This window comes from Schistocerca americana, chromosome 6, assembly GCF_021461395.2.
Source record: "Schistocerca americana isolate TAMUIC-IGC-003095 chromosome 6, iqSchAmer2.1, whole genome shotgun sequence".
Classification (NCBI taxonomy): domain Eukaryota; kingdom Metazoa; phylum Arthropoda; class Insecta; order Orthoptera; family Acrididae; genus Schistocerca; species Schistocerca americana.
This window is the reverse complement of record NC_060124.1, coordinates 145,798,006-146,086,363: the sequence shown is the minus strand read 5'-3', so window position 1 is coordinate 146,086,363 and position 288,358 is coordinate 145,798,006. Positions and strand designations below refer to the sequence as shown.

General features: G+C 43.5%; 1 protein-coding gene across 1 annotated transcript; it reads left to right on the top strand.

Annotated features, from left to right (window-relative positions):
* The first annotated feature begins 143,078 nt into the window (after nt 1-143,078).
* LOC124620014 (orexin receptor type 2-like) lies at nt 143,079-287,946 on the top strand. The gene is made up of 6 exons (XM_047146680.1): nt 143,079-143,085; nt 143,153-143,335; nt 162,074-162,359; nt 207,212-207,349; nt 233,456-233,568; nt 287,636-287,946. Exons 1-6 carry the CDS (start codon nt 143,079-143,081, stop codon nt 287,944-287,946), a joined length of 1,038 nt encoding a protein of 345 aa, XP_047002636.1.
* The last annotated feature ends 412 nt before the right edge of the window (nt 287,947-288,358 follow it).

The window sequence follows — 288,358 nt, the reverse complement described above, 5'->3', positions numbered from 1 at the left end:
ACGTTCTGTGTAGTTCTGAGTGCATTATATCTGAGCGAAATGAATTCTAAATCGGGTGATGTTGCGAGAATTAGATTAGGAAATGAGAGGCCTAAAGTAGTAATGGAGTTTTGCTATTTGGGGAGTAAAATAACTCACGATGGTCGAAGAAGAGAGGATATGAAATGTAGACTGGCAATGGCAAGGAAAGCGTTTCTGAAGAAGAGAAATTTGTTAACATCGAGTATAAAGTGTCAGGAAGTCGTTTCTGGAAGCATTTGTAAGGAGTGTAGCCATGTATGGAAGTGAAACGTGGACGATAAATAGTTTGAACAAGAAGAGAATAGAAGCTTTCGAAATGTGGTGCTACAGAAGAATGCTGAAGATTAGATGGGCAGATCATATAACTAATGAGGAGGTATTGAATAGAATTGGGGAGAAGAGAAGTTTGTGGCACAAATTGACTAGAAGGGATCGGTTGGCAGGACATGTTCTGAGGCATCAAGGGATCACCAATTTAGTATTGGAGGGCAGCGTGGAGGGTAAAAATCGTAGAGGGAGACCAAGAGATGAATACACTAAACAGATTCAGAAGAATAAAGGTTGCAATAGGTACTGGGAGATGAAGAAGCTTGCACAGGATAGAGTAGCATGGAGAACTGCATCGAACCAGTCTCTGGACTGAAGACCACAACAACAACAACATGGTAAGTGCTTCTGTAAGCAAGGTAGCTAAAGTGTTTTCTGTTTCAAGAGGCTCCGTATCGAAGAATTATCCCTCACACAGGGAAAGAGGAAAAATGTCTTCTGCTAAGTAACGAGTGAAAGTGTGTGTTGAATGACGGATGGCCGTTGACCATAGCAGGAAGACTGTATGAAGAAAAACAATCGAACAATGTACACACAGAATAAGACAAGTAAGTTATTCATCAAGGTAAACAGATGGAAGTACATTAGATGGATATGTATTTCAACTAGCCATTGGATAAACTGAAAACCATCAGTCATAAAATGTTTACCGAATCGGGTGCAACACGCTATGATTTCGTTACCGTCACAAAATTGTCTTTATTATGACTAAACAGAGCGGTCATTATGGTGGTAACACGAGGACTGAATTCTGTTGGCACAAGGGTAAGAAAGAGCTTATGCGTTCATGAGAAATCTGGATAACTTACAATGAAAATATCGTCTTTTAGTAATCGATTTGTATCATATGCAAATATATATATACTGTTCCAATGGCCTTCCCGCAGTAGTAAGACCGGTTACCGTCAGATTACGGAAGTTAAGCGCTGCCGACCGGTCTGTCGAGCGCTGTTGGCAAGCGCGGTGGACTCAGCCCTTGTGAGGCAAACTGAGGAGCTACTTGGTTGAGAAGTAGCGGCTCCGCTCTCGGAAACTGACATACGGCCGGGACAGCGGTGTGCTGACCACATGCCCCTCCTTATCCGCATCCAGTGACGCTACGTCAGAGGATGACACGGCGGCCGGTCGGTACCAATAGACCTTCGTGGCCTGTTCGGGAGGAGTTTAGTTTACTTTCATATGTACATTGTCAACCATTACAAAATGTAGACTATGAAGGACTATCTCCGAAAGAACGTAGTTTTTACATTGCGTTTGTGTTGTTAACAGTACAAACACGTATTGTAAGCACAGGAAACCATCAAAAAAATAATAAATTTGTAAATCTGATAGCAAACATTAAATTTTTAACACTTCTACAGAGTTTGAAGTCCTTATCAGGCAAGCACGACTGAAGGCATCTAACAAATTCAAAAGTGCGCTATTAGGGTCTTAACAGGTCGGTATAGCCCACATGAAGGACTAACAGAAGTGATCCCTGTAGTTAAATGTGCATCCTTGAAAGAAAACTGACGAAATTCTATAAATACCCCGTTGGGTAAATTTAGAAGACCTATGGTCGAGAAAACATTTCTGTTGTCAGTATCCTGTGTTCTGTGTAGGGATCGTGAAAATAAGAGAAGAAATTTATTATGGTGCGTACAGAACGATATAGACATTCATTTTTCCCTCGCTCGATATACTAATGAAGTAGGACACCAAATCCCTAATACTGGTACGAAGTACCCTCCACGAAGCACTCTATAGTGGGTTTGAGGAGTATGTTAGGCGAGCGGACAAGGAATCAGAGACTGGACGTCCAAACATGGAACTAGCAGTCACTATCAGAAATTGAATCCTCTATGTAAGAGACATTCTGCACCTGCATTTGCTCTCAAAAGCTACCTTACGGTGTGTGACGGACAGTATTTCCTGTTCAGTTCCCGTATACTCTTTTTCCTTGTTCCGGTCGCGAATGGTTCGCGGGAAGAACGATTGCTGGTAAGTGCCTGAGTGAGTTCGAAAGACTCTAATTTTCCGGTGCTGATTGTTGTGGCACAGTATTCTGAATAATGGTTACAAAATATACAGCAAAATAAGAACTTCAGACCTAGAAATAGCTCGGATATAATTTTAATGGACGAACATGCATGTCTCCGAAAGGGAAGAAAATGCACGTACTTCGAATGGAGCCACAAAGACTTCCCAAATTAGCAGTGCATTATAAACCATAGGGTAAGACAAGTGTGAGACGATCGAGAACATCTACATCTACATGATTACGCTGCAATTAACGATCAAGTGTCTGACTGAAGGCTCAACGAACAACCTTAAAGCTACTTCTCTGCTGTTCCACTCTCGAACAGAGAGTGGGAAAAACGAACAATTGTACTATGTGATCCTAAGTATCCGGACACCTGCCTGAAAATGACTTACAAGTTCGTGGGGCCATCCATCGGTAATTCTGGAGTTCAATACGGTGTTGGCCCACCGTTAGCCTTGATGACCACTTCCACTCTCACAGGCATACGTGCAATCAGGTGCTGGAAGGTTTCTTGGGGAATGGTAGCCCATTCGTCACGGAATGCTGCACTGAGGAGAGATATCGATGTCGGTCAGTGGGCACTGGCACGAAGTCGGCGTTCCAAAACAGCCCAAAGGTGTTCTGTAGGATTCAGGTCAAGACTGTGCAAAATGGTTCAAATGGCTCTGAGCACTATGGGACATAACATCTGAGGTCATCAGTCCCCAAGAACTTAGTACTTAAACCTAAGTAACCTAAGGACATCACACACATCCACGCCCGAGGCAGGATTCGAACCTGCGACCGTCGCGGTCGCGCGGTTCCAGATTGTAGCGCCTAGAACCGCCCGGCCACTCCGGCCGGCCAAGACTGTGCAGGCCAGTCCATTATAGGGATGTTAATTTCGTATAAACACACCGCCACAGGCCGTGCATTATGAACAGATGCTCGATTGCGTTTAAAGGTTCAGTCGCCATCCGAGCTTTTCAACAGTCGGTAGCAAGAACGTGCTTAAAACACCAATGTAGGCGTGTGCTGTGATAGTGGCACGCAAAACAACAAAGGGTGCAAACCTCTCCATGAAAAACACCACCACAACATAACACCACCGCCTCCAAATATTACTGTTGGCACTAACACGCTGGCACATGGCGTTCACCGGGCTTTCGTCATACCCGCACCCTGCCATCGGATGGCCACATTTTGTTCCGTCATTCGTCACTTTACACAACGTTTTTCCACTGTTCAATCGTCCATTGTTTGCGCTCCTTATACCAAGCGAGGCGTCGTTTGGCTTTTACCGGCATGGTGTGTGGCTTATGAGCAGCCGCTCGAATAAGTAATCCAAGTTTTCCCACCTCCTGCCTAACCTCATAGTACTTGCAGTGGATCCTGATGCAGTTTGGAATTCCTGTATAATGGTCTGGATAGATGTCTGCCTGCTACGCATTACGATCAACTGACGGCCGTCTCTGTCAGTCAACAGACGAGGTCGGCCTGTACGCTTTTGTGCTGTACGTGTTCCTTCACGTTTCCACTTCACTATGACGTCGGAAACAGTAGACCCAGGGATAATTTGGAGTGTGGAAATCTCGCGTACACACGTATGACACAAGTGACACCCAATCACCTGTCCACGTTCGAAGCCCGTGAGTTCTGCGGAGCGCCCAGTTCTGCGCTCTCACGATATGTAATGACTACTGAGGTCGCTGATATGAAGTACCTGGCTGTAGGTGGCAGCACAACGCACCTAATATAAAAATCGTATGTTTTTGGTAGTGTCCGGATACTTTTGATCACATCGTGTAATTATTCCGTGTGGGCACAGATTTCTCTTATTTTATTATGATGATCCATATGTATGTAGGCGCTCACGAAATATTTTCACAATCTCAAGAGCAAACATGAGTATGTCCTGCCGCAGAGAAAAACGGCTTTGTTTTAATGACCGCAATTCGTGTATCGTTTTAGAGGCACTCTCTCCCCTGTTTTACGATAAAACAAAACGGTCTGCCCTTCTTCGATTTTTTCCGATGTCCTATCTGAAGCAGATCCCACACCACACAGGAATACTCCAGAAGAGGACGGAAAAGCGTATTGTAGCCCGCCTCAGTACAGTTGCTACTTTTTCTAAGCTTTCTGCCAATAAATCGTATTCTTAGGTTTCATTTCACCACAGTATTATCTATCTGATCATTCCAATTTAAATTATTCGTAATTGTAATCCCTAAGCATTTAGTTGAGTTTACAGACTTTAGATTGTGTGATTTATCGTGTATCCGAAATTTAGAGTATTCCTTTTAGTACTCAAGTGGATGACTTCACTTTTTGATTATTTAGAGTTAATTGCCACTTTTTACACCATACAGATATCTTGCCTAATTCATTTTACAATTCGTTTTCATTATCTGATGACTTAACATGACGATAAATGGCAGCATCGTCTGCAAACAATGTAAAACGACTGCTCAGATTATCACCTAAATCTTTTATGTAGATCAGTAAAAACGGAGAGCCTATAACACTTCTTTTAGAAACGCCAGATACTACTTCTGGTTTACTCGATGACTTCCTGCAGTTATTACGAACTGACCATTCTGACAGGAGTTCACGAATCCAGTCAAACAATTGAGACGATACTCCATGGTATGCAATTTAATTAGAAGTCACTTATGAGGAACTGTGTCAAAAGCCTTCCGGAAACCTAAAAATATGTAAGCAATTTGACGTCCCTTGTCGATAGTACACATACTTCGTGAGAAAAAGAGCCAGTCGTGTTTCACAAGAACTATATTTTCTGATTCCGTAATGGCTATTTGTCACTAAATCGTTTTCATCCAGGTGATTCATGATGTTGGAGCACAGTATATTGAGGCGCCCTGCTAATCCCGCAGGATAGGACAGATAGTATAAATTGTGGAAAGGGGCCAAAATAAGGGCTGTCAGTTACACTCGAACATACAACTTTATTATTTCATCAAACATTACAAGAGCCCAAAAAAAGTTTTTAAACACGCAGCTTTAATCTTTGCTGCTTAATTACGGGCTGAAAGCCACTCTAATTTAAAAACGGCTGAAGGCAAGCATAATCAGAAATTTAAAAGGCACGCCTTATCTTAAAATAGTTCTTTAGTTTGGCTGAAGTAAACAAGTTAAACTGAAATCGGCTGAAGGCCGAACACTTAGAACTCGAAAAGATTAATTTAAAAAAAAAAAAACCAAAGTCCTTACGTGAAACAGTTCTTTAATTTAGGCTGAAGGCCTTAAGAAAAAACAACTGAAACTCAAACTGTCTGAAGGCCGAAGACTTAAAATTTCTATAGGTTGAAGTAAACAAGTTAAATTCAAGTAGACTGAAGGCCGAAGACTTAAAAATTCAAAAATTTTTAAAATACCAAAGGTCTTACGTGAAATAGTACTTTAAATTAGTCTGAAGGCCTTCAGAGTAAAACAACGCTAATTTAAAACACAAAACCGAGTAGAAGCCATACAAGTACCAACAACAAGAACAAATTTAAAAAAATAAGGCAGTACACACAATGGTGCCCAGAAGTTCGAGGGTTGGCCTGTAATTCAATCACTAACGCTCTCTTAGGTGAGACAGGCAGTCGGGCCAGCCATTCAAGATCCGACGACAACCCAACCGATAGACAGTCAGCGGACCCACCGACAAGACAACTTCCACTTCACCCGACCAGGGCACAACAGGGAGTTCAAGAGAACAACGTAGAAGATATTGACACCCACAACCAATCATACACGGAACTGTCAAACTACACTCCGTACTGGACAGAAACAGCACAATGAGTAAACTACACAGCCTGAAATTTACGTCAACGCCCAGGGCAAGAACCGGAACTTTAACAGCCACATGGCAGAAGGTGCACTTGAATTCAAATAACCAAATACAGTGAAACTCCACTGGAGGGTGGCTAGAATTTTCCAGCTTGAAAAACACGTTGTTGTTCGTGGGATTATCCTAACAGCCGACAACAAACTCCAAACGACACAATGTGAACAGTCTTGACTTGGTTATAGGTTAAATCAAAACTCAACTTTCGTGTCCAGGGTCGGTGAGCCACGGACCTCGTAGCAATGGGAACAGCGCCGCATTCTCCGACACCGCGTAGAGACCGCCAGCGGGCCCCGGACAAATTATTCCCCGCCGAGAATTCCTTACTGTTCCACGCCAACCGACCGACTGGTCGCACGCCGCCCAGCCGGAAACTATAAGAGCCATGTCAAAGATAGTCCAAGGTCCGAATATCGGTACACACCGCTGCTACCACCCGCGGAAGGAGAGGATAACAGCATAATCGCGGTAACCGCAGGAGACTAAACACAGAATCGCAAAGAAGGTTTAATCCAGCGCATAGCATGAGCCAACCACGGCTAATATATGTTCCAAAGTCCTACTGCAAATCGACTTTAGAGATATGGGTAATTCAGCTCATTACTCCTATTTACTTTCTTGAATACTGGTGTGACTTGTGCAACTTTGCAGTCTTTGGCTACGGATCTTTCTACGAGCCGGCATTGGTATATGATAGCTAAGTATAGAGCTACTGTATCAGCATACTCTGAAAGGAATCTGACGGGTATATAATCTGGACCGGAAGCCTTGCCTTTCTTAAGTGATTTAAGCTGCACCGAGGATGGTTCAAAATGGTTCAAATGGCTCTGAGCACTATAGGACTTAACATCTTAGGTCATCAGTCTCCTAGAACTTAGAACTACTTAAACCTAACTAACTTAAGGACATCACACACATCCATGCCCGAGGCAGGATTCGAACCTGCGACCGTAGCAGTCTTGCGGTTCCGGATTGCAGTGCCTAGAACCGCACGGCCACCGCGCCCGGCTAGGATGTCTACTTGTAAGTTAGTCATGTTGGCAGTTGTTCTTGCTTCGTCTTCCTTTGTGAAGGAATTTCGGAAAACCGGAGGAGATTATGACGCCGAAGCAGGCATTAGGCCTAACCCTAGAGAGACGGAAGAAGCAGAAGAATGTCATTGTGGTAACCATGCTTAGTATTGTGTGCATAATAATACACTCCTGGAAATGGAAAAAAGAACACATTGACACCGGTGTGTCAGACCCACCATACTTGCTCCGGACACTGCGAGAGGGCTGTACAAGCAATGATCACATGCACGGCACAGCGGACACACCAGGAACCGCGGTGTTGGCCGTCGAATGGCGCTAGCTGCGCAGCATTTGTGCACCGCCGCCGTCAGTGTCAGCCAGTTTGCCGTGGCATACGGAGCTCCATCGCAGTCTTTAACACTGGTAGCATGCCGCGACAGCGTGGACGTGAACCGTATGTGCAGTTGACGGACTTTGAGCGAGGGCGTATAGTGGGCATGCGGGAGGGCGGGTGGACGTACCGCCGAATTGCTCAACACGTGGGGCGTGAGGTCTCCACAGTACATCGATGTTGTCGCCAGTGGTCGGCGGAAGGTGCACGTGCCCGTCGACCTGGGACCGGACCGCAGCGACGCACGGATGCACGCCAAGACCGTCGGATCCTACGCAGTGCCGTAGGGGACCGCACCGCCATTTCCCAGCAAATTAGGGACACTGTTGCTCCTGGGGTATCGGCGAGGACCATTCGCAACCGTCTCCATGAAGCTGGGCTACGGTCCCGCACACCGTTAGGCCGTCTTCCGTTCACGCCCCAACATCGTGCAGCCCGCCTCCAGTGGTGTCGCGACAGGCGTGAATGGAGGGACGAATGGAGACGTGTCGTCTTTAGCGATGAGAGTCGCTTCTGCCTTGGTGCCAATGATGGTCGTATGCGTGTTTGGCGCCGTGCAGGTGAGCGCCACAATCAGGACTGCATACGACCGAGGCACACAGGGCCAACACCCGGCATCATGGTGTGGGGAGCGATCTCCTACACTGGCCGTACACCACTGGTGATCGTCGAGGGGACACTGAATAGTGCACGGTACATCCAAACCGTCATCGAACCCATCGTTCTACCATTCCTAGACCGGTAAGGGAACTTGCTGTTCCAACAGGACAATGCACGTCCGCATGTATCCCGTGCCACCCAACGTGCTCTAGAAGGTGTAAGTCAACTACCCTGGCCAGCAAGATCTCCGGATCTGTCCCCCATTGAGCATGTTTGGGACTGGATGAAGCGGCGTCTCACGCGGTCTGCACGTCCAGCACGATCGCTGGTCCAACTGAGGCGCCAGGTGGAAATGGCATGGCAAGCCGTTCCACAGGACTACATCCAGCATCTCTACGATCGTCTCCATGGGAGAATAGCAGCCTGCATTGCTGCGAAAGGTGGATATACACTGTACTAGTGCCGACATTGTGCATGCTCTGTTGCCTGTGTCTATGTGCCTGTGGTTCTGTCAGTGTGATCATGTGATGTATCTGACCCCAGGAATGTGTCAATAAAGTTTCCCCTTCCTGGGACAATGAATTCACGGTTTTCTTATTTCAATTTCCAGGAGTGTATGTTTCCTGAATCTTTTACTAGACCCCACAACCGAGTGGTATGGCGCGTTGCTTAGCACACTGGACACGCAATCAAGTCCGCCTCCGGACATACAGATTTAGGTTTTTTTGATTTCCCTAAATCACTCCATGCAAATGCCGTGGTGGTTCCTTTGAAATGCCACGGCCAATTTCCATCCCCATACACAAGAAACATAAAATCCGGGCTTGTGCTCCATCTATAATGCCCTCGCTGTCGACAGGGCGTCAAATTCTGAATCTTCCTTTCCTCCTTTTTTTTCCGACCTGACACCGTACGCTAGGGTGTTGCACGGGGCAGCCTTCATGGCGTTCGATGCGCACCCCGGGGCCCGTTTGATCAAGTCACTGGTTAGGGCCCGGTGTGCCCTGCATATGAATTCTGCAGCAGCCCCCGCTCCGCCTGGCCCCGCCGTGTTTATAAACTAATAACGGCAGGCCTTTTTACACGCAGCGCGCGTGTTTCGCATCAACACGGAGCCAAAAGGCCACCGTCCCGCTTCGGGAAAAGGAAATTGCGATTAGCTCGGCTGTGCTTCACAAAAGCAGCTGCCTGCTGTCTAAAAAGAGTCTGTGGACTCAATAATACGAGGTACTTACGTATTAAGACACTAATAATCCGCTGCATTACAGACGCATATCACTAATGTTGATTTCCAGGAGGATTTTGGAACATATAGTATGCTCGAACTTTATGAATCACCTCAGAAAGAACGATTTAATGACAAATAGTCAACACGGGTTCATGAAATATCGTTCTGGCGAAATACAACTGGCTCTCTTCTCTCGCTTGGTAATATGTGCAATCGACAGACGACGTCAAATTCATTCTTATTTAGATTTCCAGAAGACTTTTGATACCTTTGCTCACAAGAAATTTCTGAACAGATTGCTTGCCTATGGAGTATCATCTCAATTGTGTGATTGAATTCATGATTCCCTGTCAGAAAGGTCACAGTTGGTAAGAACTGACGGAAAGTCATCGAGTAAAACGCCATGTGCTGTTCCTGATCTACATAAGCGACTGCGGAGACGATCTGAGCAGAACTCCTAGATTGTTTACGGATGATACTTAATGGTTCAAATGGCTCTAAGCACTATTGGACTTAACATCTGAGGTCATCAGCCCCCAAGGCTTGGAACTACTTAAACCTAACTAAGGACATCACACACGTCCATGCCCGAGTCAGGATTCGAACCTGCGACCGTAGCAGCAGCGCGGTTCCGGACTGAAGCGCCTAGAACCGCTCGGCCACAAGGCTGGCACAGATGTTACTGTCATTTACCGTCATGTAAAGTCATCAGATGATGAAAAAATTGCAAAATGATTTAGACAACATATCTGTGCTATGTAATAAGTGGCACTTATCTATAAATAATGAAAAAGTAAAGTTATTCATGTAAATACTAAAAGGAATACGCTAAATTTTGTTTACACGGTAAATCACACAAATCTAAAGGCTGTAAACTCAATTAAACACTTAGAGATTACAATTACGAATAATTTAAATTGGAACGACCACATGGATAATATTGTTTGGAAAGGAAACCAAAGACTGCGATTTATTGGCAGAACTCTTAGAAAAAGTACCAGATCTGCTAAAGAGACTGCTTACGCTACGCCTGTCCGCCCTCTTCTGGTGCATTGCTGTGCGGTGTACGATCCGCATCAGATGGATCTGACAGAGGATATCGAAAGAATTCAGAGAAGGGCAGTTCGTTTTGTGTTATCGTGAAATAGCCGAGACAGAGCCACGAATATGAAACACGAATTGTGGTGGTAGTCAGTAAGACAAAGGCTTTTTTCGCTGCGGCAGGACCTTCTCATAAAATTTGAATCACCAATATTCTCTCCAGAGTGTGAAAATATTTTGTTGGTGCCCACATACATATGGAGAAATGACCATCACAATAAAATAAGAGAAATCAGAGCTCATATGGAGAGATTGAAGTGTTCGTCCCTCCCACCCGCTTTTCGAGAGTGGAACGGTACAGTAGTACTAAGCTACTTCGCAGTCTTTCGACGAAACCTTCGCCAGGCACTTAATTGTAAATTCAAAGTAATCACGTAGGATTAGGTGTAGATGTAGTAGATGAATGCATTTTATATGCACTAATATCGACAACAGCAAGTGGTCATCAAAGCGATGTACGACATGAAAATGAAAAGTACTTTGATACGAGGTTCTGATACAGATATGACAGGTTCCTGACGCAATTTTATCGATATCAAGATAATCCAGAGAAATTGAACGTGTTATACATTTTAAAAATGTGCAAATGGGACTGAGATATAGGCAAATTAACTTAAAAATGAATACAGTTTGTAAGGTGTACGCTGTCTCTTTCTCTAGGTAACCGTACTTGTCCTGCACAGGTCGAGGGCAGATAAAAGGTCGATTGTCAAGTGCCCAGTGCGACAAACGAATGATACTGTTATCAGATGCAGCTGAGCAGTGAATGTGTAGAGTGGTTGTTGTAAAGACGTTGCAGGAGAAAGTATATTGTACCAGCTGTGTGTGACTGCAGCCCCGAGGGTTGAGCCTCAGCACACAGTTAAGCATTATACTGAATGGTGAAAACGTGTTTTTACCAGTAAATGCGGAATGCCGATATTACGGATTAACGTCTACCGTAGTGAGGATAACATGTGCAGATTATTACAACAGCGTGTCACGATATTTCGCTGTATTTGACCTGCGTTGAACTTAGATGTGAATAGATCTGTACGGAAAAGATTTTGATTGTCTGACACTGTATTCAGCGAGGATATATCGCTTGATTCAAGATAGATTGTCGTGAACTTGGTTACTAGCTTTACTGCTTGAGCAGCGAAAATCCGATTGAAACAACCCCCGTAGTAGTTAAAACCTACTAGCTCTTATCTATTAGATAATTGCCATTCTCGTTCGACTTATACTTGAGTATTGCTCATCAGTGTGGGATCCGTACCAGGTCGGGTTGACAGAGGAGATACAGAAGATCCAAAGAAGAGCGGCGCGTTTCGTCACAGGGTTATCTGGTAAGCGTGATAGCGTTACGAGGATGTTTAGCAAACTCAAGTGGCAGACTGCAAGAGAGGCGCTCTGCGTCGCGGTGTATCTTGCTGCCCAGGTTTCGAGAGGGTGCGTTTCTGGATGAGGTATCGAATATATTGCTTCCCCCTACTTATACCTCCCGAGGAGATCACGAATGTAAAATTAGAGAGATTCGAGCCGGCCGGAGTGGCCGTGCGGTTCTAGGCGCTACAGTCTGGAGCCGAGTGACCGCTACGGTCGCAGGTTCGAATCCTGCCTCGGGCATGGATGTGTGTGATGTCCTTAGGTGGGTTCCCGGGTTCGATTCCCGGCGGGGTCAGGGATCTTCTCCGCCTCGTGATGACTGGGTGTTGTGTGATGTCCTTAGGTTAGTTAGGTTTAAGTAGTTCTAAGTTCTAGGGGACTGATGCCCATAGATGTTAAGTCCCATAGTGCTCAGAGCCATTTGAACCATTTTGATGTCCTTAAGTTAGTTAGGTTTAATTAGTTCTAAGTTCTAGGCGACTGATGACCTGTGAAGTTAAGTCGCATAGCGCTCAGAGCCATTTGATCCATTGTTTAGACAGATTCGAGCGCGCACGGAGGCTTTCCGGCAGTCCTTCTTCCCGCGAACCATCCGCGACTGGGACAGGAAAGGGAGGCAATGACAGTGGCACGTAAAGTGTCCTCCGCCACACATTGTTGAGTGGCTTGCGGAGTATAAATGTAGATGTAAATGTAAAATAAAATTAAGACAAAAAGAAATTAAAGACAATGGTTACGAGTAGTCATTGATTCAAATCAAGGGGGAAATCTGAAAATCTGTGCTGGTCCAGGATTCGAACCCAGGTCTCTTTCTTACTTTTTTAATTTCATTTTGTTCGTTATTGGCCGTTATATTCGTTCAGGTTGGACATTCCGTGACGCTTGTTCAAATTCATCGTGGATCCATGGTTTAAATGGCTCTGAGCACTACGGGACTTAACTTCTGTGGTCATCAGTCCCCTAGAACGTAGAACTACTTAAACCTAGCTAACCTAAGGACATCACACACATCCATGCCCGAGGCAGGATTGGACCCTGCGACCGTAGCGGTCGCGCGGCTCCAGATTGTAGCGCCTAGAATCGCTCGGCCACTCCGGCCGGTGTGGATCCATGCATTCAGTTTTTATTACAGAGGGCATCTAACCCTCTGACCGAACACTCTGAGGTACCGTGCTTACCAGGTCCGCAACTGCGCGGGCTACCGTAGCACGCCTCCCATCAGACGCAGGACTGTCTGTGCACCTGTGATGACCACTGTCTTCAGATTGCGCAGTGGTCAGCACATCTGCCTAATAAGAAGTAGGCCCTGTTTCGACTCGCGATCCGGGACAAGTTTTCAACTTTTCTCATTGATTTCAATCAATGTCCGATAAAACACACACCACATATACATTAAAATAAAAGATTAGGCTGCTGCATTTTTCGATCACTAACAATCGCAAAATTAAAGTATTAAGATTGACTAAAACAAACAAAAACTAAAAATTTCGAGTTGTGTGCACTGCTGGACATTAAAATTGCAACACCAAGGTGGAACAATACTTTCACTTATTATGGGTATAGAGAACACGAGATAAAATATGTAGGTGAGTTGGGGTAATAAAGTGCGCCAAAATTTATTAGACAGAGATACAAATTTGGTGCCATATCTACGTTATTAAGGCGGTATCTAAGAACCCAGTATCAGTTGCAGGTTGCACGTCCAACAGTTCCCAGGGACAGCAAAAACGTGATTTTCAATATTTCGCGAAACTGTTCGCCGAGAAAGCCGGGCTGGAAAAGTACTCCATTGTTCAGGTGAATTATTTTTGTCCAGAGAAATCAGACGGAATGATTTTTTTAAATGGAGGCCGTTCCATAAAGTATGTACTTAATTCCCAACACTTATTTCATTATTTAACCACTATTTAACAGTTGGTTTTTGTTGATTAATATCTCCCGGAATGCAAGCAAGAAAATTGTAAAACACGAGCAGAAAAGAGATAAGTTTTAGATTCCGCGCCTTTTTTTTCATTTCGTACTTAGTACTATTCGTTTCGCAAACCATGTTCAATATCGAGTTACTACACTGAAGAGCCGAAGAAACTGCTATACCTGTCCCCACGAGCCTGGAGAAGTCCCGCAACACGACGTAACATGGACTGGACTAATGTCTGAAGTAGTGCTGGAGGGAAATGACTCCATGAATCCAACAGGGCTGTCCATACATCCGCAACAATACGAGGGGATGGAGATCTCTTCTGAACAGTACGTTGCAAGGCAGCGCAGATATGCTCAATAATGTTCATGTCTGGGGAGCTTGGTGGGCAGCGGAAGTGTTTAACATCGGGAGAGTGTTCCTGGAGCCACTCTGTAAAAGTTGTCCTGCTGGAATTGCCCAGGTCCATCGGAATACACAGTGGAGGTGAATGGATGCAGGTGATCAGACAGGAAGCTTACGTATGTGTCACCTATCATTGTCGTATCTAGACGTATTAGGAGTCCCATATCACTCCATCTGCACACGCCCCGCACCATTACAGAGCTCCCACCAGCTTGAAGAGTCCCTGCTGGCCTCCAGGGTCCGTGAATCCTTGAGGTTGCCTCCATATCAGTACAAGTACATCCGATATAATTTGAAGCGAGACTCGTCCGACCAGGCAACATGTTTCCAGTCATTAACAGTCCAATTCGGTGTTAACGGGCCCAGGCAAGGCTTAAAGCTTAGTGTTGTGTAGTCATCAAGGGTACACGAGTGGGCTTTCGGCTCCGAAAACCCATATCGATGATGTTTCCTTGAATGGTTCGCACTCTGACACTTATTGATCGTTCTGCAATGAAATCTGCAGCAATTTTCGGAAGGGTTGCTCTTCTGTTCCGTTGGTCCCGTTCTTGCGGGATCTTTTTTGCGGCCGCACTGATGTCAGGAATTTTAATGTTTTATCGGATACGTGATATTCACGGTACACTCGTAAAATGATCGTACAGGAAAATCCCCACTTCATCTCTACCTCGTAGAGGCTGTGTCCCATCGCTCGGGCGGCGACTATAACACCACTTTAAGACTCCTGTAAATCTTGATAACCTGCCATTGTGCGCCAGACACTTGTTGTCGTATATAGGCGTTGCCGACCGCAGCGCGGTGATCTTTCTGTTTACATATCTCTGTATTTGATTACGCATGCCTATACCAGTTTCTTTGGAGCCCCGGCTTTGAGCCATATTTAAGCGACAGTTGCAAAATGCCGTTATTTACACTGACAAAATAGAAATTGACCTCGGAAAGTTTCGAAGCTACGCCACTGAAACAGTCACTGTGCTTATGACACAATATGCCAGTAGGATTCCATGAATTGTTGATCCACGGACCGGACGTAATTGCTTCTACACTTTTAGCAAGAGGTCAGCTGTCGGAAGACGCGCACGAATAACATAAAAGTTAAGAAGGCAATATCGCCAAAGCTTTGCTCGAAAGTCTTCTCGCTTGAAAAATATAGAGGATGTGTTTCGGAGACTTCCGGCAACAACCGATTCTTGGCGGAAACCATCCACGAGGAAAGTGAAAACTTAAAAGACGCTGGAAAATATTGTACGATTGAAGGTCGAGGCGGTCGGAAGCGGCTGCAGACTGTAAACACGCCTCGCGCGACCCGCAGGCCGAGTTGCCGTGCTGTATGCAGCATGCACGGCCTACGCTACGTAGGTAAATCCTCATCCACCCTCCTTTAAGCAGTTGAATCACAATAGCAACATGCGTTACATCACTATACTCGTCTTTTCCAGAGCGTTCGAATGATGGTAAAAAAGTATAGCGTCCAATTTAAAAAACATGTACTTGCCTCATTATCTCGGTCAATATAAACGTTGTGATTATTGTGCATGTACCAACGTATGTGCCCAACAGTCCGCTATGATTCGCCGAAAACCGCATGTCGATACGTGCAATTGCCTCCGGAATAAAGTGGGTGGTACATCTTACGCGACTCACCCTGTATAATGCCAGTCGCGCGCAAATTCAAGCGGCCCGCCATATATAATGTTAGTGTCAGCAGTTCACAGCGCAACGTTGGTTCGGGATCGATGCCTGTAAACTGTGATAAACTTTTGAATCGTTCACTTTCCTAAAACCAAACGAAGAACACGTTTAGCGACACCGTCTCTGGCGGGCCGGTTGAATTTGCGCACGCAGCGGTCTGAATGGCTAACTTCAATGTTAATTAAATCGGAAACAGCGGAACGATTCGAATTTCTTTCTTAACAGTAACTTCTCAGCAAAAACTATCTTGCAACGCCCTTATACTCTTTCCGGACAGATTCTGACCACCCTGGAATTGCTACACTTGAAGACAGCATGCAGAAAACATCAATTTGATATGTACTGTACGCTTTGATCTAGAAGAGATTAGCATTTCAGTACAACTGTACAAATTAGATACGTGTAATGGCGTCGACGTTCTACACTCCTGGAAATTGAAATAAGAACACCGTGAATTCATTGTCCCAGGAAGGGGAAACTTTATTGACACATTCCTGGGGTCAGATACATCACATGATCACACTGACAGAACCACAGGCACATAGACACAGGCAACAGAGCATGCACAATGTCGGCACTAGTACAGTGTATATCCACCTTTCGCAGCAATGCAGGCTGCTATTCTCCCATGCAGACGATCGTAGAGATGCTGGATGTAGTCCTGTGGAACGGCTTGCCATGCCATTTCCACCTGGCGCCTCAGTTGGACCAGCGTTCGTGCTGGACGTGCAGACCGCGTGAGACGACGCTTCATCCAGTCCCAAACATGCTCAATGGGGGACAGATCCGGAGATCTTGCTGGCCAGGGTAGTTGACTTATACCTTCTAGAGCACGTTGGGTGGCACGGGATACATGCGGACGTGCATTGTCCTGTTGGAACAGCAAGTTCCCTTGCCGGTCTAGGAATGGTAGAACGATGGGTTCGATGACGGTTTGGATGTACCGTGCACTATTCAGTGTCCCCTCGACGATCACCAGTGGTGTACGGCCAGTGTAGGAGATCGCTCCCCACACCATGATGCCAGGTGTTGGCCCTGTGTCCCTCGGTCGTATGCAGTCCTGATTGTGGCGCTCACCTGCACAGCGCCAAACACGCATACGACCATCATTGGCACCAAGGCAGAAGCGACTCTCATCGCTGAAGACGACACGTCTCCATTCGTCCCTCCATTCACGCCTGTCGCGACACCACTGGAGGCGGGCTGCACGATGTTGGGGCGTGAGCGGAAGACGGCCTAACGGTGTGCGGGACCGTAGCCCAGCTTCATGGAGACGGTTGCGAATGGTCCTCGCCGATACCCCAGGAGCAACAGTGTCCCTAATTTGCTGGGAAGTGGCGGTGCGGTCCCCTACGGCACTGCGTAGGATCCTACGGTCTTGGCGTGCATCCGTGCTTCGCTGCGGTCCGGTCCCAGGTCGACGGGCACGTGCACCTTCCGCCGACCACTGGCGACAACATCGATGTACTGTGGAGACCTCACGCCCCACGTGTTGAGCAATTCGGCGGTACGTCCACCCGGCCTCCCGCATGCCCACTATACGCCCTCGCTCAAAGTCCGTCAACTGCACATACGGTTCACGTCCACGCTGTCGCGGCATGCTACCAGTGTTAAAGACTGCGATGGAGCTCCGTATGCCACGGCAAACTGGCTGACACTGACGGCGGCGGTGCACAAATGCTGCGCAGCTAGCGCCATTCGACGGCCAACACCGCGGTTCCTGGTGTGTCCGCTGTGCCGTGCGTGTGATCATTGCTTGTACAGCCCTCTCGCAGTGTCCGGAGCAAGTATGGTGGGGCTGACACACCGGTGTCAATGTGTTCTTTTTTCCATTTCCAGGAGTGTATATATAAGGAAATATACTCATCAGGTTTCACTTTCAGAAATTACATCTGAATGTTGCCCGTTTGTGAGAAAATCGTTGTTATACATCGTATAAGAGGGAGGAATGTCTACCAGCAGGTTTTGGAATTAGACAGCAGCACTATCGTGGTCTATCGAGAGTGCGTTTTCTTTTTCCGAGATATTGCTGTTCGCTTTGATCGGCATCCCATTACTATCATGCGAATATGGAGTCGATGAGTTCAGGACGGTCATACTCAACTCCATGCAGGGTCTAAAAGTAAGCATAGGCTTCCGCGGCTGTCGTCACTGTCAATAAAATTTTTATGGGCTGTTGACCGCGTTGTCAATATACAAAATGTTGCAGCCCAGTGATCATATTTTCACCAGGATTAATTCTCAGCTTTTTCAGTACCCAACACTTTCCAGTATTACCACAATTGAATGTAATAACAGCATTATGAACTACTAGTTTCATTGTGTGCATGCCTACAAATACAGTTTTAGGAAGGCGGTTCCTAATTATGCTGTTGAAACATTCATTTGGGTTCTGTGTCTGCCCATGCAGACATTTTCTTTGAAGATCAGGATGAGCCAAGTCTCTGAAAATAGGTATAATTGCTGTAATAACAGCAGCAGGAAGTGAATGCTGGTGAGAATAAGATTCTCCAGTTGCGTGAGCCCTATTGTATTTGCACCATGAATTTTCTCCTGATGGGCACAATCCATGACATGGCTTATCATCAGTAGTGGACTTTTGGAAGAATATGGCCCAAACATCTCTCTTCAATGCCTCCAGCTTTTCTTTACTTCTCCTAATTGCCTGCCCATAGTACACCTGCAAGTTTTCTATTTCAGTTTTAGTTAACCGACCCTGTCCGGTCAACAATTTTCCATCTTCTAATTTTTCAACAGTTAGTTTTCTCAGCCATGTTTCCAGACGTTTCTGAACATGGCCTACACATTCTATTTTGCTGATGACGGCATCTCCATATGGCTTAGAGTTGACAGTGGGTGGGTTGACAATGGGTGACACAAGTGGGCGTGGCACATAAACACACGTGGTAGGAAAATGCTCTTTAAATGGTCGAAAAAAGAAGTTTTTCAGCAAAATTCTTTTCAGAGTACTTAAATAAAACCTTAATCTATCGATGTATGATGAAAACCGAAAATCGATTTTTTTCGACCTGAACCACGGTGTGGTCCCCTTAAAGCCGGTGGTAATGTTACCTTTCAACAAGACAACGCAAGACCATACTATTGCGACCTACCTCGATACATAGGGTGTTCGGCTGTTTCCGTGGAGAGTATTCAGATCATCGTACGAAATCCAGTGGAATATAATAACACACTGATTATGCTGTGCACTTCCAGTTACTGCGGTAGCATTACTAGGGAAGTTGTTGGTATTAAACCAGCAAATGACCTTATAAACAGAGACTGAAGTTTTTCTTAAACGGTGCCTGGACAAGCAAGAAACGTATAGAGTGAGCTCTACTGGCTCAGCCTTGTTTATTAAACACTAGTTGACAAACCCGGCATTGCCCGGTTGCTCATTCTGCTAGTTTTCTATTAGACAAAAAAAAACACAGAATGGTGTTTGTAGTGAAATATAGAAAAAATTTGATGTCCATGTACTGGTGAAAACACCTTTGAAATTATGAAACAGTCACACAAAAAGTATGCATAATGTACGCATGTATAAGTACAGTATCCAAATTAAGAAACACGATCCCGGAATGTTTCTGTACTGAGCGCAGCTGCTTCGCCTGTCTCCAACAGGATTGTGTAAAAGTCTCTGTGGCAACGTCTCACCATAGCTCTGCAGACGACGATCGTTTTCATCTATGGCCATTTGCACTTCGCAGTTGGAAACTGCCAAAGGCTCTGCCAGGTGTCAAGTATTTCCCTAAGTTGACTCTAATGTAGGACTGTTGGTAGTAAAGAATAAATGAGTTAATATTCATGTAACATACGGAAGTTCTTCACGTATGTCAGTGTTAACGACGTCGTATCTATTCAACTCTGTGTCGTACAATGATATATTTGTGTTGGTTGTGGTGGTTTTTTATACATAGATTTATATTTTGATTAAATTATTATTCTCTGGTGAAGATTCAAATATATATATATATTGACAGGAATGGGGGAAAGAAATACGGTAGAAGAAGAATGGGTAGCTTTGAGGGATGAAGTGGCGAAGGCAGCAGAGAATCAAGTAGGTAAAAAGACGAGGGCTAGTAGAAATCCTTGGGTAACAGAAGAAATATTGAATTTAATTGATGAAAGGAGAAAATATAAAAATGCAGTGAATGAAGCAGGCAAAAAGGAATACAAACGTCCCAAAAATGAGATCGACAGAAGTGCAAAATGGCTAAGCAGGGATGGCTAGAGGACAAATGTAAGGATGTAGAGGCCTATCTCACTAGGGGTAAGATAGATACTGCCTACAGGAAAATTAAAGAGACCTTTGGAGATAAGAGAACGACTTGTATGAATATCAAGAGCTCAGATGGAAACCCAGTTCTAAGCAAAGAAGGGAAAGCAGAAAGGTGGAAGGAGTATATAGAGGGTCTATACAAGGGCGATGTACTTGAGGACAATATTATGGAAATGAAAGAGAATGTAGATGAAGATGAAATGGGAGATATGATACTGCGTGAAGAGTTTGACAGAGCACTGAAAGACCTGAGTCGCGGCAGTGGGGAATCTGGTGCGTCGCAAGGTACACCCCAGGTGCTACATGCTTCACCCACTGTCCCTGCTGTCGAGACATCTTCACGTGTACTGGGCGCGGATGGGCCACCCTCTCCCCAAGGGGAGTGGCGGGTTCAGCGGCGTTCGCGGCGCACGAGGCGGAGGGTCTATGTGGAGGCTGGCCGTGTGGCATCGCCCGCTCTGCCTGTGAGTGGACATGTGGCTGCTCCTTCAGCAAGGTCCGAGCAGGCACACGGGGGGAGGGGTTTATTAGTTATTGGGAGCTCCAACGTTAGGCGGTTGATGGAGCTCCTTAGGGAAATAGCGGGAAGGTCGGGGAAGAAGGCCAGTGTTCACTCTGTCTGCTTGCCGGGGGGTCTCATCCGAGATGTGGAGGAGGCCCTACCGGCGGCGATAGAGAGCACTGGGTGCACCCGACTGCAAATTGTTGCTCATGTCGGCACCAATGACTCCTGCCGTCTGGGTTCAGAGGTCATCCTCAGTTCGTACAGGCGGTTGGCGGAATTGGTGAAGGCGGAAAGCCTCGCTCGCGGGGTGAAATCAGAGCTAACTATTTGTAGTATCGTTCCCAGAACCGATCGCGGTCCTCTGGTTTGGAGCCGAGTGGAAGGCTTAAACCAGAGGCTCAGACGATTCTGCGGAGATCTGAGGTGCAAATTTCTCGACCTCCGCTATCGGGTGGAGAAATGTAGGGTCCCCCTGAATAGGTCAGGCGTGCACTACACGCCGGAAGCGGCTACAAGGGTAGCGGAGTACGTGTGGAGTGCACATGGGGTTTTTTTAGGTTAGAGAATCCCCTCCCTAGGCCCGACAAGACGCCTCCTGAGACGCAGCAAGGTAGGAGTAGGCAAAATGCAACAGGGAATAACAATATTAATGTGGTAATAGTAAACTGCAGGAGCGTCTACAGAGAGGTCCCTGAACTGCTCTCATTAATAAACAGTCACAACGCTCACATATAGGGACGGAAAGTTGGCTAAAACCAGACGTAAATACTAATGAAATCCTAAACTCAGATTGGAATGTATACCGCAGAGACAGGCTGGACAGTGAAGGGGGAGGCGTGTTTATAGCAATAAGAAGTGCAATAGTATCGAAGGAAATTGACGGAGATCCGAAATGTGAAATGATTTGGGTGAAGGTCACGGTTAAAGCAGGCTCAGACTTGGTAACTGGATGTCTCTATAGGCCCCCTGGCTCAGCAGCTGTTGTGGCTGAGCACCTGAAGGATAATTTGCAAAATATCTCGAGTAGATTTCCCCACCATGTTATAGTTCTGGGTGGAGATTTTAATTTGCTGGATATAGACTGGGAGACTCAGACGTTCATAACGGGTGGCAGGGACAAAGAATCCATAGAAATTTTTTTAAGTGCTTTATCTGAAAACTACCTTGAGCAGTTAAACAGAGAACCGACTCGTGGCGATAACATATTAGACCTTCTGGTGACAAACAGACCCGAACTACTTGAAAAAGTTAACGCAGAACAGGGAATCAGCTATCATAAAGCGGTTACGGCATCGATGATTTCAGCCGTAAATAGGAATATTAAAAAGGATAGAAAGATTTTTCTGTTTAGAAAAAGTGACAAAAAGCAGATTTCAGAGTACCTGTTGGCTCAACACAAAAGTTTTGTCTCAAGTACAGATAGTGTTGAGGATCAGTGGACAAAGATCAAAACCGTCGGACATAATGCGTTAGATGAGTACGTGCCAAGCAAGATCGTAAGAGATGGAAAAGAGCCACCGTGGTACAACAAACGAGTTAGAAAACTGCTGCGGAAGCAAAGGGAACTTCACAGCAAACATAAACATAGCCAAAGCCTTGCAGACAAACAAAAATTACGCGAAGCGAAATGTAGTGTGAGGAGGGCTATGCGAGAGGCGTCCAATGAATTCGAAAGTAAAGTTCTATGTACTGACTTGGCAGAAAATCCTAAGAAATTTTGGTCTTATGTCAAAGCGGTAGGTGGATCAAAAGAAAATGTCCAGACACTCTGTGACGAAAATGGTACTGAAACAGAGGATGACAGACTAAAGGCCGAAATACTAAATGTCTTTTTCCAAAGTTGTTTCACAGAGGAAGATTGCACTGTAGTTCCTTCTCTAGATTGTCGCACAGATACAAAATGGTAGACATCGAAATAGACGACAGAGGGATAGAGAAACAATTAAAATCGCTCAAAAGAGAAAAGGCCTCTGGACCTGATGGGATACCAGTTCAATTTTACACAGAGTACGCGAAGAAACTTGCCCCCCTTCTTGCAGCGGTGTACCGTAGGTCTCTAGAAGTGCGTAGCGTTCCAAAGGATTGGAAAAGGTCTCAGGTCATCCCCGTTTTCAAGAAGGGACGTCGAGCAGATGTGCAGAACTATAGACCTATATCTCTAACGTCGATCAGTTGTAGAATTTTGGAACACGTATTGTGTTCGAGTATAATGACTTTTCTAGAGACTAGAAATCTACTCTGTAGGAATCAGCATGGGTTTCGAAAAAGACGGTCATGTGAAACCCAGCTCGCGCTATTCGTCCACGAGACTCAGAGGGCCATAGACACGGGTTCACAGGTAGATGCCGTGTTTCTTGACTTCCGCAAGGCGTTCGATACAGTTCCCCACAGTCGTTTAATGAACAAAGTAAGAGCATATGGACTATCAGACCAATTGTGTGATTGGATTGAGGAATTCCTAGATAACAGAACGCAGCATGCCATTCTCAATGGAGAGTAGTCTTCCGAAGTAAGAGTGATTTCAGGTGTGCCGCAGGGGAGTGTCATAGGACCGTTGCTATTCACAATATACATAAATGACATTGTGGATGACATCGGAAGTTCACTGAGGCTTTTTGCAGATGTTGCTGTGGTGTATCGAGAGGTTGTAACAATGTAAAATTGTACTGAAATGAAGGAGGATCTGCAGCGAATTGACGCATGGTGCAAGGAATGGCAATTGAATCTCAATGTAGACAAGTGTAATGTGCTGCGAATACACAGAAAGATAGATCCTTTATCATTTAGCTACAAAATAGCAGGTCAGCAACTGGAAGCAGTTAATACCATAAATTATCTGGGAGTACGCATTAGGAGTGATTTAAAATGGAATGATCATATAACGTTGATCGTCGGTAAAGCAGATGCCAGACTGAGATTCATTGGAAGAATCCTAAGGAAATGCAATCCGAAAACAAAGGAAGTAGGTTACAGTACGCTTGTTCGCCCACTGCTTGAATACTGCTCAGCAGTGTGGGATCCGTACCAGATAGGGTTGATAGAAGATACAGAGAAGATCCAACGGAGAGCAGCGCGCTTCGTTACAGGATCATTTAGAAATCGCGAAATTGTTATGGAGATGATAGATAAACTCCAGTGGAAGACTTTGCAAGAGAGGCGCTCAGTAGCTCGGTACGGGCTTTTGTCAAACTTTCGAGAACATACCTTCACCGAAGAGTCAAAAATGGTTCAAATGGCTCTGAGCACTATGGGACTCAACTGCTGAGGTCATTAGTCCCCTAGAACTTAGAACTAGTTAGACCTAACTAACCTAAGGACATCACAAACATCCAGGCCCGAGGCAGGATTCGAACCTGCGACCGTAGCGGTCTTGCGGTTCCAGACTGCAGCGCCTTTAACCGCACGGCCACTTCGGCCGGCACCGAAGAGTCAAGCAGTATATTGCTCCCTCCTACGTATATCTCGCGAAGAGACCATGAGGATAAAATCAGAGAGATTAGAGCCCACAAAGAGGCATACCGACAATCCTTCTTTCCACGAACAATACGAGACTGGAATAGAAGGGAGAACCGATAGAGGTACTCAAGGTACCCTCCGCCACACACCGTCGGGTGGCTTGCGGAGTATGGATGTAGATGTAGATGTAGATGTAGAAACAAGGCCCCCGGAGTAGACAACATTCCATTGGAACTACTGACGGCCTTGGGAGAGCCAGTCCTGACAAAACTCTACCATTTGGTGAGCAAGATGTATGAAACAGGCGAAATACCCTCAGACTTCAAGAAGAATATAATAATTCGAATCCCAAAGAAAGCAGGTGTTCACAGACGTGAAAATTACCGAACTATCAGTTTAATAAGTCACAGCTGCAAAATACTATCACGAATTCTTTACAGACGAATGGAAAAACTAGTAGAAGCCAACCTCGGGGAAGATCAGTTTGGATTCCGTAGAAACACTGGAACACGTGAGGCAATACTGACCTTACGACTTATCTTAGAAGAAAGATTAAGGAAAGGCAAACCTACGTTTCTAGCATTTGTAGACTTAGAGAAAGCTTTTGACAATGTTGACTGGAATACTCTCTTTCAAATTCTAAAGGTGGCAGGGGTAAAATACAGGGAGCGAAAGGCTATTTACAATTTGTACAGAAACCAGATGGCAGTTATAAGAGTCGAGGGACATGAAAGGGAAGCAGTGGTTAGGAAGGGAGTAAGACAGGGCTGTAGCCTCTCCCCGATGTTGTTCAATCTGTATATTGAGCAAGCAGTAAAGGAAACAAAAGAAAAATTCGGAGTAGGTATTAAAATTCATGGAGAATAAATAAAAACTTTGAGGTTCGCCGATGACATTGTGATTCTGTCAGAGACAGCAAGGGACTTGTAAGAGCATTTGAATGGAGTGGACAGTGTCTTGAAAGGAGGATGTAAGATGAACATCAACAAAAGGAAAACAAGGATAATGGAATGTAGTCTAATTAAGTCGGGTGATGCTGAGGGAATTAGATTAGGAAATGAGACACTTAAAGTAGTAAAGGAGTTTTGCTATTTGGGGAGCAAAATAACTGATGATGGTCGAAGTAGAGAGGATATAAAATGTAGACTGGCAATGGCAAGGAAAGCGTTTCTGAAGAAGAGAAATTTGTTAACATCGAGTACAGATTTAAGTGTCAGGAAGTCATTTCTGGAAGTATTTGTATGGAGTGTAGCCATGTATGGAAGTGAAACATGGACGATAAATAGTTTGGACAAGAAGAGAATAGAAGCTTTCGAAATGTGGTGCTACAGAAGAATGCTGAAGATTAGATGGGTAGATCACATAACTAATGAGGAAGTATTGAATAGGATTGGGGAGAAGAGAAGTTTGTGGCACAACTTGACCAGAAGAAGGGATCGGTTGGTAGGACATGTTCTAAGGCATCAAGGGATCACCAATTTAGTATTGGAGGGCAGCGTGGAGGGTAAAAATCGTAGAGGGAGACCAAGAGATGAATACACTAAGCAGATTCAGAAGGATGTAGGTTGCAGTAGGTACTGGGAGATGAAAAAGCTTGCACAGGATGGAGTAGCATGGAGAGCTGCATCAAACCAGTCTCAGGACTGAAGACCACAACAACAGCAACAATAGATAGATAGATAGTTAAGGCTCACCGGCCACTTGACCATCTTCTTCTTCTGTGCGGATGCACAAAAAGTGCCTGAACTCTTACGGGAATCGGCAACGCGCCGCAAGTAATGAGTATAATGGGCGGGGGCACTATGAATGCAGTGCGGGACAATACGCTGAGAATGTGGGAGTCGCGGGAGGCGTGCCAGAGATAAGACCCTGCAGTCACACTCTCTTCTGCGTCCTCGGTGGCTCAGATGGATAGAGCGTCTGCCACGTAAGCAGGAGATCCCGTGTTCGAGTCCCGGTCGGGGCACACATTTTCATCTCTCCCCGTTGACGTATGTCAACGCCTGTAAGCAGCTAAGGGTTGTCATTTCATTGTAAATTCAGAAAGCTCTTATGAGTTCTGCACCACTTCTTAGCGGGAAGAGCAAAGACTTTTCAAAAACTTAAGTACTGTATGTGATAGTTTACATGTCACCTGAAATCGTTTCCAGAAGGCGTAGCGCTCTCAAGATCAAGAACAGAGTTCGCATTGCCACTTAATCTATTTGCGTAGTGATCATGTTCGAGCATGACCGGATATGAGATGTAGCAACTACAAACAGAGAAACCTAAGGGACCAGACAGAGCTGGAAATTTTCTTTGCTATACTACACCACACATGAAGAGAAATTGGATTTAAATCACAAACAAGGTAAATGGCAATGCGCCTTCTGCCTTAACTACGACGTTTGCCGACATGCAGTCGGTCGCTGGTAGCTGTATGAAAACTATAAAAACACCGTTATTTCTGTTGCCATTAATAGGAGATGGATAGCGTAGAAATACTTTAAGTAATAAGCAGGCACTACAGCATTTGAGAGCACAATAACCAATTTAATTACCTTAGTCAGTTTTGCTAACAATACGCTCCATCACCATCATCATCAGTGTTCCGCCTAAAGGCAGGTTTTCACATTGTAGTTCTCCAGGCTGTCCGGTCTTCTGCCATCCTCTTCAGGTCTGCATAATTTCCTCTTCCCTTTATGTCGTTTATCACCTTGCATCTCCTTCTTCCTCTCAGTCTTCTCCCACAAACCAATCCTTCCTAAGCATCTACTAGCAAGCACTCCCTTCTCAATGAATGTCCCAACCAGTTCTTTTTCCTTTCTCTTACAACCTTCAGCAGACATCTTCTCTCACCAACCCTTTCCAATACTGTTTCATTATTCACTCTTTCCATCCAGCTTACTCTTTCCATTCTCCTCCACATCCACATCTCAAATGCTTCTAACATTTTTTCATCCTCTCGTCTCAGTGTCCATGTTTCTGCCCCATATAGTGCCACACTCCAGACACAACATTTGCCAAGCCTTTTCCTTAGTCCTTTATATAATTTGCCACATAAGAGTCTCCTCTTTCTGTTGAATGCCTCCTTAGCTATGGCAATTCGAGTTTTCACCTCCTGGTGACATCTCAAGTCTTCAGTTATTGTGCTTCCGAGATATTTAAATTCACTTACTTGGCTAATGGTAGATTGTCCTATACGCTCCGTACAGTTTTAATGTTCTATCTTCGATATTTCATCATAGATGCACACATAAATTCTTACATAGCTCTGAACAATAGTAATATTTTATAATAACTAATTAGTGATTGCGGACCGCGACACATACACGTCCGTCGTCTTTAAAAAATATATCAGGACTGTGGTAACAATAGAGGATTACAAATCTTCAGCTGTGAAAAAATAAGAAACACAAAATATCGCTATCGATACAGTTTATGAACAATTCGTATTCTGCGCCTTGGCGCGAAAGATATTCTTTGAAATAAATCAGGTGCTCGCTGCTCAGCGACGAGCTAAGAATTTTTACACAAATTACATGGCTTTTATGACCCTGAATGGTTAGATTATCGAATGTCAGTTTATTTAAGTTATCGAAACAGATACTAATATTACAAGGTACATACAGCGGCGTATGACGATACTGTCAGCGAAATACACTCCTGGAAATGGAAAAAAGAACACATTGACACCGGTGTGTCAGCTCCACCATACTTGCTCCGGACACTGCGAGAGGGCTGTACAAGCAATGATCACACGCACGGCACAGCGGACACACCAGGAACCGCGGTGTTGGCCGTCGAATGGCGCTAGCTGCGCAGCATTTGTGCACCGCCGCCGTCAGTGTCAGCCAGTTTGCCGTGGCATACGGAGCTCCATCGCAGTCTTTAACACTGGTAGCATGCCGCGACAGCGTGGACGTGAACCGTATGTGCAGTTGACGGACTTTGAGCGAGGGCGTATAGTGGGCATGCGGGAGGCCGGGTGGACGTACCGCCGAATTGCTCAACACGTGGGGCGTGAGGTCTCCACAGTACATCGATGTTGTCGCCAGTGGTCGGCGGAAGGTGCACGTGCCCGTCGACCTGGGACCGGACCGCAGCGACGCACGGATGCACGCCAAGACCGTAGGGTCCTACGCAGTGCCGTAGGGGACCGCACCGCCACTTCCCAGCAAATTAGGGACACTGTTGCTCCTGGGGTATCGGCAGGACCATTCGCAACCGTCTCCATGAAGCTGGGCTACGGTCCCGCACACCGTTAGGCCGTCTTCCGCTCACGCCCCAACATCGTGCAGCCCGCCTCCAGTGGTGTCGCGACAGGCGTGAATGGAGGGACGAATGGAGACGTGTCGTCTTCAGCGATGAGAGTCGCTTCTGCCTTGGTGCCAAGGATGCGTGTTTGGCGCCGTGCAGGTGAGCGCCACAATCAGGACTGCATACGACCGAGGCACACAGGGCCAACACCCGGCATCAAGGTGTGGGGAGCGATCTCCTACACTGGCCGTACACCACTGGTGATCGTCGAGGGGACACTGAATAGTGCACGGTACATCCAAACCGTCATCGAACCCATCGTTCTACCATTCCTAGACCGGCAGGGGAACTTGCTGTTCCAACAGGACAATGCACTTCCGCATGTATCCCGTGCCACCCAACGTGCTCTAGAAGGTGTAAGTCAACTACCCTGGCCAGCAAGATCTCCGGATCTGTCCCCCATTGAGCATGTTTGGGACTGGATGAAGCGTCGTCCCCCCGCCGTCTGCACGTCCAGCACGAACGCTGGTCCAACTGAGGCGCCAGGTGGAAATGGCATGCAAGCCGTTCCACAGGACTACATCCAGCATCTCTACGATCGTCTCCATGGGAAAATAGCAGCCTGCATTGCTGCGAAAGGTGGATATACACTGTACTAGTGCCGACATTGTGCATGCTCTGTTGCCTGTGTCTATGTGCCTGTGGTTCTGTCAGTGTGATCATGTGATGTATCTGACCCCAGGAATGTGTCAATAAAGTTTCCCCTTCCTGGGACAATGAATTCACGGTGTTCTTATTTCAATTTCCAGGAGTGTATGTTGTTATAGAGGTAGTAGCAAAGAATTAAGATATCTAAAACTCATGCACAATGCGGCAGTTTTTCGCGAATCTCAGCGTTTATGACATCATATTTCCTGAACTATGTCCGCCTGCTTAGCTGGGTAGTAACGTGCTTGCCTCACATGCAAGCGGGCCCGGGTTCGATTCTCGACCGGGTTTGAGATTTTCTCCGCTCGTGGACTGGCTGTTGCGTTGTCCTCAGCATCATTTCATCCTCATCACCATCGCTCAAGTCGCCAATGTGGTGTCGAATGAAATAAGACTTGCACTTGGCGGGCGAACTTCCCCGAATGGAGCCTCCCCCCCAACGATGCCACACGCTCACTCCACTTCCTAAACTATGATAGATGGGTGGTTCTTAACCAGAGAGCGATTATTGCTTGACAGTAATTAATATGTGTACGACGTTTGGTTAATATCGTCCCAGTGGTTTAGGAGGAGATGTGGAACATACGCCCCCACACACGCACAGACACACATACGTATATCCACTTAAAAATTTTTTGGAATTTGATTCTTTTTCCAATGAGTAAAGTCTGGCGCTGGTTATCGTTGGCTGTGTGGTGGTGCTAGTTGTTTAGGGTGTGTGCTGTCTTTCTTCAGACGCTCTATTTTCTTTCTTGTTGATAGGGGCCGAACTCCAGGTTGCCACGCACAACAATCTCTCGTTTCATTTATGCTTTGAAATGGAAGAGTGTTCACCAACCGAAATGTCGGCGGTTGTCGAGGAAGTTCTCCTTTTGGATTCCGAAAAGTTATCTGAACATTGGATACGCAAGGAGAAGCTCAAGTTTCACATTCCAGAGTTCGCGTGGCGGGTTTACGGAAACGTGATGCTGTAAGAAAAATGTACAATAGGAGTAGAGATGAATGTGGAATCATTCTGGCGACATACGGATCACGAATTGGGAAATCCAGTGACACAATCGACTTTGCTCCGGGCCGTAACGATGTGCCCTCTGTCAAAGAAATGACCATCTTGTAAAAGTCTAAGCTCGTCGGTTGTCCGTGTGTTACCGTCGTGAACGTTTATGGAAAGTGGTTCTTCTTCTTCTTCTTCTTCTTCTTCTTCTTCTTCTTCCTCTTCTTTATCGTCGCCTTGTCCCACGTCACGTAGGGTCGGTGTTGCTCTTGTGAATCCTTCTCCTCCATAGTACTCTATCCATTGCATCTTCCTTCTTCCATCCTTTCTCCCTTAGGTCCCCGGATATCTTATCCTTCCACCTCATCTTCGATCTTCCTCTCTTTCTCGTTCCTTCAATCTTTATATCTTCAACTCTGTTTCCGATATACTCTTCCCCTTTTCTCTGTAAGTGTCGGTACCACCTTAGTCTGCTCTCTTGTATCTTTCTCCCAATGGGTCCCACTTTCACAGCTCCTCTAACAAAATCATTTCTAATCCTGTCCTTCCTTGTTACCCCACACATCCACCTCAGCATCCTCATTTCCGCCACGTCGATCTTCCTTTCCTGGGCTACTGTGATTGGCCATGTCTCTGCCCCGTATATCATAGCAGGCCTTACCACTGACTTGTACACTTTCCCTTTCAACCCAATGTTCACCTTCTTGTCACACAACACTCCACTCATTTTCCTCCAGTTGTTCCAACCGCAATTTATTCGGTGTTGTATCTCGCTTCTCAGTCCTCCGTCGCTCTGTATGTACGACCCCAGGTATTTAAATTTGCAGACAGATTTCAGTTCATCATCCTGGATCTTGCAAGACCTCATCTGCGCATCCTTCAGTGCTAAATATTCTGACTTTGGAACGTGGCTGAAGATAGTGAAATCACGTGTAGGAGATAAGTGTGTTCGACGTCCACCCCTCATCTCTGAACATGAGAGTCGGAGTTTGGCTGCTCTGTAAAGTAAAACAGGCGACGATCCGTGGCAGATACGGTGACAGAGTGCAATGCTGGAGCAGCACAAGTGTTTCGGAGCTCACCGTTCGGCGCACATTGGTGAAGCACCGGACGACCTCTGTGTGCTACCATGTTGAATCCACAATGACGTTAATTACAAATGGAGTATTATCACAGAGACTGGACCATGGCTAAATGGCAACTTGTCACCTGATCGGATGAACCATGATTCTTGTTTTCATTTTTCTCTCTTTATTATGCCTTTGGCAACTTATGACCATTTAGCGAGGTAAAATGTAAAAAACTGATGTAGAGTACAAAACATAAATTGATAACGAGGCTTTAGAAACCTGCTGTTAATTGACATGCAGCTAACAAGGGGTGGCCACGACGTTTGGAACTTAGATTTACTGCAAACTTCGTACACTCGTAGTACTCCGTGAGGACGACAAGATGTGTAAGCAGTAGCATGTACTTCTCAAGCGTTATTGAGAAAATCGCAAGATAATTTTGGTCCTCAAATATATATCTGTGCTCGGCCATTTGCACGAGGAAGCGGCGGCAGCCAAGTGGTTTTCGGTCAGAGAGCCGGTTGACCTCTGTAATAAAAAAACTGAGTGGAAGGATCAACCACCGAACTTGAACAGAATGTCTTGCGACGTCCGCAACGACAGAACACAACGATCAATAACGAACAAAATGCAAAAAAAAAAAAAAAAAAAAAAGTGGTTAGCGTTCAAGTCCATTAATCGCTAGATAGCTGGATCGAATCCCGTGCGTCAGTTTTTTCTTATTTTCAACACAGTCATTTTCTTTACTCTTTACATTACAGTTGATATAATGGGAAAAATACGTGTAATGGGATGAACTTTTATTAAATTTACAATGTTCTTTGGCAATCTACAAATTTTTACTATCACAAATAATATAATATTCTTCTAATAATTTCCGGGTATGCAGCCGGATCCTGTCGACATTCTGCAACGATATTTCGGCCCAGAGAATTGTGGCCATCATCAGGTGAGTACACAACTAGTGAAGAGGCCAGGTGCAGTCACGGTATTTATGCCGGATCTCGCGCATGCGAAATGTACTGGCATCCTACAGCGCATGCGTCAGGTGTTGACATGCGCGGCATAGCCGAGTTGTACGTGCTGCCCTCAGTGGTGAAAGTAAAAGATCATCTAGTCATTGAGTTTCGAATGACGCTGTCGATTTCGCTGTGATTGTATAATTTTAATAATTTTATTAGAGGAAGAAATACGCCGGGAATATTTGAGAAGTCACAATATAATATTCATTAATATCGACTAGTAAACGACCAAACGCATAAAGTGATACTGAAAATGTATGCTCTTCCGTGATTTGAGAAGTCCCATGTGCCTGGAAAGAGCCCGAAACGACTTGTTACCTGCAAGTTTTGACCGGCACAGACGGCTTTCGAAAGATCTAAAATTAATCGCCGCTTTCGACGTTACGAGTACAAGTTGAAGAATGGTATTTTTCGTAAAAAAATGGAAAACATAAAGCTAAACGGCACCAGCTGCATTGAATAAATGCTATATTTCCGCATACCCAAAGTCTTTTGAGGTTTTCCGTGGAAAAACAAACCTCGTTAACATTTTCAAAAACCTCTCTTTCAGCCGACAATTTGGAAGCAAACCATGCATAACGCAGCATTTCCTTATATATCCGCGCTGATAATTGATCATGCAGTATCGAGTGTATTTTAATAGCGTCTTCACGAGAAGCAATTTCTCGTTCTCTTTCAATTACATACGAACAATTTTGAACACACGGACAAGCATACATTTTCAGTATCACTTTTTGCGTTTGATCGTTTACTAGTCGATAGTTATGAATATTATATTATTTGTGACAGTAAACATTTGTAGATTGCCAATAACATTGTAAATTTAATAAAAGTTCATCCGATTACACGTATTTTTTTCATTATATCAATTGTAATATAAATAGTAAATAAAATGACTGTGTTGAAAATAAAAATAAAACTGTCGAACGGGATTACATCCAGCGATCCATCGATTACTGGGCTTGAACGCCAACCACTCGGCTGATGCCGCTTCATCGTAAAAATGGCCACGCACAGGTACGTACATATTTGACGACCAAAATTATCTTGCGATTTTCTCAATAATGCTTGCGAAGTACGCGCTACTGCTTACACATTTTGTTGTCCTCACGGAGTACTACGAGTGTAGGAAGTTAACAGTAAACCCGCGTTCCAAACGTCGTGGCCTCTCCTTAGTTGTTTTTCAGTAGGTTTTGGTAATTTAAAGCGAAAGATGGAGGACCTATACAACAGTACTAACGATTGACAACGGTATTGTGGCCCGTTTCTTGGTACAAAAGGTCGATGGTCGTATGCGGTTATGCAGTCACGCAGGAGAATGGCTGCTCGAAATATGCAATATGCCACGGACCCAAGCCGGTGCAGACAGTATAAAGCTAGAGAGAACATCGACCTCTGGTTCCATGGCACCTGTAATACTAATCATCTGGTTCCATGGCAGCTCATTTACATCTACATCTACGTGATTACTCTGCTATTCACAATAAAGTGCCTGGCAAGCGTTCAATGAACCACCTTCAAGCTGTCTCTCTACCGTTCCACTGTCAAACAGCGCGCGGTAAAAACGAGCACTTAAAATTTTTCTGTGCGAGCCCTGATTTCTCTATTTTATAGTGATGTTCATTTCTCCCTATGTTGGTGAGTGCCAACAGAATGTTTTCGCAATCGGAGGAGAAAACGTGATTGGGATTCCAGGAGAAGTTCCAGTCGCAACGAAAAACGCCTTTGTTTTAATGATTGCCACTCCAGTTCACGTATCATGTCTGTGGCACTATCTCCCCTATTTCGCGACAATACAAAACGAGCTGCCCTTCTTTGTACTTCTTCGAAACCATCCGTCAGTCCATCTGATGCGGACCCGACCCCAGCGTAGGGCGGACAAGCGTGGTGTAAGCAGTTTATTTAGTAGATCTGTAGCACCTTCTATGTTTTCTGCCAATGAATCGTAGTCTTTCGTTTGCTCTACCTACAACATTATCTATGTGATCGTTCCAATTTAGGTTATTTGTAATTGTAATTCCTAAGTATTTAGTTGAATTTACAACCTTCAGATTTGTGTACCTTATCGCGTAATCTAAATTTAGCGCATTTCTTATAATACTCACATGAATAACTTCACACTTTTCTTTATTCAGGTTCAATTGCCACTTTTCGCACCTTACAGATATCTTATCTAAATCATTTTTCAATTCGTTTTGGTCGTCTGATGACTCTACAAGACGGTAAATGACAACATCATCTGCAAACAATATAAGACGGCTACTGAGATTGTCTCCTATGTCGTTCATATAGATCAGGAAGAATATAGGGCCTATAACACTTCCTTGGGGAACTCCGCTTATTATTTCTGTTTCACTTGATGAGTTTCCGTCTGTTACTACGAACTGTGACCTTTCTGACAGGAAATCACGAATCCAGTCGCACAACTGAGGCGATATTCCATAGACACGGAGTTTGGTTAGAAGACGCTTGTGAGAAACGGTGTCGAAAGCTTTCTGGAAATCTAAAAATGTGGAATCAATTTGACATCCCCGGTCGATAGCACTCATTACTTCCTGAGTATAAAGAGCTAGTTGTGTTTCACAAGAACGATACTTTCTGAATCTGTGCTGACTATGGGCCAATAAATCGTTTTCTTTGAGGTATTTCATAATGCTCGAATACAGTATATGTTGCAAAATCCTACTACAAATCGACATTAGTTATGTGGGCCTGAAATTCAGCGGATTACTGCTACTTCCCTTTTTGGATGTTGGTGTGACTTGAGCCATTTTCCAGTTTTTAGGTACGGATCCTTCTGTGAGCGAGCGGTTGTGTATAATTGCTAAATATGGAGCTATTGTATTAGTATACTCTTAGAAGAACCAGACTGGTATACAATCTCGACCGGAGTAATTTAATCTGCGTTGCTACACCAAGGATATCTACTTCTATGTTTCTCATCTGGTCAGTTGTTCTTGATTGGAATTCAGGAATACTTACTTCGTCTTCTTTGGTGAAGAAGTTTCGGAAAACCGTGTTTAATAACTCTGCTTTAGTGGCACTGTCATCATTGACTTCGTTGTTGTTATCGCGCAGTGAAGGTATTGATTGCCGGCCGCGGTGGTCTAGCGGTTCTAGGCGCTCACTCCGGAGCCGCGCGACTGCTACGGTCGCAGGTTGGAATCCTGCCTCGGGCATGGATGTGTGTGATGTCCTTAGGTTAGTTAGGTTTAAGTAGTTCTAAGTTCTAGGGGACTAATGACCTCAGAAGTTAAGTCCCATAGGGCTCAGAGCCATTTGAACCAGTTTTTCGCTCCTTCTGCAACAGCGATCTGACCCGTTTTGTGTATCATGGGGCATCACTACCATCACTTATTAATTTGTGGTATATATCTCGCAATTGCCGTCGATACTATCGCTTTGAAATTATTCCACAAATTTATTAAGTGATTTAAGCTGCTTTGCTACACAGAGGATATGTACTTTTATGTTTCTCATCTTGTCATATAAGAATCAGATTTTCTAAGTATAAATACTTTGTGTTTCTTCTTGATGTAGGTTTCACGGAATACATCCTAGTAGCAACTGCCTTGTGGTCGCTAATCCCTGTATTTGTACCGATACTCAATGTTTGGCAGGTTTATTTGTTGCTAAGAGGTCAAGTATGCTTTCGCAACCATTTACGGTGGGCTCATGAATTAATTGTCCAAAATAATTTTCTGAGAAATCATTCAGTACAATTTCAGATGACGTTTTATGCTTGCCGCCAGCTTTAAACGTATAATTTTTGCAGCCTATCGAGGGCAGATTTAAGTCACTACCGACTATAATTGTATGGGTGGGGTACCTATTTGAAATGAGACTCATGTTTTCTTTGAACTGTTCAGCAACTATACCTTTTGAGTCGGGAGGTCGGTAAAACGATCCTGTGGTACTAATCAAAGACACCTTGGCAGCTGTGAACTGCATCAATGTTATTGTGGACCACCTGCATCCTTTCATGCTTGTGTCTTCCGTGACAGCGTTGGCATCTTCATGCACGATAACTGTCTACACCACAAGGCCAAAAACGTCAGAAGCAGCCTGACAACGAAGTCACCTAGTGTCTTCGCTATCAAACACGCCTGATCTGATACTAATGGGACACGTGTGTGACACTATCGAGCGCCAGCCATATGTCCACAAACCATCGAGCTGTAACTTACTGGCAGTGCTTGATCTATGCTTGGGAATCCAATGAGGGCCTGTGAATCCAATCCACGCATAATCGCGGTTGTATTGCGTTTCAAATGCGAGCCAACATGCTGTTAGGCCGATGGATGTAACTTTTTAGCTCATCAGTATCGGAGAAGATGTGCGACTGGATTCATAACTTCTTGAAGATGGTGTTGTGCTCCGTTCACCTCAGTCTGCATCACAGGGCAATGCTGAGGAAGCTCCCCTGCGACCTGTGCACTGCAATGCTGTGTCGCGCCGGCCTTGGCCAGCCCGCTGAGTTCCGATGATGTCAGGATGGTTGCACCACCAGCGACTCAGCAGCTACCATCCCCAATAACACCACACTGCTCCGCCAGAGGCTGTAGGCCGGCCCCGCTGCTGCTCCTTCCTCGCTGGCGTAGCTGAGAACGCATTGGCAATGACAGCCCACGGTCTGGCGTCCAAATCTGCGGCCCTCGCCTCGGAAGTCACCGGAGGGTGTCAGGAGCCAAGACGACTGCCCATTGTAGCGAGCTGAAGAGTGGTCTGTTCTGGCTGGCTGCAGACCCCGTGTCAGCCTCAGAGGGTCGAACCAACGACCTCCGTGAACTGGGATGCTGTCACCCCATCTGTTGCTGTGCGTAGCCCGGCGGTGTGACGCGCCCAGCCATCCAGGAGAGCTGCCACATTTGAATGAATCTCGTTAGAAACCCGCACCTGTTTATACTCATCTGTGCGCCTCAGTTTCGCTAACGCACCGCTTCGCATCACACCACGTATGCACCACGGTTGGGCCAGTGGTCCCCTTCTGCCTGTAGCTTGAAGTAGGCTGTTTAGGTTTTTATGTTGGTAACGCCATGTAGCGCTCTATATGAAAATCACTGACTGTGATGTGTGCAGTCTGTGACTGTTTTGCATTGTTGGAATTTGCTATTGTAATGTTGGGCAGTTGGCTGTTAACAGCGTGTAGCATTGCACAGATGGAGGTCAGCCGCCAGCAGTGGTGGATGTGGGGTGGGAGATGGCAAAATTTTGAGAGCGGACGATCTGGACGTGTATCCACCAGAAAGAGTAAATTTGTAATACTGGATATCATGAACTGATATATATATATATATATATATTATGACTTTTGAACACTATAAAGGTAACGCCGGCCGAAGTGGCCGTGCGGTTAAAGGCGCTGCAGTCTGGAACCGCAAGACCGCTACGGTCGCAGGTTCGAATCCTGCCTCGGGCATGGATGTTTGTGATGTCCTTAGGTTAGTTAGGTTTAACTAGTTCTAAGTTCTAGGGGACTAATGACCTAAGCAGTTGAGTCCCATAGTGCTCAGAGCCATTTGAACTATAAAGGTAAATACATTGTTTGTTCTCTATCAAAATCTTTCATTTGCTTAGTATGCCTAGCAGTAGTTAGCGACTTCAGTAGTTAGAATCTTTTATTTAGCTGGCAGTAGTGGCGCTCGCTGTATTGCAGTAGTTCGAGTAATGAAGATTTTTGTAAGGTGATTCATGAAAGGTATAGGTTATTGTTAGTCAGGGCCATTCTTTTGTAGGGACTTTGAAAGTCAGATTGCGTTACGCTAAAAATATTGTGTGTCAGTTTAAGCACAGTCATTTATAATTTTTCTAAGGGGACGTTTCACGCGCCGCTTCGCATCACGTCACGTACGCACCACAGCACGGTTGCGCCAGTGGGCCCCTTCTGCCTACAGCTTGCGCCGTTCGAACTGCTGCGTTTACTCTTTTCAGCGGTTCGACGGCCCTGTGGCTTCCATCGTACTTCGCAACCATTGGTATGCGTAACTCACTGCAATCCAGCCTGCATCTGGCTGTAACTTGTGCTCAGAGTATCGCACAAAACTAACTTTCCCATCTTAAACGGTGGTGCTGCTACAATAGAACTCAACAAGTCGCCCTTAGCGGAACATAAACGACACATGTAGAGGAGTACCCTAAGGAAGAGTAATAGGGACATTACTGTTTACAATAAATACACTACTGGCCATTAAAGTTGCTACACCAAGAAGAAATGCAGATGATAAACGGGTATTCATTGGACAAATATATAATACTAGAACTAACATGTGATTACATTTTCACGCAATTTGGGTGCATAGATCCTGAGAAATCAGTACCCAGAACAACCACCTCTGGCCGTAAAAACGGTGTTGATACGCCTTAGCATTGAGTCAAACAGCACTTGCATGGCATGTACAGGTGCAGCTGCCCATGCAGCTTCAACACGATACCACAGTTCATCAAGAGTAGTGACTGGCGTATTGTGACGAGCCAATTGCTAGGCCACCATTGACCAGACGTTTTCAGTTGGTGAGAGATCTGGAGAATGTGCTGGCCAGGGCAGCAGTCGAACATTTTCTGTATCCAGAAAGGCCCGTACAGGACCTGCAACATGCGGTCGTGCATTATCCTGCTGAAATGTAGGGTTTCGCAGGGATCGAATGAAGGGTAGAGCCACGGGTCGTAACACATCTGAAATGTAACGTCCAAAGTGCCGTCAATGCGAACAAGAGGTGACCGAGACGTGTGAGCAATGGCACCGCATACCATCACGCCGGGTGATACGCCAGTATGTCGATGACGAATACACGCTTCCAATGTGCGTTCACCGTGATGTCGCCAAACACGGATGCGACCATCATGATGCTGTAAACAGAACCTGGATTCATCCGAAAAAATGACATTGTGCCATTCGTGCACCCAGGTTCGTCGTTGAGTACACCATCGCAGGCGCTCCTGTCTGTGATGCAGCGTCAAGGGTAACCGCAACCATGGTCTCCGAGCTGATAGTCCATGCTGCTGTAAACGTCGTCGAACTGTTCGTGCAGATAGTTGTTGTCTTGCAAACGTCCCCATCTGTTGACTCAGGGATCGAGACGTGGCTGCACGATCCGTTACAGCCATGCGAATAAGATGCCTGTCATCTCGACTGCTAGTGATACGAGGCCGTTGGGATGCAGTACGGCGTTCCGTATTACCCTCCTGAACCAAGCAATTCCGTATTCTGCTAAGAGTCATTGGATCTCGACCAACGCGAGCAGTAATGTCGCGATACGATAAACCGCAATCGCGATAGGCTACAATCCGACCATTACCAAAGTCGTAAACGTGATGGTACGCATTTCTCCTCCACACGAGGCATCAGAACAACGTTTCACCAGGCAACGCCGATCAACTACTGTTTGTGCATGAGAAATCGGTTGGAAGCTTTCCTCATGTCAGCACGTTGTAGGTGTCGCCACCGGCGCCAACGTTGTTTGAATGCTCTGAAAAGCTAATCATTTGCATATCACAGCATCTTCTTCCTGTCGGTTAAATTTCGCGTCTGTAGCACGTCATCTTCGTGGTTTAGCAATTTTAATGGCCAGTAGTGTATAAATGATCCAGTAGTAAATGTCGGATGCTCCATACGGCTGGTCGCAGATGATGTGTTAACACGCCAAAGGGCAGTGTCGATTTGCAAAAGGCCTGAGGAGAATTGATGAATAGTGCAAGGACTGCCTGTTGGCCCTGAACGTAAGTGTATGTAACTTACGTTACGATAGGTGTTCTTCAGAGTAGCATATTTGGAACAGTATTGTTCCTGATATACGTCAATGACTTTCCCAATAGTGTTAGTCACGGGGAAAAGTACTCTTCGCTGATGACAGCAATATTACATTCACTGAGAGCACAAGAGGACGCTTTTGCACAGAAAGCAAATGAAACCGTGATGGAAGTTTACAATACGCAGTAAAGTTACATATAAAGAAAAAAAATTCAACTGCTGTGTAAGTATACCATTGATGACGAATCTACCGTAAAATGAACGCATAAAACAAACAATAGGAAAAGCAGATGCTAGACCGAGATTGGTCTAGGAAACACGAATCGTCCACGGAAGAAGTGGCTTACAAAACACATGCTTGACCTATTCTTGAGTACTGTTCACCACTCTGGGTTTTACCAGGTAGGACTAATAGACGAGACAGACAAGATCCAACGAAGAGTGGCTTATTTCATCACAGGATCGTTTAGTCAGCACGAGAGCTTTACAGATATGTTCAACGAACTCCATGGGCAGACGCTAGAAGAGAAGCGTTGTGCATCACAGAGTGGTTATTGAAGAGTCGGACAAAAAAATTGCTTCCTTCCATATAAGGCCCGCGAAAAAACCAAAACGAAGAAATTGGAGAAATAGAGCTAACACAGAGGTTTACCGACAGGCATTCTTCCCGTACGGTATTCGCGAATGAAACATGTAGGGGCGGTGTGGGAGGCACCGGTGGGAGAGGGGGGGGGGGGGAGGAAATCAACTAGTTGTACCAGAAGTACCGTCAGCTGTATAATGGAACAATGACAATGAAAATTTATCGCGAACTGGAACTCGAACCCGTATTTCCCGCGAGCCTAATGTTAAGGCGACTGCTCGCCTTACAGTTAGGCTTGCCATAAGCGGGAAATACGGGTTCGAGTTCCATTTCGGCACAAATTTTCATTGTCATTGTTCCATTATACAGCTGATGGGAGTACATTTAGTGTAATCCTAATATACATACATCTGGAAAATAATGGTTTCGCCCTATAACGTACGGATCTCACCGACATAATGGTCGTGTGTACTTTGATTTCCTGCAACACGATCTAATCGACTATATGGATGATGTTCCTTGTGGCGAAAGCATGTGTATGTGTTACACGCATGATGGTGAGCCGCCGACCTTTCATATGACCGTTCGAGAATACGTAGCAGAAACATCCACAGCTAGTGTATCGGTTTTGGATCGCCAGCACCATGTCCTCCAATGCTCCCCGAATTCAACCCCGGTTTTGTGTGTGTGAGAGGGGGGGGGGGCAGTGGGGTCAATGAACTTTGATAAAGCGTTAGGGATGGCTGTCAATGGATTCGCAACATCCCTGCGATTTTGGAGCCTGTCCGGACGTCAATGGGGAAAATTGCAAATGCCTTCTCGTTAACGATGATCATGTGGACCACTTGTAATGTGTTTATACTCATGTGGATATCTGCAGTCTGGATCTTCGGAGACTCTATTTTAATGTGTTCATCCACTTAGTCGTAATGAGTCGTATCGGAAAAACCAATGGTTTTGGACCTGTATTTGTTAGCCTTATTTGCTTGTTTCGAGTCCTGTATCCTCTCCTTTTTGTACTTATAATAGTCACCTTCTATATATATCCGGTTTTGTTAAGAGCAAATTTCTGCAGTGCGCTATGACCACAGCACCACACAGTCTGTTTCACCAGGTAACACACAAACACAATCATGACATCCTCTTTGATCGAAGACGCACTTGTTACTCGCATAGCCCTCACGAATAGACCTTTTGTCTGCAGGCCGTTGTGGACGAACGGTTCTAAGCGCTTCAGTCCGGAACCACGCGACTCCTACGGTCGCAGGTTCGAATCCTACCTCTGGCATTGATTTGTGTGATGTCCTTAGGTTAGTTAGGTTTAACTAGTTCTAAGTTCTAGGGGACTGATGACCTCAGATGTTAAGTCCCATAGTGCTCAGAGCTTTTGTCTCGGACTCCGTCGTCTGCGCCGCGCCCTCTCCGGCTGTTCACAGACGGCAAGTCGATACGACGCAGTCAACGACAATTTGCGCTCCCCCCCCCCCCCCCCCAGAAGCTCTCAGCAGACTCTCCGCTGGCTGCGGTTTCCGCTCCTCATTCTGTGCGGTGAAGTCAAAAAGGTATGCGCAAGCACTCCGTGTTCTCTCTGGATCCTCAAAGGAGCACTTTAACCCGTTAATGCTGTTTATAAATACACTTATCGTTCTTTACGACTCCTCTTACCTTTGTACTGTCATGACCTACGCGCTTCGTCCCGTATTTCTTAATACTTAATGTGTGATGATTTCTGCCTGCAGTTCCATTAATTTACAGAATATAAAAGACGTAGGGTCCAAGAAACCTTTAAGCACAAGATTATATAGCTAGCAGGGCTTCCCGAACTGATTATTTTGAAATGAGGAGCCAATGGTCGGAAATGAATATTTCAAGTGGTACATGCTGCTGAATGAGGGATGTACGTTGATATACAGGATGAGGCATTTAAAACTTTCTTTGGAAATATCTGGAAAACCACAACTCAGATTTAAAAGGGGTCGTATTACCAGTTGTTTTTCTCGAAGGGGAAAATCCAGTGACACGAAACTCAAACATTCTGCCCCCCCCCCTTCCCCAGGGGCAGGAGGGGGGGGGGGGGGTCAACTTTGAAATCTTAAACAGGAATCCCCATTTTTTATTGCGGATTCGGATACTCCGGTAAAGGTTGCGTAACTTCTGTGTTTCAATTTTTTTCCTCTGTCACAATACAACTGTAATTGACAAAAACCAAAATGGATTAATATGATTATATCTCCAGAAATACACTTCAGATTATGATTCCAGGAAGCTACAAAGGCAGTTACTTCAAAATTTTCAGCGAGAAACCGGCTTTTGAAGTAAAAAAGCTTGATTCTCCAAAACATAATATATCACTTTGTCCACATTATTGATGTAATTTCTTTCATAGTTGTCGCTGAAATGTAAAGCAGTTGGAGCAGTTCATCAGTTTGCTTATTATTCATTTAAAAATTACTTTTAGAGTGACCCAGATACTGTGAAAGAAAGTGCACCAATAATGTGGACAAAGCAATGTATTATTTCTAGATAATCTAGTTTCTTGCTATAAAACCAGTTAGTAGTTAAAGGTTTTACAGTAACTGCCTTTCTAACCTCCTGCGGTCCTAACCTGATATGTATTTCTTGAGATATTACAATTTTTCAACGATGTTAAATACATGTTGATTTTTGTCGATAACATTGCCATCTATTACACAACGAAAAAAAAGGTAAACACAAATAATGTTAAGTATTCTTTCCCGAAGAACCAGAAACCGCAGTAAGAACTGTGGGTTTCTATTTAAGATTTCAGTGTTGACCCAATTCCTCCCCCCCCCCCCCCCACACAGTCCTCGGGGGTGGAACAGGGAGTCTACTTTGGTGTCATTAAATGTACCCCTTCGAGACGATAAACTTTTACTACACCTTTTTTAATCCGATTTGTAGTTTCCAAATATTTCTAAATGCCTCACCTTGTATATGTTAATTTGTTCTTTTTAAGAATTGGCACGCTGTCTCTTGTTAGTGGAGGGAGGATTTTTTTTTTTTTACCGTAGCTTGGAGGTAGAGTGAAGACAAGTAACGGGACGTTGCACACCTTATGTACATAGAGCGCTCATTCAAGAGCACTTTTTTTTTTTTTTTTTTTTTTTTTTTTTTTTTTTTTTTAGTCATCAGTCTTCTGACTGGTTTGATGATGCGGCCCGCCACACGAATACCTCTCGTGTGCCAACCTCTCCATCTCAGAGTAGCCCCTGCAACCTACGACCTCAATTATTTGCTGGATGTATTCCAGTCACTGTCTTCCTCTACAGTTTTTGTTGTCTACAGCTCGCTCTAGTACAGTGCAAGTCATTCCCTGATGTCTTAACGTATGTACTATCATCCTGTCCCTTCTGCTTGTCATTGTCTTCCACATATTATTTTCCTCTACGATTCTGCGCATAACCTCTTTCTTCCTCACCTTATCACTCCACCTAATTTTCAACATTCGTCTGTAGCACCACATCTCAAATGGTTCGATTCTCTTCTGTCCCGGTTTTCCCACAGTCCATATTTCACTACCATACAATACTGTGCTCCAAACGTACATACTCAGAAACTCCTTCCTCAAATTAGGGCCTATGTTTGTTACTACTAGACTTCTCTTGGCCAGAATTGCCATTTTTGGCACTGCTAGTCTGCTTTTTATGTTCTCCTTGCTCCGCCTATCATTGGTTACTTTGCTGCCTAGGTAGTAGAATGCCTTAGCTTCATCCACGTCGTGGCCATCAACCCTGATGTTAAATTTCTCGCTGTTCTTATTTCTGCTACTTCTCACCATTTTCATCTTTCTTCGATTTACTCTCAGTCCATATTCAGTACTCATTACGGTGTTTATTCCATTCAGCAGATCATGTAATTCTTCTTTACTTTCACTCAGGATAGCACTGTCATCAGCTAGTCGTATCACTGATATCCTTTCACCTTGAATATTAATTTCACTCCTGAAACTTTCTTTTATTTCCATCATTGCTTCTTCGTTGTACCGATTGAAGAGTAAGGACGAAAGACTACATCCCTGTTGCTCTGGTTGTGCCCTCTTGTAATGTTTTATGGAAAAATTTAAAAATTTGTGGTAAGCACTATGGGACCAGACTGCTTAGGTCATCGGTCCCTAGTCTTACGCACTACTTAATCTAGCTTAAACTAACTTATCCTAATCACAACATACACAGAGATGCCAGAGGGAGGACTCGAATCTCCGACGGGGGTGGGAGCCGCGCGAACCGTAACAAGATGCCCGAGACCGCACGTCTACCCCGCGAGGCTAATGTGTTCCTGGCTGGATGAGGAGAGGGTGTTTTGCTAGGTGGGTGGCCGGTTTCATCTCACTACAACACAAAATGCTCACGTAGTTAAAATACACTTTATTATAGGAACCAATTGAGTACTTAATTTCAATAACGTCTTATCTGAAGTTCTGTGGATAACAGCAATCAAATAACGTACGAATTCTTGAATCTTGTCCGTGTCCACGTCACAACCACATACAATGACTAACGTTCCGTGACAGCTAGCTAAGGTGCGATGCGACGACTATCACTGTGGAAGACTAAAGCACAGTGCGACGTATTGAGGTGCAATACTAACTGAGTCCCGATGTGACGCACTGAGGTTGAGAGACTGAGACAGCACGGTCGGCGACCTTCATGCACGCTGCCCAGGGGCGTTTCCGGCGCGTAGCCTGGGGATTTGTCTTGGTCTTCTCTTGCCGTAGTAACACCAAGTCCAGCGCCTGCTAAGCAATGTTTTCTAATGCCGTCCGGTATGCTGGCGAAGACGTACGCTAGCACGCCTGTCTTACACCCTTTTCAATCCGAACACTTCGTTCCTGGTCGTCCAGTCTTCTTCTTTCCTCTTGGCTCTTGTACATATTGTATATTGCCCTCCTCTCCCTATAGCTTACCCCTATTATTCTCAGAATTTCGAAAATCTTGCACCATTTTACATTGTCGAATGCTTTTTCCAGGTCGACAAATCCTATGAACGTGTTTTGATTTTTCTTTAGTCTTGCTTCACCCACAACGTCACAATTGCTTCTCTGCTGCCTTTACCTTTCCTAACGCAAAACTGATCGTCATTTAACATATCCTCAATTTTCTTATCCATTCTTCTGTATATTATTCTTATAAGCAACTTGGATGCGTGAGCTGTTAAGGCGACTGTGCGACAATTATCTGACTTGTTGGCTCTTGCAGTCTTCGGAATTGTGTGGATGATATTTTTCTGAAAGTCAGATGGTATGTCGCCAGACTCATACATTGTACACACCAAAGTGAATAGTCATTTTGTTCCAACTTTCACCAATTATTTTAGAATTTCTGATGGTATGTTAGCTTTCTCTACTGTCTTATTTGATCTTAAATCCTCCAAATCTCTCATAAATTCTGATACTTGATCCCCTATCTCTTCTAAATCGACTCCTGTTTCTTCTTCTACCACATTAGACAAATCTTCCCCCTCATAGAGGCCTTCAATGTCCTCTTTCCACATATCTCCTCTCTCCTCTCCAGTTAACAGTGGAATTCCCGTTGCACTCTTAATGCTACTACCCTTGCTTTTAATTTCAAGAAAGCTATTTTGTCTTTTCTGTATTCTGAGTCAGTACTTCCGGCAATCATTTCTTTTTCGATTTCTTCACATTTTCCGTGCAGCCATTTCTTCGTAGCACCCCTGCACTTCCTATTTATTTCATGCCTCAGTGACCTGTATTTCTATATTCCTGAGTTTCCCTGAACATTTTTCTACTTCCCTCTTTTATCGATCAGCTGCAGTACTTCTTTTGTTACCTGTGGTTCCTTTCCAATTACCTTCTTTGTACCTACGTTTTTCTTTCCAACTTCTGTGATTTCTCTTTTTAGAGATGTACATTTCTCATCAACAGTACTGCCTACTGAGCTATTCCTTATTGCGGTATCTATGGCCTTTTTGAAGTTCATCGTCGATCCCTTCCGTCTGTCATTTTTATTACAAGGAACAGACAGCTTTATGACCGAACACGCTGAGTTACCGTCGCAGCATCGCTAAACCAGAGGTGTGTGTGTGTTCAAATGGCTCTGAGCACTATGGGACTTAACATCTGAGGTCATCAGTCCCCTAGAACTTAGAGCTACTTAAACCTAAGGACATCACACACATTCATGCCCGAGGCAGGATTCGAACCTGCGACCATAGCGGTCGCGCGGTTCCAGACTGAAGCGCCTAGAACCGCTTGGCCACACCGGCCGGCGGTGTGTGTGTGTGTTTGTATGTGTTTGTGTGTGTGTGTGTGTGTGTGTGTGTGTGTGTTTGTCTATTGAACTGGGGACCTAGAAACGACGGAGAGGCTTCGTTCCGCGGTAGACCTCAGTAGTGGTTCACAACCCCACAACAGGTCACAGCAGTTCACCCACCCCACCTCCGTCCCACACCGAACCCACGATTATTGTGCGGTTCGGCCCCCAGTGGACCCCATCCCCCCCCCCCCCCCCCCCCCTGCCCGCGGAAACGTTTCATACAAGATTAATTATGGTGTACTCGTACATGGAGACAGTCTTTGCGCAGCAATCGCAGACATATTGTAACTGAGGCGGAATAAGGGTAACCAGCCCACATTCGCCGAGGCAGATAGAAAACCACCTAGAAACCATCCACTCGCTTGCCGGCGCACCGAACATTGACACTAATCCGCCGGGCGGATTCGTGTCGGGGACCGGTACGCCTTCTCGCTCGGCAAGCAGCACGTTAGACAGCGCGGCTAGCCGGGCGGGCAACCAGAGGTACTTACAAAAGCAGTCGCGCGCTGAAATATTCACTTCCGGCCACATGTTCCTCATTTCAGAATACTCAGTTTAGGAATCTCTACAATCTACGAGTATATAATCCGGACTGGTATACTGTTTCTGCTACGTGCTGACGACTAAACCGCTGAACCGATTTCGATGGCATTTGGGGTGGAGATAGCTTCAACCCTGAGGAAAACGTAGGTTGCTTTAGAAAGTTAAGGACAAAAATCTGTCCATAAAAGGGTGAAGTATGTGATGGACGTCTTGTTTCCGTCAGGTTCACCATTCGGAATGTTTATAAGTTATTCCGTGACAGTGCGAATAAAATGTTTACTAGTGCGCTCAGTTTCAAAAAAAAATTTAAACAGAATTCGTACGCTACATGACGGAGTTTTTAAAGCAAAATATTGTGAAGATACGATGCAACATCCGACTGTAAGCTCCAAAATCTTCGAGAATGCAGTAAGAAACATATTATTTATATTATTTTACGATACGCCTCGCAAACATAAGTCAGATTTAACGCATAGTTCTGGAGAGCTGGATCTCCGAAAATTAATCGAAACCGACAAACCTCTGATCAATCTCAGACCTGCGGAAACTTAGATGCAGAATTTCATGCGGTCTTAAGAGACATTAAACAGGCACAAGCCCTTCCCGTTTTATACTCCAAGAGTCACGTGTCTGTTGTAGCGCCTGAGACGCTCGAAGACTCACAAATAAGGCGTCATATAAATGTTCTACAGCAAAGAGAGAGACGTCGTGCCTTTTCAATTCAAAATATTGCGATTCCCACTAAAAAATGTTAACGAAATGACGACAAATGAAGCGCAAGTGTAAACACTCAAAGTTGCTCATGTGACGTGTAACAAATCCACAAAATCTTTGAGTCCTCGCAAAAGAAGCCAAGGCCAAAAACTTTGTTTTTAGAACAATGTTAATATCGTGCAATAAATAATTTACAAAAAAGAAAAAAATGTAGTATTTGCCATTATGTAACTAAGACCTAATGGCAAAATAATAAAAACACTCTCATTATATACTTATATTAATGGCGATGCGTACATTTTACATACACACAAACATATCTATATCACTATATAGCCCTATGCAAAGTGATTCAGCTGCCCCTACTTAAAGATTTTTGCAACCCACAACGCCTTGAAATACTACGCGCAATAGGTTCACGTTCTCTCGCTCGCTATGTGCAAATTGTTAGTCCTACAGAATAAATGAACAGGACCTTTTTCAGGAAACTTAACGTACTTAAATTTCTTACTGAGATACGTTTTCGCTAGAAGCCGATGTTTTCGAATTATTCGAGAAAAACGTACAAAAATGACCTTCAATCGAGTTTTCCTTGAATTACTCGGAAACCGTGGCGTCCAGCGAAATCGTATCCCAGTACAAAATGTAACTACAATAAATTTCCTAGAAAAAGATCTACATCTACATGGATATGCTTAAAATCACATTTAAATGCCTGCCAGAGGGTTTATCGAACCACCTTCACAATTCTTTATTGTTCCATTCTTGTACAGCGCGTGGAAAGAACGAACACCTCTATCTTCCCGTAAGAGTTATGATTTCCCTTATTTTATAACACTGATCGTTTCTCCCTATGTAGATCGGTGTCGACTCAATTTTTTTGCATTCGGAGGAGAAAGTTGGTGAGGGGAACTTCACAAGAAGATTCCGCCGCAACGAAAAACCCCTTCATTTTAAAGATGTCCACCCCAAATCCTGTATCGTTTCAGGGACACTCTTTCCCCTATTTCGCGATAATACAAAACGTGCTGCTCTTCTTTGAACTTTTTCGATCTACTCAGTCAATCCTATCTGGTAGGGATCCCACACCGACGGACAAACGTAGTGTAGGCAGCCTCCTTAGTAGATCTGTTATATTTTTGAAGTACCCTGACAATAAAACGTAGTGTTTGGTTAGCCTTCCCCACAAAATTTTCTGTGTGTTCCATCTAATTTAAGTTGTTCGTAGCTGCATTTCCTAGGTATTTAGTTGAATTTACGGACTTTAGTTTTGACTGACTTATCGTGTAATCGAAGTTTAAAGGATTCATTTTAACACTCATGTGGATGACTTCACTCCCTTCGTTATTTAGGGCCAACTGCCAATTTTTGCACCATACAGATAACTTTTCTAAATCGTTTTGCAATTTTTGATCGTCTCATGACTTTATTAGTCGATAAACGACAGCGTCATCTGCAAACCGCGCTGGGTAGCCTCGCGGTCTGAGGCGCCTTGCCACGGTTCGTGCGGCTCCCGATAGATAAGGAACAGCAAAGGGCCTATAACACTACCTTGCGGAACGCCAGAAATCACTTCTGTTTTACTCGATGACTTTCCGTCAGTTACTACGAACTGTGACCTCTCTGACAGGAAATCATGAATCCAGTCACATAACTGAGACGATATTCCATAAGCACGCAATTTCACTACAAGCCGCTTGTGTGGTGCAGTGTCAGAAGCCTTCCGGAATTCCAGAAATACGAAATTAATCTGGAATCCCTTGTCAATAACACTCAATACTTAAAGCGAGTAAAGAGCTAGTTGTGTCTCACAAGAACGATGTTCTCTAAATGCGTTTTGACTGTGTGTCAATAGACCATTTTCGTCGAGGTAACTCATAATGTTCGAACACAATATATGTTCCAAAATCCGGCTGCATATCGACGTTGTTGATATGGGCCTGTAATTAAGTGGATTTCTCCTACTACCTTTCTTGAATATTGGTGTGATTGTGCAACTTTCCAGTCTTTGGGTACAGATCTTTCGTCGAGCGAACGGTTGTATATAATTGTTAAGTATCGAGCTTTTGCATCAGCATACTCTGAAAGGAACCTCAATGGTATACAGCCTGAACCAGAATACTTGCTTTTATTAAGTGATTTAAGTTGCTTCACTACTCCGAGAGTATTTACTTCTACATTATTCATGTTGGCAGCTGTTCTTGATTCGAATTCTGGAATATTTACTTCGTCATCTTTTGTGAAATATTTCGGAAGGCTGTGTTTTTTTTCTGTAGGATTGATAGTTTTCGAGTAGCGAGCGAGACACTTTGGAAATTTTGTGCTTGGTTTTCGTAGGCGTTGCTGCTTGCATAAAACCCTTAAGTAGGGGCAACTGAATCACGCCGTATTTACAAATTACTAGCTTACTTTCTTATCATCACTCATTATAACGAAAGTACTGATGTTCCAGGGCTGCCGAGGACAACATCTACTCTTGTCAATCAAAATTTCACAAATACTGTCTTGTTATCTTCTGTAAATTATGTATACCTACACTTCTAACAGTTCTACAATCGTTATTAACACATAATTCTGTTTTCACTCTGATGAATAATGAGAAAATCCTTACTAAACGACATATAGTCTCTTTTCGTAGACGTATTAATTGCAGAGATATCAGTATCGCTTTTTGAAATGTAACTATGGTAATTTCTGCCGGCAGTATCGTAGCTCTAAAAGAGACAGTGGCGTTTCACGCTTCAGAATCCGATTGCGACTTTCGGAGTAATTACGGTGCTCAGAACTTAGGATTCATCTGTTATGTAAATGAAACAGATTGCCTCCTTACGTAGAGGTTCATGATTTCACACTCAAATAAGTAAATACATCATGTCAGACATGGAGAAAACGGTCTGATGCAGCGCCGCAATACCAGCACAAAACAGGCACAGAGGAGAGAGACCGCTACAAGCGACCGGGGGCCCTACTAAGCAGATAGTAGGATCAGACCTAAAGTAAATTACCACATTAGAGTTTAATAGACAGTAGTTACCGCTAACGAGTTGCAAGCCAAATAAACCACCTACCCTAAACGTATACCCAACCGATCACAGCAATAAACGCCATAAGGGTAAAGGCTGCATCTTACTCCTTTTAAAATAAGAAGAAAGTGACCATGTATTGTTCAATTGTGTCAACTTCTAATTAATTTGAAAAATAAATGTTTTTCACAAACAAAAAGAAACTTGATGCAGAATGCAGAATGAAGGCAAAAAGATATCCCGACAGACGGTGTCCAACAAGAATGACAATTCAGCGAATGTACAAATAATTTATACTTTAAGGGGAGTGTGGTACTACACAGAGAATAAGTAGCATGCCTGCAATGAGCAGGGCAAATGAAATAGATATTTGAAGCTGTTGCTCATAATATACAAGATAACTCCAGAGAAACTGAGAGTGCCTAGCCTATTGTCGTTACCATTTTGTACGCAAACTATTTCCATCTTTATCAAATCACTTCACCGGCAGATTAACTAACAGTATTTCAGAAGACACATCTAAGTACGTCGCTCGGTTCTAATGCGACAGAATGATAGGTTCTTCTTCAAAGAATTTTCTTTACCAATGCAGCTACCATTACGATTCGTTGAAAGTTGAAAGTAAAAAAATGCGTTATTGGACCAATGAGAATCCGTGCTGGTGGAGGTAGATTGGTCGCAGAGGCAGTGGAGTGTGAGCTGTTGGTGCGGAATTATTGAAGACTACGTGATCAGTTCTTGCTTCATTTAAGAATCCTTAATGTATAAAAGACGCGCACAATTTCTTGCCGAAATTTTACTCGCTCTGGTAGAGGAAGTACAACTTGAAATACGTGTATGTAGGTGGTACCAGCAGTATGGATGCCCGGCTCTCTACTCGCTTGTAGCTAGGAAAGCGCCCACCCGTCTTTTCCCTGGTTGCTGGGTAGAACGTGAAGGCGTTATCAGCTGACCTGTGCGTTCGTCTGATTCGACGCCACTGAAATTTTTTGTTTGCCGTCAACTTAAAGATGAAGCTGATGTTAAGCTTCCGACGACCAAAGATGATTTAAGGTATTCCGTTGTTACAGCTGTGCAATGACATCGAAGGAATCTTTTCAAGCTGGCCAGAATTCATTGAACCCGCGGCTTCAAACGTGTATTGCAATAGACGGAGGGAATTTGAAACATTTGATGCCACAAATGAAATTTTAAGTAAGTGTTTATGACCACGTTTTTTTGTGCTTTGCTTTTTATCTCTTCTGATGCAATTTTGCAATGTAAGTGTTTATCTTGACATTGAATTCATAACACGAAGTTATTATTTAACAGTCCTTATACCTCAGTTTTCTGTTTTACAAATTCATTCGATTTTTACTTTCACCTTTTTATCAAGGATCTCGTAGAAACAAGAGCAGAACTATTACCGTAGATAATTGGCGAATCATCCTTAGGTGATATGTCCTTGGTCTTCCAGTTGGTGTACCGATCGAGCGACAATGGTACTTAAGTATCTTTACTATGTTTTAAATTGAACTTTTCTCCACTGCTCCGCTATAGTAGGTAGACTCTCTTTGCTGTTTCAAGATAGAACGCACCATGAGTCTGATGCGACAGTTTCCTAAAACAAAATAAAATTCCCAGTTAGGCTGTACTCGATTTCTTGTTACTTTTTAAAGGAAAACACACCGCTATTTGATTGTTTTACTGTTTATTTATATACAACCTAGGTTTCAGAATCTTATGTCATTTTGAAGCATTTGATTTTATGTCCTTAACGAATACTGCAGCACACTTAACATATTGTCAAGCTCAAAGTTGGCCATAAATTAAGAAAAAAATTGCACATTAATTCTTAGTTTATGGCCAACTTTGAGCCTGACAACATGTTAAGTGTACTGCAATATATGTAAAAGACATGAAATAAAATGCTTGAAAATGACATAAAAGGCCGAAACCTAGGTTGTACTTAAATAAACAACAAAGCAGTCAAATGGCGGTGTGTTCCTTTAAAAAACACTGTATGACTGTTGCTCAACAACATCAAAAACTGATTTCATGTCAAAAACAGATAAATCCTTAGTTATAAACATAACTAGCTGACCAACCGGCATTTCTCGGGTATTCATTTCGCCAATTTTCTGTTACAAACGAAACCTTATATGTACTCCTGCAGTAGACTCGGTGTGAGATGATCCTGGAAGGTTTCTGTGTGCTGGGTGCAGCTGCTTCGCGTGTCTACAACGCGATTTTGTAAACATCTGTATGGGACCGCCTTTCCATAGCTCTGTACACGGCCTTTGTTTACGCCTACAAACGTTTGCACTTCGCAGTTGAAAGCTATCAAAAGCGCTGCCACGTGTCAAGGATTCCCCTAACCTGACTAGACTGTAGGAATAAGAGTAAACAATAAATGCATTAATACGTCATACAGGATCGGCATTTTTTTCACGCGTCTCAGTGTTTATGATGTCGTATCTCTTGAACTATGTGTCGTATAATGATATGTTTGTGTAGTTACATTCAGCTCCATATTTGGATACTATCTGAGAAATATTTTGCGATTCGAGTTAGTAGCAAAGAAGTAATAAATTTAAACGTCATGCATGATGCGGTAGTTTTTCACTCATCTCATGGTTTATGACGTTATATCTCTTGGACTATGATAAATGGTGGTTGCTACCCCCGTAGCGACTGTTGCCCGACAGTAAGGGATATCTGTACCACTTTTGCTTGAAATCGGTCCAGCGGTTTAGGGAGAGATGTGGAAAACACACACACACGCATAAGTACATAAATTTTTGTAATATATATGGATTTCTCTGAAATTACTAATCGGATTTTGAAGAGTGAAACACCGTTGATTTCGTCTCTTTTTAAATTACAATACAAAGAAAAGAAATTATCATAGTTCCATTTGAAAGAGCTAAATTGATAAAGATGTCTCTGTAATTAATATAGCTATGACAAGAAACTATGTTGCCCTCCTGTCTCATTGTTTTTATCAAAAACGAAGCAGAAAACAATGAAATCCATTATTACGCAAACAAGTCGATTCTTCTTCTTCTGCTGCTGCTGCTTATTCATTAATGGATGTTGACGGCCACATGTTGCATCTTTCTTTTGTGAACCGCAGTGTGTAATAGTTGGTCTACGCTTTGCAGTCCTGTCCACTGCTTTATATTGTCCAACCAGGATGTTCTTCTTCGCCCTTGTCTTCTTTTTCCTTCAATCTTCCCTTCTATTATTAACTGCAGAAGCATATATTTGGTGTTCCGCACTATATGTCCTAGGTATGCAGTTTTGCTTCTTTTAAGCACTGTCAACATTTCTCGCTGCTTGTTCATTCGTTCTAATTCTTCGGTGTTGGTTATTTTTGCAGTCCACAGTATTTTAAGCATTCTGCGATAAATCCACATTTCAAAGGCCTCTAACGTCTTCGTTGTTGTTATATTTAGTGTCCATCTTTCGGAGCCATATAGAAGCACGGACCAGATGAAGCGTTTTACAAATCGGGCTCTAAGGTTTACGACCAGGTCCGTGCTTGTAAGAATATTTTTAAGTTTTACGAAGGTGTTTCGGGCGTCCTCTATGCGACATTTTATCTCCATGGCTGTTCGCCAGTCTTCACGAAGCCAGGTTCCGAGGTATTTTAACTTGTTGACTCTTTGTATTACAGACTCTTGATATCGTAGATTTGCGTCTTTACATGAATCAGACTCTCGTGTGACAATCATAAAATTAGTCTTTTTCATGTTAATATTCACACTTAGAGTACTGCTGTAATCTCCTACTGTGTTGACGAGTTGTTGAAGGTAATCTAAATTATCAACTACCAATAACGTCTAATCAGCATAGCGAATGTTGTTGCTGTACACTCCGTTAACCTTTATGTCTTTTTTTACATCAAGTGCCTCTTGAAAAATACTCTCAGAGTATAAGTTAAATAACAGGGGTGCAGTATGCATCCTTGTCGGACTCCTCTACATATACTGACAAAATCTCGGACCTTATTATCAAATTTAACCTGCACTGTTTGATTCCAAAATGAATTCTGTATACAGCGGATATCTTTCTCATCTATATCAATTCTTTTGAGAATTTTCATGAGTTTATGATGTTTTACTCTATCGAATGCTTTTTCGAAGTCAATAAAACAGAGGCCTACAGTTTTACCCTGATCATAGCAGTTTTGTACTAGAACTTGTAGTGCGACTATTGCTTCTCTTGTACCTAAACCTTTCCTAAATCCAAACTGTGACTCACTAATGAATTCCTCACATTTTTCGTATAGCCTTTGATGTATGACTCTCAGAAATATTTTCAGAGAATGGCTCATAAGACTAATGAGTTTGTGATCTTCACGTCTTCTCACATTCCTCTTCTTTGGTAAGGGAATGAAAGTTGATAATAGCCATTCGGCAGGGTAATGTACAGTGTCGTAAATTTTGTTAAACAGTTTTTGTATGACTTTGATACCTTCTTCATCAAGGAGTTTAATAAGTTCGATTGAAATTTCATTAGACCCTATAGCTTTATTGGTTTTTGAGTTTCTGATGGCTTTTCCGATTTCTTCGTTCATGATTGGAGGTCCGGTTAAATTGTTGTTCCTAGAAAGCTCAACATTTGGCCCATCATCTTAAAAGAGGTTCTTAGTGTACTCTTTCCATATCTCTTTCTTCTCAATGGTAGCTAGAACTTTTTTTTTTATTTTTGTAGGCTAATAAGCGGATGTTTCTTGTTCTATATATGCCAGCAGTTTCTTTTAACTTTTTATGTCAATTAAAATCATCATGTGAAGCTTACAAGCTTTCAATTTCTTCACATTCATGTTGTACCCATTCATTTTTTGCTGCTCTAATCTTTGATCTTTTGAGTTTCTGGATATTATTTTACTTAATTTGGTCTAACTGGCCTTTGTACCTTCGCCGTTCATCCATCAGTGAAAGAATATCATCAGTCATCCATTTCTGTTTTCGATCTCTTGTTTTATATCCTATTTTTTCTCGATCAGTGGTTAGCATGATGTTTTTCATCTCTTCCCGTACTCTGATACAGTTTTCTTGGTCAATCAGAGGTTTCATTGACACTATTTTGATGTCCTTGCTATCTTCACTTGTTAGTTCAGTCTGTTTGAGTTTTTCATAAGCTATCTTCCTTTGTTGAGTTGCTTTTATATGTTTTACAAGTTTTGTTTTTAAAGAAGCTACCAGTAGTACACGGGTAGACGGAACATCTGATCCAGGATAATTGTATTCCTTGTAACTGAAGTTCTAAAACGCTTATTAATTAAAACTCACAATATGTCAGTTACATGTATGTGTAGCTGAGTACATCAGAACAGTATAGCGTTTGTGTCAAAATTATATTTGAGATGCAACTGCACAAAAAAGGAGAACTTTCTAAAAGCATCTGAAAACGGTTTGGGACGAGAAAACAAAGTGAAAGTACTGAAACACCACTAGAGTTCAATATAACTCCGCTTTGAGTCTCCCACTACGGCGGCAGAATCTTCGTTATCTTCAGCATGTACACTACGCCGACATCTTACTGGATGTGCAGACACCATCTTCAGCACTTTTGGATTCGATGTAAGCTTTTAGAAACGTTCTTCATCGGAGACAGTGACTCGTATAGTAAAAGGAGGAAAAGGTCACAAACTGTCCTGCCTTTGCATCAGATATAAGAAATTACTGACGTACACAAATGTTTTGTAACTACAACGAACTTTTTTTTTAATTTCGAAAGTCCGTGGCTTGTGCGTGTTCGTTTCACGAATAAATATTTTTAAGTAACACCATTACTGATAATTGCCGGTTGATACTGTTAATAGAGTTCAATTCAAAACCGTTGACTTCTAAATATTTTAGTATTAAATAAAATAATTGAAAACATTTTTGTACACGTCTGAAACGCATAGTTCGTGATTCTGACACAGCCAGGTGGACTGTTAACCCCCAAGCACTATCCACTATAAGTATCTTCAGTATAAATTTCCTTTAATTTACGTCTATGGTCACAAACTTTTTATTGACAGATTACCGGTTTTGGTCTGTAATGACCATCTTCAGATCTGTGTTTTGTAAAAACATTGTCCTAATGTACTGCAACCATAGTGGCATCGTCAAATGTTAAATGCAAAATCAGAGCCAGCATCGTCAAATATATATAAATAACAGCATATGCACGACTCATGCTGTCAATAGTATCTTAAGTAATTTAAATTATACATATATGATGACTTACGGGTTTATAACCTCCAATGATTTCTGTCACAACCTTCAATCAGATCACTAAAATGTTCCAGCATCAAGTGAACTGATGAGCAAAACTTATGGACGAAAGTATGATGCATCACTGCCAAGTACGAGAATTATTGCGCGGTCACCTTAACAGCTCATGCATCCAAGTTGCTTAGACAGTGAAAAACAGATATACAGCAGAATGAAAAAGAAAATTGAGAACGTGTTCGATGACGATCAGTTTGACTTTTAGAAAAGTAATGGCACCAGAAAGGCAATAGTGGATGATAATGGGAGAGAGGCTAAAGAAAAATCAAGACACGTTGATAGAATTTGTCGACCTGGAAATGTTCTACAATGTAAAATGGTGCACGAAATTTGAAATTCTGAGGAAAAGAGGGGTAATACATAGAAAGAGATGGGTAATATACAATATGTCAAGCGCCAAAAGGGAGTTGTAAGAGTGGGCGGTCAAGAGCGAAGTGCTCGGATTAAAAAGGGTGTAAGACAGGAATGTAGTCTTTCGCAACTATTATTTAATCTGTACATCCAAGAAGCAATGATGCAAATAAAAGGAAGGTTCAGAAGTGGAATTAAAATTCAAGGCGAAAGGATATCAATGATACTATTCGCTGATGACATTGCTATCCTAAGTGAAAGTGAAGAAGAATACACGATCTGCTGAATGGAATGAACAGACTAATTAGTATAGAATGTGGATTGAGAATAAATCGAAGAAAGACAAAAGTAATGAGATGTATCAAAGTGAGAACAGCGAGAACCTTAATATCAGGAATGCCAGTCACGAAGTAGATGTAGTTAAGGAATTCTGCTACCTAGGCAGCAAAATAACCAATGACGGACGTAGCAAGGAGGACATCAAAAGTATACTAGCATTTGAAAAAAGAGCATTCCTGGCCAAGAGAAATCTACTTCTATCAAACATGGGCCTTAATGAGGAAGAACTATCTGAGAATGTACGTTTGGAGCACAGCATTGTATAGTAGTTAAACATGGACTGTGATAAAACCGGAATAGCAGAGAGTCGAAGCATTTGAAATGTGGTGTTACAGACGAGTGTTGAAAATTAGCTGGACTGATAAGATAAGGAATGAGGAGATTCTGCGCAGAGTCGAAGAGGAAAGGAATGTCTGGAAAATGCTGATAACGAGAAGAGACAGGATGATGGAACATCTGTTAAGATATCTGGAAACGATTTCCTTGGTACTAGAGGGAGCTGTAGAGGGCAAAAACTGCAGAGGAAGACAGAGATTGGAATACATCCAGCAAATAATTGAGGACGCAGGTTGCAAGTGCTACTCTGAGATGAAGAAGTTGGCACAGGAGAGGAATTCGTGGCAGGCAGCATGAAAGCAGTCAGAAGACGACTGATGACAAAAAAAAAAAAAAAAAAAAAAAAAAAAACACTGCCAAGTAACATAGCTGGACGAATCTTGGAGCATACGTAGAAGGGAATGGTAGAGTACAGTACAGGAGGCAAAGCGATGATATGAACAGAACTAAAGAAATGACACTCTTATTCAAACACAATACTTACTCTGAAGTCATCACGATTCCCGATAGTGCCCTGAACATTAAAAAAGGCGCGATACATGGCACGTGATCACAATGGACTGCAGAGCATGCTCAGCAAGGTTGGTAACGAGTTTTTGCCGTAGTATATTCCATTCCTCCAACAGCGCGGTTGGCAACTATTCGATGCTCCTTGGTGCATGCGGGCGTGCTTGCAAGACGTGTCTCGTACGAAACACGCGGGTGGTCCTTGGTACTTAACTCGGACGACGGGTAGTCATTGCACCGAATATTCTCTCGTTCCAAGAACTGTTCCACCTGCGCCGTTCGATATAGTCGTCCACTGCGATCCATAAAATTAAAATCAAAGCCTAGTGCACCCCTGAAAACAAGCTGTGAGGAAGGAGTAGAATGTCACAGTAGCGTTGCCCGTTGAGTGCACCGTGTTCAAAGATCTGGACGTCTGTATGCCCAAGCAACACTGTAACTCCCCACACCGTAAGAACTGGACCACCAAAACCATCATGTTCGGGAAAGTTCCTGGGTTCATTTAATGTAGCAGGACAGAGCGGATTAGGTTGTGGAAAGGGGCCAAAATGAGTTGCTGTCAGTTGCACTCAACATACAAGCTTTATTTATCAACACACAATGTTACAAGAATGATGTAAAACACTCAAAACTTTAATCGACCTCCTTTTATTAACTTTAGATCGGCTGAAGGCCACATTCAAAATCCCAAGACACAAGGCTCAAACAAAACTGAAATACTAGGTTCTTCTGGAGGTTTCGCCCAAGAATATTTTCTAAATCTTCAATCTAATCGGCCGGCCGGAGTGGCCGTGCGGTTCTAGAAGCTACAGTCTGGACCCGAGCGACCACTACGGTCGCAGGTTCGAATCCTGCCTCGGGCATGGATGTGTGTGACGTCCTTAGGTTAGTTAGGTTTAATTAATTCTAAGTTCTAGGCGACTGATGACCTCAGAAGTTAAGTCGCATAGTGCTCAGAGCCATTTGAACCATTTCAATCTCATCGGCTGAAGGCCTTAGCAATTTAATGTTAATGGAACTAGGCTGGAGGTCGCATATTAAGCAATAAGAGGAGTTTCAATCAAAAGGCAGGAAGTCTTATCTTAAAACATTTCATGCAAATTGGGCTGAAGGCCCCATTGATAATCATAACAATCTTATGCCTTAAGGGCAAGAGAAGAAGATTAATTTAAGAGATGTTAAAACTCGGCTGAAGGCCATTCACCGACAAATAATTTAACGGCTTAAGCCCTAGAAGAAAAGTATCAGTTTTAAAGGGCAGAAGGCTTTATCTTAAAACATTTCATATAAAATAAAGAATAACAATTGCACACCTTAAGGGCAAGACAAGGACATTAATTTAAGAGATATCGATACTTGGCTGAAAGCCACACATCAACCAAATAACTAAAATCAAAACAGGGAAATTACTACATAACACACAAGGAACGGCGCTCAGAAGTTTCCAAGGGTCGGAATGGGATTGTAACACTAACGCCCGTTTAGGTGAGACAGGCAGCCTGTCCAACGACTTCTTAATCTGGAGGCAACCCAACTGACAGATAGCCGACGTCAACGGCCACAAGTCAGAAGATACAGCTGGTGAACTTCCGCAACAGGGAATTATTAAGATAAGTTAAATTTCACAGGAAGATGGCTGGAATCTTAGCCAACTTAAATACACACATGTTGTTGCTTGTGGGAATGTCCCAAAAGCGACAACCAGGATCAAACGACGAAATATAAACAGTTGAGGCTCGATAGTAAGTGAGGACTCAACTTTCATGTCCGAGATCGGGGGCGACAAACTTTGTAGCACTTGCAAGCAGCACCTCACACTCCAACCTCGCGTGCACGCCTCCAGCAGCTGCAGCCTGACTTCGCACGACGGTGGCTAGCTTGCTGCTCCACGCCAACCGACCGAGTGGACTGCTGGTCCGTCCGCAGCTGCTGCTCCGTCGCGACTGCACTGCTGGTGCGTCTCCCACTCACTGACTACCCGACACACGACGACCCGGAAATACTATTGGTCGCTCTAGAGACGGTACGACAGTGCGCTTATCGATACGCGCTTCTCTGCCACTCTCGGGCAAGTAAGCAGGAAGTTAGTGACGCCAGTAAATGGAATAAGAAAACGAGGCGTCACTACCGTAATGGAAGATGACAAACAATTAATGGGATGAACACGAGCCGTGCATGGCTCAGAGGGTACATCCAGAATCACTAGTCCCATGTGTGCAGATTCCCTCAATCCTTGTTGGTCCAGTCACTGTGCTCTTGGCACCACAACAAACGGTATCACGGGCCTGGAGGTGTCCACGGAACACAATTTACTGGTCACTGGGAAATGAGACCACCCCCACGCAGTCGTCGTGGCATTGTGTATAGTGAGAGACCATTCCTGTTAAATGCGGCTGCACTTGCACCCGGTGTTTGACGTGAGTCCCTTCTTGCCTGCTGCACAACGTAGCAGCCATCTGCTGCTGTAGTAGGCCGTGGTCGATCACCTCCTCTCGTCCAGCAGTGCCCGTGACAATGTGGTAAGCAATGCTAAACACCTCCTCTAGAGTTCACACTTGGTAATTCCTCCAGTTTTCCAATGATTCTGACTCGTGTGAAGTCTAAATGTTGTCTCCGGGCCTTGTGCTGCGGGGCCAGAACCATTTGGCGCTATAGCCACGCTAACCTCACGCGATGTGACGCCCAGCTTTATCTGCACGAGTGAGAGATCTCTGGAAACATCCTCCCGACTTTCATTCATTTCCACTGGATAGTTAATACGTTACGTTACTTTATATACCTCGTCCTCAACTTTTGTGGAGCAGTGTGTGTTACATTACCGGCCATTAAAATTGCTACACCAAGAAGAAATGCAGATGATAAACGGGTATTCATTGGACAAATATATTATACTAGAAGTGACATGTGATTACATTTTCACGCAATTTGGGTTCATAGATCCTGAGAATTTAGTACCCAGAACAACCACCTCGGGCCGTAATAACGGCCTTGATATGCCTGCGCATTGAGTCAAACAAAGCTTGGATGGCGTGTACAGGTACAGCTGCCCATGCAGCTTCCACACGATACCACAGTTCATCAAGAGTAGATTGGCGTATTGTGACGAGCCAGTTGCTCGGCCACCATCGACCAGACGTTTTCAGTTGGTGAGAGATCTGGAGAATGTGCTGCTCAGGGTAGCATTCGGACATTTTCTGTATCCAGAAAGGCCCGTACAGGACCTTCAACATGCGGTCGCGCGTTATCCTGCTGAATGCAGGGTTTCGCAGGGATCGAATGAAGGGTAGAGCCACGGGTCGTCAGTGCGAACAAGAGGTGACCAAGACGTGTAACCAATGGCGCCCCATACCATCACGCCAGGTGATACGCCAGTACGGCGTTCACCGTGATGTCGCCAAACACGGATGCGACCATCATGATGCTGTAAACAGAACCTGGATTCATCGGAAAAAATTACGTTTTGCCATTCGTGCACCCACGTTCGTTGTTGAGTACACCATCGCAGGCGCTCCTGCCTGTGATGCAGCGTCAGGGGTAACCGCAGCCATGGTCTCCGAGCTGATAGTCCATGCTGCTGCAAACGTCGTCAAACTGTTCGTGCAGATGGTTGTTGTCTTGCAAACGTCCCCATCTGTTTACTCAGGGATCGAGACGTGGCTGCACGATCCGCTACAGCCATGCGGATAAGATGCCTGTCATTGATGCGAGGCCGTTGGGATCCAGCACGGCGTTCCGTATTATCCTCCGAACCCACAGATTCCATATTCTGTTAACAGTCACTGGATCTCGACCAGCCGGCCGGTGTGGTCGTGCGGTTCTAGGCGCTACAGTCTGGAACCGCGCGACCGCTACGGTCGCAGGTTCGAACCCTGCCTAGGACATCGATGTGTGTGATGTCCTTAGGTCAGTTAGGTCCAAGTAGTTGTAAGTTCTAGGGGACTGATGACCTCAGAAGTTAAGTCCCATAGTGCTCAGAGCCATTTGAACCATTTGCTCTCGACCAACGCGAGCAGCAGTGTCGCGGTACGATAAACCGCTATCCCGATAGGCTACAATCCGACCTTTATCAAAGTCGGAAACGTGATGGTACGCATTTCTCCTTCTTACACGAAGCATCACAACAACGTTTCACCAGACTGGTCAACTGCTGTTTGTGTATGAGAAATCGGTTGGAAACTTCCCTCATGTCAGCACGTTGTAGGTGTCGCCACCGGCGCCAAACTTGTGTGAATGCTCTGAAAAGCTAATCATTTGCATAACACAGCATCTTCTTCCTGTCGGTTAAATTTCGCTTCTGTAGCACTTCATCTTCGTCGTGTAGCAATTTTAACGGCCAGTAGTGTACGTATTACAACCACGCACCGTCTCTACAATTCCACCAACAGAATTTAAATTTAATCCTGAAAATTAATATACAGGAAACAGAATTAGGAAATAAATGTTCTGAAATAATAAGTACAAATTATTAGTATATAAACTCTGACAAAGTTCGATAACAAGTCTGTAAATATCGATCATTAGGCTCAAGTACCAACATACATGATTTTTAATTTTCTGTGCTCGCTCAGTCGTAAAAATTTACACTAGCTGTCGTTACCATACTCTACTTAAACCAGCGATACCAATCTCAATGGAACTTACGTTTCATAGCAAGCGAATGCCCCCGAACAGATATCTCTGGTGGTACGTTGAAGGAGATTTACGAATCATATGCAATGAAAAAAGTACAAGGCTCCATTCTACTGCAAGGATTTCCTACGCACAATAAAATGTATGTACTACGAGGGAGCCTTTCGGCCGAGTGGAGGTCAGGCGGTCCTGCGGCCGCGCAGGCTGTAGATTCCTCTACTTTGACCACAGGGTGGTAGGGTTTTTGGTTCCACTAAACAGGTCAGGAGTCCATTACACGCAGGAGGCGGCTAACCTGGTAGCGGGAACTGTGTGGCGTGCACTGGGCGGTTTCTCAGTTTAGGGAGTACCGGTAAAAGACAAGAAGGGCTTCATTTTCAGAGGGTGCAGGTCGAACACAGAACGTAGATCTAGGAACCATCGATATAACAGCTGTGTTAAGTACCAGAGCTCCATGCGCTAATAGAAAGCACTGATGCACAAATAGTTGTAGACACTGAAAGCTGGCTAAAGCCGGAGGTAAGTTCAGCCAAAATTTTTGCGAAGAACCTAACAGTGTTCAGAAAGGACAGGTTAAATACAGCTGGCGGTGGAGAGTTTGTTGCCGTTAGAAGTAGATTATCTTGTAGCGAAACTGAAACAGACAGTCCCTGTGATTTGGTATGAATAGAGGTCATTCTTGGCAACCAGAATAAAATAATAATTTGATCCTTTTACCGACCTCCCAACTCAGATGATACAATTGCTGAAAGGTTAAAAGAAAACTTGAGTCTAATTTCAAACACGTACCCGGCTCATACAACTATAGTTGGTGGCGACTTCAATTTACCCTCGATATGTTGGCGAAAATACCTTTCAAAACCGGAAGTAGGCATAAAGCATCATCCAAAATCGTGCTAAACACATTCTCTGAAAATTATTTCGAGCAGTTAATTCATGTGCCCAATCGAATAGTAAACGGTTGCAAAAACACACCTGATCTCCTAGCAACAAATAATTCTGACCTACGAGCGTCAAAACGTGTACAGGGATTAGTGAACACAGAGTTGTCGTAGGGAGATTGAATACCGTAACTCCCCAATCCATCTAAAATGAACGAAAACTATATATATTCAAAAAAAGAGATAAAAATTCGCTTCCTAAGAGACAATCTCAATTCCTTTAATTTTAACAATGTAAGTGCAGACCAGATGTCGCGTAAATTCAAAGAAATAGCAAGTTTGTTTGTGTGGTCATCCTCCGCAGCAGGCATATTATTCTAAGGCATCATCAGTAGTATTATTTGCTGATCTACGTTTCCTCCAGACCAGATGAGAGGAAACGCAGATCAGCAAACCATCCCACTGATGATGCCTTAGAACATGAAAAAGGCGAAACGCGTCTGGGATAAATAAATTGTCAGCAGGAAAAGGCAGTTTTATTTACAAAACAGGTATCAAAGAAAGAGCATTGACAGGAACTGAAAGATTTCTACTAAATAAATTGACAAATGACGGAGCTGATGCGGCCGGCCGAAGTGGCCGTGCGCTTAAAGGCGCTGCAGTCTGGAACCGCAAGACCGCTACGGCCGCAGGTTCGAATCCTGCCTCGGGCATGGATGTGTGTGATGTCCTTAGGTTAGTTAGGTTTAACTAGTTCTAAGTTCTAGGGGACTAATGACCTCAGCAGTTGAGTCCCATAGTGCTCAGAGCCATTTTTGGAGCTGATGCCCCATGGTACAGAGAACAGGTCAGAAAACTGTTGCAGAAACAACGCAAAAAGCATGCCAAATTTAAATGAACGCAAAATCCCCAAGGTGGCGATCTTTTACAGAAGCTCGAAATTTAGGTCGGACTTCAATAAGAGGTGCTTATAACCGTTTCCACAACGAAATTTCGTCTCGAAACCTGGCAGAAAATCCAAAGAAATACTGGTCGCAAGTCAAGTATGCTAGCGGCAAGACACGATCAATGCCTTCTCACCGCGATATCATTACGCGAAGCGAAATGTAGTGTGAGGAGGGCTATGCGAGAGGCGTTCAATGAATTCGAAAGTAAAGTTCTATGTACTGACTTGGCAGAAAATCCTAAGAAATTTTGGTCTTATGTCAAAGCGGTAGGTGGGTCAAAACAAAATGTCCATACACTCTGTGACCAAAATGGTACTGAAACAGAGGATGACAGACCAAAGGCCGAAATACTAAATGTCTTTTTCCAAAGTTGTTTCACAGAGGAAGATTGCACTGTAGTTCCTTCTCTAGATTGTCGCACAGATGACAAAATGGTAGATATAGAAATAGACGACAGAGGGATAGAGAAACAATTAAAATCGCTCAAAAGAGGAAAGGCCTCTGGACCTGATGGGATACCAGTTCAATTTTGCACAGAGTAAGCGAAGGAACTTGCCCCCCTTCTTGCAGCGGTGTACCGTAGGTCTCTAGAAGAGCGTAGCGTTCCAAAGGATTGGAAAAGGGCACAGATCATCCCCGTTTTCAAGAAGGGACGCCGAGCAGATGTGCAGAACTGTAGACCTATATCTCTAACGTCGATCAGTTGTAGAATTTTGGAACACGTATTGTGTTCGAGTATAATGACTTTTCTGGAGACAAGAAATCTACTCTGTAGGAATCAGCAGGGGGTTTCGAAAAAGACGGTCATGTGAAACCCAGTTCGCGCTATTCGTCCACGAGACTCAGAGGGCCATAGACACGGGTTCACAGGTAGATGCCGTGTTTCATGACTTCCGCAAGGCGTTCGATACAGTTCCCCACAGTCGTTTAATGAACAAAGTAAGAGCATATGGACTATCAGACCAATTGTGTGATTGGATTGAGGAGTTCCTAGATAACAGGACGCAGCATGTCATTCTCAATGGAGAGAAGTCTTCCGAAGTAAGAGTGATTTCAGGTGTGCCGCAGGGGAGTGTCATAGGACCGTTGCTATTCATAATATACATAAATGACCTTGTGGATGACATCGGAAGTTCACTGAGGCTTTTTGCGGATGATGCTGTGGTGTATCGAGAGGTTGTAACGATGGAAAATTGTACTGAAATGCAGGAGGATCTGCAGCGAATTGACGCATGGTGCAGGGAATGGCAATTGAATCTCAATGTAGACAAGTGTAATGTGCTGCGAATACACAGAAAGATAGATCCTTTATCATTTATCTACAAAATAGCAGGTCAGCAACTGGAAGCAGTTAATACCATAAATTATCTGGGAGTACGCATTAGGAGTGATTTAAAATGGAATGATCACATAATGTCGGTAAAGCAGATGCCAGACTGAGATTCATTGGAAGAATCCTAAGGAAATGCAATCCGAAAACAAAGGAAGTAGGTTACAGTACGCTTGTTCGCCCACTGCTTGAATACTGCTCAACAGTGTGGAATCCGTACCAGATAGGGTTGATAGAAGATATAGAGAAGATCCAACGGAGAGCAGCGCGCTTCGTTACAGGATCATTTAGTAATCACGAAAGCGTTACTGAGATGATAGATAAACTCCAGTGGAAGACTCTGCAGGAGAGACGCTCAGTAGCTCGGTACGGGCTTTTGTCAAAGTTTCGAGAACATACCTTCACCGAAGAGTCAAGCAGTATATTGCTCCCTCCTACGTATATCTCGCGAAGAGACCATGAGGATAAAATCAGAGAGATTCGAGCCCACACAGAGGCATACCGACAATCCTTCTTTCCACGAACAATACGAGACTGGAGTAGAAGGGAGAACCGATAGAGGTACTCAAGGTACCCTCCACCACACACCGTCAGGTGGCTTGCGGAGTATGGATGTAGATGTAGATGTAGAATAAAAGTGCTTTTAAAGCAGAGTTACTAAAGACAGCTTTTCGAAATTCCTTCGCAAAAGAAGGCGAAGTAAATATTCCAAAGTTGGGATCAAGAACAGCTGCCAATATGAGTAACTTAGAAGTAGATATCGTGAGAGTAGTGAAGCAACTTAATCACTTAATAAAAGAAAGTATTTTGGTCCAAATTGTATACCAGTTAGGTTCGTTTCAGAGTATGCTGATGCAACAGCTCCATACTTAACAATCATATATAACCGCTCGCTCGGTGAAAGATCGGTACCCAAAGACTGGAAATTTGCACAGGTCACAGGCCCATATCATTAACGTTGATATGCAACAGGATTCTGGAACATACACTGTGTTCGAACATTGTGAATTACCTCGTAAAGGTCAACATGGGTTTAGAAAACAACTCTCGTGAGAAAGATAACTAGCTCTTTACTCACACGAAGTGCTGATTGGCTATCTACAAGGGATTTCAAACAGATTAGGCATCTCTAGATTTACAGAAGTATCTTGAAACCGTACCTCAGAAGCGGCTTGTAATCAAATTGCGTGATTATGTTATATCGTCTCAGTTATGCGATTGGATTGGTGCTTTCCTGTCAGAAAGGTCACAGTTCGTAGTTAGTAACAGAAAGTCATCGGGTAAAACGGAATTGATTTCTGGCGTTGCCCAGGTAGTGTTATAGGCCCTCTCCTGCTCCTTATCTACCTAAACAATTTAGGAGACAATCTGAACAGCCGTCTTGGGATGTCTGCAGATGATGATGTCTTTTATCGTCTAGTAAAGTCATCAGAACGAATTAAAAACCAGATTTAGATATCTGTAAGGTGCAAAAATTGGCAGTTGACCCTAAATAGTGGAAAATGTGAGGTCATCCACATGAGTGCTAAAAGTAATCCGGCAAACTTCGGCTACACGATAAATCAATCAAATTGAAATTATTTCTGCTCGATAACTTCTTCTGGTCACAGATGATTTACTGAATAGATAAATTGGTGTGTGACTGAGCTATATTTATTAAATTTTATTATTGATGAAAGCATATATCCAGTTATACATATGATCATTTTCTAGCCATACTTTCAGTGAGAAAATGCGTAATATTGGCAAACTAACTGATACTTTCCACACTACAGCGAATGGTCCAAAGTATGATCTACGAAACGTTTAAAGGAATAACTAACCAGTGGATTATACCAGCATCGGTGGCTATCACTTCATTCTGATCTCTTTTTCTTTGTGCAAGTCACGAGTCACACTTACCTGTTACTGTCGAATATAAGCCATTATTATATTCACGAGTTACGCTGTGAACACTACTTATATTTGCTTTTAAATAAAATGAATATGTTTGTGTGTGTGTGTGTGTGTGTGTGTGTGTGTGTGTGTGTGTGCGTGCGTTTGTGTGTTTCTCGTCTTCATTAAACTGGGCAATGTAACGTTACAGTGTTGAAAAGGTTAATAGGACACGGTTGATTTCTTTCTTATTGTTCCCCGATCCGAGCATGTGTCCAGCCTTTAACGATTTCTTTGTTTACGGGACATCAAAATTCAGTCCACATATTTTCCGATGTGTTGTGAGATTTGCCATTGAAATCGTAGTCACTAGCACGTTTGCTTTCGTGTTATGCCATAATTGTTTTTCAAGGGATTTACGCTATTTTTAAGGGGAATTTATAGGAAATTAATTGTATTCAAGTGAGTATTGTTCCCTCAAACTGTCGCTCAACTAATTTTATCCACATTTAGCCCCGACTGCCAATAACTGAATTACAGGCCTACTGACAGATATTATTAATACTACCGTGAGTTTCCTGCAATGCAAAATTTTTCGATACTGATGCGGTAGCATTGATGCTAGCTCACGTCAAGCCATTTTTCTGTGAGTGCGTTTAACGAATCCTGCCAGTTCGATATTCTGTAAGTGGGGGTGTGATTATAGCAAATTTGTGCATGGATATCACGTAGTTGGTGATAATAATAAAAGGCCGTGATAACCGGCACCAGATACAGTTCTTTTAGACTACTGAGAAAAAATGATAAAATACTGTCGAATATATTATCCATAGACTTCTTTACTCTATTTAGTAGTACTTAATTTCATAATTCATTCGTCTCCAGTTTTTAATGTTTGTCGATAGCTTCCAGCCGCTATTTCTTCAGATTTCCAATGGTCCAAGTTTCACTTCCATACAGTTCTGTGCTCCCAAAGAACAGTTTTAGTAAACTCTTTATCTTGACACTAGTTGTTGTAATCACCAGACACACTTGGTGTCTGGATGTTACAGGGACAAGTAGGGTTAGGCGACACAAATTGTGAAACGCCATAATGATTTACTACCAGAAACTTTATAATACTTGACTTTATAACACTTGACTTTTAAATTTTTACTAACAGAAACTTTATAGCATTTGGCTTTATAGTTCTTAACTGTAGCACGCGTGGTAATAGTTCAGTGTTCACTTGCGCTGATTTGTAACTCTGGTCTAGTCCTGATTCCAGTGAACAGCGATCACTTGTTGAGCGTCCAGTTTGGCTCTTCCTGGTGGCGACTGTAGACACGATCCTGACATTGTCTTCGTCTGCATCCGCATCTACATTACTCTGCAATTTTCACTAAAGCGCCGTGCTGAGGTCTCATCAAACCACCTTCAGGCTCCATCGTTCCACTCTCGAACATCGTGCGGAAGAAATTTACACTTAAATCTTACCGTGCGAGCTCTGATTCCCTTATTTTTTTACGATGGTCATTTCTCCCTATGTAGGTAAGCCTGAAAAGATGTTATTGCATTCTAACGAGAAAGTTGGTGATTGAAATTCCATAAAAAGACCTCGCCTCAACGAAAAAGTCTTTCTTTTAATATTGTTGTCCCCAACATGCTCATCATATCCGTGACACTCTCTTCCGTGTTTCGCGATAGTAAAAAATTAGCTGTCCTTCTCTGAACCTTATACATGTTGTGTGTCAATCTTACCTGCTAAGGATCTATACGCGCAGCAGTTCTCTAGAAAAGGACGGCAAATAAAGTTAAATAAGACACTAGAATACTTATAACTAACCTTTCAGTACAGACTGATAGGGGAAACAGCACATAATACCCATAAGAAAAAAGGAACTCGCACGACATTTAGACTGCAAGAATTATTAACTGGCCAAACATACGCATTTGATCACTTCACCATACTATACACCTACAAGGCCTTGACTTGAACAGGGAGATAAAAACAACAGTGGTCCTAAGCCATTACGTAGACCGTCTCCCCACCTTGCGCAACACTCCCTCCATCCTCTATCTCTAAGAAACTTAAAATGATAACAACCCGTCCAAAGATCTGCCCTTCATTTCAGCTTACCCTTACTGTCAGGGCTCCAAACCCCTCCCCACTGCCCAATCCTAATTTCCCTCAATTTAATTTACAAATGCTTGGCTATTGCTCATCCTCTCTAAACCTTCCACATCCTTTTCAAAACACAGCCCTTGCAACAACAGTTCTCTTTTATCGTTCACTTTCGGTTTAATAATTTGAAAAATATGTATATATTTCACATTTTTAATTTATTTATAATCCATGCTTGTTTGTTTCATTTGCGAATTCGGCTGAAAAGCGAAACGCTATCTGTCACGCTCCCCTCCCCCTCATTACAGACGAAGGAACAAAATAACAAGAAAGAAAACAAATTGCTGAAAGTACATTTTACCCGAACAAGTTTCGAAGCGATGTTTCCAAGAAAACGTGCCTGTATGTCAGGTCTCAAGCATCCTGTACACTGGTCTATGCAGTTTTTCTCTTCCTTGTATAGTTACTCGATCTCAATTTAGAGTAAAATGTTATCAAGTTGTTGGACACCTAATTTGATTTTCGAAGAGGCACTATCTCCATTCAGGTTGTTAACAAGTCTTCTTCGTAGGTCTTAAGTAGCATCCCTGCCTACCTCCCTGTTTTATGACTTCCGCTGACCATAACTACTTTCCAGTGTCTATGATGATTCTGACAGATATATTAATATAAAGACTCTGAATCACGCGATTCAGAAGTCTTGGGTAGCCACTCCTTATGATCTCCCAAAGGTTTTTCCTGCCAGATTGATGAAACGCCTATCCGAAAGTCATGAAAGACAAGTGTTTCTCCATTTATTATAAAAAAAACTATATTCAGATACTATGCGGAGCCTTTCAGTTAGAGCCTTTGATTTATCATTATTTTCATACACTTTGTACACTTATAAATCTGTGGAGGAATGGCGGCCCAATTTTCCCCGACAGCCGAAACCAGAGAAGATATGTTGGACGCTGACTCTAACTCATGCCAAAGGTCTTCCAGTGAATTTAGGTGTGGACGCTTGAGGAGCTGGTCCATTCCAGGAAAGCTGTTGTCCGTAAATCATTGCCTCACAGACGCTGATTTATGACAGGAGCATTGTCATCTGATACAAACATCGTCTCCGAAATGTTCCTTTACTGCAGGCAGTATACTGTGCAGTAAAATACCTTCATATCCTTCCGCATTTAACGTTTTCTCAAGTGGAATAAGGGAACCAACCGTAATCACGAATAAAACCGCCATACCACAACCACACCTCTTCCGTATTTCACTGTTGGCGCAACACATGACGGCAAGTAACATTCTACAGAGCTGCCCGGTGTGGCAGAGCGGTTCTAGGCACTTCAGTCTGGAACCGTGCGACCGCTACGATCGCAGGTTCGAATCCTGCCTCGGGCATGGATGTGTGTGATGTCCTTAGGTTAGTTAGGTTTAAGTAGTTTTAAGTTCTAGGGGACTGATGACCTCAGATGTTAAGTCCCATAGTGCTCAGAGCCATTTGAACAATTTTTGAACATTCTACAGACTTTCGCCAAACCCAAATCTTCCATTAGATTTCCACAGGGTATAACGTGTGCCCTCTTTCGTAACCACTCGTTTCCGGTCATTCACTATCCAGAATCGGCACCCTGTAAATCAGCTCAACCGTCGCTTAGCACTGACTGCATAAATTTGTGACTCACGACGAGCTGCTCGAGTACTGAACCCCGTCCTTTTTAAGTCCTTACGCACAGTCGTTGCGCTGCTCGGACTCTCTGCACAACTCAAAGCTTAACGCCTCACCTGGGCCCGTCAGCACCGACAATGGAATGTTGATGACTGGAAACTTGTTGCCTGGTCGGACGAGTCTCGTTTCAAATTGTATCGACAGGATGGACGTGTACGACCTCATTAATCCATGGATCCTGCATGTCAGCATGGGACTGTTCAAGCTGGTGGAGGCTCTGTGATGGTGTATGGGGCGCGTGCAGTTGGTGATATGGGACCCCTGATACGTCTAGATACGACTGTGACAGGCGACACGTACGTAAGCATCCTGTCTGATCACCTGCATCCATTCATGTCCATTGTACATTCCGACAGACTTGGGCAATTCCAGTAGGACAATGCGGCACCCCACACCTCCAGAATTGCTACTGAGTGGCTCCCGGAACAGTCTTCTCAGTTTAAATACTTCCACTGGCCACCAAACTTCCCAGACATGAACGTTTTTGAGCATATCTGGGATGCCTTGCAACGTGCTGTTTAGAAGAGATATCCATCCCCTCGTACTCTTACGGATTTGTGGATAGCCCTGCTGGATTCATAGTACAGTTCCCTCCAGCACTACTTCAAACATTAGTCAAGTCCGTGAGACGTCGTGTTGCGGCACTTCTGCGTGCTCGAAGGGCCCTACGCGTTGTTACGCAGGTGTACCAGTTTCTTTCGTTCTTCAGAGTATGGCCGCGAACTCGCCTTTGTGACATCTAGTAGTTAATTTCGCATCTCATATTGGTGTTCGGGTATTTTTGATCAGATAGTCTATCTTTAATTATTGCGATCGTATCGTTTTCCTTTCTTAAAAAGAGACGTAACTTACGCTAAAGCCTACTCGTAAGTTATTTCGCAGCTTTCCCAGCACGTGCTGAAAAAAATAAACATCCTAAATTTTAGGACTATACAGACATAATTAGTTCTAATTTTGCACAATCTGTTATGGTGGCCTGTCGTTTATTTCGGCAACGCTCTTTTAATTTTCGCCATTTACAAAGCATCACTGCTAGGTGTCCAAACTGTCAAGTTTCCTTCCTTGTAAGATATTACAGTGGTGTGAAAGTACGGAGGCGGCTGCGTGATACTTACTGCACAGATAGCGAATACTTTATGGCGTCGTCAGTGCGCCCTCTCTATCTCATATGACACACGCCAGCCGTTGCCTCTTCTGGTTATTGGCAACTCTGAGATAAGCGCCACGTTACGCCACTATTCCTGGTTTTGATCCTCTATAGGAAAAATGACATGCTTGCGAACTATAGTAGTCGTTTCTTAATTTAATACTTGTGTTTGCTTTATCTTCCTGTTCTTTCCTTTCTTAAAGTGTTAGCATTTGTTACGTTATGTTGCTCGGTGCGTCTGTTGTCTGTTGTTGGTTTGTGTTTTATCTCTCCATCTCTTGTTTGGCCTATCTATTCATATTTTCTCTATCCGTCGGCCATTCTTTTTTATCTTCATATTACCAAGTAGGATCACGCAAAAACTTAATTCCTCTTCTTTCTTCGTTGGACTTTAGTTTGCAAGCACTGTTTCATGTTTTTCCCATGTTTTCTTTTCCTTTTTTTTTGTGCACGTTCTTAATTTCCTATTTCTTCTACATTGAAAGTTTTATACACTCCTGGAAATGGAAAAAAGAACACATTGACACCGGTGTGTCAGACCCACCATACTTGCTCCGGACACTGCGAGATGGCTGTACAAGCAATGATCACACGCACGGCACAGCGGACACACCAGGAACCGCGGTGTTGGCCGTCGAATGGCGCTAGCTGCGCAGCATTTGTGCACCGCCGCCGTCAGTGTCAGCCAGTTTGCCGTGGCATACGGAGCTCCATCGCAGTCTTTAACACTGGTAGCATGCCGCGACAGCGTGGACGTGAACCGTATGTGCAGTTGACGGACTTTGAGCGAGGGCGTATAGTGGGCATGCGGGAGGCCGGGTGGACGTACCGCCGAATTGTTCAACACGTGGGGCGTGAGGTCTCCACAGTACATCGATGTTGTCGCCAGTGGTCGGCGGAAGGTGCACGTGCCCGTCGACCTGGGACCGGACCGCAGCGACGCACGGATGCACGCCAAGACCGTAGGATCCTACGCAGTGCCGTAGGGGACCGCACCGCCACTTCCCAGCAAATTAGGGACACTGTTGCTCCTGGGGTATCGGCGAGGACCATTCGCAACCGTCTCCATGAAGCTGGGCTACGGTCCCGCACACCGTTAGGCCGTCTTCCGCTCACGCCCCAACATCGTGCAGCCCGCCTCCAGTGGTGTCGCGACAGGCGTGAATGGAGGGACGAATGGAGACGTGTCGTCTTCAGCGATGAGAGTCGCTTCTGCCTTGGTGCCAATGATGGTCGTATGCGTGTTTGGCGCCGTGCAGGTGAGCGCCACAATCAGGACTGCATACGACCGAGGCACACAGGGCCAACACCCGGCATCATGGTGTGGGGAGCGATCTCCTACACTGGCCGCACACCACTGGTGATCGTCGAGGGGACACTGAATAGTGCACGGTACATCCAAACCATCATCGAACCCATCGTTCTACCATTCCTAGACCGGCAAGGGAACTTGCAGTTCCAACAGGACAATGCACGTCCGCATGTATCCCGTGCCACCCAACGTGCTCTAGAAGGTGTAAGTCAACTACCCTGGCCAGCAAGATCTCCGGATCTGTCCCCCATTGAGCATGTTTGGGATTGGATGAAGCGTCGTCTCACGCGGTCTGCACGTCCAGCACGAACGCTGGTCCAACTGAGGCGCCAGGTGGAAATGGCATGGCAAGCCGTTCCACAGGACTACATCCAGCATCTCTACGATCGTCTCCATGGGAGTATAGCAGCCTGCATTGCTGCGAAAGGTGGATATACACTGTACTAGTGCCGACATTGTGCATGCTCTGTTGCCTGTGTCTATGTGCCTGTGGTTCTGTCAGTGTGATCATGTGATGTATCTGACCCCAGGAATGTGTCAATAAAGTTTCCCCATCCTGGGACAATGAATTCACGGTGTTCTTATTTCAATTTCCAGGAGTGTAGATTTAGCATTTTATTCTTAGAAAGGTTTCTCTCTTTCTTTGTCGTTATTTCTTTCTAATTCTTTTCTTATACCTGCAATTCATGCTGTCACCGATTTTTTTTTTTTTTTCAGAAATACCAGTATGTTTCATTAGCCTCTTCTTACTCATTCATTACAAGTGTCCAAAGAGAGTTAATCTTCGCTTTGCCACTACTTCTGATATTTTCTCTGTTTTCATAGCTCTTCTCGTTACTTCACATTTCCAACCATATGTACTATGTACAATACCCAATATTTTTCTTATAATCCATCTTTCAAGGGTCTCTAGTCTCTCCAGGTTATAAATCATCGTTAAAGATTCGCATGCATACTTACGTATAGTATGCGTCAAGTACTAAAGATCTTATCTCTTGTGCCCCTAAGTCCTGTTTCTGCTTTTGATACTTCCTAGCAGAAAGTTATATGTTTGAGAAACCATTGCAATCGCTTCTCCCTCATTCATTTAAACATTCTATGTTCAATCATTCTTGTGACATGATCTCTCCATTTTTTCCATGCTCTTTCATCTGCTCATGTATACTTTTTAGTCCTAGTTCTTTTATGATTGTTGTATTACTTATCATATCTGATAGTTTACTGTCAGCTGTTCAACTCAATTTATGCAGTTTCTCTTCTTACTTGATTTCAACCTTTGTCTAAATTTCTCTGCTATAAAATGTAGATAATATTTCCACTGATTTTTAGAACATTATTGTGGTTTCTTTCCTCACCTTTTTATTCAGTTTTCGGTAATCGGTTCCATAATGAACAGTACCATGGCTGAATAAATTCACCAATCACAAAATAACGTGAAAATCAACGGTAAACGTTCTACGTGCACCATGAAGCGAATGCTACCAACAGGAGCAGGAGGTAACAAGCCTTGTGCACTACAGTCCAGTACGACCGAAGTGCTGTGACAGGCGATTAACAGCTGAACATTTTGCTTTGTGCACACGACAAGAGGGTTCTGTGTCGTCTCTGAAAATGGAGCCACGTTCCGTCCTCCGTAAGCTGCAGCAACGGGGCCGCAGCACTAATTACGGGCAAGCTCAGCAGTTCAGCAGATCAGCTCCGCTGGGAAACACTCGACTACAGGGACTGCTGGTGAACGCCGGAACACTGTGCTTCAGAAACCACCTTAAGGTGTGTGGCGGAGGATACTTCGTATACCGTTGGTATTTCTCCCCATTCCTGTTCAGACACATCTGATATGAGGCAAGTACGACTATTGGTAATCTTAATCGTGAACTCGAATCCATAGCTACCTTTACATTAATTTTTTTAATGAGATGTATCTAATCTTATAAAAAGTATCCGAGCTTCTGTTAGTGAACATTAACATAGGATGCGTCCGCACTTCACCTTTATGACGGTTTGAAATCCATGGGGAACTTTCAACGATGTGTCTGAAAGGTGGAATGGCAGCACAATCTTCCTCGGGAGATGAAACCAGAGTGTGATGTCGAATGCTGGGGCCTGAAACGAAGTGTAGGCGGATAATACACAATATGTGCAAAATCCAAAAGGGAACAATAGCACTGGAAGGCCAAGAACGAAGTAGTCAGATTAAAAAATGTGTAAGGGACACAATCTTTCTCCCCTACTGTTCAATCTATGCACGGAAGTAGCAATGAGGACAAAATAAGAAAGGTGCAAGAGAGCTATTACTGAAAGGATATCACTGATTAAATTCAATAATGACATTGCTGTTCTAAGTGAAAGTGATGAAGAATTACAGGACATGTTGAATGAAATGAACAGTCTAATGAGTGCAAAATACTGACTGATGATTAACCGAAGAAAGACGAAAGTAATGAAGAATGGGAGAAATGAGATTAGTGATAATTTAACATCAAAATTGATCGCGAAGTGAATGAAGTGAAGGAATTCTGCTGTCTTGGAAGCAAAATAACAGAGGATGGGCGATGGGAGGGGGACATAGAAAGCAGCGTAGAACAGGTAAAGAAAGCGTTCCTCCTGGTCAAAAGAACTGCACTGGTACCAAAAGTAGGACTTAATTTGAAGAAGAACTTTTAGAGACTGTATTTTTAGAGCACATATTGTGTGGAAATGAATCACATATTGTGGCAAAACACGAAAAGAAGAGAATTCAAGCGTATGAAATGAGGTGCTATGGAAGGGTATTCATACAGGGTGTTTCAAAAATGACCGGTATATTTGAAACGGCAATAAAAACTAAACGAGCAGCGATAGAAATACACCGTTTGTTGCAATATGCTTGGGACAACAGTACATTTTCAGGCGGACAAACTTTCGAAATTACAGTAGTTACAATTTTCAACAACAGATGGCGCTGCAAGTGATGTGAAAGATATAGAAGACAACGCAGTCTGTGGGTGCGCCATTCTGTACATCGTCTTTCTGCTGTAAGCGTGTGCTGTTCACAACGTGCAAGTGTGCTGTAGACAACATGGTTTATTCCTTAGAACAGAGGATTTTTCTGGTGTTGGAATTCCACCGCCTAGAACACAGTGTTGTTGCAACAAGACGAAGTTTTCAACGGAGGTTTAATGTAACCAAAGGACCGAAAAGCCATACAATAAAGGATCTGTTTGAAAAATTTCAACGGACTGGGAACGTGACGGATGAACGTGCCGGAAAGGTAGGGCGACCGCGTACGGCAACCACAGAGGGCAAGGCGCAGCTAGTGCAGCAGGTGATCCAACAGCGGCCTCGGGTTTCCGTTCGCCGTGTTGCAGCTGCGGTCCAAATGACGCCAACGTCCACGTATCGTCTCATGCGCCAGAGTTTACACCTCTATCCATACAAAATTCAAACGCGGCAACCCCTCAGCGCCGCTACCATTGCTGCACGAGAGACATTCGCTAACGATATAGTGCACAGGATTGATGACGGCGATATGCATGTGGGCAGCATTTGGTTTACTGACGAAGCTTATTTTTACCTGGACGGCTTCGTCAATAAACAGAACTGGCGCATATGGGGAACCGAAAAGCCCCATATTGCAGTCCCATCGTCCCTGCAGCCTCAAAAAGTACTGGTCTGGGCCGCCATTTCTTCCAAAGGAATCATTGGCCCATTTTTCAGATCCGAAACGATTACTGCATCACGCTATCTGGACATTCTTGGTGAATTTGTGGCGGTACAAACTGCCTTAGACGACACTGCGAACACCTCGTGGTTTATGCAAGATGGTGCCCGGCCACATCATACGGCTGACGTCTTTAATTTCCTGAATGAATATTTCGATGATCGTGTGATTGCTTTGGGCTATCCGAAACATACAGGAGGCGGCGTGTATTGGCCTCCCTATTCGCCAGACATGAACCCCTGTGACTTCTTTCTGTGGGGACACTTGAAAGACCAGGTGTACCGCCAGAATCCAGAAACAATTGAACAGCTGAAGCGGTACATCTCATCTGCATGTGAAGCCATTGCGCCAGACACGTTGTCAAAGGTTTCGGGTAATTTCATTCAGAGACTACGCCATATTATTGCTACGCATGGTGGATATGTGGAAAATATTGTACTATAGAGTTTCCCAGACCGCAGCGCCATCTGTTGTTGAAAATTGTAACTACTGTAACTTCGAAAGTTTGTCCGCCTGAAAATGTACTGTTGTCCCAAGCATATTGCAACAAACGGTGTATTTCTATCGCTGCTCGTTTAGTTTTTTTTGCCGTTTCAAATATACCGGTCATTTTTGAACCACCCTGTAATTAGGTGGACAGATAAGGTAAGAAATAAAGGGGCTGTCCTCATAATCGGTGAGGAAAGGAACAAGTGGAGGGTGACAAGATGAAAGGGCAGTATGATAGGACATGTGTTAAGACATCAAAGAATGTACAGGCTAATTCTTACAATAACGTTAAGAAAAATATATTGAAAAATCCGCCTCAGTTGCGAAAATTTTCTGGTCTTTACCCAGGTTTCGGCTAGATTAATCTAGCCTTCTTCAGAAGCATAAAAATTTCAATGACATGCCAGAGTAAGGCACAGCCAACATTAAAAATTAAGACCTATAGTACCGTAGTGCCATGTCGAATTAAAACTACTTAACTGAAGTCTACGTTGCCGCTGCCAACCGACGGCGTGGTGAAGTGATGCCGGGGCTGGACTCCAGTTAAGGTGTTTTAATTCGACATGGTACCACGGTACTATAGGTTTTAATTTTTAATGTTGACTGTGCCTTACTCTGGCATGTTATAGTCATTATTATGCTTCTGAAGAAGGCTAGATTAATCTAGCCGAAACCTTGGTAAAGACCAGAAAATTTTCGCAACTGAGGCGGATTTATCAATATATTAGTCCATCACAGTTGCTGACGGGGCTGCAATATGCTAAAAATTCGTAACGTTAACAACGGCAACCAGCCACTGTTGTAATATAGTTTGTTAGGAACAAATAGCGTCGTTATCGGTTTCGAACCGGAAAGCTTAACCTCAGATGGCTGTGCTCATTTAAAAATACATTATTGTGTTTACGTGATGTTCGTTCATTGTAGCCAACTTTCCTTGGGGTGGCTATGAGCTAAAGCAAAAAAAGAAGTAAGGAAAAGAACTATTTTATTGTGCATTGACCTATCAACGAAATACAATAACAAACAGCTACCTAAAACAATAAGTAATTTTCTTTTGTGTTATTTACATGATCACTACTGCGTCTTCTTATTTCATTTTCGAAGAATTGCATATTATGGCAGATGTAACAATTTCCTGGACTTCGAACACACAAATAGTGTAGAGCACCACACACACACACACACACACACACACACACACACACACACACACACACACACACACTCTTAACATTTCTACCACGCTGTATCTGTCAGAGAACTTTCAGTTTTCCACCCCTCAACGGCTGTATGTGTCACAAGTCAGTTATGACTCTGTGCTAATTGACCACGTACTCAGTTATGCGCTTTGTTGATTAAAAGGAATTTTGGGACTGAAAGATAATTAACTTAGAAATTTGTTCATAATGAACAAATATTCTGCCTCACAGCTCCCCAACTCACTGGAATGATTTAATGGACTGGAGTGAGAATACTTGAGGCCTCACGCATTCAGTCCATATGCAGCTGAACTACAAACACCTTCCGGAATTTGGGACCGCCTGAGTGCAGTGCCACCAGTTACGTGGTGCAGTCACATTAATGTGACCGCCGCCTATGTTCGACGTCAAAGTACAATAACCACTGACTGACGAAAGGCGGCAGCCCTAGCAGCGGAGGGTATATAAAGTCTGTCGGGGGGATGCGGATAACAGTGCGGAAACGAATCGAGTTATCTGACGTCCGAAAGGGCTTTTGGACCAAGGGTGGAAGCATTCTGAAACGGCTACGTTCGTACACTTTTCGCGTGCCGCCATGGTTAAAGTATGCTCTGCAGGACAAAATGACGTTGTCCACAAGTGTCACAGAGACAGTTGTGGTGCACCACAGGCCATAGATGACAGGGGTGAACAACGGCTGCGGGAATGTGTACGGGCGATTAGCCGTGCAACTATTGAACAACTGGCCACTCAGATGAACCAAGCGCCTACCAACAAAGACTCCTCAATCGACCGTTCAGACAACGTTACTGTATATCTCTTTGAGGGGCAGGTAAACACCACTAAAATTTACCCTAGTGGGGCAAGAAAATTTATTTGCAAATTTCAAATTTGTTTTACTTGTAACACATTTGTTTTATTGTCTTGATATGTTTTATACATTGAGTTTGTAAAAATTCACTCAAACAACAACAAAATATTAACATTAAATGTGGTCACAACAGGTAACCACCACCCCATTACAGTATACAAATTCGATATCTGGTGGTTGAACTTTCAAATAACTAGTTTTTAATTTTCGTGGTATCTCTTGAAACAGTTCTTACCTGCTCTCAGACACAAAGGTACTTTGAACACATCCACACTGTTCGCACTGGATTTTTCTTTGAACTGCAAACTGCACATCTTCTAGATGATGAGTGAATCGGTTGATGTTTACTGCTTTCGTGGCGAATACTTTCGTCTAAGTATGGTTTGTGTGATTTGATCTGAGTTTCTGTAGTACTTTGGGATACAGAAGCAAAATTAGCTGCCACTGAAACTATTTTTGGAGCCAACAAGATTTTGTACACCTCTCGACGTAAGTCTTTATTGGAGAACTGCTCCATTTCGATTTCTTTGTGCATAATCAACGCGTTTGTCCCACTGCAGTCTAAAAAGTGAAACAAAAAACAATCTCATCCACCATTTCTTGCTTTTTCTGTCAATAGCATAGTCTGACTTTAGTCGATCAAAATTATCCACATAGTTCATAGTGGAATTGTTGTCTTTCAACACAATTGGACAAGTGATATTGGTTATTGTTCCATCTTTCATTTTTCGAGTTACTGTGGACACATCTGACGGTGAATGACATGTTGAAATCAAGTTGACTGCCCTGTTATCTTTCCATCTATAGATTACTATGCCACCATTTCTTATTTTGTAATCGAATCCCCCTCTTTCCAGTTCCTTTTCCTCCTTGAGTTTTGGTATGTTTCTCCTTCTGGGATTTATTGTTCCACAAGCGTACACACCATTGGATTTTAGGTCCTTGAGTAGATCATATGATGTAAAATAATTGCCCATGAGAATAATATGATTCTTTCCATGAAAACGACTGGTTAAATTTAGAACCACACGACTGCACAGAAGACTAGAACAGCTAGTCGTTAATGTGGGGTCATTTCCATCAGTGCCATCACTGAAACTTCCTGGCAGATTTAATCTGCCAGGAAGTTTCATATCAGCGCACACTCCGCTGCAGAGTGAAAATCTCATTCTAGTGCCATCACTGTCAACACTGCTGTCACTAGAAGGTATTTCTTCAAATAAAATTCGGTAACATTCGTCCTCAGTTAATCCTTTTCGGCTAGACATATTCGATGGAGACGAAGAAAATATACTGGGTGGAGCAGAAGGGCGGTGGTTAGCAGCACTAACCACACAGAAATTTGTCAGTAAAACATGGAAAATTCTATTTCAATTTAAAGTTACATTACACGAAGACTTATTTGTGTTCAACACATAAATATAAGCAATTACTTGCCAAAAATAGTCATATAAAGAAGAGCTACAGAGAATACTGCACGCCGCTTCCAAGAACAGTGCTAACAATGAAGAAGTATCAACTGTTGTTCCGAATACGCGACAAAAATTCGCGCAGAGGACCTTCACTGCCATCTGGCGGCATTTTAGGCAACTATTAGCTGGTTGGCAGAGAGACTACTGGCCCCTGAGTGGTAAAGGGAGAAAATATTATGTGGTTAGCCACAGTGACCACCGCCCATTGAAACCGTCTACGTATGTGGTTAGTTACAGTTTTGCCTGCCCTTCAAAGGGATATGAGCCCTGCTGCAGGCGCCCAGTTCACGCATCCCTGCTGACTGCTGTTCATCGGCGACGAAGGCTGAGACTTTCACAAAAGTACCGAACTGACGTTCACTGAATGGCGACAGGTGGCCTTTTCAAATGAACGTTTTATGCTCCACCGGATAGATGGCCTTATGCTTGTACGGCCCTGCAACAATCGTCGTAAGGGTTCAGGTCGGAGGAGGAAGCCTCGTGATCTGGGGAATGTCTTTGTGTGATCTCGTCATTCTGGAAGGCACAGTAGTCTATCTTTGGGGGATCATGTACACGCCTACTTGCAGTTTTATTTCTTCAGCACGATACCATCTACCAGCATGACAATGCATCGTGTCATACAGCTGGCAGTGTACGTGCATGGTTCGAAGAAGAGTACCAAGAGGAGTTAATCGTACTCCCCTGGCCATCAACGCGCTACGCCCCCCCCCCTCACCCTCCCCCACTAGTTCAACCCAATCGAGAATCTGTGTGTACCACTCGATCGGACTGTTTGCGCCATGTATCATCAACTGTGGAAGGTAGCGCAGCTGGCCATGGCACTGGAGTCGGTATAACTCCAAATTCGTGTCCCTACCTTCCAGAACCTCACTGACTCTCTACCTGCACCTTGTAATGGTACTTGAATTACGTAACCATTACGGCAGCTCACCTGAACCTCTCGACACCAGCAATATTCTACTGTGTTTCTGTAAAGTAGTTAACATATTTCTGAGACAACATTCAGATTTGATTACATTAATATAGAGGCACTTTGATACATCGATATGTTTATGTTGCAATGATATTATTCTTATGTGTATTCTTTCTTGTGTCACTATGATCCTTTACGCACTTGTAACTCTTGATTTTTGGGCGCGTAAGCGATTTTTAGTTTGTTAGAGAGTTAGAGACTGTAAAGTCAAGTCTTGGACGTCATGTTGGAAAGACGCAGTTTATAAAATGTGAACTTTAACAGTGAGGAAGATGTTTTCAAGTATGTTTTGTATTGTGAAGTGATGTTTTGTGTGTTACGCGATATTGCAAGAAAAGCAATGAAAAGGAAGTGTAACTTAAATTCGGGGTGCTGATTATTTTTTTACATCACCATTGTGCTAACTTTCAAAGGTTTAATCTTCAAGAATGGTTTGTGAAACACGTCTATAAAACTTTTGAATATAGCAGAATAAAACCTAGGTCTCTTTGCATCCGAGCTTGGAATCATCACCACCTAGATTTTCGACGATTGAGCCATGATTTTACGACGTCCATGTTAGAAAAGGTACTTATTCAGACTTTTGACAGGAGGTAAAATTAATATGACTGCAACTTGTAATACAACTCTCACGCTTTCGCTTCTTCGTTCATGTAATCAGTCGTTGTCCTCTTTTTAACTTTATTTTCGTAAAAGCCGGGGTGGAATTCACAGAGATGGAAGCTGCTGGTGGTTCGTCCTGTAATTATATCCCGAGTCTCGGAGGAATTGATTCTGAGTTTCCACAGAATGTTCCAGGAGTTGAAATGGTTCAAAATGGTTCAAATGGCTCTGAGCACTATGGGACTTAACATCTGTGGTCATCAGTCCCCTAGAACTTAGAACTACTAAAACCTAACTAACCTAAGGACATCACACACATCCATGCCCGAGGCAGGATTCGAACCTGCGACCGTAGCAGTCGCGCGGTTCCGGACTGAGCGCCTTAACCGCGAGACCACCGCGGCCGGCAGTTGAAATGGCTGAGAAGGAGTTGGAGGAATAGTTGGAATTATTTACGACTAATAAGGATGAACAGAATGGTGAAGCTACAATTGCCTAGATTGTGTTTGGAAAAGGAGAAAATGAATTCAGCTACAAACAACGTGTTAAAATGTATTCAGCTACAAACAACGTGTTAAAATGTAGCTGTGGCCTAGCGGTTCTAGGCGCTTCAGTCTGGAACCATGTTGTTGCTACGGTCGCAGGTTCGAGTCCTGCCTCGGGCATTTTTGTGTGTGATGTCCTTACGTTAGTTAGGTTTAAGTAGTTCTAACTCTAGGGGACTGATGACCTCAGATGTTAAGTCCCATAGTGCTCAGAGCCATTTGAACCATTTGATTTAAAATGTTAGTACCGTCGAAAAGTGCTCTCTCAGCTGAAATTTTTTTTCGAAAACTTTTTTTGTATTTTGCACAGTTTCGGTGAAGTCATCAAAAATCTTCCTGCCAACGTGTCACGCGTGGTACGTCACGCCATAGCTCGCCACTTACCCGTATCTAGTGTTAACTGTTGACGTTAGATATCTTGACTTGCATACACTCGCTGACAGTGTCATTACTCGTGTCCAACAAGCCGCGTTTTACAAGTATATTGTGTAAGCTTTCACAAGTTGCGTACGGTTATTCAGTTAGGTATTCCGATCGTTCATGTGTCTTTTTTATATCTGAGGTACGGATACACAATGATGGTTAAAAATTACCTATAATGGTAGCAAAAATGTCGCAAGAAGTTTTAATGGCGACAGAATTGCAGGTACGTCTCGACTCATCTTCCTTCACGAAAAATGGCACTGAGACTCTAGAGTGAGCAGATGTACTATCTGCGTACCTCTAGGTGATATGTACGTCCGTATCACAACTATCATTAAGAAAATATTATTTACAGACAAAATCGCTTTCTGCACTTTGTTTTTAAATACAAAACACCACGACTTTCATACAGTGGACTGATGAAAAGTCCTCTAAATGTAACGTAAGGGGAAATATCCACAATCCTCATTATTGATGAGAAGAAAATCCTTATTGTTTACGTCACCAAGACAACTTGCACGTCTTAAACGTGGATAGTTGGTTTGGGCTCATCCCTGATGCGCCTTTTCGTTTTTAAACAATTACACACTGAGCGCTACTCAAAAATGGTTCAAATGGCTCTGAGCACTATGGGACTTAACATCTGAGGTCATCAGTCCCCTAGAACTCAGAACTACTTAAACCTAACTAACCTAAGGACATCACACACACCCATGCCCGAGGCAGGATTCGAACCTGCGACCGTAGCGGTCACGCAGTTCCAGACTGAAGCGCCTAGAACCGCTCGGCCACACAGGCCGACTGAGCGCTACTCTGAAGCTTCTCCAGCGTGCAATGACAGATATTCCGCTGCCAACAGCGACATTTCAGTTGAGCAGAAGATGCACAGTGCTTGTTTTGAAAATGATTTATTTACTGCCACCATCAATTTATTCAAACAAAGTGACTCGTTTCGGACGGCATCTACCATACTCAGATCATAAGCACATTGAGAGTCTGGTTTCAAGAGTGCTGCGACTGAACCACGGCACGTTTTTTATGGCCAGACAATGGCCGATGACGGACGAGACCAGTAATTTCTTTTGAAATTAGTGTAACTGTGACGGATGTTAGTCACATTGCAAAAAGTTATGTGTCCAGAACATGTGAAGAGTGGAAGTGTCATCTGTTCTATGTTGCAAATCTCATATTTGTCAGGAGAATGAAAAAGCTGTGTTACTATTTCTAAATGACTTATTTGTGTCCATAGAACTGAGAAGGTAATCTGCCACAGAATTTTGCTAATCACCTTATCATCGCAAAAAATAATAAGGCAAAATTTTGAAAAACACAGCCCTCAGTCACGAACACACTTAATTTGTGACCTAGATTTCGGTGTCACAAGGGACACCTTCTTCGGACAAAATTAAAAATAAATGTTACAGCATAACGTACCAAAACATACGAAAGCTGCGGTCATACCTGAAAGCGTCAGATAGTCAGAATTAAAATAAAATGCAACAGAGGTGCAAGCCACTGGGGGCTGCCATGGTGTCCTCTGCTACAGTCAACTGTTGACTAGAAAATAACTTCTCAAACCTTTTAAATTTTATTCAAGAACAGAACAAAATGAAATTCAGGAAAGAAGTCTCTCAGAATTGACTTCTATTTGTTACACAACTCCACACAAATTTATGTTAGAATCTCTAATAAGACTTATTAACCTCGTTGTTTAGTGTCTGTGTAACAGGACTCTCTCTCTTCTTTTCTCTTTCCTTAACATTTTCCTGCCACACGTAGTTTTGTCTATTCCCTTCTCCACAGTTTTTTTACAATTTTTAAAATCCAAATTATCTACTTCCCTCACAAAGACGTTTTATTGATAGAAACAAAAGCTTGCACGCGCTCTACTTACCACGCGCATCGACCAAATGGAGGACAGTTTGGAGCATAGCACTTCGAACTCCAGAGGGAACGACTACTGGACACAAAGCCAATATATACATATCACCATTTTCCATGAACTTCCAGGCAGACTTAACTCCTACGAATGTACTCACCGGTAACCGTTTGCCCAAGAGTATTTTACTGGAAATAAACCGGACGCACCGTTGCGATGAATCAGGTCTGAAGCATGAGGTTTGACGTCTCGTCGAAATAAGGTCTGATTCAGTCCGTATAAGCTAAATGTCTCAAACGCTTCACATCATTAAAAGATTTCTAACTAGAACTTCGATAATGGCTTTGTTAGGAAAGGGTAGCATGAGAAAAAAATCTGCATCGGAAGTATAACTTTGTAGCAAATGCCTCATCTCCACTACTTTGACTGCAAGAAAGATCTATGAAGATGGCTAGGGAAAAAATTAGAACATATGTACCTGTAAGAGAATAAGTAGGGAAATCAAAGGAAAAGCTTGCAATACAGGCACAAATTAAATTTTGTAAGGTAATGACAGTCCCCAACTGTATAGAGTAGAACGTGAGATTCTGAAACGAAACTCTTAGGCAAATGAAATCGCCAAAAATGAGAGTCTGCAGATCTGTAAAAGTTCTACCTCAGAGACTGAAATCGGAAACGTCTGCATAATGTTAAAATTAGGTGTGAAATCTGTAATAGAGAAATCTGCACTAGGAAAAAAGCTGCATATATTTTAGACCACAATCCCAGTTCATAAACATTTGTGGAGAAGTTCAGTGGACAGACCGTGGACTCGATATCTAAAGCGAAGCCAGCAGTCAAACCTAGAAAGTAATGAGAATACAGTGAAGAATGTACAATATAGCAAATGAAAACGAGAGAGAAATGATTGTACTCGAATTGCCTTTTCTGTAAGATTCAGGTGAAACAAGAAGGTCTGTGACAAAGCCTTAGTAACAATTTCTAAGTTCAAGAGGTCGAGTCGCATCCCTGTACGACTTCCTGCTCGACACACGGTTTTAATTTGTAAGAAGGGTCGCAACCGTAACCTTTAGCATTACTTTGGCTGAGTCAGCTGCCTTAAGTGAACGAGGCAGGAGGCAGTGAATAGCGCAAGCCTTCAGGGAGATAGCAGCAATCCCATTAACAGACACGGTAGCAGACGACGTGGGTGGAAAGGTTACGGCCCATAGGAATGAGAGAAGGAGGTGCGTGCGCATCCTTAATATTTATTCACTCGATGCAGTAAGCATGAGGTCATATTCGTTAGCTGTCTCATACTGTCTTCCTCTCTACAGGTCTTCCGATCTTCAGGAAGGAAGGGAAGTAATTTGGAGTGTGTCTCGCCACCACCGTGGTAATTAAGTGCGGAGCACTATCTCAGTCAGACAAAGATGTGAAAGAGAGCAGCCCTTATGAAAGGAAGCGTCCCAAACTTCTCCTTAACTGATATAAATAAGCAGACTCCCACGGCCCGTGCAAATCATTTTGTGTGTGCAGCCACGTCTTTGAAAAACTAAAACACTAAAGCTAGCGAGTTTTAGATCGTTCCAGCGACCGTCCTCAGGGCGTTGACTAAATTAGAGTTTTATTGATTTTTTTTTTGTTTGGCCTACAGAAGAACACATGAACTAACTTATGTCTTCTTTCTGTTTTCATTGTTATTCATTTCCCCACGAGGAACGCAGCGGATAATGCAGTACTTTAAAACACCGGTTTTATATGTCAGACAAATGCTGTTCAATATGTAAAACATGAAATAAATTCTGTTTTCAAAAAGATACACATTGTTGAAACACCTCATGATTAAAAAAAAACAAGTTAAAATGTAATCAGAGATGATGTTGATGTTACTATGGTGATGCTATCGGAGCATGAATATCGTGTTCGTGATGAAAGTGGAATAGTGAGTACTACAACGGAACCCTGTGGAATCACTGTTATTGACGGGAAGGATGGACAAGAGAGCAAATGAAAGGATGGAGAGAGGTGGTGCGTTGTCCACTAGGTCTGGAAGGATGGATATCGTCGTCGGGTAGTGGGATTTATCGTCGTAGATAAAGTGTTCTACAGTCTAAATTCTCAGAAAAATAGGTGTAAACTGCAGGATAGGAGAATAATATACAATATGTACAAAATCCATAAAGGGAACAATAAGAATGGGATGCCATAAACGACATTCTCAGACTAAAAATGGTGTAAGACAAGGATGCAATCTTTCGCCCTTACTGTTTAATCTGTATACTGAAGAAGCAGTGAGAGAAATATAAGAAAGGCTTAAGGCCGGTTTTAAAATTCAGGGTGAAAGGATGTCAGCGATAAGATTCGTTGATGACACTGATATTCTCAATGAAAGTGATGAATAATTAGAGGACATGTTGAGTGAAATCAACAGTCTAATGAGTAAGCAAAAAGACAAAAGTAATGAGGAATAGGAGAAATAATATTAGTGACAACACTTGTTTCAGGAATGTTACTGTCAAAAAACCATTGCGTAACAATGCTGCTTTATTTTATTTTATTTTATTTTATTTATTTATACGTCAAGTTCCGTAGGACCAAATTCAGGAGCAAATCGCCAAGGTCATGGAACGTGTCAGTACATGAAATTATAACATAAAAGTAATAACAGATGAAAATAAAATGTTATGAACCACGAGGTCATTAGCTTAAGTAAACGCAATCAATAATACAACATAACAATCAGCTTAATTTTTTTTTTCAAGGTATTCCTCAACAGAATAGAAGAAGTGACCCATAAGCAAACTCTTCAGTTTCGATTTGAAAGCGGGTGGATTACTGCTGACATTTTTGAATTCTTGTGGTAGTTTATTGAAAATGGATGCACACCTTTCCGCACAAGAGTTCAGTAAATGTTTTTGGAGTCCTCAAAAAGACATTTGTAGCTGTCTATTTCCTTCGGACGAAGATATACACGCTTGGATGCAATCACGGTTCCGTAGGCTACCGGAAACATTTTCCACGAAAGGATTGACAGTTACGTCTCAAAGTGCGACAAATGTGTTAACAGTTACGGGGATTACTTTTGAAATAATGAACAGTTTAATAACTTCTTTTCCACCTGTCTCGTTTTCATAAGGAATATGTCGCCATTCCGACGGCTGAGACTGCGGCGGGGTAGCGAGCCTTTAGGGCAAAAAGTAAGTGGACAGTTTCTGTGTCCCACAAGACAGACAGTGCCAGACAGCTAGGGTGTGGTGGTGCACTCTTCGTGGACGTAGATGTGCAAAAGGCAATGAAAACGCACCAGACGTCTCTGAACAAAGCCAAACCGCTGTATCTCCTGCAGTGTGTGTCCTGGACACTCGGCAACTCTCCACTTTTAATTCCTCACGTCTCGCGCACAGGATCCGTCTTTACAAGGCCCGGATGCCCTGCTGAACCACCGAACGGCGTCGTAGAAGTTTTACGAGGTGCTTGGGCCTAGTCGCGAGGGGAAACCAGACGTTTACTGTCCCTGACTGCCAGTGACGTGCCAGCACTTCTCGCGTCACATCAAGCCAGCGTACTCTACGATTTATCGGTTCTGTCTTTGTTACTTGACGGAAGTTTTCACTGTTCGGTAGGTCAGTGCAGGTTTATTGAGTGCCTACCTGACTCTGTGCCCAAAGCCACGTATCCCCTAAACGTCAAAAAAATCCAGTCTTTACAAATAACAAAATGGCTTGAAATAAATGGTGTTTATTAAAACTTTTGCCTAAGTTATATATTCCCTATTAGACATTCACCTGTTGTAGCATGCCTAACTTTTATTTCTGAACTAGCTTTACCATTCATGTTAATGTAGCGAAAGGGGCAGGATTTCGACCGTGTGTGTAATTAGCAAGTAAGCTACCAAGCAAATTGTCAAACTGGAAAGTATTCGTGGCTTTATTCATCAAACAGTGAGAGTAGGCACGTAAATTTGAGGGAGGTCTGGATGCTTTTCCAAAATTTTAGCAAGGCCTACAGGGAACATAATAACTCACATCCGGAAAATTTTCGTTTTTCAAGTTTATTTAGTGTGGGCCAAAAGTCCCGAAAGGGTTATATCTGTGAGTAAAAGATTTATTCTTTTCTACTTTCTTTTCTTACAGATACTGACTACTGACAAAAGAAGGGCGGGAGACTGTCAATCCTTGCTCTTTAAATCTGTAAAATATCAGTGGAAACTAATTATAAACAAAAAAGTTATTCACAGTTATAGCCCCTTTGTGACTTTTTGTCCACCCTGTATGAACTCGTAATATAAGCATAAATTTGGTTTTAATGCTTATTTTTGCTCTTATAAATAATATAAGAGATACAGAATTACAAGTCAATTCGAGAAATCACATTTGTGGTCTTGAACCAACTTTACATACTTCGGTTCTCGTGAAGAACATCTTTCGCGAAGAATGCCTTGAAGGTGGGAATACGTTAACCATAAACGGTATATGCTCTCAAAAAAATTATTTTTTAAGAAATATAGTTTCACATATGTATGCGGGGCCATGTAAACAGCCTGTTTTTTACAATTTTCATTATTTTCCGTAACAAGTTCGCTCCAAAATTCTTTAGCGGATGCAGCTGCTTCACGAGGACAAGGAAACATCTTCTTACAAGTCGACTACATCTATTTGAGGCGAATGCTGTAGAAAACTAAACAGATTTGCAACCACATCAGTCCATTCTGCCACTGGGGGCACTTCGTACGGCGATTTTAAGAATTGCGACAGCTTCCACATTTCGGTAAAGTGTTGTAATCTTTCCGTAAATTCCTTGCCAAGCTCTGTTCTAAAAGCTAGAAACACTGCCGTGTCTATTTCGAAATACTTCTTTTAATATTCAAGTATTGTTGGAAAATGAATAAATTCTTGATATCCAGTAACGTTTTCAAACAAGAAATCCACTCTGCGACGGAAACCAGACTGACTTTGTTTCAAATCTCATATTAAATTCTCGTTTCCTTGTACGTCGGTGTTGAACACATTTAAATATTTCAGAATGTCTTTCACGAAAATCACAGCTAGCAATTTCACTCGCATACTAGGAATTCCAGGTATTCCCTTGCTCCCTTGTATCCAAATTTCCCAATAATTAGGCTAGTTATCATTTTATTTGCCAGAAATTACCATTAACTAAGCCAAAGAACATTCTAGTGTTGTAGTAAATCAGAGTACGCCATATCACATTCAGAAAGAAACTCCTTGAACTGCCTTTGTCGAAGAGCTTTTCAGGTTACTACTGAGTGTGTCAAAAAGGGCTGTCTGATAAAATAGTAACACACCCTTGTTATCTCTGGTCCTCTTTAAATATCTTTGCCTGTCGTAAATGGAGCACCATCAGTTCATTTTTTTTTTTTTTTTTTTTTTTTTTTCATCAGTCTACTACTGACTGGTTTGATGCGGTCCGCCACGAATTCCTTTCCTGTGCTAATCTCTTCATCTCCGAGTAGCACTTGCAACCTACGTCCTCAATTATTTGCTTGACGTATTCCAATCTCTGTCTTCCTCTACAGTTTTTGCCCTCTACAGCTCCCTCTAGTACTATGGAAGTCATTCCCTCATGTCTTAGCAGATGTCCTATCATCCTGTCCCTTCTCCTTATCAGTGTTTTCCACATATTCCTTTCCTCTCCGATTATGCGTAGAACCTCCTCATTCCTTACCTTATCAGTCCACGTAATTTTCAACATTCGTCTATAGCACCACATCTCAAATGCTTCGATTCTCTTCTGTTCCGGTTTTCCCACAGTCCATGTTTCACTACCATACAATGCTGTACTCCAGACGTACATCCTCAGAAATTTCTTCCTCAAATTAACGCCGGTATTTGATATTAGTAGACTTCTCTTGGCCAGAAATGCCTTTTTTGCCATAGCGAGTCTGCTTTTGATGTCCTCCTTGCTCCGTCCGTCATTGGTTATTTTACTGCCTAGGTAGCAGAATTCCTTAACTTCATTGACTTCGTGACCATCAATCCTGATGTTAAGTTTCTCGCTGTTCCCATTTTTACTACTTCTCATTGCCTTCGTCTTTCTCCGATTTACTCTCAAACCATACTGTGTACTCATTAGACTGTTCATTCCGTTCAGCATATCATTTAATTCTTCTTCACTTTCACTCAGGATAGCAATGTCATCAGCGAATTGTATCATTGATATCCTTTCACCTTGTATTTTAATTCCACTCCTGAACCTTTCTTTTATTTCCATCATTGCTTCCTCGATGTACAGATTGAAGAGTAGGGGCGAAAGGCTACAGCCTTGTCTTACACCCTTCTTAATACGAGCACTTCGTTCTTTATCGTCCACTCTTATTATTCCCTCTTGGTTGTTGTACATATTGTATATGACCCGTCTCTCCCTATAGCTTACCCATACTTTTTTCAGAATCTCGAACAGCTTGCACCATTTTATATTGTCGAAAGCTTTTTCCAGGTCGACAAATCCTATGAAAGTGTCTTGATTTTTCTTTAGCCTTGCTTCCATTATTAACCGTAACGTCAGAATTGCCTCTCTCGTCCCTTTACTTTTGCTAAAGCCAAACTGATCGCCACCTAGTGCCTTCTCAATTTTCTTTTCCATTCTTCTGCATATTATTTTTGTAAGCAGCTTCGATGCATTAGCTGTTAAGCTGATTGTGCGATAATTCTCGCACTTGTCAGCTCTTGCCGTCTTCGGAATTGTGTGGATGATGCTTTTCCGAAAGTCAGATGGTATGTCGCCAGACTCACATATTCTACACACCAACGTGAATAGTCGTTTTGTTTCCACTTCCCCCAATGATTTTAGAAATTCTGATGGACTGTTATCTATCCCTTCTGCCTTATTTGACCGTAAGTCCTCCAAAGCTCTTTTAAATTCCGATTCTAATACTGGATCCCCTATCTCTTCTAAATCGACTCCTGTTTCTTCTTCTATCACATCAGACAAATCTTCACCCTCATAGAGGCTTTCAATGTATTCTTTCCACCTATCTGCTCTCTCCTCTGCATTTATCAGTGGAATTCCCGTTGCACTCTTAATGTTACCACCGTTGCTTTTAATGTCACCAAAGGTTGTTTTGACTTTCCTGTATGCTGAGTCTGTCCTTCCGACAATCATATCTTTTTCGATGTCTTCACATTTTTCCTGCAGCCATTTCGTATTAGTTTCCCTGCACTTCCGATTTATTTCATTCCTCAGCGACTTGTATTTCTCTATTCCTGATTTTCCCGGAACGTGTTTGTACTTCCTCCTTTCATCAATCAACTGAAGTATTTCTTCTGTTACCCATGGTTTCTTCGCAGCTACCTTCTTTGTACCTATGTTTTCCTTCCCAACTTCTGTGATGGCCCCTTTTAGAGATGTCGATTCCTCTTCTACTGTACTGCCTACTGCGCTATTCATTATTGCTGTATCTATAGCGTTAGAGAACTTCAAACGTATCTCGTCATTCCTTAGTACATCCGTATCCCACTTCTTTGCGTATTGATTCTTCCTGACTAATGTCTTGAACTTCAGCCTACTCTTCATCACTACTATATTGTGATCTGAGTCTATATCTGCTCCTGGGTACGCCTTAGAATCCAGTATCTGATTTCGGAATGTCTGACCATGATGTAATCTAATTGAAATCTTCCCGTATCTCCCAGCCTTTTCCAAGTATACCTCCTCCTCTTGTGATTCTTGAACAGGGTATTCGCTATTACTAGCTGAAACTTGTTACAGAACTCAATTTCTCCTCTTTCATTCCTCGTCCCAAGCCCATATTCTCCTGTAATCTTTTCTTCTACTCCTTCCCCTACAACTGCATTCCAGTCGCCCATGACTATTAGATTTTCGTCCTCCTTTACATACTGCATTACCCTTTCAATATCCTCATACACTTTCTCTATCTGTTCATCTTCAGCTTGCGACGTGGGCATGTATACCTGAACTATCGTTGTCGGTGTTGGTCTGGTGACGATTCTGATTAGAACAACCCGGTCACTGAACTGTTCACAGTAACACACCCTCTGCCCTACCTTCCTATTCATAACGAATCCTACACCTGTTATACCATTTTCTGCTGCTGTTGATATTACCCGATACTCATCTGACCAGAAATCCTTGTCTTCCTTCCACTTCACTTCAGTTCATATGGAAACTATTTTATCGTAATTAATGTTTTATTTTGTCAAGAAATCATCAAAAGTCTTGAACAAACCTTCTCCGCGAATCTTGCCTTTAAACGGCAGTAATACTATTAGCAATTTTTCCCTATGTACGATACAATCGCGCAAATGCTGACGTCATCAACAGTGTCACATGGTTCGTCAAGGACAATAGCATAAGAATGACAATGGCACAGCAATGTGGCCTCTGTTAAAGTTCACCCTAGCTACTTTTCTTGTCAGTTTGCGTGCTTCGTTTATTACTTCTTGCCAACAGTGGAATACCTTGAATAACGGCGACGATATCCGTCTTCTCTTCAAAATGTGCAGTGCGCACTTCCAACATACATTCTTTTACTACCTCAGAGTCCCTGAATGGCTTCTGGTTTTTATTAAGCTTCCAGCGCACGTGCGACGCCGTTTCTCTGCAGATTTGTCTCAGTCGCTCTTGCACCACCCAAGCACATGCTTTTTTATAGGACGTTAAACATGCTTGTAGTTTAACTACGGTAACAAACTTCATGGGTACCACCTCGCATAGTGTCAGACCTATTTATGTCCGGCGTAGATCAGTAGCTAGACGTGGCCTGGACTCAACAACTCATTGGAAGTCTCCTGCAGTCGTATGAAGGGCTTATTTCAACAGTGCTACAAGTCCATTACCTCCATTTTTCTGCCTATAATGCTTCTGAAATCAATTATCCAAACAAACAGAAAGAAAGGTTCATCTCTAGCAAGAAGCCATATGCCTGAATATTGCTGATATCTCAACTGCAGATTTTTCAGCGCTCATTTAACTATAGGACATCTCACAATGAACAAAAATGGACTTGCACCGCTGTTGAAATAAGCCCTTCATATTGAGCCGTGCTTCCTCTATAGCCGTCCATAATTGCGAAAGTGTTGTCGGTGCAGGATACTGTGCATGAAGTGACATATCTCATAAATGTTCGGTGGAGTTAATGTAGGGTGATCTGGGTGGCCAAATCAATCGCTCTAATTGTCCAGAATTTTCTTCAAACCAATCGCGAACAATTGTGGCCCAGTGAGATGGTGTATTCACATCCATTCTCATCCATAGTTGTTTGGAACATGAAGTCCATGAATGGCTGTAAATGGTCTCCAAGATCATAATCAGGGCCCAGTTCATTCCATGTAAACACAGCTCATATCATTATAGAACCACCAACAGCTTGCACAGTGCCTTGTTGACAACCTGTGTCCATGGCTTCGTGGTGTCTGCCGCACGGGAACCCTGCCATCAGCTGTTACCAACTGAAGTCGGGACTCATCTGACCAGGCCACGGTTTTCCGGTTGTCTAGTGTTCAATCGATATGGTCACGAACCCACGACAGGCAAGCCAAATTTCGTCTCAGTGTCCTAACGGATGCGTTTGTCCTATGTCCCACATCAACTGCTGCAGTTGCTTCACACTGTGTTACTTGTCTGGCAGCACTGACAACTCTACACAAACACCGCTGTTCTCGGTCGTTAAGCGAAGGCCGTCGGCCACTTCGTTGTCCATGGTGAGAGGTAATGCCTGAATTTTGGCATTTTCGGCACGCTCTTGATACTGTGGACCTCGGAATACTGAATTCCTTAACAATTTCCGAAATGGGACGTCCCACGCGTCCAGCTCTAACTACCAAGCTGCGTTGAAAGTGTCTTAGTTCCAGTCGCGCTGCCACGATCCCATGGGAAACCTTTTCACATGAACCACCTGTGAACAAACGCCAGTTCTGCCATGCGCTGCCCTTTGTACCTTGTGTGTGCGATACTATCGCCATCTGTACGTGTCCATATCGCTATACGATCTTGAGGCGTTTCACTGAGAGGAGGGAAGCTTTTCTGGAACTATGATGTTATGTTTAGTAGCGTCACTACAAACTAGCGCTTTTAAGAATAGCGACCGTTTTGTTGCAGGTGAGGCAAACTGGAACGGCTGTAGGTCTAACAGTCAGAAAGTTTCTAATTTCACTGTCAACATTACGCTTTTTAGACGTCATATTGATTGATGCACGAAACTTTATTAGTATACCTCTATAAAGGAACGAACGCTCACGTTGCAACAGCCGCGCGGGGTACCCGCGAGGTTTGAGGCGTCTTGTCCCAGGCCTGGCCGCTCCACCCGTCGGAGGTTCGAGTCCTCCCTCGGGCATGGGTGTGTGTGTTGTTCTTAGAGTAAGTAAGTTTAAATTAGATTAAGTAGTGCGTAAGCTTCGGGACCGATGACCTCAGCAGTTTGGTCCCAAAAGACCTTATCACAAGTTTCCAAAATATTCACCTTGCAACAGATCACAGCAACGGATGCCGGCCCTCTGCCATCCACATCGCAGCACACATTTCGGTCGACCAATGGTCGAAACGCACTTGGCAAAGAGCAGATCAGCGCCACCAGATCAACTTCAGCATTGCTGACGTTGAAATAAAATCTAGACCAGTCTTCGAGAGCATGACAGTTGATGCTCGACCTTACTAGCATTAATTTTGTTTACTAATTTACTATGTTTCATCGTCATTAACGTTGAAATCCATTTGCGTTGTGAAATCGAATTCACTAACATGAAGGTAGTAACTGTTCTCGAAAGAGCAGATACCATAATCTGTAGAATAAATGATAATTAATTGAAACCCTCAGCTGTCGACAGGTGTTGTTGATACACCTCGATGGGGACAGCTGAAAATATGTGTCCCGACCGCGACTCGAACCCTGGATCTCCTGCTTACATGCCAGACACTCTGTCCACTGAGCCACCGATGACACAGATCAATAGCGTGATTGCGGGGACTTATCCCTTGCACGCTTCCCGTGAGACCCACACTGCCAACTGCCCACAACCTACATATGTAATGTTCCTAATGAGTACATGGGCAAAGTATCTTTTAGGAACATTACATATGTAGATTGTGGGCAGTTGTATGGGTCTCACGGGAAGCGTGCAAGAGATAAGTCCCTGCAGTCGAGGTATTCATCTGTGTCCCCGGTGGCTCAGATGGATAGAGCGTCTGTCATGTAAGCAGGAGATTCTGGGTTCGAGTCCCGGTCGGGGCACACATTTTCAGCTGTCCCCATCGAGGTATATTAACAACACCTGTCGGCAGCTGAGGGTTTCAATTCATTATCACGAATTCACTGATGCTCGAGCAACCGCACACCTCGTAGAAATCTGCTCAACCGTGCTTTGCTATGCTTTCCGTCAGATGCACACTATGTGATCAAGAGAATTCGGATACCACTATGTGATACGGAATTGAACACTAGATGTACCGGGAAGCAGACGTGGCACTATAAAATGTGAGAAACAATAATATCAGAATGGGACGACCAGCAGAGTTCAGCTACTATGGACATTTAAACCCTTCTAAACCCGCTCAAGTCGACTGTTGGCCATGTGACTGTGAAGTGGAAAAGCCAATGGACAACCACGGCTAATCCAAGATAAGGCAGAGCGCAGGTACCGACGTGCAGGAACCATCGAGTAATGTGGAGGGTGGTTGCAAAAAATTTCACGATACCAAAGGCAGGAATCCTTCGTGAACTCCAGACCACTACCAGCAGTTCTGCAAACACAGTGATTGTGCGAAGGGAGTTAAAAAGAGTGGGATGCAGTGGTCAGCATCTCCTCATAAAACATTTTTTATGAAATCAGAAGTGGCGCTTGAGGCGGTGTGACGCCATTGGACAGTGGATGACTGGGAACGAGTGCCTGTGACTGATGTATCGCACTGTACCATGTGGAAATCCGGTTGAATGGTTTAGATTTGGCGAACGTCTGGAGAACGTTACCTGCCGTCATGTGTATTCTCACTGGTGAAGCACGCACGAGATCGTATTACAGTATAGGGGTATTTTTCGTGATCAGCTTGTAGTCCTCTTATTTTGCTTAAGAAAGAGCGAGAAGTGGAAGGATATCACCACATTTCAAACCTTCTTAATAAACGAAATGAATTTCCTGTATGAGTCAGCTGTCACCAGGAACATTTTGTGAATAAAACCATCTAGATCGCAATTATTTTATAATATAATATAGAAGGAAAAGGAAAGGAAAACAATAGTTGTCATGTATACAGTTTTATTCACAAAACATTTTCCAGTATTGTGTTTGCGTTAGCATGACAATGCACCCTGTCATCAATCAGCATCTGTGAGGGGTGGTTTCTTGAGAATAACATTCCTGAAATGGACTCACCTACCCAGTGGAACAGCTTTGGAAAGAGTTAGATGTGAGCTTTGCCGAAGACCCCATCGTTCGACACCACTACCTTCTCATGTTTCGGCTCTTGAGGAAGAATGGGTTGCCATTTCTCCATAGACCCCCAGACACGTCACTGAAAGTGTTCTGATCCTAGCGGAGTTCGAGACACACATCGCATCGAAGTCCACAGGATTATTTTTGATCAGAAACAGTATGACTGACCAGTGGTCATAAAACAACATGACAGTGTTGCTGCGTTTAGGCTTATTGTCGGGATGGCAGCATAGGACAGGGTTACGAGTAAACTCTAAAATTTTGATGCACATCGAATTCAGTCGCAGTATTAGCTTGCCGGAAGGACTTCATGACATGCAAAAAAACTGGCAACTGTCTACTGAATTTAAATTTAATGAGAAATTAAATTTGTAAACTATTTTTTGACAGTCAAGTTTTGAACGCTGCTTACTGTTAGTGACTTAACGCTTTCGGTAAGCTGAGCAGTTTGCTACAGAATATTTCTGCCGTGATCGGCGCAACACACGAGAAAGAGAGGTTAATTTCTGCGTCCGACTAGGAATTCCTCGCGCCCAGATACAGGTTACTCATCTCTACACAACTCTTAATTGTTATGAAGTTGATTTTCAGCATATCGAAAAGCGCTAACATTTTCTGGAATTAACCAGAAAACCTTAGATGAGACCACTATCGTAAAAGCGCCTCTCCAACAGAAAGTAAAAGGGAACGACATCGAAACTATTGCGTGTCTGACACAACCCATTACCATTTTGTGTAAAATTTAATTTGGGGTTGGTTATTCTCGGTAAGTTAACACAAATATACAGGCTGATAAAAAAAAAAACTTAAGCACACGAAAGGCACGAGGAAACGAAATGAAACTTCACAGATTGGGAGGGTGTGTGTGTGTGTGTGTGTGTGTGTGTGTGCGTGTGTTTTTCAGTAATTTTTGGGTTTGCAGCCGGATCCAATCAACATTCAGCCACGATATTTCGGCCCAGAGACGTCCGGCCATCCTCAGGTGAGCAGACAAAGTACTGAAGAGACCTGATGCAGTCATGGTATTTATAGCGAATTCCGCGCATGCGAATCGTGTTGGCGGCTTACGACTAATGGTGCGGGAAGACACAGAATGTTCAAGGGAGTCTATTACTTTTTCTCGGATGTCAGCCACTTATGTAAAGGGGATGCTATGTACTTGATTTACGATCCAGCAATCCTCCCTTGGGGTGAACAGCCGTTCTCGACTGGAACACTGATGGGAATACGACTGCCCGCATGTTCCCATACAGTCCAACATCAGATCACTGTCACTTCTGACTGCCCGACATATCTGGATGTACACGAATCGACCAGTCGTCCAACTGGAGAGCCATATTGAGGCCATTTTCAAACTGTCAGATGCTGATAACACTGTCTCACACCAGTATGCAGCATTTCCATGTCCTTCTCAGTGAAAACTCAGCATCCGACGATATTACCGCCCCTTTAATACCCTACTAGGAATGATAACAACACTAAACACGAACAACATTAAAGCTCTCTGGTGGTCGTTGTACCTGTCCCAGACAATTGCAGCTACACTCTAAGGCCTAAGAAAGAATACGGCGCGCCCCATGGACCTGTTCGAGCGGGACGAAAACCGGAAGATGTGATGTACATGTACAGACAACAACGATTAAATTTCAGAAAAGATTGATGATTTATTCAAGAGAAAGAGCTTCACAGATTGAGCAAGTCAATAACACATTGGTCCTCCTCTGGTCATTACGCAACCAGCTATTCGGCTCGACACTGATTGACAGAGTTGCTAGATGTCCTGGTGGGTATCGTGCCAGATTCTGTCCAGCAGGCACCTTAGATCGTCAAAGTCCAGAGCTGGTTGGAGGTCCCTGCCCATAATGCTTCAAACTTTATCAAATGGTGAGAGATCCAGTGACCTTGCTGGCGAATTGAGGGTTTGGCAAGATCGAAGAAAACCATTAGAAACTTTCGCCTTGTGCTGGCTGGCATTATCTTGCTGAAATGTAAGCCCAAGACGGCTTTCGATGAAGTGCAATAAAACGGGGCATAGATATCGTCGACATGTACTGGTGACCCAAATGGCAATCAAACGGTCCTGCTATGAAAAGAAATGGTATCCAGCCCATCACTCGTGACTGTCGGGCCATACGGCGGCTGACAGTCAGGTCCGCGACGTCTCTAGACAGGTCTTCGCTCGTCATTTGGGCCTGTAATCTGACTGACTAGAGCAGACTTGTCTTCGGTGATGAGTCCCACTTCGAACTGACACCTGATGAACAGCGAAGACATGTCTGGACAGCTGTGGAGTTCGAACCTGAATCTTCCCCGCTGTGCCAGTCGACAGCCAGAAGTGATGGTCTGTCGTGCCATTTCATTTCATAGCAGGTTGTCATTCCCGGCACTCTTACAGCACAGCGGTAGGTTGACGATATTTTCCTGGGCTTACATTTCACGAAGATAATGACCACCGCGGACGGCAAGAGGGTTTACTGCTTGTCTTCGTGTTTTCCAGACCGTAGCTCGTCCAGTAAGGTCGCCGAATCTCTACCCAGTTGAGAACGACTGGGGCATTATGGGCAGGGACCTCCACCCACATCCGGATTTTGACGCCAAAGGACCAGAATCTGGCACGATATCCCTTAGGTACACATCCGACAACTGTCTATCAATGGCAAGCGGAATAATTGCTTCCACAAGGGCCAGAGGTCGACCAAAGCGTTATTGAGTTGCTCAATTTGTGAAGCTCTTCCTCTTCAATAAATCATCCAGTTTTTCTGAAATTGTAATCATTTATTTGTCTGCACATATACATCACATCTACTGATTTCCCTACCATTCAGATAAATTTTTTTGCTACATCGTTTTCTCGGACTTAGAGTGTACACACCCGTATATGGTGTATGCCTATAGGAAGTTACATTGACATCCGGTCAGGTCTTCTGCGTACTCCACTTTCTTCTCAGGCAGTGTATATCCCGACATGACATGAATTAAATGGATATTGTTAGAACGATAATTAAGTATTATGCGCTTCCGTGCAGTATACAGGGTGGTCCATGGATCGTGACCGGACTAAATATCTCACGAAATAAACGTCAAACGAAAAAACTACAGAGAACGAAACTTGTCTAGCTTGAAGGGGGAAACCAGATGGCGCTATGGTTATCCCGCTAGATGGGGTTACCATAGGTCAAACGGATATCAACGAAACATGAAATGTTTTAGTTGGACCACTTCTTCGCTTTGTGATAGATGACGCTGTAATAAACATACGGCTCACAATTTTAGACGAACAGTTGGTAACAGATAGGTTATCTAAATTAAAATACAGAACGTAGGTACGGCTGAACATTTTATTTCGGTTGTTCCAATGTGATACATGTACCTTTGTGAACTTATCATTTCTTAGAACGCATGCTGTTACAGCGTGATTACCTGTAAATACCACATTAATGCAATAAATGCTCAAAATGATGACCATCAACCTCACTGCATTTGGCAATACGTGTAACGACATTCCTCTCAACAGCGAGTAGCTCGCCTTCCGTAATGTTCACACATGCATTGACAATGCGCTGACGCATGTTGTCAGGCGCTGTCGGTGGATCACGATAGCAAATATCCTTCAACTTTCCCCACAGAAAGAAATCCGGAGACGTCAGATCCGGTGAACGTGCGGGCCATGGTATGGTGCTTCGACGACCGATCCACCTGTCATGAAATATGTTATTCATTAGCGCTTCAACCGCACACGAACTATGTGCCGGACATCCATCATGTAGGAAGTACATCGCCATTCTGTCATGCATTGAAACACTGCGTAGGAAATGAGCATACGTTGCACCATTTAGATTGCCATCGATAAAATGTGGGCCAATTATCCTTCCTCCCATAATGCCGCACCATACATTAACCCGCCAAGATCGCTGATGTTCCACTTGTCGCAGCCATCGTGGATTTTACGTTGCCCAATAGTGTATATTATGCCGGTTTACGTTTCCGCTGTTGGTGAATGTCGCTTCGTCGCTAAATAGAACGCGTACAAAAAATCTGTCATCGTCCCGTAAATTCTCTTGTGCTAAATGGCAGAACTCTACACGACGTTCAAAGTCGTCGCCATGCAATTCCTCGTGCATAGAAATATGGTACGGGTGCAATCGATGTTGATGTAGCATTCTCAACACTAACGCTTTTGAGATTCCCGATTCTTGCGCAATTTATCGCTACTGATGTGCGTATTAGCCGCGACAGCAGCTAAAACACCTACTTGGGCACCAACATTTGTTGCAGGTCGTGGTTGACGTTTCACATGTGGCTGAACACTTCCTGTTTCCTTAAATAACGGAACTATCCGGCGAACGGTCCGGACACTTGGATGATGTCGTCCAGGATACCGAGCAGCATACATAGCACACGCCCGTTGGGAATTTTGATCGCAGTAGCCATACATCAACACGATATCGACCTTTTCCGCAATTGGTAACTGGTCCATTTTAACACGGGTAATGTATCACGAAGCAAATATTGTCCACACTGGCGGAATGTTACGTGATACCTCGTACTTATACGTTTGTGACTATTACACCACCATCTATCACAAAGCGAAGAAAGCGGTCCAACTGAAACATTCATATTTCTTTACGTACTACACGAATATGTAATAAAAATGGGGGCTCCTATTTTAAAAAAACGCAGTTGATATCCGTCTGACCTATGGCAGCGCCATCTAGCGGACCAACCATAGCGCCATCTGGTTTCCCCCTTCAAGCTAAACGAGTTTCATTCTTTACAGTTTTTTCGTTTGATGCTTATTTCGTGAGATATTTGGCCCGGTCACTATCAATGGACCACCCTGTATACTGGTTCGAGGTTGCAGTTGTCAATCAATAACCTGCCGTTCTTTTTCTGTTAACTGCTGTTTTCTCAATAGCAAAACATCGTCACAAACATGTTCATAGCTAGCTTCTTTCACTTTCACATAAACTTACAGAATAAGCAGGCCACACTTTTTACACAGTCCAAACCAATCACATGCGGTCTTCGAATGCTGCTCAACCAAATAATTAATAATAGTTACAAAAGCATGAGCTATTTATAAAAGTTTTAGTAACACGTAGTCATATTCCATTCTTAGTAACCTTAATCACAATTAAAGCTGTTAATTTACAATAACTGAGAACGTATGTTGCAACTGCTACACTGAGATGAAGAGGTTGGCAAAGGAGAGGAATTCGTGGTGGGCCTCATCAAAACAGTCAGAAAACTGATGACCCAAAAAAAAAAAAAAAAAAAAAAAAAAAAAAATTACAATGAGCTATTGGCTTTTAGTGGAATTTTTTTGTGCTTAATTCTCAGTATCAATGTAGTACATCCGTTGAAGAATTTCTAAAAATAATTAATGGACAGCATAATTGCTGACAAATTACAACATCGTACTTTAAATTGGTAATTTTACATGAGAAATCTTTTAAAATTACTATTACCATTTCCACAACTATTTTGCGTTCTGATTTACAGTTCTTATAACAGAAACTTTAGACAGCATTGCTAATTTTCCTAAAGTTAATATTAATAATATCGAAACAATGACTGCTTTTTATTTACAACCAACTATTAACAAAACGTAAACTATCGAAACAATGACTGCCTTTAATTTACAACCAACTATTAACAAAACGTAAATTGTTATAAGAATTGATAGTACCACAAAATAAATGTAAATTACACACATAACATTCTATTATAAGTCAACATGGTGTAATGCAGCATCTTTTGTTAGTAAATTAGTGTAAGTATGAAACAATACACATGGTGTCGTGCTGTCTGCTAGTCGGAAGTCATGTTCTCCAATAGTACCCAACACTTGCAGAAACGTTTCATAGCATGTTCGTAGAAAAATGTCAACATGTAAACTAATGAGGCAGTGCAACTCGTTATCTAAAGCTGATACTAGTTCTGACGTAGCATTTCAAATTGTAAATGTGCCAGCACATGAGTGTTAGTCTGTCGCTACCTCATTTGATTATATTTTTCAACATAACGCCAGTGCAAGCAAGACCCTGTAAATGGTGCATGGTTAAGGGGCAGATATGCGGGAGGAATGGAGTGCAATTTCTCGGCAAACCACCCTCATTTAGGTTCTCGGAAAATAGACTCCCTGAATCACGGTAGGGGTTGATAGTCGGTGACTTTTCTTCACAATCATTTCACAATATTAGACATGCCAATGTAATATCACAGTAAAACATAGCTAAAAGTTAACAAACATGCAGGTGTATAATTACGTATTGGTCTAGTTAATTCAAAACTAATGTTGCACTACATATCCACATCTGACGGAATACGTTGCACTCAGCGCATAAAACAGACACACATGTTTCTGACTGTGCAGAATGGATTAACGGTGGAGTTAATATCTTTAAAGAGATTTTTTAATGAGCACGATCACTGTATTTAATTACACTCTTATGGCTGTTTTCTGTAGTTTGGATAATGCAGACATATCTTATGTATTTCGTTCCCAAATGTTGTTTGCATAACTAAGGCCTGAATTCATGTAGGAACAGTGTGTAACTATGAGACACGTAGTCCGCCTTCGTGGCCTCGCGGTAGCGTTCTCGCTTCCCGAGCACGGGGTCCCGGGTTCGATTCCCGGCGGGGTCAGGGATTTTTCCTGCCTCGAGTTGACTGGGTGTTGTGTCGTCTTCATCATCATCATTTATCCCCATTACGGTCGGAGGAAGGCAACGGCAAACCACTTCCATTAGGACCTTGCCTAGTAAGGCGGTGCGGGGTCTCCCGCATCGTTCCCCTACGCTCTGTAAAGAAGCATGGGACTTCATTTCATTTCCATGAGACACGTGCCGTCATACACTGATGACAGGATTCTAATGGCATAACGTTGCTTAGCATTTGCATTTATGTTCAAATATCGCGGTGCTCCTTTCTCTCTCTCTCTCTCTCTCTCTCTCTCTCTTTCCAGCCCTTGTATATGATACGTGCCTACGGATATTCCGGTCATTATCTGCGTGATACTGATGTTAAGATACTTTCGTTCTTACCTACGTAGATCTTTGATATTTTTATAATTCTACCGTGACTTTTATAACGTTATTTTGCGTATGGACCCTTAGGGCTTATAAGAAGAGGTCTGCCGATAGTCATTACACCGAAACAGCTAACCATTAATAAAGACAAAGTAAGACATGGACTTTCGTTTTCTTTAACTTGTAACTGATGCGACATTCATATTACAAAGTGCAGATACGAAAACCAATACATCTGGGTTGAAATTGATACGAATGGCATCCAAGCCATTCAGAGAAAGGAAATCCGATTAGAAGCTTATGAGAGGTAATTTAATGTCAGTCGCTGGGGAAAAGTAAGTAGGAATAAAGACAAATTTCCGCAGTTTGTGAAACTGGCGAGAGCTTCTGCTAAAATTACTTCGAAGAGTGGTGCACAATAAAAATGTGGATGACGTTGTCAGGACTGAAGTTCTGCAATAATTGATTCGTTAGACTCTTTAACTGCGTACGGACAAACAGATACATTTTACTTTGTCATCTTACGTATTCCTTAGAACAAAGATTTTTCATAAAATATTACCGGAAAATATGTAACAATTTAAATAAAATTTAGTGGTAAAATTGCCTATGACTGCTTGTTCTCGATGAAATTAGCAACTGTATGAATTATTTTTGAAGCTCTTCGACTAATCTACTGAGAAATCACGTTTTATATTTCATTAATGAACTTTACCACCTTTGGATAGTATAAGTATATGATACTTTAAAAAACGTTTAATGTGATATGCTCGAAGTGTATTCTCTGATTATTATTATTCTCAAGCAGCAGGATGCTGTGCTAGCGTTGTGCTTTTACTCCCGACTCCAGCAGGATCATCGACGGAGCTGTCCAGTCACGACTTGCCGCTGTTTCCCAAGGGTTCCCTTTTTCATTTTCTTTGCAGCTGTGGCTGTTCATTTCATTTCATTTTATTTTCAGTGCTTTAATCATTCACACAGATACATACATGAACACACACCGCAGCCTCACAACAACAGCGATTACTTCTAGGTAGAACCAATTGGCAGAAGATTAGAGACATGAGAGAAGATTTTCCCGCGCAAGATATCTCAGGCAGCATGGGCTACAAAAGATGTCTTTTAACAGGCTTATTCGAAAGAACGCAACAACAGCCATCCCACTAGCGAAAGCTGGACGGCAACAAACCAGGGTTGTCTACAGGGTGCGGCGCTTAAATCCGGACAAATGAAACTCCTTTAAAAGCAAATTTATTAAAACGAAATACAAAAGAAAATCCTATTACATATTAGTAGTGGTATCATTTCAAGGGTAACTGAACCGTGGTACTACTCAATTCCTTAGAAAATCAAAAATTGCAACCTCACCACAGTTATTTAAAGGAAATAGGAAGCCCGGGATCACTTGTGATGGACAAGCTTATGATTGTTTTACAATTTTAATTTGACTCAAAACAGACTTTATTATAAACTTCAATTCGGACATTTTCCCTCTTACTGATGCAATATACAAATCTTCGCCGTCCGGGGTGGCCGAGCGGTTCTAGGCGCTTCAGTCTGGAACTGCGCGACCCCTGCCTCGGGCATGGGTGTGTGTGATGTCCTAAGGTTACTTAGGCTTAAGTAGTTCTAAGTTCTATGGGACTGATGACCTCAGAAGTTAAGTCCGATAGCGCTCAGAGCCATTTGAACCATTTTGTTTTATACTGATACGGGTTGCAAAAAAACGTATGCTAAGTTTCGGTGCAATATTTGACCTGGGCTTTTGGAAAGAACCTCATTTTAGTATTGTTGAACCCATCTATGACTGACAAATCTTTTTAAGGTATTGAATTTCGTAATAAAATTACAAGGTCCTGCCTGTGCTTGTCGTCGCCTGGTGTTAAGAGATAGCTGTGATACTTTATGCGACTGCGTAGGATGAAAAATCGTATGTCACCTACTCCTACAGTAGATAGTATATGTCAAAAGTAAAAGAAACTTTCTATAATGTTGGGACGCCGCAATGCAGTAATGGTGCGGGGATTTACAGGCACACGTGATTACATTCCAATGGACAAAGATTCATGCTTTCATTACACACAAATATTTTAACAGAAAACTCAATAGCTTTACTAGAGAATCGAGAGATTAATTTAATTACACGCTGTTCTTTTAAATACAACTTTTAAGATCAATGAGCAGGGAAGATTTGAATTTAAAATTTCATTCACCTTTTACCTTTAAGAAACAACTAATAGTAAGACAGCAGCTAATGAGCCAGCACGACATAAACTTACTTAGGATCAACCAAAACAACTTTGAAATTGTGTGCTAGTTTCAGCTTCCTGCATTTGGAACAAGCTATTTTAAAAGAGCCCGCGGATAATCTTTACATAAAAAACAAATCCAGTCAACTAACGTGGCAGACAGAAATCTCACTAATCTTACTAGCAGCTAACAAGAAATCAGCATGACATAAGCGTACTTGAAATCACCCAAAATAACTTTCAAATTATGTACTGGGTTCACTTTCCTGCATTTAGAGTAAACAGTTTTAAAGCGCCCACAGATACTCTTTACATAAGGAACAACTAACGTGGTAGGTGGAAATTGCACAGGTCTCACCAGCAATTAACAAGAAAATTTTGAATTGACGGCTTGAGTTTACCGTCCTCCATTTCAGAATAAATAATATTAAAACGATCACAGGTAATTCTTACACAATAGACAAGTCCATTACTACTTTGAATAGATAGCTCACACGTTAATATCACCCATATACAGCCCTCCTTCCAAAATGTGAAAGACACCTTTTTTCAACAATATTCAAACGAATAACTGTAAATAATGTAATAAATGTGGTTCATGTCAAGACAAGCAAGTGCATCCAAAATCACGTGAACTCATTACAATTACCACGATGCGCACCAGTAACGTACTTCACTATAAATGCGCTTTTACAAACTGTAAGGCCACACGAATCCACATAGGCTAACAGTCGCAAACGGCCATCTCGACCAGCATCACATTTTTATGTGGCTGTTTAAGGTCGCTCATAGTCCACAATTCGGCGAATGGCGGTATGCAGCAGTTCCCGCGGGGATCCTTCATAAATTCCTCTTGCCCTCTTGATTCAACAACTGCCTGGAACCTCCTGTTGACCGCCCATGCGCCCCAACCAGTCCAACGGATGACCATGGGAAAGAGTGCAGCCACTGTCCATCAGCCGTCTCTGTCGCAGCGATAGCTTCTGTTGTCCCACTCCGGAAGGTCCTGCTCGCACACTGCCAGCAGCACGGACACGACCGATCCCGGAGAGCCCTCTCTGTCATTGCGGCTGCCTAAGGCGCCACTCGGCGGGAATTCAAAGTGGCGAATCCAACCGTCACAAATGAGATGACTAAAACCAATATCTTTTGAGATACGGGCCAATCTGTCATCTTATACTCATCTATCCATCTGTTTCCTGCATGTGGTTATCACTTATCCTGACACATCTATCATGCCTTCTTCGCAGTGAATCACGCGTCATGCATCCTTCAAAATACGAGTACACATGGCTCCATGCACGTTGCGTCACCTTCTTTGGTCACATGATCCTGTAACGTCCGGGGATACACCTATACCATTAAAAGTAGCCATAGGATTCGTGCCAGGTGAACGGGGAAGCCATGCTACCGGATTTACTCAACCAACGTTTCATGGGCTATGGCCCATGAAACGTTGCAATGTTGCCCCATCGCGCACAAACCACAGTCTTCTCTTATTGCAAAGATAACGTTCTCGGTAAGCACTGATAATTCATCACGCAGAAATCGGCGACACACATCACCCGTTGATATGTCTGGTAAAGTGTACGACTCTACGAGTGTCGCCGACAGTTTATGCCCATGCATTGTTACTGAAACTATCTTGATGCGTCATCTCCATGATTGCTCGAGGATATGCATATGACCACTTTTGCGTATTGTGGCAATTTATGACGCCATCTCTTGTGAATCCCGCCTCATCTGTAGGCTGTAGGCTGTGAACTGCGCACCTTTAAAGGCCCATATCATAGCAGGTATTATTTTCCGGGTTTCTAATTACAGGAAATTCTCTTCTACGAGGGACGTTCAATGAGTCGATTTCGTTTGAAGAAAAGCAAAATTTGTTGCGGATATCATGGAATATTCCCGCTTCAGCTCCTACAGTTTCATAAAATTCCGCTAGGTGGCGAGCTATACGTAGCCTTGAAAATAGCGTCTGTAACGGAGGTGCGGTCCTTTTGGCAGAGATCAGAACTTTGCAGATATTCACAGGCGCTTGCAGAATGTCTACGCAGACCTGGCAGGGAACAAAAGCACGGTGAGTCGTTGGACGAGGCGTACGTCATCATCTCAACAGGGTTGCACAATCATGTCCGATCTCCCACGTGCAGTGCTAGAACGTGCGGCTACTCTCATTCGGGATAATCGACACATCACAATCAATCATCAGAGTCATCGTGGCGGTTTTCTGGGACTGTGAAGGCGTTATTCTGTTTGATGTCCTCCCTCATGGTGCAACGATCAACTCTGAAGTGTGTTGTGCTACCCTCAGGAAATTGAAGCTACGACTTCAGTCTTTGCGTCACCATAAAAATGTAAACGAATCTTCCCTTCTGAATGGCAACGCAAGAGAGGAGGTCACAAAACTTCGTTGGAACTGTCTTCCTCATCCACCCTACAACCCGGACCTTGCACCTAATTTCCATATGTTGAGCCCAATGAAAGATGCACTCTGCGGAAAACAGTACGTGGGTGATATGGAGGTTGCTGATGAAGCAAGTTGTTGGCTCCGACGTCGACCAGCAGCGTGATACCATGCGTGCATACAGGCCCTCCCAATAAGGTGGCGTAAAGCCTCCTCACGCAACGGAGATAATGTTGAGAAATATGATTTTGTAGCCTAAAGAGTTGGGAATAATATCGTGTCTTGGAATCCTGAATAAAACTGACCTGCTTTCAGAAAAAGTGTTTCATTTGTACATTTTGGCAAACACCTTTTGAGTATACTCAATTTTATTACGACAATACGCCACTGTGGTCTGACAACGTAGATAACTTCCCGAAAGCAGGGATTGCATAACTATCCATCTACGTTATGGAAATACAATCATTATAAACCTGAAGATTCCTCTATACTGACGTACAGCTGATAGCTGCGAGTAAAGCACCTTCATACAGCTATGCAGTTTTTGGAAACACCTCATCACCTTGACTTTCTACTTGTCATAATTTTTATGATAATTTGAATGATTATTGAATCTTGACTTCGTTATTGATATTCATTTTCGTCGTAGTAGTAATTGTAGCACACATTTTTCGTGTGTGTATTCCGTTTTTGGTTCATAGTTAAAATTGCAAATATTCAGACAAAGTCCGTTTGCTGCGCTTTCTAAACGTGGCGTAGGTTCATGTTACCCATTCTCCCTCGTGGACCGTTACGAAATTTACCGTCTAGTAAAATCATCAGACGATCAATTCCAATTACAAAATGATCTAGAGAGAATTTCTGTATGGTGCGAAAAGTGGCAATTGTCACTAAATAAATAAAAGTGCGAGGTCATCCACATGGGTACTAAAAGAAATCCGATAAATTTTGGGTATACGATAAGTCGCAAAAATCTAAGGGCTGTCAATTCGACTAAATACCTAAGAACTACAATTACGCGCAACTTTAATTGAAAAGACCACATAGATAATATTGTGGGGAAGGCGAAACAAAGACTGCGCTTTGCTGGCAGAACACTTAGAAAATGCGACAAACCCACTAAAGAGACAGCCTACATTAAACTTGTCCGTCCTCTACGGGAATATTGCTGCTTGCTGTGGGATCCTTGGAATGTAAGATTGACGGAGGGCATCGAAAAAGTGCAAAGAAGGGCAGCCCGTTTCGTGTTATCGCGCAATAGGGGTGGGAGTGTCACTGATATGATACCCGAATTGGGGTGGCGGTCACTGAAACAAAGGCGGTTTTCTTTGCGACGAGATCTGTTTACGAAATTTCGATCACCAACTTTCTCTTCCGAATGCGAAAATATTTTGTTGGCACCCACCTACGTAGGGACAAATGTTCATCATAAAAAAATAAGCGGTCTAAGGCGCTGCAATCATGGGCTGTGCGGCTGGTCGCGGCGGAAGTTCGAGACCTCCCTCGGGCATGGGTGTTTGTGTTGGTCCTTAGGATAATTTAGGTTAAGTAGTGTGTAAGCTTAGGTACTGATGACCTTAGCATTTAAGTCTCATAAGATTTCACACAAGAGAAATCAGAGCTCGAACGGAAAGATTTAGGTGTTGCTTTTTCCCACGTGCCATTCGAGAGTGGAATGGTAGGGAGGTGGTATGAAAATGGTTCGATAAAGCCTCTGCCAGGCACTTAAGTGTGAATTGCAGAGTAACCATGTAGATGTAGATGTAGAGTTCTCAGGCCCTGAAAACTACCATTTGGCATTTGTCGACAGCATCAATTGTTCGCAAGTGTGTGTTAAAAATGTGCTGCGAAATGGAAGAAGCAAGCGTTTCTGTAGAAGAGCAGCCAAAAAAAGATCCAACGGCAGTGTCAAAAGCAATCGAAGGGTGAACTCAGTAATGCCATCAGATACACCGAAAGACTGCTTCACGATTTGAGTCCGTGTTATCATAGATCGATACCACTCTCACCGGGGTCTCACAGCAACGGAGACGCACGTTTTGAACAGACGCAATAGCGGTCACGCAGGGAGTCAGCGGACCCAATGATGAGCACCCACAGAGCGCTACCTGCAGCGGCTCCGCCTAAGAGAGCCATCTGCCGTCGCGATATGGATTTCCAGTGGCAGCTAACCGTCTCTGTCTCAGTCACAGCAATCAACAGACTTCGGTCTGAGTAAGCCTTCGACAGTTCGTTTGTGCATTAATAGTAGGAGTCTCAGACTGCCCGACGCCCGTAGTTAGCTTCCTTGCTGTTTTTTTTTCGTTTTGTATTCTTCGCAATGCTTGGAGAAAGCTACAAGTTAAGTAAATCTTCTGTTTACTGTACTTATGCCTTCATTAATCATTTTCTGCCCCTGTCCCTACGATGACAGCTGCTGCACCAATCTGTAGACAGCTGCTGCACCAATCTGTGTACGAAGCAGAAATTTCCCACAAATACACCTCTGAGCACGATTTCCGCTAATTCCTTTCCAACTGGATATACGACATCCAGCGCAACACAAGTTCTGTTGGCTGAAAGACGAGTATGTGTTTGGGTTGCTTCTACGACAGATACGATCCCGAAATTTGTTCTAGCTCAGCAAGCGGTGCAAATCAAAGAGAGTAAGACGGTTCTGTCATCTATCCTGAAACAAACGGAATACACGTTTGAAAAAAGTTTGATTTATTAATGAAATTACTGTTGCAAAAATGACTCTATTTAAAATACTTTATATGATATATACACTACTGGCCATTAAAATTGCTACACCAAGAAGATGACGTGCTACAAACGCGAAATTTAGCCGACAGGAAGAAGATGCTGTGATATACAAATGATTAGCTTTTCAGAGCATTCACACAAGGTTGGCACCAGTGGCGACACCTACAACGTGCTGACACGAGGAAAGTTTGCAACCGATTTCTTATGCACAAACAGCGGTTGACCGGCGTTGCCTGGTGAAACGTTGTTGTGATCCCTCGTGTAAGGGGGAGAAATTCGTACCATCACGTTTCCGACTTTGATAAAGGTCGGATTGTAGCCTATCGCGATTGCGGTTTATCGTATTGCGACATTGCTGCTCGCGTTGGTCGACATCCAATGACTGTTAGCAGAATATGGAATCGGTGGGTTCAGGAGGGTAATACGGAACGCCGTGCTGGATCCCAACGGCCTCGTATCACTAGCAGTCGAAATGACAGGCATCTTATCCGCATGGCTGTAGCGGATCGTGCAGCCACGTCTCGATCCCTGAGTCAACAGTTGGGGACGTTTGCAAGACAAAAACCATCTGCACAAACAGTTCGACGATGTTTGCAGCAGCATGGACTATCAGCTCGGAGACCATGGCTGCGGTTACCCTTGACGCTGCATCACAGACAGGAGCGCCTGCGATGGTGTACTCAACGACGAACCTGGGTGCACTAATGGAAAAACGTCATTTTTTCGGATGAATCCAGGTTCTGTTTACAGCATCGTCATGGTCGCATCCGTGTTTGGCGACATCGCGGTGAACGCACATTGGAAGCGTGTATTCGTCATCGCCGTACTGGCGTACCACCCGGCGTGATGGTATGGGGTGCCGTTGGTTACACGTCTCGGTCACCTCTTTTTCGCCTTGACGGCACCTTGAACGGTTACATTTCAGATGTGTTACGACCCGTGGCTCTAACCTTCATTCGATCCCTGCGAAACAGTATAATTTAGCAGGATAATGCACGACCACATGTTGCAGGTCCTGTACGGCCTTTCTGGATAAAGAAAATGTTCGACTGCTGCCCTGGCCAGCACATTCTCCAGATGTCTCACCAATTGAAAACGTCTGGTCAATGGTGGCCGAGTATCTGGCTTGTCACTATACGCCAGTCACTACTCTTGATGAACTGTGGTATCGTGTTGAAGCTGCATAGGCAGCTGTACCTGTACACGCCATCCAAGCTTTGTTTGACTCAATGCCGATGCGTATCAAGGCCGTTATTACGGCCAGAGGTGGATCTATGCACCCAAATTGCATGAAAATGCCGGCCGAAGTGGCCGTGCGGTTAAAGGCGCTGCAGTCTGGAACCGGAAGACCGCTACGGTCGCAGGTTCGAATCCTGCCTCGGGCATGGATGTGTGTGATGACCTTAGGTTAGTTAGGTTTAACTAGTTCTAAGTTCTAGGGGACTAATGACCTCAGCAGTTGAGTCCCATAGTGCTCAGACCCATTTGAACCATTTTTTTTTTGCATGAAAATGTAATCACATGTCAGTTGTAGTATAATATATTTGTCCATGAATACCCGTTTATCATCTGCAATTCTTCTTGGTGTAGCAATTTTAATGGTCAGTAGTACCGTCAGCGTGGTAGCGGTGAACCTTAGTCACTGCGCTAATCTCGCTTGGATGAAACGTGAATAACGTTACGAGTATAGGAGGGCGCACAAAACTTCAACATCGATTTTCTCGGAAACTAGGGGCCATTGTATGAAAATCCGTTAGCCAATACTCAGGTCAGCACAAGTCCCTGTACAACATACCTATGACTCAAAATCCAATGATTAACAAGTCTTCCCTTGTCAGAGCGCCCATCTGCCACCGTACAGGTTTGGAAAGATGAGCCGTCATTGACCGTTGTCCGTCGTCGACCGATTGGTCCAATGCCCGCACCACTGTCCCCACAACCTAAAATGAAATGTCCGAATCGTGTGAATGAAACAGCTGAAATGGCAATCATGATATGACGTCAGTGGTGAGAAAACAGGTCGCCATCCCCTGTTTAGCAAGAAGAGGCTAGCTGTCGTGACGCCATAATTCCACGAGTTAACCAAGCACGCCGTTCGGGACTTCCTGACAGGGTCGCCAGGACTGCCGAAGGGATCACCTGGCGCTGGCCGACACGGCGAGTTACACGGAGCGGCGCAGCCGATGCGCCCTGATTGTGGCTGCATTATTCAGGTCTCCCGGGAGCGGGCGCGCCTCTGGACATCTCCTGGATGACCCGCCGTGACTTCCATCACGAATCTCATTACGGACCGCAGGCGGCGCAGCCGGCAGGCTGGGCCACGCCAAGGGCGATGAGCGGAGCCCTCCACTTCCGCTACCTGACAGCTCGCCGTGGAGACCTCACACTCCCAAGAGCAATTCTGGCGCCACGGCTTTGAAATCGGTTACGTTGCTTCCAACTATCCAGAATCCAGAATTAACCTGAATTCACAAGACTTTATCTTCTACACCATTTTGAGGAGGCGATGGTTTATAGGTTCCAAAATTTGTTGAAAAATCGTGGTAGAGCACGTCTGTATTAATCAGTTTATGACAAAAGTAGTTCAGTTATAAACAGACCGCCGTCATGCAGCAGACGTGTCACAATCCATAACTACTAACAAGCATCATGTTGCAAACCAACATCTCAACTCAGCTATATATCAGAAGCACTTACTGAATGTCATAGGAGGAATGATCAGTATTCAGGGATATGACGGAAAAGGTAATTTGGAGTGAAAGACTTCATTTGGGGATATACGCTATCCCGAATGGTTCCGAGGTAGAGTACATTTAATATACACTGTTATTTATCCCTGTCTTCTTCAATACATTGTTAGGTTAACACATTACACATGTACAACAGTTAGTAAACATCTTTTTATGAGATTTATTAACAACTATAAATCTTTCCAACATTATCTGCATTATGTATGAAGATATTAGCTATTGGTGACATATGAAAATTTGTGCCTGACTGGGACTCGCACCCTGGATTTCCTGCTTGTCGCCTCAACCACTTTGGCTATCCGAGGATGCTTCCAGATCCACTCAAACTTCCACATCCGGGTTCGGGTTCAGGTCCCAGTCCGGCGCTAGTTTTCATGTGTCACCAACAAGTAATATCAAATTGTCATGTGTCACCAACAAGTAACATCTTCATACCTAAGATGTCAGTAAGATTCCGCAGTTGCTAGTGAACTTCATAAATTTAGTGCGACTGCAATTTCGTTACCAATGTCTGTTTCTTCAGACATTGATAAAAATAAGTGTCGCAACATGCGTTCTACAGAGCATCAATTGAAAAATACAAGTTCCATAACACATTCACCTCTAACCTTTACTATACACGTCACACTACAGCTGTTGTACAGTTCACAATAAATGATCGAGTATCCCGCCATCAACTTCAATGCATTTGAGCTCTCTTGGGAGAACATGTTTTCGTTGTCTGTCTCTGCACGCTATCTAATGAGGGCAGCAGCGTCCAGAGCGTGACCAAGCAGTTCATCTTCACATGCCGTTTGTTAACCTCAGATTCATTCAGTCTCATTAACAAAAAATTAGTTACTTAAGGTCTGGTGACCAGTTAATTCTACTACCATGACCAAGCCGGCGATTAGGGTAAATGCAGGAGAAAATTTTCCTCATACCCATTGTAAAATGAACATTACATTTGTTCTACTTTCGAAATCCTTCGAAATAGGGCATGAAATGTTTTTGAATAGGACATGAAATGTTTCTGCTTCAAATGAGCGTACCTGCCATATTCCTGAAAACTGACCAGTCCTCCTGGACACCCAGCGTTCATTTCATACTGTGCAGGCAATAGGAACAAGGCGTTATTGCGTATATGAAAACGTTATTTACTTGTTAAAATATATCTGACCTGTCTGTGACATGTCGAAAATGATTGTTGTAACATTATTTTGGTATTTGCTAATTTTTAATGATTGTTGTAAACATTATTTTGGTATTTCCTACCTGGCCACTTTTTCCCCTCAACAACTCACTTCCTATCCCATACCAGTTCTTTTAGAGTTTCTAGTGACAGGAAAGTGCTACTCTTAAACATCAGTGTCTCGGCAACATGTTTTAAATGTTTTAATGAGCGTTTGTTACGTATCATTTTACCTTTTATTATTTCTGTTTTTATCTACCAGTGCAATAAGTCATATATCATGTATCTAAGATACTCCATTTTATTTTCAATTTTAAAAAATTTTTAATTCCATGTAAATATCTCCAGTATCTGTTCCTTCCTTTCGTCTCATTTGATTTTTACTGTCAATTATCTGAAGAACGGGTTGCCTGCGCCGCTGACAGCCCAGCCCCACTGCCCATGTAGGGCCTGGAGGGGTGAAAAACAATAAATAAAACAAAAACAAAAAAGTGCAGCACTTTATTTGGTCTGATTGTGTCAATTGTTTAAAAAAAAGGGAGTGATCCACAGACAGTGCTCCAAGGATCGACCTGAGAGAAGTCCCTACAGCTGCGTTAGCGGTGAGACTGACAACCAAGAGTTATGCTCACCTAACAAGATCGCAACTCAAACTAGGGACAGTTTAAACGCCGAACAATCCTCTTACCAAATCCACCCAATGTTTGATAGCCAGTACAACGATGGAATAATTCAGGAGAGGACAAAGTGACAGACAGCACTGCGTCTTCAGAATCCGGTGTTTAAAACACTGAAAGGCAGCAGGAAACACTACAACCAAGGTAGACAAAAGAAACCACAATCCACACCGCAATCAAATGGTTCAAATGGCTCTGAGCACTATGGAACTCAACTGCTGAAGTCATTAGTCCCCTAGAACGTAGAACTAGTTAAACCTAACTAACCGAAAGACATCACAAACATCCATGCCCGAGGCAGGATTCGAACCTGCGACCGTAGCGGTCTTGCGGTTCCAGACTGCAGCGCCTTTAACCGCACGGCCACTTCGGCCGGCTACACCGCAATCAAAAAGGCTGTCGAACTACACGTCATGCCGGACAGCATCGGCAAGACGAGGAAAAGTAAACTGCCGCAAAAATACGCTAACCTCCAGGGCAGGTAACTGGGGTGTTAGCGGCCACTAGGCAGTAAAATACCACTAGCTGCACTTCACCAAATAATAACACAAAATTAAAAAACTAGTAACAGGCAGTAGAAGATGGCTAATAGATTCCGCCAACTCGACACACTCCACTTGCTGCTGTTCATCTCATGGCGACCCTCGAGCAGCAACGCACGAAGAAACGGCGTGATCACAAAAATGGAGGTTTTACTACTGGATTAATGTTCACTCAACTCAACGTGTTGTGTCTGGTGGACAACGAGGTTGTCGCCCTCGCAACTACAGCCCCTCGATGCCAACGTGCCGCCAGCAGTCCCGGCATGTCCTTGCACTGCCGGACCTCTCTGCGGTTCCGTCCCAACCGAACTACCGGCACACCCGACCTCGAAAACACTTCACGTTCTTCCAAAGACAGTACGGGTACTAGATATCGATAAAAGCTGCTGCTGCCACTCGCAGACAGCAAACGTAGTGGCGCCAGTAAACAGAAGAAGGAAACGGGACGCCTCTATCCTTTATCACACGCTGCCAACCTACCAACGGCACCAACGCGAGCAGCACACGGCTCAATTACAGCCATGTGATCGTTTTGGTATCTAAATTTTATTGTGCATCTATAACGGTTATATTTACATTCAGAGTATGTGTCACTGTAAGGGGGTGTTACGAACGTGTATTACAAGGACACATAAGCTCATGGATGTACCATGTGGCTCAACTGTCCTCTCCACTGCGCTCCACACAAATCCTCATAGTCTGTCATCTGCCCCTCCCATTGCGACCCCGCCTTTCATTATCCCTCTAATGAATAGTCCTATTGTGGGGACTGTCTTCTTATAGGAATGTGCAGAGAAAGTCATTGATCTGTTCTGGCTCAGGGTCTTTCACTTTCTTGCTAATACTTTTTTTTTTTTTTTTTTTTTGTCAGTCTACTGACTGGTTTGATGCGGCCCGCCACGAATTCCTTTCCTGTGCTAACCTCTTCATCTCAGAGTAGCACTTGCAACCTACGTCCTCAATTATTTGCTTGACGTATTCCAATCTCTGTCTTCCTCTACAGTTTTTGCCCTCTACAGCGCCCTCTAGTACCATGGAAGTCATTCCCTCATGTCTCAGCAGATGTCCTATCATCCTGTCCCTTCTCCTTATCAGTGTTTTCCACATATTCCTTTCCTCTCCGATTCTGCGTAGAACCACCTCATTCCTTACCTTATCAGTCCACCAAATTTTCAACATTCGTCTATAGCACCACATCTCAAATGCTTCGATTCTCTTCTGTTCCGGTTTTCCCACAGTCCATGTTTCATTACCATACAATGCTGTACTCCAGACGTACATCCTCAGAAATTTCTTCCTCAAATTAAGGCCGGTATTTGATATTAGTAGACTTCTCTTGGCCAGAAATGCCTTTTTTGCCGTAGCGAGTCTGCTTTTGGTGTCCTCCTTGCTCCGTCCGTCATTGGTTATTTTACTGCCTAGGTAGCAGAATTCCTTAACTTCATTGACTTCGTGACCATCAATCCTGATGTTAAGTTTCTCGCTGTTCTCATTTCTACTACTTCTCATTACCTTCGTCTTTCTCCGATTTACTCTCAACCATACTGTGTACTCATTAGACTGTTCATTCCATTCAGCAGATCATTTAATTCTTCTTCACTTTCACTCAGGATAGCAATGTCATCAGCGAATCGTATCATTGATATCCTTTCACCTTGTATTTTAATTCCACTCCTGAACCTTTCTTTTATTTCCATCATTGCTTCCTCGATGTACAGATTGAAGAGTAGGGGCGAAAGGCTTCAGCCTTGTCCTACACCCTTCTTAATACGAGCACTTCGTTCTTGACCGTCCACTCTTATTCTTCCCTCTTGGTTGTTGTACATATTGTATATGACCCGTCTCTCCCTATAGCTTACCCCTACTTTTTTCAGAATCTCGAACAGCGTGCACCATTTTATATTGTCGAACGCTTTTTCCAGGTCGACAAATCCTATGAAAGTGTCTTGATTTTTCTTTAGCCTTGCTTCCATTATTAGTCGTAACGTCAGAATTGCCTCTCTCGTCCCTTTACTTTTCCTAAAGCCAAACTGATCGTCACCTAGCGCATTCTCAATTTTCTTTTCCATTCTGGTGTATATTATTGTTGTAAGCTGTTAAGCTGATTGTGCGATAATTCTCGCACTTGTCAGCTCTTGCCGTCTTCGGAATTGTGTGGACGATGCTTTTCCGAAAGTCAGATGGTATATCGCCAGACTCATATATTCTACACACCAACGTGAATAGTCGTTCTGTTGCCACTTCCCCCAATGATTTTAGAAATTCTGATGGAATGTTATCTATCCCTTCTGCCTTATTTGACCGTAAGTCCTCCAAAGCTCTTTTAAATTCCTATGGTAATGCAAACATCATGTGGCTCACATTGGTGCTGCTTTGTTACGACCTCTGCCATTGTTTTGACGTATGTTAACGTCAGTTGATGAACAGAAGTGACGAATGCAGGTCATAGGAATATATTGGCTGTTAAATACACCATACTGTGTGTTAATGGTTTTCCACTGTACACAATATCAGTCATAGTATGTGTCTTCAACATATAATCATATCCTGTAATACAATTGGCCTATAAGAACAGAAATATGTTTTTTTTATTTGGTCTGATTGTGTCAATTGTTTAAAAATAATGTTTTGTTTAAGTTATTCCTATTGCTTGTGGCCTTCAGCCGACAAATAATTTGAATTCTTCTTAATGAGGCTTTCATCCGTCAGTGTAGCTTTTGTTACAGTCGATTTGCTTGTTTTCACGGTTTTCGTCCAGCAGACAAAGTTTGTAGTTTTTGCTGCATTCCCATCATTGCACACATAACCTTGCATAATTCAGCGTTCCAGATTTGTCACTGAATCCATTTCCACCACAGTCCTATCGTTCCAGACGTAGATTTGTATCACTGAGAACTTCAGCTTTGTTAGAAGTCTGTTTTTTGACAAAGCTGAAGTGCTCAGTGATACAAATTTACGTGTTCTACGATAGGAATGTGGTGGAAACGTATTCAGTGGCAAATCTGAAGCGCTGAATTATGTAAGTTTACCTGTGCAATGATGGGAATGCAGCGAAAACTACAAACTTTGTCTGCTGGACGAAAACCGTGAAAACAAGCACTCCAAACCGACATTTCACGTGGCTCACATCCCAGTGCAAATCTGTAACTCAACCATCTGTGTGGCGTGCTTATAATTACGCATTACTTATATTTTAGGGCAACTAATCAGTAAAAAAACGCAACACATGTTCTAATGAAAGCGTGAAAGCCATCTGACGATGAACTGTAATGATTCGAAACCGGTAACGGTACCTTTTGAATAAAGGAACTTAAAATAAATGTATGGCTCGTTGCTGTCTCAGCACCATCAATACAGATGTTTCTAAATCACATATACAAAGGAAATGTAGTATATGCCTGTCCGAATCTTTATTAGAGTATTATGCAAAAATCAGATTTTTGCTAATATATAAGGTATGTAGCCCATTTCTGTCGAAACGTTTTTTAGAGTACAGTGTGAAAAATTTGAAGTAATCGAGTCAATTCGAAAGGATATAGCCTAAATGCATCCAAATGTTTGTAAAGGTGTCGTATAAATATCATCAAGAACTATTCGAGATTTTTGGTAACAACTGTAAACTACGGTCTGTCTTCATTTCGAAGTATATATATATAAGTTGTCAGCAGATTTATTTCAAGTTTTTACACCATACTCTAATGAATGTTCGGACAGATATGGAAGGATGTGTAGCCTATGTCCACCCGAACGTTTATTAGAATAACGTGCAAAAATCTGAAGTAAATCGATCAAGGACGTTCTGAAATTTTTGGCAACTACGCTAAACTATGAGTTGCTTTTATATATTAGTATAGATATCTAAGAACATCCTTACGGAGATTCCGAAATTATTCAGTAGGTGATTTACACGAGTATTATGGACACTAACTTTAACACAACACTTTTTTAAAGTACGTTTAAAGCTATTTTTCATTTGAAAATTCCCTATTTCTCGGTGTAATTTTCAGAATGCTGTAACACACATCATGAGCTCTTCTAATCACTTCTGTACCAGTTTTCCCCTGCTCCGTGATTTATTTTCATACATTGCTGTGCTCCATCGTACATTTTTTTAAAAATACCCTTCTCAGACGAAGACTCAGGTTTCATATAACACACTTATTTTACTGATAAAAACTCTCTTTGTCTGTGTAAGCCTACTCCATTATTTTCTCCTTGCTTCATTCGTCTTGCGTTATTTTGCTCCCACGGCATCACAATAACTGCACTTCATATACTCCTTTGTCTCTAATTTTTATGCAAAGAATGGTAATTCCTCTTTTTTAATACCACCATCCCGATGAGGTAGACACTTGAGATAACACAGCTCAGAAGTTAATGAAAATGCAGTATTAGCTCGCTTTCTTCTCTGTTGTGGCACAGGATACTTTGTGTAACATTGCTGTTTCCCCCATTCCATATACCTTCATCTCTACACTTTCCATATTTCATTGCTTCACAGGTGTTCCTTTATGACAGAGAGCTGAAAAAAATCACCATCTCCGAACGGTTCTTCCATGCACCACACAATGGTTAAAATGTGTTCATATCCTTCCACACTTTCTCTTATCTCTCTCTGACCACGAAAAATACCCCCATGCCGTGACACGACATTCTCCGTCACTGTAGGTACTACATTTGGCGGCAGGTAACGTTATCCGAGCATTTCCGAAACCGAAATTCTTCCACAGGATTGTCACCCGATAAAGCGCGTTTCATCATGGCGTCGCTCTTTACATCACCTGAAGTGTCGCGTAGCATTTACTAACAAATTCGTGTCTTATGAAGGGCTGCACGGCCATTGTATCCCACTCAACTTCCTGCGCACTGTCATTGTCCTAGCTAGGCGGCTGATAGCACGCTGAAACTGGCGAGTTACATCTTCCGCTTATTTCATGCGGTTTTTTACAGCCACCCTCCGCAATACTAAACGGCCCCTGTCCATCCGCTCATGAGATCTACTTCCCCTTTGCTTAGCTGTGGTTTTTTTCTTCGCATTTTCGTACTCACATCAGCAGCAGTCCACAGGGACAGCTTTAGAAGCGTCATGCCTTGTTATTTATCATTGGTTGCAGTCCAGTGGTGTCTTATTTCTTCTTCGGTTACAGCCATAACGTTGCTGTCTTCTCTCCGTGAGTGGCGGCAACAGCAGCGTGTATCGATGCTAGTACTGCTGAACTATCTTTGGTGTGGCGGATATATATTCCGGCTGTGCAGTGTGTGGCAGTCGGTCGGTTGGGGCAGAGCAGCGAGGAAGTCTCCATGGTGCGTTGTCAGGCCGGAGTCGCTGGCGGCGTGCGCTCCTGGTTGGTGTTGTAAGGCACTTCTTGCGAGGGTTATGAAGTTCGTCGCCCATCGATCCTGGACACTAAAGTTGAATGCTCACTTAATCTACTATCAAGCCTCAACTGCTATCACACCTCTTCGTTGGATCTTGGTTGTCGCTTTCTGAGAGATTCCCGCCAGCAACAATATGTGTACATTGAAGTCGGCTAGAATTGCAGCCGTCTTCCTGTGTGGTGTTTAACTTAATTTCTGTGTCTGGGCTTTAAGCCGTGAGATTGTTTGGGTTTCGTATGTGGCCTTCAGCCGAGTTTTATGTGAAGCATTTTAGGATAAAGCCTTTAGCCTATTTTAGTTGAAATTTAGAAGCTCTTCCGTTTAGGACTTAAGCTGTAAAATTGTTTTCTGCATGGTGTGTGGCCTTCAGCCGAGTTTTAATCTCTTTTAAATTAAAAATTAAAAATCCTTGTCTTGCCCTTAAATCATAAGATTCTTTAGTATGAGGCCTTCAGTCGAATTTTTCACGAAATATTTTAAGATAAGGCCAAGAGCCTTTTCAAATTGAAAGCTCTTTTTCCTAGGCCTTAAGCCGTTAAATTGTTTTGTTGACATTCGAGCTTCAGATTAAACAATGAAAATCTTTGTCTCGTCCTTAAAGCCGTAACACTGTTCTTGATTAATGTGAGGCCTTCAGCCGAGTTCTATGTGAAAATTTAAGCTAAGGCTTTCAGAATATTTGTATTGAAGAAAAAATTTTTTTTCATAAACGAGTGAAACCTCCAGAAGAATTCCTGTACATTAGTTCTTTGCTTACGTCTTGTGTCATGGATTTTCGATGTGGCCTACAGCCGATCTAAATTAAATCAAAGCAGGTCTTTCGATAAAACCTTAAGAGTTTTGACTCTCGCTTGTGTGATTTTCTGTTTTAAGAAATAAATTTTATATGTTGAATGCAACTGACAGTAACTTATTTTGGCCCCTTTCCACAAATATAACCTCATCCGCTCTGTCCTGCGAGCCCAGGGATTTCAGGCCTGACGGCTGGTGTGGCCGAGCGGTTCTAGGCGCTTCAGTCTGGAACCAAGCGACCGCTACAGTCGCAGGTTCGAATCCTGCCTCGGGCATGGATGCGTGTGATGTCCTTAGTTAGTTATGTTTAAGTAGTTCTAAGTTCTAGGGCACTGATGACCTCAGATGTCAAGTCCCATAGTGCTCAGAGCCATTTGAACCATTTTTGACATCACACGCATCCATGCCCGAGGCAAGATTCGAACCTGCGACCGTAGCAACAGCGCGGTTCCAGACTGCTCTACCACAATGGCCGACATAAAAACAATGTACGTTGATCGGCCTCCACTTCTTCAATATATTCAGTAGGTGAGATTCCTCTCCAAATATGTACACCTAGTATCACTTCAGTCTTAAACATTCTATGCAAGTTAAATTAATTCTCCTGGTCTAAAGTGAAAGTTTCGTTCGTATTCCTCTGTCATTTATTTCTCGTACATTTTCACTTAGAAATACATGAAGCAGGCCAAAAGAAATACAAACGTCTCAAAAATGAGATCGACACGAAGTGCAAAATGGCTAAGCAGGGATGGCTAGGGGACAAATATATGATTGTAGAAGCATATATCACTAGGGGTAAGATAGATACTGCCTACAGGAAAATTAAAGAGACCTTTGGAGAAACGAAAATCATCTGTGTGAATATCAAGAGCTCGCATGGAAAACCAGTAGTAAGCAAAGAAGGAAAAGCAGAAAGGTGGAAGGAGTATAGAGGGTCTGTACAAGGACTATGTACTGGAGGGAAATATTATGAAAATGCAAGAGCATTAGCTGAAGATGACTTAGGAGATATGATACTTCGTCAAGAATTTGAAAGAACACTGAAAGACCTAAGCAGAAACAAGGCACCGGGAGTAGGCAACGTTCCATCAAAACTGCTGATAGCCTTTGGAGCGCCAGCCATGACAAAACTCTACCATCTGGTGAGCAAGATGTATGAGACTTGCGAAATACCCTCAGACTTCAAGAAGAATATAATAACTCCAATCCCAAAGAAAGCAGGTGTTGACAGATGTGAAAATTACCGAACTACCAGTTTAGAAAGTCATGGTTGCAAAATATTAACACGAATTCTTTACAAACGAATGGAGAAACTGGTAGAAGCTGACCTCGGGGAAGATCAGCTTGGATTCCTTAGAAATGTTGGAACACGCGAGGCAATACTGACCCTACGACGTATCTTCGAACATAGGTTAAGGAAAGGTAAACCTACATTTCTAACGTTTGTAGACATACAAAAAGATTTTAACAACATTGATTGGAATACTCTCTTTCCAATTCTGAATGAGGAAAGTATAAAATACAAGGAGCGAAAGGCTATTTACAGTTTGTACAGAAACCAGACAGCAGTTATAAGAGTCGAGGGGCATGAAAGGGAAGCAGTGGTTGAGAAGGGAATGAGACAGGGTTTTAGTCTATCCCAGATGTCATTCAATCCGTATATTGAGCAATCAGTAAAGGAAACAAAAGAAAAATTTGGAGTGGGAATTGAAATACATGGAGAATAAGTAAAAAGTTTGAGGTTTGCTGACGACACTGTAATTCTGACAGAGACGGCAAAGGATCTGTAAGAGCAGCTGAATGGACTGGACAGTGTCTCGAAAGGAGAAAATAAGATGAACATCAACAAAAGCAAAACGAGGATAATAGAATGCAGTCGATTTAAATCAGGGGATGCTGAGGGAATTAGATTAGGAAATGAGAAACTTAAAGTAGTAAATGGTTTTTGCTATATGGGGAGCAAAATAACTGATGATGGTCGAAGTAGAAATGATATGAAAGGTAGACTGCCAATGCCACGGAAACTGTTTCTGAAGAAGAGAAATTTGTTAACATCGAGTATAGATTTAAGTGCCAGGATGTCTTTTCTGAAAGTACTTGTATGGAGTGTAGCCATGTATGGAAGCAAAACATGGACGGTGAACAGTGTATACAAGAAGAGATTAGAAGCTTTCGAAACGTGATGCTACGGAAGATTAGACGGATGGATCACGTAACTGATGAGAAGGTACTGAATACAATTGGGGAGAAGAGGAATTTGTGGCATAACTTGACTATAAGAAGAGATCGGTTGATAGGACACCTTCGGAGGCATCAAGGGGTCACCAATTTAGTGTTGGAGGGAAGCGTGGAGGGAGACACTAAGCAGATTCAGAAGGATGTAGATTGCAGTAGTTATTCGGAGATGAAGAGGCTTGCACAGGAAAGAGTAGCATAGAGAGCTTCATCAAACCAGTCTCAGGTCTGGAGACCACAACAACAACAACAACAACAACAACAACAACATGCATTTCCAATACGAACAATTTCTTACTGTTACCACTCCATGATCTCTTCCATATAACAAGTTGCCTTGATGTCTCTCATAGAATTCTACTTCACGAGCTTGCGACTGGCAGTATTGGCTTCAAAAATAGAATAATTAATACAAATCTGCAAATTATCAATTTTTTTAATGTACAAGCTTTTTTTAATTTTTCTACCTTCGTATTTCCAATCACATTTTCATTTACTTACAATTTGGAATGCAATTTAAGAAATAATTTAGATAAAATTAAAATGAAACATAATAGGTGATTCAGCTGCCCCTACCGATGTCGTTTGATGCAACCCGAAATGTCACATGTAGCCTTCAAAAACCACGAGTAATATTTAAGTTTTCTCTTACTCGCTACGTGCTAATTATTGGTCCTACGGAAAAAATGTACCGGAGCTTTTATGCAGGACATTTAATGTAGTTAAATTTAGTGCTGGGATACGTTTTCACTAGAGGCCGTTGTTTTCAGTTATTCAAGAAAAACTTACGAAAGTGACCTTCAAATGACCCTCTCACTCCCACACTCAGGCCCCACCAGTCAGAATTTCTAGTACCTTGTTCATGTCACTCCCTCCTACCACCGTACAAAAAATTTTGACTGCACGAACTATTTACCACATTCAGCCTTCTTTGGTCTTCATTGACTGTCCATATTACGTCACTGGCTTAATCGGGCATTTATAGAGCGTAAAATTGACGTTTCTGTTAATTTTACCTAATAATTTTTTTACTTTTTGCTGAGTAAAATAAACAATTATGTCAAAAGTATTCTCCATGCGTTCTGACTACGAAACTACTGAGCTAGTAAGGGTTAAGTTTGAATGGATTGCCAACGCAATTACTTTTAGGGTAACGTATACATTTACAAAAGTCGTTTCTCTTTCATTACTGTCACAGGCACGTTTAAATTAATAATGTTAATGAAATCACTGACTGCTGTGGTAGTTTAACAGACCAATCAACAGAGAGAAAAAAAGTCGAATATCGAGAATAGTTTGTGCAGCAGGAAATTTTTTTAGTGGTAGGAGCGAGCGCCACGAACAACGTGCTAGATATCCTGACTTGTGAGAGACGAGTGAGGGTGGAGGTGCGTCTGAAGGTCACTTTCGTACGTTTGTCCTGCATAACTCGAAACCTAAGGCTCCTAGCGAAAACGAATCCCCGTACAAAACTGAACTGCATTAAACCTCCTACAAAAAGGTCTACATCTACATCCGTACCTCGCAAGCCACCTGACGGTGTGCGGCGGAGGGTACCCTGAGTACCTCTATCGGTTCTCCCTTCTATTCCAGTCTCATATTGTTCGTGGAAAGAAGGATTGTCGGTATGCCTCTGTGTGGGCTCTAATCTCTCTGATTTTATCCTCATGGTCTCTTCGCGAGATATACGTAGGAGGGAGCAATATACTGCTTGACTCTTCGGTGAAGGAATGTTCTCGAAACTTTAACAAAAGCCCGTACCGAGCTACTGAGCGTCTCTCCTGCAGAGTCTTCCACTGGAGTTTATATCATCTCTGTAACGCTTTCGCGATTACTAAATGATCCTGTAACAAAGCGCGCTGCTCTCCATTGGATCTTCTCTATCTCTTCTATCAACCCTATCTGGTACGGATCCCACACTGCTGAGCAGTATTCAAGCAGTGGGCGAACAAGCGTACTGTAACCTACTTCCTTTGTTTTCGGATTGCATTTCCTTAGGATTCTTCCAATGAATCTCAGTCTGGCATCTGCTTTACCGACGATCAACTTTATATGATCATTCCATTTTAAATCACTCCTAATGCGTACTCCCAGATAATTTATGGAATTAACTGCTTTCAGTTGCTGACCTGCTATTTTGTAGCTAAATGATAAGGGATCTATCTTTCTATGTATTCGCAGCACATTACACTTTTCTACATTGAGATTGAATTGCCATTCCCTGCACCATGCGTCAATTCGCTGCAGATCCTCCTGCATTTCTGTACAGTTTTCCATTGTTACAACCTGTTCATTTTTTCTGTGGGCGCGTGGCGAGCAAGAGAATATTAAAATCTCGCAGGTGGTTTCCGAAAACCGGATATAGCATTGCTGGTCGCATAACAGGACTTCGATAGGGGTAGCTCTGTATGGTAATTTGACTGAAACCTTATCCAAATCATCTTCAAAAGACGCACGCATCTTAGAAACTTAAAAGATAGATGTGGTTCTTTACGAATATTCACAGTCTGTACTCTGTCAAAACTTGTTTACATTAAAAGAACAAAATTCGTACAGCCTCTTGTAAGATACCTAAAACTAAACTAAAACTCCGTCCGAACAAGCCTTGGAAGGCCCAACGGCACCGACCGGTCGCCGTGTCATCCTCAGCCAACAGGCGCCACTGGATGCGGATATGAAGGGGCATGTGGGCAACACATCGCTCCCGCGGTCATTCGTCAATTTACGAGACGGTAGCCGCTACTTCTCAATCAAGTAGCTCCTCAGTTTGCCTCACAAGAGCTGAATGCACTCCGTTTGTCAAGAGCGCTCGGCAGACCGGATGGTCACCGATCCAAGTACTAGCCCAGCCCGACAGCGCTTAACTTTGATGATCTGATGGGAACCGCTGTTACCACTGCGACAAGGCCGGTGGCGTAAGATACCTAGCGCGCCGATAACCTTTACTGAACTATCCGGTATTAATGATTATATGACAAACAGAAAGAAAGCGCAGTCTTATTCATAAGGTCAGTGGAAGTAATCCATACAGAAAAGTTCCATCAATAAAGACCACTGAAGTGGAATATACCCTTGTGAAAAGAAGAACTTCGTTAATAGTTCTGTTTCCAAATATAATAAACTTTAGATGTGCTATCCTAACGATACACATGTGTCGTTAGCACCGTTTAATTCAGTGGGATTGCTTGAAGTCGAATTAAATTTAACGCATTTAGAATGATATTCGGATAGTAATGGAACGAAAACAACCAGCTCCGACTCTAGCACAAAATGGAAGAGCAGACAACTGCAGATACTATACACAGCAGCGGTGTCACTGCCATGAAATGAAACGGAAACCAACGAACAGTACCCTCTGGAACGATAGAGAACGAATTAATTTCTCAACACACATTTTTATTTTCCAAGAATCTCTACCTGTTCACAGCTATCACACTTATAATTAACGCTACTCACAATCCCAATTATCTTCAGAAAATTTAGAGAAGGTAATTTTGTTCCATATAGATAATAAATATTGAATATTTTAGTACTTATAACGTAATAAAAAACGTAAAACCATTAAGATTGTAGACAAAGACTTAAATTCGGCTTAACGATATTCAATTAAGTAATGAAAAAACTCAGTGCACTATACTCTCACCTCTTAAGCATCATGAATTGTTTTATCTGTTATGGCTACAACACACCGCAGCTGTTTTCGTAAACTACACAGCAGGAAATACTGAAACCATCCCCAGATTTTTGGAAACGATTTTTTTGTACCGTTACTAGTTTCAGGCATGAGCCCATCGTCAGATGGTAGCGTTGATTGCTTGGCAAATTGTAAATCTGTGTCTTAGTGAAAAGCCATCCTTTACATGTTATAAGAATGAGGTTTGATACTATGTTTCGATCCATGCTGTTCCATGATTTCAATTAAGTACAAGATCCTGTATCTTACAGGCTACTCATTGTCTTTCCTGTTGACTGGCGGCAGCAGAAGCTTTGGTTGCGAAAACAGATAATACTATACTTCCGCTACAAAACAGATTGCAGGCTTACTGAAAAGTTGATAGCAACTTGTGCATATGTAAAAACGGCCATGCGTGAGCCCCCACAATAATTGTCACAGTCAGACCCTGGCAAAGATTGATCAGAAATTCCTACAAAGTTCCGGACACATGTAAAGATAATGAACGGACCCAAACCCACCACTCAGTCACTCACGGATCTGACTGGTGTCGAAACTGAAGACAACGGACAGTAAACAGAAATTTTAAATTTTATGTTTCAATATGTATACACACAAGAGGCTACTACCGTAGCAACTTTTGACCCCAAAAAAGACTCTCAAATGGCTGATATCGATAATAGGATTACTGGTATTAAAGATAATTGAAAATCGTGAAAGCGAGCAAGGCATCAAGGCGTGAAGGAATTCCGATTGGGTTTTATATTTATTGCTCCCTCGAGAATCGGTTCCGCAGTGATTAGTCCAGTGTGGGGAAAAGAGCGCAAATAGATCGTAAGCAGAAAATTGTAGGACAATATCACTGAAGTCTGTATGTAGGAGTACCCTAGAGCTAACACTAAGCTAAGAAACTATAACGTTCTGGAGGCAAACAAGTTTCTCTCTCTCTCTCTCTCTCTCTCTCTCTCTCTCTCTCTCTCTCTCCCTCCCTCCCCCTCCCCCAACCCCCCACTCTCTCTCTCCCTCGCTACAAGAAAAAAAAAAGCCTCATGCGAAACACATCAGCGATGTCTTGAAAAAAAAAGAAACCCTCATGCCAAACACGAGGGACGTCTTGTAAACGGATAAACGATACATGCAGGTGATTGGGTAGATTCTCTCTTCTAGGCTGCCATAAGGCGTTCGACACAATACCACACCGTCAATTACTAACAAACATACGACCCTACCAAATACCCCTCTCCCCAAATACATGATTGGCTCGACGAATATTTGACAAATATAAGGGGCAGTAAATGAAAACGAGGCGTTATGTCACGAGCTTGGCGCGGACGTTAGTAACATACACTATGTGATCAAAAGTATCCGGACACCTGGCTGAAAATGACAAGTTCGTGCTGCCCTCCATCAGTAATACTGGAATTCAATATGTTGTTGGCCCACCCTTAGCCTTGACGACTGCTTCCACTCTCGTAGGCACAAGTTCAATCAGGTGCTGGAAGGTTTCTTGGGGGATGGCAGCCCATTCTTCACGGAGTGCTGCACTGAAGAGAGGTATCGATGTCGGTCGATGAGGCCTGGCACGTAGTCGGCGTTCCAAAACATCCCAAAGGTGTTCTATAGGATTCAGTTCTGGATTCTGTACAGGCCAATCCACTACAGGGATGTTATTGACGTGCAACCACTCCGCCACAAGCCGTGCACAATGCACAGATGCCCGATCATGTTAAAAGATGCAGTCGCCGTCCCCGAATTGCTCTTCAACAGTGGGAAGCAAGAAGGTGCTTAAAACATCAGTGTAGGCCTGTGCTGTGAAAGTGCCACGCAAAACAGCAAGGCGTGTAAGCCCCCTCCATGAAAAACACGCCTACGCCATAACACCACCATCTCCGAACTTTACTGTTGGCACTACACACGCTGTCAGACGACGTTCACCGGGCATTCGCCATACCCACAAAAAATGGTTCAAATGGCTCTGAGCACTATGGGACTTAACTTCTGAGGTCATCAGTCCCCTAGAACTTAGAACTACTTAAACCTAACAAACCTAAGGACATCACACACATCCATGCCCGGGGCAGGATTCGAACTTGCGACCGTAGCGGTCGCGCGGTTCCAGACTGTAGCGCCTAGAACCGGTCGGCCATCCCGGCCGGCCCATACCCACACCCTGCAATCGGATTGCCATATTGTGTACCGTGATTCGTCACTACAAACAACGTTTTTCCACTGTTTAATCGTCCAATGTTTACTCTACTTACACCAAGCGAGGTATCGTTTGGCATTTGCCAGCGCGATGTGTGGCTTAGGCTTATGAGCAGTCTCTCGACCATGAAATCCAAGTTTTCCCACCTCCCACCTAACTGTCGTACTACTTGTAGTGGAACCTGATGCAGCTTGGAATTCCTGTGTGATGGTTGGATAGATGTATGCCTATTACACATTAAGACCCTCTTCAACTGTCGGCGATCTCCGCCAGTCAATAGGCGAGGTCGGCCTGTACGTTTTTGAGCTGTACGTGTCCCGTCGCGTTACCGCTTCACTGTCACATAGGAAACAGTGGACCCAGGGATGGTTAGGAGTGTGGAAATCTCGCGTACAGGCGTATGACACAAGTGAGACCCAAACAGCTGACCACATTAGAAGTCTGAGAGCGCCCCATTCTGCTCGCTCACGATGCCTAATAACTACTGAGGTCGCTGATATGGAGTGCCTGACAGTAGGTGGCAGCACAATCCACCTAATACGAAAAACGTGTGTTTTTGGGGGTGTTCGTATACTTTTGATCACATAGTGTAGGTAGGTGTGTGTTTAGGAGCTGTTACTGGGAATCGAGGAGGAACAGCGCGAACGTTCACCGCTGTGCTATTTGTCTGTTTCACGTGCTCGACGTGAGGTTAGCGAGTAGTGTGAGCGTGGCACTTCACTATGGAGGCCTTGGAAGACGAACAGCGACGTGTAGTGCTGTTTCTGAAAGCGGGAGATGTCAGGAAGTGAAATTCGTTCCGGAACATCTGCTGTGTGTGTGTGAGGAACACGATATGTCACATGCGCTTGTTTTTGCGTGCAATAAAAGATTTCTGGTATCCAGAATGCTGTGAGGACGGGGCGTGAGTCGTGCTTGGGTAGCTCAGTTGGTAGAGCACTTGCCCGCGCAAGGCAAAGGTCTCGAGTTCGAGTCTCGGTCCGGCACACAGTTTTAATCTGCCAGGAAGTTTGATTTCTGGTATGTTTGAAAGACAGCAGTCGGCCAGGACAGGCTCGCAGTGGCATTACCAAATCATTGCTGCAGTGGATGCTGTCGGCATGAATGACCGACAGCGGTCGGTCGGAAACATTCGGCTCATGTTAGGTATCAGTCACGATACCACTCACCCCATCATCTGAACATCTGATGTTCCATAAAATGTGTTCCCCAAACCCTGACGGAGGAGTAGTAATTGAAGAGAATGTCAACATCTTTGTAACACATGGAGTGGCATCATAGTGAAGAATATCGTTTCCTGCCCCGAGCTGTGCCACGAGACGAAGCATGGTGTCATTATTTTGAGCCGGAGAGCAAGCATGAGAGCCAACAATGGAAGCATATGGATTCACTCCCACCGGTAAACATCCAAAGCCGTGCACGACAGCTGCGGGAGAGTCATGATGAGCCTTTTCTTTGATTGCAGGGGACTCTCTGCTCATTACTTTCTGGAAAGCGACGCCAAAATTAACGCACGGCGGTACGTAGACACTTTGCAGTAATTGTAGCGCTCCATCAAGTCCAAACGCCCGTGAATGTCGACGAACGATACCATTCTGTTGCACGGCAATAAATTCGATACGTTGACAAAGTTGTTTCGACTGTGCCGCAGCACTTGAGCTTGGAAGCCCATACATATCATTCGATCAGTCCCGATCTTTCCCCGTGCGAGTTCTATATTTTTGGATCACTGAAGGAGAACAGTCGTGGCTGTCGGTTTGATTCGGACGAAGAGATACACGCCTGTGTACAATCATATTTCCGTAGGAAACCACAACCATTTTTCGATGACGGTATTGACCGCCTTGCCTCACAGTGAAGTAACTGTATTAACAGTTGCGCTATTACTTTTGAAATAATAAACGATTTACCTATTTCTTTCCATGTGTTTCGTTTTCACTTGACAGCCCCTTACAGAACGGTGAATGTTCTACAGAAGCGAAAGTGGTGCCGGATGTGCGCCAAAGCGATCATAAGAGCCATTCTAAAGTTTTTTCAATACATAGAGGGTATTACAAAGTCTTCGCATCAAGTGTCCAGCGCGTGGGGAGCAACGTTTGGTAAAATGTTTGCTGATGTTTCCAGGCGACACTGGGACGACCGATTTCAACTAACTGGCAGTGTCTGCAGACTATCTACAACCGCAAATTCGTAGAGTGATTTCAAATGGAAAACCGTAAGAGCGAGTGTCTCTAAGCGAAGAAAGATATTTGAGAAGCAAATCAGGAACTTTATTTGCTGCGTTTATCCCTTCCACACTGGAGATGATTATAGGCAACAGAAACTTCATAGCGCGCCACAGAGTGCGTGCGCCTTGCTGCCTCTCAGGCGCAAAAGCAATACAAAAGGACGCCCACCATCGACAGAAAATGTCAGCGAACATTTCATGTCTAACAAAAGTTGTTCCCCACGATGTGATCTGTCACTCCAAGAAGTCTTGAGGCAAAGATTTTGTAATACCTTGTCTTAATGATTTATCTGACAGATTCAGCAGCACTATTTGATTGTTCGGTGACGTAATTGTGTACAGCAAATTATCGTCGGCCGGTTGGTTTGGGGGAGGGGGGGGGGACCAAACAGCGAGGTCCCATCGGCTTAGGGAAGGATGGGGAAAGAAGTCGGCATTGCCCGTTCAAAGGAACAATCCCGACATTTGCCTGAACCGATTTAGGGAAATCACGGAAAACCTAAATCAGGATAGCCGGATGCTGGTTTGAACCGTCGTCCTTCCGAATGCGAGTCAAGTATGTAAGGAATTGCAGAAAGACTTCGATAAAATTATCACTTGGCTTAATGAGTGGTGGGTCTCTTCAAATATGGGTAAATATAATACAATGCCGAAACTTCCTGGCAGATTAAAACTGTGTGCCCGACCGAGACTCGAACTCGGGACCTTTGCCTTTCGCGGGCAAGTGCTCTACCAACTGAGCTACCGAAGCACGACTCACGGCCGGTACTCACAGCTTTACTTCTGCCAGTATCTCGTCTCCTACCTTCCTTCCTTCTATAATACAATGCCGATAAAAAAAAATCAACCGTATATCATCTGATTACACGGCTACTGGTGAACATCACATCAAATATTTAAGAGGGATATTTTATTTTTGAAGATTCTATCACTAGAGAAATGGAAACCACATTGAATATAAGAAATTTTCTAATGGCAAAACTTGGATACAGCTTCCAGCTACTTCTCTACATAGTCGATGCTCCAACTTAGACACCTGTCGTAGCGTGGTACCAACTTCCCAATACCCTCCTCATAGAAGGCAGTAACCTGTGCTTTCTGCTAATTCTCTACGCTGATCTGCAGTTTGTTGTCTGTGCAAAAATGCTGTCCTCATAGCTGGCGGTTCGTGTGACCGAAGAGATGAAAATCAGAGGAAGCCAAGTATGGTGGCTATGTGGTGGGAGATCAAAGCCTTCCAATCGAGAATGTTGCAGCTGCAATGCACAGCTGAGCATTTTCATCAGTGCCTGATGAAAAAATTGCTCTTCGTTTGTTCTGAATTGCCCTTAGTAGCAGAGTTTTTTGTATCGCATATTCCACTCGCTGAACAAGACCATCGCCTAATACTGGCTTTTTTCCCTAACCACCTGCATCATGAACATCTGTACGGCTGGCTTCAGTTTCTGCACTGTTTCCGCACTTTTCTGTAACGCATAACAATTACGTTATGTGGGCACCATGAACTCATGCTGCAACCCTCAGCTAGAAGAAATCGAACGACAGCACGCACTTCACACTTGGCGGGAAGCTCTGTTCTTTTGGGCTTCTTCACGCGCTCTCTGTGCGCACAGAATTGAAAAGTGCGACGTGACGCGACCGACGGCCTCACTAGTGACTCTGCACAACACATCTACACAGATCTTCATCGGATTTTCACTATAGTTTTAATGGCGCGACCAATCGTATCTCGAAAAAAAATAGACCTCGTATTTATGGGTAACCCTAAGAAGCCATATGAAATGGGCGAAGGTCAATGGAAGACTTGTTGAAAGGGCTGTGCGACAGTGCCGTGCGTCTGTAAAGGAAAACTCATACAAAGAGCAGATGCACCCAGTTCTGTTCCAATGTTTGGGCATGGAACACCCTTCGAATTAATTCAGAGGCGCTCTGGTAGGATCGGCCGGCCGCGGTGGTCTCGCGGTTCTAGGCGCGCAGTCCGGAACCGTGTGACTGCTACGGTCGCAGGTTCGAATCCTGCCTCGGGCATGGATGTGTGTGATGTCCTTAGGTTAGTTAGGTTTAAGTAGTTCTAAGTTCTAGGGGACTAATGACCACAGCAGTTGAGTCCCATAGTGCTCAGAGCCATTTTTTTGGTAGGATCGTAATAGACCCGTATAGCATAGACGTAGGTGTGACAGAAATTTTCGGGTAAGGTAAATGGCACTCCTTGAGAGAAAGACGAGTTTTACTGAAGCTCGAAATGTAGCACGAACTTCGGTGAGAGAATTTTAATAGTTTTCACAACGAACCTCTGTCTCAAAATCTGGTAGAAAACCCAAAGAGATTCTGGTCGTATATAAAGCACACATCTACATTTACTACATCTACATGGATAATCTGAAATCACATTTCAGTGCCTGGTAGAGGGTTCATCGAACCACCTCCACAATTGTCTATTATTTCAATCTCGTATAGCGCGCGTAAAGAACGAACACCTACACTCCTGGAAATGGAAAAAAGAACACATTGACACCGGTGTGTCAGACCCACCATACTTGCTCCGGACACTGCGAGAGGGCTGTACAAGCTATGATCACACGCACGGCACAGCCGACACACCAGGAACCGCGGTGTTGGCCGTCGAATGGTGCTAGCTCCGCAGCATTTGTGCACCGCCGCCGTCAGTGTCAGCCAGTTTGCCGTGGCGTACGGAGCTCCATCGCAGTCTTTAACACTGGTAGCATGCCGCGACAGCGTGGACGTGAACCGTATGTGCAGTTGACGGACTTTGAGCGAGGGCGTATAGTGGGCATGCGGGAGGCCGGGTGGACGTACCGCCGAATTGCTCAACACGTGGGGCGTGAGGTCTCCACAGTACATCGATGTTGTCGCCAGTGGTCGGCGGAAGGTGCACGTGCCCGTCGACCTGGGACCGGACCGCAGCGACGCACGGATGCACGCCAAGACCGTAGGATCCTACGCAGTGCCGTAGGGGACCGCACCGCCACTTCCCAGCAAATTAGGGACACTGTTGCTCCTGGGGTATCGGCGAGGACCATTCGCAACCGTCTCCATGAAGCTGGGCTACGGTCCCGCACACCGTTAGGCCGTCTTCCGCTCACGCCCCAACATCGTGCAGCCCGCCTCCAGTGGTGTCGCGACAGGCGTGAATGGAGGGACGAATGGAGACGTGTCGTCTTCAGCGATGAGAGTCGCTTCTGCCTTGGTGCCAATGACGGTCGTATGCGTGTTTGGCGCCGTGCAGGTGAGCGCCACAATCAGGACTGCATACGACCGAGGCACACAGGGCCAACACCCGGCATCATGGTGTGGGGAGCGATCTCCTACACTGGCCGTACACCACTGGTGATCGTCGAGGGGACACTGAATAGTGCACGGTACATCCAAACCGTCATCGAACCCATCGTTCTACCATTCCTAGACCGGCAAGGGAACTTGCTGTTCCAACAGGACAATGCACGTCCGCATGTATCCCGTGCCACCCAACGTGCTCCAGAAGGTGTAAGTCAACTACCCAGGCCAGCAAGATCTCCGGATCTGTCCCCCATTGAGCATGTTTGGGACTGGATGAAGCGTCGTCTCACACGGTCTGCACGTCCAGCACGAACGCTGGTCCAACTGAGGCGCCAGGTGGAAATGGCATGGCAAGCCGTTCCACAGGACTACATCCAGCATCTCTACGATCGTCTCCATGGGAGAATAGCAGCCTGCATTGCTGCGAAAGGTGGATATACACTGTACTAGTGCCGACATTGTCCATGCTCTGTTGCCTGTGTCGATGTGCCTGTGGTTCTGTCAGTGTGATCATGTGATGTATCTGACCCCAGGAATGTGTCAATGAAGTTTCCCCTTCCTGGGACAATGAATTCACGGTGTTCTTATTTCAATTTCCAGGAGTGTATATGTTTTTGTACGAGCTCTCATTTCCCTTATTTTATCGTGGTGATCGTTTCTCCCTATGTAAGTCGGTCTCCACAAAATATTTTCGCATTCAGAGGAGAAAGTTGGTAATTGGAATTCCGTGAGAATATTCCCTCGCAACGAAAAACGCCTTTCTTTCAATGATGTCCATCCCAAATCCTGTATCATTTCAGTGACTCTCTCCCCCATATTTCGCGATAATATAAAACGTACTGCCCTTCTTTGAAATTTTTCGATGTACTCCTTCAATCCTATCTGGTAAGGCACACACACCGCGCAGTAGTATTCTAAAGGAGGGCGCACAAGCGTAGTGTAGACAGTCTCCTCAGTAGATCTGTTACATTTTCTAAGTGTCCTGCCAATATAACGCAGTCATTGGTTACCCTTCCCCACACCATTTTCTGTGTGTTCCTTCCAATTTAAGTTGTTCTTAATTGTAATTGCTAGGTATTTAGTTGAATTTGTGGCCTTTATATTTGACTGATTTATCGTGTAACCGAAGTTTAACGGATTCCTTTTAGCACTCATGTGGATGACCTTACACATTTCGTTATTTTCGTACCATTCAGATATATTTTCTAAATCGTTATGCAATTTGTTTTGATTTTCTGATGACTTTATTAGTCGATAAACGACACCGTCATCTGCAAACAACCTGAGGCGGCTGCTCATATTGTCTCCCAAATCGTTTATATAGATAAGGAACATCAAAGGTCCTATAACACTACCTTGGGGAAAGCCAGAAATCACTTCTGTTTTACTCTATGACTTTCTGTCAATTACTGCGACTGTGACCTCTCTGACAGGAAGTCACACATCCAGTCACATAACTGAGACGATATTCCATAAGCACGCAATTTTATTATAAGCCACTTGTGTGGTACAGTGTCAAAAGCCTTCTGGAAATCCATGAATCGATCTGAAATCCCTTTTCAATAGCACTCAACACTTCATGCGAATAAAGAGCTCATTGCGTTTCAAAAGAACGATTTTTTCTAAACCTATGTTGACTGTGTGTCAATAGAATGTTTTCTTCGACGTATGTTCCAGAATCCTGCTGCATATCGACGTTAATGATATGGGCCTGTAATTAAGTGGATTATTCCTACTACCTTTCTTGAATATTGGTGTGACCTGTACACTTTCCATTCTTTGGGTACGTATCTTTCAAAAATGGCTCTAAGCTCTATGGGACTAAACATCTGAGGTCATGAGTCCCCTATACTTAGAACTACTTAAACCTAACTAACCTAAGGACATCGCACACAGCCCTGCCCGAGGCAGGATTCGAACCTACGACCGTAGCAGGACCGCGGTTCGGGACTGAAGCGCCTAGAACCGCACGGTCACAGCGGCCGGCTACGGATCTTTCGTCGAGCGAACGATTGTATATGATTGTCAAGTGTGGAGCTAGCGCATCAGCATACTCGGAAAGGAACCTAATTGGTATACAGTCTGGACCAGAAGATTTTCATTTATTAAGTGATATAAGTTGCTTCACTACTCCGAGGATATTTTCTTCTACGTTACTCATGTTGGCAACTGTTCTTGATTCGAATTCTGGAATATTTACTTCGTCTTCTTTTGTGAAGGCATTGCGGAAGGCTGTGTTTAGTAACTCTGCTTTAGCAGCACTGTCTTCGATAGTATCTCCATTGCTATCGCTCAGAGAAGGCATTGATTGTTTCTTGCCGCTAACATTCTTCACATACGACCAGAATCTCTTTGGATTTTCTGCCAGGTTTCGAGACAAAGTTTCGTTGTGGAATCTGTTATAAGCATCTCGCATTGAAGCCCGCGCTAAATTTCGAGCCTCTGTAAAAGATCGCCAATCGTGGGGAGACGCAATCTTGGCAAGACGCAATGATACCTTCATTGTGCGATAACGTTGGTGATATTATTGATGACAGTGCCACTAAAGCAGAATTACTAAAGAGGACTTTCCGAAATTCCTTCGCAAAGTGAGACGAAATAAATATTCCAGAATCCTCACCAAGAGCAATTGCGAACATGAGTAACCTAGAAGTAGATATCCTTGGTTTAGTGAAGCAGCTTAAAACAAGAAAGGCAGGTTCCTGTCAGGGCATGCTGATACAATAGCTCCATACTTCGCGATCGTATACGATCGCTCGCTCGTAAAAAGATCGGTACCCAAAGACTGGAATGTTATGCAAGTCACACCAGTACCCATGAAAGGAAATAATAGTAATCCACTGAATTACCGGCCAATATCACTAACGTCAGTTTGCAGCAGGATTTTGGAAAATATATTTTGTTCTAACATTATAAATAACCGCAAAGAAAACGATTTATTGACAAACAGTCAACACAGACTCAGAAAACATCATTCTTGCCAAACGCAACTACCTCACTATTCTCACGGAGTAATGAGTGCTATCGAAAAGGATCCTCAAATTATTTCCGCATTTTTAGATTTCCAGAAGGCTTTTGACAATGTCTGTGACACGTGAATTCTAATCAAATTACGTGCGCATGCCGTATACCGTATAGTCTCAGCTGCGCAAATGGATTCGTGGTTTGCTGTTAGAAAAGTCACAGTTCGTAATAACAGACAGAAAGTCATCGGGTAAAACAAAAGTATTATCTGGCGTTCACAACGAAGCGTTATAGGTCCTCTGCTGTCGCTGGCCTACATAAACGATTTAGGAAACAATCTGACCTGCCCTCTTAGAGTGTCTGCAAATTATGTTGTCATTTACCGTCCTGTAAAGCCATCAGACGAACTGAAAAACTGAAAAACGAGATCTAGAACATATCTGTATCGTACAAAAAGTGGCAAAAGTGGCAATTGACTGTAAATAACGAAAAATGTAATGCCATTCACATCAGTACTAAAAAGAATCCTCTAAATTTTGGGTTACACAATAAAGCCCACAAATCTAAAGGCTGTAAACTCAACTAAATACTTAGGGATTACAATTACGAATAACTTAAATTGGAACGATTGCGGGGAAAGCAAACCAAAGACTGCGATTTATTGGCAGAAATGTAACAGGTCTACTAAAGACACTGCTTGCACTACTCTTGTCCGTCCTCTTCTGGAATATTGCTGTGCAGTGTGGCATTCACATCAGGCAGGATTGACGGAGGACTCGGAAAAGTTCAAAGAATGGCAGCGCGTTTCGTATTATGGCGAAATAAGGGAGGGACTGCTATGGATATGATATACGATTTGGGGTAGCAGTCATTAAAAGAAATACGTTTTCCGCTGCGGCAGGATCTTCTTATGAAATTTCAGTCACCAAATTCCTCCTCAGAGTGTGAAAATGTTTCGTTGGTGCCCATCTACATAGGGAGGAATGATCAGCATAATTAGAGAAATCAGAGCTCACATGGAAAGATTTAAGTGTTCGTTTCTGTAGCGAGTTGTTCCAGAGTGGAACGGTAGAGAAGTAACTTGAAAGTGGTTCGACGAACCTTCTGTAGGGCACTTAGTTGTGAATTTCAGAGTAATCATGTAGATGAAGTAGTACTGGAAAAATTCAGTAATTTAAAATAACCGGTATTCAAACTGTGCTATGGCTGCCATCAACATTTTCCTTACGCAGGGCTCATGAGTAAAAGATAAGAAGTTAGGGAATGTACATAGGCATACAGTCATTTTAGCTCGCTCAATATGCAAATGTGACAGGAAGAAAGTTGCTAATATTGGTACGATGTACGATCCGCCATGCAATGTGCAGCGATATTCAGGTAGATGTTTACGAAGACAGCGCCCACGGGCTGTGCCGCTTTGCATCACAGATCAGAGCGACGGCGGGTCCCTCTCTCTGTTGCAGACGGTGTCGGTGGCGGTATCGGTGCTGACGCTGACGTTCATCAGCATCGACCGCTGGTACGCCATCTGCTTCCCGCTGCGCTTCAACTCCACCACCAGCCGCGCCAAGACGGCCATCGGCATCATCTGGTTTGTGTCGCTCGCCTTCGGTAAGTGCTTCTGTGCCCGTCCATTGTATTGCATCTGCTCGTATTGAGATCGGCCTACACTGTTGGCATAAACTCGAGGATATCCTTTCTTTCAGGAGTGCTAGTTCTGCAAGGTTCGCAGGAGAGCTTCTGTAAAGTTTGGAAGGTAGGAGACGAGGTTCTGGCAGAAGTAAAGCTGTGAGTACCGGCCGTGAGTCGTGCTTCGGTAGCTCAGTTGGTAGAGCACTTGCTCGCGAAAGGCAAAGGTCCCGAGTTCGAGTCTCGGTCGGGCACACAGTTTTAATCTGCCAGGAAGTTTCATATCAGCGCACACTCCGCTGCAGAGTGAAAATCTCATTCTGGAAACTTGGTGTACTTTTTGTTTATAATTACCCAGAAAAAAATAAAAACACTACAGTATGCCCACCATCAGAGTTGCAACCATACTAATTCACAGAATATGAAACTGTTTAAACCAAACATTAATCGGTGGATTAATTTAGCAGTGTTTGGAAGATCTAATACAGATTGGCAACGTCATTAAAGCTTTCCGGTTCAACACTCACATCCTTGAGCATGTAGTCTAGCCTAATAAGTTTCTTAATGTGGCCATTTCCACATAAACTTTATAAATATTTCTTCCATAAACTTGAAAATAATCAGAATAAACAGATCTATCACGGAAATTATCATACACACGAAAGTAAAGCTGCAAAGAAAACGCTTTAAAGACCAAGCCTTTATATGGCAAGCCTTTAAAGAGCAATTGTGTATGGCAAACTCATTGCTTCAATTAATAGAGAAAATCAAGTCAATAGATGATAATCAGAACAAATCCAAAAAAAAACTCGCACCAAACTATCTCTAAAGCTAAAATCCAGCTGTCGACTGAGAAAACACATTGCCTTTTCTGATATTTGAATGACGCTCTATTAAAAATATTTTGAGACTGAAAAACTGTTGGAACTTTTTTAGCCTTCGGGCATAGATGACAGAAATACGTCAAGGCCGCACAACAGCGGACAGGACGATCTACATAACCTAACTTTTCGTTACTTACTGTTACACAAATCATTTCACAAAAAATTTGACCATTTTCTTATTCAATTTTTTTATTTATTTTCAAGTTTCGTTCAGAAAGCGTGATCTTTCTGACACTTCATTTGCTTTCCTGCTTTCAAAATTACTCGACTTTTGTACTTGATTTTAAGGAAGACGTTTTCGCAGTTAAATATCACACCAGTGCAACTTTTAATGCAAAAATTGCTATGACTTGAAAAGATGAATTTTTTGACACTTTATTTACATAGCTAGCAGCAGCTCCTCTTAAAATATTTAAATTTTCCCTCAAACCACTAATTACGTTTTCCATAACTAGCATGATTACTTTCAAGCAAAGAAACGTTTCTTTTTTTTTCTGGCTAGACCTCAGGCTGCTCAGTTTTATAGCATTTGTTCATTTCCCACTCTTAGTCTGAGTATGAAAATTAGCAAAAATCCGTTGCGTAATTTTCTCTTAAACCACTAGTTAATGTTTTCTCAATCACAGTGGTTGCCTTCAAGCAATTAATTATTTTTCAAAACTACACCTAATGCTGGTCAGTTTGATACCCCATTTGTCCATTTCCCCCTCGTCGCTTGGCTATGAAAATTGTGATAGAAGCCCATTATATAATTTATGGGGTATTGTGTACGACTTCCTGCACTATGGTAAGGGGAGATGTGTTACAGAGTGGTGCTGCAACTGTCGTTGTAGGAAAGCAACACAAGAGCAGAAATAATTAGCAAACAAGTTAACACCGGCCGCTGTGACCGAGCGGTTCAGTCCGAAACCACGCAGGTTCGAATCCTGCCTCAGGCATGGATGTTTGTGATGTCCTTAGGTTAGTTAGGTTTAGGGGGCTGATGACCTCAGATGTTATGGCCCATAGTGCTTAGAGCCATTTGAACCATTTCTGAACAAGTTAACACAACAAACAGAAGATTTACTTAACTTATATTTCTCCAAGCGAATGAAGACTAATTACAAATAACCCCAAGATCTAGAGTCCAGCTCATAGAATAGCAACTAGGATGAGGCTCGCTGTCCTAAGCATGAAGGAAGGTGTCATAGCGTAACGGCTTCAAGAACAAGAGGCGTGAGTGGCTGCCGACGGCCGTCCTATATTGTGGCGGCAGAGGGCGCTCATAGTAGGAAGCTGGAGGTGTGGCTCAGTGGGCGCACACCATTGGGTCCGCCAGATCCTGTGCAACAGCTGTCAGTGTCCGAGAGAAACTTGTCGTTCCATTACCAGATGAGAATGCTGATAGGAGGGGCGTGTGGTCAGCACACTGCTTTCCCAGTCGTTATGATGGTTTTCTTTGACCGGAGCCGCTACTATTCGGTCGAGCAGCTCCTCAATTGGCATCACGAGGCTGAGTGCACCCCGAAAAATGGCAACAGCGCATGACGGCCCAGATGGTCATCCATCCAAGTGCCGGCCACGCTCGACAGCGTTTAACTTCGGTGATCTGACGGCAAGGCCGGTGCCGTCGATACACATAGGGAACCTTGTTTTCTCTCCACTCAAACATTTGACCAAAAATCCAATCATCTCTCGCCCCCATTGCCTCTCCTGCTCATCCTTTATCTATTCCCTGATAGTTATTTGATCCACTTTCAACAATCAGCAGTCTCTATGCCCCCCAAGAGTGACACACCACTCCCCCAATGCATTAACATAATTTTACCAACTCTGAAGTATATGTGCCATCACACTACAATTCATACTGAAAAGCACACATTCAAGCAATACATGAACACAACCACATACACGTACATGTGCACACACACACACACACACACACACACACACACACACACACACACACACACACACACAAAGAACAGAAATGAATGTACTATAAGGTTCGCAACAATTGTACGAGGTGTTTGAGATAAGGAGCTTTTCTCTGTAGCTAACAAAATAATAAATAAATGGTATAATTATTTAAATTGTTAAACAGAAGAGTTGTTACTCTTTCTCCGGAGTTAATTTATATGTTTTTCAGAGCTACTACAACGAGTTATAATTTTTTAAGTAGAACGTAATTTTTTCTGTCAGTTAGCTAATGTACACTACTGGCCATTAAAATTGCTACACCAAGAAGAAATGCAGATGATAAGCGGGTATTCATTGGACAAATATACTATACTAGAACTGACATGTGATTACATTTTCACCTAATTTGGGTGCATAGATCCTGAGAAACCAGTATCCAGAACAACCACCTCTGGCCGTAATAACGGCCTTGATACGCCTGGGCATTGAGTCAAACAGAGCTTGGATGGCGTGTACAAGTACAGCTGCCCATGCAGCCTCAACACGATACCACAGTTCATCAAGAGTAGTGACTGGCGTATTGTGACGAGCCAGTTGCTCGGCCACCATTGACCAGACGTTTTCAATTGGTGAGACATCTGGAGAATGTGCTGGCCAGGGCAGCAGTCGAACGTTTTCTGTATCCAGAAAGGCCTGTACAGGACCTGCAACATGCGGTTGTCCATTATCCTGCTGAAATGGAAGGGTTTCGCAGGGATCGCATGAGGGGTAGAGCCACGGGTCGTAACACATCTGAAATATAACGTCCACTGTTCAAAGTGCCGTCACTGCGAACAAGAAGTGACCGAGACGTGTAACCAATGGCACCCCATACCATCACGCCGGGTGATACGCCAGTATGGCGATGCCGAATACACTCTTCCAATGTGCGTTCACCATGATGTCGAAAAACACGGATGCGACCATCACGATGTTGTAAACAGAACCTGGATTCATCCGAAAAAATGACGTTTTGCCGTTCAAGAACCCAGCTCGTCGCTGAGGACAGCATCGCAGGCGCTCCTGTCTGTGATGCAGCGCCAAGGGTAACCGCAGCCATGGTCTCCGAGCTGATAGTCCATGCTGCTGCAAACGTCGTCGAACTGTTCGTGCAGATGGTTGTCGTCTTGCAAACGTTACAGCCATCCGGATAAGATGCCTGTTATCTCGACTGCTAGTGATACGAGGCCGTTGGGATCCAGCACGGAGTTCCGTATTACCCTCCTGAACCCACCGAATCCCTATTCTGCTAATAGTCATTGGATCTCGACCAACGCGAGCAGCAATGTCGCGATACGATAAACCGCTTTACGATATGCTACAATCCGACCTTCATGAAAGTCGGAAACGTGTTGGTACACATTTCTCCTCCTTACACGAGGCATCACAACAACGTTTCACCAGGCAACGACGGTCAACTGCTGTTTGTGTATGACAAATTGGTTGGAAACTTTCCTCATGTCAGCACGTTGTAGGTGTCACCACCGGCGCCAGCCTTGTGTGAATGCTCTGAAAAGCTAATCATTTGCATATCACAGCATCTTCTTCCTGTTGGTTAAATTTTGCGTCTGTAGCAAGTGATCTTCGTGGTGTAGCAATTTTAATGGCCGGTAGTGCATTTAAACTAAATGAGATCAAAGCAAAATAAAATTTCTATCAATTTTAGTCAAGGACCTAGAAACGTTCAAAGGTTTATAGATGGATGCAACATGTTGGACGTAAAGTTGCTGGCGTCGTGGAGCGACAAGCACCCTTGACGCACTGTTTGAAGACATCTGGGGTTGTGGATTCGACGACATAAACACGATTCTTTAAGTACCAAATAAATCTTAGGCCACTGGTGTTAAATCGAATGGGAAGACTATGAGGATCATTCCTGAGGACACTGGCGTCGTAACTATATTCCAGCAAATTCATTGCTAGTTCTCAAAGCACGCCAAACTTGGAATGAGCCGGACAAACGTCGTGCTGTATCCACATACGGCCTCTAATATCTCCCAGAATGAGATTTTCACCTCACAGTTGAGTGTGTGCTGTTATTAAACTTCCTTGTTGATTAAAACTCGGGACCTTTGCTTTTCGCGGGCAAGTGACCAGCATTTCTTCCAGGACTGCTAGTCCTGCAAGTTTAGCATGAGAACTTCTATGTCGTTTGGAAGATAGGAGATGAAGTACTGACGGAAATTAAGCTGTGAGGACAGGTCCTGGTCGTGCTTGGGTTGCTCAGTCGGCAGCTGACTTGCCTGCGAAAGGCAAAGGTCCCCAGATCGAATCTCGGCCAGTCATACAGTTTTAATCTGTCAGCAAATTTCTTCTCTAGTATCTAGCAAGAAATTTTCATGCAGAGCACTTACACTGTCTATAATACACTTAGGTGACAAAAGTCATGGGATACGTCCTGATTTCGTGTCGAACGTCTTTTTTGCCCGGCGTACTGCAGCAACTCGACGTGGCATAGACTCAAAACGTCGTTGGAAGTCCCCTGCAGAAATTCTGAGCCTAGCTTCATCTATAGCCACCCATAATTGCGAAAGTATTACCGGTTCAGGATTTTGAGCACGAAATGCCCTCTCGACTATGTCCCGTAAATGTTCGATGGGATTCATGTTGGGCGATCTCGATGGCGAAATCATTCGCTCCAATCGTCCAGAATGTTTTTCAAATCAATCGCGAATAATTCTGGCCTTGTTACAAGATGTGTTGTTATCCAAAAATATTCCATCATTGTTTGGGTGCATTAAATCTATGAGTGGCTGCAAATAGTCTCCAAGTAGTCGAATATAACCATTTACAGTCAATGATCGGTCCAGTTGGACCAGAGGATCCAGGCCATTCCGTGTAAACACAGCCCACAGCATTACGGAGCGACTACCAGCTTGCTCAGTGCCTTGTTGACCACTTGGAAGCTTTGCTTCGTGGGGTCTGCGCCATATTCGAGCCCTACCATCAGCTCTTAGCAATGGAAACTGGGACTCATCTGACCAGGCCACGGTTTTATATTCGTCTAGGATCCGAACGCTACGGTCACAAGCGATGTCGTGCTGTTAGGAAAGGCACTCGCATCGGTCGTCTTCTGCCATAGCCCATTCACGCCAAATTTCGACGCACTGTCCTGAAGGATACGTTCGTCGTACGACCCACATTCAATTCTGTTGTTACTCCGTATTATGTTGCTTCTCTGATAGTCCTGACAACTCTATTCAATCGACCTTTCTCTCGGTCGTTAAGTGAAGGCCGTCGACCACTGTGCTATTCGAGGTGAGAGGTTATGCCTGAAATCTGGTATTCTCGGTGCTCTCTTGCCACTGTGGATCTCGGAATATTGAATTCCTTAACGGTTTCGAAGTGAAATGTCCTACGCGTCTAGCTCCAATCTCCATTCAACGTTCAAAGTCTGTTAATTCCCGTCGCAAACCTTTCCAGGTGAATTTTGTGATTACAAATGACAGCTCCGTCAATGCGCTACCCTACTAAACCTTGTCTACACGCTACTGCGGACATCTACAAACGTGCATATTGCTATCCCACGACTTTTGTCACCTCGTGGTAAGGGTTCGATGCATCTTACCTGTCAGAGTACATACAAAGCAGTGTGGATCGATGATTTCGTCTCCAAGGATTCCCCACCACACATGGACCAACTCGTTGGACGAGAGACGTGACGGACCCATGTAAGATTTTCTGTGGTCTAGTAATTTATTTTACGATGGTTCACTGCACCATGACTTACGGGCGTGGATTCATCAGATAACATGACACTTTGTAAGCCGTGCAGAGCGAAATTATTCACGGACCACTCGCAGAAAGCAACTCCGTGTTTGTTCCACGTCAGTGTCCCCCGGACCAGACTTACTTTGTTTGTGCATTCTGATCTGCAGTGTAGGTATAGTGTCTTCAGTCCAACAGTCGAACAGTGCATTGATGAAGATCGTCACTCATTGACACAATCAGTTTTATGTACAGCATGTGAGATCCACCCTTAAAAATTTTAACATTTCTAGCTCTTTAACTAAAATTGATAGAAATTGGATTTAAATACCATTTATTTAAAAACAGCGTTATCTACATGATAAAAAATAGAACTCATTGCAATAAAACTCTGCATAACATCTGAACAAACTATATTCGTATCTCTGGATAACGAGTAACGCTTCTTACGTTACTTGTCTAAAGAAATATTTGTTTGGCTTATTATTTTGTAAGTTACACAGAGACACTCATTATCTGAAGCACCCTGTGTTCACATAACAGACAAGAGGCACAAAGTGAACAAACAGTGTAAGGACAATTCTCTTAAGATAAACATGCTGTTCTTGCCAGATCAGTAGTGAAGTGTTTTGCAGAATTTAGCTAAAATCAAAAGATCTCGACGCGAATATATGGTGATTTTTCTGAACTGAAGTGGAAGTGCACCCTCAAACTTATGACCAGATGAGAGGAAACACAGATTTCAAAAGGACAAACGAGTAATTGCAACCTTTTATTCATGTAAAAATTATGATTTTAACACTTTCGAATCAATATCGAATGTATAAAAAAGACTGTATCGTTCCAGAAAAAAATACACTGAGGATGTTTTTAACATAATACTATATTGCAGAAAGAAAAGAGTGTTTGATGAACAATTTGCTAAACACCTCTGGCCTCGAAACAATGTTTTCTAAGCATAGCACTTTAATTGTGACATCAGTCAGCGGCTAATGATTTCCGGCGTATAAAGTCAAACATCACAACAGCCTCCTAACAGGAGGGCGGAAGATCAGCCGTAAAAGATTGGATCTTCCTCTGACGTAAGACATGGGAAACTCTCCTTAAGGTTGGGAGGATTACATTAATCAACGGCATGGCGATCGAGAAAGCAACTGAGATGATGATGCTCTCTAACATATCAAAGCAATCATTGTTAGTTGCCATTGGGTTCTCGAAGATGTGAACACTAAGTGGTGGGTGACCATCAGAAAAAGACTGAAAAACCAACAAAAGGGTAACATTTTACGCGTATTGGAGTAAAATGTCAAAACTCTGAATGTTGTAGAGGAGCTAGACAGTCTGAAAACGGAACTTAAAGTAGATGTAGTGACCATCAGTGAAGTGAAACGGGAAGAAGACAGATGTTTGATCTGATCAGTATGAGCAGTAGAATTCATTGTGAAGAGGAACTTAGCGCAGGAACTGAGTCACCGTTAATGGTTCTGTGACTGGGCTATTCTCATCAGAAATAAAGTTATACTTGGAAAAGGTAAAAAAACTCAGGAAAATACTAATTGTATTACCTCATCGTGAGGAAAAAGTTCCGAAATCAGATATTCGACCAAAAGGTGTATCTAGGAGCAAATATAGATCGCAGTTTAGTAATGATGAAGAGCTAGATGAAGTTTAAGCTAATTGTCAGGAAGAATCAACGTGGAAAAAAGAGGGCTACTAAAACAGTGAAGAGTGATGATGTACGTTTGACGTTCTCTGAGGCTCTAGATACTGCGATACTGAATACCACTCCAAGGAGCTCCGCTGATGAGGAATGGATATCTCTAAAAAGAGGAGTCACAGAATTTGGGCAGGTAAAGATAGTTACAAGGAATGTAACGGCGAAGAAACCTTGGGTAACAGAAGAAATACTTCAACCGGTCAAAGAAACGAGGAAGTACAAACATGGTCAGGGAAATTCAGATGTACGTCACGTAGAAATGAAATAAGTAGCAAGTGAAGGGAAGCAAATTCGAAATGACTGCAGGTACAATGTGAAGAAATCGATAAAGAAACGGTCGCCAGGACTGATTCAGTATATAGAAAAGTCAAAACAACGTTGGGGGAAATTAAAAGCAAGAGTGGCAACATTAAGAGTGCAAGGACAATTACACTGTTAAATGCAGAGGAGAAAGAGGATACGTGGAAAGCGTGCAGAAGAAATGGGAATCGATATGGAGGATATGGGGGACCCAGTATTAGAATCAGAGCTTAACAGACCTTTGGAAGACAGTGAAAAATAAGGCAGAAGGGAAAGGTAATATTCCTTCAGAATTTCTAAGATCATTAGGGGAAATGGAAACCAAATGACTATTCAGGTTCGTGTGTACAACCTACGAGGCTTGGGACATATCAGCAGACTATCGGGAAAACATCATCCACAGAATCTCGAAGATAGCAAAGGCACCGGCCAGAGTGGCTGAGCGGTTCTAGGCGCTTCAGTCCGGAACCGCGCGACCGCTACGGTCGCAGGTTCGAATCCTGCTTCGGGCATGGATGTGTATGATGTCCTTAGGTGAGCTAGGTTTAAGTAGTTCTAAGTTCTAGGGGACTGATGACCTCAGATGTTAAGTCCCATAGTGCTCAGAGCCATTTGAGCCATAGCAAAGGCAGATAGGTGCAAGAGCTATCGCACACTCAGCTTAATGGCTCATGCATTCAAGTTGCTTACAAGAATCTACATTGATCATTCGCAAATCACATTTAAGTGCGTGGAAGAGGGCTCATCGAATACAGAATAATGCAATTGAAAACTGAGGATGTGACAGATGACGGTCAGTTTGGTTTTGGAATTCGTGATAGCCACATCAAAACAATCAGTAGACTAACCATTAAAACAAGAAAAAGAAATAAAAATGTTGCGGAACACCCAGCATGCAAGATTTAATGATGACAATTGTATATGTAAAGTCTTTATCAGTAGTTATTGGTTTTTCTTACAAAGCTTACTGCAAATTATTAAAGAGCATTTTTACTGGACATATTTCACTTTTATTTATAAAGCATTTTCTGTGATCATTCTGTAAATATGGACGCAAAATATATGATTTGGTATTTGGTTAATTTTATCATTTGTGTGTTTTTTCTTTTCTGTTATGACTTTATGAATGTGGTAATTTTCTTGTAGGATAGGAAGGTGTTTTACGTTTTTTTATAATTAAATTTTCCATTTCTGCGTCTCCAATGGTAATTTTATATTGGTGTTGGTGTAAGTGTTCAGTGAAAGCTAAATGATTTGTCCTGTACTTTCAGGCTCTTACAAGCTCTTTATATCTTTGGTGACTTATTTTTATGTTTTGTTTTCTGAAAGTATTAGATATTATGGTATTATATGTGTGTACTTGTGGCTGTATGTCACTGTTTATTTTTTTCCTTTGTCACACTGTGTGTTCGTGTTCTTGTGCCTTGTATGTTTGTTTACGTGGAAGCCTGTCCTTCTGTCACTGAAAGTTGGGTGTTTGCTCTTTTCTCTTTGAATTTCTGTCCTTTGTTTAGCCTCGTTACCAAGTTTTCTTTGTATCTATTGTTTGTGGCTATTTGTCTGTGGTATTCATTTGTTTTGTTTATTAACTTTATGTAGTAAACTGATGCACAATAAGCACACTGTCCGGCACTGGATTAGATGGAGTGGATCCTGAATGTGATAGATGAACCAAGCAGTAAAACTGACCGGTTAAATGCAGCCATAAAATGTGTTCATGAAAAAGAAAATTTTACAAAAGAAAAGGAGCAAAACAGTTAAATTTCTTGGACAGAAGCATGACGATTCAAAACAACAAACACATATTCGACATGTATCGAAAACTCACAACAACAGACACAATAATAAACCAGACATCAAACCATACACACTTACACAAACAAGCAGGACTTAGATATATGCTGCACAAACTAAACACAGATCCATTACACACAGATGTCTACCAAAAATAAATGCATACGTAGTACAAATAGTCACAAACAATGAATACAAAGGAAACTTAATAACAAAGCTGAACAATGAAATCAGCAAATGCTCAGCTATCACCAACACAAGGACAGATTTCCACACAAACAAAGTAACAAGACACAAGAGCAAATACTGAGAGTGGTGAACACATGAAACTACACTACTACTCCTATTTGTATTTTGATGTTTTACAAAAGTGATATGAAGTGGAATAAACATCAAAGAAGCATGAAAACGAGGATATAAAAAGCCAAGAATGAATGTGCAACCAATTTGCTTTCAACCTTAACCTAAACCCACAATGAAGGAACAAGCAATGGTTTGCAAGATATGTAAACAAGAGGCAAAAATACCTTGAGTAAACTGTATGTCAATTTTGTCAGGTAATACTGTCTTAAACCTACAGATACCAACATCTATAGGCATACTATGTTCCCATATTTCCAGAATGACCACAAAAGATGATTTATAAATAAAAGCAAATTGTGTCTGGTGAAAAGTACTCTTATTATTTTCAGTAAGCTTAAGAGATACGATTAGAAGACCAATAACGAAGTGATCGAATTATAGTGCTAATGAAGAGCTTAGTGAAAGTGAAAGAAATTTACAAATTCTATTGAATGGAATGAACAGCTTAATGAGTACACAATATAGATTGAGAGTAAACAGAAGAAAGACGAACATAATCAGAAGTAGCAGAAACGAGAATATTGAGAAACTTAACATCAAAATAGGTGATCATGGAATGTACGAAGTCAAGGAATTCTGCTACCTTGGAAGCAAAATAACACATTACTTATGAAGGAAAGAGGACATAAAAAGCAGACAAGCACGGGCAAGGAGGTCTCTTGTAGGAAAAATAAATCTATTAACATTAAACATAGGCCTTATTTGAGGAAGAAATTCCTGAAAATATACATTTGGAGCACAGCGTTGTATGGTAGTGAATCATGGATTGTGAGTAAACTGGAACACGAGAGGATCGAAGCATTTGAGATGTGGTACAAACAGAAGAATTCAGAATGAGATTTTCACTCTGCAGCGGAGTGTGCGCTGATATGAAACTTTCCTGGCAGACTAAAACTCTGTTCCGGACCGAGACTCGAACTCGGGACCTTTGCCTTTCGCGGACAAGTGCTCTACTAACTGAGCTACCCAAGCACGACTCACGTCCCGTCCTCACAGTTTTACTTCTGCCAGTACCCCGTCTCCTACCTTCCAAACTTTACAGAAGCTCTACTGCGAACCTTGCAGAACTAGCACTCGTGAAAGAAAGGATATTGCGGAGACATGGCTTAGCCAGAGCCTGGGGGATGTTTCCAGAATGAGATTTTCACTCTGCAGTGGAGTATACGCTGATATGGAACTTCCTGGTAGATTAAAACTGTGTGCCGGACCGAGATTCGAAATCGGGACCTTTGCCTTTCGCGGGCAAGTGCTCTACTAACTGAGCTACCCAAGCACGACTCACGCCCCGTCCTCACAGTTTTACTTCTGCCAGTACGTCTCCTACCTCCCAAACTTTACAGAAGCTCTCCTGCGAACCATGCAGGACTAGCACTCCTGAAAGAAAGGTTGGTAAAGGTCCCGAGATCGCGACTCGGTCTGACACACATTTTTAATCTGCCAGGAAAGTTTCAAAACAGAATAATGTTGAAAATTAAGTGGACGTACAAGATAAGGAAAGAAGAGATTCCCTGCAGAATCGACGAAAAAAGGAACATATGGAAAACACTGAGAAGAAGGAGAGGATGATATGGCAAGTGCTACGATATGGAGGAATACCTTCCACAGCACTGGAGGGAGTTGTAGAGAGTAAAAACTGTAGGAGGGAAAAGAAGAAAGCAATGGTGCATTCGCATACACGACTGTGTTTGTATACGTAATGCCTTTACTTTTAAAAATAGCTAAACTATTGGGGAAAAAATCGCAGCACCAAGAGGTAGTCGTGCAACGTAAGCGAAAGATGGTAGGCGTCAATTCAAATTTTGCGCCAGTGAGTGGCGTAGCAGCGCGACAATGACGATGCAAACCAGGTCCACTTTAAATACACGGTGTCGTGAGCGTTAGTTACATTTGACATTTGACGTGGCGACTTGATATTAGTCAAGAATGCTTCTAAGTAGACAAAGACGCCAATATCAACACCTCCTCGAGTTTGAACGAGGACGTGTAATAGGGCTAAGATGAGCTGGGTGTTCCTTCTGCGATATTGTAGAAAGACTTGGCACGAATGCAGCCACTGTACATGACTGCTGACAGCGGTGTGACGAGAATGTGCGATAGCAAGATGATCGGGCTCCGGACGGCCACATGGCAATACGAGAGGGAAGACCATTGTGTTCGGCGTATGGCTCTGGCGCATCGGACTGCATCTGCAGCAGCACTCTGAACAGCTGTTGGCACCACAGTGACACAACGAACTGTTACAAATCAATTACTTCAAGGAGAGCCCGACGCCCTGTAGCGTGCTTTCTACTGACCCCAAACCACAGCCGTTTGCGACTTCAGTGGTGCCAAGCGAGAGCTCAATGGAGGTCGGGGTGGAGGTCTATTGTACACTCCTGGAAACTGAAATAAGAACACCGTGAATTCATTGTCCCAGGAAGGGGAAACTCTATTGACACATTCCTGGGGTCAGATACATCACATGATCACACTGACAGAACCACAGGCACATAGACACAGGCAACAGAGCATGCACAATGTCGGCACTAGTACAGTGTATATCCACCTTTCGCAGCAATGCACGCTGCTATTCTCCCATGGAGGCGATCGTAGAGATGCTGGATGTAGTCCTGTGGAACGGCTTGCCATGCCATTTCCACCTGGCGCCTCAGTTGGACCAGTGTTCGTGCTGGACGTGCAGACCGCGTGAGACGACGCTTCATCCACTCCCAAACATGCTCAATGGGGGATCTTGCTGGCCAGGGTAGTTGACTTACACCTTCTAGAGCACGTTGGGTGGCACGGGATATATGCGGACGTGCATTGTCCTGTTGGAACAGCAAGTTCCCTTGCCGGTCTAGGAATGGTAGAACGATGGGTTCGATGACGGTTTGGATGTACCGTGCACTATTCAGTGTCCCCTCGACGATCACCAGTGGTGTACGGCCAGTGTAGGAGATCGCTCCCCACACCATGATGCCGGGTGTTGGCCCTGTGTGCCTCGGTCGTATGCAGTCCTGATTGTGGCGCTCACCTGCACGGCGCCAAACACGCATACGACCATCATTGGCACCAAGGCAGAAGCGACTCTCATCGCTGAAGACGACACGTCTCCATTCGTCCCTCCATTCACGCCTGTCGCGACACCACTGGAGGCGGGCTGCACGATGTTGGGGCGTGAGCGGAAGACGGCCTAACGGTGTGCGGGACCGTAGCCCAGCTTCATGGAGACGGTTGCGAATGGTCCTCGCCGATACCCCAGGAGCAACAGTGTCCCTAATTTGCTGGGAAGTGGCGGTGCGGTCCCCTACGGCACTGCGTAGGATCCTACGGTCTTGGCGTGCATCCGTGCGTCGCTGCGGTCCGGTCCCAGGTCGACGGGCACGTGCACCGTCCGCCGACCACTGGCGACAACATCGATGTACTGTGGAGACCTCACGCCCCACGTGTTGAGCAATTCGGCGGTACATCCACCCGGCCTCCCGCATGCCCACTATACGCCCTCGCTCAAAGCCCGTCAACTGCACATACGGTTCACGTCCACGCTGTCGCGGCATGCTACCAGTGTTAAAGACTGCGATGGAGCTCCGTATGCCACGGCAAACTGGCTGACACTGACGGCGGCGGTGCACAAATGCCGCGCAGCTAGCGCCATTCGACGGCCAACACCGCGGTTCCTGGTGTGTCGGCTGTGCCGTGCGTGTGATCATTGCTTGTACAGCCCTCTCGCAGTGTCCGGAGCAAGTATGGTGGGTCTGACACACCGGTGTCAATGTGTTCTTTTTTCCATTTCCAGGAGTGTATTTCTGATGAAAGCTGGTTCTGCCCCGGTGCCAGTGTCGTGTGTTGGTTAGATGGAGGCCAGTTGAGGGCATGTAAGCAACCTGTCTAGGTGCTAGACACTCTGGACCTACACCTGGAGTTACGGCCTGTATAACAGCAGGAGCACTCTCATGTTTATCCTACGTACTCTGATTGCAAATTATACCTCAGTCTGGTGATTCGACCTATTCTGCTGTCATTCCTGAACTGCAGTCCCGGGGGTGTTCTGCAACACGATACCCCTGGCCCACACACCGCTGTTGTATCCCGACATGCTCTACAGAGTGTCTTGTTGCCTCGGCCTGCTCGATCACCAGATCTGATTCCAGTCGGGCACATAAGGGACACCATCGGACGACAACTGCAGTGACATCTACAAACAGCATTAACAGCCCCTGTACTGACAACCAAATGCAACAGGAATAGAACCCCATCCCACAAACTGACTTTCGACACCTACGCAACACAATGCAAGAACGACTGCACGTTTGCATTCAACTCCCTGGTAGTTACATTGCTTAACAATGTACCAGCGTTTCACGATTGCCCTGACTTATTTCGGACTTCCATTAACCTGTGATCTTGTAATTTTAGTCACGTATGTATGTTACCTAGACAGTGTACGGCAAGAAAGGAAGAATGAATTGATTGTTGGTGTTAATAACGATCATCCTCCTTTACCTCCTCTGCATTACTGCAGATGACGTGTCACTGAGGACATTTGTTCTGTGCATCCAGTACACGTAAGGCGCCTAGTTGTTTCAAAAAATGGTTCAAATGGCTCTGAGCACTATGGAACTTAACATCTGAGGTCATCAGTCCCCTAGAACGTAGAACTACTCAAACCTGACTAACCTAAGCACATCACACAAATCCATGCCCAAGGCAGGATTCGAACCTGCGACGGTAGCGGTAGCGCAGATCCAGACTGAAGCGCCTAGAACCGCTCGGCCACACTGGCCGGCCCTAGTTGTTTCCACTGCACTGTGTGGAATACGAAGGTTCTGTTATAGTTCACTGACCTGCTATCTTCAAGTTGATGTCCCCAGCGCAGAAAACAGTACGCAGGTCATAGGTCTTGAGGCTGAAACTGAGTTTTAGCGAGGTTCTGTTCTGGAATATAGCCACACGAGAAGACTACATGATCTTAACACAACACCTTCTGATACAGCAAAGTACATGATCAAACACAATGTTTACGAAAATGTATCTTTACACTATTTGTGGCACGTGTCTGTGCCTCGTGACTACCGGAGTGAATCTTTTAATACTGAATACTAGCAAACACATCCTGCGACAGACAACATGTCTATTCTTCTCGACTGTCTAATCCAGAGTGACGAACAGGAACTTAAATAAAAATTGGAAACACATCCTACGACAGACAACATGTCTGTTCTTCTAGACTGACTAATCCAGAGTGACGAACAGCCCGAAACACTTCGCGCGCCATACCAGAAAAAGCGTGACCCGAACGCTTCGTCTGCAATTTCGTCAGTCTTTCATTTTTGATTTAAATTGTTTTTCATAATTGTAAAATGACTGACTGATAGTCAGCTGTTGAGAGATATTTATGTTAAAAAGTGAAGTCATTCCAATGAATAGTTTAACTAGTAATAATAACTATACTTTAACGTATTGGAGCCCTTGCTCCGAACACAGCACCCAGTCACAGAACAGTAGCATTATGCAGGCGGTCTTTCTCACGGGAATGGTACCGAACCTAACATCTGCCACAGGTACCTCACACCATAATTCGCCATCTGCATACTTCTTGCATCTCCACTGCTCTGGGAACAGCTTTTTGGAGCCTAATAGGATGGCTGACTAAGACAGAAATATTACACTAGACAGATATATTTCCGTAATTTCATTACTTTACATTAATTACTTTTTTGGTGTTTTTTCTGCCTGTGTATACTGACTATTCGTACCGCTGACTGAGAATGGTCACTGATGACCCTACTACTGAATCTCTCTCTCTTTCCAAGCATTAACCCCGACTTGCGGGGTCTGCTGTTTTGCTACATCTCCTCCATTTCTCCATGTCTTTGACATTTTCTGGTCTGAAGCCAACAACGCGCAAGTCTGCCCTGATGTTGTCAGTGCATCTCTTTTCCTGTCTTCCTGGTGGTCTTGTTGCTCCTGGGTTGATGTGGGGCGCTCTGTTTGCAACTGAGTTATCTTGCTTTCTGATGACGTGGCCGCTCCAGCGGAGACGGGCTTCCCTCACTTTGTCGGTGATCAGTGCGACATTAAACCTTCGCCTCAGTCCCATACATTGCTGGGCGTATCATGCTCTTATATACTTTTGCCTTTAGATACTGAGGCATCTTTTTATCGCAGAGGACTCCAGTGACCTGTCTCCACTATTCGATGTCCCAATATTAAATCCATCCATCCATTCATTCATTCACCCATCCATCCATCCATCCATTCTTAAAGGCATTTTGTGGAGTATGGATGTACAGTAATGGCCATTAAAATGGCTACGCCACGAAGATGACGTGCTACAGACGCGAAATTTAACCGACAGAAAGAACATTGTGGTATGCAAATGATTAGCTCTTCAGAGCATTCACACAAGGTTGGCGCCGGTGGCGACACCTACAACGTGCTCACATGAGGAAAGTTTCCAACCGATTTCTCATACACAAACAGCAGCTGACCGGCGTTGCCTGGTGAAACGTTGTTGTGATACCTCGTGTAAGGAGGAGAAATGCGTACCATCACGGTTGAAATAGCTCTGAGCACTATGGGACTCAACTGCTGAGGTCATTAGTCCCCTAGAACTTAGAAATAGTTAAACCTAACTAACCTAAGGACATCACAAACATCCATGCCCGAGGCAGGATTCGAACCTGCGACCGTAGCGGTCTTGCGGTTCCAGACTGCAGCGCCTTTAACCGCACGGCCACTTCGGCCGGCCGTACCATCACGTTTCCGACTTTGATAAAGGTCGGATTGTAGCCTATCGCGATTGCCGTTTATCGTATCGCGACATTGCTGTTCCCGTTGGTCGAGATCCAATTACTGTTAGCAGAATACGGAATCGGTGGGTTCAGGAGGGTAATACGGAACTCCGTGCTGGATCCCAACGGCCTTGTATCACTAGCATTCGAGATGACAGGCATCTTATCCGCATGGCTGTAACGGATCGTGCAGCCACGTCTCGATCCCTGAGTCAGCAGATGGGGATGTTTGCAAGACAACAACCATCTGCACGAACAGTTCGACGACGTTTGCAGCAGAATGGACCATCAGGTCGGAGACCATGGCTGCGGTTACCCTTGACGCTGCATCAGAGACAGGAGCGCCTGCGATGGTGCACTCAACGACGAACCTGCGAGCACGAATGGCAAAACGTCATTTTTTGGATGAATCCACGCTCTGTTTACAGCATCATGATGGTCGCATCCGTGTTTGGTACATCGCGGTGAACGCACATTGGAAGCGTGTATTCGTCATCGCCATACTGGTGTATCACCCGGCGTGATGGTATGGGGTGCCACTGGTTACACGTCTCGGTCACCTCTTGTTTGCATTGACGGCACTTTGAACAGTGGGCGTTACATGTCAGATGTGTTACGACCCGTGGCTCTACCCTTCATTCGATCCCAGCGAAACCCTACATTTCAGCAGGATAATGCACGACCGCATGTTGCAGGTCCTGTACAAGCCTTTCTGGATACAGAAAATGTTCTACTGCTGCCCTGGCCAGCGCATTGTCCAGATCTCTCAGGAACTGAAAACGTCTGTTCAATGATGGCCGTGCAACTGGCTCGTCACAATAAGCCAGTCACTACTCTTGATGAACTGTAATGTCGTGTTCAAGCTGTATGAGCAGCTGTACGTGTACACGCCATCCAAGCTCTGTTTGACTCAATGCCCAGGCGTATCAAGGCCGTTATTAGCGCCAGAGGTGGTTGTTCTGGGTACTGATTTCTCAGGGTCGATGCACCCAAATTGCGTGAAAATGTAGTCACATGTCAGTTCTAGTATAGTATATTTGTCCAATGAATACCCGTTTATCATCTGCATTTCTTCTTGGTGTAGCAATTTTAATGGCCAGTAGTGTAGATGTAGATCAAGGTGGGTCCCATCCATCGTCTCTCTACACAGATATTTTTGGATCGACTTGTTTGGGCTGAATGTCTGTTTCATTTTCGAGCGTACAGTCTGAACACGTGCTGAGAGTGAGTGGTCTGCGTGCAGACATCCCGGAGCTGGTGGTGCTGAGGGCCCGCGGCCGCGACTGGGACTCTGTGCTGCTGACGCAGTGCGAGAGCACCTGGAGCTACGACTCCGAGATGGTGTTCCACGGCGCCAAGAGCCTGCTGCTGTACACGCTGCCGCTGCTCTTCATGTCGGTCGCCTACTACCAGATCGTGCGCGTCCTCTGGCGCTCCGACACCATACCCGGACACGGCAGCAGTCGCAGCGGCGGGCTCAGCTCCAGCGCCAACGGCCGCGCCTACACCTCGTCCGGAAACTGCGGTACGTACATCTCCGTCCTGCAAATTACGGGTCTTTCTGACCAAAACAAGTGTAACATCTGTAATTGGAGGAAGAGACGAGTGGAGAGAGTGCGTGGTGCAATTTCAGTGATTACAAAATACGAGGTGCGGCTAGAAAAAAACCGGACTGTTGCAGGAAAAAAAATTGATTTACAATTATTTACAATTTCATGTTATCTTCTTCAATGTACTCTCCTCCTCGGTCGCTACACCGCTCCATACGAATTTTCCGCTGTTCATAGCAATGCTGCAGATCATTTTCGGTAAGTCCATACATTACTTCCGTCGCTTTTTCTTTTACTGCTTCAACAGTCTCAAATCTAGTTCCTTTCAAAGCTGACTTGACTTTAGGGAAAAGAAAAAAGTCACAGGGTGCCAAATCAGGTGAGTAGGGTGGATGATCTAAGATGGGAATGTTGTGTTTTGCCAAAAACGTCTTCACTGACAACGCACTGTGAGCTGGGGCATTGTCTTGGTGAAGGATCCATGACTTTTTTCTTCACAAATCGCTCCGTTTTCTCCGTACTCGCTCACGTAGGGTAGCCAGGACGCTAATGTAGTAATGCTGATTCACTGTTTGTCCCTCTGGTACCCAATCATTGTGCACAATCCCTTTGACGTAAAAAAAAAAACAATCATCATTGCCTTGAATTTCGATTTTGACATTCGTGCTTTTTTTTGTCGTGGAGAACCAGGAGTTTTCCAATGCATCGATTGGCGTTTAGTTTCGGGATCGTAAGTAAAAAACCACGATTCATCGCAAGTAATAACATTTTGTAAGAAGGTGGGATCACTTTCAATGTTTTCCAGGATGTCAGAACAAATCATTCTTCGGCGTTCCTTCTGTTCAATTGTGAGACACTTTGGAACCATTTTTGAACACACTTTGTTCATGTTGAAACTTTCATGAAGAATCTGCCTAACACTTTCCTTGTCAACTCCTGTTAACTCAGACACTGCTCTGATTGTTAAACGGCGATCTTGTCGAACAAGTTTACCGATTTTTTCAATGTTTGCATCAGTTTTTGCTGACAATGGTCTGCCAGTGCGAGTGTCATCACTGGTGTCTTCGCGGCCATCTTTAAATCGTTCAAACCACTCAAACACTTGTGTTCGCGATAAACAATCATCGCCGTACACTTGTTGTAACATTACAAACGTTTGACTTGCAGATTTTCCCAGTTTGAAACAAAATTTGATGTTAACACGCTGTTCTTTCTGTACATTCAACATTTTCCGACGCACAGACAAAACGTCAACTACTTAAAACAGACGCCACGGGCAGACTGAGTGCAGGAGGCAGATGAAACTCGAGCAGTAGGCGGAGCGAGAGTCACGTGACAGGCCACGCGACTTTCAGCCTTATTGCATTCGTTTTATTGTTTCACCAGTACTAGTCCGGTTTTTTTTTAGCCACACCTCGTAAGATTAACTTTACAAATAATATAGCAGTATAGGCCTACTTACCAGTATAACGGGGCACACACACTCTGGCCCGGATTCGTGCACTGATTCGCATGGGAAGCCTGTCGTAAGGCCGTTGTATCCTCTCCTGAGGCAAATGTTACAACTGTCTATGAAAATCTCTATATGGGACTGGTGTAGCCTCCCCCTTACTAATCGGCCTATCCTGCTTGCGATATAAAATATGACCTTGGATCTCGTGTATGCCTAATGGATTCTTACTAATCGGATAAGGCTATCTTTCCCGAAGAAATAGTACCGATAAGTAGGAAGAAAGTGTACAACAGACTTTTCTGATGGAAAAGTCTACTAAAATTAAAAGGTAATTAAATCGAACTGGATTGTAATTTGGAAAAATGAAAGTTATTTTGTGCATTCACTCACGAACAACACTGGACAGAAAAGGGGTACCACTGATCATGAATCCGAAAGTTACACTAATGAACGAAAAGGAAGTAATTAACGGTCGCCAGCCCACTAGGGCAGTTTACATCCAAAATCCTGTACAAGATGATGGGAAAGAAAAACATGAATTGTTAACCACTGACGTGGCAACTGAAGGTTGTCACTTTTTTTTAACACTATCTTTAAGTGAGTATGTAATGATGAAGAAAACTGACAACTGACTCTTACGTTATGTTTGTCATTAAATTTCGAAAACAACAATCGAGTGATGATTTGAAAATATACAATTAAACTGTACGTTAGTACTGAACTTTGTTACGTGAACAATGACTTTCAATGACCTCAACGTATCGTCATCAAAGAAATTTAGAAAAAAAGCAAGTGCTTTTTACTTTGCAGTAACTTATTTTGCAAACTGGATTTCAAATTATTGTCTGAACAACTGAGCCTTTTTTTTACTGACTTGAACAGAAATAAATAATAGAATACGTACCAAACCAAACAGCCGTGTGCTCGAAGTTATATCTAAAATAAATAAAACTTCTGCACTCTTAATTTGTGCATTTCTTTAGATTTGGGTTCTTTCCAGTGATTGATTCTCAAACTTGAAAATGAAATTCCTTTACTTTACCCATATACTGAAACCTCTGTTTTACAACAGTTAAAGGAAAGTAGACTGAGGCAAAATTTCTTAAAAGTGAAATTATCCATTAACAATTTGACTGTAATTATTCAATTTGTTCCTTATGAGCCTCGGTTAGCATATGAGGGAAGAAAAGGAACAAGGACCCTGCTTGGTAACAATGTCTGAGGACAATGAGGACACAATAGTCCTGCGTTTAACTGATTATTATTTAAATAAATTTTGTCAATCAGATCACATTCTATTGTGCTGTTGGGTTCGCTGTTAATACTTTCTACCAATGAACAGTCTTACTTCAGCGTTGTACATACGACGAAACTTGGAGCCGCCGACAAATCTCTGTTGCTGGAACTGCTGCTGTTGTTGAAGACAGTAGCATCTTGTGGAGCATGGGTAACTACAGGAACAAGCAACTTTAATTAATACAGTCTCTTTCGTCCGTCCACTGTCCTTACTCCTGCTACTAGACATCTGGCTGGCGCACGTACATGACGGAAATGAAGTGGTACTCCCTACTGCGAGAGCGTTAACACCACACTTCCGCACACTACAAGCGCTCGAACCTGTCTCCCTCTCTCCACGCGCTCCGCGCAACAACCACCTACCCAAAGATTTTACAACGCACAGGCACTGCTGTTATCGTTGCTAGTCGATGCAAATAACAATTCCTTTTGCTTTTTCCCAGAGCTTGTAAGTTTCACAGGAAGACACAGATAAATATAATGAAATTTCAACGGACTTCTACCTAAACTTACACATACAATGAAGCAATGTCCTTACTAATTAAAGAAAGCATTTAAATTAAAAATGGTTCAAATGGCTCTGAGCACTGTGGGACTTAACATCTGTGGTCATCGGTCCCCTAGAACTTAGAACTACTTAAACCGAACTAACCTAAGGACATCACACACATCCATGCCCGAGGCAGGATTCGAACCTGCGACCGTAGCAGTCGCGCGGTTCCGGACTGCGCGCCTAGAACCGCTAGACCACCGCGGCCGGCGCATTTAAATTACAAATATTTACACCGAGCGAGGTGGCGCAGTGGTAGCACACTGGACTCGCATTCGGGAGGACGATGGTTCAATCCCGTCTCCAGCCATCCTGATTTAGGTTTTCCGTGATTTCCCTAAATCGTTTCAGGCAAATGCCGGGATGGTTCCTTTGAAAGGGCACGGCCGAATTTCTTCCCAATCCTTCCCTACCACGAGCTTGCGCTCCGTCTCTAATGACCTCGTTGTCGACGGGACGTTAAACACTAACCACCACCACCACCACAAATATTTACAAACAATTCAGCAAAAAAGTTTATATATCGGTAGGAGGTGCCATGCATCCTGCATTTTCGATGTTACACTGGGACAGAGTTTAAACCAGAGCTGCTCCCTCACATCTTCTGTCGGAAACAGATCTGGGGATCTTACTGACCATAGGAGTACCTCAACATCACGGAGACAGTTCATAGAGACACGCTCCATGTGTGGACGACCGTCGTCGTGTTTAAAAATGCTACCACTGTACTGTTCCGTGAGAGGTAACACTTGAGACCGCGAGATGTCAGTGCTATCAGAGTTCCATCAATCACTACCGACCATGAAATTAGGACATGCCCAATAGCTTTCCACACCATAACGCCAGGAATAACAATGCTATACCTCTCTAAACCACTGCAAGAACGGCATCTCTACCCAGGTCACCAACTTAGCCGCCGGCGATGGCCACCCAGGGAAGTGCGTAACCCTCATTCATTTACGAAGGCAATGCGACGCCATTAATCAGTAGTCCATGCTTTCCAGGTACAGTACCACTCTAAACGCATCCGTTTCTGATATGTTGTTAATGACAGCCTACGCATGGGACAGTATTTTCCCAGTCTGGCTGTTGCTAGTCCCCGTCCAATGGTGCGGGATGGCACAGACTGTCGCGGGGAGTCCAATAAGTGTTCTCGCATGGCAGGTGTAAAGGGGTTACGATTTCCTTGTTGCACAGTACGGCGATCCCCCATTGTGGTGGTTATACGTGGTCGCCCGGAGCTTTTGCGACTGTTATCCCTGCCCTCCGCTCCCATGTAGTCCAACATCGGACCACTTGTCAGATATGAATGCCTCGCAAATCTGAAAATTAGACGATTCGAACAGCCGGCCAAATGAAGGCGAACAATGAGACCACTTTCAGTCTCCATCAGGTGGTTTCTCACACTAGTATGCGGCATCTCCGTGTCCTTCACAGTGATCACTCAACATCTAACGCTGTTCATGCGGCTTATAAACACTACCTGATAACAACAATGATAACGCACTCTTGTGGCCGTTCTGTCTATGACAGAGAATTTGCAAATCTAATTATCTGCATACCAGCCCACGGGCGTACGTGTACGATGTTACATTGGCAATCGGCCATATCTTCTGCTTGCTTCACTTTTTTGACGGGCAGTGTATTATTAGTTTCAAGAGTAATTAGTGCTGTTGACAGGGGATGTGAGATTGACTCCATATTTTTAGATTTCGAGAAGGTTTTTCACACAGTGCCTCATAAGTGACTTCTAATCAAATTGCGTGCCTACCGACTACCGCCTCGGTTACGCGACTGGATTCTTGATATCCTGTCAGAAAAGTCGCAGTTCATAGTAACTGATGGAAAGTCATCGAGTAAGACAAAAGTAATATCTGGCGTTCCCTAGGAAGTGTTATAGGCCCTCTGCTGTTCCTGTTCTACACAAACAATTTAGGAGACAATCTGATTAGCACTCTTTGATTTTTGCAGATGAAATTATAATTTATCGTGTGATAAAGTCATCAGAAGATCAAAACAAATTGCAAAAGTGGCAATTGACTCTAAATAATGAAAAATGTGGAGTCACCCACATGGATACGAAAATGAACCCGCTAAATTTCGGTTACATAATAAAACACACAAATCTGTAAATTCAGCTAAATACGTATGGAATTCAAATACGAATAACTTACGTTGGGACGATCACATAGATAATTTGCGGGCAAAGCAAACCAAAGAATACGATTTATTGGCAGAGCACTGAGATAATTCAACAGATCTACTAAAGAGACTGCCTATTCTGCGTTTGTACGTTCTCTTCTGGCGTATTGCTGTGCGAAATGGGATCCACATCAGATAGGATCGAAAGAAGATAGAAAAAGTTCAAAGAAGGGCAGTCTGTGTTGTACTAACGCGAAATACAGAAGAGAGCGCCATGAATATGATAAGTGAATTGGTGTGGCAATTATTAAAAGAAAGACGTTTTTCATTGCGGCAGGATCTTCTCATCAGTCACCAGCTTTCTCCTCAGAGTGCGAAAATATTTTGTTGACGCCTACCTAAGTGAAGGACTTTGCGATGTTGCTGCACGGGACTGCTCTTCTGTTCACGTAACTTATCCTGGAAGAGACTTATGAACACACAGCAAGGATTTACTTAATGGTTAATTTGCTTCTGGGAAATGATGATGAAGAACCTCAGGCTGCAGAAGAAGAAAATGTGCATGCTGAACTGCCGCCAGTTGAAGGTGACAGTGAAGATGGAAAAAGCGTGCTAATGTTAAAGACTGAAAAATCATTCCTCATTCTATGAATGCTGTGATTCATGACCTTATTTACGTCATTTTATTGCAAGCTAAACATTTTTGTTACTGTTTTTGTGGAATAATTAAAAAATCATAGTGAGGAATGATATTCGTGATAAAATAAGAGAAATCAAATATTCCCCAGAAAGATTTAAGTGCTCGTTTCTCCTGCGCGCTGTTCGAGAGTGGAACGTAGAGAAATAGCTTGAAATGGTTCTATGAACCCTCTGCCCGGCAACTGTCAGTTGCAAAGTAATCATGTAAAAGTAGAAGTAGTGTACGATGCAGCAACTCAACTGAATGAAAAATTATGTTTGAAAATGAGATAAAATTCTAAACTGCCCATCAATACCAAATATGAGATGAAGTCATATAAAGTTTTCATTAAAACTTCGGAAAAAAAACGATTTGCTACCATCATATTTGGTGGCAGTGTTGATCCTTTTCTACGTACTCTCGCTTCACGCGGACACATTTTTCCCAGTAGTGAATAACTGCAGAGACGTTGGTTGTAGAAGCTGCGATTCGGTTGTTCAGGAGACGTTCTAAATCGAACGTCACCTCATTGCCTTATGGAAATACCTGCTACGCTTTTGTTTCTTCATCCGAGAAAAGAGAAAGCAGTCACTGGGTGCCACGTCAGGTGATTACTGGAGCGAGAATCAGCTAGGACGGTTTCGTGGGGCAAAAATACCCCCTTGGCCAGCTTCCAGCGACACTTCTTGACAGCCTCCAGCAAGCTCGCTAGAAGATTTCGGAAGCATACCCCTGCGATAGTTGACCCCTCACGAGCGTAATCTGTTAGCACTCACCGTGGAAGTTCCAAAACACACCATCTTTCCCGATAATGAATCCTCATTTTTCGAAGGAGATGATTTCCGCATGTTTCCAGTGCTTGCTATGCTACTCTGTCTTAGAGTCATAATGACACACTCAGTAGCCGGCTATAGGAGTCATCTGGATTTGCCTGACGCAGCTGAAAAGTTTCTGCTGCTGTCAGGCTTCTTGAATGGTTGTGAGCAGTCGCGAGACCCAGTATGCAGCGATCTTCATCATGACCAAAACGTCGTGAAGATACTGACTGCAGATCCATGACTGATTTTCACTTTTCTCATTATCGCTTCGATTGTAAAACGCCGGTCTTCGAGCACCAGAGTCTTTCCTTCTCTTGCGATCCTCTGTTCTTCAAGGGCAGATGGTCTGACAGTTTGTTCTTCTTCATTCAGACTTGTTTGACAACAGCTGAAGGGTCACGCTCTCTCCCGATGCACAATATGATGGTGCATTGTTATCGTTCACTTCGGCCGACTCATCATGGATTCCTGGAGCTTTGTTCTCATCAAAGCAGAAAATTTGTTTCGACACGATACTCTGCTAATGGGGCTGCGTTATGTCCCATTGGATCCTCAAGTGGCGTATTATGACCTGCAAAGAAACTAAAAAATTAATTCCGTAATTTCATTTCTTTCCAGGTCATAAATAAAACTGCATGATTACGTCTTGTAAACTACATATTTTAATCAAATAGCCTCGTGAAAATAATATCTTTCCTTGAATTAAATGAAGCTATTGTGCACACCCACAAAAAAACAGTCCAAAAATAAGGGATCATAAATTCGCTCTAGTATACCAAGCGCACTAATTCTTTTGCTAACAGTTGAGCACAGTTCTGCATCACATAATTCTGTATAAACGTCTAGAGACGACATTAGTTTATCTGACACACGTCCACTTTCTGGGCAGTTGCTCATCTTTGTTTCTTATTCGTGTGAAACTACTACATCACTTTACTCATTCTGAGTCGCAAGGGGCGATCTGTGATAACAAATTAAAGAAGATAAACTTCTTTACCAAACTTGTTAGTAATAACCTTTGTTCTCCAATACCGGTTTCGATAAACAATGTTACTATCTTCACATCTGCAAAACATGTATACAGTGTAACCATATACAATGCAACTGTAATACACAGTATCAGATACAATATTTTTGTTGTTGTTGTTGTGGTCTTCAGTCTTGAGACTGGTTTGATGCAGCTCTCCATGCTACCCTATCCTGCGCAAGCTTCTTCATCTCCCAGTACTTACTGTAACCTACATCCTTCTGAATCTGCTTAGTGTATTCATCTCTTGGTCTCCCTCTACGATTTTTACCCTCCACGCTGCCCTCCAATGCTAAATTTGTGATCCCTTGATGCCTCAGAAAATGTCCTACTTACCGGTCCCTTCTTTTTGTCAAGTTGTGCCACAAACTCCTCTTCTCCCCAATTCTATTCAACACCTCCTCATTAGTTATGTGATCTACCCATCTAATCTCCAGCATTCTTCTGTAGCACCACATTTCAAAAGCTTCTATTCTCTTCTTGTCTAAACTATTTATCGTCCATGTTTCACTTCCATACATGGCTACACTCCATACAAATACTTTCAGAAACGACTTCCTGACACTTAAATCTATACTCGATGTTAAAAAAATTTTCTTCTTTAGAAACGCTTTCCTTGCCATTGCCAGTCTACATTTTATATCTTCTCTATTTCGACCATGCTCAGTTATTTTGCTCCCCAAATAACAAAACTCCTTTACTACTTTAAGTGTCTCATTTCCTAATCTAATTCCCTCAGCATCACCCGACTTAATTCGACTACATTCAATTATCCTCGGTTTGCTTTTGTTGATGTTCATCTTATATCCTCCTTTCAAGACAATGTCCATTCCATTCAACTGCTCTTCCAAGTCCATTGCTGTCTCTGATAGAATAACAATGTCATCGGCGAACCTCAAAGTTTTTATTTCTTCTCCATGGATTTTAATACCTACTCCGAATTTTTCTTTTGTTTCCTTCACTGCTTGCTCAATATACAGAGTGAATAACATCGGGGAGAGGCTACAACCATGTCTCACTCCCTTCCCAACCACTGCTTCCCTTTCATGCCCCTCGACTCTTATAATTGCCCTCTGGTTTCTGTACAAATTGTAAATAGCCTTTCGCTCCCTGTATTTTACCCCTCCCACCTTAAGAATTTGAAAGAGAGTATTCCAGTCAACATTGTCAAAAGCTTTCTCTAAGTCTACAAATGCTAGAAACGTAGGTTTTTCCTTTGCTTAATCTTTCTTCTAAGAAAAGTCGTAAGGTCAGTATTGCCTCACCTCTTAGTAAAGCTGCATGCCCTCGGGAAAAATTACGGCCGTAGTTTCCCCTTGCTTTCAGCCGTTCGCAGTACCAGCACAGCAAGGCCGTTTTGGTTAGTGTTACAAGGCCAGATCAGTCAATCATCCAGACTGTTGTCCCAGCAACTACTGAAAAGGCTGCTGCCCCTCTTCAGGAGCCACACGTTTGTCTGGCCTCTCAACAGATACCCCTCCATTGTGGTTGTACCTACGGTAGGGCTATCTGTATCGCTGAGGCACGCAAGCCTCCCCACCAACGTCCACCTTGGTCCATGGTTCATGGGAGGAGGAGATACAATATAAAAGAAAAAGAAAAACGGGAATACAACATACAATATAAAAGAAAAAAAACGGGAATACAACATACCTCGGCAGACAGGTTGCTGCAAATTTCTTAGAATGGCAATAAAGGTGCTCTTTCTCATGGACTGGCAGCTCCTTGACATACTAGAAGTCTGATGCATCGGCATGTCAAAATTTAAAACAACCATATTCCCAGTTATTCACCACATACACATGTCTCACGCCACTCACAACAGAGCACACCATTGCAGTCAGGGCGCCGCTAGACCAACATGCGTGACCAATAAAGGATAAGGGTTGTTTTACACTTGTCCGTCTGGCGTGTGAAAAGCGCCGGTGCACGGTTGTCGGAGGAATGTTGTATGGGACTGGATTCGTACTTGCCCGGCGCCCGCTGAACGGCACACGGCAGCCGTATTGCTGCTGTGGGAAGTCGGCAGCTGCCACCGCAACAGCTGGCTACCGTGGACAGCAAACGAAGGGTACCAATGGAACATGGGCTACGTGGCATTGTTGCCGTTGTCATCTGACTGTATTTGAAGTTTATTGTTGTAGTCTCCAATGCTTTTGTATTCTTTCGTGTGAAGTTATATTTGTTGTTGCCTGTGTTTATCAGGATGGACGTGGAAACATTTTAGAACTCAACATTACTTAAAACTAAACTTAAATTGTTGTTTGGAAGCAAAAGCCTGATCGGCACAAGTCTGTTTTCAATAGGATAATTCCTTAGAGTGTTTTCAAGCCGATGAAGTTGTGAAATTCCAGCTGAGAGTGTTACAGATCGGTTCTGATATTAAGAAATACAAACAGGCCAGTAAACGTAAGTGTGGCTGTTTATCCTAGCAGGTCCCATGGACACCACTTTGTTCATGTCATTGATGGTTACAATGTCTGTGTTTATACAGTGTCTGTATCTTCACAATACAATGTCCATCAGACACACAGATAGTCCCCCTATACGGGAATCACGAATTGTCAGAGCATAGGGATTGTGACTACGTCATACACTATGTGATCAAAAGTATCCGGACACCCACAAAAACATACGTTTTTTCATATTAGGTGCATTGTGCTGCCATCTACTACCAGGTGCTCCATATCAGCGACCTCAGTAGTCATTAGACATCGTGAGAGAGCAGAATAGGGCGCTCCACAGAGCTCACGGACGTCGTCAGGTGATTGGGTGTCACTTGTGTCATACGTCTGTACGCTACATATTCCCACTCCTAAACATCCCTAGGTCCATGGTTTCCGATGTGATAGTGAAGTGGAAACGTTAAGGGATACATACAGCACAAAATCGTACAGGTCGACCTCGTCTGTTGACTGACAGAGATCGCCGACAGTTGAAGATGTTCATTATTAGATGAGCATTCTGTTAGTAAAAGGGTGAATGGCCTTTCAGACCATGATGCACAAATTTTAAGACTAAAATGCTTTTGTACTCAAACAAATGTCACATATAATTACAAACTACTTTGGAAAGTTAATCCAACAGCAATAGAGAGCTTTTAAACCTTGTCAACGAACAAGAGTGACAGGACGTTTGTAGTGCCGATAACATAGATGATAAACATAATGCTTTCCTTAACACATTTCTCGTGCGATTTGAGAGTTGCTTTCTATTACAACGTTCTAAATGGGGTACTAGCAGTAATAGGCAGCCCGTGTGGCTGACTAGTGGGATAAGGATATGATGAAGAACAAAGCGGGAATTATATCAATCAAGCTACAGTAGACCATTACAAACAGTATTGTAAGGTGCTTAAAATGTTATTAGGAAGGCAAAGAGTATGTGGTATGCAAATAGAATAGCTAATTCACAGGATAAAATTAAAACCATGTGGCCAGTTGTGAAGGAAGTGTCTGGTCATTAGCACAAGGTCGACGATATAAACTCCGTAGTAAAAATATTTCTGTTACTGATAAATCAAGTATATCTACAGTATTTAACAATCATTTTCTAAGGATTGCGCGTGAATTACATAAAACTTTAGTTTCTACAGGGAATCATGTAACTTTCTTGGCAAAAGCCTTCCCGAGATTGATGTCTGAAATACTCCTCTGTGTTACAGACAAGGGTGTGATTCACTAATAATTAAATCACTGAAGCCTAAGGGTTCTCATGGATTTGATGGAGTGCCTTGCAGAATATTAAAGTACTGTGCTGTACATGTTAGCCCTGATTTAGCCATATTTGTAATTTTTCCTTTAGGAATGGTCAGTTACCTGAACGATGAAAGTACTCAGATATCTATATGCACTGTAACTGTTCGTTGCAGATTCTGACATGGTTTTCACATCTTCGTAAATACCATTTCTGACTACGTCACGGTGATTTGAAAATAAGTCTCGGCCCGAAACTAGTCATCGAGTGAATAAAAAGGGCAAAATTTGCAACTTTAGACTGGTTTTTCGTTGTACTGAGAATTTAGTGTTGTGCCTTTGTATAGCTCATTAAAGATGTTCTATTGCGTTGTGGTAAGGACACCAAAGAAATAAAAAAATGCGTTATAAATGTCATATCGCCATACACAGTTACAGAAATACTTTACTGGTAGCACTGTAGAATAACGAAATCATCAGACCCACTATGTTACAGAGTATCTGTTAGTCGTATGATCCACGTGCCGGAGAAACCTCAGAAAAGTTTTGACAAATCTTCTTCACAATCAATGTACAACGAACGTTAACAACAGTAACTTAAAGCTAACACAGTTATACTACGATAAAATTACTCGCTAAACCTAAATCTAACAGTAAGTCACGCAGTGATCAACTTATCATTTCACTTATACATTGATCAAGGTATCGGTTCACCATGCATGAATTATTCTCATGAACAGTAACATTTCTTCTACAGAATGTTATTTGTAGACTTGTTTTTAGGAGATTTTGTACCATATTGGCATATTTTTGCCTATTATTTTATTGTATATTTTTATTTCCGTATACTATGGATTTTGAGCGTATAACTTCAATGTATGTGGTGCAAACAATTATCTTTCGATCTTGTGTGGTAAACTTGGCCACAATGAGTTTATCAACTAAATCTGTAAAGTGATTATACGAGGGTGTTACAAAAAGGTACGGCCAAACTTTCAGGCAACATTCCTCACACACAAAGAAAGAAAATATGTTATGTGGACATGTGTCCGGAAACGCTTACTTTCCATGTTAGAGCTCATTTTATTACTTCTCTTCAAATCACATTAATCATGGAATGGAAACACACCCTTCAGGGACACACCCAGTGAGTACGTGGCTGGCGACCACGGGGTCCCGAGCTGAGTCCTGGAATTGCTTCCACTTACTTATGCCAGGCTCCTCACTTTTATCTTTCCTATTTCGCCATCCTCGGCCAACTCTTGTTCTTTTCCGACCCTGGCGCTATTAGGTTTCGAGGGCTAGGGGTCTTCCATTTCCAACCTATACTTCTACTGAGCCGAATATCTCCCGGGATAAGGAGATTACCTTCTATCAAGTGCCAACGGCCTTCTAGGAGGGCGGATGAGCGGCTAGAAGGAAGGGCACTCTCTTGCCCTTGGGGTGGGAAACTGCTCCTAAAGGCGGAGGAGCCACAAGGTGGCCAACGGCATAGAATGGAGAAGGCAACGGGAAACCACTCCATTAAATACCCGGGCGGGTATCCCAAGTATCAACAGCTTATGATAGAAAGCTCTTTGGTTAAATTCTCCGGAGGTAAAATTGTCCCACATTCGGATCTCCGGGCGGGGACAACTAAAGAGATACCAAAATCCAAAAGCATTAATGTCAGAAGGATTGCAACATGGAACGTCAACTCACTTCTTAAACGTGGTAAACTGGAAAACTTGAAAATGGAAATGAAACGAATGGACATTGATGTACTGGGAGTCTCAGAAATGAGATGGCCAAACGCTGGCGACTTTTTGTCAGGGGATTACAGAATCATACACACTGGAACAGCACAAGACAGTCCCGGGATTGCAGGAGTGGGAATTATCCTCAATAAAGAGATGGGGTTAAGAGTAAAAGGATTTGTTCAACATAGTGAGAGGATAATTTATGTCCGATTGGAAACTAAACCAAGAGACACAATCATAATCCAAGTATACATGCCAACTACGAGGCACGAGGATGATGAAATCGACATGATGTATGACCACCTTGAAGAAGTAATTGGCAGAATTAAAGGAGCTGAAAACCTTGTTATCATGGGAGATATGAATGCCGTTGTTGGGGAAGGTAAAGAAGAGGATGTGGCAGGGAATTTTGGATTAGTATTAAGAAATGAAAGAGGGGATAAACTTGTAGAATTCTGCCAAAGAAATAAACTTTGCATTACAAATACCTTCTTTAATCATCATCCAAGAAGAAGATATACTTGGAAAATGCCTGGTGACATTAACAGATACCAAATTGACTTCATATTAGTGAAGCAAAGATTTAAAAACCGAGTTAAGGACAGCAGATCATATCCAGGCTGTGATGTGGAAAGTGACCACATACTTGTTATGATGACGACCGAACTAAAATTCAAGAACATTAAAAGAAGAAGTACATGTAAATGGGATTTGACAAACCTGAAAAACGAAAATACACTGAAGCACTATCAACTAGAAACAGACAAGAAAACAAATACACAGGGCTGCAATGACATCCAAAGCAGCTGGGAAAAAATGAAAACTGGTATTTTAGAAGCAGCAGAAGAAGTAATAGGAAAAGAAAGGACAGAGAAAAGGAAGGAATGGATCACTAATGACCTACTAAATATGATGGAAGAAAGAAGGAAATTAAAAAATTCTGTGAAGAAGGAAGACCAAGAGAAATACAAGAGTCTGAAAAACAGAATCAACAGAGAAGCAAAACAAGCAAGAGAAAAATACCTTGATGATCTTTGTATTTCAGTTGAGGACAACATGAGCAAGGGAAATATCGACAAGGCCTATAAATATGTGAGATATTGCTTTGGAGACAGAAGAAACAAGTATAGGGCTGTGATGGATGAAAATGGCAATATGTTGGATGACGATGATGAAGTTGCAAGAAGATGGAAACAATATATAGGAAAACTGTACAGCGGACCAGACCTGTCTGAAAACATCATGGAAGAAGAAACAGAAGTAGATGCACACAACATAGGTGAACCTATATTAAAGGTAGAGTTTGAACTAGCTCTGAAAAAATTGAAAAACAACAAATCGCCTGGTATAGACAATACCCCAGCCGAACTTCTGAAATCTGGAGGAGCAAAACTGAATCAGGAGTTGTATAATCTTGTTTTCAACATGTACGAGCAGGGTAAAATTCCTACAGACTTTGAGAAAAACATTATGATCCCCATTCCAAAGAAGGCAAATGCTACAAGATGTGAAAATTATAGGTCACTCAGCCTAGTTACTCACGCCTCTAAAATATTAACCTCAATTATCCTAAAACGCATAGAACAAAAAGTCGAAGCTACACTCTCCGAAGACCAGTTTGGATTCCGGAAAGATAGAGGAACCAGAGAAGCAATATTTGCTCTAAAACTAATAATAGAGAAACGACTAGATAAGTGCCTCAAAACATACATAGCTTTCGTAGATGTAGAGAAAGCCTTTGATAATGTTAAATGGGATAAGATGTTTGAGGTACTCAAAAAAGTAGGAATAGACCATAAAGATAGAAAAATGATATGGAACCCGTACAAAAACGAGACAGCAGTTATCCGTGGACGGACAAAACAAGAAGAGGTGCAGACACGGAAAGGTGTCCGACAAAGGTTGCGCACTATCCCCTGTTATCTTTAACGTATACATTGAAGAGGCGATGAAAAAAGTAATGGAAAATTCACAGACAGGCCAACGAATAGATATGATAAGATATGCCGATGATATAGCTGTCCTGGCTGAAAGTGAAGAAGATCTTGTAGTCCTACTGAATAGAATGGATAAAGTTATGGGTGAAGAATATAATATCAGAATTAATAAAGCAAAAACAAAAGTAATGGCATGCGACAAAGAAGATCAAGTGAAATTCCAAGTTCATGTAGGCAATGAACTGCTTGAACAAGTTGATAAATTTACTTATCTGGGCAGTAATATTACCAGGGATGGAAGGAGCAAGGTAGAAGTGAGAAGTAGAATAGCTCAAGCAAAGGCTGCTTTTAACAAGAAGAAAAACATATTAAAATCTAAGAGCATCAGCCTTGAAACCAGGAAAAGATTTTTGAAATCATATGTGTGGAGTGTGGCATGCTATGGGTGTGAAACATGGACTCTCGGGACAGAGGAACAGCAGAAGCTAAATTCTTTTGAAATGTGGTGCTATAGACGCATGCTCAAAATAAAATGGATCGACAAGATCACAAACGAAGTGGTTCTGGAAAGAGCAGGTGAGAAGAGAAGCTTCTGGAGTTTCATTGTTAAAAGAAGAGTGTAATTTACAGGCCATCTATTAAGACATAAAGGACTCCTGAACACAATCATAGAGGGATATGTCGAGGGAAAAAGACCAAGAGGAAGAAAACGACTGAGGTACATGGATCAAATCGTGAAAGATGTGGGATGTGACACCCTGACACCTATAAAGAAATGAAGAGAAAAGCTGAAAGACGCACAGAATGGAGACAAGCTGCCATTGTAGCTGTTGCAAACCAATCCTTGGATTGACCACTACAGAAGAAGAAGAAGAAGAAGAAGAAGAAGAAGAGGGAAACACACAGCAACAGAACGTACCAGCGTGACTTCAAACACTTCGTAACAGGAAATGTTGAAAATGTCCTCCGTTAGCGAGGATACATGCATCCACCTTCCGTCGCATGGAACCCCTGATGCGCTGATGCAGCCCTGGAGAATGGCGTATTGTATCACAGCCGTCCACAATACGAGTACGAAGAGTCTCTAGATTTGGTACCGGGGTTGCGTAGTCAAGAGCTTTCAAATGCCCCATAAATGAAAGTCAAGAGGGTTGAGGTCAGGAGAGCGTGGAGGCCATGGAATTGGTCCGCCTCTACCAATCCATCGGTCACCAAATCTGTTGTTGAGAAGCGTACGAACATTTCGACTGAAATGTGCAGGAGCTCCATCGTGCATGAACCACATGTTGTCTCGTACTTGTAAAGGCACATGTTCTAGCAGCACAGGTAGAGTATCCCGTATGAAATCACGATAACGTGCTCCATTGACCGTAGGTGGAAGAACATGGGGCCCAATCAAGATATCACCAACAATGCCTGCCCAAACGTTCACAGAAAATCTGTGTTGATGACGCGATTGCACAATTGCGTGCGGATTCTCTTCAGCCCACACGTGTTGATTGTGAAAATTTACAATTTGATCACGTTGGAATGAAGCCTCATCCGTAAAGAGAACATTTGCACTGAAATGAGGATTGACACATTGTTGGATGAACCATTCGCAGAAGTGTACCCGTGGAGGCCAATCAGCTGCTGATAGTGCCTGCACACGCTGTACATGGTACGGAAACAACTGGTTCTCCCGTAGCACTCTCCATACAGTGACGTGGTCAACGTTACCTTGTACAGCAGCAACTTCTCTGACGCTGACTTTAGGGTTATCGTCAACTGCACGAAGAATTGCCTCGTCCATTGCAGGTGTCCTCGTCGTTCTAGGTCTTCCCCAGTCGCGAGTCATAGGCTCGAATGTTCCGTGCTCCCTAAGACGCTGACCAATTGCTTCGAGCGTCTTGCTGTCGGGACACCTTCGTTCTGGAAATCTGTCTCGATATAAATGTACCGCGCTACCGCTATTGCCCCGTGCTAATCTATACATCAAATGGGCATCTGCCAACTCCGCATTTGTAAACATTGCACTGACTGCAAAACCACGTTCGTAGTGAACACTAACCTGTTGATGCTACGTACTACAAGCACCGAAGTCAACATTACCTTCCTTCAATTGGGCCAACTGGCGGTGAATCGAGCAAGTACAGTACATACTGACAAAACTAAAATGATCTCTAACATGGAAATTAAACGTTTGCGGACACATGTCCACATAACATCTTTTCTTTATTTGTGTGTGAGGAATGTTTCCTGAAAGTTTGGCCGCACCTTATTGTAACACCCTGTAAATCAGTGACTTTATATGAAGGAAAAAGTTATGAATTCTAGTTCCTGAAATAATGGGAATTAAGATATCTATGCTTCACACATGCATGAAACATGTAACAGTATTCTCCCGCAGCTTCAGTGACTGAGATACAGTATTTGAACGTGCCCAAAAAACTATACCAAAGTTAATGGAAGACTCAAACTTAATAATGATTTGTTTTTCTGGTCGGTGGTGGTGGGGGAGGGGGGGAGTGGGGGGGAGGTGGGAGGAAGGGTGCATTTGTGTCAGCAGAACTTGCTAATATCTGCACTGCAAATGTAAAACTGCTTAATTAAGCTTTTCAAATTTAATCCAAGAAATCTGACTGTATCAACTTCTTCCTAAAGATGATCATTATGATGTATTTTAATATCCATGCACTTTGAATGTTTGGTTTTCAACTGTGTTTTATAAGTTTTTGCGCTGTTCAGTTTCGACCCGCTTAACGGAAACCAGTTTCGTAGTATCGTCTCCGAGTGATGCACCTGCTTTGGTGTCCTGCTCAGCACATCAGCACGAGCCTGTAGCAGCTCTGGTTTTCCAGTACAGACGCAAATGTAAAGCGCTATAACATGGCAGGTTACAACATGACTCATCAGGGCATTGTCTTTACTGATATTGGATACTCGTATGTGGTAAGAGGACGGAGCCAAATGTAACTAGATTGTTTTCCCTGTGCCTGAAGACGCCCAAGTGATGAATACTGCTACTAGGAGTTGTTCTGCATGACGTCATCATCATGATCATCATTATCATCATCGTCGTCATCGTCGTCGTCATCATCATCAGGCATGCTGGATGAAGGCTTCTTTAAATTTTTCCGTGCATTATGGTCTTAAGCTACACCCATGTACGCTGCTGGTCATTTAAATTGCAGCATCATGACGGTGGCAAGCACCAAACGGCAAACTGAATTGAAGCACACAACTTACCCGTATAAACAAGCGCCTAGAACTTCAGCGCCACCACACAAAGCAGGTAGCAATAACTCCATTTAAATTCAACATATAACGAAATATTGCACAGTGGATTTCTCGTTCAGAAAACATGTTTTAATATTGCTTCTTTTGAGAAGACGGTGGAAGAGGGTAAAACGTCTACCAACTGGCGTGGGAATCTGACAGCGGCAGGTTCAGAGCCTGTCGAGACTGCGGTTATCGGTCCATGATACTGCTGCTCGTGTTTGGTCGGGATCTGACGATGTCATCCAAATATGGAGTACGTGGGTTCAGAAGGGCCAAACTCCACGCCCTAAGTAACCAGTAGCAGAGAGTACAGGCATATTGCTCATTTGTCTGTGTGGGATTGTACAGACACATCACGTACGTTGCGTCAGAAAATGAGCTTGTCTGCAACACTCTAGCACTACGGACCGTCAGCACGGCGACCTTTGACGTAGCAGCAGAGAGGGCCGCGCCGACAGTGCTGCATGCATCGATAATACACTCCTGGAAATGGAAAAAAGAACACATTGACACCGGTGTGTCAGACCCACCATACTTGCTCCGGACACTGCGAGAGGGCTGTACAAGCAATGATCACACGCACGGCGCAGCGGACACACCAGGAACCGCAGTGTTGGCCGTCGAATGGCGCTAGCTGCGCAGCATTTGTGCACCGCCGCCGTCAGTGTCAGCCAGTTTGCCGTGGCATACGGAGCTCCATCGCAGTCTTTAACACTGGTAGCATGCCGCGACAGCGTGGACGTGAACCGTATGTGCAGTTGACGGACTTTGAGCGAGGGCGTATAGTGGGCATGCGGGAGGCCGGGTGGACGTACCGCCGAGTTGCTCAACACGTGGGGCGTGAGATCTCCACAGTACATCGATGTTGTCGCCAGTGGTCGGCGGATGGTGCACGTGCCCGTCGACCTGGGACCGGACCGCAGCGACGCACGGATGCACGCCAAGACCGTAGGATCCTACGCAGTGCCGTAGGGGACCGCACCGCCACTTCCCAGCAAATTAGGGACACTGTTGCTCCTGGGGTATCGGCGAGGACCATTCGCAACCGTCTCCATGAAGCTGGGCTACGGTCCCGCACACCGTTAGGCCGTCTTCCGCTCACGCCCCAACATCGTGCAGCTCGCCTCCAGTGGTGTCGCGACAGGCGTGAATGGAGGGACGAATGGAGACGTGTCGTCTTCAGCGATGAGAGTCGCTTCTGCCTTGCTGCCAATGATGGTCGTATGCGTGTTTGGCGCCGTGCAGGTGAGCGCCACAATCAGGACTGCATACGACCGAGGCACACAGGGCCAACACCCGGCATCATGGTGTGGGGAGCGATCTCCTACACTGGCCGTACACCACTGGTGATCGTCGAGGGGACACTGAATAGTGCACGGTACATCCAAACCGTCATCGAACCCATCGTTCTACCATTCCTAGACCGGCAAGGGAACTTGCTGTTCCAATAGGACAATGCACGTCCGCATGTATCCCGTGCCACCCAATGTGCTCTAGAAGGTGTAAGTCAACTACCCTGGCCAGCAAGATCTCCGGATTTGTCCCCCATTGAGCATGTTTGGGACTGGATGAAGCGTCGTCTCACGCGGTCTGCACGTCCAGCACGAACGCTGGTCCAACTGACGCGCCAGGTGGAAATGGCATGGCAAGCCGTTCCACAGGACTACATCCAGCATCTCTACGATCGTCTCCATGGGAGAATAGCAGCCTGCATTGCTGCGAAAGGTGGATATACACTGTACTAGTGCCGACATTGTGCATGCTCTGTTGCCTGTGTCTATGTGCCTGTGGTTCTGTCAGTGTGATCATGTGATGTATCTGACCCCAGGAATGTGTCAATAAAGTTTCCCCTTCCTGGGACAATGAATTCACGGTGTTCTTATTTCAATTTCCAGGAGTGTAGCATGGCAACACTGCTTCTTTTCAGTCCTGGTTCTGCATGCAGCATCCCGGTGGACATATCCGTGCATGTAGGCTCCGATGAGAAGGAACGTCGGCAGATTGTAATGGTCGTCGTAATACGGACCTAACACCTGGCATGGTCATATGAAGTGTCAGTGGTTACAGAATATGGTCGTCTCTTGTTCATGTAGCTGTTTAGTTGGACAGCAGGTACAGCATTTCTGACAAGGCCGATATCAATGTCCTATTTTTGAAGTGTCCGTGACGTTACCTTTAAACAGAAGAAAGAACGCATGATGTCCCTGCCGTGCTAACCTACCTCTATACGATGGGTATTTGACTGTTGCCCTGACCAGCACATTTCCAGATCTATCGCCCATTGGAACCGCCTGAAAATGGGTGGACTCCACGCCACCATTCATCAGTCACTCCTCTTGATAAACTCTGGTACAGAGCTGACACAACAGGATCAGTTTCGCAAAATATTTTTCTTCTGATTTCCCGGATCTCAAGAATGACTGTGCAACTAGATCCCATATCTGTTTGCCCCGAACAAGTACAAACACAAAATTTCTGATTAGTGGGCCAGATTTCTTTAAATATCAATTAATTAAACTGATAAATATGTGCCACCTCACAGATCATTTGATGAATTAATAAAATACCAATCTATATGTTGGATGTATACGAGGGTTGGAACTTAAATAGTGGCAACTATTTATTCACAGCCGATACAAAAGAGTTACATGTTAGCACCTGTTACTGTGCTTCAAAGTAGTCACCAGTCCCTCAAAGCTGGTCGTTTTTGGAACATCAACTGCGAGCAGCTTTGCGAAAGAAGCGGCGACACTTTCTGCATAACCCACCCATCATTTTGACGGCAATGCGCGGGCGCATACAGCGCAAGCTGTGGCTGCTCTGTTCGGTCGATGGGACTGGGAAGTAATGCACCATCTACCATAATCCTCCGATTTAAGTCCTTGTGACTTTGATTTGATTCTGAAGATGAAGGAACCACTTCGTGGTATTCGCTTCAGAACTGTTCCAGAGATTCGACAGGCAGTAGACCACTCTATTCGCACCATCAACAGAATAGGCTCTGCTAACTGTGTACTACGTCTTTAACATCGCTGGCGACGGTTTCTACACAACGCTGGTGACTACTTTGAAGCACAGTAACAGGTGCAAACATGTAACTCTTTTGTATCGGTTCTGAATAAATAGTTGCCACTATTTAAGTTCCAACCTACGTATACACAATAATCATGACAAATTTCATTGAAACAACTGGTACAAACTGACTGATTTTAAGGATCCTGATTAGGGAGAGGAATGGCGCATTGAGATGTAATATCAATGAATTTAGCAATAATTAACATTTCCTCATTAAGACTAACACACACACACACACATGTGAAGTTAAAACACAGCTACTTTGAATGCTGGCGCGTGAATCTCGACTCATGGTACATTATACAACGCAACAACTGGACCAACAAGTTTGGGACAAGTCTGCTAAATTACTGGTAACGGTTTATCAAGATGACACACACCACGTTCACACTGATAGCTTCCCTACTCCACATGTAAGCTCATTGGGTCCGAGTGCGACATGCTGTAGCGGTCAGTTTTAGAAATAAAAGCCTACTTCCGAAATTTCGTAAAATTCAGTAATCTTGTTAATAAATTTACGAGACATAATCATATAGACCCGTGGTCTAGGGGTAGCGTCTTTGATTCATAATCAAAACGTCTTCGGTCCCGGGTTCGATTCCCGCCAATGCCTAAATTTTGATAAATAATCAGCATTGGCGGCCGAAGACTTCCGGCATAAGAAGTCAGCCTCATTCTGCCAACGGCCTTGTCAAACAGGCCGGAGGAGCGGATAGAGGTTCAGGGCACTCTCTTGTCCTAGGGGTGGGAAATTGCCCCTAAAGGCGGAAAAATCAGCAATGATCAACGACATGAGGATGCAGAAGGCAATGAAAACCACTGCATTAAAGGCACGTAACGTGTATCCACAGGAGATGTGGCCTGTAATTGAAGAAGTATCATTACGATCTCTCCATTGGCAAAAGACTCCGGAATAGTCTCCCATTCGGATCTCCGGGAGGGGACTGCCAGGGGGGGAGGATACCATGAGAAAAAGATTGAATAATAAACGAATGGATAACGTTCTACGAGTCGGGGCGTGGAATGTCAGAAGCTTGAACGTGGTAGGGAAACTAGAAAATCTGAAAAGGGAAATGCAGAGGCTCAATCTAGATATAGTGGGGGTCAGTGAAGTGAAGTGGACGGAAGACAAGGATTTCTGGTCAGATGAATATCGGGTAATATCAACAGCAGCAGAAAATGGTATAACAGGTGTAGGATTCGTTATGAATAGGAAGGTAGGGCAGAGGGTGTGTTACTGTGAACAGTTCAATGACCGGGTTGTTCCAATCAGAATCGACAGCAGACCAACACCGACAACGATAGTTCAGGTGTACATGCCGACGTCGCAAGCTGAATATGAACAGATAGAGAAAGTGTATGAGGATATTGAAAGGGTAATGCAGTATGTAAAGGGGGACGAAAATCTAATAGTCATGGGCGACTGGAATCCAGTTGTAGGGGAAAGAGTAGAAGAAAAGGTTACAGTAGAATATGGGCTTGGGACAAGGAATGAAAGAGGAGAAAGACTAATTGAGTTCTGTAACAAGTTTCAGCTAGTAATAGCGAATACCCTGTTCAAGAATCACAAGAGGAGGAGGTATACTTGGAAAAGGCCGGGAGATACGGGAAGATTTCAATTAGATTACATCATGGTCAGACAGAGATTCCGAAATCAGATACTGGATTGTAAGGCGTACCCAGGAGCAGATATAGACTCAGATCACAATATAGTAGTGATGAAGAGTAGGCTGAAGTTCAAGACATTAGTCAGGAAGAATCAATACGCAAAGAAGTGGAATACGGAAGTACTAAGGAATGACGAGATACGTTTGAAATTCTCTAACGCTATAGATACAGCAATAGGGAATAGCGCAGTAGGCAGTACAGTTGAAGAGGAATCGACATCTCTAACAAGGGCCATCACAGAAGCTGGGAAGGAAAACATAGGTACAAAGAAGGTAGCTGCGAAGAAACCATGGGTAACAGAAGAATACTTCAGTTGATTGATGAAAGGAGGAAGTACAAACATGTTCCGGGAAAATCAGGAATACAGAAATACAAGTCGCTGAGGAATTAAACAAATAGGAAGTGCAGGGAAGCTAAGACGAAATGGCTGCAGGAAAAATGTGAAGACATCGAAAAAGATATGATTGTCGGAAGGACAGACTCAGGAAAGTCAAAACAACCTTTGGTGACATTAAAAGCAACGGTGGTAACATTAAGAGTGCAACGGGAATTCCACTGTTAAATGCAGAGGAGAGAGCAGATAGGTGGAAAGAATACATTGAAAGCCTCTATGAGGGTGAAGATTTGTCTGATGTGATAGAAGAAGAAACAGGAGTCGATTTAGAATAGACAGGGGATCCAGTATTAGAATCGGAATTTAAAAGAGCTTTGGAGGACTTACGGTCAAATAAGGCAGAAGGGATGGATAACATTCCATCAGAATTTCTAAAATCTTTGGGGGAAGTGGCAACAAAACGACTATTCACGTTGGTGTGTAGAATATATGAGTCTGGCGACATACCATCTGACTTTCGGAAAAGCATCATCCACACAATTCCGAAGACGGCAAGAGCTGACAAGTGCGAGAATTATCGCACAATCAGCTTAACAGCTCATGCATCGAAGCTGCTTACAAGAATAATATACAGAGGAATGGAAAAGAAAATTGAGAATCCGCTAGGTGACGATCAGTTTGGCTTTAGGAAAAGTAAAGGGGCGAGAGAGGCAATTCTGACGTTACGGCTAATAATAGAAGCAAGGCTACAGAAAAATCAAGACACTTTCACAGGATTTGTCGACCTGGAAAAAGCGTTCGACAATATAAAATGGTGCAAGATGTTCGAGATTCTGAAAAAAGTAGGAGTAAGCTATAGGGAGAGACGGGTCATATACAATATGTACAACAACCGAGAGGGAGTAATAAGAGTGGACGATCAAGAACGAAGTGCTCGTATTAAGAAGGGTGTACGACAAGACTGTAGCCTTTCGCCCCTACTCTTCAATCTGTACATCGAGAAAGCAATGATGGAAATAAAAGAAAGGTTCAGGAGTGGATTCAAAATACAAGGTGAAAGGATATCAATGATACGATTCGCTGATGACATTGCTATCCTGAGTGAAAGTGAAGAAGAATTAAATGATCTGCTGAACGGAATGAACAGTCTAATGAGTACACAGTATGGTTTGAGAGTAAATCGGAGAAAGACGAAGGTAATGAGAAGTAGTAGAAATGAGAACAGCGAGAAACTTAACATCAGGATTGATGGTCACGAAGTCAATGAAGTTAAGGAATTCTGCTACCTAGGCAGTAAAATAACCAATGACGGACGGAGCAAGGAGGACATCAAAAGCAGACTCGCTATGGCAAAAAAGGCATTTCTGGCTAAGAGAAGTCTACTAATATCAAATACCGGCCTTAATTTGAGGAAGAAATTTCTGAGGATGTACGTCTGGAGTACAGCATTGTATGGTAGTGAAACATGGACTGTGGGAAAACCGTAACAGAAGAGAATCGAAGCATTTGAGATGTTGTGCTATAGACGAATGTTGAAAATTAGGTGGACTGATAAGGTAAGGAATGAGGAGGTTCTACGCAGAATCGGAGAGGAAAGGAATATGTGGAAAACACTGATAAGGAGAAGGGACAGGATGATAGGACATCTGCTAAGACATGAGGGAATGACTTCCATGGTACTAGAGGGAGCTGTAGAGGGCAAAAACTGTAGAGGAAGACAGAGATTGGAATACGTCAAGCAAATAATTGAGGACGTAGGTTGCAAGTGCTACTCTGAGATGAAGAGGTTAGCACAGGAAAGGAATTCGTGGCGGGCCACATCAAACCAGTCAGTAGACTGATGACAAAAAAAAAAAAAAAAAGCATATCTACTCCGCAATGAAACTGAGGCTTCAATTCGAACACTAGAGGTGTTTACGTCGAACTGGAGCCTTGTGGTTTACAAAGAAACGGGCTGCTGAGTCCATGGGGATGAAATAAATTAAATAAAATTTAACACAAGCATCCCACAACGCACACGTCACATTCGGATATTATACACGAAACTGCACATAACGTGGCGACACTGCTCGTCCATGCCAAGTTCAAATTGCATTAAAGATCCCATCGAATAAACTGAATACTAATGAAATTAATATCGTTCCATGACTGAAATAGTTGGTGCGGCATGATTATCGTTACCACAGACCGGAGTGACTACCGGCAACTCAAACAAAGCAAACGCTTACACACTTCAGTTTAGCAACTAGAGAAAACAGAGCGTCCTCATTCACCGGGGACCTAGGGAATAGTAAAACTAACCTGCTCAGTCGCTGGTGTCTAAGCAATAACCAGTAAGGGCCCAGAGAGGGTAAGCGGTTTCTACCTGTACCAACCTCACAACCAGTGGCCACTAGTGCCTCTCTGACCCAACGTTGCCTTATTCAAAGCTCTACATCTACATGGTTTCTCTGGAATTCACACTTAAGTGCATGGCAGAGGGTTCATCGAACCATTTTCATACCTACGATTCCACTCTCGAATGGCGCGTGGGAAAAAGAAAAACCTAAATCTTTCCGTTCGAGCTCTGATTTCTCTTATTTTGTTATGATGATCATTTCTCCCTACATAGGTGGGTGTCAACAAAATATTTAAGCATTCCGAAGAGAAAGTTGGTGATTGAAATTGCGTAAATAGATCTCGCCGCAAAGAAAACCGCCTTTGTTTCAGTGACTGATCGCACATGACTCGCGTACCATATCAGTGACACTCTCACCGCTATTGCGCGATAACATGAAACGAGATGCCCTTCTTTTCACTTTTTTGATGTCCTCCGTCAATCCTACCTGGTAACGACCCCATACCGCGCAGCAATATTCCAGCAGAGGACGGACAAGTGTTATGTAGGCTGTCTCTTTAGTGGGTTTGTCGTATCTTCTAAGTGTTCTGCCAACAAAGCGGTCTTTGTTTCGCCGTCCTCACAATATTATCTATGAGGTCTTTCCAATTTAAGTTGCTGGTAATTGTAATTCCTAGGTATTTAGTCGAATTGACAGCCCTTATATTTGTGCGATTTATCGTATACCCAAAATTTATCGGATTTCTTTTAGTACCCATGTGGATGACCTCGCACTTTTCTTTGTTTAGTGCTAATTGCAACTTTTCGCACCATACAGACATTCTCTCTAGATCAGTTTGTAATTGGAATTGATTGTCTGATGATTTTACTAGACGGTAAATTACAGCGTCATCTGCAAGCAATCTAAGGGGGCTGCTCAGATTATCACCTAGATCATTTATACACTCCTGGAAATTGAAATAAGAACACCGTGAATTCATTGTCCCAGGAAGGGGAAACTTTATTGACACATTCCTGTGGTCAGATACATCACATGATCACACTGACAGAACCACAGGCACATAGACACAGGCAACAGAGCATGCACAATGTCGGCACTAGTACAGTGTATATCCACCTTTCGCAGCAATGCAGGCTGCTATTCTCCCATGGAGACGATCGTAGAGATGCTGGATGTAGTCCTGTGGAACGGCTTGCCATGCCATTTCCACCTGGCACCTCAGTTGGACCAGCGTTCGTGCTGGACGTGCAGACCGCGTGAGACGACGCTTCATCCAGTCCCAAACATGCTCAATGGGGGACAGATCCGGAGATCTTGCTGGCCAGGGTAGTTGACTTACACCTTCTAGAGCACGTTGGGTGGCACGGGATACATGCGGACGTGCATTGTCCTGTTGGAACAGCAAGTTCCCTTGCCGGTCTAGGAATGGTAGAACGATGGGTTCGATGACGGTTTGGATGTACCGTGCACTATTCAGTGTCCCCTCGACGATCACCAGTGGTGTACGGCCAGTGTAGGAGATCGCTCCCCACACCATGATGCCGGGTGTTGGCCCTGTGTGCCTCGGTCGTATGCAGTCCTGATTGTGGCGCTCACCTGCACGGCGCCAAACACGCATACGACCATCATTGGCACCAAGGCAGAAGCGACTCTCATCGCTGAAGACGACACGTCTCCATTCGTCCCTCCATTCACGCCTGTCGCGACACCACTGGAGGCGGGCTGCACGATGTTGGGGCGTGAGCGGAAGACGGCCTAACGGTGTGCGGGACCGTAGCCCAGCTTCATGGAGACGGTTGCGAATGGCCCTCGCCGATACCCCAGGAGCAACAGTGTCCCTAATTTGCTGGGAAGTGGCGGTGCGGTCCCCTACGGCACTGCGTAGGATCCTACGGTCTTGGCGTGCATCCGTGCGTCGCTGCGGTCTGGTCCCAGGTCGACGGGCACGTGCACCATCCGCCGACCACTGGCGACAACATCGATGTACTGTGGAGACCTCACGCCCCACGTGTTGAGCAATTCGGCGGTACGTCCACCCGGCCTCCCGCATGCCCACTATACGCCCTCGCTCAAAGTCCGTCAACTGCACATACGGTTCACGTCCACGCTGTCGCGGCATGCTACCAGTGTTAAAGACTGCGATGGAGCTCCGTATGCCACGGCAAACTGGCTGACACTGACGGCGGCGGTGCACAAATGCTGCGCAGCTAGCGCCATTCGACGGCCAACACCGCGGTTCCTGGTGTGTCCGCTGTGCCGTGCGTGTGATCATTGCTTGTACAGCCCTCTCGCAGTGTCCGGAGCAAGTATGGTGGGTCTGACACACCGGTGTCAATTTGTTCTTTTTTCCATTTCCAGGAGTGTATAAATCAGGAACAGCAGAGGGCCTATGACACTACCTTGCGAACGCCAGCCATCACTTCTGTTCTACTCGATGATTTACCGTCTATCTCTACGTACTGTGACCTCTCTAAGAGGAAAACACGAATCCAGTCACACAACTGAGACGATACTCCATATGCACTCAATTTGATTGATAGTAGCTTGTGAGGAACGGCATCAAAAGCCTTCTGGAAATCTAGGAATATGGAATCGATCTGAGATCCCATGTCGACAGCACTCATTACTTCACGAGAATAAAGAGCTAGCTGAGTTCCACAAGAACGATATTTTCTGAATCCGTGTTGGTTATCTATCAGTAAGTCATTTTCTTCAAGGTGATTCATAATGTTCGAGTACAGTATATGCTCCAAAATCCTACTGCAAATTGAGGTCAGTGATGTGGGTCTGTAATTCAAAGGGGTACTCCTATTTCCTTTCTTGAATATTGGTGTGACCTGTGCTACTTTCCAGTCATTAGGAACAGACTTTTCGTCAAGTGAGCGGTTGTATATGATTGCTAAGAAAGGCGCTATTGTGTCTGCATACTCTGAGAGGAACCTGATTGGTATACCATCTGGACAGGAAGAGTTGCCTTTCGTAAGAGATTTGAGTTGACTGAACTGCTCTTAACATTCAAGGAAACCTCGTGGCAACTAGTGCCATTTACAGACAAACCACACACTCATACTAGCAGACCACAGTGGGGACAGGAAGGATATGACATGAATACATGATAATGCATTACACAGATACAGACAGAACACAGTTATGAATTTGAAATTTAAAAAGAATTTCTTCTTTAGCGCACTCTCTCGTCCATTTTCTCTCCAGGTATAGTCGTACCGAACATTTGAGTCGTTAAGAACTGTAGCAAAACCGAAGGTTGCTTTCCAAGATCAATTGTTTGTAAAAGAGGTGGCAGCATTGTTTACTAAAGTTCACACCGTTTACATCCTCGGATCACCAGCAAGTTTAATCACGCATTCTTCTACTCTACTATATGATACAATAAGTAAACGTTTATTATTGGCTAACCTTGCAAGTGTTGCAGTTTTAATGTTCAGCAGTGTGTTGCTCCTGAATGTTTTAGAACCTCATCTATCCACCTCCATCACGTAGACATCACGAATCGGCGAAAACTTTTCGTGATTCATTTACCATCTGTTCTTCTCATTAAATGCTCTGCCAACTTACTTTCCAGCACAACCTTAATTAAGTCTCACCTGATCAAATAGACTGCTTTCCTAGTAATTCCCATGCATCTCTCCAATGACGATTACCAATACTTACGTTTTGAATGGTTTTCGTGTTAAAAGTCCATCCCCCTGTGCCATAAGTCAAAATTGGTAACATACACTAACTGCAAATTTTCTTTCTCAAACACGCAGGAAGATTTGTTTTGAAAACAGTATTTAGTCTACTAAAAGCACGCGTAGCCACTTTTACTCCTCCGTGAATTTCTTTCACTTTACATCCAGTCACTATCTTCACCTGCCCTGAGGTCATCACCAGTTCTATGACAGTTGCTTTGCACTGCTATCGTCTAGATATGTTGGTGCCACGTGATTATATCTTATTGTAATTGACTTGAGACCTTATGACCAGATTACTTTAAATCTTATGTATGGTAAATAGCTTCCGGCGCTAGGGCAGTATACAGTTACGAGGGGCGTTCGATAAGTAATGCAACACATTTTTCTTCTCTGCCAGTTTCAGTTTATGAATGCCGTATTTGTTATGGAACATATTCCCTCATCAGCCCCTGTCGTTTCATGAAGGCGGTGGCGCTATACGCAGTCTTCAAAATGGCGTCTGTAAAGCCTAGTTTACACGACGACATTAGGTTGCGCCACTCGTTGCGTGGAATGAGCTGCACGCAAATGGTTTCATATTTGACTGTAGACACGGCAAAGGCAGTATACGAGGTGTGGCTAGAAAAAAACCGGACTAGTACTGGTGAAACAATAAAACGAATGCAATAAGGCTGAAAGTCGCGTGGCCTGTCACGTGACTCTCGCTCCGCCTACTGCTCGAGTTTCATCTGCCTCCTGCACTCAGCCAGCCCGTGGTGTCTGTTTTAAGTAGTTGACGTTTTGTCTGTGCGTCGGAAAATGTTGAGTGTACAGAAAGAACAGCGTGTTAACATCAAATTTTGTTTCAAACTAGGAAAATCTGCAAGTGAAACGTTTGTAATGTTACAACAAGTGTACGGCGATGATTGTTTATCGCGAACACAAGTGTTTGAGTGGTTTAAACGATTTAAAGATGGCCGCGAAGACACCAGTGATGACACTCGCACTGGCAGACCATTGTCAGCAAAAACTGATGCAAACATTGAAAAAATCGGTAAACTTGTTCGACAAGATCGCCGTTTAACAATCAGAGCAGTTTCTGAGTTAACACGACTTGACAAGGAAAGTGTTAGGCAGATTCTTCATGAAAGTTTCAACATGAACAAAGTGTGTTCAAAAATGGTTCTAAAGTGTCTCACAATTGAACAGAAGGAACGCCGAAGAATGATTTGTTCTGACATCCTGGAAAACATTGAAAGTGATCCCACCTTCTTACAAAATGTTATTACTTGCGATGAATCGTGGTTTTTTACTTACGATCCCGAAACTAAACGCCAATCGATGCATTGGAAAACTCCTGGTTCTCCACGACAAAAAAAAGCACGAATGTCAAAATCGAAATTCAAGGCAATGATGATTGTTTTTTTTTTACATCAAAGGGATTGTGCACATTGATTGGGTACCAGAGGGACAAACAGTGAATCAGCATTACTACATTAGCGTCCTGGCTTCCCTACGTGAGCGAGTACGGAGAAAACGGAACGATTTGTGGAGAAAAAAGTCATGGATCCTTCACCAAGACAATGCCCCAGCTTACAGTGCGTTGCAAGTGAAGACGTTTTTGGCAAAACACAGCATTCCCATCTTAGATCATCCACCCTACTCACCTGATTTGGCCCCCTGTGACTTTTTTCTTTTCCCTAAAGTCAAGTCAGCTTTGAAAGGAACTAGATTTGAGACTGTTGAAGCAGTAAAAGAAAAAGCGACGGAAGTAATGTATGGACTTACCGAAAATGATCTGCAGCATTGCTATGAACAGTGGAAAATTCGTATGGAGGGGTGTAGAGACCGAGGAGGAGAGTACATTGAAGGAGATAACATGAAATTAAAAATAATTGTAAATAAATGTTTTTTCCAGCATCTGTCCGGTTTTTCTCTAGCCGCACCTCGTATACTTCATTTTCGTCGTTTTGTGGGTTCCTGAGTCGTGTCTGGAATGAAAGGTTTGGCAGCTGCACGTCGCACGATCTGTGATGGAGTTAAAGATTGTTGCGTGGAATAGATGCATAAGAAAAATATAAGAAACGTATTTCGATTCGTGACTGGATGAAGAAAAGACGTCAGCTCGGTTGTTCAGCATCGTTGTTGAAATTATTTGTAATGGAAGACCCAAGAAGTTCTTTTACTTATCTTAGAATGTCACCAGAACTGTTAACGTTTCTTCAAAATAGAGTTAATTATGTGACAGGTAATAAAGATATTGTCATGCGTGAAGCACTGTCGCCAGAACTGAAATTACATATCGCATTGCATTCATTACAATCGAGAACATTCGGCATGCTGCTATAAGATACGGTTTTAGTTGGTGATGACGCTTTTTCATTAATTCCAATAGTTATTGACAGTAATAATTATTGACATTAACAGCAGTAATTTTTCAAAGCAGGCCGCACTAAGAAGATAGATCTGCACAGTGGCAATATTTCAAAATTCAAACATTTGTGAATGGGGAGCAATACTGCGACGTTTTAAATAGATGAATATTGAGTAAAGAATGTAGCTTCTTTATTTGCGTAGCCTTCCCTCCTGCCATCAATATTCCTTTAAAAAAAAAGTGGGCCAACTCTAACGATGGGATTTTAGTCGACAAAAGCATTTCTACAGCTAGAATTACATTTGTTGATTTTTCTTAATTAGTAGTATATGTGCTCCTAATTCAATAAATTTTGCCCTGCAGCTCAGATGTTGTCAAAATATCTATGTTCTGATTATACATGACGGTCACAGGAGCAGCAGTAGCCGGCTGGAGTGGCCGTGCGGTTCTAGGCGCTACAGTCTGGAACCGAGCGACCGCTCCGGTCGCAGGTTCGAATGCTGCCTCGGGCGTGGATGTGTGTGATGTCCTTAGGTTAGTTAGGTTTAAGTAGTTCTAAGTTCTAGGCGACTGATGACCTCAGAAGTTAAGTCGCATAGTGCTCAGAGCCATTCGAACCATTTAGCCAAGCAGCAGTATGTTGCTTATTTTTGTAACCAGCATCACTGAAATCCCACAAACACCCATGCAAAGCATAGATATCCAAAAAGCGAACATTATTCTCCGTTCCCCACTTCATATTCAGTTTGCCTACACTTTACGAACACACGTAACCTCAAAACTCATGCAACTAGTGTCAAAAAAGTTGGAACACGCCTAAACTGTTCAGTTTCACCGACGAGTTGCGCGCCGCGCCGGTAGCGCAGTTGGCCGCAACCTAGTGTCGTCGTGTAAACTAAACGGAGATGCGTTCCAAGTAGAGAGCGGTCACTGATTTTTTTTTCCGCGGAAAACCTGAGCATCTCAGATGTTCATAAGCGCTTCTAGAACGTCTACGGAGACCTGTCGGTGAACAAAAGCACGGTGAGTCGTTGGGTGAGGCGTCTGTCATCATTGCAACAAGGTCGCGCGAACCTGTCCGATGTCCTTCATGTGAGCTGGCCGCACAAAGCTGTCACTACTGCAATGTCGGAAAGCGCGGACACTCTCACACGAGGTGATCAACGGATCCCAAACAAACCCCTCGCTGCGCAACTGGGCGTTTCTGTTGGTAGTTCTGACACACTCGTTCACCAGCTAGGGTACCCAAAAGCGTGTTCCTGCTGGCTTCCTCGCCGCCTAACAGAAGAAATAAAGAGCAACGAAGGACCATATACGAATAATTGCTTGCGGGTTACGAGACTGATCGTGACAGTTTTTTGTCGAACACCGTCACAGGAGATGAAACACGAGTTCATCCCTTCGAACCGAAAAAAAAATGGTTGCCCATCCGCCACATCAACTCTCCTCCGAAGCAAACGTTCAGAGCCGCACCTCCTGCCAGTAAAGTCATGGCGGCAGTCTGCTGGGGCTCTAAAGGTGTTAGGAGTAGTAGTAGTAGCTTTATTCATCCGTAGATCTCTTTTTGCAAGGATATAGGACATGTCAAAGTATTTACAAATTTACACTCCTGGAAATGGAAAAAAGAACACATTGACACCGGTGTGTCAGACCCACCATACTTGCTCCGGACACTGCGAGAGGGCTGTACAAGCAATGATCACACGCACGCCACAGCGGACACACCAGGAACCGCGGTGTTGGCCGTCGAATGGCGCTAGCTGCGCAGCATTTGTGCACCGCCGCCGTCAGTGTCAGCCAGTTTGCCGTGGCATACGGAGCTCCATCGCAGTCTTTAACACTGGTAGCATGCCGCGACAGCGTGGACGTGAACCGTATGTGCAGTTGACGGACTTTGAGCGAGGGCGTATAGAGGGCATGCGGGAGGCCGGGTGGACGTACCGCCGATTTGCTCAACACGTGGGGCGTGAGGTCTCCACAGTACATCGATGTTGTCGCCAGTGGTCGGCGGAAGGTGCACGTGCCCGTCGACCTGGGACCGGACCGCAGCGACGCACGGATGCACGCCAAGACCGTAGGATCCTACGCAGTGCCGTAGGGGACCGCACCGCCACTTCCCAGCAAATTAGGGACACTGTTGCTCCTGGGGTATCGGCGAGGACCATTCGCAACCGTCTCCATGAAGCTGGGCTACGGTACCGCACACCGTTAGGCCGTCTTCCGCTCACGCCCCAACATCGTGCAGCCCGCCTCCAGTGGTGTCGCGACAGGCGTGAATGGAGGGACGAATGGAGACGTGTCGTCTTCAGCGATGAGAGTCGCTTCTGCCTTGGTGCCAATGATGGTCGTATGCGTGTTTGGCGCCGTGCAGGTGAGCGCCACAATCAGGACTGCATACGACCGAGGCACACAGGGCCAACACCCGGCATCATGGTGTGGGGAGCGATCTCCTACACTGGCCGTACACCACTGGTGATCGTCGAGGGGACACTGAATAGTGCACGGTACATCCAAACCGTCATCGAACCCATCGTTCTACCATTCCTAGACCGGCAAGGGAACTTGCTGTTCCAACAGGACAATGCACGTCCGCATGTATCCCGTGCCACCCAACGCGCTCTAGAAGGTGTAAGTCAACTACCCTGGCCAGCAAGATCTCCGGATCTGTCCCCCATTGAGCATGTTTGGGACTGGATGAAGCGTCGTCTCACGCGGTCTGCACGTCCAGCACGAACGCTGGTCCAACTGAGGCGCCAGGTGGAAATGGCATGCCGAGCCATTCCACAGGACTACATCCAGCATCTCTACGATCGTCTCCATGGGAGAATAGCAGCCTGCATTGCTGCGAAAGGTGGATATACACTGTAATAGTGCCGACATTGTGCATGCTCTGTTGCCTGTGTCTATGTGCCTGTGGTTCTGTCAGTGTGATCATGTGATGTATCTGACCCCAGGAATGTGTCAATAAAGTTTCCTCTTCCTGGGACAATGAATTCTCGGTGTTCTTATTTCAATTTCCAGGAGTGTAGTTCAATTTAAAATAAGCTAATTCGTATACGCATATATTTAAAGAATCCTAGTTAGAGACAATTATTAGATTTACTCCTGGTATACAATACTTTTTTTACAAATAACTTGTTAAATAATGTAATGCCACATTGTTCACTCGTATGTCATTATCAGTCACTGCACACACTATACACACATTGTTTCATAACACTTCACTGACTACACTCACACACACACACACACACACACACACACACACACACACACACACACACACACTAGTGATCCCTTGGGGGGCATTTTCTGCACCGTAACTTCCCATTTGCTATCCTGAAAAAACTGAGTCAGCATCCCTCCATAATAAGTGAGAGGTTGAGCTCAGAAAGAGGTGTTAGAATTGTGCTATGCATAGCTTGTGGTAAGTATTTCTATAAAGGAAAAAAAGAAGGAAAAAAAAACAAAGTGGTTATGTGAAATTTTGGATACTTTATAATCATTATTATTATTATTTATTTGTATAACATTTTTTATCAAACTCTGCTTTAGCTAAGTAATCCTTCAAAGTATAAAAAGTATTGCATCAGAGGTATTTTTAGCTCCCTTTTTAAATAAGTGTATTTTGGCAATTTCTTTAATAACTTTTGGTACTTTATTGTACAGTTTTATTGCTTCGTAGAAAATGCTGTTTTGAGTTTTATGTTTACTTTTTTCTTGGTAAATGTAAGTTGAGTTTATCTCTTGTTGCATCGTCATGGACAGAGCTGGCTTTGCAGTAATTACCAATGTTATTTTTGATGTGTTCAACTGACTGGTAAATATATTCACATAGAGCAGTGAAAATCCTCAGTGTTCTGAACAGATCTTTACTATGAACTCGACTAGTATTTTTGGTTATTATTCTTATGGCTCTTTTCTGGAGTTTGAACATTGTATTCATATTTTGTGCATTTGTTCCCCCAAAAAAAATTCCATAGCTAAGAATTGAGTGTTCATATGAATATATGTAACTAAAATTATTCTGTTTGATGTCCTCCCTCACGGTGCGACGAACAACTCTGAAGTGTATTGTGCTATCGCAAGGAAATTAAAGAAACGACTTTAGCGTGTTCGTCGCCACAAAAATGGAAACGAACTTCTTCTCCATGACAACGCAAGAAGCTCACAAAACTTAATTCGACTATTCTTCCTCATCCGTCCTATAGCCCTGATCTCGCTCCTTGCGACTTTCCATGTGTTTGGTCCAAAGAAGGATGTACTCCTCGGGAAGCAGTACGCGATTGATGGGGAGGTTACTGATGTAGCAAGACGTTGGCTCTGACGTTGACCAGTAGAGTGGTACCGTGCAGGCATATTGAAACTCCCCCTTTGCATGAAAAGAATGACTGTGCTGGTAAAACTTCTACGTTACTTGATTTTCAAACTCCAGAGTGAAACTGAACGTACTGACGCTTTGTAACCTCCCAACAGTAAAAAATATAATTATATAATTCACATTCAGCGTAACCTCCCAACAGATAAGTTCCGTAACCTACCAATAATAAAATGTGACTAATCTTTCAATAAAAAATTGTGGCTCACTTATAACCTTTCCATAATTGACTGTGAATTTAAATTGGTAAATTTTGGACGTCAGCAGTGCTGCGTCATAGCCCTGAAAATTCATTCTGAATAAATTTAAAAATCTTCCCTCATTGGAGTCGCCGGATAACGCGTATATATCTGCTGCTATAAGGAATTTTTTTGGCACAGCCCAGTGCAATGCTGGAAGCTAGATTTGTCACGTATAAAAAGAAATAACTGATTTTTCTTTACGATAATCGGGATGACCATGGATTGCAGAAATTAGTGAATTAGTGAATTCTTTAAATTCAAATGAATGATTGTCAAAACAATTAACTTTATAAAAAAGATTATTATTAAAAGATTTTTGAAACATTTACATGGAACTTGATATAACAATAGTACAAATTTTGTTGTAATAAACTACATACGCGCGGCTATTTGTACCTTATACTACATCGCTCAGGCACCGCCATCGCTCCCCACGACCGGCATTGCAAACTACGTACACCAGACTGATAACTACTACTTACTCCTACTGACACCGCTCTTACTGCCACCAACACTGCTCTCTGGTCTGAGATTCTATAATAGCTTACATATCGCAGGCAGCGCGTGAGCAATCACGTCAGTTGCTGCTGTACAAGGTAACGTTGACCACGTCACTGTACGGAGAGTGCTACGGGAGGACCAGTTGTTTCCGTACCATGTGCAGCGTGTGCAGGCACTATCGGCAGCTGATTGACCTCCTCGGGTACACTTCTGCGAATGATTCATCCAACAATGCGTCAATCCTCATTTCAGTGCAAATGTTCTCTTTACGGATGAGGCTTCATTCCAACGTGATCAAAGTGTAAATTTTCACAATCAACATGTGTGGGCTGAAGAGAATCCGCACGTAATTGTGCAATCACGTCTTCAACACAGATTTTCTGTGAACGTTTGGGCAGGCATTGTTGGTAATGTGTTCATTGGGCCCCATGTTCTTCCACCTACGCTCAATGGAGCACGTTATCATGATTTCATACGGGATACTCTAACTGTGCTGCTAGAACATGTGCCTTTACAAGTACGACACAATATGTGGTTCATGCACGATGGAGCTCCTGCATATTTCAGTCGAAGTGTTCGTACGCTTCTCAACAACAGATTCGGTGACCGATGGATTGGTAGAGGGGGACCAATTCCATGGCCTCCACGCTCTCTTGACCTCAACCCTCTTGACTTTCATTTATGGGGGCATTTGAAAGCTCTTGTGTACGCAACCCCTGTACCAAATGTAGAGGCTCTTCGTGCTCGTATTGTGGATGGCTGTGATACAATACGCCACTCTATAGGGCTGCATCAGCGCATCAGGGATTCCATGCGACGGAGGGTGGATGCATGTATCCTCGCTAACGGAGGATATTTTCAAATTTCCTGTAACAAAGTGTTTGAAGTCACGCTGGTACGTTCTGTTGCTGTGTGTTTCCATTCCATGATTAATGTGATTTGAAGAGAAGTAATAAAATGAGCTAACAGACGGAAAGTAAGCAGATCCGGACACATGTCCACATAACATATTTTCTTACTTTGTGTGTCAGGCATGTTTCCTGAAAGTTTGGCCGTACCTTTATGTAACACCCTGTATATATTTGTGACATTCAGTTAAACAGATCTCTTTTTCTGATGGACGCACCTCCAGATCGTCCGCTCATATCAACATCTCTCAGAACTCTGGCACCTCTCTCCCCACATCCACCACTCCTGGCGGCTCACCCCCAACTGCCCAACGCTACTGGCTGTTCACATCCAACAGCTCAACACTACACGCTGTTCACATCCAACAACTAACACTACACACTGTTCACATCCAACAGCCCAACACTACATGCTGTTCACATCCAACTGCCCAACACTACACGCTGTTGATATCATACAGACCAACACTACAAGGTGTTCTCATCCAACTGCCCAACACTAGACGCTGTTCACATACAACAGACCAACACTACAAGGTGTTCTCATCCAACTGCCCAACACTAGACGCTGTTCACATACAACAGACCAACACTACACGCTGTTCACAACCAACTGTCCAACACTACACGCCGTTCATAACCAACAGACCAACACTACGCGCTGTTCTCATCCAACTGCCCAATACTATACGCTGTTCACATCAGACAGACCAACACTAAATGTTGTTCACATCCGACAGACCAACACTAAACGTTGTTCACATCCGACAGACCAACACTACACACTGTTCACATCCAACTGCCCAACACTATACGCTGTTCACATCCAACAGACCGACACTACACGCTGTTCATATCCAACTGCCAAACACTAGACGCTGTTCACATCCAAAAGACCAACACTACACGCTGTTCACATCCAACTGCCCAACACTAGACGCTGTTCACATACAACACACCAACACTACACGCTGTTCACAACCAACAGACCGACACTACACGCCGTTCACATCCAACAGACCAACACTACATGCTGTTCACATCCAACAGACCAACACTACAAGCTGCTAACATCCAACAGACCAACACAACACGCTGTTCACATCCAACAGACCAACACTGCATGCTGCTCACATCCAAGAGACCAACACTACACGCTGTTCAAATCTAACTGCCGAACACCACATGCTGTTCATATCCAACTGCCGAACACTTCACGCTGTTCACATCCAAATGCCGAACACTACACGCTGTTCCCAACCAACAGACCAACACTATACGCTGTTCACATCCAACTGCCCAACACTAGACGCTGTTCACATACAACAGACCAACACTATACGCTGTTCACAACCAACAGACCGACACTACACGCCGTTCACATCCAACAGACCAACACTACATGCTGTTCACATCCAACAGACCAACACTACAAGCTGCTCACATCCAACAGACCAAAACTACACACTGTTTACATCCAACAGACCAACACTACACCGAGCGAGGTGGCGCAGTGGTTAGACACTGGACTCGCATTCGGAAGGACGACGGTTCAATCCCGCGTCTGGCCATCCTGATTTAGGTTTTCCGTGATTTCCCTAAATCACTCCAGGCAAATGCCGGGATGGTTCCTCTGAAAGGGCACGGCCGACTTCCTTCCCCATCCTTCCCTAATCCGATGAGACCGATGACCACGCTGTCTGGTCTCCTTCCCCAAACCAACCAACCCACCAACCAACACTACAAGCTTTCTCTTCCAACAGACCAACACTACACGCTGTCCTCATCCGACTGCCCAACACTACATGCTGTTCACATTCAACAGACCAACACTGCATGCTGCTCACATCCAACAGAGCAACACTTCACACTGTTCAAATCTAACTGCCCAACACTACACGCTGTTCACATCCAACTGCCAAACAGTAGACGCTGTTCACATCCAAATGCCGAACACTACACGCTGTTCCCAACCAACAGACCAACACTACACGCTGTTCACATCCAACTGCCTAACACTACACGCTGTTCACATCCAACAGACCAACACTACAACATGTTCACACCCAACTGCCCAACACTACATGCTGTTCAAATCTAACTGCCCATTACTAGACACCGTTCACATCCAACAGACCAACACTACATTCTGATCACATCCAACAGACCAACACTACAAGCTGCTCACATCCAACAGACCAACTCTACACGCTGTTCACATCCAACAGACCAACACTACATGCTATTCACATCCAACAGACCAACACAACACGCTATTCACATCCAACAGACTAACACTACACGCTGTCCACATCCAACAGACCAACACTACACACTGTTCGCATCCAACTGCCCAACACTACTCGCTCACCGCACACAACGGACCAACACTACATGCTGTTCACATGCAACACAACACTACTCGCTCACCGCACACAACGGACCAGCACTACATGCTGTTCACATTCAACATACCAACACTACATGCTGTTCACGTCCAACTGCCCAACACTACACGCTATTCACATCCGACTGCCCAACACTACACGCTGTTCACACACAACAGACCAACAGTAGATGCCGTTCACTTCCAACAGACGAACACTACAGGCTGTGAACATCTAACAGACCAACACTACATGCTGTTCACATCCAGCAGACCAACACTACACGCTTTTCACAGCCAACAAACCAACACTACATTCTGTTCACATCCAACTGCCAAACATTAGACGCTGTTGACATCCAACAGACCAACACTACATGCTGTTAACATCCTACCGCCCAACACTACGTGTTGTTCACATCCAACTGCCCATCACTACACGCTGTTCATATCGTACTACCCAACACCACATGCTGTTCACATCCAAAAGACTAAGACTACATGCTGTTCACATCCAACTGCCCAACACTATACGCTTTTGACATCCTACAGACCGACACTATATGGTATTCTCATCCAACTACCCAACACTATACGCTGTTCACATCGAACAGACCATTACTACATGCTGTTCACGCCCAACTGCCCAACACTACATGCTGTTCACACCCAAATGCCCAACACTAGACGCTGTTGACATCCAACAGACCACACTACACGCTGTTCACATCTAACTGCCCAACACTACACGCTGTTCACATCCAACAGACAAACACTACATGCCATTCACATCCAACTGCCCAACACTACACGCTGTACACATCCAACAGACCAACACTACACGCTGTTCACATCCAACTGCCCAAAACTACATGCTGTTCACATCCAAAAGAAAAACACTAAACGATGTTCACATCCAACAGACCAACTCTTCACGCTATTCACATCCAAGAGACCAACACATCACGCTGTTCACATCCAACATACCATCGCTAGACACAGTTCACATCCAGCTGCACAACACTACACGCTTTTGATATCCAACCGACCGACACTATATGGTGTTCACATCCAACTACCCAACACTATACGCTGTTCACATCCAACAGACCACACTACACGCTGTTCACATCCAACTGCCCAACACTACACGCTGTTCACATCCAACAGACAAACACTACATGCCATTCACATCCAACTGCCCAACACTACATGCTGTTCACATCAAGCAGACCAACACTACACGCTGTTCACATCCAACAGACCAACACTACCAGCTGTTTACATCCATCAGACACTACACACAGTTCACAATCGACAGTACAACACTACATCCTGTTCTTGCCCAACTGCCCAACACTACACGCTGTTCGCATCCAACTGCCCAACACCACACACAGTTCACACACAACCGACCAAAACTACATGCAGTTCATGTCCAACTGACCAACACCACATGCAGTTCACATCCAACTGCACAAAACTACACAATGTTCACCTCATACACACCAACACTGCACGCTGTTCACATCCAACAGACCAACACTACACGCTGTTCACATCCAACAAAAAAAATGGTTCAAACGGCTCTGACCACTATGGGACTCAACTGCTTAGGTCATTAGTCCCCTAGAACGTAGAACTACTTAAACCTAACGAACCTAAGGACATCACAAAACATCCTTTCCCAAAGCATTATTCGAACTTGCCACCGTAGCGGTTTTGCGGCTCCAGACTGCAGCGCCTTTCACCGCACATCCACTACGGCCGGCTCACATCCAACAAACCAACACTACACGCTGTTAATATCCAACAGACCAACACTACACGCAGTTCACATCTAACAGACCAACATTACACACTGTTCACATTTAACAGCCCAACACTACACACTGTTCACATCACGCTGCCCAAAACTAGACGCCGTTCACTTCCAACAGACCAGGAATTAAAACTGTTCACATCCAACTGCCCAACACTACACGTTGTTCACACACAACGGACAAACACTACACGCTGTTCACATCCAACAGACCAACACTACATGCTTTTCACAACCAACAGACCAACACTACATGCTGTTCACGTCTCACTGCCCAATACTACGTGCTGTTCACATCAAACAGACCAACAACACACGCTGTTCACATCCAACTGCCCATCACTACAAGCTGTTCATATCCAACAGACCAACACTGCACACTGTTCACATCCAACAGAACAACACTACACGCTGTTCACCTCCCACAGACAAACACTACAAGCTGTTCAGGTCCAACGCTGTTCACATCCAACAGACCGTCACTACACGCTGTTCACATCCAAAAGAACTAACTGTACATGCTGCTCACATCCAACAGACAAACACTGCATGTTGTTCACACTCAACTACCCCACACTACACGCTGTTCACCTCCAACAGACCAACACTAGAAGCTGTTCAGGTCCAACAGATCACCACTACACGCTGTTCACCTCCCACTGCCCAACACTACACGCAGTTCACATCCAACAAACCAACACTACACGCTGTTCGCAGCCAACAGACCAACACTATATGCTGTTCACATCCAACAGACCAACACTCCACGCTGTACACATCCATTTGCCCAAAACTACACACTGTTCACATCCAACTGCCCAACAATACACGCTGTTCACATCGAACAGACCAACACTACATGCTGTTCACATCCAACAGACCAACACTACATGCTGTTCACATCCAACAGACCAACACTTCACGCTGTTCATATCCAAGTGCTCAAACACTACACGCTGTTCACACACAACAGACCAACACCACATGCTGTTCACGTCCAAATGACCAACACCACATGCTGTTCGGAACCAACTGCACAACACTACTCGCTGTTCACATCCAACAGACCAGTACTACACGCTGTTCACATCCAATAGACCAACACCACATGCTGTTCACATCCAACAGACCAACCATACACACAGTTCACATCCAAAAGGACAACACTACACGCTGTTCAGATCCAACAAACCGACACTACACGCTGTTCACATCCAACAGAACAATACTACAGGCTGTTCACATCCAACTGCCCAACACTACACGCTGTTGACTTCCAAGTGACCGACACTACATGCTGTCCACATCCAACTGCCCAACACTACACGCTGATTACATCCAACTGCCGAACACTAGACGCTGTTCACATCCAATTGCCCAACACTACACGCTGTTCACATCCACCTGCCCAACACTACACGCTGTTCACATACAACAGCCCAAAACTATACGATGTTCTCATCCAACAGACCAACACTATACGATGTTCTCATCTAACAGTCCAACACTACACGCTGTTCACTCTCATCTTCCCAACACAACACCCTGTTCACATCCAACAGACCAACACTACACGCTGTTCACATCCAACAGACCAACAATACACGCTGATCACGTCCAACTGCCCAACACTACACCCTGTTCACGTCCAACAGACCGGCGCTGCATTAGTTTACATCCAACTGCCCAATACTATACACTGTTCACGTCCAACAGGCCAACACTACAAGCTGTTCACATCCAACAGACCGGCACTACACACAGTTCACATTCAACAGAACAACACTACATGCTGTTCATATCCAACAAACAACACTACATGCTGTTCACATCCAACTGCCCAACACTACATGCTGTTCACACACAACAGACCAACGGTACATGCTGTTCATGTCCAACTGCCCAACACTACACGCCGTTCAGATCCAACTGCCCGACACTACATGTTGTTGACATCCAACAGAGCAACACTTCATGCTGTTCACATCCAACTGCCCAACACTAGACGCTGTAAACATCGAACAGACCAACTCTACACGCTGTTCACATCCAACAGACCAACACTACACGCTGTTCACATCCAACAGACCAACACTACACTCTGTTCACATCCAACAGCACATCACTACACGCTGTTCACATCCAACTGCCCAACAACACTCGCGAATAACTTCCAACAACGAGTCCAACCAGCCACAGATTGCACACAGCGCAGTCAGCAATTGTAATATAGAGTGCTACGTAGCGTTACCAACATAAAAACCTAAACACCTACTTATAATATGAGCGCTCCCAGTAAGGCGCCGTAAGGAACGTAGAATCTGATGAAAAATAGTGTCTTGTAGACAAAAGAGTGGAGAGCAATATGATGTACTGGAATTCTGAACTAAACCAACCTTTTTCAGAAAAAAAGTGTCTCTTTACTTGTTGAATACCCCTCGTACTCTGTCGAGTGTGCTAGTTTCACAGCAGCGGCGTCCTCTGACTTGGTGCGATGCCTGTGTACAGCGCCGCCGCTGACGAGCTTCGCCAGCCGGCGTAGTGCCATGGGCGCCAACGCGGCCACCGAGGTGCAGCTGCGGTCGCGCCGCAAGGCGGCCAAGATGCTGGTCGCCGTCGTCGTCATGTTCGCGCTCTGCTACCTGCCCGTCCACCTGCTCAACATCCTCAGGTGCGTACCTTGCCTACCCACTCCATGACCCCCTCTGTGTTTTAACGTGACGGAGTGATTGATGTGTGCATATCCTACTACCGTCCATGCTCATTGACGTCCGTCTCTTCTATAATCCTAGAACATATTCTGAGCTAAAACATTCTAAAAGGACTGCCTCTTCCACGCCACCAAACATGGATTCCGAAAACATCTACACTGCTGGCCTTTACAATTGCTACACCGAGAAGGAATGCAGATGATAAACGGGTATTCCTTTGACAAATATATTATACTAGAACTGACATACGGTTACATTTTCACGCAATTTGGATGCATAGATCCTGAGAAATCAGTACCCACAACAACCACCTCTGGACGTAATAACGGCGTTGATACGCATGGGCATCGAATCAAACTGAGCTTGCATGGCGTGTAAAGGTACAGCTGCCCGTGCAGCTTCAACACAATACCACAGTTCATCAAGAGTAGTCACTGGCGTATTGTGACGAGCCAGTTTCTCGGCCACCATTCACCAGACGTTTTCAGGTGGTGAGAGATCTGGAGAATGCGCTGGCCAGGGCAGCAGTCGAACATTTTCTGTTTCCAGAAAGGCCCGTACAGGACCTGCAATATGCGGTCGTGCATTATCCTGCTAAAATATAGGGTTTCGCAAGGATCGAATGAAGGGTGAAGCCACGGGTCGTAACACATCTAAAATGTAACGTCCACTGTTCAAAGTCCCGTCAATGCTAACAAGAGGTGACCGAGACGTGTAACCAATGGCACCCCATACCTTCACGCCGGGTGATACGCCAGTATGGCGATGACGAATACGCGCATCCAATGTGCGTTCACCGCGATGTCGCCAAACCCGGATTCGACCATCGTAAACAGAACCTGGATTCATCCGAAAAAATGACGTTTTGCTATTCGTGCAACCAGGTTCGTCGTTGAGTGCACCATCGCAGGCGCTCCTGTCTGTGATGCAGCGTCAAGGGTAACCGCAGCCTTGGTCTCCGAGCTGATAGTCCATGCTGCTGCAAACGTCGTCGAACTGTTCGTGCAGATGGTTGTTGTCTTGCAAACGTCCCCATCTGTTGACTCAGGGATCCGTTAGAGCCATGCGGATAAGATGCCTGTCATGTCGACTGCTAGTGATATGAGGCCGTTGGGATCCAGCACGGCGTTCCGTATTACCCTCCTGAACCCACCGACTCCATATTCTGCTAACAGTCATTGGATCTCGACCAACGCGAGCAGCAATGTCGTGATACGATAAACCACAATCGCGATAGGCTACAATCCGACCTTTATCAAAGAGGGAAACGTGATAGTACGCATTTCTCCTCCTTCCACGAGGCATCACAACAACGTTTCACCAGGCAACGCCGGTCAACTGCTGTTTGCGTGTGAGAAATCGGTTGGAAACTTTCCTCATGTCAGCAAGTGTTAGGTGTGAATGCTCTGAAAAGCTAATCATTTGCATATCACAGCATCTTATTCCTGTCGGTTAAATTTCTCGTCTGTAGCACGTCATCTTCGTGGTGTAGCAATTTTAATGGTCAGTAGTGTATTAATAGATAGCCAACTTGCGCTTTTCTCATATGACATCCTGAAAGCCAAGGACCAAGGCAATCAGAGGGTTGCTGTGTTTCTTGAATTCCGAAAAGCATTTGTCTCGATACTACACCTACAATTATTAATAGTAGTACTTTATACAAATGAAATTTGTGACTGAATTGACGATTTCTGGGTAGCAAGATGCAACTTTTTATCTGGATGGAGAGTTCTCTACAGCAGAAGGAGCTTCACTCGTTCCCCAGCAAAGTTTGTTGGGACCCTTGTTGTTCATTACGTAATTTAACGAGCGGGCAGAAAATATTACTTGCAGCATCAGAATTTTTGCAGCTGCCGCAATTGTCTATAACGAAGTACTATGTGAACAAAAAAAAGCACCGTCCGAACAGCCTTGAATGCCCAACAGAACCGACCGGCCGCCAAGCCATCCTCAGGCCTGAGACATCATCGGTTGCGCATACGGAGGGGCATATGCTCAACACACCGCTCTCCCATCCCGTATCATTTTTCGTGACCGGTGCCGCAACTTTTCAGTCAAGTAGCTCCTCAATTGGCCTCACAAGGGCTGAGTGTACCTCGCATTCCTAGAGCACTCTTTAGTCTCGGACGGTGACCCATCCAAGTGCTAGCAAAGCTCAACAGCCCCTAATTTCGGTGATCTGACGGTAACCGGCGTTACTACTGCGACAAGGCAGTATATATATAAGTTGCAATCTTGGCATCACATTTGAATCTTATCAAGTTCTAACTGGACATTTGTGCAGCCTTGTTTAAACAGCAGAGAGAGAGAAAGAGAGAGAGACAGAGTCGCATCTGGAACCAGTAAACTCATACAAATATCTGGATGAAATGATTGCATAAGCTCAATCACAGGAAATACGCATGACAAGTGGGAAACTTTGGCTTGTTGGCAGGGTCTAGGAAAATGTAGCCAGTCTGGAAAGGACACTGCTTATAAGTTACTTGTGCATCCCATCTTATAATAGTGCTCAAGTCTATGGAACCTGTACCAAATAGGACTAACAGTCGATACTGAACGTATTCCAAAAAGGGCGTCACAAGCGGTCAAAGATTTATTTGACTCTCGCGAAAACGTCACAGAAGTGCTAAGAAACTAACTGGTAAACAGTTGAAGATACACACAAGTATTCATGTTCATGTGAAAGGGTACTTACAAATGTAGGGGATCTCGTTTTAAGGGAGGAATCTAGAAATATTCTTCAGCTCTCTTCGTATCTCTCTCGTAAGAACTGTGATGCTAAAACCAATTACAGGACGCACTGAATCAATCATTCTTACACTATTCCATATGCAATTGGAACGGGAAGAAACCCTAATATGTGGTACCTTGCTAAGTACCCTCTACCGTGCACTTCACTGCGATTTGGAGTCTCTTTATGTAGACGTAGAAGGAGCTGGCCGTGGTTCGTCAAGAGTTCAATACGTTTCAGGTAGCTGGATTGGTGTGTAATGTTTGTGCAACAAGTGAAGAACCAAATAGTATCCTTCGAGTATCACATGCTCGGATTACGAGCTCTGCTGCCGAGGCACCTTCCACAGTACCCGATAAGGTTTTATTGCATTCGTCACGATGTATTCTGGATTATCTCTGGTCCACTTTCCTCAAGACAGAGAACAAATATGAGGGCTGTCCATCTGACGCCTCTCATTCACCTTATGTACGACAATGTAACAAGGTAAAGAATGAGGAGGATCTCCGCAGAACCGGCGAGGAAAGGAATATATGGAAAACACTGACAAAAAGAAGGTGTGCAGGATGATACGACATATGTTAAGACATCAGGGAATAACTTCCATGGCACTACAGGGAGATGTGGAGGGTAAAAATGTAGAGGGAGACAGAGATTGGGACATATCCAGCAAATAAGTGAGGGCATAGGTTGCGAGTGCTACTCTGAGATGAAAAGGCTCGCATGGGAGAGAAATTCCTGGTGCGCCGCATCAAACCAGTCAGAAGACTGATGACACAAAAAAAAGAACATGTGTCCACTTCTACAGTAGGACCTGAGTGGACACTAGGGGGAGGGGGACCCTTATTTGTCGAGAGTTGCAATCTTAAGTTGGTTATGGAGCAAAATCTAAGGCAAGAAAGCCAACCGATGTGCTGTCATTATATCTACCAGTGTATCTGCCTGCTGCTATCGAGAGTGCATGGTGCTGTCATCTTCGCATTTCAGCTCATTTCAGTATCAATGACACCTGTTGCTTGAATTTTAAGGCCATCCTCAGTTCTTACAGACAGTTGGCAGAACTGGTGAACGCCTATTCACTGGATGCAAGCTGGGCCTATTCACTGTGCGCAAACTGGACTTAACATTTGCAATATTGTACCTTTGATTGGGTGTCCTCTGGTTTGGAGCCGGTTGGAGGGTCACAACCAGAAGCTTTGTCGATTCTGCGATTGTCTTTGGCTGCAGATTCCTGAACCTGGACAGTCCAGAGACAGGTAGTGCTACTTTCATTGTTTTCAACAAGAAGTGTCAGCTGTCAGCCGCCTTTAGTGAATTAGCAATCTAGTTAAAACTTGATTAACTCTCTACAGTAAATTGATTTCTTAGGGTTTATTACTGAATGACACGAACCGATGGATAAGACATTGGATTCGCTATCGGTTTAAGAAATTTCCGTCTTATGTCAAAGCGGTAGGTGGATCAAAACAAAATGTCACTCTGTGACCAAAACGGTAATGAAACAGAGGATGACAGACTAAAGGCCGAAATACTAAATGTCTTTTTCCAAAGCTCTTTTACAGAGGAAGACTGCACTGTAGTTCCTTCACTAGATTGTCGCACAGATGACAAAATTGTAGATATCGAAATAGACGAAAGAGGGATAGAGAAACAATTAAACTCTCCCAAAAGAGGAAAGGCCGCTGGACCTGATGGGATACCAGTTCGATTTTACAAGGAGTACGCGAAGGAACTTGCCCCCCTTCTTGCAGCGGTGTACCGTAGGTCCCCAGAAGAGCGTAGCGTTCCGAAGGATTGGAAAAGGGCACAGGTCATCCCCGTTTTCAAGAAGGGACGTCGAAGAAATGTGCAGAACTATAGACCTATATCTCTAACGTCGATCAGTTGAAGAATTTTGGAACACGTATTATGTTCGAGTATAATAACTTTTCTGGAAACCAGAAATCTACTCTGTAGGAATCAGCATGGGTTTCTAAAAAGACAATCGTGTGAAACCCAGGTCGCGCTATTCGTCCACGAGACTCAGAGGGCCATAGACACGGGTTCCCGGGTAGATGCCGTGTTTCTTGACTTCCGCAAGGCATTTGATACAGTTCCCCACAGTCGTTTAATGAACAAAGTAAGAGCATATGGACTATCAGACCAATTGTGTGATTGGATTGAAGAGTTTATAGATAACAGAACGCAGCATGTCATTCTCACTGGAGAGTAGTCTTCCGAAGTAAGAGTGATTTCAGGTGTGCCGCAGGGGAGTGTCGTAGGACCGTTGCTATTCACAATATACATAAATGACCTTGTGGATGACATCGGAAGTGCACTGAGGCTTTTTGCGGATGATGCTCTGGTATATCGAGAGGTTGTAACAATGGAAAATTGTACTGAAATGCAGGAGCATCTGCAGCGAATTGACGTATGGTGCAGGGAATGGCAATTGAATCTCAATGTAGACAAGTGTAATGTGCTGCGAATACATAGAAAGAAAGATCCCATATCATTTAGCTACAATATAGCAGGTCAGCAAGTGGAAGCAGTTAATTCCATAAATTATCTGGGAGTACGCATTAGGAGTGATTTTAAATGGAATGATCATATAAAGTTGATCGTCAGTAAAGCAGATACCAGACTGAGATTCATTGGAAGAATCCTAAGGAAATGCAATCCTAAAACAAAGGAAGTAGGTTACAGTACACTTGTTCGCCCACTGCTTGAATGCTGCTCACCAGTGTGGGATCCGTACCAGATAGGGTTGATAGAAGAGATACAGAAGATCCGACGGAGAGCAGAAAGATACGTATATAGCTTCTTTCCTGTGTTTATTTCGTAGATTCTTACTTACATTGCGTGTGATTTTCGTATAGGAGGTGTAATTCAGGCAGATTGTTGCGCAGTCGTTAGGCATTTGTTTTGTTTTGGTATGTCAGTGGCACTTGTCTGTCTAGTAGCCTCTCAGAGACCACTGTGGCCTGAGCTTCAAGTTGGTTCACATCGACAGCGCAGAAATATACGTCTATAGCTTCTTTTCTGTGTTTACTTCGTAGATTCTTACTTAAATTGCATGTGAGTTTCGTATATGAGGTGTAATTTCGAGTAAATTCAGGCAGATTGTAGCTTAGTCGTTAGACATTTGTACAGGTTAGTTCATACATTCTTTGCGTGCTTCCCTTGCATTATCTAGGCATGGACTCGTGTTTCAATAACTGTTGTTCAACATCGATTAGAATGGACAGGGACTGTGATTGCTGTGTTCGGATGAGGGCTGAGTTGGCATCCCTTCGCTCACAGCTGCAGGCGGCGCTGACTTCGGTCGTGCAGCTTGAGGCTGTTGCCAATGGCCACCACTGTGGAGAGCCATACTTGGGTATCACGGGGATGTCAACCTCGTCTCGTCTGTCCCCAGATCGATCTGCCGCTGTGGTTGCCCCGGTTGCTGCCCGCAGTGGGGCTGAGCCCTCGCCTGTGGATGATTGGGACGTCGTTCCAAGGCATGGCAGGCAGTGAAAGACGTCCCGTAGGCTGATCAGAAAGTCTCCCCGGTGCGTCTGACAAACAGGTTTCAGGTACTGTCTCTGGCTGAGCCAGATGCAGCTGCCTGCCCTGTTTCAGAGGATGATTTTCAGCCTTCAAAGTCCGGGCAATCGCAGAGGGTGGGCTTATTGGTAGTTGGGAGCTCCAATGTTAGGCGCGTAATGGGGCCCCTTAGGGATATGGCGGCTAAGGTGGGGAAGAAATCCAGTGTGCACTCCGTGTGCATTCCGGGTGGAGTCATTCCTGATGTGGAAAGGGTCCTTCCGGATGCCATGAAGAGCACAGGGTGCAGCCAGCTGCAGGTGGTGGCACATGTCGGCACTAATGACGTGTGTCGCTTTGGATCTGAGGAAATTCTCTCTGGATTCCAGCGGCTGTCTGATTTGCTGAAGGCTGCCGGTCTTGCTTACGAGATGAAGGCAGAGCTCACCATCTGCAGCATCCTTGACAGAACCGACTGCGGACCTTTGGTACAGAGCCGGGTGGAGGGTCTGAATCAGAGGCTCAGACGGTTTTGCTACCGTGTTGGCTGCAGATTCCTTGACTTGCGCCATAGGGTGGTGGGGTTTCGGGTTCCGCTGAATAGGTCAGGAGTTCACTACACTCAGCTGGCGGCTACACGGGTAGCGGAGGTTGTGTGGCGTGGAGTGGGCGGTTTTTTAGGTTAGAAGGCCTTGGGAAAGTACGGGGTGGGCTGCAATCTCAAAGGGTGCATGGCAAATACAGGACGTGCTTGGATCCAGGAACAGTCGGAACTGTAGTTGTAAATTGTTGTAGTTGTGCTGGGAAACCTGATCTTCAAGCGCTAATAGAAAGCACAAAAGCTGATTTGTTATTGGTACAGAAAGCTGGCTAAATCCTGAAATAAGTTCTGCAGGAATTTTTACGAAGTCTCAGACAGTGTTCAGGAAAGATAGATTAGGCAGAATTGATGGTGGGACGTTTCTGTCTGTCATTAGTGGTTTATCTTGTAGTGAAGTCGAAGTAGATACTCCGTGCGAATTGGTATGGGTGGAGGTTATACTTAACAGCCGAACTCAGTTAATAATTGGCTCCTTCTACCGACCCCCAGACTCCGATGATATAGTTGCTGAACAGTTCAGAGAAAATTTGAGTCTCGTAACAAATAAATACCCCACTCATACGGTAATAGTTGGTGGGGACTTCAACCTTCCCTCGATATGTTGGCAAAAATACTTGTTCAAAACCGGTGGTAGGCAGAAAACATCTTCCGAGATTGTCCTAAATGCTTTCTCCGAAAATTATTTCGAGCAGTTAGTACACGAACAAACGCGAGTTGTAAATGGTTGCGAAAACACACTTGACCGCTTAGCCACAAACAATCCAGAGCTAATAGAGAGCATCATGACTGATACAGGGATTAGTGATCACAAGGTCGTTGTAACTAGGCTCAATACCGTTTCTTCCAAATCCACCAGAAAAAACGCAAAATAGTTTTATTTAAAAAAGCGGATAAAGTGTCACTACAAGCCTTCCTAAGAGACAATCTCCATTCCTTCCGAACTGACTATGCAAATGTAGAGGAGATGTGGCTCAAATTCAAAGATATAGTAGCAACAGCAATTGAGAGATTCATACCTCATAAATTGGTAAGAGATGGAACTGATCCCCCATGGTACACAAAACAGGTCCGAACGCTGTTGCAGAGGTAACAGAAAAAGCATGCGAAGTTCAGAAGAACGCGAAATCCCGAAGATTCGTTAAAATTTACAGACGCCCGAAATTTGGCACGGACTTCAATGCGAGATGCCTTTAATGGGTTCCACAACGAAATATTGTCTCGAAATTTGGTAGAAAATCCGAAGAAATTCTGGTCGTATGTAAAGTACACAAGCGGCAAGACGCAGTCAATACCTTCGCTGCGCAGTGCCGATGGTACTGTTACCGACGACTGTGCCGCTAAAGCGGAGTTATTGAACGCAGTTTTCCGAAATTCCTTCACCAGGGAAGACAAATGGAATAATCCAGAATTTGAAGCACGAACAGCTGCTAGCATGAGTTTCTTAGAAGTAGATACCTTAGGGGTTGCGAAGCAACTCAAATCGCTTGATACGGGCAAGTCTTCAGGTCCAGATTGTATACCGATTAGGTTCTTTTCAGATTACGCTGATACAATAGCTCCCTACTTAGCAATCATATACAACCGCTCGCTCACCGATAGATCTGTACCTACAGATTGGAAAATTCCGCAGGTCGCACCAGTGTTTAAGAAGGGTAGTAGGAGTAATCCATCGAACTACAGACCTATATCATTGACGTCGGTTTGCAGTAGCGTTTTGGAGCATATACTGTATTCAAACATTATGAATCACCTCGAAGGGAACGACCTATTGATACGTAATCAGCATGGTTTCAGAAAACATCGTTCTTGTGCAACGCAGCTAGCTCTTTATTCGCACGAAGTAATGGGCGCTATCGACAGGGGATCTCAAGTTCATTCCGTATTTCTAGATTTCCGGAAAGCTTTTGGCACCGTTTCTCACAAGCGACTTCTAATCAAGCTGCGGGCCTATGGGGTATCGTCTCAGTTGTGCGCCTGGATTCGTGACAGGAAGGTCGCAGTTCGTAGTAAAAGACGGCAAATCATCGAGTAAAACTGAAGTGATATCAGGTGTTCCCCAGGGAAGCGTCCTGGGACCTCTGCTGTTCCTGATCTATATAAATGACCTGGGTGACAATCCGAGCAGTTCTCTTAGGTTGTTCATAGATGATATTGTAATTTACCGTCTGGTAAGGTCATCCGACGACCATAAATAGTACAATTCTCAAGGCTGTCAATTCAACTAAGTACCTGGGTGTTAAAATTACGAACAACTTCAGTTGAAAGACCACATAGATAATTTTGTGGGGAAGGCGAGCCAAAGGTTGCGTTTCATTGGCAGGACACTTAGAAGATGCAGCAAGTCCACTAAAGAGACAGCTTACACTACACTCGCTCGTCCTCTGTTAGAATATTGCTGCGCGGTGTGGGATCCTTACCAGGTGGGATTGACGGAGGACATCGAAAGGGTGCAAAAAAGGGCAGCTCGTTTTGTATTATCACGTAATAGGGGAGAGAGTGTGGCAGATATGATATGCGAGTTGGGATGGAAGTCATTAAAGCAAAGACGTTTTTCGTAGCGGCGAGATCGATTTACGAAATTTCAGTCACCAACTTTCTCTTCCGAATGCGAAAATATTTTGTTGAGCCCAACCTACATAGGTAGAATGATCTTCAAAATAAAATAAGAGAAATCAGAGCTCGAACAGAAAGGTTGAGGTGTTCGTTTTTCCCGCGCGCTGTTCGGGAGCGGAATGGTAGAGAGATAGTATGATTGTGGTTCGATGAACCCTCTTCCAAGCACTTAAATGTGAATTGCAAAGTAATCATGTAGATGTAGCTGTAGATGTAGATGATTTAGTAATCGCGAAAGCGTTACGGAAATGATAGATAAACTCCCGTGGAAGACTCTGCAGGAGAGACGCTCAGTAGCTCGGTACGGGCTTTTGTTGAAGTTTCGAGACCATACCTTCACGTAGGAGTCAAGCAGTATATTGCTCCCTCCTACGTATATCTCGCGAAGAGACCATGAGGATAAAATCAGAGAGATTAGAACCCACACAGAGGCATACCGACAATCCTTCTTTCCACGAACAATACGAGACTGGAATAGAAGGGAGAACCGATAGAGGTACTCAAGGTACCCCTGCCACACACCGTCAGGTGGCTTGCGGAGTATGAATGTAGATGTAGATGTATATGTGTTGGAGGCCAGACTCCACACGACAGGACAGGTTGCACTACACAATGGAAGCTGCTATCTGAGTAGCAGAGTACACTTGGAAAGCATATGACGGTTTTCTAGGACAGATGTAATTTCGAAGTCATCAGATAACAACTTTCCAGTTCACATATCAAGGAAAAAATCGTGTTGCCAACATATTGCATCCAGTGAGAATATCAAAATTCTAATTGTTTGCTCAAGCGTTTGTAACAAAGACCCACAATTCACCATTTTTCAGCAAATATTTGTGCCCAAATTATACTGGATAAAATTTGAGGTACAAAGTTTCTAAGTATTTAATAAGATACGAAAACTATAGCGAAAAGATAGTTTAAATTTCCCAAGGATCAGTGTATTCTTTGCAATAAAATGAGTCGGGTAACGTCCAAATTCAAACTTAATACGCACTTATATGTTTGCGAGTTTATACAGATACGCTTTAAAATTAGTCACCAGACGCCTTTACTGGTTGGTTGGTTGGTTGTTTGGGCAAGGAGACCAGACTGCGTGGTCATCGGTCTCATCGGTTTAGGGAAGGATGTGGAAGGAAGTCGGCCGTGCCCTTTCAGAGGAACCATCCCGGCATTTGCCTGGAGTGATTTAGGGAAATCACGGAAAACCTAAATCAGGATGGCCGGACGCGGGATTGAACCGTCGTCCTCCCGAATGCGAGTCCAGTGTCTAACCACTGCGCCACCTCGCTCGGTCGACGCCTTTACTGGCCAAGATGTCTTTACTCGCCACCTGGACTCTTCTTGTACTAAATAGTAGCAGGAGGAGACTTTAACCTAGCAAGTATAGACTATGTGCTGGTGGAACGAACAGGAAATCAGGAGAAATAGTAATGAATATTTTATTCAAAAATGCCTTGGCCATCTAGTTCTATGCCTCATGCTTAAGAAATATTTTAACCCTCGTGGGGACAAACAGAGCTGAGCCTATCAACGGTTAGTAAAAAGGCAGGGTTTAGAGATTATGATGTAATTATAACCATGATGGCTACTAGGATCAATAAATCCATCAAAAACATTAAATGACGTTTTATGCTCCGCAGAATAGACAAACAGGTGTAAAAATCCTTCTTACGAAACGAATAGATGGCTTTTAATTCGAATGTGATGTAGTGGGCAAAGTTTAAAGTATCGTACTTCACCTTCTAGATATGTCGCGTAAGCCGTGCAAAGCAATGCTAACAACTGCAGCTGAGGTACATGCCGCTCTAGGTAAGTATACGTCGCGTATGCCGTGCAAAATAATGCTAACAACTGTAGCTTAGGTACATGCCGACGTGACAAGCACAGGATGAAGAGATAGAGAAAGAATATGAGGATGCTGAAAGGGTAATTCAGTACATAAAGGGAGATGAGAAATCTAATATTGGGGATTGGAAGGAGATTTTAGGGCAAGGAGTAGATGAAAGGGCTTGGGAGAAAGTGGCCAATGTAGCAGGGACGAGAGAGAAGAAAAACTAATTGATATCTGCATTAAATATCAGCTAGTAATAGCGAATACTCTGTTCAAGATTCACAAATGGACGAGGTATATGTTGAAAAGGCCCGGAGATACAGAAAGATTCCAATTGGGTTACATGATGATCAGATAGATTCCGAAATCAGAAAATTGATTGTAAGGCATACCTGGAACGACTTAATAATGATGAAGAGGAGACAGGAGTCTAAGAGAATCATACGAAATAATCAGTGTGGAAGTATGTGGGATACTGATGCACTAAGGAAGGATGAGACGCGTTTGAAATTCGTTAAAATGTGGGTAATGCGATAAGGAGTACTACAATAAGCATTTCAGTTGAAGAGGACTGGACATCCCTAAAAAGAGAAATCACGGAAACTGGAAAGACAAACATGGGTATTAGGAAAGCAATTGAGAAGAAACCTCGGGTAACAGAAGAAATACTTCAACTGATCGAGGAAAAAGGAACAACAACAATGTTCAGGGAAATACTGGAGTACCACAACATAAACCACTTAACAGTGAAATAAATAAGAAGTGCAAGAGAGGCAAGGCGAAATGGCAGCAGAAAAAATATGACAAAAAAGAAAAACAAATTATTGTTGGAAAGACTGACTCAAGAATATTCAAAACAACCGCCGGTGAAATGAGACGCAAGGGCGGCAACATTAGGAGTTCAATGGGAACTCCACGGTTAAGCACAGAAGCAAGAGTGGATAGGTGGAGAGAGTACACTAAAGACCTTTGTTATTGAGAGGGATTGGCTAATGACATGATATAGGAAGAAATTAGATTAGACATTGAAGAGACCGGGGATCCACGATTATAGCTCTGGAAAAATTAAGATCAAATACCACAGAAAGCTTACATACATCCCACCACAATTTCTAAAATCACTGGGGAAGTGGCAACCAAACGACAGTTCATGTTGATGTCTAGCATCTACGATACTTACGACATAGCATCAGACATTTGGAAAACATCATCCAACAGTTCCAAAGGCACCAAAGACAGATAAGTGCGAGAATTATCGCACAACCATCTTGACAGCTCACGCATCCAAGTTAATAAGAAGAATTTACAGAAGAATAGAAAAGAAATTTGAGGATCTGTTAGATGACGGCGAGTTTGGTTTTAAAAGGGGTAAAGGCATCAGAGAGACAATTCTGACGTTGCGTTTGATAATAGTAGCAATACTAAAGAAAAATCAAGACACGTTCATAGGATATGTCGACCAGAAAGACGGATTGAGAGGAGACCGAACAAAGACGAAAGTAACGAGAAGCAGAGATGAAAATAACGAGAAACTAAACTTCAACATTGGTGATCAGGAAAGTGGACGAAGTAAGGAATTCTGCTACCTTGGAAGCAAAGTAACACATTACAGATGAAGGAAAAAGGAGACGAACGAAACAATAAGATTATAAAAATTAGCACAGGTGAAGAGGGCATTCGTGACCAAAAGAAAACATAGGCATACGAATAGGTCTTAACCTGAGGAAAAAGCTTCTGAGAATGTAAGTTTGAGTACAACTTTGTATGATAGTGAGCCGCGGAATACCACAGCCCAAGAGAATCTAAGCGTTTGGGATGTGTTGCTACAGCAGAATGTTGATAATTAGATGGACTGATAAGACAAAGAATGAGGCGGTTTCCGCGTATCGGCGAAGAAAGGAACATATGGGAAACACTGACAAGAAGAATGGTGAAGATGACAGGACATTCGTTAATACAACAGGCATTACCTTCAGTGGTACCAGATGGAGTTGCAGGTAAAGCGTAGCGTAAAAACTGTAGTGGACATAGTTTGGTACACAAACAATAAATAATTGGGAACGTATGTTGCGAGTGCTACTCTGAGATGAAGTGGTTGGCACAGGAGAGAAATTCGTGGCGACCAAACAGAACATTGATGACTCAAAAAAAAAAAAGAACATTCTGAGTAAAGACGGGAAAAACTGAAACTGGTTTAATAATAAGTTCAGAAAAGGATGGATGAATGTCGAGAGGCAAAAATTAGCAGAAAATTATCATCCGCAACAACTTCCATCATCATACGTAAGTGAAAAATCTGTCCGAGAATCTTTATCTTACGTCAGATCTCAAGAGGGAACTTAAGACTTACATATTAGGGACGGTATAGCCACCATTGTTGTGCCCCCCCCCTCATCTTTTTCTTTCACCTCTCCATCATAGCTTCGAATTTTACCATTCTATTTCTCTTCCTCTAACCTATCTACCTCTTCTATATCTCTTTCACCCCATTCCATCGTCTTATGTCTCTGCTTGATGAGAATAACTCACAAGCTGCATATAACGAGAAAATTCCCAACTAGCAATAGGACTGACACTCATATAAAAAAAAAATATGTTTACTTTCATATACATAGTCATTATTATTATTATTATTATTATTATTATTATTTTTATTATTCTTGATTGTTATAATTATTTTTTGATTGTTGTAATTATCATTGTACTACTTTTATAATCTCTATTTTTTTCTTTAACATTAACACTGTATAACATGTTATATGTCCTAATTTTCTGTAGACACTGCAATTTGTTGAATCTGAGTATGCCTGGTTAGGTGTAAGAGAGGGCCTGAAGGCCCTAATCTTGCCAGGTAAAATAAATGCATAAATAAATAAATAAATAAATAAATAAATAAGTAGGTCGAAAACTCCTGTCCAGTGACTGGTCGACCTGTCTGGTGCGGAAGTAAGAGACAGGAAAAGGAAACCCGAAGTCTTAAAACTCGTACCCTATTTTAAAAAATCGTTCACACAAGAATGTTACACAGAATGATCGTTGTTTGACAGCCCCACAGACTATCAAATGTATTGCACAGAAATGAGCATCCATGGTGTTGGAAAACAACGAATCAGTATAAAATAAATAACACGCCAGGCCTTGATGGAATTCCGTTTCGTTTCACAGAAAGTCCTCAGCGGCATAGGCATCACTCTGTTATTTTGATCTGCGTATAATTTCGTACTCATTTACGGACAAAAGCTGATTGACAGCGAAACAGTTGAGCGTGAAGGGGGCATTGTCGGTTTGCCGACGCGTGCGTGCAGTATGGCACCAGCAGCAGCCGCTGTGCGCTTCGTACTATTTTCTCACGCTGACTTTTAAAGGAAATTATTGAGTTCACTTTACAGTATCGTAATATCCTCGTCGCTCGACGAACGCACTACTGTGTATAAAATGATACCGTTCTCCTATTATTTACATGTCTCAACAAAAGCAACAGGACGTGTACTGTCTTTTACAATTATCATTATGATTCACGTTTAGTTGGCGTATTCTATGCGAAAATGGCGCTCAGATGGATCTGAATCCTTCTAGTGAATACAATAACTAGCAACATTTAAAACAATATTCACTGCTTAAGTACCTACCAATCACTGTAGTGTGAAAATATTACATGCTTGTGCAAAGAGATATTCCTTAACAACTAAATGAGATTTATTATGGAAGTGCGGTAGGCGACACTCACTAAAAATATGTAACACAAACCATGTCTACAAGCACTTCAGACAAGCGAATTATGGCAAAGGATAAATGTTAGTTTAGAGTCACTTCCTCGTTCCATCGAGACACACAATGTCTCCAAACGGTATCTTAATAACGATTTCATTTTTTTTCCATTATAATTTTGCGTCCATTAATTTGTTTGCATAATAAACCGCGCGAACTGACTACAGTTAACAAAAAAGTCTTGCTGCTGCCGATTAGCTCTGTCTCGCGAAGAGTAACGCATAGTCTTTTTTTCTAGTTTGGTGTTCTTCTCTCTCATAAAGTCCGAATATGTGGTGACGAACATCTTTTTTGGAATGAGTCCAACTTCGTTGTTCGTTGTCTTGTCTTCCTCTTTTTACTGGCTGTCCGTAGCTTAGATGAAACAGCTCCTTCCTGTTCTGCACGGTGTTTTTCCTTTCAAACTTTCACGGCAGTGTTTTTATCAGGCTTCAAAGCATCTGGTGTTCTCTCGACTTCGTTAGGGCAGCAGAGTCGCACCATTGTCTCTCCTCGAAATATTCCCGCAGCGAGCTCATAAACTCACCTGTGTGACCACGCGAAACGTGAGCAGATCGTCGATCTTTCCATTTAGCAACCACACTAATCTGCACACCTCCGCTGCAAGCTACAGGCAGTCTGCAGCACAAAATAAACCAGCCGCACGGAGAAACAAAAAACTCAAAGAAGAGGATGGTAACAGGTTAGCGGCCGCAAGAGTCGCCTGCAAGCGGCTACAGTAACCGCCACCTGCGGTAGCAGAGCGATTTGACAACTGCGAACAGAAGTGCGTTTTCTGATTGGTTGTTGCTATGGTAGCAGCCCAGTAAACTTCTACACGTCAGTCACTTTTGTTATTCTGATCAACGTACAGAAGGTGGTATTTGTGAGAAATGGAGCTGGCCTGTTTATGTTTTAACTGTACTTTTTTTTGTGAAGTAGAACATTAAAATCATAGTTTCAGTTTTACGCCATTGTCTTTCTTTGAAAATATTCTGCAAATCATTTTGAAAGTTCAAACGGTTCAAATGGCTCTGAGCACTATGGGACTTAACATCTGTGGTCATCAGTCCCCTAGAACTTAGAACTACTTAAACCTAACTAACCTAAGGACATCACACACATCCATGCCCGAGGCAGGATTCGAACCTGCGACCATAGCAGTCGCGCGGTTCCGGACTGAGTGCCTAGAATCGCTAGACCAACGCGGCCGGCTTTTAAAGTTCCTTTTGCATTACCCTGATTTACTGACACCTTCCTTATACCTAGATATGTACGGGTTGTCTCAAGAGGGATGGGCACTATGCAGGTATCTGACAGGAGTTATCACTAAAAGCAAAAAAGAACACTAAACACGGGCTCTAAAATTCATACCTTAGATCTACGAGCATTCCCTCATCATCGATAAAACGAAACAAATCTCTTCTATTGCAAGCTCTTTGCATTACATATTTTGAGAGGTGGTAGTATGGACCAAAACAAAAAATATATCCCGTGAAAATGGCCTCTAAAATGCATATCTTAAGAGTTTCGCTTCTGTGAAACACATGTCTTCTTCTGAACAAGTGCTCATACCTCTTAAGGTGTGCATTTTGAAGGCCATGTATACCAGTCCTTTTTTTCTTGTTTTGGACCAAACTACCTCCTCCCAAAATATGGAAACCAAAGAGCTTGTAGTAGAAGAGATTTGCTTCACAGTTTCGAAGAGGCAGAAGTACTCGTAGCTCTTAAGGTACGCATTTTAAGGCCAATGTTCACTACACTGTTTTGCTTCGTATGATCGTTCATGTCCTATCCCTGAATAATAACCATTCCTCCTTGGACATCCTGTATACCTTACGTGGCAGTACTTCTGGAACATCGTTGTTTTCATTATTAACTATCTGTGTTTCCGAATACTCTCTAGACCCATACAAACATTTAAATACATCTACGAAGCTTGAGTTGGAAGAAGATGTGGAAGGAAATGAGTTATGTATTTTGTGAAGGGATACTCGATCAAGGGCAATTGTGGTAAAAGTCAGAATGTCCATACGCGGATTACAGCCCTGCATTACCGATCTACATCTACATCTACATCCATACTCGCAAGCCACCTGACGGTGTGTGGCGGAGGGTACACTGAGTACCTCTATCCGTTCTCCCTTCTATTCCAGTCTCTTATTGTTCGTGAAAAGAAGGATTGTCGGTATGCCTCTGTGTGGGCTCTAATCTCTCTGATTTTATCCCCATGGTCTCTTCGCGAGATGTATGTAGGAGGGAGCAATATACTGCTTGACTCCTCGGTAAAGGTATGTTCTCGAAACTTCAACAAAAGCCCGTACCGAGCTACTGAGCGTCTCTCCTGCAGTCTTTTCCACTGGAGTTTATATATCATCTCCGTAACGCTTTAGCGATTACTAAATGATCCTGTAACGAAGCGCGCTGCTCTCCGTTGGATTTTCTCTATCTCTTCTATCAACCCTATCTGGTACGGATCCCACATTGCTGAGCAGTATTCAAGCAGTGGGCGAACAAGCGTACTGTAACCTACTTCCTTTGTTTTCGGATTGCATTTCCTTAGGATTCTTCCAATGAATCTCAGTCTGGCATCTGCTTTACCGACGATCAACTTTATATGCTCATTCCATTTTAAATCACTCCTAATGCGTACTCCCAGATAATTTATGGAATTAACTGCTTCCACTTGCTGACCTGCTATATTGTAGCTAAATGATATGGGATCTTTCTTTCTATGTATTCGCAGCACATTACACTTGTCTACATTGAGATTCAATTGCCATTCCCTGCACCATACGCCAATTCGCTGCAGATCCTCCTGCATTTCAGTACAATTTTCCATTGTTACAACCTCTCGATATACCACAGCATCATCCGCAAAAAGCCTCAGTGCACTTCCGATGTCATACACAAGGTCATTTATGTATATTGTGAATAGCAACGGTCCTACGACACTCCCCTGCGGCACACCTGAAATCACTCTTACTTCGGAAGACTACTCTCCATTGAGAATGACATGCTGCGTTCTGTTATCTATAAACTCTTCAATCCAATCACACAATTGGTCTGATAGTCCATATGCTCTTACTTTGTTCATTAAACGACTGGGGGGAACTGTATCAAATGCCTTGCGGAAATCAAGAAACACGGCATCTACCTGGGAACCCGTGTCTATGGCCCTCTGAGTCTCGTGGACGAATAGCGCGACCTGGGTTTCACACGATCGTCTTTTTAGAAACCCATGCTGATTCCTACAGAGTAGATTTCTAGTTTCCAGAAAAGTCATTATACTCGAACATAATACGTGTTCCAAAATTCTTCAACTGATCGACGTTAGAGATATAGGTCTATAGTTCTGCACATTTCTTCGACATCCCTTCTTGAAAACGGGGATGACCTGTGCCCTTTTCCAATCCTTCGGAACGCTACGCTCTTCTAGAGACCTACGGTACACCGCTGCAAGATGGGGGGCAAGTTCCTTCGCGTACTCTGTGTAAAATCGAACTGGTATCCCATCAGGTCCAGCGGCCTTTCCTCTTTTGGGAGAGTTTAATTGTTTCTCTATCCCTCTGTCGTCTGTTTCGATATCTACCATTTTGTCATCTGTGCGACAATCTAGTGAAGGAACTACTTCCTCTGTAAAAGAGCTTTGGAAAAAGACATTTAGTATTTCGGCCTTTAGTCTGTCATCCTCTGTTTCATTACCGTTTTGGTCACAGAGTGACATTTTGTTTTGATCCACCTACCGCTTTGACGTAAGATGGAAATTTCTTAAACCGATAGCGAATCCAATGTCTTATCCATCGGTTCGTGTCATTCAGTAATAAATCTGTACGGCTTCTTGTTATTAGATTAACGTCCTGTGTTTAATCCGTACCTTTGTAATTTTGTATTTGTGGGGATCCACATGGTCCATATTAGGCTGTAACGCGATGTTTATTTAATCGAGCGATTAGCTAATTTCTATTAAGCTTCATTATCAAGCACATTTGTAACACCATAAAATTACTGCCCGGCACTTCGACATAAAAACCCGCATTCGACATTACACTACAAACACAGTTGCCACAGTCATCTAAGCTAATTATAGGCACTTGAGGAAGACGAATTCGAGTTTAACGCCTTTTTGATGTCGCCATGACTGAAGACTAACGCTGTGTTGCTTCAATCGCAGTGAATAAGAGAGCCCTTCTCTGTGACACCATGGATGGCATGTAACTGTCATTTGCACTGGAGTATCAGGCCGTGCAAGGGTCCTAGCTGTATCTTGCTGCGTGAAAGCAAAACACAGAATTTCTTATTTGTCCACCAACCAAAGCCGTACCGAGGTGATCCTACGCCCTTGGCAGAACTGCCAAAGCAGCGTCTCCCCCTTCCCTCCCTCCGAAAACTTCCTGCGACTTTTTCTATACAACAATAGGAAATTTAGAATTTGTAAGATGAGATTTATAAAGAAACGGGTATAATTGAAAAATATTAGTTAAATGAGCTGTGGAATAAGTTACAGATTGCACAGACTTCCTGAAAGATTTGAGAGTAAAACAAAATCTGTTTTACTGTTTGTGATAACTACTGTACATCGATTTGATCATCATGTATAATGAAGAACAGATTTTATTGCTCCTATTAAATTATTAACAATGTATGAATCAGTAATAAGAAATAAATGAAGAAAGGCTATAAATAAAGTGCTGAGAACAGAGTTCTTTCCAAGAATTGTGTTATTATAATTTTACTTTACATCTCCTTGCTTTGAGTGCAGCAATCTCGTTGGTAATGTCATTGAAACCAAATTTAGCGGCTGTGTCGTATTTGTCGACAAGACAGCTGAATTTGACGGTCTGCTTCAAACATACGAGGGATATTCGGAAAGTAAGTTCCGATCGGTCAATAAATGAAAACCACTGTGAAAATCTGATAAAGCTTTGCACATATGTGTTCTACAGCGTCTGTAGAATGCCTATCGGTTGCATCACTTCGCTCTTTTCAGTTCTGAGCGCATGGTAAGCACATAAAGATGCGTAGAAAATAGTGTCTCCCGCCAAGTATGAGGTCCTGGTGAGAGATTTCACCTGATGTTATGCAGCCCACATTACGAAACTGTCATACGGTTCCTACTTCGTGACAATCCTCGGTAGCAATCCGCAGGGGCAATGAAAATGCGCTTGCAGCGTTTTATCACCCACACTACAGCCGGTAATTGGCTCACTCTGTGTTTCATCTCTTCTCACATTAACTACTGGCTATGATGACAACATTTTCACATAGACAAAGAGCTACAGATAGGCGTAGAGAATTCGTCGGAAGCACAGGCGGCTGCCTTCCTGTGACGAGGGTACTGGAAAGTTGGAAGAACGCTACGACAAATGTCTAAGTCGGAGTGGTGACTGTGTAGAGCAAAGGATAAAAGTTGTAGTAACTGTTGCAAATAAAATATTTCTCATTTTCGAAGTGGTTTCCATTTCGCGATCAATCGGAACTTACTTTTCGGATAGCCCTAGTACTCAACCATAAGTAGTTTTCTTTCATCTTTACTTTGCCGACACTACGTTTAATTTTTCACCTGTCATAAACATACGCAAATCTGTTTCGATGTATGGATAAGCATCTAATAACCCATTCAAGAAAAGAATAACTATATCCTAACTGGAGTCTGTATCAGCACTTATCATCAGGACTTTCTATTAAAATCTGAAAGCAGCTCTACTTCACGGGTATTTCTGTTATATTTGACATCAAAATCTGCTGTATATTTTTCAAAATAAGATACAGAGGTCTAATTTAACGTTTTCCTGACATAAAAATATCTGACTTACGTGATATTGGCATATGTGCTATAGACACCATCTAACTTTTCTGGAATGTTTATAACGATTGATTTCCTTTATTTATCTTAAGGAAAGAGTCGTCAGTATTCTGATGATACTTATGATTAAATTTTCTGGCAGATTAAAACTTTCCGCCGGACCAAGACTCGAACTTGGAACCTTTACATTTGGCGGGCGGGTGCTCTACCAACTGAGCTACCCAAGCACGAACCACGACCCGTCCTCACAGCTTTACTTCCGCGAGCACCCGGTCTCCTCTTCCAAACTTCAGAGGAACTCTCCTGCGAACCTTGCAGAACTAGCACTTCTGGAAGAAAGCCCCGAGTTTGAATCTCGATCCGGCGCACAGTTTTAATTTGCCACGAAGTTTCATATCAGCGCACACTCCGCTGCAGAGTGAAAGTTTCATTCTTGATACATTTATACTGTTCATCATGATTCCCCCTCCTGTGCCAATCACGTACCGTAAGAGCAACTTTTGCAACCAACGATCTCAGCTTATGTCGTATGTATGCAGCCTCTCCCTACAGTTTTTGCTCTTACCACTCCATGTAGTACGACGTAAGTTATCCCCTGATGTGTTAACACGTGACCTATGAAATATCGGTAGTTGAGGTGGCCAATAAACACAATCAAAAAGGTAACGCATTAGTAATGGTTCAAATGGCTCTGAGCACTATGGGACTCAACTTCTGAGGTCATTAGTCCCCTAGAACTAGTTAAACCTAACTAACCTAAGGACATCACACACATCCATGCCCGAGGCAGGATTCGAACCTGCGACCGTAGCAGTCGCGCGGTTCCGGACTGAACGCCTAGAACCGCTAGACCACCGCGGCCGGCTAACGCATTAGTAAGTTTAATTACAATATGTACACTTAATAATGAGAATACACATAACTTGTGGTACTGAGTTATATAAGAGTAATGAATTTGATAGTAACAAATATTCTTAAATATATGGATATGGTGTCTGCTCTTTCGGACAAGGTGAGAATATGGGTCTCGCGTGAGGCGTACGCGAGATAGTCCTTGCCGTCGCGATATCCTCTGTGCCCTCGGTGGCTCAGATGGATAGAGCGTCTGCCATGTAAGCAAGAGATCCCGGCTTCGAGTCCCGGTCGGGGCACACATTTTCACCTTTCCCCGTTGATATATATCAACGGCCGTTAGCAGGTGAACGTATTAATATAATTTTAATATTCTTTAATGTTAATGCAATCTGATAAGACTCTGACACAGAGTAAAGTTCAAAAAAAAATGGTTCAAATGGCTCTGAGCACTATGGGACTCAACTTCTGAGGTCATCAGTCCCCTAGAACTTAGAACTACTTAAACCTAATTAACCTAAGGACATCACACACATACATGCCCGAGGCAGGATTCGAACTTGCGACCGTAGTGGTCTCGCGGTTCCAGACTGTAGCGCCTAGAACCGCACGGCCACTCCGGGCAGCGTGAAGTTCAGTAGTATCGATCTACATGGATGTATTGTCTTTGCAGACTTCCGTACTAGGGCTGATATGTCTGTAGAAACGTTGAATCTGGAACGAAGGTGTGAGTGCGGCTGCTTAAAACGACTTGGCAACCAGTCAGAGTTGTGGGCAATGAGATCATGTCAGCTTAGCGTCCTCTGGTTGCGTGTATACCTGGCGCCCCGCCCCCTCCCCCCCCCCCTCCATCGGAGACAGCGAGCAATGGAAGAGGTATCTCTCCTGGTCGCTAGTTGGAGGGAGGCTTAAAAGTTCCTACATAGCTGCGAGCGGTGCCGAGTGCACTCGATGAAGATGAGGTCGATACTGCAGTCCATCAACCTGTCACTTCTCATAATCAGTACTTTCCACATAACCGTACCTTATCGATCTTTCTTTCCCAATTTTTCAGCAATCCATGATTCACTTCTACACTACTCTGCACTCCAGACATTCGAGGGGCGTTCGATAAGTAATGCAACCCTTTTTTTTCCGAAAGCAGGTTGGTTTCATTCAAGATTCCAATACATAATATAATTTCCCACTCTTTAAGATACAAAACCCTATTTGCAACATAATCTCCGTTCAATGGGAGGGCCTGTATGCCTGCATGGTACCACTCTGCTGGTCGGCGTCGGAGCTAATGTAGGCCCGCATCTCGTGGTCGTGCGGTAGCGTTCTCGCTTCCCACGCCCGGGTTCCCGGGTTCGATTCCCGGCGGGGTCAGGGATTTTCTCTGCCTCGTGATGGCTGGGTGTTGTGTGATGTCCTTAGGTTAGTTAGGTTTAAGTAGTTCTAAGTTATAGGGGACTGATGACCATAGATGTTAAGTCCCATAGTGCTCAGAGCCAGCTAATGTCATACTGCATCACCAACCGCCCCATCAACCACGTACTGGGTCCCGGGGAGTACATCCTTCATTGAGTCAAAGAGATACAAGTCGGAAGATGCAAGGTTCGGGCTGTGGGATGAGGAATGAAGTTTTGGGAACTCCTCTGGGGTGCGCAGACTCGTCTGAGGCCTCGCGATGTCGTGGAGAAGGAGAAGTCCGTTTGCATATTTGTGGTCACGAACACGCTGAAGTCGTTTCTTTAATTTCCTGAGGGTAGCACAGTACACTTCAGAGTTGGTCATTCCACCAAGAAGGAGGACATCAAACAGAATAACCCTTTCAAAGTCCCAGAAGGCCGTCGCCATGACAATACCGGCTGAGGGTACGGCTTTGTACCTTTTCTTCAGTAGAGAGATGGTGTGGAGCCACTCCATGGATTGCCGTTTTGTTTCCCATTCGAAGTGATGAACCCATGTTTCACGGCTAGACAAAAAGCTGTCACGATCAGCCTCGTAACGTGCAAGAAATTTCGCACAGATGGTCCCTCGTTGCTATCTATGGCCTTCTGCGAGCGTGTCAGCGCTACCAATAGAAACGTCCAAATCATCAGCGAAGTGCTTGATTGTGATCTGTCTATCACCTCGAATAAGAGTGTCCGCACATCCCAACACTGCAGGAGCCAGAGCTGGCCGGCACGTAAGAGATCGGTCAGGTTGGCGCGATGACAGACACTTTGGCCAACTCACCGAGCTTTTGTTCACTACCAGGTCTCACAGAAACATTGCAAGCACCTACGAATATTTTCCGTGCTCTGGTTATCAGCTAAAAGAAAATGACAGCACTGTGATTGGTACGCATCTCCGTTACAGAAGCTATTTTGAAGGCTACATATAGCGCCGCCAACTATCCAAACTTCATGAAACAATGGGGGCTGGTGTACGAATATTCCACGACGTCGCATAACAAATTCCTTATTTCTTTAACCGAAACTGTCCGAGAACAAAAATGTGTTGCATTACTTATTGAACGTCCCACGTGCATTCCCAGAAATTTCTTTCTCGCATTAAGGTCTAAGTTTGCTATTATTAGACATCTTTGGCGAGGAAAAACGTCTGTCTGCTTTTTTTGCTTCGTTCATCATTCATAATTTTCCATCCAAGGTAGCAGAATTTCTATACTTCCTCGACGAAGTTTGAAATTTTCATTAATCTCATTTCTGCTGCTTCCAGCTTTTTCTTCTACCTTTGATTGGCTGTCAATCCACATTATTTGCTCAGTAGACTGTTCATTCCATGCACCAGGTATTATGATTCTTCCTCACACTGATAGAGGATAGCAGTGTCATCTTATTATTGACATCTTTTCACCCTGAATTTTAACCTTACTCATAATGTTCTCTCTTTCCTTCATTGCTTCTTCGACAAACAGACTGAATAATTTTGAAGATGAGCATTTCTCTCTTACTGTTAGATCCCTATAGTACCCTCTTGCATCTCGTACATTTTGTATATTACCTACACTATGTGATCAAAAGCATTCGGACATTGGCTGAAAATGACTAACAAGTTTATGGCACCCTCCGTCGATAATGCTGGAATTCAATATAGTGTTGGTCCACCCTTAGCCATGGGTGACAGCTTCCACTCTCCCAGGCATACGTTCAGTCAGGTGCTGGAAGGTTTCTTGGAGAATGGCAGCTCATTCTTCATGGAGTGCTGCACTGAGGAGAGGTATCGATGTCGGTCGGTGAGGCCTGGCACGAAGTCGGCGTTCCAAAACTTCCCAAAGGTGTCCTGTAGGATTCAGGTCAGGACTTTGTGCAGGCCAGTACATTACAGGTATATTATTGTGTGTAACCACTCCACCACAGGCCGTGAATTATGAACAGCTGCTCGATTGTGTTGAAAGTTGCAACGCCATTCCTGAACTGCTCTTCAACAGTGGGAAGCTAGAAGGTGCTTGAAACATCAATGTAGGCCTGTGCTGTGATAGTGCCACTCAAAACAACAAGGGCTGCAAGTCCACTCCGTGAAAAACACGACAACACCATTACACCACTGCCTCCGAATTTTACTGTTGGCAGTACACACGCTGGCAAATGATGTTTACCGGGTATTCGCCATACCCATACCCTGCCATCGGATCGCCACATTGTGTGCCGTGATTCGTCACTCCACACAACGTTTTTCCACTGTTCAAGCGTCCAATGTTTACACTCCTTAAACCAAGCGAGGCATCTTTTGGCATTTACCGGCGTGGTGTGTGACTTATGAGCAGCAGCTCGACCATGAAATCCAAGTTTACTCACCTCCCGCCTAACTGTCAAAGTACTTGTAGTGGATCCTGATCCAGTTTGGAATCCCTGTGTGATGGTCTAGATAGATGTCTGCCTATTACACATTACGACCCTCTTAAACTGTCGGCGGTCTCTGTCAGTCAACAGACGAGGTCGTCCTGTACGCTTTTGTGCTGTACGTATCCCTTCACGTTTCCACTTCACTACGACATCGGAAACAGTGGATCTAGGCATGTTTAGGAGTGTGGAAATCTCGTGTACAGACGTATGACACAAGTGACACCCAATCACCCGACCACGTTCGAAGTCCATGAGTTCCGCGGAGCGCCCCTTTCGGCTCTCTCATGATGTTCAGTGACTACTGAGGTCGCTGATGTGGAATACCTGGCAGTAGGTGACAACATAATGCACCTAATACGAAAAACGTATATTTTTGGGGGGTGTCCGGCTGCTTTTGATAACAGTGTATATTTCTCTAAGTGTATACTCGTTTCACTCAGGATTTCAATTACCTTACATCACTTTTCATTGGACACTTTTTCTATATCAACATAAATTATACATGTGTGTGCGATTTATGTGCCAACTATAGTATCTGATTGCAGGTACACGATGGATATTCCACAGAACGACGCGACTAGCATCATTTCCATGTTGGCGCACTGGCTGTGTTACGCCAACTCTGCCGTCAACCCCATCATCTACAACTTCATGAGCGGTGAGTACGCTTTCTCTAACCCATCGCTCTTCCGCTCGTGCGCTCCTCATTGTCAGTGGATGGAAGGGATGCACATCAAACGTTTAGCGGCAATCACAGTAATTTTTCATAGATTAAAGCGCGCTCACATATCTCGTTTGAAACAACGCAATTTGAGACTAGCTTTACACATAGTTTGCAGTAACTTGACGGCATAAACTTCACCTCTCTGGCACCGAACGAGCAAAGGTAAGATTCTAGACTCGCATTTGGCAGATCTAAGATTTAAATCCCGATTCAGTCATCCAGATTTAGGTTTTCTCTGTTTTTCCCAAACTCGCTTAAGCCATTTGCTGGGATAGTTCCTTGAAAGGAACGTAGCCGATTCCTCTCTCAATCCTTCCCCAAAGCTTTTTTGTGTTCCGTCTGTAGTGAACTTGATCTTGACAGGACATTAAATCCCAATCTTCATTCCTTCTTCCTTAATGCACCGGGGCTGTACGAGTACATAGTACCACACTGATTTATTTACGTAACTGTGTACACGCTAGCGCCTGCAGCTATCTTTCGACAGGGTCACCATCTAAGGACAGACTGGAATTCCTGAGGCAGCGGTCGTCTCCTTTTTCAAGAAAGGTCACAGAACAGATGCAAATAATTATGGAGGTATACGGGCAGGGGTAAAATACAGGGAGCGAAAGGCTATTTACAGTTTGTACAGAAACCAGATGGCAGTTATAAGAGTCGAGGGGTACGAAAGGGAAGCAGTGGTTGGGAAGGGAGTGAGACAGGGTTGTAGCCTATCCCCGATGTTATTCAATCTGTATATTGAGCAAGCAGTAAAGGAAACAAAAGAAAAATTCGGAGTTGGAATTTAAATCCATGGAGAAGAAATAAACACTTTGAGGTTCGACGATGACATTGTAATTCTGTCAGAGACAGCAAAGTACCTGGAAGAGCAGCTGAACGGAATGGACAGTGTCTTGAAAGGAGGATACAAGATGACCATCAACAAAAGCAAAACGAGTATAATGGAATGTAGTCAAATTAAATCGGGTGATGCTGCGGGAATTAGATTAGGAAATGAGACGCTTAAAGTAGTAAATGAGTTTTGCTATTTGGGGAGCAAAATAACTGATGATGGTCGAAGTAGAGAGGATATAAAATGTAGACTGGCAATGGCAAGGAAAGCGTTTCTGAAGGAGAGAAATTTGTTAACATCGAGTATAGATTTACGTGTCAGGAAGACATTTCTGAAAGTATTTGTATGGAGTGTAGCCATGTATGGAAGTGAAACATGGACGATAAATAGTTTAGACAAGAAGAGAATAGAAGCTTTCGCTGTATCACATAACTAATGAGGAGGTATTGAATAGAATTGGAGAGAAGAGAAATTGATGGCACAACTTGACTAGAAGAAGGGATCGGTTGGTAGGTCATATTCTGAGGCATCAAGGGATCACAAATTTAGTATTGGAGGGCAGCGTGGAGGGTAAAAATCGTAGAGGGAGACCAAGAGATGAATACACTAAGCAGATTCAGAAGGATGTAGGTTGCAGTAGGTACTGGGAGATGAAGAAGCTTGCACAGGATAGAGTAGCATGGAGAGCTGCATCAAACCAGTCTCAGGACTGAAGACCACAACAACAACAACCGCTGACGTCAGTGTGTTGCAGAATTATGGAACATGGCTTATGCTAATGTGCTATGATGTTTATGGAGAACGAAAATAGCCTCTATAAAAACCAACACGGATTCCCCAAACAGAGATGTTTCGAAATCAGCTCGCTCTTTTTGTCTATGAGATCGAGAGCACCGTACACAAAGGTCCGAGGTTGTTTTCGCGTTCCTTGACTTCAGGAAGGCACATCACACAGTTCCGCACTGTCGTTTAGGCAACAAAATACGGGTTTACCGAGTATCGAACCACATTTGTGACTGGATTCAAGACTTCCCTGCAGATAGAATTCGATGGGTTGCTCGTAATGGAACAAAATCCACAAAAATTAATTTCAGGAGTACCTCATGGAAGTGTCAAAGGACTTTTACTGTTAAATATGTAAGTGATAAAGTGCAGTTGTTCCCAACCACTCAGAAAAGTACGTTTTACCTCTCAGGGGGTAAAGTTAAGTTTTCTGAGGGTTAAAAACAAAACGGTTCAACTGTCTTTCTATCACGAAAGTAAATTGTTTTTTAAAATCATTATTTCGTAGGACGTAATTACTGGTTAGAAAAGCTACCAATAATTAGATTTTCTTTTCATATACTAGCATTAACGTATGACACAGTGTTTCGGGGATAACAGCTTGTGAAAGTAGCGTATGAGCAAGATCTTCCTCGCACAGGCCATCCGCTACACATATACTGTGTACTACGCGATTATGAGTGTTATATTGAGACAAGTACATCACATGCGATATAATATTTCATGAAAATGGTTTCCCAGAGTTATAGGTAGTTCCACAAGAGAACATAAATTATTTTATTAATCACTTCGCAACAATAAACAAACTAATTGTCAGCAAAAAAGTAACTATGGAATGGCTACTATACTGCTGTACGTTCTACCCACTATTATTACTATTATTATTATTGTTATTATTATTGGTGGCATTGTTCAGACAACAAGCATTGGCAGCCTGAAATCATCCAGTTCGGCCAATTCAGAAGTAACGAGCCCAAGAATCAAGCGATTTACAAACAATAGGCCCAAGTATAGTTCACACATTTTCATTTGTTTGATTTTAAATGGGAGTGTAATGTCGTGGGTGAAGCAAGCGTCGCTAGGGAGAGCAATGGTGGAAAGGAAGCATATTTTGTAAGAAGTTTCTACCATCCATGTTGATATACATCTTTCTTTTCTGAGAAGGAAGCTTAGGTAACTCTCGCAGTGCACTGAGAATTGCTTCATCATTCTATAAAAAAAGATTGTTAGAAATAACTTGTACTAATTTTCTCATTGGTTTATTAGTTCGTGATTCAGCAATACACCTACATAAACTGTCATCTATCTTTCGTAGTTTTAAAAACAAAATCATTCAAAAATATTTTTTTCGTTCTGATTTTAAATAGATGTTAATGTTGATGATGGCAGGGGAGTTTATTGCACTCAATGGTATTTTTATTAGAAAGGCTGAAGGCTACTGATTTTTCTTTTTTCTTTCGTCTGTCTTCCGACTGGTTTGGTGCGGCCCGCCACAAATTCCCCTCCTGCGTCAATCTCTTCATCTCGGAGCAGCACTTGCACCCCTATGTTGTCAATTATTTGTTGGATGTATTTCAATCTCTGTCTTCCCCTACAGTTTTTACCCTCCACATCCCCATCTAGTACCACAATAAGCGACAAATCACCGGAAACAGTAACTACCGTAAAATACCTAGGAATAATCATCCGGAGCGACCGTAAGTGGGATGACCACGTAAAACGAACTATAGGAAAAGCAGATAATATCAGCTTAGTCTTAAGGAATTGTAATTCAGTCTCAAATGAAGTCGATTACACAACCAATTGTTCGACCAGTTCTCGAGTATTGGTCATCAGTCTGGGATCCTCGCTAGTTTGCATCCATCTCACATACGTCTTGCATGATGACCACAACGAGAAAATCTGAGAAATGAGGTCTACTACGGAGATTTACCGACAATTATTGTCCCCGTGCGCAGTTCGCAAATGGAACAAGGAAGGCAAAACAAGATAGTGGTACCAGACGTACCTTCTGCCACACATCGTAAGGTGGTTTTGGGAGTATGCAGAGGTTGAACAGAAGTGTGGGAACACCAAAAACAATACCATACCTAATACTGTGTAGGAGACCCATTGGCATTGAAAACAGACCCGTTGGCATTCAAAACAGCCTCTAATTCTCTCGGGATGTATAAAAATACGTCCTGTTTGGTTTTCAAGGGAGTCTCATACCATGACAAGGGTGGATAGCGATTATCTTTCTCTGCAAAATAGGCCACAAAGGCTCAGTAACATTGAGACCTGGTGACAGAGGTGGGCAGGGGAGATGCGACCGTTCATCCATACTTTACAACCATCACAAACTGAAATGTTATATGAGTATGACCAACCGTAATCATATTAAAATAGTCGAACAAATTATGCATGACATACAATATAACCATTTCGGTAAACCTAGATGGGAGGCAACAATTTGAAATAAAATAGAAGCTAATATTACAATTTGTTTGTTTAAAAAAACGTAAGGGCATCATATCAGAATGTATAACAGCTCAGTTTGAAGCAGATGCATGAGGACATCCAGAAAACATCTTAGCATACTGTGCTTGAGGACGTAAAGTTAGGATCACTGGTTGACTAAAACTGATGCCTAGGCAATCGTAATGCCAAAAAGTGGCTGAAAGTATGTCTTCTGTTCTGCTTATTGACTAACGACTATCTCTGCAACATTGTTCACGATGCTATCTAACGACGCACATTTCATGCTGTCAGTATGAGTTTCTCCTCCATAAAAGTAGCATAAACATATCTTTGTCAAGTTGTTTACGAGGTTCTGACATGTAGTTTTCGCAGTGCATATTTGTTTGTATAGTAACTCTTTGACAGCCTTTCTATGGATAATGCTAGCGCCACCTACTGGTCTTCGTTTACTTCTTTGACAGCTTAATCGCCACAATCAGTTTGGCACTGGTTATCTTCGAATAGACAACGGCACTGTCAAATTATGCCTACCTGAGATGAGATCTATGTTGTTTTCAGTCTATGTGCTCACTTTTGTGAGTTTAATCTAAATATAAGTAATTGTGTCATTATGTACGTATTTGTTATCGTTAATTTTCTTATCCACGTTATTCCACAGCTTTAGTCGCACGATGAAACTTTGAAACACGCAAGGCTTGATAAAGAATTGGGGGTTCAAGCCCTTTATACGAGGGTTCTCCAGAAAGTAAGTTCCAATCGGTCGCGAAATGGGAACCACAGTGAAAACCAGAAACGTTTTATTTACAACAGTTAGGTACACCTTCCACCTACTTCTCTACGCAGTCGCCGCTCCAACTTCGGTTTTTGTCGTAGTGTTGTATCAACGTTCCAATATCCTCGTCTTAGAAATCAGCCGCCTGTGCTTTCGGCTTCTGCACTGGTCTGCAGCTAGTTGTCTGTGGAAAAATTGTGTCTTCCTATCCAGCGGTTCTTGTGAGCAGAGATGAGACTCAGAGGGAACCAATTACGGGCTGTATTGTGGGTGATCAAACACTTCTTCTCCTCGGAAACGCTGCAGGAGCGTCTTCATTGCCCCTGCAGTGTGCGGCCGAGAACTGGCATGAAGAAGGAACTGCTCGACAGTTGTGTTATGTGGGCTGCATGACACAGGCGAAATCTCTAACCAGGCCCTCATACTTGGCAGGAGACGCTATTCCCTACGCATCTTTACATGCTCGCTGTGCACTCAAAACTGAAAAAAGCGACGCGACGCGATCGACGGGCATACTAGAGACGCTGGCCAACACATCTCTGCAAAGCTTTACCGGATTTTCCCAGTGGTTTTCATTTCGCGTCCGACCGGAACTTACTCTCTGGACAGCACTCCTATATTTCAAGCTTTTACCAATTCTGAATGGTCGCCTGCCTCTACCATGGGTGTATTTCTCCATCAAGTAATGTAACTAAATTCCACCACTATAAACAGGAAACTTTCACTTTAAGGGATTCGTTAAAGATAGCTTTCAGTGGATCAGATGTAGCCCTGCGTAACATTATTTCAGGAAATGTATCCGCAGATTGCAAATACGAGACCACCACAACTATACAATTGACTGGAAACAAATGAAAATTTGTGCTGGACCATAGTCGAATCCGGATTTCCGGCTTTACGCGAGTGCTCGCCTTAACCGTTTGGCTATCCCAGCACGCTTCACCGAAAAATCCAAACTCCCATACGTCCCAGCGTCTGCTTTCTACAGTGCTCGCACAATGATGCGACTCCCGCTCATGGTGAGACTTACTTTGTTTCCTTGTCAGGCTGCCTTGGCTTTGGCATGAAATGCCAGTGCCTGTATTTGACAGTACTTGTCCAAACAAACATTTCTTCGAACTTCACAGAGACTGTCAAATACAGACTTTGCTCTAATGTACTACTACATAATAATTGGGGACATAGGCTGCAAGTGCTACTCTGAGAGATGAAGAGACGGGCATAGGAGAGGCCGTATCAAACCAGTCAGAAGACTGATGAATCAAAAAAAAAAAAATCCTTAGCGTTTCTATTTCACCGTCACCATTACCAACCGTCGACTTGGATAGCTTGAGAAGAGCTGGATTTGATGCTCATGTGACATCTAGGATTGGTCTACGTTCTAAATCACTAAGCTCTGCTCACCGACGTGTTCTGATGTTACTGCTCCGCTACTGAAAACGCAATAGTCCTAGCCTACTTTTATACCTGGCGGATTCGCATCTAAAGACATCTAGTGGCAAATTCTGCATTACATATGGGTATCCGGATACTGTTTATCAGATTGTGTAATGGATGAAAGGATATGATCAAACAAGGTACTGGGCGGTGTTCATGTTGAGGTTCCATTATGTGACACAAATGAAAAACCAAAGTCTCATGATTCAATAAATGTTCATTCATTTTCGTGTCAGCAAGAAAATAGTGTTTGTCCACTGAAGCAGCACACGTGAAATGCAAGTGTTGGAGTTACGTGCTGAGTCTCTAGCGAAGAAGTAAGCAGAACCACTGATGTTGTGCTGAATGGGTCACATTTAATTCAATAAACAAAGGCTCGGGAAAGTGTCTGTTTTTAGGCAGCGTCATTACCCTTTAGATGGTAAGGAAGTTCCAATTTATCCAGGAGAATCAAGTGAAAGTCAATTGTGATGGGGCGCGCAGGGGGGGGGGGGGGGGGGGAGGGGGGGCCAATACCTCGACATCTGAGACAGATAGTAGAATATGCACAATCGAACAAACAGATACCAGCTATTGGTTGTTAGGCTTAGGTGAATCGAAAGATTTTTCGAAATCGAATGGAACTCTGTTCGTGCAACTTTATCTCCGTCAAGAGCATAGCCACGCATAACTGGCCGCTACGGTCGCAGTTTCGAATCCTGCCTCGGGAATGGATGTGTGTGATGTCCTTAGGTTGGTTAGGTTTAAGTATTCCTGAGTTCTAGGGGACTGATGACCTCAGATGTTAAGTCCCATAGTGCTCAGAGCCATTTGAACCATAACTGGCGGGAAAAAAACTGAGAATAACTTTGCGACTTTCTCAGCACCCAGCACTTCTATACCGTGGAACCAGAAACGTGGGGGCAAGGATTTATATCTACATTTTCAGGATCGGGCAAAAATATGGAAACATAGCGAGAAATGGATCCTTGAACACAAATGTAGTTGCTAGTCACGCCTGCTGTAGCTGACCATGAACGGTACGCCTGTGATGTCCTCAGTAGGTTGCAGTTGCTGATGTATCAGCCGTGGACAGTACAGTATTCTGTACTATAGTTGTGAGTGCATTACGTCGGAGCTAAGAGAATTCGAACGTGGGCAGACTGTTTGCAATCGTGTGGTGGGTGTTCCTGTGACCAAGGAAGCCTAAGTGTTTGGTGTATCGAAAGATTATACCATACACAGGGAAAGTGGGAAAAAAACACCATCCGCTAAGCCACAACGCGGACGAAAGCGTATGTTGAGTGAGCGTAACGGGTAGTCATTGAAGAAGAGTGTGACGAACAATAACGAGACGACAGCTGTAAAAGTAACTGCAGAATTCGCATTCGCCAAACCTGTCATCATCAAAACAGCACGAAGGGAACTCCATAGGCAAGGAACTGGAGGACGAGCTGGAATTCCAAAACCACTCATCAGTGTTGCAAACAAACATAACAGGAAAAGTGGTGCCAAAGCAATAAAACGTGAAATGTGGAGTAACAGAAGAAATTCATTCGGTCGGACGAGTCTCGTTTCACACTGTTTCCAACTCCTGGTCGAGTTTACGTCCCAGGAAGGAAACATGGCGAGGGTTCGTGATGATCTGGCCAGCCATTTCGTGGTATTCCCTGGGCCCCATGGTTACTCCGCAAGTTTGGATTACTGTCAAGGTTTGTGTGGCCATTTTTTTAATGGTACCATGTGTTTCGATGGAGGGGGGGGGGGGGGCAGCTAGCAGTCAGCCATGACCCTTGCAAATGGTCATTGTTTCAGCATGCAAGTTAAGTCCTGCATGATTTCCCAACAAATGTCCAAGGACCTTGGGTGGGGTCTAGTATCAAAGTGTTCCACAGTAGAAGGGAAGTTCCCTGTAGAGCACTTAAATTTTTCTATGTACAATTAGTCAGCAATGGCCAACTTGAATCCCTTGTCTAATCAACCTAATTATTTGCTAGCAATTTTTTCCTGTAGCTAAGCATTCTCCCTTCCCATGGTAAATCTGCCTATCAAGCTTGGAATTTAGGCCGAGGATTATGCAGACATGGGGCTCAGTTTAACAGTTATTTGATTAAGCACCCATACTTCAATAAATAAAAAAGTAAACCACTTACAATAAAACGAAATTCATATTTCCTTTGCCCGAAAGAGCTATACATAGTGCCAAAATAACCTATCGTACAATTACCCTTATAACATTAACAGAACAAATTCGAAAAAAAGTATCACAATCCGAAAGCAGAAAGATAATGAGAATCTGCCCCACAATCAGACTCAATATGACTCCCCCAAGCACTCACGCTCAGGAGTTTTTGTCTCTTTCCCTTCTTCGCAACCTTCAGGGTGTTGAATTTCCTGTCGTATCATCTTTCGATTTGTAGGCGGAATTTGCAGTACTTCCCTAATGAATTATTGACATTGGAAATCGTCACTGGCCAGGTTTGGTCACAGGGGGGCCAACATATTCGATTCTGCTTCGAAAATTCCCTAAATTATCATTTACCTGTGGATGGGCTTCCCATCCCATCATCAGCAATCAGTCTAGTGTATATAAGCTCCAATTGTTTTCCATGGCGAACCTCGTGTCACAACAAGAGTCGTACTGGCAGCCTCTCAGCCTACAGTGAGTGCCTTAGCAGCTTATACGTCTATTTTCTTAACAAAAGTCTGTGAATGCGTCCAAGTGTCTTTTTTCTGTGTTCCTGAGTCGCCAAGAAGTCTGCAACTTAACAGCAAGGTCTTGAAGTTTCTCGCGCAAGTTTCCCAAGCCTTTGGGAATTTGGTGGCCCACGTCAGCTGTCTTCAAGCAGCACGCACCTTCCACTGCGAAGCTCAACAATTGTGCACAACATCTGTCCATTTTTTGTGGCTAGTGATAAGTCTCACGGTAACAAGGCACGCCTTAACTAGATCTCTTTCCTCCAGTGTGTTGAGCTGCAAATTACTACGTGGCTTCTTGTCATAGTTTTTTAAGCTTTTTGTACATCAGATTAAGAGTCATAGTAAGGTGCCCTATCTATTGCACCCACTTCCTATTCATTAAAAAAACATGTATGCACTTCCAAAAGCATAGTACAAATCATTTGCTTGCTTAGCAGTGTTTATAGGTAATACAGTTACTATTTTTACCCAAAATGTGACAAGTTCATACAAGAAAAGTCCTTAACCACTCATAAGTAACCCTGATGTGACATGCATAAAAACTTACAAGGATAAACATCTAAGTAACACGCTAGGAACATAAATTTTTCAGTTATGGTTAAATTACAGAAGAAGAAACACATAACGCATGGGATGGTTTAGAAGCCATGTGAAACATACTGCAAAAGAAATTAAACATCACTTCACACTTATCAAACAAAATAGGATATGTAATGGTGTCAATAAAGATTATAAACTAAACGTATGCATAGAAAAAAACTTGAAATAACGTTGTAACAACCCATATACTACATTACATAGACAAGAAAACATGAGGGTGAGTCAATAGATAAGGCGCAAACTAGAATACAGACATGAGAGCCGCGTATAGCAGCCTGAAATTTATTTTACTTTTCAACATAATCCCCTCGTAAACTTAATCACTTACCCAACGCTCGACGAAGCGTTAAAAACCTTCCGCGTAGAATTCTTGTGGCAGTTGCATCTAACGAATGACCTCTCGAGGTATAACAAGTTTATTTAGTTCCTTAAATTGCCGCAACCCACAAGACCGATGTGCCCTGAGGGTAGCAAAATACCCCTAGACGGGGAAACAGTGAGCCACCGCTGGAGAACCATGGCGGTCAAGACGCTCCTTGTTTGTAATTTAAATGCACTTCGCTGAATTCTTGTCCAAATTCAACGAAAATTTCCATTAAATACACTTCTAACCATATACGGGACGAACTGCTCTATGGGCGTGCTCTGCAGACAGTCCCTCGGCTAACAAAAATCGCTTTTTTCTAATCGGGTTAATCATGGCTGCGGAATGGTGTGTATCGGCTATTTTCCACGCGACATCTAGATACGTGTAGACGCGAAATGCAAAAAGACATTCCGTATTCTGTCGTTTGCTATTTTTTTTATTGACTCATCCACGTAATTTAGACACTCAATATCAGAGTACCTTAAGCCGGGACGTCGGTCGAACAGGATGGAATGGTTACCAACACAAGATCATAGATGATACACAAAAATGTCGTTCTCAGTCGGTTCACGTACTAACAGTTTAAAAAATCAGTGCATACCATTACATTGCACCACCTGTGATCATGAAATACAAGGTAAACACTAACCATCTTTGAAGGCCTCTCGCATTTTCAGGGATTTATTTAGGTGTTATAATACGAGCTGTGTGAGCCATGCCAATGAACTTGAATAATAATAATAATAATAATAAAGTAAAATAAAATAAAATAAAAATAAAACAAAACATTTGTTTACCTAACTCTTTGTAAGCGTGCACTTAAGCTATTCTGATCTATCCTTAACCTCTAACATACAAATGAACTTTATCATGCCTAAATCTATTTCTCCTGCACTATTTTAAAAGAAAATGGCATCCGTGTCTCCGATTGTAAATACTCACTAGTGTGGGACTCCTGACACATTTTCTCTAACGTCACCAGTTTCACACAGAACCTAATGCAGCATCAAAGCATACAAATACATAAACTTAACGTGGCCGCATCACACTGAAATATATCTAAAACGTCACAAAGTGCTCCGGCGCAATGTGAAATTGTAGCTTCGCTAATATGGACGGCTCTTCTCAGCCTTGTGCTGCGTGATGCGTCAGCACATAGACAATATGCGCTCACACATGCATTCGACAGTTGTCCTCTACCCATCTGTACTAATAAATTACAGTTTTCATGCATACAAATAAGTTGTTGTTGTGGTCTTCAGTCCTGAGACTGGTTTGATGCAGCTCTACATGCTACTCTATCCTGTGCAAGCTTCTTCATCTCCCAGTACCTACTGCAGCCTACATCCTTCTGAATCTGCTTAGTATATTCATCTCTTGGTCTCCCTCTACGATTTTTACCCTCCACGCTGCCCTCCAATATTAAATTGGTGATCCCTCGATGTCTCAGAACATGTCCTACCAACCGATCCCTTCTTCTAGTCAAGTTGTGCCACAAGCTCCTCTTCTCCCCAATTCCATTCAATACCTCCTCATTAGCTATGTGATCTACCCATCTACAAATAAGTATAAAGTTACAATAAGCGCATGCCAACTACTGTCTCATGTAATATGTTCAAAATACTGGATTTTTACAATCTTTACAGCCATTACCACTTGTATAACGTTTGCTGTTACCTTCCTAACAGAAAAGAATGAAAAACAGTGTCTCGGACAATGTTTAACGCTCTAAAGGTAAAAAAAAAAATCCACCTGCATACGATCTTTAACAAATTACTGAGTCCCACCATAGACATAATACATACTTTCATAAAGGTCACATATTACGAAAAACAATACCTTCTGTGACTATTTTAATCTGCTCCTGCTACTCATTTCACTTACAGTCACAAATATGACACTTGTATCAGCAACTATCAGCTGAAGTAAGAAGTATTGGTGTACTTACGTGTTTAGTCAATAACTAATTCACAACATGATTCATGAGAACAAATGCAACAGCATGGACATACATTAATTACAAAAGAGTGAAGCCTCCAGAACACTTAGAACGCCACGAGGCATAGACTGACAAAAGAAAAATCACTATCCGCTCGAATTACTGTTCTTAAACAATTTTACACTTGATTGGGAAGAGTAAGTCTGTTCTCCACAAAAATTCTTTTCCTACAATTTTCAAGCACACCAGTCGACTAGGGAAAGACTGAGAGGCTATCCACAAATCAAGGGACATACACAGTCCACTTTCACAAGCTGTCCTCTTCTCCAGAATTTTAAGAGAGGGAATAAAAACATTATACGAATGCACCTGTAGTATAAATATGGACTGCAGCACCCATGGATTCAACACAAAGCTACTTGGTAAGAATTCCAGTGTCAAACACCTGGCACAACTTTGCACAGGCTTAATTAATATAATACCAGCAGTGACTTCATAATTCATAGTATCAGTCAAAAGCTGAGATCTCCAAATCTGGTTATTCATTTGGTTGATGGACACGTTGTTCTTCGAAGGAAAATCACGTTTGTAATTTGCTTTGTCATTTACTTTGCAAAGATAAATTAAAACAATAATAAACCATAGTATAAGATATTCCTAATTGTGAAAGATAGAAAATTTGACCTTAAACTCCTCTACAGCACAAGCTAAGCTGTATTGGTGCGATCTCGCCAAAACAGTGATGCACAAGGGCACCTTTTTTTTATTTTTAAAGAAATGGTCCGATCGATCGTGAAATCAAATCCATAGCGAAAATCCGGTGAAGATATGAGCATATGTATTCTGCAACACCCCTACTACGCCTGTCGATCACGTCACGTCGCACTTTTCAGTTCTGAGCATACAGTGTGCACTTAAAGATATCTAGTAGGAAAGGGAAGAGAAGGAAAAGTAGAAGGTGAATATGGAATAGGGATAAGGAATAAAAGAGGAAGCCGACTGGTAAAATTTTGCACAGAGCAAGAATCTGGTTTAAGAATCATGAAAGAAGGTTGTATACGTGGAAGTGGCTTGGAGACAGATAGATTATATAATGGTAAGACAGAGATTTACGAACCAGGTTTTCAATTATTATCCAGGGGTAGCTGTGGACTCTGACCACAATCTATTGGTTATGAACTGTGGAGTAAAACTGAACAAACTACAAAGAGGTGTGAATTTAAGAAGACGGGACCTGTATAAACTGAAAGAACCAGAGGTTGTAGAGAGTTTGAAGGAAAGCATTAGGGAACGATTAACAGGAACAGGTGAAAGAAATACAGTAGAAGAAGAAGGGGTAGCTTTGAGAGACGAAATACTGAAGGCAGCAGAAAATGAAGTAGGTAAAAAGCCGCGGGGTAGTAGAAATCTTTGGGTAACAGAAGCGATTTTGAATTTAATTGAAGAAAGGAGAAAATATGAAAATGCAGTAAATGAAGCAGGCAAAAAAGAATACAAACGTCTCAAAAACAAGATCGACGGGAAGTGCAAAATGGCTAAGACGGGGTGGCAAGAGGATGTAAGGATGTAGTGGCTTGTATCACTAGGGGTAAGATAGATACTGCCTACAGGAAAATTAAAGAGACCTTTGGAGAAAAGAGAACCACTTGTATTAATATCAAGAGCACAGATGGAAAACTACACTCCTGGAAATTGAAATAAGAACACCGTGAATTCATTGTCCCAGGAAGGGGAAACTTTATTGACACATTCCTGGGGTCAGATACATCACATGATCACACTGACAGAACCACAGGCACATAGACACAGGCAACAGAGCATGCACAATGTCGGCACTAGTACAGTGTATATCCACCTTTCGCAGCAATGCAGGCTGCTATTCTCCCATGGAGACGATCGTAGAGATGCTGGATGTAGTTCTGTGGAACGGCTTGCCATGCCATTTCCACCTGGCGCCTCAGTTGGACCAGCGTTTGTGCTGGACGTGCAGACCGCGTGAGACGACGCTTCATCCAGTCCCAAACATACACAATGGGGGACAGATCCGGAGATCTTGCTGGCCAGGGTAGTTGACTTACACCTTCTAGAGCACGTTGGGTGGCACGGGATACATGCGGACGTGCATTGTCCTGTTGGAACAGCAAGTTCCCTTGCCGGTCTAGGAATGGTAGAACGATGGGTTCGATGACGATTTGGATGTACCGTGCACTATTCAGTATCCCCTCGACGATCACCAGTGGTGTACGGCCAGTGTAGGAGATCGCTCCCCACACCATGATGCCGGGTGTTGGCCCTGTGTGCCTCGGTCGTATGCAGTCCTGATTGTGGCGCTCACCTGCACGGCGCCAAACACGCATACGACCATCATTGGCACCAAGGCAGAAGCGACTCTCATCGCTGAAGACGACACGTCTCCATTCGTCCCTCCATTCACGCCTGTCGCGACACCACTGGAGGCGGGCTGCACGATGTTGGGGCGTGAGCGGAAGACGGCCTAACGGTGTGCGGGACCGTAGCCCAGCTTCATGGAGATGGTTGCGAATGGTCCTCGCCGATACCCCAGGAGCAACAGTGTCCCTAATTTGCTGGGAAGTGGCGGTGCGGTCCCCTACGGCACTGCGTAGGATCCTACGGTCTTGGCGTGCATCCGTGCGTCGCTGCGGTCCGGTCCCAGGTCGACGGGCACGTGCACCTTCCGCCGACCACTGGCGACAACATCGATGTACTGTGGAGACCTCACGCCCCACGTGTTGAGCAATTCGGCAGTACGTCCACTCGGCCTCCCGCATGCCCACTGTACTCCCTCGCTCAAAGTCCGTCAACTGCACATACGGTTCACGTCCACGCTGTCGCGGCATGCTACCAGTGTTAAAGACTGCGATGGAGCTCCGTATGCCACGGCAAACTGGCTGACACTGACGGCGGCGGTGCACAAATGCTGCGCAGCTAGCGCCATTCGACGGCCAACACCGCGGTTCCTGGTGTGTCCGCTGTGCCGTGCGTGTGATCATTGCTTGTACAGCCCTCTCGCAGTGTCCGGAGCAAGTATGGTGGGTCTGACACACCGGTGTCAATGTGTTCTTTTTTCCATTTCCAGGAGTGTAGTTTTAAGCAAAGAAGGGAAAGCAGAAAGATGGAAGGCGTATATAGAGGGCAATGTTATGGAAATGAAGCTGGTCGTAGGTTGTGTTCCAAAAATGAACAGCATAGAGACAGAAGTGATGACAATTTCTGCAGGACCTGACCATCATTTTGCAGGACAGTGCTCAAGCACGTACAGTGCAAGCTATTACTGATTTGTTTGACCGATGGGACTGTTAAGTGCTATGCCACCTACTGCACCCCCCTGACTTAAGCCATCGTGAGTTCAACTCGATTTCTAAACTGAAGGAAATACTTCACGGCAGACGCTTCAGAAGTGCTACAAATTCGTCGGACAATAGACCGCGTCGCTCGAACTGTCAATACAACTGGCAGTGCTAAGACTATCCTACGACTTCCATATCGCTGGCAACGGGTTATGCACAATACTGGTGACTACTTTGAAGGTCAGTAAAACTATGAAACACTTGACTATTTTGTACAAGCTGTAAATAAATAGTTGCCACTATTAAAGTTCCAACCCTCTTATATCACTGCTCTGACCTCGACTGACACTTGCAATGTATTGAGGACGCTGCACAGATGCCAGTCGTGGTCAGATGCAACAGGCTTGGCTAGCATCTGTATTTACGTTCAAGCATGCATTTCTCGCGTGTTTCCATATTTTTGTCCAACCCCTGTATGCTCTCCAATAACTAATTAGGCCACTCGGTTCGCAGTCACTTGCCAAACTCATGCAAGAAGAGTGTGTAAGGGGGAATCCGGTAGTACTTCAGTGAACTCTTAACCTTTTGTGACCGAGCGAGGTGGCACAGTGGTTAGACACTGGACTCGCATTCGGGAGGACGACGGTTCAATCCCGCGTCCGGCCATCTTGATTTAGGTTTTCCGTGATTTTCCTAAATCACTCCAGGCAAATGTCGGGATGGTTCCTCTGAAAGGGCACGGCCGAATTCCTTCCCTAAACCGATGAGACCGATGACCACGCTGTCTGGTCTCCTTCCCCAAACAACCAACCAACCTTTTGTGAGTGAAATTCAAATTTCGGGAACGTCTGGATGTTTTTGTTGAGGACTTCAATCCGAAGACTCATTTGATGAAGTTATCCATGCTAGTCTACCCTGTGAAAGTTTCTTCATTTCTGCACAGCTGCTGCACACTACATCCATTTCAATCTGCTTACTGCATCCAATCCTCAGTCTCCCTCTACAATTTTTACCTTTCCCCCCCCCCCCCCGCCCCCCAAACACACACGCAAACACATTCTTACATTACCAAATTGACGATTTCTTGATGCCTCAGGACGTGTCCTATCAAAAGATCCCTTCTTTTAGTCAAGTTGTACCATAAAAATTTCTTTTTTGTCCAAATTCGGTTCAGTACTTCAATATTAGTTATTCGTTCTGCCAATTTAATTTTAGACATTCTTGTCTAGCACTATATTTCGGAAGCTTCTGTTCTCTGAACTGCTTATCGTCCACGTGTCACTGTCGTACAAAGCTACACTCCATGTTAATACCTTCAGAAAAGACTGTCTAATACTTAAACTTGTATTGGATGTTAACAAGTTTCTCTTCTTCAGAAACACTTTCCTTGCTATTGTCAGTTTGCCTTTTATATTCTCTCTACTTCGGCCACCGTCAGTTATTTTGATCTCCAAATATTGGAGACATAACAGAGACTTAAGTCATCAATAATATAGTCCCCTTCACTATTTACAACAGTCTGCCAACATTGGGGTAGCATTTTGATTCCGCAACTGTAGAAATCAAGTGATTTTGAGGCGAAGAATTCGTCGAGCCATGTTCGGAGCGCATTTTCATCCAGAAAGGAGTTCATTGAAGGTTGTTCGTTAGAGAGCGAGAAAGGTGAAAGTTTGAGGGCGCAAGATCAGGTGAATAAAGTGAATGTGGAGTGACTTCCCAACCCGACTCCTGTATAGTACTTTCTGTCACTCTATCAGAGTGCGGGCGGGAGTTGTCGTGATGTAGCATCACTTCACGCACCCTTCCTGGTCGTTGTACTTGGACTATGTCTGCAAGACGACCAGTTCTTGCCAGTAAATGTCATCTGTGTTGGTTACAATTCGTAGTACACCACACCGTCGCTGTTCTACCAAATGCCTAACATTATCTTTTGTGGATGCGCGCTGGTCGTTGAACGGAGAGTTTCTGCTTTGTCTGGGCTCAACCATTCCTTTCTTTTCGGTGTATTAGGATAACGACACCATTTATCGTCACCAATAACGATACAGAATAGGAGTAGGCGGTGTTATTCACAATCCAACTGCTATCGAGCAAGCAGAGATGCACATACAAACACCCACTGATTTTTGTGATTTTCGTTTAGAGCAAGCGGTGCCCACAGACCCGATTTTTGAGCCTTCGGAATTGCACGCAAATGTCGCACGACAGTGCAATAATCCCAGTTCACTACAATACAAATAAGAACTGACAATCGATAAATAAACCCATAGCAACAGGAATACCAACATTCAAAACAAAAACGCTACGAACTTATGCAGCAACCTAATAACAAATCTCATCACCTACTTTTAGTGCCTCACTTTGGGCTCTAATTCTACCAACATTCCCCTTATTTCACTCATCTTATAACATCTTTTCGAAACACTATCCATTCCGTTCAACTGCACTAGCAAATACTTTGCCATCTCTGACAGAACTGCAATGTCATGAGAAAACTGCAAAATTTTTATTTCTGCTCCTTGAATTTTAATTCCTTTTTCCAGTTTCTCCTTCGTTTTCCTTCATTGTTTGATCAATGTACAGACTGAATAACACAGCGGAAAGACTAAACCTCTGTCTCATTCCTTTCTCAGCCACTTCTTTCCTTGCTGCTTCGTAAATACAGAGGAACGACTATCATGAAGAAATAACAGAAATCAGATAGCACAGACACAGAGTTAGATGTTTATTTTTCCCATGCGGAACTCAAGAATAGAATATTAGAGATATAGTTTGAAAGTGCCATACTCAACACTTTAAGCGAGGTGGAGTGTAGTAGAACAACGGACTGGGATTCAGGAGGCTGGCATTTCAGCATCCTGGCCGCGACACACATTTAGGTTTTTCATGTTTTCCGTAAATCTCTCAAGGCAAATGCTACTATCGTGGATGTCTCGCTCGACCCAATGTCCCAAGCAACTGGAAAAAATCGTAGGTGACTCCTGCATACAAGAAGGGTGAAAAAGCAGACCTACTAAGTTACGGGCCAATGTCCTTAACATCGGTTTGAAGGTATTCTCAGTTCGAATACAATAAATTTCCTTGAGACGGAGATCTCAAATGGAATAATCAGATTACACAAGTAACGGGTAAGGCGAACTCTAGATTGGGGTTTATTGGTAGAATCCTGAAGCGATGCAGTCCTTCAACAAACGAAATAGCTTACTGTACGTTGTATTGCATTGTATTGTATGTTAACCGGGGACCTAGAAACGACGGAGATGCTCCTTCCCCGCCGCAGCCGCAGTGGTCCACAACCCCACGACGACTATTGCAGCCCACTTCACCCCTTAGCCGCCCCACACCGAACCCAGGGTTATTGAGCGGTTCAGTCCCCGGTGGACCCCCCAGGGAACGTCTCATACCAGACGAGTGTAACTCGTATGTTTGCGTGGTGGAGTAATGTAGGTGTACGGGTACGTGGAGAACTTGTAAGCGCAGCAATCGCCGACATAGTGTAACTGAGGCGGAATAAGGGGAACCAGCCCGCATTCGCCGAGGCAGATGGAAAGCCGCCTAAAAACCATCCACAGACTGGCCAGTTCACTGGACCTCGACAAAAATCCGCCGGGCGGATTCGTGCCGGGGACCAGGCGCTCCTTCCCGCCCGGAAAGCAGTGCGTTAGACCGCACGGCCAACCGGGCGGGCCTTACAATACGTTAGTTCGTCCAGCCTTGGAGTATTGTTCGTCCGTATGGGACCCTTACCAGTTGCGTCTGATTCAAGAGTTTGAGAAGGTCCAAAGAAGAGCGGCAAGATTCGTGACTGGTACATTTAGCCATCGCGAGAGCGTTACAAGTCTAATAGAGAGTGTCAAGTGGGACGCACTTGCAGATAGGTGGTGGTGGTTAGTGTTTAACGTCCCGTCGACAACGAGGTCATTAGAGACGGAGCGCAAGCTCGGGTTAGGGAAGGACGGGGAAGGAAATCGGCCGTGCCCTTTCAAAGGAACCATCCCGGCATTTGCCTGAAACGATTTAGGGAAATCACGGAAAACCTAAATCAGGATGGCTGGAGACGGGATTGAACCGTCGTCCTCCCGAATGCGAGTCCAGTGTGCTACCACTGCGCCACCTCGCTCGGTTTACAGATAGACGGCGCGATAAACAGAAGGGGCTACTCACTAAATTCCGAAATCCGATCTTCACCGAGGATGTAGAGCATATATTATTACCACCAACTTTCAAATCGCGCAATGATCACCATTAAAAGATAAGGGAAATAAGAGTTCGCACTGAGGCGTTCAGACAGTCGTTTTTTCCTCAAGCGATCCGCGAGTGGAACTGAGGGGGAGGGGGGGGGGGGAATATGAGTTTGGCGCGAATTGTGCCCTCCGCCACACACCGCTTGGAAGCTAGCGGAGTATATATGTCGATATGGAAAAGATTCAGTCCACAATCAGCGTTGTTTTAGAAAGCATCGCTGGCGCAAAATTCAGCTATCCGTTTTCTCACACGATCTTCTGAGGACCATGTATGCAATAGGCACATTCCACATTCCTAGATTTCCGGAAAGTGTTTGACACGGTACCCCATTGCAGGCTTTTAATGAAGGTACGAACATACGGAATACGTTCCCAGATATTCAGACAGCTGTACTTTGCGTATTACTAATAGATTTGACCAACTGTCAGAGTTTAGTGGAGAGGAGTCTTGTAGCTGTAGTTGTAGGAAACATGCAGCAGTCCTCAGCAGTTAGGAAGCCTAAGTCAGCTGCAAATTCTAACAGAGAAGAATGTTCTGCTGCTAGGTAGTCCGCAGGGAAAATGTGCGGACGAGCAGTTGCAGGAAGTGTTGGCGATTGAGTACCAGGTCACCAGCATTGTGAAGCCTACTATAGGGATAGCTTAGGTGACTGTTAGCATAGGGGAGATGTACAGGAATTTTACGAAAGAGGATCAGGTAGTGATTGTGGGTGGAGCTGGAAATAGTCTTGATAGGGACGAGAAATATTATGTAGGTGGTGACCTGGTAAAGATATCTACCCAAACTGGTGGCACAAATGTGCACTTCGTGCAACTGTTTCAGCGTCATGGTCAGCCTCATCTTAAAGTGGCTGTTAGGCGTATTAACATGGGGCTGGAGAAGGCGCTGATGGCGGAGGACGTGGCTCACATTGCAGTGGTGCCAGTCGAGTCCATCAACAGATCAGGTTTCACTAGGCATGGTCTGCACATCAACAGGTATGGGAAGGGGGGCTGGCAAAGCTTATAGCTGACAGTGTAGTGGGTGGTGGGATCACTTATGAGAAAATTCCTGTGGTTGTTGGTGTTAGAGCTGCATCCTTTATAGACTGAAGTCAGCTGATAGATATCCCTGCTTAAAGGAAGTCCATCTAACACAGGAATGGCCTTCAAAGGAAATCTGGTTTCCAAATAGTGAAGGAATTAGTATATTTCATCAAAATATAAGAAGTATTAGAGATGAAGTTAGTAAACTGCTTATAGATGTTTACTCTGACATTATTGGTATATCGGAGCGCCATTTGAATAATTTGAAAATTCAGAGGCTCGCTGTACCAGGATACAAATTACCTGGCTGTTTTTCAAGTTTTTTGCGGAGTGAGGGAGTGGTCATGTACGTAAAAAGCAGTATTCCATTTTAGTACGTAGACGTATCTCGGCACCGCACTGAACAGGTATTTGAATATTGTGCGGAGGCAGTTGAATGTAGTGAAACTATACTTCTAGTTGTTGTTGTTTATAGGTCCCATAACTCTAGCTTCAGAACATTTCTTGGTTCACTTTACAGTAAGTACCCAAAATTAATTATATGTGGTGACTTCAACATTAATTTTGTATGTGACTGTGCAAGATAAAGGATGTTGGAAGATCTCCTAAATTCATATGATCTGCCGCAGACAGTGTTTTTCCAACAATGGGCAGGGGAACAGTAACGCAGCCAGAGACAATATTTTTATTCATTCTTCATTACTAGATTCTATTAGAAAAGGGTGAATAGCCTTTCAGACCATGATACACAAATTCTAAAACTAAAAGTTTTTTGTGCTCAAACAAATGTTGTATATAATTACAAACTACGTAGAAAAGCTAATCCAACGACAATGGAGACTTTTTTAAACCTTGTTAAGGAAGAAGAGTGGCATAATGTTTATAGTGTCGGTACCATAGATGACAAATACAGTACCATGCTTTCCTTAACACTTCTCGTCTCTTTGAAAGTTGCTTCCCATTCGAACGTTCTAAACAGGGTGGGACAAGGAAATCATGTAAAAAAAGCTGAAATTATTTCAAAATTTTAGAAGTAGTCACGATCGAGCTACAGTAGCACATCACAGTCAGTATTGTAAGGTGCTTAAAAATGTTATCAGGAAGGCAAAGAGTATGTGGTACGCAAATAGAATAGCTAATTCACAGGATAAAATTAAAACCATATGGTCAGTCGTGAAGGAACTAACTGATCAACAGCAAAAGGTCGACGATATAATGTCAGTTCGTAGTAAAAATATTTCTGTTACTGGTAAGTCAGATATGTGTACAGTATTTAACGATCACTTTCTGAGCATTGCTGGTGAATTAAATAAAAACTTAGTTTCTACAGGGAATCGTATAACTCTCTTGGAAAATTCCTTTCCGAGATTTATGTCTGAAATACTCCTCTGTGATACTGACAAGTGGGAGATAGAGTCAATAATTAAATCACTGTACACTAAGGACTCTCATGGATATGATGGAGTAGCTAGCAGAATATTAAAGTGCTGTTCTGCACATTTTAGTCCTGTACTTAGCCATATTTGTAATTTCGGTTTTGAGAATGGTCAGTTTCAGAACGATTAAAGCACTTAGTAGAAAGCCGCTTTATAAAAGGGAGAAAGGGGTAATGGATACAATTTTAGAACTATTTCTATACCATCGGTGTTTGCTACAGTTACTGAATAGGTTGCGTAGGTAAGGATAATTGATCATTTGATATCACATAATTTTCTATCAAATGTACAGTTGGTTTTTGGAAGTGGTTTAAAAACCGAAAATGCTGTGTTCTCTTTTCTCTGTGAGGTACTGGATGGAATGCTAGGCATATATTTTTATTTAACTAAGGCGTTTGATTGTGTTGATCACAAAATATTGCTCCATAAGTTGGACCATTATGGAATACAGGAGTAGTTCACAATTGGTTCACCTCTTACTTTAATAACAGACAGAAAAAGGTCATTATTCACATTGTTGAGAATGGCTGTGATGTGGGGTCTGAGTAGGGCACAGTCAAATGGATGCTGTCCCAGGGATCAGTGTTGGGGCCTCTCCTTGTCCTTATTTACATAAACGATATGTCCTCTAGTATTACAGGTGATATTAAAATATTTCTGTTTGCTGATGACACTAGCTTGGTAGTAAAGGATTTTATGTGCAACATTGGTACTGTTTCAAATAGTGCAATTCATGATATAAGTTTATGGCTTGTAGAAAATAAACTAACGTTAAATCACAGCAAGACTCAGTTTTTACAGTTTATAACACACAATTCAACAAAACACGTTTTAATTTTGCAAAATGGGTGTATGTTTAGTGAAACTGAACAGTTCATATTTTTAGGTGCTCAGATAGATAGTAAACTGTTGTGGAAAGTCCATGTTCAGGATCTTGTTCAAAGACTTAATACTGCATTTTTACTATTCTAACGGTATTCTCAATGGATATTTTTTACTCAGAAATGGGCGACTCGGGCAGTAAGTGGTGTAAGTTCACGAACCTCTTGTCGATCCCTGTTACCAGCCTGCGTGTTCTTTACTGTCGTTTCTTGTTAACAGTATCAACTTACTCCCAAGAATTAACAGCTTTCACTCAATACTAGGCATAAATCCAATATGCATTTATATCACACTTCCTTGACTCTTTCTCTTGTGCAGAAAGATGTACGGTATACTGCTGCATCCATTTTCAATAAACTACCACAAGAATTCAAAAATCTTAGCAGTAATCCAAGCGCTTTCAAATTTGATCTGTTATTACTTTCATGTTGTCGTTTTATGTACTGACACGTTCCATGACCTTGGAGGTTTGACCCTCAATTTGGTGCTACTGAACAAGACTAATAAAATAAAATAAATATGGGAGTGGCTAGAAAACTTCTTAAGTAACAGAACCCTGTCCTTGACAGCGGGAATTCATCAGAGACATAAATATCGTCAGGAGTGCACCAGGGAAGTGTTATAGGACTGCTCTTATTCTCTGTCTGTCTAAATCAGGGATCCCCAAACTACTTTGGACAAGTGACCCGTTTTCCAAAATGAACTGTTACCTCAGACCCCCATGGCCAAATTACCTACTTTTAAGATCAACCCCCTTATTCATAATGGTCCGCTAACTTAAAGCAGCTGCTACAGAATGTTATTTTTCAGCCGGCCGCGGTGGCCGTGCGGTTCTAGGCGCTCCAGTCCGGAGCCGCGCTGCTGCTACGGTCGCAGGTTCAAATCCTGCCTCGGGCATGAGTGTGTGTGATGTCCTTAGGTTAGTTAGATTTAAGTAGTTCTAAGTTCTACGGGACTGGTGACCACAGCAGTTGAGTCCCATAGTGCTCAGAGCCATTTTTTGTTGTTGTTATTTTTCATTCTGACTTAGGTCAATAAAAGAAGACAGAGTGAGAATTAGTAATGCTTTAAGTTAGTAGACAGTTTTAAATATTGTGTTAATTTAATAGCGGTCGATTTTTAGACCTCGTCGACCCCCAAAATCAGTTTTTGTTTATGTCGACCCCTAGGAAACCGATATCGACCCCTTTGGGAATCCCTGGTCTAAATGATCTGACGACCAGAGGTAGCAACAATCTGCGGCAGTTTGCTGATTATACTGTGGTGTATGGGTAGATGTCGTCGCACATCAGGTTCGTGGCAAGAACTGGCATTGGCCGTAACGTAAAGTGTCTGTCTCTTCATGATCTTTGCTTGCGCTACGAAATAAACAGCCAACCACCTATTTTGAGCGTATAAGTCTTTGCACACAGCCAAATGTTTGTGACAAGTAATAATGCTGCTCGTTTCGCCCGCAGTAATTTAAGGTGTCCTCTTAGCTTCCTACCCAACCACACTCCGGGAAACCGTCACATATTCGGAAAAAACAGCGGATTATTTGTGACATGGAAGAAGATGAAATATATTGCTCCTCGTTTCACCCGCAGCAATTTAAGCTGTCCTCTTAGGTTCCCGCCAGACATTCCTAAATCGACACATATTCGGAAATAAACAGCCAAATATTTGTTCCATCTGTCGTATTGTAATCAGATGGAAATGTAAATAACATTGAATATCGAAGAACGTACTTGTATTACATTTACAAGAATGTCTCAGAACGTGTTAACAGCGCTAAGGTGAAAGAAAACAAACACACACACAAACTCGCATGCAGCTGCACGTGAACCAGATAGCCTTCCATACCGCAGTCTGCGGTTTTCTCCATTTCGCTACGATTGTGTCGCAGTAATTTCGGGTATGGTCTTAATTATCATACTTTCTCTCGAAGGCTTGATGCATCATTAACTGACATTTAATGATAAGAGTGATGTATAAATGTTCAGTGCGCCGTTGCCTTGAAATGGCATATTCCAAGTTATAGTACAAAATGGCTAAATTACACCAGTACTGTGTAACAGTCTCTGGCCCTAAACGTAAATGGTGTAAGTCCTCCGTTAACGTATAATCTCTGTCTGTAGACTCGTTATCAATGGGATTTTAAACCCCAGTCTTCCTTCTAATGAGTCGCAGATTAATATTATAGATGTGACTAACGAAAGCCCGGAGATTTTGTTCGATTTGTCGCGTCTCGAAAGCGGAGAGGATTTCGTTCAAGCATGCTGCTACCAATGATTCCCGCGAGAGGAAATATATTGATAGTGAGAGAGGTGAGCTGCCTGCTTGAGTCTTTGGTTTGCACTATAGAGAATTTATACCTATGCAGTATGCGTAGCGTGCCCCTATTCTCAACCTCAAACCGGGCTAGTCAAGTAATTTCGGGACGACGTTGCTTGTCTACAATTTGCAATAACAGCGAAACGTACACTTACACGTATCCGATTTGTTTTATATACGTTTCTGCACATTTGAGTTTAAGTTACAGCTATGGCACAGTATTGTCGTTTCTAGGGACGTAAAGAGAAGGGCAGACAGTGACTTTTCATAGGTTTCTTCAGAAAATGTATAACTGTGAAGTCATATTGATATGAGGCACATTATATGTTGAAAAATATCGAGACACAGTATTATAAAGTCTTGCATTATAAGATATTTTTACAGTTTTATGAACATATACTTACGAGACAATGCTAGATAAATTTGCAAGTGTATGTGAGTAAACTGCCAGTGGGTGTATACATATTGGTGCTTTGTTAGTAAGTAGATAAAATTTATGCATGATCCCAGTCTGATTAATTTCCTCCACTTTGTGCAGGTCCTCAAATCCTTGCATGTATCTAAGTATTTCTGCATGGGACAGTTCCCTATACATTTTTAATGTAACGTTATTAATTAGAACAGATTCGACAATATGAATCAGTGAAATAGAAAACTTAAAAAAATGTTGACTGTCACTTCTTTTATTTCTCCAAAATTCGAGCATTGAATTTGTATTTGCTATTTTTATTTTTATTTATTTGTTTATTTATTTACTTTGTGGCAGAGTATAGTTTTACTTTTCTGATAAGAAGTCGAAAAAATGGTTTTAGACAGTTTACTTGCCTATAAAATGCAGAGGGGTAAATAAATAAAAATTAAAAATAATAATGTACAAAGGAGAAAACACAGGTGGTGGAATATAATATGTGACCAAGCAATAGAAGAAAGGACCAATGCCTGGAAAAACTTCAATAGTCACAAAACATCAGAAAAATGGCAACAATTTCTAGTAATCCGAAAACAAACATCGAAAACTATTCGGAGGGAAAAACGAAATTATGACAAACGGCGACTAGATGAGATAGAACAAGACTTTAAGAAGAACAACACCAGGAATTTTTATAAGACGTTTAAAGAACATATTGCAGGATACCAGCCACCCAATCTTTGCTTCAAGAAACTGGATGGTTCACTAGAAACTAACACGAAGAATAACTGCCAAATCCTCGCAGACTATTTCAACAAACTTCTCAACTGTGAAAGACCTACAGAGGACATTCACTACGAGACGTCTACACCAAATCCTGACGCTAAACTGCCAACCATCAACGAAATTGTAGAAATTATCAAGACACTGAAAAACAATAGAGCCCCAGGAGAAGATGGAATTATTTCAGAACTATGGAAACTAAATGATGAAAGATTAACAGGAAAAATTCACAAAATCATATTAAACATTTGGGAAACAGAACAGATCCCTTCTGAATGGAAATGCGCACTCATCCATCCACTCCACAAAAAAGGGGACAAAACTGAACCAAATAATTACAGGGGTATCTCACTCGTACCGGTCACATATAAAATCCTATCAAAAGTTCTCATGAATAGATTAGAAGAACAAGCTGACCCACAAATAGGAGAATACCAGGCTGGTTTTCGCAAGGGACGATCATGCATAGAGCAGATCTGGAATCTCAAAATGATTCTCCAGATGAGAAACACCCGAAACACAGTGGTTACTTTTGTAGATTTTAAAAAGGCCTACGACTCAATAGACAGAGTAGTGCTCTGCAAGACGCTGGAAGAATTCAGCATTGACAGAAAGACAAGAGCAATCATTCAGGAAACATTAACTGACACAGTCTCCAAGGTTAAATTTATGGGGGATATCTCGGAACCATTTGTAATCCAAACTGGAGTGCGACAGGGTGACGGACTTTCACCATTACTCTTTAATATCATTCTTGAAAAAATCATCAGGACATGGGCAAAAGAAGTCAAAGGAATCCAAATTGGCATTAGAAAAGATAATAGATTCAATGTTAAGTGTTTAGCTTTTGCAGATGACCTTGCAATCCTCACAAATAATAGAAAAGAAGCCACTAACGCCATAGAGAAGTTACACGAAATTGCACAAAGAACTGGCCTGCAAATCTCATATGAGAAAACCCAGTACATAGAAAGAGTGCCACAAGACAAATTGCCTATTGTGACAACCCATGGGAAAATCATACAAGTACCACATTTTAAATACCTGGGAGAAATCATTCAGCCATCAGGGATCAACCTAAAGGCCAATGAGGAAAGAATAAAAAAATTACAGAAAGCATATAAACTCACGTGGAACTATTATAACAAAAAGTCCATATCCACTAACGCAAAATTGAGGCACTACAACACTGTCGTACTTCCGGAGGCACTGTATGCATCTGAAACAACACAAATAGGTGGGCAAACTAAAATCAAAGAAATAGAGAAACAAGAAAGGAAAATTCTCAGGAAAATTTTTGGCCCGATACAAGAGCAAGGAATCTGGAAGAAGAGACCAACATCAGAATTATATAAATACACAGACAAGATTACAGATACAGTAAGGAAAAGAAGAATGCAGTTCTACGGACATATCCACAGGATGAATGAAAACAGAATTTCAAAGCGAATTCTTAAAGTCATCAACTCAGGCAGGGGAAAAACAAAATGGATAAAAGAAGTTGAAGAGGACCTCAGACAAGCACAAATAACAGTAAACGATGCAGAAAACAGAACTGAATTCAGGAACATCATCAAAAAACATAAATTTGACACCACAACACAGAAGAGACCAGGATGCAAATGGACAGCGGAGCGAAAGAAACAACACAGTGAACACATGAAGAAAATTTGGGCTCAGAAAAAACACAAACAATCATCATAAAGGAATTCAAGTTCAAACGCTCTCTTAAATGGGAATAATCGAAAATAATAATAATAATAATGTACAAGCTGGTGGTGACAACCGATACCGTATTTACTGTCACAGTCTCATAGTTCCAAATGCGATTTTCTTTCGCAGCACTGCAACGTAATTAATTAGAACAGAGATTCGACAATATGAATAAGTATAACATAAAAAGAAAGAAATGTTGTTGGCTGTCACTTCTTATTCTGTTGCCGAAAAAAACGTTAATAAAGTAGAATCAAAGCAATGATACTGTGGCGGAAAAGCACAGTAGCATTGCTGTTTACATTTTCAAGCACACTTCAGTTCCTGATATCAAATTGTTAAGATGTCTGTAAAACGGGTATACAAAGTTTCACGTTACTTCTGAAGGTGATCCAGGAGGGAGTAGTTCACAATTGGTTCACCTCTTACTTTAATAACAGATAGCAAAAGGTCATTATTCACGTTGTTGAGAATGGCTGTGATGTGGGGTCTGAGTAGGGCACGGTCAAATGGGGGGGGGGGGGGGGGGGGGGGTGCCCCAGGGATCAGTGTTGGGGCCACTCCTTTTCCTTATTTACATAAACGATATGTCCTCTATTATTACAGGCGATATTAAAATATTTCTGTTTGCTGATGACACTACCTTGGTAGTAAAGGATTTTATGTGCAATATTGGCACTGTTTCAAATAGTGCAATTCATGACATAAGTTTATGGCTTGTAGAAAATAAATTAACGTTAAATCACAGTAAGACTCAGATTTTACAGATTATAACGCACAATTCAAGAAAACACGACGTTTTAATTTTGCAGAACGGTTATATGATTAGTGAAACTGAACAGTTCAAATTTCTAGGTGTTCAGATAGATAGTAAACTGTCGTGGAAAGTCCATGTTCAGGATCTTGTTCAAAGACTTAATGCTGCATTTTTACTATTCGAACGGTATTTTTTACTCAGAAACGGGCGACTCGGGCAATAAGTGGTGCAAGTTCGCGACGCTCTTGTCGATCCCTGTTCACTAGCCTGCGTGTTCTGACAATGGCCTCTCAATATATACATATTCTTTACTGTCGTTTCTTGTTAACAGCATCAACTTACTCCCAAGAATGACATAAGCGAAGTAGGGACACTCAAAATACGCAGAGCGCTATACGGGTTAAGATGTGCCGTCCCAAAATCACGTGACTTGAGCTGCAGGAGATTTGCAGACGGAATTCCGAATGCTCACTCCCTACATGACTATGCTCCACGGTTTGCACGCGCGCCAGTCGCTCCAGCGCCCCCTTGTCGTGGCGGCCAGGCGGCACCGAGCCGCGCACCTGTTGGCAGGCAAGTTCCGGCAGGCCTTCCGCCGGCTCTTCCGGGTCTGCGCCCCGCGCCGCTGCGGCTGTGCCTGCGGCGACGGCAGCGCCGCCGAGGGCCGCGGCGGCGGCGGCAGCTACGAGCTACGGCGCCGCGGCAACCGCACGTCCGTGTCGCGGCGCGTCACGTGGGCCGTGCCGCCGGCCACGCTCGCCTGCCAGTGACAGTTCCTGCACCAGTAGCTGCGCAGCGCTGCCTGTCCGCGCCCAGGGCTGCCAACTGCCCCGCCTCAGTGGCCCTCCACATTGGGCAGTCGGTAACGGCTCGTCAGGCAGCTGGGGTCGTTAACATGCGAGGGTGATTCAATAACAACCCGTGTTTGAGCACAGATCTCGTTGCTAATGACAGCTGACTACAGCACCTATACAGAGAGCGGTTAAAGTGTCCCCTCGACGTCAGTGTTATTCTACTGGGAATTTGTAATTAAAGTGCACCCACCTACAAAGGTCCTTAATTATCGCACGGCAGCGAAACTTGGTAGATATTGCAATGCGTTAATGCGGAACAGATTTACGCTGAAAAAAAATGTAGTTCCAATTTTGGTCAACAGGTGCAGATCAGACGCTGTAAATGCAAGAAAGATGTTTAGAATGGTTTTCGCATGTAATGGTACTTGGGCAGAAAAAGGCATAGTGTTGATTTTATTATTAATCACCACATACTCAGTGAAGGTAGCAGAGGATCAAGTAGGTAAAAAGGTGAGGACTAATAGAAATCCTTGGGTAACGGAAGAGATATGGAATTTAATTGATGAAAGTAGAAAATATAAAAATGCAGTAAATGAGGCAGGCAAAAAGGAATACAAACGTCTCAAAAATTAGATCGACAGAAAGTGCAAAATGGCTAAGCAGGGATGGCTAGAGGACAAAAGTAAGGATGTAGAATCACTAGGGGTAAGATAGATACTGCCTACAGAAAAATTAAAGAGACCTTTGGAGACAAGAGAACCACTTGCATGAATATCAAGAGCTCAGATGGAAACCCAGTTAGCTGCGCGGGATTAGGCGAGCTGTCTATGGCGCTGCAGTCATGGACTGTGCAGCTGATCCCGGCGGAGGTTCGAGTCCTCCCCCGGGCATGGGTGTTTGTGTTTGTTCTTAGGATAATTTAGGTTAAGTAGTGTGTAAGCTTAGGGACTGATGACCTTGACAGTTAAGTCCCATAAGATTTCACACACGTTTTAACTTTTTTATTTTTATTTTTTTTTCTAAGCAAAGAAGGGAAAGCAGAAAGGTGGAAGGAGTATACAGAGGGTGTATACAAGGGCGATGTTCTTGAGGACAATATTATAGAAATGGAAGAGGGAGTAGATGAAGATGAAATGGGAGATATGATACTGCGTGAAGAGTTTGCCAGAGCACTGAAAGACCTAAGTCGAAACGAGGCCCCGGGAGTAGACAACATTCCATTAGAACTACTGACAGCCTAACAAAACTCTACCATCTAGTGAGCAAGATGTATGAGACAGGCGAAATATCCTCAGACTTCAAGAAAAATATAATAATTCCAATCCCAAAGAAAGCAGGTGTTGACAGATGTGAAAATTACCGAACTATCAGTTTAATATGTCACAGCTGCGAAATACTAACACCAATTCTTTACGGACGAATGGAAAAACTGGTACAAGCCAACCTCGGGGAAGATCAGTTTGGATTCCGTAGAAATGTTGGATCACGTGAGGCAATACTGACCCTACGACATATCTTAGAAGACAGATTAATGAAAGGCAAACCTACGTTTCTAGCATTTGTAGACTTAGAGAAAGCTTTTGATATTGTTGACTGGAATACTCTCTTTCAAATTCTGAAGATGGCAGGGGTAAAATACAGGGAGGAAAAGGCTATTTACAATTTGTACAAAAACCAGATGGCAGTTATAAGAGTCGAGGGGCATGAAAGGGAAGCAGTGGTTGGGAAGGGAGTGAGACAGGGTTGTGGCCTCTCCCCGATGTTATTCAATCTGTATATTGAGCAAGTAGTCAAGGAAACAAAAGAAAAATTCGGAGTAGGTATTAAAATCGATGGAGAAGAAATAAAACCTTTGGGTTCGCCGATGACATTGTAATTCTGTCAGAGACAGCAAAGGACTTGGAAGAGCAGTTGAGCGGAATGGATAGTGTCTTGAAAGGAGGATATAAGCTGAAAATCAACAAAAGCAAAACGAGGATAATGGAATGTAGTCGAATTAAATCGGGTGATGCTGAGGGAATTAGATTAGGAAATGAGAAACTTAAAGTCGTAAATGAGTTTTGCTATATGGGGAGCAAAATAACTGATGATGATCGAAGTAGAGAGAATATAAAATGTAGACTGGCAATGGCAAGGAAAGCGTTTCTGAAGAAGAAAAATTTGTTAACATCGAGTATAGATTTAAGTGTCAGGGAGTCGTTTCTGAAAGTATTTGTGTGGAGTGTAGCCATGTACGGAAGTGAAACATGGACGATAAATAGTTTAGACAAGAAGAGAATAGAATCTTTCGTAATGTGGTGCTACAGAAAAATGCTGAAGATTATATGGGTGGATCAAATAATTAATGAGGAGGTATTGAATAGAATCGGAGAAAAGATAAATTTGTGGCACAACTTGACTAGAAGAAGGGATCGGTTGGTAGGGCATATAATCTGAGGCATCAAGGGATCACCAATTTAGTATTGAAGGGCAACGTGGAGGGTAAAAATCGTAGAGGGAGACTCTACAGATTCAGAAGGCTGTAGGTTGCAGTAGGTACTGGGAAATGAAGAAGCTTGCACGGGATACAGTAGAACGGAGAGCTGCATCAAACCAGTCTCTGGACTGAAGACCACAACAACAATACAACTCAGTTTCGTGATACTACATCCGCAAAACGATGTGATCAACAGTTTCTCTCAGCAGGTCCGCTGGAATCCAAGCAACATCTTTCTGTGTCCTGGCTTTCAGATGAGGTAGAGACCAAATATGTCCCTAGTAAATGCGTTCTTTTAGATGTCCCTAAAGCCAAAAGTCACATGGATTCACATCAGGCGTTTTAGCAGGCCATGCATCTAGAAAACCTCTGGCGATAACACGTTCGCGGAACATTGCGAGTGACAAGATACGATGTGTTGCGCCATCTTGCGTGAAAACAGCGGTTTCCACACTGTTGCGCTCTTCGAAAGCAGAAATCACACGCTGTGTAAGGAGGTCTATATAAAGCGCACACATCACAGAACACCTGTCAGCCCATGTGGGCTTCTCTTCAAAGAACAGCGGGCCGAGAATAAAGGTGCTTGTGGATCCACACCACACAGTCACATATGGCGAGTGCAATGACCCTTTGTGCACAAAACGCAGTTTACCAGTATCCCAAATTCGGCAATTCTGTGCATTCACTGCACCTTGTAGTGTAAAATATGCCTCGTCACTCCATAAAATATTGCCCAAACACATCTCATGAACTTCGATCCATGCCAGAAACCGAAGAGCAAATTCACAAGTTTGCTGCAGATCATGAGGTTTCAGTTGCTGCACCGTCTGGGTCTTGTACAAGCAACTGTACCACTGTAAAATAAACCGCAAAACTTACCATACTGTTGACTATTGGACGAATAAGTCTCGTGACACGACACGAACGCAAGCACTACCTGGGACACTTGCTGCGTGGTCAGTTACAGCAACAGCCACCTCCTCAATATCTTCCTCTTCCAGGTGCCACACCAAGCCCCACCCGTGTTTTCGAATTTCATTATCTTCTTCAAACCATTTAATGACACCGGGCCTCTCCTCAGACCTTTTAGTCGGCGATATTCTCTCAGTGCAGCAGCGTAATTGCTGCTGTTCACATAAAACTGTTCCACTAACAGTCCCTGGTCTCTCTTCTCGATAGCCATATTGTTCACTCATGTTGTGACTTGTCAAATGACAGTGTGGAGCTCATACCAGAATACATACAGTGTACAGCGCCAGATTTGCAGCTGGTAGCCTAAATACACTTCTGGAAATGGAAAAAAGAACACATTGACACCGGTGTGTCAGACCCACCATACTTGCTCCGGACACTGCGAGAGGGCTGTACAAGCAATGATCACACGCACGGCACAGCGGACACACCAGGAGCCGCGGTGTTGGCCGTCGAATGGCGCTAGCTGCGCAGTATTTGTGCACCGCCGTCGTCAGTGTCAGCCAGTTTGCCGTGGCATAAGGAGCTCCATCGCAGTCTTTAACACTGGTAGCATGCCGCGACAGCGTGGACGTGAACCGTATGTGCAGTTGACGGACTTTGAGCGAGGGCGTATAGTGGGCATGCGGGAGGCCGGGTGGACGTACCGCCGAATTGCTCAACACGTGGGGCGTGAGGTCTCCACAGTACATCGATGTTGTCGCCAGTGGTCGGCGGAAGGTGCACGTGCCCGTCGACCTGGGACCGGACCGCAGCGACGCACGGATGCACGCCAAGACCGTAGGATCCTACGCAGTGCCGTAGGGGACCGCACCGCCACTTGCCAGCAAATTAGGGACACTGTTGCTCCTGGGGTATCGGCGAGGACCATTCGCAACCGTCTCCATGAAGCTGGGCTACGGTCCCGCACACCGTTAGGCCGTCTTCCGCTCACGCCCCTACATCGTGCAGCCCGCCTCCAGTGGTGTCGCGACAGGCGTGAATGGAGGGACGAATGGAGACGTGTCGTCTTCAGCGATGAGAGTCGCTTCTGCCTTGGTGCCAATGATGGTCGTATGCGTGTTTGGCGCCGTGCAGGTGAGCGCCACAATCCGGACTGCATACGACCGAGGCACACAGGGGCAACATCCGGCATCATGGTGTGGGGAGCGATCTCCTACACTGGCCGTACACCACTGGTGATCGTCGAGGGGACACTGAATAGTGCACGGTACATCCAAACCGTCATCGAACCCATCGTTCTACCATTCCTAGACCGGCAAGGGAACTTGCTGTTCCAACAGGACAATGCACGTCCGCATGTATCCCGTGCCACCCAACGTGCTCTAGAAGGTGTAAGTCAACTACCCTGGCCAGCAAGATCTCCGGATCTGTCCCCCATTGAGCATGTTTGGGACTGGATGAAGCGTCGTCTCACGCGGTCTGCACGTCCAGCACGAACGCTGGTCCAACTGAGGCGCCAGGTGGAAATGGCATGGCAAGCCGTTCCACGGGACTACATCCAGCATCTCTACGATCGTCTCCATGGGAGAATAGCAGCCTGCATTGCTGCGAAAGGTGGATATACACTGTACTAGTGCCGACATTGTGCATGCTCTGTTGCCTGTGTCTATGTGCCTGTGGTTCTGTCAGTGTGATCATGTGATGTATCTGACCCCAGGAATGTGTCAATAAAGTTTCCCCTTCCTGGGACAATGAATTCACGGTGTTCTTATTTCAATTTCCAGGAGTGTAGAAACTAATGTTTTTCCAAGCTGTACATGGTCGCGAATGGAACAGAGATCCAGAAAGTGTAGAATAAATTTCTTTATTTCACGTCTATGATCACAGGCATGTCGGTCCTCAGACAACCGATTCCGGTCAGCAATGACCATGAGCAGATCTGCAGAAAAAAATGGGACAAAACAAAAGTACAGCTTAAACCAATAAAATAGGCCACGATGAAAAAATATTACACACACACACACACACACACACACACACATGTGAAAATAATGCGCTTTAAATATGACGAGGCATACCTATTTGAACAGTAGCACTGTTAACAACATGACTGTCGTATAGCCCATATTTTTTTCTATGTGTGACGGTGCTGGCGCTGATTTTGTGTTTACCATTTGACAATGCCACTATGGCTGCATTACATTAGGACATGTTTTTAAGACAGGTGGGTCTCGTCATATTTAGAGCGCATAATCTTCACATGTATGTCAGTAATAATTTTTCTTTATGGCCTATTTTATTCTTTTGAGCTGCAGACAATCCACTAGTTGTATATGTGTTCTTTCTCATGTTTTGCTGCAGACCTGAAGATGGTCACTGCCGACCGAAATCAGTAGTCTGAGGTTCTACAAGTTTTTGATCATAGACATGAAATAAAGAAATTTATTCTAATGTCTTTCCAGGGTAAATCTGCTCTACATTAATGTATTAGCATATCTACCATGATTCGCTGCCACACTGGACCTCCGTGAGTACCTGCCCTTTAATAATAAACATTCGGCACAATAATATTGCGCAATATTGTTGACGTTGTCCCTAGATGGCTCAATGAAACTGTCTAGTGTTTAGTCTGATTCGATTTTAAGACGATCAACACTCTTCTGCCATGGTGATTGCGCAACTTTCTTCCAAGCAGAAGAAAAAGGGGTGAATGAAAAATTGGCATAAGGAGCGCGTAAAATTCATTAATGATAACTTACTAAGAAAACTTAGGTTGAAAGAGGTAAATGATCATAAAATTTTAGTACACCTGCAGGTCCAACATTTGATACATTACCGTTACTGGCGAAGATTGCCCCCATGTTTTTTTTCCTAAAGATTATTTTTAAAAAGTCCGTCCGAGCAGCTGTAGCATACAGCTTCCTATATCTAGCGAGCAACTGCTCATAAGAGTTACTTATTCATTTTCCAATTTTTTACCCTTCTGCCACAACATCCCATAATGTTGAAAATCATTTCTACATTTCATTGCAACATACACACATCAAATAACGTTTTGCATCACCCCCGTTCCCAGAACTCCTGAAGACAGATGTTGACTGTGGATGTTGTATTACAGACACAGTCCCTTTGACTGTCCAGAGATGTCATTAAACACGCCCAAAGCTGTGAACAACCATGCATGAGCAGCGCCTATTTTACGGAGGAGGTCCGACAGCCGATCAGTTCCAGTCATTCCACCAGGAAGGAGGTACACGACTCGTCTTGTCTACAGTTCAACCATGCCTAGATGGTGAATACCACGGTTCGACCGCGTCCGCGGTTCGATCGCGTCCGCATTGTTACATTCTGCCAGGAAGAGCTTTCAACAAGGGAAGTGTCCAGGTGTCTCGGAGTGAACCAAAGTGATGTTGTTCAGACATGGAGGAGATACAGAGAGACAGGAACTGTCGATGAGATGACTCGCTCAGGCCACCCAACGGCTACTACTGCAGTGGATGACCGCTCTCTAAGGATTATGGCTCGGAGGAACCCTGACAGCAACGCCACCGTGTAGAATAATGCATTTCGTGCAGCCACAGGACGTCGTGTTATGACTCAAACTGTGTGCAATAGGCTGCAGGGTGCGCAACTTCACTCCCGACGTCCATGGCGAGGCCCATCTTTGCAACCACGACACCATGCAGCGCGGTACAGATGAGCCCAATAACATGCCGAATGGACCGCTCAGGTTTGGCATCACGTTCTCTTCAGCGATGAGTGTCGCATATGCCTTCAACCAGACAATCGTCGGAGACGTGTTTGGAGGCAACCCTGTCATGTTGAAAGCTCTAGACACACTGTCCAGTGAGTGCAGCCAGGTGGAGGTTCCCTGCTGTTTTGGGGTGGTATTATGTGGGGCCAATGTACGCCGCTGGTGGTTATGGAAGGCGCCGTAACGGCTGTACGATACGTGAATGCCATCCTCCGACCGATAGTGCAACCATATCGGCAGTATATTCCCGAGGCATTCGTCTTCAAGGACGACAATTCGCGCCCCCATCGAGCACTTCTTGTGAATGACTTCCTTCAGGATAACGACATCTATCGAGTAGAGTGGCCAGCATGTTCTCCAGACAAGAATCCTATCGACAATGCCTGGGATAGTTTGAAGAGGGCTTTTTATGAACGACTCTGAGGGATCTACGCCGAATTGCTGTTGAGGAGTGGAACATTCAGGACCAACAGTGCCTTGATGAACTTGTGGATAGTATGCCACGACGAGTACAGGCATGCATCAGTGCAAGAGGACGTGCTACTGGGTATCAGAGGTACCGATGTGTACAGCAGTCTGGACCACCACCTCTGAAGGTCTCACTGTACGGTGGTACAACATGCAATGTGTGGTTTTCATGAGCAATAAAAAGGGAGGTTATGATGTTTATGTTGGTCGCCATTCCAATTTTCTGTACATGTTCCAGAACTCTCGGAACCGAGGTGATGCAAAACTTTTTGTGATGTGTGTAATATGAATGACCTTTCTTCTTGTATGGAACTCCTTTTAGTAGATAAAAATGTCATCAAAGTAAGTGAACGAGTGGCAAGAATATTGTCAATACTGTTCACAGACAGCGCAGTATTTCTCAGGTTGCACAATACGTTTCAAAAATTTATGATCACTTTAGTATTATTACACAGCGTCCCAACATAACCCATGCGCGTTCGATACTATTGCACAACTACAAAAAATGAGCAACAATATTGATCATCTAGGGGCTGATTAATGGCTCCATAGTTGGTGGTGGTGGTGATGGTTAGTGTTTAACGTCCCGTCGACAACGAGGTCATTAGAGACGGAGCGCAAGCTCGGGTTAGGGAAGGGTTGGGAAGGAAATCGGCCGTGCCCTTTCAAAGGAACCATCCCGGCATTTGCCTGAAACGATTTAGGGAAATCACGGAAAACCTAAATCAGGATGGCCGGAGACGGGATTGAACCGTCGTCCTCCCGAATGCGAGTCCAGTGTGCTAACCACTGCGCCACCTCGCTCGGTGGGGCTCCATAGTTCACATTACCTGTAATCGATAGTAACTTAGGTACTCTTCGCTTTTCAACCAAGTTAGTGACTTTACAAATGTACTCTAATATTCAGTAGTCTTTCATTTTTTGTCAGCGATGTAATGTCCAAAATTAAATGAAAAATAGTCATCATCCTTGGTTCTCACCAAGGTTTTTCAGGAGGTTCCCGTTCATTGTAAGGTAAAGGCCTGAACTGGAATCCGCTCCCAAATATTCCCAAGTGGGACTCCCTCTGCCGCATTACCAACTCGGCTAGTAGTTGGCGGATTTCAACAATGATTGACAGAAATCTCAAAACGCCATATTCAACATATCTCGTACTTACAGTTGTTGGAGTAGGGTGCGCACTGTAGATTGATCCAAGCGTATCAATACATATTCCATGACGTAATTCATTGCTGGTAGAAATACAATAGATTTTGGTGCGCTTCTGCGTCTCCTTAGTCGGCTCATTTCACGTTATGTAACGTACATAATAGAAAGTGAAATGTGCAGTGATAATTTTCATTCTATTTTTGTACAGCAAATTTTTATTGATGGGATTTTATTCGATGTAACTAATATGGATTACTTAATTATTAAAGGTAGTCCAGAGAAATGACAGGTTGTTCCGCTGTCAAAAATCAAAATTGCAGTGAAGGTGCCTTCAAGAGGCTAGTATTTCCAAGAAATTAAGGAAATAGGGCCATATGTAGGGTTTGTTGACATCTAGCTGCGGTGTGTGCATACGAGGAGAAATTTTACGTTGCATAACTTGCCTAAATAACATTTAACATCAATTTTCATTAAAAGCCTTCAATGTAGTACTTGATGTTTATTATCTAATTGTATAAAGTTTTGCTTTACAATGTATGAGTTAATGAATTAATAAGACAAAAAACTAAAAGAAAGCCATGCGCTGTGGCCGAGCGGTTCTAGGCACTTCAATCCGGAACCGCGCTGCTGCTACGGTCATAGGTTCGAGTCTTGCCTCGGGCATGGATGTGTGTGATGTCATTAGATTAGTTAGGTTTAAGTAGTTTTAAGTCTAGGGGACTGATGACGTCAGATGTTAAGTCCCATAGTGTTTAGAGCCATTTGAACCATTTGATGTAAAAGAAAGCTGAATTAACTAAGATATTCAACATGATTTATAAACATCACTATGAACAATTGTATTAAAAAAGAACAAAAATTAATTTTCATGTCTATACAAAAATCATTATTTCAGTTTTAAGAATAACATTACTGTAAAGAGTAGGAAATATTTTTGTTAGGCAGATGCCAGTTAACAAAGGGAATGTATCAACTAAGCAAATTTTACCTGTATTTATTTCAAAGAAAACATTTCCTCAAATAATCAGCTTTAAAATGGAAGTTTTGTATATTGTTACTGAATAATTTGTTTATGCCTACACTTCATATTAATTGAGTACTTATAAAATCTTCATAACTTATTTCTATTTAAGTGAAAATGTTGATCCTGTCTTCTAACAAGGTTGGTCAAAGCCTGTTTTTGACCAATTTGAGTTCTAAAAATGACATTTTTCAAGTGTTTTTGATATCTTAAGTGACAGGTACATTCTTAGAGCGACCTTCATATTAGAAATACAAATTGGCATTTTACAGGTACTGCAAGCAATCCATCTCATTTCATATTGCTTAAATTCAAGTGACCATTCTTTTAAAACAGTCTTGTTGGTGTGCTGTCGCCATTTGCACCATATCAGGAAAGAAGGTTCAGCACAACGGTCATCGATGATTTTCTACCCAATATGAGAGGTGGTTACAATTAAACTGACAGTGTTTCGAGTGTTGCAGTGCGGGCTGTATACATCGCAGGTATGTTCGTCAATAGGTGTGCTCGTTGATTATGATGAAAAAAATTATAATTCCGCTTTCCACCACCGGGTGAAAACATGGCGCAGTAGGCAGTCAAAATGTGGTGTTGGTCCAGAAAAAGGGGAGGAACGATCAAACAGATGATAACTGTGGTTCTTGTACGTTTATTATGATATGTTTACAAGTTACAATACATTTCCAGTATGGTCTCCTGGCTGAGTAACATGCTGCATTCGTTAACACGGCTTGGTCGACATTGCTCACAGCATATCCGGTAGAATCAGAGTGATTTGTCGTCGTACGCTGTCCTTCAGAAACTTCGACACATGCTCTGTCTTGCAGCTGCTCTAGCACCTGAAGGCAGGCAAGCTCTACCTGAGGGGTGTCGAAGGGGATACCTAACTCTCAGGTGTCAGAGCACTCACGAAGCTGAATGCGTGTCGCAGTTTCTGACAGGTACAGCCTTTGCCTGCGCCATTTAAGCGTATGAACCCTTTGCTGCTTCGGATCACCAGATTTTGTCGAACCGTTTTTAACAGTACCTAGTGGTTTCAAGCTATACAGCAGAGCAAAAATTGCGGTCGGGATACACTCCAAAGGGATCAGGGGTTCAAGGGATTGTAGCCCCACGATATCCTGAGAATAGGGTTGAAACGCCCAAGGGATGGCAGCAGTGTCGAACTTTGTGAAGAACCTCGTCATTTGCTCATCACACTGCGAACTATGGTATTCGGCTACGAAATATGTGGGAATCAACGCCCCAAGCGAAGGAGTTGTTTCATTGACGCACTTTATGCCATTCCCTGAGGCCTTTTCGCGTCGATTCTAAGCGGCGGTGTGTGTGTAAGGTTTTACTCGGCTACCTATAAGAAAACCACGTGACTTCAACACTGGGCGTCGCTCTTTTGAACTCCATCGCTTAGGCGTTAAGATAAGGGGGTGAAATGTTGATAAGAGGGGGTGTGACGACCTTCCCATCGTGTGACACGTATGCTGGGCGGAGCTGTGGTGAAATCTGGTGTCATTGTTACACGATTAACCCACCTAAGACGTGACATCAAGTTCTGAACTGTCCCCCTTTTTTTCGCATACCTTGCCGTTTCAAGTGTTGTCGAGCCCGAGGGTGATGCCGCATGGCGATACGATTTTTCACCCTTGCAGAGAAAGGTTGTAGGCAACTTTGAGCAAGATTTCAAATTTCTATGTCAAAATGGGAAACAGTTTTGGGATTTGGAAAAAGTGACCCTTTAATTGCGTTGCACAGTGTATTTAGTTCACAGTCAAATATTCTTCGAAACTCCACTCATAGTTTCTCCATGTGCTCCTTTCCTGTGTCAAAAGTTCCAAGTTCTTCATTTGGTAGAAAATCCGAAGAAATTCTGGTCGTATGTAAAGTACACAAGCGGCAAGACGCAGTCAATACCTTCGCTCCGCAGTGCCGATGGTACTGTTACCGACGAATGTGCCGCTAACGCGGAGTTACTGAACGCAGTTTTCCGAAATTCCTTCACCAGGGAAGACGAATGGAATATTCCAGAATTTGAAACACGAACAGCTGCTAGCATGAGTTTCTTAGAAGTAGATACTTTGGGGGTTGCGAAGCAACTCAAATCGCTTATATGGGCAAATCTTCGGGTCCAGATTGTATACCGATTAGACTAAGCTGATACAATAGCTCCCTACTTAGCAATCATTTACAACAGCTCGCTCACCGATAGATCTGTACCTACAGATTGGAAAATTGCGCAGGCCGCACCAGTGTTTAAGAAGGGTAGTAGGAGTAATCCATCGAACTACAGACCTATATCATTGACGTCGGTTTGCAGTAGGGTTTTGGAGTATATACTGTATTCAAACATTATGAATCACCTCGAAGGGAACGATCTATTGATACGTAATCAGCATGGTTTCAGAAAACATCGTTCTTGTGCAACGCAGGTAGCTCTTTATACGCACGAAGCAATGGCCGCTATGGTCAGGGGATCTCAAGTTGATTCCGTATTTCTAGATTTCCGGAAAGCTTTTGACACCGTTCCTCACAAGAGACTTCTAATCAAGCTGCGGGCCTATGGGATATCGTCTCAGTTGTGCGACTGGATTCGTGATTTCCTGTCAGGAAGGTCGCAGTTCGTAGTAATAGACGGAAAATCATCGAGTAAAACTGAAGTGATATCAGGTGTTCCCCAGGGAAGCGTCCTGGGACCTCTGCTGTTCCTAATCTATATAAATGACCTGGGTGACAATCTGAGCAGTTCTCTTAGGTTGTTCGCAGATGATGCTGCAATTTACCGTCTAGTAAGGTCATCCGAAGACCAGTATCAGTTGCAAAGCGATTTAGAAAAGATTGCTGTATGGTGTGGCAGGTGGCAGTTGACGCTAAATAACGAAAAGTGTGAGGTGATCCACGTGAGTTCCGAAAGAAATCCGTTGGAATTCGATTACTAGATAAATAACACAATTCTCAAGGCTGTCAATTCAACTAAGTACCTGGGTGTCAAAATTACGAACAACTTCAGTTGGAAAGACCACATAGATAATATTGTGGGGAATGTGAGCCAAAGGTTGCGTTTCATTGGCAGGACACATAGAAGAAGCAACAAGTCCACTAAAGAGACAGCTTACACTACATTCGTTCGTCCTCTGTTAGAATATTGCGCGGTGTGGGACCCTTACCAGGTGTGATTGACGGAGGACATCGAAAGGGTGCAAAAAAGGGCAGCTCGTTTTGTATTATCACGTAATAGGGGAGAGAGTGTGGCAGATATGATACGCGAGTTGGGATGGAAGTCATTAAAGCAAAGACGTTTTTCGTCGCGACGAGATCTATTTACGAAATTTCAGTCACCAACTTTCTCTTCCGAATGCGAAAATATTTTGTTGAGCCGAACATACATAGGTAGGAATGATCATCAAAATAAAATAAGAGAAATCAGAGCTCGAACAGAAAAGTTTAGGTGTTCGTTTATCCCGCGCGCTGTTCGGGAGTGGAATGGTAGAGAGATAGTATGATTGTGGTTCGATGAACCCTCTGCCAGGCACTTAAATGTGAATTGCAGAGTAATCATGTAGATGTAGATGTAGATGTAGATGTAGATGTAGAGATACGAAATTACTGCTTTATATCTAGTTTACTGAACGTATAAATCTTCCCACTTTTGTAGTTGGCCTTTGTGTTTTGGTAATCACAACCGTCTCGTGTTCATTGATATCAGTTTCGATGTGGACTCCCTCAAAGAGGTCAGGTCTATTTGTTGCATTAGATTTTATATATTTTCGTCACGAGTCGGACTCCATACGATGTGTTCTGGCTAGTTTTCAGAGAAGGGATTTAGTAATGTTTCACAGGATGTATTGTCACGTTAACAAAACTGTAATTACCCCAATTTGAACGATTTAAGTCTGCTCCAATGATTACAGTACGATTGAACAACTTACGTACAAGCAAATTGGTGTGTTCTCTAAAGTTTCGCTTACATCAGAAAGTGGGCAATAGAACGGTACAATTGCAATTTTATGCCCAGCCCTGACATTGATTCTTACCCAAGTAATCTCACGCGCAGCTTCAATTTCTAGCTCGGTGGAATTCAGTATTTTATCTGCTGCGGGAAATATGCCACTTCACTTTCCCATTAGTTTAGCATTTCGATATGTGCTTGAATTTTCCCCAGAAATCTCATTGCTGTCAACTGCAGCCTTAACCAGCTCCGTGTACCCAGTATTATATCAGACTCACCGCTATTTAGGACCGCTTCAAACTCTGGCAATTTGTTGTGAACGCTTCATTGGTTAACTACTAGGATTCTAATACTCTCACCTCTGAAAGAGGATGGGTTGGGGGGGGGGGAATATTTCTTTGGATCTTACACTAATACTTCCGGGTCCGTCATAGCTATTGTTGTTTGGACTGAACGGAGAGTCGCCTAATCTAAAAGAAAAACCTTATGGGTACCCCACGCACAGTCAACTACCTGAGTAGCAGCTTCTGATTTGTAGTGCTCACTTGACCCACTTAGGGAAACCTTACAGTTCTCAAACGTATCGTGCACAGACCCTTTGCAGTCTCTGGTTCAAGCCTTCCACTCGACTCAGAACCAGGGTGGCAGCAATCTGTTCTCGGAATCATGCTGCAGACTGTGAGCTCCGTTCAAACTTCGTGGGAAAGATTGGGATTCTCAACTTCCTCTGCAGTTTTGCAATGGTCCAAGTATGGCTTCAGAGACCAGACGACGGGCTTCGTTTGTCCTAATGCGCGCTACAATCTTAAGTTAGTTACACCCTGTTGCCTTAGTGGCTATTGGGACAGCTCCTTCAACATGGTGAACGAGCTCCTCAGCCATACACAGTGAGTGCTCATAATGTTCGTCCCCATCCCTTTCTGCCATTTCTCTGTGAGGTACCATTATTCACCATACGTTTGAGTTGCCAACGATTAATAGATTTTGCATAGGGGACACAGCACATTTTCAAACATGTGAAGTGGGTGTCCCTGGCTCTGTTTCGATTTCAGTGGAAGACAGCGCTCCTACCACTAACACATCACTCACAGTCAAGTAGACGAGTGGCCATCGGTCTTGTATTTCCTGCAGAAGAGACGGTATCCACATGAGAGGATAGTATCTTGAGATACCGGTACCTTTGTGATCTTTGGTACAAAGCTCTAGGGGCCGTCCCATCACACTCATTTACAGCAGCTTCCAGTCGCTTGACAGTAACCACGGCGATTTCCACCTGCTTACGAACAACAACTAACTAATCCCGTGCCCGAGAAGAACACACACAATGGTGGTGCAGTGTGCTTGGTGCATTTCACAGAATAGTATACAAATAACTTTAAGTTAATCTTGCCGATTCTCTTAATTTATAGGTACGATATCATAAAAGGATTACCAATAGTGTTTCACAACTGAGGCGATTTATAGTAAATACGAGATAGCTATTACAACAGGAAAGCTTGGTACAAATTTTACTGTTCCTCTGAAACTTTTTTCAGGTTCTGGACACTAACAAATTCAACAGTGGTGTTGCTTTACGATGAAACCAGGCAACGTATACTGCTGTTAAAAGAGAAAGCTAATGTGACCAGATGTGTTTTTACAATAACTGTAAATCACAGACGTAGATTTAGTACGAAATAGGTTATGCACAATACTCGACACTTAATCAGGATTATCCAAAATATGCGTGAGGGCTCTCTAAAGTAGATATAGCTATTGTGTGCTGTTATCTGATAGACGACGCTAAAACACAACCCATACTCATTCATAGGTTAGTCTGGATGTGGCAGCCATTTCAATCATTTGTGCTACATGGTCTTTCCCGAGATGGAAAGGCGTAGTTCCTTCAGTGATCCGATATTTGCTTCTGGATAGAAGTAATTGTACGAAAATGGAAACAAAATTTGATGTTGTCTACGGCGGTCCATAACCATCAGTGACAATGTTCACACATTATCGATTCACCAAATTTAAAGATGGCCGAGTGTCTGTTTTAGAGGACCACTCAGGATGCCCAGCAAATCTTGAAAAAAAAATCCACAACACCATTCTCACTGATAATCAAACGAAAATTCACAAAGCAGCTGAGGAGATAGGTCAGTCTCATCGGCTGAAAAAAATTTACCGATGATATATGCGCGATATATACGTGTAAACCGTCATACTCATAAACTTTGTAGAAAATGGGAAACGGTCGCTAGACAGCGCCACAGAGAGATATAGGATCGCTTCTTAAAAAAATTGAAGGAACCATATCTCCATTTGGTGAAGAAGAAAGGGCAGTTTCACCACGACAATGTGGCAGCAGATTTCTCTGACGTCGTCTCTTACCAGATAGAATTGACGAAGGATATCGAAAAAGTTCAAAGAAGGGCAGTCCGTTTTGTACTATCGCGAAATAGGGGGGAGAGAATCACGGATATGATCCGCGAATTGGGAATGGCAGTCATTAATACAAAGGCTTTTCTCGTTGCGGCGAGATATTTTCACGAAATTTCAATCACCAACTTTCTCCTCCGAATGTGAAAATATTTTGCTGATGTCCATCCACATTGGCAGAAATTATAAAAGTAATAAAATAAGAGAAATCATAGCACACAGGTAAGGATTTCAGTAGTGGTTTTCCCAGGCGCTGTTCGAGAATGGAACTATAGGGAAATCGTGCAAAGTTGGTTAAGTGAAAACTGTAGAGCAGTCACGTAGATGCAGAAAAAGCTGCATTAATTGCTTTATTAATCACAGCCGTAACCCCGTATTTGCTCAGCCTGGCTTGTTGCGATTTCTTCTTGTTCCTAAACATCAAGACATGGCTAACAGGTGAAAAATTCTGCTCAAATAAGAACGTCATCGTCGAGACAGAGTCGTATTTTACAGATATTGACAACTCGTATTTTTCATAGAGGTTAAACAGGGGTTGGAATTTTTGGATAAATACGAATGCCTATGAGGGCACTATATTGAAAAATAATTGTTTTCAGTGTTTCTTCATTACTAACGCTGGTACGTACTGAATCACCTTTATCCATTGGTCTCAGTCATTAGATGTCCTTCACAACAAATGCATCTAGATTGATAAGTCTGGTAAATTTTCATGACACAGAGGAATATTTTATCCAACGTGACTGTTGGTGATCGCAATTCTTGTAACAGGTTTGTTTCAAATAGGTCTAGTGCACAGTAATTCATTGACAATTATGTTAAGGCTGGTGTGGGCAAATAGCGTCCCACGGGCCGCACTGCGGTCAGCTAATCGTTTTATGCGGCCAGCTAAGACAGCCAGAATTTTCATGTAACAATTTATACCTTTTCTGAAATTCCAACTTAACTAATGCATGCAGTCACCAAAAGGTGAGGCCCTCCGCTAACCTCTGCTTCCATAAAGTGGCCTTCAAGCCAAATCTATCGTCCATCCCCGCCTTAAGGTATTAGGACCACATTTTGTGGAAACGGGGGAACTGTATTCATTGGCATCCCCACTTATCCCAGTCGCTGTCCTGTGGTTGCCTCAAGCTTGGTATTCTTTTCCTATTGCATGCTTAATCCACCTTGGCTTCACGTTTGATCGCAGTTCGGTGACCGAGCATGACGAAAATTAACAACAGAATATGCAATACCTAACAAAGACTATTTGTAGAATTTGTGTTCTCCGTATAACGGTGGAGTCCACATCTGTCACTGAAATAAGAAAACATTGGGCAGCTTGAGTAACTTACGTTTTTGCACAGTTTTCTCTGTACAGCCGGCAATTTTTCCAAGGATGTGGTTACAAGGGAAGACAGAAGGAAGCTTGGGTTTTAACGCCATGTCGACGACGAAGTCATTAGAGACAAAGCACAATATCAGATTGGACAGAAATTGAGAAGAAAGTCAGCGGCGTTCTTTTTTAAAGAATCATTCCAGCATTCTTCTTAAGCGATTTAGGAAAACCACCAAAGTATCCAAGTAAGATAACATAAATTCAGTTATTACTAGCAAAGTAACGTGGAAACTCTATAGAGTTAGATCAATTTTACATTTCTTATAATTTTGTACATGGAGAAAAGAAAGATGTATTTAGCATTGCAGAGCAGAAAAATAATATCAAATAAAAACAGGATCTACACTGTACAAGATCTTGTATGCAAACTAGTAGTACTGCTGTGGGCTAACAGTAGCAAACAGACGTTCTCAAAAGATGGGCTACCCCACCTGCCGACCTGATTCACAACTGACCAGCTATTATTACCGCCTCTCCATTAAAGGAACAGCCACCAACGCTGCCCATGTAATAACTTCCTGCATCGGACATACAGAAATTTAATACAGGTGTGGACCCAAGACGTACGAGAAAAACATTTTACACATTCAGTTTCACTTCATACTCAAAGGAGTACTCTCTTCTGTCTGCCTGCCGAAGAAGCATTTCAGTCACGTTCATTATCACGAGTGCATTCTACTGTAAAATTAGTATAAAATAGTATAAAACGAAATTAATTCTGGTTGTTATATTTATTTGATTGAAAAAAGTGAAAGTTATTGTTGTTGTTGTTGTTGTTGTTGTGGTCTTCAGTCCTGAGACTGGTTTGATGCAGCTCTCCATGCTACTCTATCCTGTGCAAGCTTCTTCATCTCCCAGTACCTACTGCAATCTACATCCTTCTGAATCTGCTTAGTGTATTCATCTCTTGGTCTCCCTCTACGATTTTTACCCTCCACGCTGCCCTCCAATACTAAATTGGTGATCCCTTGATGCCTCAGAACATGTCCTACCAACCGATCCCGTCTTCTGGTCAAGTTGTGCCACAAACTTCTCTTCTCCCCAATCCTATTCAATACTTCCTCATTAGTTATGTGATCTACCCATCTAATCTTCAGCATAAAAAGTTATTGTTATATGTCGTTAAATCCATTACCATAAAATGAATAAATAGCGGGAGAATTGATCTACTTCTGATGTTACTAGATGATGCCACCGTCCCTCTTCTGTGTATGTACAGTGTTCAGCACACTCCATTTTAAATAAACGAATTTCTGGTCAAAATCTACTACTTGTAGTGGGTGTGCATCACATTCTCGTGTGTAAATCAGCCACCAGCAGTACCACGAGTGAGTCACGTCAGTGATGAGTTGACTGCGCGAAGTGCAGATTTCTGAAATACCAAGTAAGCTACAAACTGCACATGCGCAGAAATACGTGACTGTGGTGTCTGCTAACATTGGAAATTAACCTATTCTCACAGATCTCGCTCATGTTATAGTAGAGGCTTTTGTGTATTCTTAGTCTTTATTTTGTTGTTTACTTTGTTTTCGTGGTACATTGCAAAAATTGCACGAGGGCCTAGTATCTTTCCTGCTATTGTTCTAAAGAGACAAAATATCTTAAAGCAAAGAGGTATTTAAGTTCTACAATGACTGTGCAAAGAAAAAGCCAACAGAATGCGCTGGCCTAAATGAGAACGTAAATGATAAACGTTTTCTAATGAATATTGATTCAACATGTCAGAAGTATTTAACACGAAAAATAATTTTCGATGTTATTTGACAATTACAAAGAAAAGAAGATACAAAGGATAAAGTAAAAGGGAGCTTTCTATATATTGTTAGACTTGTTTGTAAGTACATATTTTCTCGAGAAGGTAAATATAGATGTTTCGAAATGTTTAGATGACTTTTATTTCCATTCTCAGGAGTGTAGAGAATTTTCCAACCGACCTTTGTCCAGAACATCCACTAATAATTTAGCCTTGGTTATTAGCAAACTGTGTTATGACTGGTTTTCACACATTGTTACTATATTTCGACTTTTCTGTAAGAGGGGTTACCTCACATAACCACACTTTCACCATTCAGGTAGCAAACAGCACAGCACACAGCTTTCACAACAAAAACAATTTTGGCGCTGACGTGTAAACAAAAACAACCACTCGTGACAGGTGAGACTCAGTACAGGTGGGGCGCCACATAGGCTCACTTGCCACGAGTAGTTGAACAGAATGACCGTCTCAATGCCAACCAGCATGGATTTCGAAAACATCGATCTTGTCGAACCCAACTCTCACTTTTCTCACATGAGATACTGAAAGCTTTGATCAAGGCAACCACGTAGATGCAATATTTCTTGATTTCCGGAAAGCGTCTGACTCAGTACTGCACCTATGCTTGTCAAAAGTACTATCATATGCGATATCGAGTGAAATTTGTGACTGGATTGAGGACCTTTTGGTACAGAGGACACAGCATGTTACCTTGGATTGAGAGTCATCGTCAGATGTAGAAGTGACTTCAGGACAGTAAAGTCAGGCTTTTTGCAGATTATGCAGTTATCTAAAATGAAATACCATCTCAAAGAAGCTGCATAAATATTCAGTCAAATCTTGATGAGATTTCAACGTGGTGCAGAGATTGGCAACTTGCTCCAAATGTTCAAACGTATAAAATTTTTCACTTCCAATAACAAAAAAAATTATTTTCCTACGACTATATCATCTCACGGTGGTTTGCAGAGCATAGATGAAGATGTACGTGTTGTCGATTGTGACAAAACTGCTCGAGTAGATGGGGATTTGATACTACTGCATCTCAGAAATATTTGGCTGTTTATTTCCGAATATGTTGCGATTTCGGAGAGTGTGTTTAGGCAGGATCCTAAAAGGGCAGCTTAAACATCAACAAAGCCCCTTAAAAGTCATGTCACTAGGCAGTGCTGTCCCAGACTTTCTGCCTTTCTTGTGATGTCATGGAAGTGTGCCAAGCAGCAACCAATTCACTAACAGCTGCGGTAGGTAGATCTTCAGAACTCTTCACTCAACACAATCAGTTTATCATTGACATCACTGTTCCACTCGCGATGTGGTCGACTGTTGATTTACACGCAGCCACGTAACATGCATCCATCCCGAGTAGTCGATTTTGAGCACAAAGTTGTTCGTGTAAAACACGATTTATACTAAAGTTGTTCGTTTCTTCTTGCTTGTGTTTTGCTGCTCCATAACTGTGTACTGTATTCATATTCACTCCAATTACTAAAAACTTCTTTATTATACTACACAGTCAGTTCTGGCTTTTATACAGAAGCCATTTCTATTGAAGTCTGAAATCGTACCTGCAGTCAAACGATGTACAAAGGCTGTAATGAATAATTAAATATCTTATGTTACAGGAATGTGGGAATTTTGACATGATAAGCTTTTAAGTTTACAAATGTGCAGTATAAATATATGATTTGAGACTTTCTCGGCGTATTCCATTCGTGAAATCTTCTCGGGTGATCAGCCGAGTAAAGGCGTCGTCTTCTCGCAACGTTTCGAAGGGTTTCGTACCCATCATCTTCAAGCATCATCTTGAAGATGATGGGTACGAAACCCTTCGAAACGTTGCGAGAAGACGACGCCTTTACTCGGCTGATCACCCGAGAAGATTTCACGAGTATAAATATAGAAAGAAGAAAACATAAAAATATAGCATTACTGACTGTTCTGTCTGTGCTTGGTAGAACTTTTTATATGTTATGAATGAAAAAACACACAACAGTGGTGTAATATTCTATAATATTTATTGCTATTTCAGAAACCGGTTTTTAACTGTTGCGCCATCATTAGGTACGAAGATAAGTAAGTGGTGCAATGAAATTTTGTTGAATAAAAGATTTTGAACTAGTGCGTGTAATTTACAGGGTGTCTCCATTCCCAGAAATGAAAATGTTAATGTCATATTTAAGAATAAAATGAGCGAAATTACTTCAATCTAAAAAAAAGTTTTAAAATTTGACTTTCACTCACCTACTTTATCTCACCAGTATACCTTATTTGGTAGTAATTTACGATCTATTAAAGACAAGATTGTCTTGTTCAGGCACACCCTTGGAACATGTCACCAAATTTCATTGATAAATTTATTTTCTTCTATAAATAATTGTTATAATTTGTATGTAATTCATCAGTTAATGTGTCCCTTATTTCATCTTAGTTAAATAATCTTACATCGCGTTTACACTTAAATAATTCCTCTCGTTTTATTCTTAAATCTTACATTAACATTTTCATCTCCGTAAATGGAGATACTCTGTAGATACACTAGTTTAAAATCTCTGCACCACATATTTATTTTTGTACCTGATGATAGCCGAAAGCCGATTTATGAAATAAATAATAAATATTGCAGAATATTGGACCACTGTTGTGTGTGTTTTCATTCATAAAGAAAAACATAGTTTATATTGTGCTACAGGGAAGATAAGTTACGTGATTAAGAAAGTAAAAGTCGAGTAGCTATAAAAAGTGATGTGCCCAACAATACCGTAGGAAAACGGGCTTATCACAACTGCAAAAACTGTAGATGTTGACAAATGAAAAGTATTGCCACGCTCTAGTATTAAAAGGAACTACATATCGACATGTTAGAGATTTTAAATGTTATACTTTATCAACAAAAAAACTAAATGTAGTTGTATGGATTGAATGAAATTCTAAACTAATTTCAGTGGACGTTGCGTCACGCCAGAAGGTCACGAGGTCTACGAGAAAGACAGGCCGTGGCGCGTACGTCACGAAGGTAGTCCTGTGCTCGCTCGCTCAAATCAGCAGACAAACTTCGTTTCTACACCTGTTACCTCGTAACTAAGCGTGTTCGTACAAACGAAAACTGAATCTTCTACTGGAATCCGCTATTATGGAATCTTACTGTTGTTGTTGTTATTGTTGTTGTGCTCTTCAGTTCTGAGACTGGTTTGATGAAGCTCTCCATGCTACTCCATCCTGTGCAAGCTACTTCATCTCCCAGTACGTACTGCAGCCTACATCCTTCTGAATCTGCTTAGTGTATTCATCTCTTGGTCTCCCTCTACGATTTTTACCCTCCACGCTGCCCTCCAATACTAAATTGGTGATCCCTTGATGCCTCAGAACACGTCCTACCAATCGATCCCTTCTTCTAGTCAAGTTGTGCCACAAACTCCTCTTCTCCCCAATCCTATTCAGTACCCCCTTATTAGTTATATGATCTATTAGTTATATGATCTACCCATATAATCTTCAGCATTCTTCTGTAGCACCGCATTTCAAAAGCTTCTATTCTCTTCTTGTCCAAACTATTTATCGTCCATGTTTCACTTCCATACATGGCTACACTCCATACAAATACTTTCAGAAATGACTTCCTGACACTTAAATCTATACTCGATGTTAACAAATTCCACTTCTTCAGAAACGCTTTCCTTGACATTGCCAGTCTACATTTTATATCCTCTCTACTTCGACCATCATCAGTTATTTTGCTCCCCAAATAGCAAAATTCCTTTACTACTTTAAGTGTCTCATTTCCTAATCTAATTCCTCGGCATCACCCGAGTTAATTAGACTACACTCCATTATCCTCGTTTTGCTTTTGTTGATGTTCGTCTTATATCCTCCTTTCAAGACACTACGCATTCCGTTCAGCTGCTCTTCCAGGTCCTTTGCTGTCTCTGACAGAATTACAACGTCACCGGCGAACCCAAAGGTTTTATTTCTTCTCCATGGATTTTAATACCTACTCCGAATATTTCTTTTGTTTCCTTTACTGCTTGCTCAATATACAGATTGAATAACATCGGGGAGAGGCTACAACCCTGTCTCACTCCCTTCCCAACCACTGCTTCTCTTTCATGCCCCTCGACTCTTGTAACTGCCATCTGGTTTCTGTACAAATTGTAAATAGCCTTTCGCTCCCTGTATTTTACCCCTGCCACCTTTAGAATTTGAAAGAGAGTATTCCAGTCAACATTGTCAAAAGCTTTCTCTAAGTCTACAAATGCTAGAAACATAGGTTTGCCTTTCCTTAATCTTTCTTCTAAGGTAAGTCTTAAGGTCAATATTGCCTCACGTGTTCCAACATTTCTACAGAATCCAAGCTGATGTTGCCCGAGGTCGGCTTCTACTAGTTTTTCCATTCATCTGTAAAGAATTCGCGTTAGTATTTTGCAGCCGTGACTTATTACACTGATAGTTCGGTAATTTTCACATCTGTCAACACCTACTTTCTTTGGGTTTGGAATTATTATATTCTTTTTGAAGTCTGAGGGTATTGCGCCTGTCTCATACATCTTGCTCACCAGATAGTAGAGTTTTGTCAGGACTGGCTCTCCCAAGGCTGTCAGTAGTTCTAATGGAATGTTGTCTACTCCCGGGGCCTTGTTTCGGCTCGGGTCTTTCAGTGCTCTGTCAAACTCTTCACGCAGTATCATATCCTGTTTTCATCTTCATCTACATCCTCTTCCATTTCCATAATATTGTCCTCAAGTACATCACCCTTGTATAGAACCCTCTATATACTCATTCCACCTTTCTACTTTCCCTTCCTTGCTTAGAGATGGGTTTCCATCTGAGCTCTTGATATTCATACAAGTGTTTCTCTTTTCTCCAAAGGTCTCTTTAATTTTCATGTAGGCAGTATCTATCTTACCACTAGTGAGATAAGCCTTCATAATAGCAGATGTTAGTACTTCCACGCCCAGCTGCGAGTTAACAGGTTTAGAAACGCATATTGTCTGCTGAGCTGAGCGAACGACCGAGTTCAGGACTACCTTCGTGACGTACGCGCCGCGGCCTTTCTTTCTCGTGGGCCTCGTGAAGATCAAGTGTAAAGTTACGTCCTCTTGTGTGGGTGTGCTGAAGTTGGAACACTCCGAAATTTTGTCGGTACAGTTCGCCGAAGCACTTTCCGATGAGCAGCTGGTGGCCGGTTTCAGGCAAGTTCCGGCGCGAGTTCCGGCGCACGTTCGGGCTGTGGTGCTGGCGCGGGGGCGGCAACCGGCTGGGCCCGACGCGGGGGCGGGCGCGGCGCGGCGGCCGGCGCACGCCCGGCAGGTTGGCGGGGGGCAGCTACGCGTGCGCCGGCGCCGGCGCCTCCCCCGGCGCCGCCGGCAACTCCACCGTGGCGTACACGGGCCGCTTCACGGAGACGGTGCCGCTGCAGCAGACCGCCACGGCCACGGCCAACGCCAGCCACCTGCCGCCCGCCGCCGCCGCCGCCATCGTCCGCATCGACGACGTCGACTGACGCCGGAGCCGGCTGGCCGCCGCCGACGACCACCTCGACGAGGTGGCCAGCACCAGTCTGTAGCGGAGGCGCCGCGGTGCCAGCCGGCCCACGCAGTAACCCTTAGAAGACCAGAAACCCCGGTTCTACTTCCGGACGCCACTTGATTGTAGGCTACAATGTTGGTTCAAGCAGAACAGCAGGTGATGCCAGGGCCCTGCATAGTGCCTCACGATGTGATTTCACTTGGATGCTCAAGATGCACGGTCCCAAACAAACTCTGTTCATCGTCAGTTTCACGCGAAATTAAACACTGCGCTATTAATCCTTCGTGTTTGTTGTTACCCAACTGGAGTCCCCTTCCTGCGTCCGTCTCTTAATGACCTCGATGTCGATGGGGCGTTAAACCTTAATCTTCCTTCCCGCTTCCTGC

Coding starts and splice junctions, on each gene's coding strand:
- LOC124620014 (XM_047146680.1), top strand. Junction 143,336..162,073: donor GTTTGTGTCGCTCGCCTTCG/GTAAGTGCTTCT, acceptor GTCTGCGTGCAG/ACATCCCGGAGCTGGTGGTG. Junction 233,569..287,635: donor CATCTACAACTTCATGAGCG/GTGAGTACGCTT, acceptor GGCCGGTTTCAG/GCAAGTTCCGGCGCGAGTTC.